Source organism: Bufo bufo, chromosome 1 (genome assembly GCF_905171765.1).
Source record: "Bufo bufo chromosome 1, aBufBuf1.1, whole genome shotgun sequence".
Lineage (NCBI taxonomy): Eukaryota > Metazoa > Chordata > Amphibia > Anura > Bufonidae > Bufo > Bufo bufo.
This window is the reverse complement of record NC_053389.1, coordinates 437109704-437398061: the sequence shown is the minus strand read 5'-3', so window position 1 is coordinate 437398061 and position 288358 is coordinate 437109704. Positions and strand designations below refer to the sequence as shown.

Below are 288358 nucleotides of genomic sequence, written 5' to 3'. Positions count from 1 at the left end.
CACTGTGCATTAGCAGATCTTGAAGCGTCGCCATCCGCTGTAAGCCCAGGGAACGCTCAACTCCATCAGGAAGATAGGGGTCATAAAATATGACCGCGAAACCAAAGGCCTTGGCACGTAAAGCAACTGCTTGCCCAACCCTGCCTGCAAATGAAGAAAAAATATAATACCGCCTGATATAAAGCAATCTAAAGTAATGTTGCCATCAGGAAACTGCTAATCAGGTTGATAGGCTATCAACCATTTCTTGTGCTCCAAGTCCATGTTTCTATTAGACTGAGCTTTACCAAGTCCAATGATGCCCAACGTCTCCCCACGGATTCTGGCAGCCCCTCCCGCAACCTCTCTGATCTGTTCCACACTGGCAGCACGATTCCCTTCTCTCATAGCCTGGTGCAGCCATGTGACACGCCGATAGAGGTTCAAGATGTGGCAGAGCGTAGAATCGGCGGTCTCTTCCACGGACGATGAGGGAACATTACAAACAGCAATCCCTTAATTAAGAGGAAAAAAATAAATAAATAAACAAACATTTTCAATTAAGGCTACTTTCACACTAGCGTTCGGGTGTCCGCTCATGCGCTCCGTTTGAAGGGGCTCACGAGCGGCCCCGAACGCATCCGTCTGGCCCCAATGCATTCTCAGTGGAGGCGGATCCACTGAGAATGCATCCGCCTGCCAGCGCTCAGCCTCCGCTCCGCTCAGTGAGCGGACACCTGAACGCTGCTTGCAGCGTTCGGGTGTCCGCCTGGCCGTGCGGAGGCGAGCGGATCCGTCCACACTTACATTGTAAGTCAATGGGGACGGATCCGCTTGAAGATGACACTATATGGCTCAATCTTCAAGCGGATCCGTTCCCCATTGACTTTCAATGTAAAGTCTGAACGGATCCGCTCAGGCTACTTTCAGACTTAGAAAATTTTCTAAGTAATAATGCAGACGGATCCGTTCTGAACGGATGCAAACGTCTGCATTATCGGAGCGGATCCGTCTGATGAAACATCAGACGGACCCGCTCCGAACGCTAGTGTGAAAGTAGCCTTAGACTGTCTTAAAGAAATCAAACTCATGCTAATTTATCTGTAAAACTTACCCATTTCAGCTGCAGACTTGATATCAATATTGTCATAACCACTTCCAATTCGTATGATGATACGAAGAGCCTTAAATTTTTCCAGGTCCTCTCTAGAAAGGGAGATTGTGTGATACATAAGGGCTCCCACTGCTTCACTTAACACCTGTTGTAAAAGAATGCAGAGTGCTGATCGCTCAGGCTACAGAAAACAGAGCTTTACAGGCATGTTCTTATCCGCAACACACAGGTCTATGCCCAGATTTATTATGTGTCTGAGCCACAAATTTGGCTAATAAAATAGCTCAAATTGGCACATCTAGGGTTTCTACAGATTTTTCTGACATGCCTTGGGGGGGCCTAAGTAGAGCCATTCTGCACCAAAATTGCACAATTCTGGCATAAAAATCTGTCTTAGGGTCCATTCACACGTCCGTTGTTTCTTTCCTGATCTGTTCCGTTTTTTGCTGAACAGATCTGGACCAGATCTGGACCCATTCATTTTCAATGGGTCCTGAAAAAAATCAGACATTGAGCTGTCCGTTTTTTTCCAGGACCCATTGAAAATGAATGGGTCCAGATCTGTTCAGCAAAAAACGGAACAGATCAGGAAAGAAACAACGGACGTGTGAATGGACCCTAAGAGTAAGGCCGAATGCACACGGCCATGGAACACGGACGTGAGCGGTCCATGGTATACCGGACTGACATCCTGCTGACAGCAGGAGCGCACGGCGTCATTGGTTGCTATGACGCTGTGCGCTTTCATGCCGCCGCTGCACTACAGTAATACACTTGTATGATCTATCTATACGAGTGCATTACTGTAGTGCAGCGGCGACAGGAAGCGCACAGCGTCATAGCAACCAATGACGCCGTGCGCTCCTGCTCTCAGCAGGATGTCAGGCCGGGATACCACAGACCGCTCACGGTCGAGTTCCATGGTTGGAATAGTTGGTATAGAGTCAGTGAAAAATGTCTATCCCTGCACCACATTTATCATACCTACTGCTTAAATCACATTTTTATGTTTCACATATTTTTAAAGAATATTTGGTCATAGTATTTTTAATTTTCCATGTCTATAATAAAAAATAAATCCTGCAGTTTTCGCACTGGCCACTAAGCCTAATAATAGGCGCCACTTCTTAGGCCTATTGCACACGACCGTATGGCTTTTTCAGTCTTTTGCGGTCCGTTTTTCACGGATCCGTTGTTCCGTTTTTTGTTTCCGTTGTGTTTCCGTTTCTGTTCCGTTTTTCCGTATGGCATATACAGTAATTACATAGATAAAATTGGGCTGGGCATAACATTTTCAATAGATGGTTCAGCAAAAAACGGAACGGAAACGGAAGACATACGGATGCATTTCCGTATGTGTTCCGTTTTTTTTACGGACCCATTGACTTGAATGGAGCCACGGACCGTGATTTGCGGGCAATAATAGGACATGTTCTATGTTAAAACGGAACGGAAAAACGGAAATACAGAAACGGAATGCATACGGTGTACATTCCGTTTTTTTTACGGAACCATTGAAATGAATGGTTCCGTATACGGACCGTATACGGACCACAAAAAACGGCCAGTAAACGGGAAAAAAAAACGGCCGTGTGCAGGAGGCCTTAGTCTGTACAGATTACTTTTCAGCAGTCCTCTCCTTATCATTACAGGCAGGATTATAATGACAGGGATGGAAGGCTGGATAATACAGGGTTTACCATTCACAATAGGCGACATCAGTTTATTGACACCCTCCTGACCTCTGCACAGGTCACAGAGCGAGCCCAGAAAACTCTCCTATAGAAGTCAATGGGGCCTGGAGTCAGACCCACACCGGTCTGATATTGATGACGTTTCCTGAGGATAGGTTATCAACATCTTAGCACTGTACAACCCCTACCCGACCGTAAGTAAATTTACATTGGCGGTCGGCCATTTAAAAATAAAAAATAAAGTTATGGGGGGGTCACAATATGGCTATACAAAGAAAAAAATAATTTCTGTCTAAAAATCCAAAAACAACTAAACATATGTGGCATCGTTGTTATCGCATAGGAAACGCTGTAAAAACAAAACCCATAAAACTGTGCCATTAGAAAGTACAACGTGTCCTGTAAAAAAAACAAGCGCTCGTATAACTATGTGAATAGAAGAAAAAAAATAAAATAAAAAAAAGTTATAGCTTTGGGAAGGCTGGGAGTAAAAAAATCTAAATCAAAATGGAAAACTGCCAGATCTTGAAGGGGTTACAAACAGCTCCGACAAAATGGCGGTCCCCATAATCATGCTCAGGCAACAGAACAAAAATAAAAATCTACATTAATAAAATAAAAACACATTAAAAAAGGAGATGTGTCACCAGTATCTGGTTTTAACTGGCAGAAATAAATCCCTTTATGTATAATTACAGTTTCCTACCCCTACCATTCTGACCACGTCATGTGACCAACATTTACAACATCACAGCCATTCGCCATACATTGGGTATATGCAAAAGTTTATGATTTCTTTTTTAATTTTGCACCCTATACTTTCAGTTTTAGAGACCAGAAAAGTAGAAAAAAGGAAATTAAACTATGTTCTCAATGGATATTTTTCCATTAAATTTTTTAACTTTTAGTTCTGGAACCAAAAAAAGATGCAAAAAATACCAAATAATCTGAATCAAGGGCCAAGCCTCTCAACGTAACAGTACAATGCTTGACATTACAGTGTGTGGACTATATAACAAGGTGGACACACTGGGCAAGGATCCCACAAATACTGTATCACCATAGATGAAATGCCATCAGTTCTTCTTCCGTGACATAACTGTCCCCTGCAGAAAAATATGGCGACCATTGTACGTAGTCTTTACAAATGTGTACTTGCCTTCCACAATAGAGGCTTCCATTTTACGAATATGTAAAGTATGCAGCATAAAACAAAGGCAGAAAGCAGACAACAAACACTTACTTTCTCATGGATCTCTTGTGTAGACTGAGCATCACAGAATGCTACTGTAGCAACATCCTTTAATATAGGCATCTCAACTGTGCAGTCCCTTCCATCAAGAAGAGCCACCAAGGGACGGACAGGCATAGGACCATTTAGAATAGGCGGCCGGATACCTGACCAAAAAGCAAAGCAATTAATATTTTCTTATATGTTAAGTATTTTTCCATCCACTAAAACGTCTTTAAGGCCAGCTTCACACCTGCCGCAGCAGTTCCAGCAGAGAACAGCACTGCCGGATGCCACCAGCCCAATTAACTATAGTGGGGTCTGGCGGTGATGCAGCAAAAATGCCAAGAATTGGCCAGTCAGTCATATCTGGCCGATTCCCAGCATTCTCTGCCGGATCACCCTGCCGCAGAAGGGAAAGTAGCCCAAGATGCAAAACATGGCACAATCTGATAATTTAGGTTTTAATCAAACCATTAAGTACTTTATAGAACAAATAAACCTTTTACATATAATGTTCATAAATGTGAGTACCTTAGTGAATATCTGCATTACTTTGTATAACACAATGCACTGCATTACCCAAATTAAGTGCACGGTCGTGTCTCGGTTGTGCTGCGGTCAAGTACCGCGCAAGTCACAGGGGGCTCTGATTAAACTACAGACCGACTAAAGTATGAATTGGTTCAATTAGAACACACTGTGGCTTGTGCGGCTGCCCGATGCTGGACCGCCGTGTGTAGAGTTGGGGCCTGACAAAAGCACGACAGCGCCTTCAATGTTTAGAACAGTGGCTCATTTGAACATGCACACGTGCGTGGTTCTACAAGTCGAACCCCTACCGAACACTGATGGACTATTTTTTGGTCACAAAGGGGTTGTCCCATCATGCCGTTTCCACAGCAAGATGGGATTAAGAGCCAGCCCTAGGTGGCCACCGTCAAGTGGGCGGTATTCTGCTGTTTCCTTAACTCCCATCATACTAAATGGGAGTTATAGTACAGCAGCAGAGGTATGCTGTTTGATAGCTCCAATTCACTGCAATGGAAGGGAAAGCAAAGCAATGAACCATCCTGCTGTTTTCGGAAGCCCGGCCACCTAGGGCCGGTACTTAGTCCTATCTTGCTGTGGAAAAGAAGAGATGGGACAACCCCTTTAAATGTGAATGTACCCAAAGTCAATAAAAATGTTTTTGCTAGGACCACATAGTTCCTCATGCCGAACATTTAATCCCATTGTAAATATCTACAGGATAGTAAAACACATCTGCATCTGAACCCCACATGTTAGAATACTCCAGCAGGCACACGTCTGTCACAATGAGCCCCATCTGTACAAAAGCAAACTGAAAACGGCTTCTGTACATGGGGCTCAATGTACAGTAAAGGAAGGAGACAACTGCAGTTACTAAATGTCAAGGCCAGATTTCATTAAGGCACCTGCTCGCTTCTATGGTCAAGACTGTGGGCCAGATTTATCATTAGCTCAAGTCAAAACAACGGAGTGAAAAAGTCGCAAAAAATTGTGACTTTTTTCTGCTCTGCGCTATGCTCGCCAGTTTTCGGAAAGTGGGTGTGTTTTCTTATGTAAATTAATCTCTACACAGATTTACTATTGCGACAATTTAAAAAGTTGCAAAAAATTGCGCAATTTCACTCCAGTGAGGACCATGCTTATCTTATGCGACTTTTTAATAGAACATGCGACTTTTTCGTAAAGACGTGCGACTTTTGTAAAGCCGCTTACTGAAGGATAAACTGCTACCGTCAAACCACATTTAGCACAGTATTAAAGGATCATTAATAAATCTGACTTCGCCAAAAGTGACTTTGGACATATGTAAAAGTGGAGTAAGATGCAAGTGTAAGGCCCCTTTCACACGAGCGAGTTTTCCGCGCGGGTGCAATGCGTGACGTGAACGCATAGCACCCGCACTGAATCCTGACCCATTCATTTCAATAGGTCTGTGTACATGAGCGTTGTTTTTCACGCATCACTTCTGCGTTGCGTTAAAATTGCAGCATGTTCTATATTCAGCGTATTTCACGCAGCCCTGGCCCCATAGAAGTGAATGGGGCTGCGTGAAAAACGCGTTTTTCACTGATGGTTGCTAAGAGATGTTGTTTGTAAACCTTCCGTTTTTTATCACGCGCGTGAAAAACACATCAAAATGCATTGCACCCGCGCGGAAAAAACTGAACGCAATCGCAGACAAAACTGACTGAACCTGCTTGCAAAATAGTGCGAGTTTCACTGAAGGCGTCCGGACCTGATCCGTCACGCTCGTGTGAAAGGGGCCTAAGTGTAATGATAAATCTGGCCCAGTGTGCCTCCTCTTGGACATCTCCGTACCAAGCAGCAGAGAAGGAAGGAGAGCACACTCAGGTTTATAATATTACACGGGACGATTCTCTAACAAGCATTTATATCGTTGATTATCTGGTGGTGTAAAAGTGCCGCCAATTACTCGATGAACGCGCAAAATGCTTGTTAATCGGGTAATAGACCATTCATGCAATCACAAAAATCTTAGTTTATCCTAAAAGATCGTGCTGTGTAAACAGCCTCTGCTGCGGGCAAACAACTAGAACTAGTCAGTATGGGGATGTGCCATGGCATTACTGATCACTCTTCCCCATACTGTGGAGGAGATCGTTGCATGGAAATGAAGCAGTCTCCTCCACTGACGAGCAGGCGCTTGCCAGGAAGGAACGCTTCCTTCCTGACAATCACCTGCAAAATTGGCCCGTGTAAAGGGGCCTTAAGGCTCCATTTAGACGACCGTAGTGCATTGTGGATCCGCAATACACCCGCCCGGCACCCCCATAGAAATGCCTATTCTTGTTCGCAATTGCGGACAAGAATATGACATGCTCTATTTTCTTGCGGAGCTGCGTACCGAAAGATCGGGGCCACGCTCCGGAAATGTGGATGCGGAGAGCACATAGTGTGCTGTCCGCATCCATTCCGTCCCCATAGAGAATGAATGGGTCCGCCCAATTGCGGAACGGATGCGGACCACACTTGCGGACGTCTGAATGGAGCCTTAGACATTGGCCCGCTGTAACCACAGCTTCCTACAAACTCAGTATATATCTTCTAACCCTCACAGATTCGATCCAGGCGTTGTCTCTTGACTTTGTGCTTGTCCATGGTTCTGGCCTTAGAAACCTCCTGGGGGAGACAAACGGATAATTAGTATTACCATTAGTACAGAACAAAAGAACACGAATACAGCCCTTACAAGTGTTCAGGATTCACTTACAGGCTTCTTATCTAGGTTCACCGGCAGAGGGTAGTCCCAAGACAACGCCCTACCCTTGGGATTGATCTGCTAACACCTAGCGTAATTGAAGGGTATACTCAGCAAAACAACTATCGGGACCAGAGGCTCCTCTCAATGCGTTCCTCTGGGGACCCTTAGCATCTAGGCTTTGTCTCCTTGGTTGCAGGATAATTAGATGGAATCTCCTTGACAGATTCCCTTTTTCATTGCCGCACATACAAATGGCCAGAAAAGAGCCCTTAGCCCAATTCAATCTCTCAGTATGTAAAAAGAAGACCAACTATTTAGATAAAACAGATAACAGCAGCGTCATATGGAAAGGGGGTAGTGCATGAAGATGAGAGCACTAGGAATATAAAGCAGATACACCTTGGACAGTTGGTGCTCAGTATCAACACAACACCCACATTGGTCCTCCTCCGAAACAGGTTGGCCCCCTTCGTTCAGAAGACAGGTATGTTATGCAGCACCTGTACTGCTGATGGCGCTGTGGAAGGCAGGTTCTGGAATCAGATTTCTCCATTATTACCTGGATAGCTCCTGCTTAAAGGGTACCTGTGATGCATCTTCGGCTTGCATCAGCTCTGCAGCGTGCGGAGTACAGATCCATAGAAAGTAATGAAGGATTAGGCACCCTTTAACACTTTGGTGTGGTGGCCATATGCATCCTTGACTTGCCTCAGTATACAGCAGCTTATCCCCCTTTTACAGCGCTTCACGTTTAAAACTGTTGAAAGGACAGGTCTGGGTAGCAAAAAAATGGTATCCAAACTTATACTGTGATGTACCAAACGTGTCACAACAGTGTCCTTCCGGCATGCGTCTGACAGGAACAATCTGGATACTTGCTGTATTTTAAGAAATCTCATCCACGCTCTGCGTAAAAAAAATCCGCAGCTTAAACAGACTTGCAATTTGAAATCTGCAGAGTGTCAATTTATGCTGCGGATTTCACTCTTTGCAATAGAGAGGATGAAATCCACGGCCATCTCTGCGACAAAGAACACATTTAATACATGTTAGGGTGCATTCACACGGCCATCAGGTTTTTTTTGCGGCCCCATTGTAACAATGCCTATTCTAGTCCGCAAAACGGACAAGAATCGGACATGTTCTATATTTTTGAGGGGCTGCGGAATAAACATACGGATGTGGACAGCACACAGTGCGCTCACCACATTTTTTGCGGCCCCATCGAAATGAATGGATCTGCAAAAAGTACGGTTGAGTGAGGCCTCTTGCACACGACCGTATGTATTTTGTGGTCCGCGAAAAATACAGAGGACATCCGTGTGCATTCCGTATTTAACGGAACAGCTGGCCCTTCATAGAACAGTCCTATCCTTGTCCGTAATGCTCTCATTTTTAACGGAACGGAAAAACAGAAACGGAATGCACACTGAGTTCCTTCCGTTTTTTTTGCAGACCCATTGAAATGAATGATTCCGTATACAGTCCGCAAAAAACGGAATAGACACGGAATGAAAATACGTTACGTGTGCAAGAGGCCTGAATGTGGGACACCAGCATTACACTAAATCTTTTCCCATACAACTATTTATATCAATCTGCTCAGCTCCTTCTGCTCTATAACATGCTGCACAGAGATAGGATATGCTGAAGAGGCTGAAAACATCCAGCGCATGCACAGCGCACCTCACCGTGCATGCGCTGGACGATTCCAGACTTTTTTCTGGTAATATATAACCCCGACTGCAAAAAAAAAAAGTTGGGCCACTGTAAAATGTAAATAAAATGGCATGATTTGCACATCTCACAGACCCATACTTTATTCACAGTAGATCATAGAGCACATGTCAGATGTTAAAAGTGAGATTTTACTGATTAATGAAAGCAATTAACTCATTTAGAACTTGATGACAGCAACGCATCTCTAGAGTTGGGACAGGGCCATGTCTACCGTTGTGTAGCATCCCCTCTTATAACAGTCTGCAATTGTCTGGGAAGTGAGGAGACCAATTACTGGAGTTGTTGGAGAGGAATGTCTGATGGAGGAGTCGAGCTGCTCCCCAGGCCTGGTTTTTCTTTCACGGATTTTAGAACAATGCACTGATAACCAGCTGGATGGTCTGTCTCCTCTTTGGGGTCCATTCACACGTCCGTGGTATGTTGCGGATCCGGGCCGCACTAAATAGAGAAGTCCTATTCTTGTCGGCAGCTGCGGACAAGAATAGGACATGCTCTATTTTCTTGCGGAACTGCGGACCGGGAGAGCGCTCCGGAAATACAAATGCAAAGAGCACATAGTGTGCTCTCTGCATCCCTTCCGTCCCCATTGAGAATGAATGGATCCGCACCCACTCCGCAAGCGGACCACACTTGCGGACGTGTGAATGGAGCCTTAGTCTGCAAGACATGGTATCCATGGTTTCTAAAAATTTCGATTCATCTGACCACAGAACAGTTTGTCCATTTTAAATGAACCTTGGCCCAGAGAAGACAGCAGCGTTCCTGGATCGTGTTGACGTGGTTTCTTCTTTTCATGATGCAGCTTTAACTTACATTTGTGGATTGAACGGCAAACTGCGTTCAGACAAAGATTTCTGGAAGTGATGCAGTGATTTCCTGTACAGAATTCATGCCCATTTTTAATGCAATGCTGCCTGAGGGCCATTGATCACGAGCGTCCAAAAGTGACAGTCGGCCTTGTCCTTTGTGCACATTAGTTTCTCGATATTCTCGGAATATTTGGATATTATGTACTGTAGATGGTGGGAAATTCAACGTCTTCACAATTTTAACTTTGAGGGACATTTTTCTGAAATTATTCCACAATTTTTAGATGCAGGTTTTCGCAGATTAGTGAACCTTTTCTTCTGAGAGATTTTGCCTCTCTAATAGTGTTGAGCGAACTTGTGTTTTAAGTTCGGCGTCTAAAGTTCGGGTTCGCTCAACACTACTCTCTAACATACTCATTTTATATCCAGTCATGTGACTATGTTTATTAGTATCACTTACTTTCCAGCTTTTGTTGCCCCTGTCCCTACTTTGAGATGTGTTGCTGCCATCAAGATCTAATGAGTTTTTTTATTTTTTCGTGAAATGTCTCCCTTTGAACATCTGATACGTGTTCTGTGTGAACAAAATATGGGTCTGTGAGATTGTGAAGCATTACATTCTGCTTTTATTTACATTTTACAGCGTCCCAATTTTTTGGAATTGGGGTTCAGCTTCTTTTAACATGGCAGCATCTGACAATAGCATGAATCCCAGCAGTATGATGAAACACTGGTGGTTTAGGGTATAAACATCTAGTGACAGGACCCCTTTAAGTATGTAAATGTTTTGGAGGTTCTCAGTATAGGAGATATCTGTAGAAATAGAAGTCAAAGGGGTACACACTGTCCTAATCTAAACTTGTATTCCCAAAAGGAACATTATTTATCCAGTACTACATAGCAAATGTACATAAAATCAACTTCATATTTGGTTCCTCTGGAGGTGATCACACATTCTCAGGCTTTTCTGACTGTCAGAGGAACCCCTCAGGGTATGTTCAAAGCTGAGGTTCAAATCCGGCATGCTCTTCTGGTAGCCTGTGGCGGCAGAAATGGCGGCTGGACAAAAAAGCTGCATTCCGGAAAGCAGCCCATTATAGTCAAAGGGGATCTGGCGGTGAACTGTAGAATCCGGCAATGTCGGACATGAGGCATGCCCAAAAGTATTTGGCCACATACTGGGGCCATTTATTAAGTTTTGCACCATTCACACGTCCGCAAATGGGTCCGCATCCGTTGTGCAATTTTGTGAATGGGTGCGGACCCATTCATTTTCTATGGGGACGGAATGGATGCGGACAGCAGACAGTGTGCTGTCAGCATCCGCATTTGCGGAGCACGATCTTCAGCTCCGCAAAAGATAGAACACGTCCTATTCTTGTCCGCAGCTTGCGGACAAGAATAGGCATTTCTATAAGGGTGCCGGACGGGTGTGTTGCGGGTCCGCAACACACCACGGACGTGTGAATGGAGCCTTACTGATATCTCGACTTTAGGAGCCAGATAGACCATTCTAGGAGCAAGTTTGATCCCCCTTTTCAATATCCCAGTTAAGAACTTCCATAGAAATCAATGGTAAAGAACCCAAAGGGTTTGGAGCCAGCAGCAAGTGTCTGGGGATGTGCCCAGTTCTGATACACATATGGATACCATGTGTAATAATGTAATGGAGACCAAATCTGCTCTATAGGGAAGAGCCTATGCGTGAACTTCAGTGTCCAGGAGGGATCTGCCGGCATACACCGATCCACCATCCAGAAGACATGGAGGACCCCTCCGGGCAGTACTAGGGACCTGGACGTGGATCACCGGACACGATGGATGTATGAGCCTAGCGCTGTCCTGCACACCGAGGGCTACAATGAAAAGCCAAGCTCCGATGTTAGAACCCGCAGAGTGAACGCTCTGCCCACTGGATCGGCGCATGAGATCAGCCACCCCCAACCCGCTGCCCCCACCGTTCACCCGGTAAACACCCGTTTCCCTTTCTCACCTTCTCCTCCCCACCGGACCCGTCGCGCTCTCGGCAGCGGATCACACAGGAAACAGGAAACGACCGCTAGCCGTATCAGCGAGAACCACTCAGGCGAGAGCGGCACCAGGCCTTGCTGTGTAAGCGCGCCCCCTGCCGATCGTCCTGTGCAGCTGATTTGTGAATGTACTTCATTGTGCAGCAGCGCCACCACGTGGAAAGCTCTAGTAATATAAGGTCATGAATGATTCTGCCACGAATTTGAATTTTGTAACAAAACAGCGGTTGTGTTAGTGTTGCTGTAGCCTGCAGGTCATCAAAGCAGAACGAGCATTGTCTCTTATGTCCCTTGAAAACTCCTACATTCTCAGTTCTAATTATATTTCGGTTTATTTAGTGAGGAGTGCAGAAGTCTTTCACACTTGCGTTATTCTTTTCCGGCATTGAGTTCCGTCCTAGGGGCTCAATACAGGAAAAGAACTGATCAGTTTTTTCCTAATGCATTCTGAATGGAGAGCAATTCAGGATGCATCAGGATGGCATCAGTTCAGTCTTTTTGCCATTTCAGGACAGAGAAAATACCACGGTTTTATCTCTGTACAAAAAGACTGAACACTTGCTGGAAGTGCATTGATTAAGTGTTTTTGCATGGCAAGACCACTTACTGTTATCTCACATATATATTTATATTATTATAGCCAAATTTACCACCTTAACTCCTCCCACAGTTTTTACACTACATAGACAGTAATATACCGAAATGTGCGGATTGTTCCCGATTGGTGTGCTATTACTTTGTGGAACGTTTCGCCGAATGGTTCACGAAATATCAGCGTATTTGTGGCGAAATTGGTCCCATAGGAATCAATGGCGGAATGTTCAAAACTAGAGTGGGAGCTGACAAAAGCTAGAGTGTGAGCTGAAAAATCAGGACATGATTTCTAAACTGCCACCACTCTATCATTTTCAAGCCCACCTACACAAATCTTATATCAAAACGTTCAGCTATCCCTGCAGCCACTAAAAATGTCCTGGCATGGCTAAGCCAAAGTCCTGATAGTTTTCACAATATGACCATTTGTTTGCAACTCACGCCGCCCATTGATATTCATTGAAACTCCACTCTAGCCACCTCAAATTTGAAGGGCAATTTCTAAACAGCGACTGTGCCTTCATTTTTAATATTTCAGAGACATACTTTGCATCAAATTGTAGGTCTGGGTCTTGTGATTCTCACAATATAAAGCTCTTCACTGTAGGATTTATATTTTTTTAAACTAAAACCGTTTGAACATGGCAACCACCAGTGAAGTGAGCAAGTTGGAGCAGTTTGTTTTTTAACCGCTCTTCTCTGCCCTTGCTGTAGAGTGAGTTGCTATAGGAACCCAGGTGTGTGAGTAGCCAGCAGAGTGACAAAAACTAGAGTGTGAGCTGAAAAATCAAAACATGATTTCCAAGCTGCCACCACTACCTCATTTTCAAGCCCACCTACTCAAATCGGCTGCTAATGTTTTTATAAATGTATGTTTTAATGTAACTGTGAAGCACTTTGGGCAACAACATTGCAATTAAATGTGCTATATAAATAAATAAAAGTTGAAATGCATTTCTCACTCTATCAAGCTTGCCATGTGCACTTTTTTAAATTTGATCAATCAATTGGTTAGTGTAATGTTTACTATCTTTACTCACTCCAAACACTCCACACAGTTACTCTGCCCACTCCATAAAGTTACTCTGCCCAGTCCAGTCTTTCCACAGTTACTCCAGCCACTCCAACCACACAACAGTTACTCAAGCCACTCCACCCAGTTACTCCGCCCACTCCAGTTGTAGACTACTGGTGGAGGCAAGAACACTTCACACAATTTCCCCAGAAATTGTAGCTTTTCTAGTTTACATTGAAGTGTATTAGTGCTGGATCCTGCATTAAGTTATCCACCTTTCGCAGACCGAAAAAAATGCTAAACATACTTTGTGTGTATGTAAGGTGGTGGAGTGCTCCCATCTGGATTAGGTTCTAACGTTTATATGCTCCATTGCTATGCTGCCAACCAGGGCCGGATTAAGAGCATCATGGGCCTGGTGCTGAGGATTTTGCTGGGCCTTTTTATGGAACTGCACTCAGTGTCTTAATTACATATATATTTTATCGATACCATTAAAGTATTTTGTTCCTGCAACTACCCCTTCATTTGGCGTCTATCTTGGCAACATGGAGGGGGACCACGGGAGGGGGACCCTGAGGGTGGGGGCACCCTCAGGGCACTATAGTGTCAGGAAAACCGCTTTGTTTTCCTGACACTATAGTGATCATTTAACATGACTATGAAGATTACTGTTTCTAGCTGCTGTGGACTGTGGACAACAGCAGCTAGAAACAGTAATTTTCATAGAGCTGTGTTATGATTTATGGACACAGCACTCAGCATGCTTAGCCAGTCAGATAGAAGGCTGGCTAAGCACTCTGAGAGCTGTGTCTAAATAACATAACACATTAAAGGGATTCTGTCACCAGGTTTGACCCCTGTCAGCTAAAAATATGCTGATGTTCAGGGCGTCTTCACGATTCCTAATGTGGGCTTATAAATGTCATCTGTGGGCTTATTTAGCTAAAAAACAGCTTTTACTAACCTGTCAGTCAAACAAATAAGGTGCCCAACGGGATGTTAATGGGTGCAAGATGCCGGCCGCACCCACCGCCGTTCGTGCCCAGCGCCGCCTTTCCGGACTTCTGCGCCGCCTCCTAATCCTCTGTGCTCTCCCTCCCTCCCCCCTCCTCCTGCTGTAAGATCTCGCGCATACGGGGGTTGAGCGAAGTGCCGGCGCATGCGCACTTCGCTGTAAGCAGCCAAATGGAGAAGTCTGCACGGGCGCATCAGGCAGAGCCCTGTGCGCAAGCGCGAGAGCTTACAGCAGAAGGAGGGGGGAGGGAGGTAGAGCGAGAGGCGGCACAGAGGATTAGGAGGCGGTGCAGAAGTCCGGAAAGGCGGCGCTGGGCACGAACGGCGGCGGGTGCGGCCGGCATCTTGCACCCATTAACATCCCCTTGGGCACCTTATTTGTTTGACTGACAGGTTAGTAATAGCTGTTTTTTAGCTAAATAAGCCCACAGATGACATTTATAAGCCCACATTAGGAATCGTGAAGACGCCCTGAACATCAGCATATGTTTAGCTGACAGGGGTGAAACCTGGTGACAGAATCCCTTTAAAGAAATTACTGTTTCTAGCTGCTGTGGACTAGCAGCTAGAAACAGTAATTTCTTTAATGTGTTATGTTATAGAGACTGAGCTCTCAGCATGCTTAGCCAGTCAGTAATTTTCATAGTGCTGTTATGATTTATGGACACAGCTCTCAGCATGCTTAGCCAGCCTTCTATCTGGCTGTGCTTCTTGAGAGTCACAGTCCACAGGCTCAGAAACAGCCAGATAGAAGGCTGGCTAAGCATGCTGAGAGCTGTGTCCATAAATCATAACAGCACTATGATTGCCCTCCCTTCCAACTGGATGAGTTTATCTGATACCTGCCCTGCTCCAGAAGCTCCTGCTGTCTCACGGGCTGGTGTGGCTGAGCGCTGTGGGCCGTGTGCTGGTCGAAACTGCTGAGCAGGTTGTACACAGCGCAGCGTGCAGGAGGGATAACCGCGGGCGCACTGAGGTCATATCCAGCAGGCCGGCATTACAGGAACCGCACCAGCTGCTCTGACGTCCTCCCGCCGGATATCCTGTGACGTATATCCGGCGGCAGGACGTCAGAGGAGCTGGTGCTGTTCCTGTAATCCCGCGGCCCGCCGAATATGACCTCAGTAGTGATAGGAAGTTCAGATCTTTCAGATGAATCGGTTCATGAATCAGATCTTCGGTTCACTTGCTGAGTCGCTGACTGCTGAGCTGACTCGCAAGTGAACCGAAGACTCTAGGTGCCGGTGCGCATGCGCAGATGCTATCCATCCGATTCACTTGCTGCTGCTGACTCAGTCGGCTCTTCAGCTCTCTAATGAGTGAGTCCGGATCAGGAAGAGTGATTGATTATAGTGATAGTGAAGGGAAGCTGAGGCTGACTCCGGAAAGGAGGACTCAGGAGCTGTCACTGTGGTGTGCATTGTTGTCTGTTGTGCATTGTTACCCACAGTGACAACAGTCTGACACTGACAGTAGTACAACGAACCAAGTGAAGTGAGATGTGAATGCACGCACAGGGAAAACTATGTGCTGAACTGATAACAGTATTACAGTAACACAGTCACTGGCTGATAATAAAATAGTCCCCACAGTCCCCACTTAACGGAATCCATAAAGGAGATGTGAACCCACCCTTAGTTATATAGCTACTGAATGAGATGCCTTTAACATATATATCTCCTGAGAAGCCAATTTGATCCTAAAGGGTTAATTCAACCTGTAATCTAAACTCTGTGTCATCTGTCACTTCTCTTATCTCTCTGCTCCTGTCAAAGGCGTACATAGAAATCACTGGGCCCCATAGCAAGAATCTAAATTGGGCCCCCATTCCCCTTTTATAGCCCCTCCCACTACCCATTCCAGGCCTCTCTCTTTGTTCCATGAACTATGTTCGCTGCTGTTTTATAATTTATGCCATCAGGGCCAGATTGGGATTACAAAACAGGCCTGGCACACAAACGAGGTATAATAGATACAGTGTGTACAGATGTATAGTGTATACAGCAGTGTTCTGATATGTGAGGAACGTGGTATAATATATGCAGTGTGTACAGGTATATAGTATATACAGCAGTGTACTGATATATGAGGTATAAATTACAGCTCGTACCTCACATATCAATCCAATACTGTATATACAATATACCTGTACACACCATCTATTATACCTCGTACCTAACATATCAGTACACTGCTGTATATACAATATATCTATACACACTGCATATATTATACCTTGTACCTCACATATCAGTACACTGCAATATATATTATATATCTGTACATATTGCATCTATAATACTGTTTAATATATGCAGTGTGTGTGTGTGTGTGTGTGTGTATATATATATATATATATATAGATGTGAGGCATACAAGGTATAATACTGTAGATGCAGTGTTTATAGAAATATGTGGTCAGTTATACATTATAGTCACTGTGTGTGTGAAGTACATGAGGTAGTGGTCACTGTAACTGTCTGAAGTATTATACATGAGTGAGCAATGAGTAAAAACAGGGCATGGAGGGGGGGTAAATGATGAAAAGTGGAGGACCTCCTCTTACCAGTCTGTATGGATCAATGCAGAGCTGATTGTGAACTTCTAATACTTGCTGTTAGGGGTTGAAGGACCTGTGATGATGTCATCACAGGTCCTGGCAGATGTACCTTTCAAACCTAGGAACTACACCATTTTTGGTGCAGTTCCTTTGCTAGATTCTGCAGGACCTGTGATGTTGAAGATGATGTCATCACAGGTCCTGGCAGATGCACTGTTCTAACCTGGGAACTACACTTTACACTGTGCAATTCCCTTACAGGACCTGTGAAGACTCCCTGTACTACTCAGATGACTCAGAGCTGCTAGTGCTTGCCTTGCCTCAGCTCTGATTGGTTGGTGGGCGGGGAGGGGAGGGGCTGGCAGAAGCAGCTTCCACTCTAGGGTCATATTACGCTCCTCCCGAGTCCCTCCCTCAGGCTCCTCCCTGCTGCCAGCTTGAGGTGAGCGTCTCTGCATTGTCTGTGTGCTATGTGACGCTGTGTACAACAGAGGACTTTTAACCCTCCCGACGGCCTTTTGGCTGGCAGATGGGCCTATTTTATGGTAGGGGCCTGGAGCTGCAGCTCCATCAGCCCCTACGTTAATCCGGCCCTGCTGCCAACCCAGTGGCCAAACTGCATTATTGTCTTCTTCTATGCTGTAGGTCCTAGAGTCACATGGTCCATTTCGTAGGTCCTCATGACACTGCTGTAAAATACTGATATATTAATTGCATTTGTTATTGCAGGTGGTGGCTCTCTCAGCATTTGTTGCTGGCCTCTGGTGATAATCTTGAAGGAAAAGAAAATCCAGCACTTCGTATCTTTGCTTGACGGTGTTTATTACACAAACCAAAGTGTAAGCGGTAACGGAACTCTCAAAGTGCAAGCCCCAATGCGGTCTACATGTTTCGAACCAGATGGTTCTTAATCATGACCTCCACAATAAATTTCCAACACAGTATATATATAGACGTGAACTTAACAAATCCCTCCCCTATTAAACTAGCAGGGCGGTGCTGGTCATCCCAGGTGTTATAATTAAAAGTGTTCACAGAAATTTAAGTGCACAGAAACACATTTAAAGTTAAAATCCAGAATAAGCCGTTATAAACAGACATTTCATAGTATAAAGTCCAGCAGGTAGAGAGGAAAAATAAAGACAAAGACAGGTCAGGGACATGAAAAAGTAAATAAATAAATAACTCAATATAAATATATTGAGAGATCCCAAAATAGAGGAAAACCGCTCCGTCTGAACACTCCTCTATATCTGCTGGCTACAATACATCACAGTTCAATTAGGCTATATATTAATATTCTTCAAAGTTGCAACATGGTATGATTTAATGCTATTAGTAAATGTACATGAGTTCTTTTCTCTGATTTAGTCCTGCAGGGCGTCATAGAAGCTTCTCAGTATATCTCCTGTATCCTTGATATATCCCGGTGTTCTCTTGACAAGAGGTTGTAGAATTGTATCTAGCCATTGGCCCAATTTCTCTGTCAGAGAACCAATTCCCGAGACTATAGGGCGGAGCGGTGGTGGGAAAAGACCTTTGTGAACCTTGGGTAAGGCATGTATAATAGGGGTAACTGGACACTGTACATTTAAATATTGAAAATCACTATGGGAAAAAATTCCCAAATTTCTACCTTCTTGCAGAATGTCCATTAACTCCCTACGATAACACTCCAAGGGATTGGAGTCCAACTTACAATATGTAGTTGTGTCCCCCAAAATTTGCAACATTTGTTGATGGTACACTGTTTTGTCTAAAACCACCACCGCGCCGCCCTTGTCTGCCATTTTAATGACAATGTCTTCTCTGTCTTTTAATTCTCCCATGGCGATTTTTTGCAATTTGGTGAGGTTACCATTTCTATTGGCATGGCTTTTATTGTCTACCATGTCAGCATTAATTTGCATTAATTCTCTCTCTATTATTTCTTGGAATGTGTCCATTCCATTACTCCGTGATTTAAGAGGATAGAAAGTCGGGTTTTTCACCTGAAAATTCACCGTATTTTGTTCACATATATCATCTGAGACTCCCTGCAAACTATGCAATTGCAATAAAGTAATCTGTTCCCGAAATGAGAAACCTGCATAATAATTTTGCTGATGTTCAACAATCGCATCTGTCACTGAGTCTGAACTGTTCCCAACCTCACTGAAATGTTTTTTTACCGTAAGTAATCTGATGAATTTATTAATATCCAGTAGGGTTGAGAACAGATCAAAGTCAGTGGCAGGGACAAAATTCAAACCCAAACTCAACAATTCCAATTGTGGTCTAGTTAAAACAGCCGCTGATAAATTTATCACTTCATGTGTTTGAGTCACTGTTTTCTTTGAAACCGGGTAGCCATATTGTGTGCTTTTCTTGTTATGTTTTCTTCCTCCTCTTCTGACTCGTTTTTTGACTGGTTTTTAGACTTCATTTTTGATTTTTTGTAATATGAGGACTGAGCTCCTGTAGTATTACTTTTTGTGTCCATTTTTTCAGTTGATTGAATTTCCATGCTGGTCTCAAAGCCCTCGTAATCTGATGAGTCAAAACTGACAGTTGCGGTTTTTGTGCGCTTTTTTGATTGTAGTTGTTTTTTCTTCGTATTTTTCAGTATGGATTTTGGAGTTTGATAGGGATTCTCTCTGCGTCCCCATTCGTACACTTGATCCTTGTCATAATCGTATAAATCCCTTTGAAACTTTTTATGTTTTAACTCAATGATATGTTCCTCAGCTTCTTTGATGTTGTTATTAGCTTTTAGTAATAGTTCATCATATTTGTGGGTGGATTCATATTGAGACATGGATTGCTTACATTTTTCTATTTCTGGTTGTATCAAAACCATTTTTTCTGCCTCATATTCAACTATCAACCTCATAAGTTTGAACGAGCAATCATTGAGTATATTATTCCATGTTTGTACAAAAGCATTCGAGTATACAATGGAACAGATTACTTTATTGCAATTGCATAGTTTGCAGGGAGTCTCAGATGATATATGTGAACAAAATACGGTGAATTTTCAGGTGAAAAACCTGACTTTCTATCCTCTTAAATCACGGAGTAATGGAATGGACACATTCCAAGAAATAATAGAGAGAGAATTAATGCTGACATGGTAGACAATAAAAGCCATGCCAATAGAAATGGTAACCTCACCAAATTGCAAAAAATCGCCATGGGAGAATTAAAAGACAGAGAAGACATTGTCATTAAAATGGCAGACAAGGGCGGCGCGGTGGTGGTTTTAGACAAAACAGTGTACCATCAACAAATGTTGCAAATTTTGGGGGACACAACTACATATTGTAAGTTGGACTCCAATCCCTTGGAGTGTTATCGTAGGGAGTTAATGGACATTCTGCAAGAAGGTAGAAATTTGGGAATTTTTTCCCATAGTGATTTTCAATATTTAAATGTACAGTGTCCAGTTACCCCTATTATACATGCCTTACCCAAGGTTCACAAAGGTCTTTTCCCACCACCGCTCCGCCCTATAGTCTCGGGAATTGGTTCTCTGACAGAGAAATTGGGCCAATGGCTAGATACAATTCTACAACCTCTTGTCAAGAGAACACCGGGATATATCAAGGATACAGGAGATATACTGAGAAGCTTCTATGACGCCCTGCAGGACTAAATCAGAGAAAAGAACTCATGTACATTTACTAATAGCATTAAATCATACCATGTTGCAACTTTGAAGAATATTAATATATAGCCTAATTGAACTGTGATGTATTGTAGCCAGCAGATATAGAGGAGTGTTCAGACGGAGCGGTTTTCCTCTATTTTGGGATCTCTCAATATATTTATATTGAGTTATTTATTTATTTACTTTTTCATGTCCCTGACCTGTCTTTGTCTTTATTTTTCCTCTCTACCTGCTGGACTTTATACTATGAAATGTCTGTTTATAACGGCTTATTCTGGATTTTAACTTTAAATGTGTTTCTGTGCACTTAAATTTCTGTGAACACTTTTAATTATAACACCTGGGATGACCAGCACCGCCCTGCTAGTTTAATAGGGGAGGGATTTGTTAACCACCTCCGGACCGCCTAACGCAGGATCGCGTTCCGGAGGTGGCAGCGCTGCGCACAGTCACGCATATACGCGTCATCTCGCGATGGCCGAGATTTCCTGTGAACGCGCGCACACAGGAACGGAAGGTAACAGAGTTGATCTCCAGCCTGCCAGCGGCGATCGTTCGCTGGCAGGCTGGAGATGTGTTTTTTTTAACCCCTAACAGGTATATTAGACGCTGTTTTGATAACAGCATCTAATATACCTGCTACCTGGTCCTCTGGTGGTCCCCTTTGTTTGGATCGACCACCAGAGGACACAGGTAGCTCAGTAAAGTAGCACCAAGCACCACTACACTACACCCCCCCCCCCCCCCCCGGTCACTTATTAACCCCTTATTAGCCCCTGATCACCCCTGATCACCCCATATAGACTCCCTGATCACCCCCCTGTCATTGATTACCCCCCTGTCATTGATCACCCCCCTGTAAAGCTCCATTCAGATGTCCGCATGATTTTTACGGATCCACTGATAGATGGATCGGATCCGCAAAACGCATCCGGACGTCTGAATGAAGCCTTACAGGGGCATGATCAATGACTGTGGTGATCACCCCATATAGACTCCCTGATCACCCCCTGTCATTGATTACCCCCCTGTCATTGATTACCCCCCTGTAAAGCTCCATTCAGACGTCCGCATGATTTTTACGGATCCACTGATAGATGGATCGGATCCGCAAAACGCATCCGGACGTCTGAATGAAGCCTTACAGGGGCATGATCAATGACTGTGGTGATCACCCCATATAGACTCCCTGATCACCCCCCTGTAAAGCTCCATTCAGATGTCCGCATGATTTTTACGGATGCACTGATAGATAGATCCGATCCGCAAAACGCATCCGGACGTCTGAATGAAGCCTTACAGGGGCATGATCAATGACTGTGGTGATCACCCCATATAGACTCCCTGATCACCCCCCTGTAAAGCTCCATTCAGATGTCCGCATGATTTTTACGGATGCACTGATAGATGGATCCGATCCGCAAAACGCATCCGGACGTCTGAATGAAGCCTTACAGGGGCATGATCAATGACTGTGGTGATCACCCCCCTGTCATTGATTACCCCCCTGTAAAGCTCCATTCAGATGTCCGCATGATTTTTACGGATGCACTGATAGATGGATCGGATCCGCAAAACGCATCCGGACGTCTGAATGAAGCCTTACAGGGGCATGATCAATGACTGTGGTGATCACCCCATATAGACTCCCTGATCACCCCCCTGTAAAGCGCCATTCAGATGTCCGCATGATTTTTACGGATGCACTGATAGATGGATCCGATCCGCAAAACGCATCCGGACGTCTGAATGAAGCCTTACAGGGGCATGATCAATGACTGTGGTGATCACCCCCCTGTCATTGATCAACCCCCTGTAAAGCTCCATTCAGATGTCCGCATGATTTTTACGGATGCACTGATAGATGGATCGGATCCGCAAAACGCATCCGGACGTCTGAATGAAGCCTTACAGGGGCGTGATCAATGACTGTGGTGATCACCCCATATAGACTCCCTGATCACCCCCCTGTCATTGATTACCCCCCTGTAAAGCTCCATTCAGATGTCCGCATGATTTTTACGGATGCACTGATAGATGGATCGGATCCGCAAAACGCATACGGACGTCTGAATGAAGCCTTACAGGGGCGTGATCAATGACTGTAGTGATCACCCCATATAGACTCCCTGATCACCCCCCTGTCATTGATTACCCCCCTGTCATTGATTACCCCCCTGTAAAGCTCCATTCAGACGTCCGCATGATTTTTACGGATCCACTGATAGATGGATCGGATCCGCAAAACGCATACGGACGTCTGAATGAAGCCTTACACGGGCGTGATCAATGACTGTGGTTATCACCCCATATAGACTCCCTGATCACCCCCCTGTCATTGATCACCCCTCTGTAAGGCTCCATTCAGACATTTTTTTGGCCCAAGTTAGCGGAATTTTTTTATTTTTTTCTTACAAAGTCTCATATTCCACTAACTTGTGTCAAAAAATAAAATCTCACATGAACTCACCATACCCCTCACGGAAACCAAATGCGTAAAATTTTTTAGACATTTATATTCCAGACTTCTTCTCACGCTTTAGGGCCCCTAGAATGCCAGGGCAGTATAAATACCCCACATGTGACCCCATTTCGGAAAGAAGACACCCCCAGGTATTCCGTGAGGGGCATATTGAGTCCATGAAAGATTGAAATTTTTGTCCCAAGTTAGCGGAACGGGAGACTTTGTGAGAAAAAAATTAAAAATATCAATTTCCGCTAACTTGTGCCAAAAAAAAAAAATTTCTATGAACTCGCCATGCCCCTCATTGAATACCTTGGGGTGTCTTCTTTCCAAAATGGGGTCACATGTGGGGTATTTATACTGCCCTGGCATTCTAGGGGCCCCAAAGCGTGAGAAGAAGTCTGGTATCCAAATGTCTAAAAATGCCCTCCTAAAAGGAATTTGGGCCCCTTTGCGCATCTAGGCTGCAAAAAAGTGTCACACATCTGGTATCGCCGTACTCAGGAGAAGGTGGGGAATGTGTTTTGGGGTGTCATTTTACATATACCCATGCTGGGTGAGAGAAATATCTTGGTCAAATGCCAACTTTGTATAAAAAAATGGGAAAAGTTGTCTTTTGCCAAGATATTTCTCTCACCCAGCAAGGGTATATGTAAAATGACACCCCAAAACACATTCCCCAACTTCTCCTGAATACGGCGATACCACATGTGTGACACTTTTTTGCAGCCTAGGTGGGCAAAGGGGCCCATATTCCAAAGAGCACCTTTAGGATTTCACAGGTCATTTACCTACTTACCACACATTAGGGCCCCTGGAAAATGCCAGGGTAGTATAACTACCCCACAAGTGACCCCATTTTGGAAAGAAGACACCCCAAGGTATTCCGTGAGGGGCATGGCAAGTTCCTAGAATTTTTTATTTTTTGTCACAAGTTAGTGGAAAATGCAGATTTTTTTTTTTTTTTTTTTTCATACAAAGTCTCATATTCCACTAACTTGTGACAAAAAATAAAAACTTCCATGAACTCACTATGCCCATCAGCGAATACCTTGGGGTCTCTTCTTTCCAAAATGGGGTCACTTGTAGGGTAGTTATACTGCCCTGGCATTCTAGGGGCCCAAATGTGTGGTAAGGAGTTTGAAATCAAATTCTGTAAAAAATGACCTGTGAAATCCGAAAGGTGCTCTTTGGAATATGGGCCCCTTTGCCCACCTAGGCTGCAAAAAAGTGTCACACATCTGGTATCCCCGTACTCAGGAGAAGGTGGGGAATGTGTTTTGGGGTGTCATTTTACATATACCCCTGCTGGGTGAGAGAAATATCTTGGCAAAAGACAACTTTTCCCATTTTTTTATACAAAGTTGGCATTTGACCAAGATATTTCTCTCACCCAGCATGGGTATATGTAAAATGACACCCCAAAACACATTCTCCAACTTCTCCTGAGTACGGAGATACCAGATGTGTGACACTTTTTTGCAGCCTAGGTGGGCAAAGGGGCCCATATTCCAAAGAGCACCTTTCGGATTTCACTGGCCATTTTTTACAGAATTTGATTTCAAACTCCTTACCACACATTTGGGCCCCTAGAATGCCAGGGCAGTATAACTACCCCACAAGTGACCCCATTTTGGAAAGAAGACATCCCAAGGTACTCGCTGATGGGCATAGTGAGTTCATGGAAGTTTTTATTTTTTGTCACAAGTTAGTGGAAAATTATGATTTTTTTTTTTTTTTTTTTTCTTACAAAGTCTCATATTCCACTAACTTGTGACAAAAAATAAAAACTTCCATGAACTCACTATGCCCATCAGCGAATACCTTGGGGTGTCTTCTTTCCAAAATGGGGTCACTTGTGGGGTAGTTATACTGCCCTGGCATTCTAGGGGCCCAAATGTGTGGTAAGGAGTTTGAAATCAAATTCTGTAAAAAATGACCTGTGAAATCCGAAAGGTGCTCTTTGGAATATGGGCCCCTTTGCCCACCTAGGCTGCAAAAAAGTGTCACACATCTGGTATCCCCGTACTCAGGAGAAGGTGGGGAATGTGTTTTGGGGTGTCATTTTACATATACCCCTGCTGGGTGAGAGAAATATCTTGGCAAAAGACAACTTTTCCCATTTTTTTATACAAAGTTGGCATTTGACCAAGATATTTCTCTCACCCAGCATGGGTATATGTAAAATGACACCCCAAAACACATTCCTCAACTTCTCCTGAGTACGTAGATACCAGATGTGTGACACTTTTTTGCAGCCTAGGTGGGCAAAGGGGCCCACATTCCAAAGAGCACCTTTCGGATTTCACTGGTCATTTTTTACAGAATTTGATTTCAAACTCCTTACCACACATTTGGGCCCCTAGAATGCCAGGGCAGTATAACTACCCCACAAGTGACCCCATTTTGGAAATAAGAGACCCCAAGGTATTTCGTGATGGGCATAGTGAGTTCATAGAAGTTTTTATTTTTTGTCACAAGTTAGTGGAATATGAGACTTTGTAAGAAGAAAAAAAAATAAAAAAAAATCATAATTTTCCGCTAACTTGTGACAAAAAATAAAAAGTTCTATGAACTCACTATGCCCATCAGCGAATACCTTAGGGTGTTTACTTTCCGAAATGGGGTCATTTGTGGGGTGTTTGTACTGTCTGGCCATTGTAGAACCTCAGGAAACATGACAGGTGCTCAGAAAGTCAGAGCTGCTTCAAAAAGCGGAAATTCACATTTTTGTACCATAGTTTGTAAACGCTATAACTTTTACCCAAACCATTTTTTTTTTACCTAAACATTTTTTTTTTATCAAAGACATGTAGAACTATAAATTTAGAGCAAAATTTCTATATGGATCTCGTTTTTTTTGCAAAATTTTACAACTGAAAGTGAAAAATGTCATTTTTTTGCAAAAAAATCGTTAAATTTCGATTAATAACAAAAAAAGTAAAAATGTCAGCAGCAATGAAATACCACCAAATGAAAGCTCTATTAGTGAGAAGAAAAGGAGGTAAAATTCATTTGGGTGGTAAGTTGCATGACCGAGCAATAAACGGTGAAAGTAGTGTAGGTCAGAAGTGTAAAAAGTGGCCTGGTCTTTCAGGGTGTTTAAGCACTGGGGGCTGAGGTGGTTAAGTTCACGTCTATATATATACTGTGTTGGAAATTTATTGTGGAGGTCATGATTAAGAACCATCTGGTTCGAAACATGTAGACCGCATTGGGGCTTGCACTTTGAGGGTTCCGTTACCGCTTACACTTTGGTTTGTGTAATAAACACCGTCAAGCAAAGATACGAAGTGCTGGATTTTCTTTTCCTTCAAGTTTGTCAGCTGGGGTCTCATCCCTTCCGTGCACCTTCCAAACTGCAGATGCAGGTGAGCTGGACTTTTACCATTATATGTTCCTCTGGTGATAATGTCTCAGACTCCATGTTGTGGGAGGCTGGGCCTTCTAGGTCTTTTCTTGTGGTAGCCCTGGAAGAATATACAGGGCATGGAGGCATAGCCATGCCCTAGTGTCCGTGGGGCAGGACTTCTTGACCAGGTAAGTAGGACTGGTTGTGGCATAATGTGCATGCTAATTCAGTCAAAGCAAAAAAGGGGGGAATTATAAACTTGAAGGAGAGAACCATCACTTCCACCTATGAGTTGTGATCTTTTACTGGACTGATTGCAACTTTTAGAGGGGTGTTCCAGTTACTACAAGTTATCCTCTATCCACTGGCTATGATTATTACTAACTGATCAGCGGGGGTCCCACTGATTAGCCCCCATGGCAGGATAAGCATACTCCCCGCCTTTCCATTCATTATTTATGGGACTGCTGCTCCACTAGGAAAAGGGAATGGGACACCCAGGGATCAGTGGGGGTCCCAGCGGTTGGACCCTCACTCATCACTTGGATAACTTTAGTAAAAAGTACTGTGTCTCTCCTCCTTGACTATATGTATCCTGTTTATGTGTCAGACTGTTGCCAATTTGGGCTGTGATTTGTTGGGTGGGTGCTGTTACATATTAATAAAAAAAAAAAATGCAAAAACACCATGAGAGAAATACAGTCCTGATCAAAAGTTTAAGACCACTTGAAAAATGGCAAAAAAAATCATATTTTACATTGTTGGATCTTAACAAGATTCCAAGTAGAGCTTCAACATGCAACAAGAAGAAATGGGAGTGAGACAAAACTTTTTTTGAGCATTCAATTTAATGAAAATAACTATTAAACTGAAACAGGCTGTTTTTCAGCTGATCGAAAGTTTAGGACCACATGCCTTTAAAAGGCCAAATCTGTGCAAAGATGTGGATTCATTGTCATTTTCTGTCAGGTAGTCACACGTTGTGATGGCAAAGGCAAAAAAAACTCTCCCTTTTTGAACGTGGTCGGGTTGTTGAACTGCATAAGCAGGGTCTCTCACAGCGCGCCATCGCTGCTGAGGTGGGACGCAGTAAGACAGTCATTTGGAATTTCTTAAATGATCCTGAGGGTTATGGAACAAAAAAGTCAAGTGGAAGACCCAAAAAAATTTCATCAGCACTGAGCCGGAGGATCCAATTGGCTGTCCGTCAAGACACTGGACGATCCTCGACCCAAATTAAGGCCCTTACTGGTGCTGACTGCAGCCCCATAACCATCAGACGGCATCTGAGACTGAAGGGCTTCAAAAACAAAAAAACGTCTTCAAAGACCTCGTCTCCTTGAACGCCACAGAACTGCTCATTTGGACTCTGCAAGAGAGCACCAAACATGGGACATTCAAAGGTGGAAGAAAGTTTTATTCTCTGATGAGAAAAAAATTAACCTTGATGGTCCTGATGGTTTCCAACGTTACTGGCATGACAAGCAGATCCCACCTGAGATGTTTTCTACGCGCCACAGTGGAGGGGGCGCCATAATGGTCTGGGGTGCTTTTTCCTTCAGTGGAACAATGGAGCTTCAGGAAGTGCAGGGGCATCAAACGGCCGCTGGCTATGTCCAGATGTTGCAGAGAGCATTCCTCATGACTGAGGGCCCTCGTCTGTGTGGTAACGACTGGGTTTTCAAACAGGACAACGCTACAGTACACAATGCCCGCAGGACAAGGGACTTTTTCCAGGAGAATAACATCACTCTTTTTGCCCATCCTGCATGTTCCCCTGATCTAAATCCAATTGAGAACCTTTGGGGATGGATGGCAAGGGAAGTTTACAAAAATGGACAACAGTTCCAGACAGTAGATGGCCTTCGTGCGGCCGTCTTCACCACTTGGAGAAATGTTCCCACTCAACTCATGGAAACGCTTGCATCAAGCATGCCGAAACGAATTTTGGAAGTGATAAACAATAACGGCGGAGCTACTCATTACTGAGTTTATGTTTGGAAGTTGGATTTCTGTTTTGGGGGGGGTTTAGTTTTTTTTTGGAGGTGTGGTCCTAAACTTTTGATCAGCTGAAAAACAGCCTGTTTCAGTTTATTCGTTGTTTTCATTAAATTGAATGCTCAAAAAATGTTTTGTCTCACTCCCATTTCTTCTTGTTGCATGTTGAAGCTCTACTTGGAACCTTGTTAAGATACAGCCATGCTAAATATGATTTTTTGCCATTTTTCAAGTGGTCTTAAACTTTTGATCAGGACTGTATTTCATGAGAGGGATTTCAAAGTCAGTTTTCAGAAGTCTGTATTGCTGTAACTTGTGCCACAATTTATGAAATGTTGTACAACCTTTCATCAATTTGATAAGTTTGAAAATTCTGTTTTAAAGGGAACCTGTCACCGGGATTTGATGTAAAGAGCTGAGGACATGGGTTGCTAGATAGCCGCTAGCACATCCGCAATACCCAGTCCCCATAGCTCTGTGTGCTTTTATTGTGTAAAAAAAACTATTTGATCCATATGCAAATTAACCTGAGATGAGTCCTGTCCCTGACTCATCTCACATACAGGACTCATCTCAGGTTAATTTACATATATATCAAATCGGTTTTTTTTACACAATAAAAGCACACAGAGCTATGAGGACTGGGTATTGCGGATGTGCTAGCGGCCATCTAGCAACCCATGTCCTCAGCTCTATACACAAAATCCCAGTGACAGGTTCCCTTTAAATCAGATCAACAAGCTAAGGCCTCTTTCACACGACAGTATGGCTTTTTCAGTGTTTTGCGATCCGTTTTAAACGGATCCGTTGTTCCGTTTTTTGTTTCCGTTGTGTTTCCGTTTCCGTTCCGTTTTTCCGTTCCGTTTTTCCGTATGGCATATACAGTATACAGTAATTTCATAGAAAAAATTGGGCTGGGCATAACATTTTCAATAGATGGTTCCGCAAAAAACGGAACGGATACGGAAGACATACGGATGCATTTCCGTATGCATTCTGTTTTTTTGCGGACCCATAGACTTTAATGGAGCCACAGAACGTGATTTGCGGCCAAATATAGGACATGTTCTATCTTTCAACGGAACGGAAAAACGGAAATACGTAAACGGAATGCATACGGAGTACATTCAGTTTTTTTTGCGGAACCATTGAAATTAATGGTTCCGTATACGGACCGTATACGGACCGCAAAAAACGGCCTGCAAAACGGAAAAAAAAAAACGGTTGTGTGAAAGAGGCCTAAGGTTACTTTCACATGTTAAACTTTTCCAGCACTGAGTTCCGTCCTAGGGGCTCAATACCGGAAGAAAACAGATCAGTTTTATCCTAATGCATTCTGAATCGAGAGCAATCCGTTCAGTATGCATCAGGATCTCTTCAGTTCAGTCACTAAACGGTTTTTGGATGGAGAAAATACCGCAGCATGCTGCGGTATTTTCTCCGTCCAAAATTCCGGAACACTTGCTGGAATGCCGGATCTGGCATTATATTCCATTTAAATGCATTAATGCAGGACCCGGCTCCAAGTGTTCCAGAAAAACGGATCCGGTTTTGCGCTCAGCGCATGCGCAGACCTTTAAAAATGTGAAAAAGATAAATACCGGATCAGTTTTTCCGGATGACAACCAGAGAGACAAATCCTGTATTGCAATGCATTAGCGACCGGCATAAATCACCTAATTTAAAAAAAATGCATCATTCTAAGCAATTAGGAAATTTGTTAATCCTTTAAAGGGGTTTTCCGAGATATTTTTATAGATGACCTATCCTCAGGATAGGTCATCAATATCATATTGGCGGGGGTCCGACAGCCGACACCCCACCAATCAACTCTATGAAGAGAAGGCTGCTTGCTGTGCCAGGCAACCTTCCCTTCATTGTTTACCTGCTCGCCATCGACATCTCTGAGGTGAGCAGGTGTAACTATAAGAAGCCATCCTATACACTTGAATGGGAAAGAGCCGTCCCATTGAAATAAATGGGACGGCTTCTTGTAATTACACCTGCTCATCGCTGCGATTTAGACGGCGAACAGGTAAACAATGAAGGGAAGGCAGAGCCGGCATGGCGCACGGCCTTCTCTTCACCCAGCTGATTGGCAGGGGTGCCGGGTGTTGGACCCCCACCGATCTGATATTCATGACCTATCCTGAAAATAGGTCATCAATAAAAAAAAAATCTCGGAAAACTCTTTTAAGTGCGTTACAGCAATTAACACAAAACTGAGGTGAAATTTAAAAGTTTCAGTTTTTGGCCAGATTTTCAATTTTAATCATTTTTTGGAAAGACAGCAGGCATTAGAACCAGAGACTTACATTTATTACCCCGATTCTGCAGCTTTGAAAAATAATCCTATATGCGGTCCTATTATGCTACTTCACTACAAAACAGGCCTCAGAAATGAAATAGCTCCTTGTGGCTATTGGGGCTTCCATTTAAAGCATGTTTTCACCATTTCAGGCTTACAGAGGCTCCAAGGAGCTAAACATAGGAAACACTCCCAGAAGACCGAGTTTTGGAAACCAATCCCCTCAAACAAGTCATCTTGGGGTGTAGTGAACATTTTGACCCCACAGGTGTTTCATACAATTTATCAGAACTGGGCCAGGAAAATTCAAAAAAGGCATTTTTCCCAATAATATGTAGTTTCATCTCAAAAGTTTTTACTCTCTCAAGGGTTAATGAGAGCAAAAGCACCTAACAAATTGCTACACAATTTCTCCCAAGTATGGAAATACACTATATGTTAGCATAAATTGGGCAGCACGGTGGCTCAGTGGTTAGCACTAGTGCCTTGCAGTGCTGGGGTCCTGGGTTTGAATCCGACCAAGGACAACATCTGCATGGAGTTTGCATGGGTTCCTCCCACACTCCAAAGACATACTGATAGGGAAGTTAAGATTGTGAGCTCCACTGGAGACAGCAAGTGATACTGTCTGTAAAGCGCTGCGGAATATAGAAGCGCTATATAAGTGCATTAAATAAACTGCTGTTTTGGCACACGGCAGGGCTTAGAAGGAAAGGCTTTGGACCATGGATGTGGCTGACATGATTTTCTCATAGCCATGCCTATGTGTTTTTTTTTTACAGAAATGTGTGAGGACTTTTTTGTGGGACAAGCTGTAGTTTTTCTATTGGTAATTGCTTTCTGTTATTTATTTTGTAATAGGGTTCACTGTGTGGTATACAATTATGGTGATACCAAATGTATAGCTCTTTAAAGTTTTACTGCCTTTGCATTATAATATCACTTAAAAAAAAAAAACTAACAATCACTTATTTTTTGTGTCACTATATTCTAATATCCATAAAATTTTCATTGTCCCATTGAGGTAGTTGTGTGAGGGTTTGTTTTTCGTTGGAAGAGACATAAATTAGAATATCAATGAAAAGTTAATTTATTTCAGTAATTTAAATAAAAAAGTGAAACTCTTATATAGATTCATTACACAGAGCGTGACCTATTTCAATTTTTTATTTCTTTTAATGTTGATGATTATGGCTTATAGCAAATGGAAACCCAAAAGCCTGTATTTCAGAAAATTAGAATATTGTGAAAATATTAAATATTGTAGACTCATGGTTTCACACTCTAATCAGCTAATCAACAGAAAATACCTGCAAAGGCTTCCCAAGCCTTTAAATGGTCCATCGGTCTGGTTCAGTAGGCTACACAATCATGGGGAAGACTGCAGACTTGACAGTTGTCCAGAAGACAGTTATAGACACAAGGAGGGTAAGCCACAAATGGTCATTGCTGAAGAAGCCATTTGTTCACAGTGTGCTGTATCCAAGCATAATAATGGAAAGTTAATGAAAACGTGTGGTAGAAAAGGTGCACAGGCAAGAGGGATAACCGTGGGCTTAAAGGGATTGTCAAGAAAAGGCAATTCAAGAATTTGGAAGAGATTCACAAGGAGTGGACTGTGGCTGGAGTCAGTGCTTCAAAAGCCACCACACACAGACGGATCCAGGACATGAGCTACAGCTGTCACATTCTTTGTGTCAAGCCCCTCATGACCCAGAGACAATGCCAGAGGTGTGTTACCTGGGCTAAAGAGAAAAATGACTGGACGGTTGCTCAATAGTCCTGTCAAAGTCCTGTTTTCAGATGAAATTTAGCATTTTTCATTTGGAAATCAGGGTCTCAGAGTCTGGAGGAAGAGTGGAGAGGCACACCATCCAAGTTGATTGAGGTCCATTGTGAAGTTTTCAGAGTCAGTGATGGTTTGGGGAACAGGCAGAATAGGTGTCAGGAAGCAGATCAAGGGTCAAATCCAAAGGTAAGCTAAATAACAATAATAATACACAGCCTAAGGGACCAAAATCACAGGCAACCTGTAGCCAGCAGGTTGCCTGTATTTATAGTGGGGAGTGAGGATCATGTGACGTGGCCAGCGTCACATGACCGACAGACAGGCAAGTCGAGCACCGAGTGATCAGCTCGGCGCTCAAGGCAGACCTAGGAGCAGGGAGCCTCCCAGCTAGCAAAGCCGCCCTGGGAACGAGGCCGAACACAGATCCTCGCTCCCGAAGCTAAGCAGCAGGTCTGCGGCTGATGGGAGACCGAGTGCGCCTTCGGCGCCCCGTTACACAAACCTTATGGAGATGCTGAATTCATTTTCCAGCAGGACTTGGCACCTCCCCGCACTGCGAAACTAACCACAGTATCACTGTGCTTGATTGGCCAGCAAACTCGCCTGACCAAAACCCTATAGAAAATATATGGGGTATTGTCAAGAGATAGATGAGAGACTCCAGATCCAACAATGCAGATGAGCTGAAGGCCATTATCAAAGCAACCTGGCTTCCATAACACCTCTGCAGTGCTACAGGCTGATTGCCCCCATGTCACACCGCATTGATGCAGCAATTCATGCAAAAGGAGCCCTGACCAGGTAGTGAGTGCATATACTGTCAATATTTTTTAGTAGACCAATATTTCTGTATTAAAATAATATTTTAATTAGTCTTATATAATATTCTAATTTTCTGAGATACTGACATTTGGGTTTTCATTAGCTATATGCCATAATCATCAACATTAAAATAAATAAATACTTGAAATAGATCACTCTGTGTGTAATGAATCTATAGAATGTATGAGTTTTATGTATTAAATTACTGAACTTAAAGGGTTTCTATCACTTCGTTTCACATAATTAGCTGTCAGACACTAGCGATCCGCTAGTGTCTGCTCTGCCAAACCATCCTAATATAATTGCTTTTGGGGCAGCCGTTTTGCAAAAAAAAAGAACTTTTATAAATATGCTAATGAGCCTCTAGGTGCTATGGGGGCGTCATTAGCACCTAGAGGCTCGGTCTACCTTCACAAACTGCCGCCGCCCAGCACGTCCCTCCAGCCCGCCCATCTCCTCCGGAATGCGATCCTCCCTGTGAGCGTATGTATTCGGCGCATGCGCAGTGAATGTCTGACGCTTCCCTGCTCAGACATCTCCACTGCGCCTGCGCGATGACGTCATAGTGCTCCGAGGAACAGGAGCAGTGGAGATGTCTGAGCAGGGAAGCGGTCAGACATTCACTGCGCATGCGCCGAATACAGGCGCTCACAGGGAGGATCGCATTCCGGAGGAGATGGGCGGGCTGGAGGGACGCGCTGTGCGGCGGCATTTTATGAAGGTAGACCGAGCCTCTAGGTGCTAATGACGCCCCCATAGCACCTAGAGGCTCATTAGCATATTAATAAAAGTTCTTTTTTTAGCAAAACGGCTGCCTCAAAATCAATTATATTAGGATGGTTTGTTAGAGCAGACACTAGCGGATCGCTAGTGTCTGACAGCTAAATATGTGAAACGAAGTGATAGAAACCCTTTAATTCACTTTTTGATGATATTCTAATTTATTGAGATGCACCTGTAGTTTTTGTTAATACCATTTTGGGATACATATAACTTTTTGAAATTTTTTTATTCCAATGTTTGGGATGTGAGCAGAGGAGACAAAAAAATAGTAATTCCAAAATATTTTTTTAAATTTTTCTTTTTACTGCTACCATGTGCATTAAGTATTGTAATGTATTTTACTTGTTAGTACTACACTGACAGCTCGCCCATAGACCCTGGCATGGCCTATAGGCTTCTGTACACAGCAACCCCAGGGGCCATTTTCAGGCCTCCGTTTGCCAAGGCCACCATCAGCGCCCTGCAATCATGTGGGGATCCCAGGCGGGTACATAAGGATGCCCCTCCCTCTGTAAACCATTTTAATTCCACGTTTGCTATTGGCTGTGGCATTTAACGGGTTAAGACGGCCAGGAACTGAGCTACTTCTAATCTCGGCTTTTGCAGCAGGAGTCCAGCTGTGTATTATATTGTACAGGCTTACCTCCCAAGTCCATGCAATGGATAGGGGTTAAAGGGGAGTTTAACAGAAGTGCTGTATTAGTGGGCTCAGAGAAATTTTCTGTAATGTATAGGGGAACCTTCACTGTAACAGTGTAAACTAAAGGGTTAGACAGCAAAACAACGATCCAAAACACAGAAGCAAATCTACATCTGAATGACATCTGAGGAACTTTTGTTAGTCCTGACTTGAACCCAAAAGGACCTAAGATAAATAGTTCAAAGCAACAAGATATTAAAGTCCTTATTCACACATCAGTGTTTGGTTAGTGTTTTACAGCAATGATCATTATCCAAAACCAGGTGCAGGACCAAAGCACAGAACCGGTGAAAGGATTTACATGATACCTTATCTTGATCCACTACTGGTCTATCTAAATTACTGACGTGTGCTGCCATGTTCTTCACAAACAGCACAAGTATCCATTGTGAATAATGTGTTTATTCAAATATCATGTGGAAAAACAAAAGAAGCATGCACTACTTTGATCTGTGATGCAGACTAAGGCCTCATGCACATGACCGTAGTTCATTTTAATGGGGCCGCAAAAGATGCGGACAGCACTCCGTGTGCTGTCCGCATCCGTTGCTCTGTTCGATGGCCACGCAAAAAAAATATAACATGTCCTATTCTTGTCCGTTTTACGGACAAGAATAGGCATTTCTGCAATGGGCCGCCCGTTCCGTAAATTGCGGAAGGCACACAGGCGGCTTCCGTTTTTTGCGGACCGCAAAAAACGGCACGGTCGTGTGCATATAGCCTAAAAGTGCCTATTGAAGTCTGTCGGTACTTGAAAACCACTGACAGAGCTCAGATGGTATCCCTATTCTGACAGTAGTTTTCACTGACCGTTAGTAGGGGGTGCTCTGGAAATTCCTTTTTAGCCTCGCAGGGCACGTGGAATATGGATGACACTTGAAATGTTTCACACAGCAGACACCCGGGGCTAATGTCTGTGGTCGGCGATAACCAATCGCTGACATTTGACATCTCAGATGCTATAGTCACATGTGACCATGGCATCCAAGCGCTGAAAACCTGGGACCACCGCACTCCTGTGGCTGGAACGGCTCCCCTTGGCAGTGATCAGGGAGCCATTCTTTCCCTGCAGCAGCCCTAGTCCTCCTGAAGGATCCGAGACTGCCACAGTTATGCTCCTATGGAGACCCTGCCTGTGGCCGAGGCGCCTTAGGAATGTAGAGAATTTCTCATAGATTTCAATGACAATGCATTGGAGTCTATGAGAGATGCAATCTAAGGATAACATGTTCAAGTTCCCTAGGGGAACTTTAAAAGAAAAAAATTATAAATTCAAATCACCCTTCTTTCCCCAAAATTCAAATAAATAAACAATAAAAAAAATAAACATCATTGGCATCACTGGGTCCCCAGTGTGAATAGCGTAACTTAAATAAAAATGGCCTCACAAAAAATGAGCCCTCGCACAGCTCAGTAGATGTAAAAATAAAAAAGTTACGCGGGTCAGAATATGGCGATGAAAAAATTATATTTTTTTCCCCAATACACAAGAAAAAACTATACAAATGTGGTAATCATACTGACCCAAAGAATGAAGGGCATAGGTCAGTTTTACCACATAGGTAACTGCATTTTATTTTTTTCTAATTCCACCCTATTTGGAATTTTTTTTTTCAGCTTCCTGCTACATTGTATGCAACAGTGAATGGTGTCATTAGAAATTACAACTTGTCCTGCAAAAAAACAAGCCGGCTATGTAAACAGAAAAATAAAACGAACAAAAGCTCTGGTTCTGAGAAGGCCTGCAGTAAACAGAAACGCAAAAACAGCAAATCGCCATGTCCCTAAGGGGTTAGGGAAATCAAATGCAGGGCCGGTACAAGGCAGGGGCCGAAGGAGCGGGTGCCCTGGGCGCTACTATTTGCGGACAGGAGGGGGGCGCAGGCAGGGCCGCTGATAGGCCAGTACAGCTGGCCCAGTTGTACCGGGCCCGGCTGGCAGGGGGGCCCGGGCTGCCGACTCCCGAGCCATTTTAATTTTTTTGCTGCGCGCTTCTAAAGGTTAAAGGGGCGGGGACTGAGTCAGTGACGTCACGGGGGAAGCCTCTCTGGGCGGCGCTGTAATCGGCTGGTGCGCTGGAGGCCGGGGAGATCCTCCTGCTGCAGTGTTGTTGTGCCGAACGAGCGCTCAGGCTGGTGCTCCGGGGGTAGCGCAAGTTGGAAACGGCAGATCAAAGGGGGTGGATCAGGCTGATGTGCTGATATCGTAGTGGCGATCTCCAGTAACAGCAGGCAGTGTGGGGGCGGCGCTCACTCACTGACGTCACACGCTTCTCCTCCCACTAGGCGGCGCAGGCGCGTGACGTCAGTGAGTGAGCGCTGCCGCCCGCACTTGTTACTGGAGGGTGGAGGGAGGAGGCAGGAGCTGAATGTAAGGTCGGTATGTGTCATCCACAGATCCCCCTCTATAACAGTGCCATCCACAGATCCCCCCATAACAGTGCCATCCACAGATCCCCTCCATAACAGTGCCAGATCCACAGATCCTCTCCATAACAGTGCCATCCACAGATCCCCTCCATAACAGTGCCATCCACAGATCCCCTCCATAACAGTGCCATCCACAGATCCCCTCCATAACAGTGCCATCCACAGATCCCCTCCATAACAGTGCCATCCACAGATCCCCTCCATAAAAGTGCCATTCACAGATCCCCTCCATAACAGTGCCATTCACAGATCCCCTCCATAACAGCGCCATTCACAGACGACCCCCCAGCGCCATAAATATCACTTGTAGACAAATCTGCATGTTGTTTCAAGGCGGCGTCTGGAGAGGGGCCAAGGGCGGGGCCAGGGGTGTGGCTGAAGGAGGGATCAGGGGGTGGAGCTGAAGGGGGCCCCGTCATGTATGCTGTACGGGGCCCCATGATTTCTATCAGCGGCCCTAGGCGCAGGTGAAGTGCCAGCAGTGTACAGCTTCACTGTACCACATAAGCCAAGCGCCACTTGCTGTACTTGCTGTGCTTGCTGTGCTGAGTGCGCTCCTGCACCCGCCTACACCGTCCACACCAGCCATGTCAGCGCTGCTCCTTCTCTCCCCCTATGAATTTTGTGCCGACTGCGCTCCTGGCTCGGGCTCCCTTTCCTCCTCTGCGTTTCCTCGCCCCCCCCCCCCCCCCCCCCCATGGAGGATTCATTTGGTTGATACCACCGGCGTGCGCCGTGTGACGTCACGCGGCTCACGCCGGAGGCGAGGTGTGAGGTGAGAGAGGGAGGACTCGCGCAGCCTACAGGGAGCTGTGTCGGCGCGTGAAGAACAAGCCACGAGGAGCCTGCCTTCACTAGCTGCTACTCACACACAGACTGTAAAAAGTAAGAAAATAATGTAATACAAATAACAAACTAATTTTTTTCTTAAAAACGGGGGGGGGGGGGGGGGGGGGGGGGGCGCAGTTTGCCATCTTCGCCCTGGGCACCAAATGGCCTTGTCCCAGCCCTGATCAAATGTGTGTTCACTTTCTGTTATGGAGATGTAAAACATTTATTTTTTGTTCTAAGAGATATTTTTTTGTTTAATACTATTAGTTCATATGCCATACCATTAGCTGCATAGATACACTATATGGAGAAAAGTACCGTATTTGGACACCAATACATTATACCTACAGGAGCTTTCATGACATCCCATTCTAAATTCATAGGTATTAATTGGTTCCCCCCTTTGAAGCTAGAACATTCTTCTGGGAAGGCTTTCTACAAGATTTTGGATTGTGTCTGTGGGAATATTTGTCCTTTCATTCAGAAGAATATTTTTAACATACCAAAGGTGTTCGATGATGAGGATGGCGTTGAAGTCAGGGCAGTGTGCAGACTAGTCGAGTTCTTCCACACCAGCGTGCTTTGGGCACTGGGGCAGGCTCATACTGGAACAGAAAAAGGCCTTACCCAAACTGTACTCACAGAGGTGGAAGCATACAATTGTCCAAGATGTCTTGCTATGTGGAAGCATTTAGATTACTGGAAATAAGGATCCTAGGCCAACCCCTGAAAATCCGGCAGGTAATGTTCTCCTGGTATTCACCAAACCCAGACTCATCCATCAGAATGACAGACAGAGAATCATGTTCTACTGGAGTCTAGTGGTGGTATACTTTACACCACTGCATCTGACACTTGGCGTTGTGCTTGGTGATGTAAGGCTTGCATCCAGATGCTCGGCCATGGAAGTCCATGTCTTGAAGCTGCAGACACACAGGTTGGAGCTGAGGTTTGGAACTCTGCAATTGTCAGCAGACCATTGATGACTTTGAGGTGCGCTATGAGATGTTATTCCTAAATTCTTCCACTTTGTAATAATACCACTCACAGTTGATTGTGGCATATTTAGGAAGGAACACATTTCACAAACTGACATGTTTTTGTGTTTTTTTTGCCTTCCTTTAGATCAACTTGCAGGATGACAGGCCGAACTGGATGGACAAATGTCTTTTTTCGGCCTTATGTACTATGTTACTATGTAATGGTGGCATCTTGTTAAGCCTCATTCACACGTCCGTGCTCAAATCCGTGAGTAGGTGGTCAGTGATGCATCCGTGAACCTGTCCGTGAAGGACCCGTGTTGGGTCCGTGTGTCCGTTTTTTGCTGTCCATGTTGCATCCGTGTTTCACCGACACTGAACAGCTGAAAAATACTTTTCAAAGCATCTCTTCTTAATGATCCGTGACCCATAGACTATAATAGACTATTACGGACAAAATAGAGCATGTATCCGTGCTAAAAACACTGACCCATGGACCGTGCTAAAACACTGATGTCTGAATACACACATTAAAATGAATGGGGACGTGTGCTGTTCGTGGAGAACACGTACAGCACACGTCCGTGAAACACTGACGTGTGAATGAGGCTTTACAGTACCATGCTTGAATTTATTGAGCTCTTTAACCACTTACCGTCACACTAACGCCAAAAGGCGTCATCTCTGCGGCGCTCCCAGGTCACACTAACGCCGATTGGCGTCATCTCGCGTGAGCCGAGATTTCCTGTGAACGCGCGCACACAGGCGCGCGCGCTCACAGGAACGGAAGGTAAGAGAGTTGATCTCCAGCCTGCCAGCGGCGATCGTTCGCTGGCAGGCTGGAGATGTGATTTTTTTAACCCCTAACAGGTATATTAGACGCTGTTATGATTACAGCGTCTAATATACCTGCTACCTGGTCCTCTGGTGGTCCCCTTTGTTTGGATCGACCACCAGAGGACACAGGTAGCTCAGTAAAGTAGCACCAAGCACCACTACACTACACTACACCCCCCCCCCCCGTCACTTATTAACCCCTTATTAGCCCCTGATCACCCCATATAGACTCCCTGATCACCCCCCTGTCATTGATTACCCCCCTGTCATTGATCACACCCCTGTAAAGCTCCATTCAGACGTCCGCATGATTTTTACGGATCCACTGATAGATGGATCGGAACCGCAAAACGCACACGGACGTCTGAATGGAGCCTTACAGGGGCGTGATCAATGACTGTGGTGATCACCCCATATAGACTCCCTGATCACCCCCCTGTCATTGATTACCCCCCTGTCATTGATCACACCCCTGTAAAGCTCCATTCAGATGTCCGCATGATTTTTACGGATCCACTGATAGATGGATCGGATCCGCAAAACGCACACGGACGTCTGAATGGAGCCTTACAGGGGCGTGATCAATGACTGTGGTGATCACCCCATATAGACTCCCTCATCACCCCCCTGTCATTGATCACACCCCTGTAAAGCTCCATTCAGACGTCCGCATGATTTTTACGGATCCACTGATAGATGGATCGGATCCGCAAAATGCACACGGACGTCTGAATGGAGCCTTACAGGGGCGTGATCAATGACTGTGGTGATCACCCCATATAGACTCCCTGATCACCCCCCTGTCATTGATTACCCCCCTGTCATTGATCACCCCCCTGTAAAGCTCCATTCAGACGTCCGCATGATTTTTACAGATCCACTGATAGATGGATCGGATCCGCAAAACGCATACGGACGTCTGAATGGAGCCTTACAGGGGCGTGATCAATGACTGTGGTGATCACCCCATATAGACTCCCTCATCACCCCCCTGTCATTGATCACACCCCTGTAAAGCTACATTCAGACGTCCGCATGATTTTTACGGATCCACTGATAGATGGATCGGATCCGCAAAACACATACGGACATCTGAATGGAGCCTTATAGGGGGGTGATCAATGACAGGGGGGTGATCACCCCATATAGACTCCCTGATCACCCCCCTGTCATTGATCACCCCCCCTGTCATTGATCACCCCCCCTGTCATTGATCACCCCCCCTGTCATTGATCACCCCCCCTGTCATTGATCACCCCTCTGTAAGGCTCCATTCAGACATTTTTTTGGCCCAAGTTAGCGGAAATTATAATTTTTTTCTTACAAAGTCTCATATTCCACTAACTTGTGTCAAAAAATTTAATCTCACATGAACTCACCATACCCCTCACGGAATCCAAATGCGTAAAATATTTTAGACATTTATATTCCAGACTTCTTCTCACGCTTTAGGGCCCCTAGAATGCCAGGGCAGTATAAATACCCCACATGTGACCCCATTTCGGAAAGAAGACACCCCCAGGTATTCCGTGAGGGGCATATTGAGTCCATGAAAGATTGAAATTTTTGTCCCAAGTTAGCGGAACGGGAGACTTTGTGAGAAAAAAATAAAAAATATCAATTTCCGCTAACTTGTGCCAAAGAAAAAAAAATTCTATGAACTCGCCATGCCCCTCATTGAATACCTTGAGGTGTCTTCTTTCCAAAATGGGGTCACATGTGGGGTATTTATACTGCCCTGGCATTCTAGGGGCCCCAAAGCGTGAGAAGAAGTCTGGTATCCAAATGTCTAAAAATGCCCTCCTAAAAGGAATTTGGGCACCTTTGCGCATCTAGGCTGCAAAAAAAGTGTCACACATCTGGTATCGCCGTACTCAGGAGAAGTTGTGGAATATGTGTTGTATAAAAAAATGGGAAAAGTTGTCTTTTGCCAAGATATTTCTCTCACCCAGCATGGGTATATGTAAAATGACACCCCAAAACACATTCCCCAACTTCTCCTGAATACGGCGATACCACATGTGTGACACTTTTTTGCAGCCTAGGTGGGCAAAGGGGCCCATATTCCAAAGAGCACCTTTCGGATTTCACAGGTCATTTACCTACTTACCACACATTAGGGCCCCTGGAAAATGCCAGGGCAGTATAACTACCCCACAAGTGACCCCATTTTGGAAAGGAGACACCCCAAGGTATTCCATGAGGGGCATGGCGAGTTCCTAGAATTTTATATTTTTTGTCACAAGTTAGTGGAAAATGATGATTTTTTTTCTTACAAAGTCTCATATTCCACTAACTTGTGACAAAAAATAAAAACTTCCATGAACTCACTATGCCCATCAGCGAATACCTTGAGGTGTCTTCTTTCCAAAATGGGGTCACTTGTGGGGTAGTTATACTGCCCTGGCATTCTAGGGGCCCAAATGTGTGGTAAGGAGTTTGAAATCAAATTCTGTAAAAAATGACCAGTGAAATCCGAAAGGTGCTATTTGGAATATGGGCCCCTTTGCCCACCTAGGCTGCAAAAAAGTGTCACACATGTGGTATCTCCGTATTCAGGAGAAGTTGGGGAATGTGTTTTGGGGTGTCATTTTACATATACCCATGCTGGGTGAGAGAAATATCTTGGCAAAAGACAACTTTTCCCATTTTTTATACAAAGTTGGCATTTGACCAAGATATTTCTCTCACCCAGCATGGGTATATGTAAAATGACACCCCAAAACACATTCTCCAACTTCTCCTGAGTACGGAGATACCAGATGTGTGACACTTTTTTGCAGCCTAGGTGGGCAAAGGGGCCCATATTCCAAAGAGCACCTTTCGGATTTCACTGGCCATTTTTTACAGAATTTGATTTCAAACTCCTTACCACACATTTGGGCCCCTAGAATGCCAGGGCAGTATAACTACCCCACAAGTGACCCCATTTTGGAAAGAAGACATCCCAAGGTACTCGCTGATGGGCATAGTGAGTTCATGGAAGTTTTTATTTTTTGTCACAAGTTAGTGGAAAATGATGATTTTTTTTTTTTTTTTTTTTCATACAAAGTCTCATATTCCACTAACTTGTGACAAAAAATAAAAACTTCCATGAACTCACTATGCCCATCAGCGAATACCTTGGGGTGTCTTCTTTCCAAAATGGGGTCACTTGTGGGGTAGTTATACTGCCCTGGCATTCTAGGGGCCCAAATGTGTGGTAAGGAGTTTGAAATCAAATTCTGTAAAAAATTACCAGTGAAATCCAAAAGGTGCTCTTTGGAATATGGGCCCCTTTGCCCACCTAGGCTGCAAAAAATGTGTCACACATGTGGTATCTCCGTATTCAGGAGAAGTTGGGGAATGTGTTTTGAGGTGTCATTTTACATATTCCCATGCTGGGTGAGAGAAATATCTTGGCAAAAGACAACTTTTACCATTTTTTTATACAAAGTTGTCTTTTGCCAAGATATTTCTCTCACCCAGCATGGGTATATGTAAAATGACACCCCAAAACACATTCCCCAACTTCTCCTGAATACGGAGATACCACATATGTGACACTTTTTTGCAGCCTAGGTGGGCAAAGGGGCCCATATTCCAAAGAGCACCTTTCGGATTTCACTGGTCATTTTTTACAGAATTTGATTTCAAACTCCTTACCACACATTTGGTCCCCTAGAATGCCAGGGCAGTATAACTACCCCACAAGTGACCCCATTTTGGAAAGAAGACATCCCAAGGTATTCGCTGATGGGCATAGTGAGTTCATGGAAGCTTTTATTTTTTGTCACAAGTTAGTGGAATATGAGACTTTGTAAGAAAAAAAAATAAAAAATCATCATTTTCCGCTAACTTGTGACAAAAAGTAAAAAGCTCTATGAACTCACTATGCCCATCAGCGAATACCTTAGGGTGTCTACTTTCCGAAATGGGGTCATTTGTGGGGTGTTTGTACTGTCTGGGCATTGTAGAACCTCAGGAAACATGACAGGTGCTCAGAAAGTCAGAGCTGCTTCAAAAAGCGGAAATTCACATTTTTGTACCATAGTTTGTAAACGCTATAACTTTTACCCAAACCATTTTTTTTTTTATCAAAGACATGTAGAACAATAAATTTAGAGCAAAATTTATATATGGATGTCGTTTTTTTTTGCAAAATTTTACAACTGAAAGTGAAAAATGTCATTTTTTTGCAAAAAAATCGTTAAATTTCGATTAATAACAAAAAAAGTAAAAATGTCAGCAGCAATGAAATACCACCAAATGAAAGCTCTATTAGTGAGAAGAAAAGGAGGTAAAATTCATTTGGGTGGTAAGTTGCATGACCGAGCAATAAACCGCTAAAGTTGTGGAGTGCCGATTTGTAAAAAAGGGCCTGGTCTTTAGGGGGGTATAAACCTGTGGTCCTTAAGTGGTTAAGGTGCCTACACGTGATGTCAAAAAATCCACCAGAAAATATGCTACATAAAAAAAACTTCCCCCATGTTATCCTATGCCTATGGGGTTGAAAATTGTCAGTCCTTGCCCTGTGTTGTGACATTCTGCAGCATAAATAATGATGTGCTGCAGCTTTTCTGAAGTAGAACGTCTCCATTTATTTCAAGGGGGATCTCCGCACCACTGTGTTTTCTGGTGAACGTTTCCACCATGTGTGAAGGCACCCTAGGGTTTTGAGCACAAGGTGCGATAATGTCATGGTTAGAGGGGGAAAAAATAAACTACGGAGGTTCGTGGCGAAAAAAAATAGCCAGGCAATAAGTATGAAAAAAATCCTGCATTATGCAATTTGAAAAATTGCCAGAAGCACAAATAAATGCATCTCAAGTGTGAAAAAATGCCACTACAAAAGACCCCTTTGTCCTGCAGCAGGAAAAAAAACACACACACCAAAAGCCCTAAATAAAAACACTAGAAAAAACCAGCCAAAGCATATGTTCACATTTTTGAAACGCCACCTACATAATTCAGCGCAGAATCGTTTTTGTTTTGTTTTTTACAAGGTTTTTGTTTTTAACCAATGAGTATTTACTTCAATAGAAAACTGGATTTTCAACTCGGGGGGTTTTGGCACAAATTCGAACCAAAAAGTAGAAAAAAAGCAAAAAAAACACTGACATGAACGGAGCTACTTTTGGATGCTTTCTGTGCATTTCAAAAGACTATTTGGGAGCTGCTTTTGAGGCAGAAAAGTGTCAAAATCAGGGTTACAATCAGTGTGAACTTGCCCTAAGTGACAGCAGTCTGATAACGGCAGGACTACCCCTGAGTTAAGGAACTAATAGCACGCAATGGTCTCTACACCATGCCTCTAGTCAGTGTTAACGTTCCTTTCAGCACAGGGATGTTTCCTTTGATTTTATAAGGCCGTGATTTGTTGAACTTTGAATATTTTGCTATGAATAACTGGTAATAATTGAAGATGATTATCTTTATCTAGTAAGAACAAAATGTGATGACCCAGGGGCCCCAGCTGCAATGTAATGTGGATGACATTTGTCACTGACAGCTGCTCTGGGTTTTTCTTTAGCATTTCATCAATCAATCACTATTTGTCCAGACACAGCGAGTTCAATTAGAGATACTCGCAGCGTATGGCAGCTCCCGTTCTGACCTCCTCTCCTCTGACAAGATTGCAGGGCATTATAATGATTTTTAGGCTGTGTGTCTCTGCCAGACCTGGAATCTACTGAATTACACTGTAACCTTTATGGATGGCTTGATCTCAGCTCCAATCCCATGGCCCACAACGTGGAGCTTTATCTACAGGTTCAGACATGGAAGAGAACTTCCTGGGAGACATATACACTGCTCAAAAAAATAAAGGGAACACTTAAACAACACAATGTAACCCCAAGTCAATCACACTTCTGTGAAATCAAACTGTCCACTTAGGAAGCAATACTGAGTGACAATCAATTTCATATGCTGTTGTGCAAATGGGATACACAACAGGTGGAAATTATAGGCAATTAGCAAGACACCCCCAATAAAGGAGTGGTTCTGCAGGTGGTAACCACAGACCACTTCTCAGTTCCTATGCTTCCTGGCTGATGTTTTGGTCACTTTTGAATGCTGGCGGTGCTTTCACTCTAGTGGTAGCATGAGACGGAGTCTACAACCCACACAAGTGGCTCAGGGTAGTGCAGCTTATCCAGGATGGCACATCAATGCGAGCTGTGGCAAGAAGGTTTGCTGTGTCTGTCAGCGTAGTGTCCAGAGCATGGAGGCGATACCAGGAGATAGGCCAGTACATCAGGAGACGTGGAGGAGGCCGTAGGAGGGCAACAACCCAGCAGCGGGACCGCTACCTCCGCCTTTGTGCAAGGAGGAACAGGAGGAGCACTGCCAGAGCCCTGCAAAATGACCTCCAGCAGGCCACAAATGTGCATGTGTCTGCTCAAACGGTCAGAAACGGACTCCATGAGGGTGATATGAGGGCCCGACGTCCACAGGTGGGGGTTGGGCTTACAGCCCAACACCGTGCAGGACGTTTGGCATTTGCCAGAGAACACCAAGATTGGCAAATTCGCCACTGGCGCCCTGTGCTCTTCACAGATGAAAGCACGTTCACACTGAGCACATGTGACAGATGTGACAGAGTCTGGAGACGCCGTGGAGAACGTTCTGCTGCCTGCAACATCTTCCAGCATGACCAGTTTGGCATTGGGTCAGTAATGGTGTGGGGTGGCATTTCTTTGGAGGGCCGCACAGCCCTCCATGTGCTCGCCAGAGGTAGCCTGACTGCCATTAGGTACCGAGATGAGATCCTCAGACCCCTTGTGAGACCATATGCTGGTGCGGTTGGTCCTGGGTTCCTCCTAATGCAAGACAATGCTAGACCTCATGTGGCTGAAGTGTGTCAGCAGTTCCTGCAAGACGAAGGCATTGATGCTATTGACCGGCCCGCCCGTTCCCCAGACCTGAATCCAATTGAGCACATCTGGGACATCCTGTCTTGCTCTATCCACCAACGTCACGTTGCACCACAGACTGTCCAGGAGTTGGCAGATGCTTTAGTCCAGGTCTGGGAGGAGATCCCTCAGGAGACCATCCGCCACCTCATCAGGAGCATGCACAGGCGTTGTAGGGAGGTCATACAGGCACGTGGAGGCCACACACACTACTGAGCCTAATTTTGACTTGTTTTAAGGACATTACATCAAAGTTGGATCAGCCTGTAGTGTGTTTTTCCACTTTAATTTTGAGTGTGACTCCAAATCCAGACCTCCATGGGTTGAAAAATTTGATTTCCGTTTTTTAATTTTTGTGTGATTTTGTTGTCAGCATATTCAACTATGTAAAGAACAAAGTATTTCAGAAGAATATTTAATTAATTCAGATCTAGGATGTGTTATTTTTGTGTTCCCTTTATTTTTTGAGCAGTGTATGATGGTTGTTGTCTTCCTGGTTCACTTCATTAGCTAAGCCAGTCCCCCTTCTCTGTCCCTGCATTAGCCATGAGGCATAACTGGGCTGGTTTAGATAATGAACTGAGCCAGGCAGCTAGCCTCCTTCATCACATCACCAACACAGGTAGGGGGAGGAAGCTCTGCGGCATTCGAAGACCAGTGCTCATAGAAGAAGTTCCATTTCCCGGATTGGCACTGAAATTGGGCAATCCATAAAAGATTTCAGACTTAAAGGAGTTGTCCGGGTTCAGAGCTGAACCCAGACATACCTCCATTTTCACCCCGGCAGCACCCCTGACTTGAGCATCGGAGCAGTTCATGCTCCGCTGCTCTCCTTTGCCCTGCACTACATTGCGCAGGGCAAAGGCATTTTTTGGAGATCTGGTGACGTACCGGGGCTCTCCATGGGGCTGCCAGGAAGCCCGGTGACATCACCGGCACTGATGGGCGGTATTTAGCTCTGCCCTAGCCAGTAAAACGTCACCGAACACACTGCCGGGTGGAAGCTTCCGCCTGGCTGTGTGTTATTGTAAACAGAAGAGCCCTTGCCCTGCGCAATCTACCGCAGGGCAAGGGAGCGCATCGGAGCATGAGATGCTCCGAAGACAACATCAGGGGGGCTGACTTGGTGAAAATAAGGGTTTTTTCTGGGTTCAGCTCTGTCCACTGAACCAGGACAACCCCTTTAAAGTATCTTTAAGATACCTTTTAATTTATTGGACAATCCCTTAAAATTATCTATTCCCATTCAGAGTGTAATATGCACCCCCCACCCTTTAACTGCAACATGTATTAACTCAAATGTCCTTCCACTGTATTATCCACAGATAATAGAAACATATAACGTGTTTTTCACCCTATATGATGAAAGTGGGCAAATACTAATCCACGCTTCCATTATGGTCTGAGGTCTGATTACTATTTGGGGGTCTGAGCTGAGGTCTGAGTAAAAAAACATTTCTTATTTTCCTCCTATAAAACCTAGGTGCATCTTATGGACAGGTGAGTTATTGGGCAAAAATACAGTATACTTCCCATGTTGCAACCATTCTGAAGACTTTGTTTTTGCAAGTGAAGAAAAAATTAAGAACATAAATTATGCTACGGAACACAATAGAACATGGTTTTAGAGCATCAAGCTCGTTCCAGCTTCACAGTGTCATTATATAGAGTAGTGTTAGTGGTGTCGCTACAGGGGGCAATTACCCCCCTATGTTATTCTTTGCCCCCCCCCCCCCCGCTGATTCCCTCCAAAGCAGGCCGGTAAATACTAATGAGCGCTTCCAATATGGAAGCGCTCATTAGTGTACCGAAGGACCAGGAAGTGGTGAACGCTCTGTACTTACCACTTCCTGGTCCTCGGCTGTCGGCTGTACAGGGCTGCGCACAGCATGAGGGCGCTCTGTGCAAGAGAGGTGTCCAGGAGCAAGAGAGGTAAGTGGTTTTTTATTTTATAAAAAATGTGGCTGCTGGGGGCATAATAGGGGCTAATCATGAGAGGCATAATGAGGGCTAATTAGAGGCATATGGGGGCTAATGAGACATATGGGGGCTAATGAGGCATAATGTGGGCTAATGATGCATATGGGGGCTAATGATGCATAATAGGGGCTAATGATGCATAATGGGGGCTAATGAGAGGCATCATGTGGGCTAATTAGGGACACAATGGGGGCTAATTAGACTATTAGAGGCATATGGGGCTAATGAGGCATATGGGGGCTAATGAGGCATATGGGAGCTAATGAAAGGCATAATGGGGGCTAATTAGAGACATAATGGGGGCTAATTAGGCATATAAGAGCTAATTAGGAATATGGGGGCTAATAAGAGGCATAATGGCTTATAATGGGGGCTAATGAGGCATATGGGGGCTAATAAGAGGCATAATGTGGGCTAATGATGCATAATGGCTTATAATAGGGGCTAATGAGGCATAAGGGCTGATATGGGGGCTAATGAGAGGCATGGGGGCTGATATGGGAGTGATGAGAGGCATAATGAGGGCTAATGAGAGGCATAATAAGTGTCACCCACAGATGCCCCCATAACAGTGTGTCTTCCACAGATTCACCATAACAGTACGCCTGCGCACTGACGAGAGACAGAAAGAAGGGGAAAGAATCTGCGGAAGCAAGCAGAGGACGGCACAGCAGACGACTGAATAGCTTCTTTTGTAAGTTAATTGTTTTATTATAAATGTATCCCTGCATACCGCAATTCTCTCGTATTTTGTAATCTTATTTATATATACTTATTTTGTTTTTGCCCCCCCATTTTTGACTGTGGTATCTTTGTGCCCCCCTTTCCCCCTATATATTGTTCCTAGAGTCGCCACTGAGTAGTGTAGAAGAGGAGTGCTTTCTTTATTACATCTCTGTGCATGAGCCAAATATAGAGCAGGAGGGTAAGACTAGATTCCTGTCCTATGAGACAAGAGGGGACTTTCCTGGCCTAACAGGACTGAATTTCATCCAGTTATTGACCCTAAACATACAGGTAATGAACAGGGCTTTAAAGGGGTCGTTCAGTCTTTTTAAAAAGTCCCCAGCAGGGTGTTGTACCTATTGAAGAAAAAAAATAAAATAAAAATAATCACACTCAAAGGCTCCATTTAGCAATCATCCGGTCCTGGGCCGGATGGGATCATGTTTTCCGCTGTGGCCAATGACTGGACTCAGCAGTGATGTGCAGCTTGGGGACAGTACGGAGTCACACACTCCTTGGGGACACATTACTACTGAGGCCAGTCATTGGCTGCAGTGGCACACGTGAGCCATTGCAATAGGTTGTAGGCTGTGGACTGTATGAGCACTGAATGGAGCCTGGGAGCTGGAGCAGGTAAGTAGGATTTGGTTCACTAGGCAAAACAAGCTGCTGGGGACAGTAAAAAAAAATAAAATAAAATAAAAAAAAGCACGTCTGGACAACCTCTTCAAGGTACATTCAAGGTTTGCAAAATGTTTCCATACTCAAATCAGATCCAAAAAGGGAAAATAGTGTAAAATAATTTCCTTTGGGCACCCTCATGGCAGATCTGCCAAATCCAGAGCACCATTACCAGTGTGTGACATGGCCCTAACGCATTGTTGACTCTTTCAAACCCAACCTGCTACATTCCATTAAAGGGAATCGGTCACCTCCTGCAATCCTTATTAAGTACAGTACTACACAAATTGTACTGCTGTCACTTGCTCTAGATCACCATGTGTATGTCGATACCCTCATTCCCCGACAGTGCACCCGTGAACCAGCCCTGGAATATATTGAGAGGACTTCTGCTGCAGTGCTCTCCATTATGTATACTCGCTATTGAGTATTCTCAATGCACTCCAGGACCAGTTTGTGGGCACACAGTGGGGGAACGGGTGGGAGTATCTAGATACAAATGACCGTTCTAAGGTTAGCAGCAGATTTTTTTTATTTATGTATGGCCTCATAAACACGACCATTGTTGTGGTCCGCATCCGAGCCGCATTTTTTGCGGCTCAGATGCGGACCCATTTACTTGAATGGGGCCGCAAAAGATGTGGACAGCACTCCGTGTGCTGTCCGCATCCGTTGATCCGTTCCGTGGCGCCGCCCAAAAAATATAGCATGTCCTATTCTTGTCCGTTTTACAGACAAGAATAGGCATTTCTACAATGGGCCGCCCGTTCCGTTCTGCATGAGGCCTATTACTGTGCTTTATAGGGCTAAAATGCATGATAACATGGTCTGAAATGTGAAATGGCATGACCATTCCCAAGCAGCTTTCAGCTTAGTGCCAGTCCAGCCTGTAAAAAGTACAGTAATTTAAGATACAGTATGTCCAAAAGTGACACAATTTCCAGAATGTAGCCCTGTATACAGTGCCTTGCAAAAGTATTCACCCCCCTTGACTTTTTTCGTACTTTGGTGCCTCACAACCTGGAATTAAGATGGATTATTTGAGGATTTACATCATTTAATTTAGGCTACATGCACACGACCGTATGTGGTTTGCGGTCCGCAAGGCCATCCGTTTTTTTTTTGCGGATCCATTGTAACTGCCTAAAACGGACCAGAATATGACATGTTCTATTTTTTTTGTGGGGCTATGGAACGGACATACTGAGGCGGACCGCACATTTTTTGAGGACCAATTGAAATGAATGGGTTTGCATCCTATCCGCAAAAAAACGGAACAGACACGGAAAAAAACAACGTTCGTGTGCATGTAGCCTTACAGAACATGCCCACAACTTTGAAGATGTTTTTATTGTGACGCAAACAAATAGGACAAAATAACAGAAAAAGTCAATGTGCATAACTATTCACCCCCCTAAAGTCAATACTTTGTAGAGTCACTTTTTGTAGCAATCACAGCTCAAAGTCACTTTGGATAAATCTCTATGAGCAGTTGCCACATCTTACCACTGGGATTTTTGCCCATTCCTCCTTGCAAAACTGCTCCAGCTTCTTCAAGTTGTATGGTTTGCTCTTGTGAACAGCAATCTTTAAAGAAGACCTTTCACCAGAATAAAGTATCTAAACTGACTATACAGACATGTAGAGCGGCGCCCAGGGATCCCCCTGCACTTACTATTATCCCCGGGCTCCGTTCTCCGGTTATAGCCTCCGGTATGTTCATAGTTAGGCTCCACCCAGGGGAACTTGCCGCGGTCTCCTTCTCCTATGCTGTAGCGCTGGCCAATCGCAGCGCTCAGCTCATAGCCTGGCTATGAGCTGAGCGCTGTGATTGGCCAGCTCTACAGCATAGGAGAAAGAGACGCCAGCAGGTTCCCCTGGGTGGAGCCTAACTATGAACATACCGGAGGCTATAACCGGAGAACGGAGCGGCGCCCGGGGATAACAGTAAGTGCAGGGGGATCCCTGGGCGCCGCTCTACACGTCTGTATAGTCAGTTTAGATACTTTATTCTGGTGAAAGGTCTTCTTTAAGTCTGATCACAGATTTTCTATTGGATTGAGATCTGGGCTTTGGCTAGGCCAATCCAACACATTTACATGTTTTCCCTTAAACCACAGCATGATGCTGCCGCCACCACCATCTTTCACTGTGGGGATGGTGTTCTTTGGGTGATGTGATGTGTTGGGATTGCGCCAGACATAGGGCCAGATTTATCATTACTCTGACAGCTCACTCCACTTTAACATATGGCTAAAGTCAGTTTTAGCCAAGTCAGATTTATGATCGGCCTTTTAAGACTGTAATAAATGTGGTTTGACGGTAGCAGTTTATCCGTCAGTAAGCAGCTTTACAAAAGTCGCACGTTTTACGAAAAAATCGCATGTTCTATTAAAAAGTCTCATAAGATAAGCATGGTCCTCACTGGAGTGAAATTGCGCATTTTTTGGTGACTTTTTAAATAGTCCCAATAGTAAATCTGTCTAGAGATTCATTTACATAATAAAACACGCCCATTTTCAGAAAACTGGCGAGCTTAGTGCAGAGCAGAAAAAAGTTGCAAATTTGTGCGCAGTTTTAGCGTTTGCGCATTTTTTTGCAACTTTTTCACTCCATTATTCTGACTTGAGCTAATGATAAATCTGGCCCATAGTGTTTTCATTTTGGGAGTCTCCCACATGCCTTTTCGCAAACTCACTATGTGCCTTTTTGTGTTTTGCTGAAAGTAATGGCTTTCTTCTGGCCACTCTGCCATAAAGCCCAACTCTATGGCGCGTACGGCTTATTGTCGTCCTATGTACAGATACTCCAGTCTCTGCTGTGGAACTCTGCAGCTCCTCCAGGGTTACCTTAGGTCTCTGTGCTGCCTCTCTGATTAATGACCTCCTTGCCCGTCCGTGAGTTTTGGTGGGCGGCCGTCACTTGGCAGGTTTGCGTTTGTGCCATGTTCTTTCCATTTGGTTATGATAGATTTGATGGTGCTCCTGGGGATCATCAAAGATTTCGATATTTTTCTTTTTATAACCTAACCCTGACTTTTACTTCTCAACAACATTGTCCCTTACTTGTTTGGAGAGTTCCTTGGTCTTCATGGCAGTGTTTGGTTAGTGATGCCTCTTGCTTAGGTGTTGCAGCCTCTGGGGCCTTTCAAAAAAAAAAAAAAAAAGTGTGTATATGTAATGACCGATCAAGATCATGTGACACTTAGATTGCATACTGGTGGACATCATGTCACTAATTATGTGACTTCTGAAGGTAATTGGTTGCACCAGAGCATTTTATGGGCTTCCTAACAAAGGGGGTGAATACATACGCACATGCCAATTTTCTGTTTTCAATTTCTAAACAATTGTTTTATTTATATATTTTTCTAATTTCACTTCATCAACTTAGACTATTGTGTTCTGATCCATCACATAAAATTCAGATTAACAAAAACATTGAACTTAAGGCTGTAATGTAACAAAACACAAAAAAAAGAGTGAATACTTTTGCAAGGCACTGTACCTCCACAATGGACAAAGCCATCAAAATGGGGTTTTACTTTTAATTTAAGAGGTCTGAGGCCATGTTCAGAAAGCAAAATCCATAGCTTAACCACCTCCCGTCCGCACATTGACTATAAACGTCCGGGAGGTGGTTCTCTATTTCTGAATGGACGTTCCAGAACGTCCGTTCAGAAACTGCAGCTGCACACTAATCGTGCAGCTGCTGATCGGGTTGCCCACTGTCAGTGACAGCAGGGCAACCCAGAGAGAAGGCAGGGACAGTGCCCAGGTGTCCCTGCCTTCTAGATCGCTGCATACACAGACATATTTGGTATTGCCGCGTCCGTGACGGTCGGCTCTATAAATATATCACATAATCGACCCAATCCAATAAACACCATAAATTTTTTTTAATAAATAACTGTCAAAAAAAGCCATTTTTGTCAACTTACATCACAAAAAATGCAACACCAAGTGATCAAAAAGGCGTATGTCCCACAAAATGGTACCAATAAAACAGTCACCTCATCCTGCAAAAAATGAGCCCCTACATAAGAAAATCTCTCAAAAAATAAAAAAAACTATAGCTCTCAGAACATGGACACATTAAAACATAATTTTTTTGTTTCAAAAATGATATTATTGTGTAAAACTTAAATAAGAAAAAGTATACATATTAGGTATCGCCACGTCAGTAACAATCTGCTCTATAAAAATGTCACTTGATCGAACCCCTCAGGTGAACGCTGTAGAAATTAATAAATAAAAACTGTGCTAAAACAACCAATTTTTTGGTCACATTGCCCCATAAAGTGTTATAATGAATAATCAAAAAAAAAATCATATGTACCCAAAAATAGTACCAATAAAACTGGCACCTTATCCCCTAGTTTCCAAAATGGGATCACTTCTTGGGAGTTTCTACTGTAAGGGTGCATCAGGGGGGTTTCAAATGGGACATGGCATCTAAAAACCATGTGGAGTTCCTTTTCTTCTGCGCCCGGCCGTGTGCCCATACAGCAGTTTATGACCATATGTGGGGTGTTTCTGTAAACCGCAGAATCTGGGTAAAAAATATTGAGTTTTGTTTGGCTGTTAACCATCGATGTGTTAAAGAAAAAAATTGGATTAAAATGGAAAATCTGCCAAAAAAGTGAAATGTAAAAATTTGATCTCCATTTTCCTTTAATTCTTGTGGAACGCCTAAAGGGTTAACAAAGTTTGTAAAATCGGTTTTAAGTAACTTGAGGGGTGTAGTTTCTACAATGGGGTCATTTATGGGGGTATCCACTATGTAGGTCCCACAAAGTGACTTCAGACCTGAACTGGTCCTTAAAAAGTGGGTTTTGGCAATTTTCTTAAAAATTTGAAGAATTGCTTCTAAACTTCTAAGCCTTCTAACGTCCTAAAAAAATAAAATGACATTTCCAAAATGATGCCAACATAAAGTAGATATATGGGGAATGTTAGGTAATAAATATTTTATGAGGTATCACTTTCTGTTTTAAAAGCAGAGAAATTGAAATTTAGAAAATTGCACATTTTTCAAAATTTAGGATTTTTTCATAAATAAAGGTGAAATATATTGACTCAAATTTATGAAGCAATGTGTCACGAGAAAACAATCTCTGAATGACTTGGATAAGTAAAGGCGTTCCAAAGTTATTACCACATAAAGTGAGATATGTCGGATTTGCAAAATTAGGCCTGGTCAGGAAGGGGGCAAATGGCCCAGATGGGAAGTGGTTAAAAATCAGTAGCTGAAAGCAGGTCAGTTTTGGTTGTGGTTTTGTAATTTGGAGGCTGTTTTAAAGGGAGCCTTTCACCAAATATGACCATTACAGACCACTCAGATCAGGTTCTCCATTACTTTCCCCAGATTACTATGGTACCTTTCATATTGCAGTCCATTGCCGATTTGCTCCAAAAAAACACTTTTATCCCATATGGTAATTAGGTTTTGAAGGTGCCCAGGGGCGGCATTCATGCTTTGGGGCCCAGGCCCCTCGGCGCTTTGCTTACCAAATTCCTCCTTTTACCCCTCTGGCCCGCCCTTGTTTAATCTGATTACCTCCTCCTCTCTGTCTGAAATCCCGCGTCCTCGCCACTCCACACATTCCTGGCGCGTGCGCACTGCATTGCCCATTGTGAGAAGAGGAACAGGGCCTTTCAATGCGCATGCACCAGCCTGCGCAACCCAATCCAGCCGGCGGGGGCACGGGATTTCAGACGGAGAGGAGGAGGTATTCAGAATAAACAAGGGCGGGCCAGAGGGGTGAAAAAGGAGGGGTTTGGTAAGCAAAGCGCAGAGGGGCGTGGGCACTAGCCGCATGAACGCCACCCCTGGGCACCTTCAAAACCTAATTACCATATGGTATAAAAGTGTTTTTTGGAGCAAATTCGCGATGGACTACAATATGAAAAGGTACCATAGTAATCTGGAGAAAGTAATGGAGAACCTGATCTGAGTGGTCTGTAATGGTCATATTTGGTGAAAGAATCCCTTTAAAAGGAGTTTTTGAGTGAGCTTTTCTACTTATGGAATCCACAATCAAATCTACTTTAAGGAAGTAACATGTTGCTTTTCAAGCTTTTTCGATTCAGTTACAGAAAAAAATAAAAAAACTCTACCATGTGTATGAGTATGCACACGGTCAAACTGTTTTACATCAAAGCGAATGGGAAACTGTTAATGGAGTTTAGAATGTGAATTCAGCAGCAGAAACACTGGCAGATTTTATTTGTGTGAACATAGCCTAACCAAAAAATATCGCAGTAAGTAGGGATGAGCGAATCGACTTCGGATGAAACATCCGAAGTCGATTTGCATAAAACTTTGTTCTAATACTGTACGGAGCAGAAGCTCCGTACAGTATTAGAGTGTATTGGCTCCGATGAGCCGAAGATATTGCTTTGCGAAGTCTCGCAAGACTTCACGTAATAACTTCATAAATTAAATTAATTAATTTGTACTGTAAAAAAACATTTTGCCAACTCGGGTTCAGTTCCAAGGTACCACTTGGAACCGAACCAGAGTTCAGGAAATGTTTTTTTACAGTACAAATTAATTTATGAAGTTATTGCGCGAAGCAATAACTTCGGCTCATCGGAGTCAATACATTCTAATGCTGTACGGAGCTCCTGCTTTGTACAGCATTAGAACAAAGTTTTATGCGAATCGACTTCAGATGTTTCATCCAAAGTCAATTCGCTCATCCCTAGCAGTAACCATTCAGGAATTACAGCCATATTTTACATAGTGCCCCACATTTTCACAGGCTCAAAAGTAGTTAACACTTGAGTGATCAGGCCCCTTTACACTGCTCAATTGTGCAGACAACTGTCAGAAAGCGTTCCTTTCCACCAATCACCTGCTTGTCACTATTTTATATTATATTATATATATATATATATATTTTTTTTTTATATATCTTTTTATTTGTGATGTTTTATCTTTACAATTCATACCTAGCTCTCCTTTTTTTATTTATTGACTTCTTATAGCATTAACTGCTTTGAACCAATGTAATTATGTACCCTTTTATTCAATTACTTCATGACTCATGACGGTCATGTTATCACTTTTATTATTACCATTACTCGTGACGGTCTTGTTACCACTACTTTTTATTCAGTACTATATCCCTTTTTTGTTTTACCGGACATTTCTGTCACCTGAGGCACACTAGTGTGCTTCTAATTTGTGTTTTTGCATATGTTGTTTTAGACTTGAAAAAGGGGTCCACAGAACCCCGAAACGCGTTGTCACTGTAACAATAAAAACCTATTGGTTTATATAAAAATACTCTGGTTGCGTTATTGCGCATTCGGTCCACCCCTCCACTGAACCCCCGGTCTAGTGGAAATATACACTATTGGGAAGAGCAATCATTAATGCCATTGCTTGTCCCCATACAGAATCATTGTTTACCAGCAGCAGAGTGCCGTTTAGATGCCACTATCTACTGCAGGCAAACAAAGATTTAGATGTCCACATTAACAATCCTATATCCGAATCCGATCGTTTGCTCCTTCATTGGGTAATTGGTGGCACTTTTTACACAAGCAGATTATCCTCTCTGCCCTCTTATATGTGCACTCTGGAACCCACAGTCAGTGTGTAACAAACTCCCCTACATTCACGACTTCTTACTTACTAATTCACTTATCCAGCTGGCGCTCACCAAAACTTGGATTCAGTAACCTGACACTACTTCTCCTGCTGCTCTTTCTTACAGTGGCTTACATTTTTCGCATACCCCAGACCTGACAACAGACATGGTGGTGGAGTAGAAATACTTCTTTCCCCACTATGCACTTTTCAGGTCATTCCCTAATTAGCATCACTCTCTGACTCTTCCATCTCCTCTCACTGAGTGGCGGTTATTTACCGTCTCCCTGGTTCACCCACCTAGTTCCTGATCACTTTGCTGCCACACTTCCTGTCTGCAGAATTACCATCTCATTCAGGGCGACTTTAACATCCCCATAGACAGCCCTATCTCCCAGTGTGCCTCCCATCTCTAACCTCCTGTCTTGGCCTTTCACAACTTTCTAACTCTGAGACACAAAGACAGTAACATACTTGACCTAGTCTTTTTTCCGGCACTGCTCTGTTTCGGACTTTACCAACTCTCCTCTCTCACTCTTCCAAAGTGAGACAAAAGTAACCCTGGCTTACACCTCAAAGTTGCTTTCTCCAGCAATGCTCCAGAAGAGCCTAACGACTATGGAAAACAAAAAAAACTTGCACCCCACAGGATTATAAATTTATGCAGACAACTTAGAACTCTGCCCTTCATCTCGCCAAACAGACCTATTTCATGACCCTGATCTCCTCACTATCCAATAATCCAAAAACCTCCCTACAGTCCCTTCTCAGTCCAAAAGTGCAGGCGCTTATTACAGACCTCTGCACAAAAGATCTGGCCACCTACTTCATTGAAAAAATTGAAAATATCTGGTAAGAAATCAGCACTCAGCCTCTAAGTGTCATTGACCCCCCCTGCCTCTCCTCTGGTTCACTCTCCACATTCGACCCAGATGCAGAAGTCTCAAAGCTCCTCTCTTCTCGACCCCACCACATGCACTACTGACCGTATTCCCTCACACCTCCTCAATTCTCTCTCCACAGCGGTCACTACTCCCCTAACTGAAATCATTAACTTTTAATCGAATCATCTCTAAACTCCTGGAGCATCTGGTCTATCACTTCATCCGCTATCTTTCCTTAATCCATTACAATTTGGTTTTCGAACCCTACATTCTACAGAAACTGCCCTTACCAAAGTGAGAAACGACCACCTGACAGCTAAGTGCAAAGGTGACTACTCTTTACTAGTTCTCCTTGATTTAAACATGCTCCAATCTATCAGCCTTAAAAGGGTTGTCCTTCAGCAAATGGCATTTATCATGTAGACAAAATTAATAAAAGGCACTTACTAATGTAGTGTGATTGTCCATATTGCCTCCTTTGCAGGCTTGATTCATTCTTCCATCACATTATACAGATATCCATGGTTATACTTATAACCACCCTGTAATCCAGCAGCAGTGGTCATGCTACGGGAAAAAGACGGCCTATGAATACACCAGCAGTCCTGGCCACCAGGAAGCTCAGCTCTTTTTCCTATAATGTGCAAGCACGGCCACGCTGCTGGATTGCAGGGTGGTTGTAACCATGGAAAGGAACAGTGTATAATGTGATGAAAAAATTAATCAAGCCAGCAAAGGAGGAAATATGGATAATCACAAAACATTAGTAAGTGCCTTGTATTAACTTTGTCTCACTTCAGCAAATGGCATTTATCATGTAGACAATCCCTTTAAGGACGCTGTTCTCTTGGTTTTCCAACTACCTCTTTGACTGCCCTTTCAGTGTATCACTTATTGTCTCTATTTCACCTCCTCTCCCTGTTGGGGTTCCTCAGAATTTAGTCCTAGGTCCTCTCCTTTTTTCGCTCTACACAGCCCCGAATGGACCAGCTATCATCAGATTTGGTTTTCAGTACCAACTCTATGCCGATGACACCCAGCTATACTTCATCCCGTGACATCACCCCTGCTGTGTTACAGAACACCAGTGAACACCTAGTGTCTCTAAAATAATGTCCTCTCTCTATCTGAAACTGAATCTTCTAAAAACTGAACTACTTGAGTTTTCTTCATCTACTAACCTATCTAAACCTGATCTCTCCATCTCGGTGTGTGGCACTACCATCACGCCTAGACAGCATGCACGTCGTCTTGGCGTTATGTTCGACACTGATCTTTCCTTCACACCCTGTATTCCATCGCTTGCCCACTCATGCCGCCTGCACCTCAAAAACATCTCTAGAATCTGCCTCATTCTTACTGTGGAAACCACTAAAACGCTCATTGTTGCCCTGATCCATTCCCATCTCGATCATTGTTGCCCATTATTAATTGGTCTCTTCCTCACCAGACTTTCCACTCTATCCTTAATGCAGCAGCCAGGCTAATCTAGGTGCCTAACTGCTACTCTCCTGTTTCTGGCCTGTACCAGTCATTGCACTGGTTGCCCATACAGGGCAAGATTCAATTCAAACTGCTTATTCTCACCCACAAAGCTCTCTACAGGGCTGTACCCCCGACATATCCTCCCTCATTTCTGTCTATCATCCCACCCATGCTCTTCATTCAGCTAATGACTTACGACTAACATCCACCATAATCTGATCCTCTCAGTCCCGTCTTCAAGACTTCTCCCGAGCGGCACCAGTTCTGTGGAACGCCCTATCCCACGCAATTAAGTTAATTCACAACATCCACAGTTTTAGGTGCTCCCTGAAAACATCTTTTTAGGGTGACCCATCACAACCCCTGATCTAACTTTTCTCCATTCAAACTCCCCCACCCAATCATCATTCTTCTGAACCTGATCCGACACCCACACCAATCAGCTGTTTGAACAGGAAACTTCCTCTTCATTACACTACGCGTCGTCTCCATTGCAGCAGTGGTGTAGTGTTGTTACAAGTACTTGCTCCATTTAAGTGAATGGAGCAAGTTCTGGTAATTACACTCGCTTCTTAGACGACGGGCAATGTAATGAAGAGGAATCAACGCAATCAAAACAGAGCAGAAAAAGCCTACAAAGTAGCAGCAAATGAAAGCGACAGCAAAGGCCTGACAAAGCATCTCTAGGGAGGAAACGTAACATTTGTTGATGTCCGTGTGTTCCAAACCATCACTGATTGCAAAGTGCAATGTTTGCACCAAAGTATTAAATATTTTTAGAATTCTGTTAATCTGTCCAATTACTTTTGAGCCTATTTAAAAATGGGTGTAGTTCTTAAACTGTTAATGTAACATTTGTTAGACCTTTTGAATCAAAGCTGAAAGTCTACAATACAATCAAATGTTGATGGTTCGGTTTCAAATCCATGGCAGTGGTGCACAGAGGTTAAATTATGAAAATTGTGCCACTGTCCAAATACTTCTTGACTCGACTGTAAAGTGTTAGCAGGGGATACACAATACTAGCTTTTGATACATGAGGTGAGGCAATGTGGTCTTCGTATTCTGTCTCAGGTAAGGCTAGTTTTGCATTTGCGGTTGAGGTTGTGGTAGGAGCCTCAGTCACAGATTAGAAGAAAATACTGGATAAAACGCTGCTGCATGTATTTTGCCTGACAAAATGCTGGAATCCATAATGGTAACTCGACATACCCATTATAGTCAATGAAATGCACAGGGTACCATATATGTATGTGACATGTCAGAACTGGCACTTCAGCTTCTCTGTTCCTATACTGAAAATGGAATTTCATAGCAGATGCAAATCTACTAGGGATCGACCGATATTGATTTTTTAGGGCCGATACCGATAATTTGTCAACTTTCAGGCCGATAGCCGATAATTTATACCGATATTCTGGGTATTTTTATTTTTGAGAAAAAAAAAATTTTCCTACACAAATCTGCTGAAAATTAATGTTTATTGTTAACGTGTATTATTTTTTTTTTTTTTGTAAATCTTTTTCATTTATACTTAATATTTTGTTTTTAATAAAACTTTTAGCCCCCTTAGGGACTAAAACCCTTGTCCCATTCACCCTGATAGATCTCTATCAGGGTGAATAGGATCTCACACTGTCCCAGCTGCCCTGTGCTTTGTGCACACAGCAGCAGGGAGCTTAGCATGGCAGCCAGGGCTTCAATAGTGTCCTGGCTGCCATGGTAACCGATCGGAGCCCCAGAATTACACTGCTGGGGCTCCGATCGGAGGAGCAGGGGAGAGGGGATCCTGTGGCTACTGCCACCAATGAGTAATACTGGGTGGGGGGGGGGCGCACTGCGCCACCAATGTTTTTACTATTGGGATGGGGGTGGGGGGCGCACTGCGCCACCAATGATTAATACTAGGGGGCTTGAGGGGGGGGCGCACTGCGCCACCAATGAAGATACCTCTCTTTCATATACAGGAGGCGGGAGCTGGCTGCAGAGTCACATAGCCGGCTCCCGACCTCTATGAGCGGTAGCTGTGATCCGCGGCACCTAAGGGGTTAACTACCGCGGACCGCAGCTGCCGCTGATAGAGGTCGGGAGCCGGCTATGTGATTCTGCAGCCAGCTCCCGCCTCCTGTATATGAATTAATGAAAGACTCATCTTCATTGGTGGCGCAGCGGCCACAGCCCCTCCCCTCCTCTTGTCTCCTCTCCTGCCATTGGCGGCAGCAGCAGCACAGGGGGAGGAGACACTGCTTCCTTCTCCCCTGTGCTGCGGAGGGAACACAGAACGCGCTGTCAGCAGCGCGTTCTGTGTTCCCAATACGTTATCGGAATATCGGCAAAATAGATGCCGATACCGATAACGTTCAAAATCCTCAATATCGGCCAAACCGATAAATCGGTCGATCCCTAAAATCTACGGTAGTCTAAATCTGATGTTCAGCTCAAAAAGAAACTGGTGTGGAACTGGAGGCAGAGGTGGGGCAAGGCCATGTTCACACAATCCGTTTTTGTAAGAACAGAACGACAAAGGGCTTTTGTCATCTCGGACTTTCATGGCATATCCTAATTATATGTGGTCAAAGTCAGATAGATAGGGCCATCTCCAGAAAGGACCCCCAAAAGTGAAGGAAAACAGCATGCTTTCCATTTATTTCTATGGGAGTTCCGAAACCAGCCAAGCGAATGCATTTAGCCATAGAGATGAATAGTGAGAGGACCAAGGAAGCACTGCCACCACTCCGTTCACTTCTAAGGAGCTTCCAGAGATAGCTTCCAGAATTGAGGGTGGCTGCACATGTGTGGCTACTCTATTCAATTTAGGGGTCCCATGCTGGAGATAGGTGTGGGTCTCACCTTTGAAATGTGCCACAAATGATGAGACAACCCCTTTTAAGAATATATATATATATTTTAGAACTGAATACAGACCCACTCACATGATTGATCACCTAAGAATCTGAAAAAAAAAATGGCAACTAAAGTGAAGAATTTATTTCAGTGAACAGTGGGGGCAGTAACTGCCCAAATTTTACAATGAACATTTTCATTAAAGCAAATACTCTCCAGTTTCTCAATTCATCTTTGTTTTATTCCTTATTATATCTAGGCCAATAATTTGGAGGGAAACACATTAGGGACATTTATAGAGAGCTCTCAATATACACATAAAATGAATCTGTAACACACTCTGAAAAAAATAAGTTACCGACTTGCTGCTATGCATGAACAGCTGAAAAGTCATCGATCAGTTCAAATGGTCGACCAGTGCAGGTTGGACAGTTTTATCGATCACCACCTTAAATTTTAGTAATAAAATACAATTTTTATAATGCAATATTAACGGCTTCTTTCTGTCCGATTTATAGGGTCAAAATACCATGGTATATTTCCCAATATTAACTTCTTGTCACATTATATCATTAGCAGAGACCTGTACCTTTCCCAGACACGTGTAGCTTGTCTGCCACTGATTTAATATATTTTGACCTTCCCATAAAAAAAAAAAGTTACATATAAATAAAGCTGACATCTGAAATATAAAAATAGGAAGTTACATTTACAATACTATCATGGTAACACCAACGCTACATAATGTATAATAATTTCGAAGCTTATACCTGGTTTAACACTAGGCATTTTGAATAGACATAGAAATAAGATGATGGTTGACGGCAAAAGTTATAAATGAGGGGGGTGGGGGTGGGGTTCCTGATAAAAACGATTGTAAAAGGGTTCTCCGGGACTAACAAAGGCAGTTTACAGTGTGTAAACAGGTTGTATGTACGAAATTCCTCAGGCATGTTCCATGTAACAAATACAGGAGCTAGAGATTGGTTCTCGGGGAATGGAGCACACACTCATGAACTTCATCTGATGGTCCCAGAGAACAATTGTAAAGCAAATGTGTCACCAAACTCAGCATCACCAAGTTTCTAGTTTTTGGTCAAGGAGGTGGAACGGCTTAAGGGAGCACCTTCTTCTGAATGATTCAGCAGCACCTTGAGCCCGGGTCAGGCTTTTGATTCAGAGAAGGAGGCGTCCTCAGAGTCCATTACACAGGCGATGCTAGCATACAGCTTATCAATTCATTGCAAACTCATAGTTCATCGGGACTTGTAGAACAACCTCCATATAGCCTCCACCATGCTCAAGTAATAAATAACTTTAAATGGGAATGTGCCATCAGAAAATGACCAATTGTTTAAATCACATTTTTAAGTTAAACATTTTTCATAATTTTGGTGAGGTTTTTTAAATTTTCCACATCACCATCTAGATTTAAAAATAAAAATATGATATACATAATCCTGCCTCCTTATTTTCAAACTGCCCACTAGGTCTAATAATAGGTCATGACCTGTTCTGTACAGGTAACTTTCAGTAGCTATTATCACCACAGGCAGAATTATAACGACAAATAACACCTCTATATAGATAAGACAGGAGCCACCATTCACAATATGCAATATCACAGCTTATCTACTCCCTCCTGACCTCTGCACAGGTCACAGCATGCCTAGAAAACTCTCCCATATCAGTCAATGGGGTCCCCTCCTGTCCATAGTGTCTATAGCCCATGTAGGTGCTCCTTAACATATTTTAGGCCTAGTGGCCAGTGTGAAACTTCTGGATTTTATACATTTTTTTTTTTTTAACATGGATAGATCGTGACATGCAAAAGTAAAGATAAGATAAAAAGGTGATTTAAACAATAGGACATTTTCTGATGAAACTCTCTTTAAAAAGGGAACCTGTCATCAACTTTATGCTGACCGTACTGAGGGCAGTATAAAATAGTGACAGACGCACTGATTTCAGCGGTGTGTCACTGATGAGCTAAAAGTAAGAGGTTGCCGAGAACCAGCATCATAATCATTGCAGACTGGGCCTGGAAAAGAGTCAGATCCACCTGAGAAGAGTCCTGGTTATTATAATCTCCTGTTCTCCATGTCCACCTGCTGATGATTGGCAGTTCTCTCCTAGACAGAAAGAGAGAAAACTAGGTAGAAGACTGTCAGTCATCAGCAGGCGGGCAGGAGAGCAGTAATTCATGAATAACCAGGACTCTTCTCAAGTGGCCGGGACTCTTTTCCAGGCCTAGTCTGCAATAATTGTGATGTTGGTTCTCGGCAACCACTTACTTTTAACTTAAATGACAGACCACTGAAATCAACTCACCTGTCTCTACTTTATTCTGCCGTTAGTATGGGTAGCATAAAGTTGATGACGGGTTCCCTTTAAGATTACTGCTTCAGGACAGAAGATAATGACTTAGTGATGAGTAAGATATCCTCCAAATAAAACTTTCTGAAATAGTAACTTGTCAACAGCAATAATGGACACATATTGGCAGATTTATCAATACAAGTACGAAGGGAATGAGGAGGTGTTGCCTACAGTAACCAATTTAGAGCCATCAATATCTAGTGTTGGCTAGAGGAAGCAGTATACACACTGCTATAGACAACACTACAGCTTATATGCACTGGTTTTATAGCTGCCCCCATGTAGACTCCTTTTTTGGATAATCTGTCATTTCAACCTTTAAAAAAATAGACCTATCAATCTGATCTTAATGGACATTAAAGAACATTATTTCTAGAATGTGGAAAAATTAAGAATAAGAAGGGATTGACATATGCAATATACTTGAAGGGGTTTCCAGAAAGTTGCTTTTTGGCACAAACCAAAGTAATACAATCAGGTCTCCACTGGATATGACCTATGTAGTTATATCCATACTACAGTCTGAGCGGCACTACCATCCCAGCTCTCTTCACTATACAGGCATGGCGGTATCCATGTCTGTTTAATGGGGTTGATTTGCATAAAACTATATTTCTAAACTATCCAGAACATAGCATGATCGCTGAGCTCTGACTGCTGGGGTTCCCAACAATCACCACCCCTCATTCACTTCAGTGGGAATGACACAGATAGCCAAGCCATAGACCGTGACTGAAGCAGTGGTCGCACATGTGCACTACCTCTCCGTTCACACAGGGGACTCCGAGACCTCCAGTTTTGTGATCAGTGTGCATCCCAACAGTTAGAACCCCAGCACATACATGTATTCCTAATCTTGTAATCAGGACAGAATTGTATACCTTATGTATGGCAAGTGCCCAAAAGCAGCATTACTGACAAACCCCTTACTACCCAATAATCCCAGATTACCATTTGTTAAAAGACTCCAACAAAAAAAGCATGGAGTCTGTACAAATCACAGTACGATGCAGCATTTCATCACCTCACCAAGTGGTTTTGATTCAAAAACGTAGGAATCCCCAAAAATATCAAAGAACGGGAAAAAAGAAAATGAATGGTCATGATATGTATACAGAATGGATAGTCATCTGGTCTCTGCAGGAGGAGCAGAGGTCAGTTCAGGACACAGTTTCTTGGAGTAATAGCATGTATAATCAGACCGTCAGCTCATTCCAGTGGATTTATGAACAGAAAAACAGTCCAGCCCAGCCCTTTACTTCACCCAACCCTAGAAGATAACGTATCTGAGGTCCCAGACACAATTATCTTTTCCACCCAGGTACTAGTATGGCCAAAGGAGGCAGACTTAGTTGAAATAAAAAAAATTAAAATAAAAGTCAATATGAAAATTCACATAATTCAAGTAATGGCTACAGTTCATATTCTGTGGCTGGCAAGGACTTTAGTGAGAGCATATTGGCACATGGAAATGCAACTGTAGATGCCCAATGCAAGTCTTAATGCATTCTGCTGTAATGGTTATTCTTATTGTCATTTTGCCAAATGACATTGCACTTTAAAAAGAAAACTCCAGTATGACACAACTTTACATTAATGACCAGGCTTGAATAGTGAGGTGTGGACATACTAGAATATTGTGTCAGCCTAAAGTTGCATCATTTAAGATCTCTATTTTTTACAATAGGAGAAACTTGATGGTCAAGTGAGTGGACACTAGCGAGCTGATCTTTATACAAGGGTAGGGAAGACAGAAGGGTCTAAGGGTCCTTTTACATGGGACAATTTCAGGCCTGAACGAGCACCGCTTTGATGAAATAACAGCACTCATTTAAAGGGTCTTTACACCGGCCAATGGAAACAGTGGGAAACAAAAGAACATCACTGCAGTCGGTCGATCCCCATACAGTTTGCATTCTGTTGGCAGCGCATTGCTGTTTACACAGACAATAAAATTCATGCTCGGCTAAAAGATGCGATCAGCCAACAAACAAGCGTTTGCTTGGTTAGCCAGATTATAACTACCATATTTACATGGGCCGAGGACTCGGAATGAGTGTTCTTATGAATGCTCATTCAGAAAATTCCCAGCCCATGTAAAAGGGCCTTAACATTGGGAAAATATGTCATGAAGATAAAAGTCCCAGGCTGCTACAGTGTAGAAACTGTGCTGCAACAGCAACTAGGGTGAACATACATCTATGGACGCTAGGTGTTTGGTAACTTTTGCAGTTAGTTTTCCTTTAAAGAACTCCCGCAAAATATATATATATTTTCTGACCTACTAGAAAGGTACATGATGTAATCTGTAGTGAATGTAATCTTCTCATCAGTGACTATATTTGTGAAGTTATAACCTCCCTTCTGATCCTCAGATGTGTCATGTGACCAGCAATCAGACTTTCCAAATAACACAGCATCTTATATGTGGACAGGAAGTCAGTTGGGAGCCTCAATGTCGGTCTCATAGGAATGAATAGAGAAGTAACTGACTTCCTGTCCTGTGTCAGTTGGAGATCAGAGAGTTGGTCACATGACACAGCTGAGAAGCAGAAGGGAGGTTATACAGTAACTCACAAATACAGACACCGGTGAGAAGATTACATTCACTACAGTTTACATCATGTACTTTTCTAGCAGGTCAGAGAATAACATGTTTTTCCTGGGAATTCTTTAAAGGAAATCTTAAAAGTGTTGTCCACTCCTTTTATATTGATGGCCTGTCCTCAGGATAGGCTATCAATATACAATTGGCAGAGGTCTGTAACCCTGCAGCTCCTACAGACGGTCAGCTGCTCTGCTGTAGCTCCAGGCCAGAAGTAGGCACTGGAACTACACACTATCATTGAAATGAATAGGAGCAGCGCTGCAGTAACCAGATCTGTCCACTACAGAATGGACGGAGCTACTGCAGAACAGCTGATCAGCATGGTGTCTGACCTCCACTGACCAGAATACACCATGAATACAAATGTACCAGAAACCTATCTATTAGCAAGTACCTCCTCTGCTTATTACCTATTCCAAAATCATGTGGTAACATTCTTGGCCTGGAGCCATAGAAAGCTCCTTAAATGTTATTCACATTCACTCACATCAGACAAGGATTCATAACTGATCCTGAATGGTTTCCCAAACTGGGATTTCTATCTCCACAGGCAAAGCTTTAATAGAAATACAAAAAGGTCTAAGAGTAATCTTGTTCCATTTGCATCCAAGTTAGGTGGGGATCACATATGCATTTTGAGGCAGTTTTTCTGTCAAATCCAGGAGTGTATTCAAAATGAATGGAAAATATAATGTAAAGACTTAAAGTGGTTGTCCCACGCACTAATATTGTACATTTTTCAAGCAAGTACCTATTATTTTTTTGCAAATGCATGTAATAAATAATTTTGTATATCCACAGAGTTATTCAATAAAATCGATCTATATAGCGCCACCTGCTGTTTGCCTTTTATTTCTCGACCACGTCAGTAATATCTCTGAGTTGGTTGCTCATGCTCAGTTCCATCCTACAATTGCCACCAGACAAATCTACTGTTAGAAGCCGTGATGGTTACTGCGAGATCTGCAGTAAAAAGGACACACCCTCTAAGCTGTGATAGGGAGAGAGCTGCAACAGAAAGCACACACCCCCTAAGCTGTGATAGGGAGAGAGCTGCAACAGAAAGGACACACCCCCTAAGCTGTGATAGGGAGAGAGCTGCAACAGAAAGGACACACCCTCTAAGCTGTGATAGGGAGAGAGCTGCAACAGAAAGGACACACCCCCTAAGCTGTGATAGGGAGAGAGCTGCAACAGAAAGGACATTCCTCTGAACTGCCAGCCTGAAGAGAATCTAAGCAGGGGAATTGGAGCAACGAATGGGGGAGATCTCTAGATCCGTGTTAGGTATAAGGCTGGTTTATTATCATCTATTATATGATGTCTGGTTTTCATTTTTATGTGGGATCCATGGGTCTTGCACTTCCAGCTTTGGCTTATAAAAAAAAAAAAAAAAAAAATGCATCAAAAGCTGAACCTGATCAAACTGTGTGCGTTTCTATCCCAAGGCCTTATTCACACATTCGTGTCCATGATGACACCCGTGACAAGATAATCAGTGGTTCATCCGTGAAAGATATGCACTTGGTCTGCGTGTCATCCGTATTACACAGTCACTGCTCAGCTGAAAATTAGAGCATCTTCTACCAATGGGGGTTTTTCACAGACCCATACACTTCAATGGGTGGGTTTGGTCTGCAACACAGACCAAAATAGAACATGTCTATGGAGAAGATGGAAATCACATGTACATGAGGCCTAAAAGGAGAAATTAGGCAGTTTTTCTCCCCAAACGAAGACATATGCTACTCCAATTTGAATATATTATATAATATAGTCAACAAGGATCAAGAGCATGAAATACTGATGACAGGCCACCAAGCTTGGTCATTCAGGTTTGTTTCTAGAAGCCAACTACTTTTAGTTTACTCAAGTGCAGAATGTCTTACTACCACTATTGCTTTCAAGTTCCCAAATGCATTCAGTGCAGAATATCAGCCAAACACGTGGAAGCCATTCAATATTCCACCTTCTCCAATTTTCATGAAATAATGTCCAGATACCGGGAGAGAAAGAAAAAGATAAACGGAGAGCACATGGTCTACAACTATGGTTGTACAAAAGCAGCCAAATGAGAAGATTGTCGCCAGCACATAACTGACCATCCCTCTGCTCAAAGTGCAGTTAAGGGGGCAGCATTTTTTTGGGAGAAACACAACTGTAGTTTCTGGAGTGAAAGCCAGAATTGGATCCAGCAGGAAGAAGTCCTTTTAGCATTCTTTAGGCCCCTTTCACACGGGCAAGAATTGTGACGTGAACGCATTGTACCCGCACTGAATCCTGACCCATTCATTTTAATGGGGCGGTGTACATGAGCGATTTTTTAACGCATCACTTGTGTGTTGCGTGAAAATAGCATTGCATCTCCAAGGAAGTGCGGATGCAGTGCGATTTTCAAGCATGGTTGCTAGGAGATGATAGCGATGAGCAAACCCGGACTCCATTAAAGTAAATTCACTGTATTATTTTCCATTATAACATGGTTATAAAGGGAAAATAATAGCATTCTTAATACAGAATGCTTACTAAAATGTGGATTGAGGGGTAAAAAAAAAAAATAATAATAAAAAAAAAAAAAATTATATATATATATATATATATATATATATATATATATATATATATATATATATATATTATTTTATATATATTTTACTCACCTTATCCACTTGATCGCGCAGCCGGCATCGTCTTCTTTCTTCTTCTTTAAGGAGCTGCAAAAGGACCTTGGATGACATAATCGTAATGGTGACGTCAGCGCAGGTCGCGCTGATTGAAGATAGAAGGATCTTACGAAAAAGGTCCTTTTGCAGGTCCTGAAAGAAGACGATGCCGGCTGTGCAATCAAGTGGATAATGTGAGAATGTGAGTTAATTTTTTTTATCCCCTCAATCGACATTTTAGTAAACATTCTGTATTAAGAATGCTATTGTTTTCTCTAATAACCATGTTATAAGGGAAAATAATAAAATCTACAGAACACCTAACCCAAACCCGAACTTCTGTGAAGAAGTCCGGGTTCGGGTCTGGGTACCACATTCAGTTTATCACGTGCGTGCAAAACGCATTGCACCCGCGCGATAAAAACTGAACAACGCAATTGCAGTCAAGACTGAGTAAAATTGCATACGCACTCGCGCGGGTTTCCCGCAATGCACGCGTGACGCATCCGGAGCAAATCAGTGATGCCCGTGTGAAAGAGGCCTAAGTGATATATGGTGCTGTATCTAATTTCCACACCCTTTAAAAAAAATAAAAATTATATATATATATATATATATATATATATATATATATATATATATATATATATAGATAGATGGGGACTTTTTATTTTGCCCAATTTTACTGCTCTTACTTTCACTTTTTTCTGCTAGGGTACCAGAAGCTATAGTCTTTTAATCACTCATAAATGTTTTAAAACATTTAAAGGGAACCTGTCACCTGCAAAACGCATATTAAACCGACCACAGTACCTTACAGTATCACCCAGTGTGTTGCTAATTGTGTTTTTCTTTCCTCTTTGTTTTTCTTCATACTTGTTAAAAACGCTGTTTTAATGTCGGTTGGCGCTGTCTCAGAGTCAGGCTTGAAGTCAAGGGGGCATCGTGCTCTTCTAGCGGATGTGCGGTACGCTGCCTGTTACAGCGCGATCCTCACTCACCCGCCTGCATTTTGCTGACTGCGGATGCGCTGGTGAGTTCGATCGCGCGCACACCCAGCCGTCACGCTGTAACAGGCAGCGTACTGCGCATGCGCTAGAAGAGCGCGATTCTGGCATCACAGCAGCATGTCCATCTAATTGTAGAGAGGAGGGGTAAGGGGCGGGCTTAGCTTTACTTGAAGCAAGGAGGCCGCTGCCCTTTTGACTTCAAGCCTGACTCGGAGACAGCGCCAACCGACATTAAAACAGCGTTTTTAACAAGTATGAAGAAAAACAAGGAGGAAAGAAAAACACAATTAGCAACACACTGGGTGATACTGTAAGGTACTGTGGTCGGTTTAATCTGCGTTTTGCAGGTGACAGGTTCCCTTTAAAGGGTGAATTTAGCAAGCCCTGTACTCCAGAATTAGGACTTCAAATAGTCCTAAAATACTTTGAGCAATTTTGCACACAAATTTGAGACTTTTTGCAGTTTTACACTACTCACTCCAGTTTTGAAAACTGAGTGGGAAAGTAGACGTGGTTGGCTATGTTGCAATTTAGTTTCACACCAAACTTATCAGCTGAAACTTTTTATCTTCCTGCAGTAAAGGAGTGGTGTAACATCTGTAAGAAGTGTTACAGGAAATGTGTCATCAGAAAATGAACAATTTTATGTTAAATATGTTCTAAAAAATTTTTGGTGATGTTATTTTTCATTTTCCATGTCACTACCTATATTTCATTAAAAAAATTCTGCAGTTTTCGCACTGACCATTAAGCCTAATAGGCATCACTTCTTGGTCTGTACAGATCATTTTTCAGCAGTCCTCTCATTATAGGCAGGATTAGGCTGGATTCACATCTGCGTCCTTAATTCCAGCAGACTGATGGAATTCACTGTATACGGCGTACATGTCATCCCTTGGCCGGCAACATATGCCGGATCTCCGCCGCAAACCTATTACAGTGATTGGGTTTCCGGCTGTGCCGATATGGTAAACTCTGGCAGTCTGTTCCTCTGCCGGAACAGACTGCCGGAGACAAGACTGCAGATGTGAACCCAGCCTTAGAATGACAGATATCACATATTTAGAACATGGGATCTACCATTCACAATCGGTGAAGTCACATCTTATCAGCTCCTTTCTGATCTCTGTAATTTTAAATACACTATTTTGGGGGCACCTAGGCCGGCACTGTGATGCTTAGCAGGATATGACCATTAGCTGTGAATGGGTTTTATGTGGAAAATGCTCTCTAAAAAAAAAAGGGGAAGAAATCACAGACCTCACCTCACATAAAACCAAAGTGACTTGCGCGGCAGTTTATGTTAGAAATGTGTCCGCGGGTCGTGGAGCCTCCATTAACATGCAGCTTGTTTGTAAAAGCATATATAAAGTTTAATGCAAAAAATCAGCGCGCTAGTAGTAATGCAGGAGGAAGAGGCCAGTGATCGCACAGCGCCCGTGCCCAGATGAGCCGCCTGCACCAGCCGTTATCCGACACCGTTATACGCAGCAGAAAATGGACCCTGAGCACCGCAAACCCACCGGGACCTCCCTGTACATAGCCAACCTGCACCCGGAGGTCTCAGAACTAGGAGGATGCGGCCTCTGCGGGAACTGACATGTAAGGGTCCATTCACACGCCCGTAGTGCATTGTGGATCCGCAATACACCTGGCCGGCACCCCCATAGAACTGCCTATTCTTGTCCGCAATTGCGGACAAGAATAGGACATGTTCTATTTTTTGCGGCGCCGCGCCACGGAAATGCGGATGCGGACAGCACACTGTGTGCTGTCCGCATCTTTTCTGTCCCCATAGAGAAAGAACGGGTCCGCACCCGTTCCACAAAATTGCGAAACCGATGCGGACCCGTTTGCAGATGTGTGAATGGAGCCTAAGCAGGCGGCAGGATGTGGACATTTTAGGAGCAGTCGGCACACATGCGACCACTCCTATGAAGTTATTAAACACTGCGGCTATTAGGAAACGGTGATATCGCCTTTTCTTAATACCGCGGTATACTGTGGACACCGTTATATCACTCAACCCTAGGTCACAGCATGCCTAGAAAACTCTCCAATAGAGGTTAATGGAGTCCCATCCTGTCCATTGTGTCTATGGCCCATGGTTGCTGCTATGCAGGAAGAGAGCAGCCCCCCATTATCATGTTCAGGAAATCTGCGATCAGCAAAAAAATAAAAATATATGCGTTACTATCTGGTTTTAATTGGCAGAAAAAAAATATAAATTATAGTTGACACATTCCCTTTAAAGATGCACCAAATTTATCAAACATAGTGTGACATATGATGAATGCAGAATCCTGCAAAACTGAATTTAAAATGCCCGTGCTGCGGAACGCAATTTGCGGTCCGCAATGCACGGGCACCGACCATGGGGCAGCCGCATGCGGATTGCGACCCATTCACTTGCATCTGAAGGTCCGCACCACAAAAAAGTAGTGCATGCACTACTTTTTTGTGATGCGGAGGCACGTACAGTAAACCCACGGAAGCACTCTGCAGTGCTTCCAATCTGCGCCTCTATTCCGCATCTCCCGGATTGCAGACCCCTTCAAGTGACTAGGTCAGCGATCTGTGATGCAGGATGCACGCGGCCGGTGCCTGTGTATCGCGAAACCACTGTATGCGGACCACAGTACGGGCATGGAGCCTTTATGTTCGTGGGCATGAGCCCTTAGGGTTGGTTCACGTAGAGTTTTTTGGAGGAGGTTTTAATGCAGATTTTCCAGCCAGAAGTGGATTCTGCAGGAAGAAGTATAAGTTCTTCATTTATACGGTATTTCCAATTCCTTTCGACTCCACTTCTGGCTTTGGCTGAAAAATCTGCCTCAATTCCTCCTCCAAAGAGTGTAAACCTACCCTTAGTATTCCTAAGCATTATTGCCCATCTGTATTCCAAAATATGGCCTAAAAGCCTTTCAACACATGGCAGATATGGGGCCTTTGCTAGGGGCCTGGCTAAAAAGTAACTCATCAGCACCCCACGTTCATGAAGGGCTGACAAACCCCCTACATGTTGTCAGTTATTAATGACCACAACATCTAAGGGGGTAAACTGCCATTAACAGTTCTGGCACAAGCCAGATTGTGTATATCCACCACGCTTCTGCTACTTGTGGGCACAACCTCAGTGCCTACAAGATCATTGTAAGGTATGTAGCTAACACTCTTAAAGGAAAAGGGTCACTGATATTTTTTACCAGTTAAAACCAGATGGTAACACACATCCTTTTTTTATCTCTTTATTTTCTGGTTACAGAATTTTTATTCTATTTCCTGGACATGATTATGGGGGTGGCCATCTTGCCCCCATAACGGACAGGAGGGGACCTCATTGACTTCTACGGGAAAGTTTTCTAGGCCTGCTCAGTGACCTGTGCTGAGGTCAGGAGGGGGTAGATAAGCTTTGATGATTACCCCTAATAATAAGCAGATAACTGCAGTAAAGTGATCTGTACAGACCATGAAATGGTGACTATTATTACATTTAGCGGCCAGTGCAAAAACTGCAGGATTTTTATGGTTTTTTTTGTCTAATTATAGATACTGACATGGAAAATTTAAAATAACAAAAACCATCTTTAAAAATGTATTTAACATAAAAACATGATTTAACCATTAGGTCCTTTTCCCTGTTACGATTTATACATCACATAGCATTAAACCCCTTCTGGCAGCAACTAGAAAGGCAAATGCATACACTTAGGATAGTGTTGATATCCTGCCTTAGTTAGTCCCACAACAGTAACACAGAACCAACATTGCTCTATTAATAATGAGATGACTGCTGACTATCCCAGTCTGCGCAGAAAAGCATAGAAGTAAGCGGAAGGGAACAGAAATGGTCACATTGTCATGCTCCAGCAGACAGTGTGAAAGGAATACTTATTTTTATAGTCACATAAAAATGTAAAGAACGCCAAAACTGTCTACATAATGCCATTTTCTGATGGTGCATTCCCTTTCACAGCACCTACTCCATCTGCTGTATAGACTAATATCCAAAAGCAGCAAGACCTTCAAGGCTCCAATGCATCTAAACTAAGAAATGAAGTAACTTTGTTTCAGAACAGAAGTCCAGTAATGCAGTTAATAGCAGTTTAAAGCAATTTACAGTTTTCCTGGCTTATAAAAAATTCCCATCTCTTTGCATCCTAATGTCCCCCTTGGTGCTGCTGGGGTCAGACTCTGGACGGAATCACTGTCCTTCCTTCTACTTTCTGCTCTGCAGTGAACAGAAGATCACTATGCGGGGAGAGTGACTCATCATGGCCTTCCAGTCTCACTCAGTTCGGTACAAGGGCGTGCACATTACTGTACACTTTGAACACCAGGTGGCGCCATACATCAGTCAATGTGTTAACTTCACTGGTAAACTGCAAACATTTTTTATGATCTACACAATATTTAATGGCGGGACAAACCCTTAAACAATACCCTTCTGTTTTACGTATACAACTTCTATGCAGACCTGTTTGTAGCCATGGTTACACACTAAAAACAAACCCCAGGTGTGGAGGGTAGGAGAGTGTAAGATGGGCCAAGGGTTTAGTCATAGAACCAGATAGGTCTGCATAGGAGTAGATCCAATGAAAAAAATATTTAATCAAGACTAGGGGTGAGCGAATAGAGCTTCAGATCCAAGATCCGAAGTCGATTAGTTGCAAAACTTTATTTTAATGCTGTACAGCTGTATGGACCTGTCTCCATACAGCATTAAAATGTATTTGCTGCACGGAGGCAAACATTTATTAAAGGGTTTCTGTCACCCCAATTTTCGCTATTAAACAGGCTGACATATAGATGTAAAAATGTCACCTGAATTTTACTCTGCATTTCTTTTATTTAAGTATGCCCCCATTTTCGTGTAATTTTAACTTTTATTATATGCAAATGAAACTCTAGGAGCAGGGGGGGGGGGCGTTGCACCTGCTCCTAGAGGCTCCGTTCGCCCACCTCATTTCCATGCCCTTCTGTCTTGATTGACATGGCCAGGCCACCCGCACTGCGCCGAATACTGAACGGGACGGCGCAGGTGCGAGATTTACACGGCAGACGGGGCCAGCAGGAGAACCAACGCTGGCCTGGCCCTGTCAATCAAGACAGAAGGGCGTGCAAATGAGGTGGGCGAACAGAGCCTCTAGGAGCAGGTTCAACGCCCCCCATGCTCCTAGAGGCTCATTTGCATAGAATAAAATTTCAAATTACACAAAAACGGGGGCATACTTAAATAAAAAAAATGCAGAGTTAAAGAGGACCTTTCACTAGAATAAAACATCTAAAACTATACAGACATGGAGAGCGGCGCCCAGGGATCTCCCTGCACTTACTGTTATACCTGGGCGCCGCTCCGTTCTCCCCCGGTATAAGCTCCGGTATCTTCATAGTTAGGCTCCACCCAGGGGAACCTGCCGGTGTCTCATTCTCCCATGCTGTAGCGCTGGCCAATAACAGCGCTCAGCTCATAGCCTGAGAGAAAAAAAAAGCCTCTCAGGCTATGAGCTGAGCGCTGCGATTGGCCAGCGCTACAGCATGGGAGAAGGAGACGCTGCCAGGCTGCACCCAGTTGAACCGAACATATGAAGATACCGGAGCCTATACCGGGAGAACGGAGCGGCGCTCGGGTATAACAGTAAGTGCAGGGAGATCCCTGGGCGCCGCTCTACATGTCTGTATAGTTAGTTTAGATGTTTTATTCTAGTGAAAGGTCCTCTTTAAATTCAGGTGACAATTTCACATCTATAATGTCAGCCTGTTTAATAGCGAAAATTGGGGTGACAGAAACCCTTTAAGTCAGAAGTTGCGTGAGACTTTGGTGAATATCATCAGGCTCAGATTCTACGACTTTAAAAACATTTTAAAACAGGAATCCAAAGTTGGCTTCACTACCGGCTGGTTTCCAGTTTCCGAAGCAGACTTCAGATTCCTGTTTTAAAATGGTTTTGGTCGTAGAATTGAATCCCAAATGTTATTCGCCAAAGTCTCACGCAACTTTAGACTTTTAGATGAATTTGGCCTCCGCAAGGGACATACATTTTAATGCAATACGGAGACAGGTTTCTGTCCAGCATTAAAACAAAGTTTTGCAACTAATCGACTTCCGATCTTGGATCCGAAGCTTGATTTGCTCACCCCTAATCAAGACTATTTTTTAAGATACATTGGAGCAATAAATAAAATGCACATAACCTTTAAAACTTGTTGACACTAGGGAACCAACGCAAATGCCCTATTCATTTTGATGTCAGCTGCTGTATTGGCCCTTCTTCAGCAGAAATTAAAAGTACTGAAGGGAACAGGCAAAGTTCCTAAATTAATCATAGACCAGAAGCATACCAACTAGTACAAGAGTTAGGCGGTACAATACATGAAATATTAAAGGGGTTGTGCAGTGGTTGAATATGGATAGGTCATCAATATCAGATCAGCAGGGGTTTGACTTCCACCACTTCCTCCAATCAGCTGGTTGAAGAAGTAGTGGCGCTTGTGCGAGCGCTACTTCTTCTTCAAAATTAACTGTGCGCTGCTTCTCTTGTAAAGGCAGCACAATGTAATTACAACTGCTCGTCCCATTTGCTTGAACAGGCGAGATGATGTGCAGGTAACTTTGAATGGGAAATAGCGCTCACACAAGCACCGCTACCTCTTCAAACAGCTGATCGTCGGGGATGCCGGACCCTTAGGGTGCATTCACACGTCCGCAACCGTTTTGCGGTCTGCAAGTTGCAGATCCGCAGAACATAGACACCGACCATATGCGTTCCGGATTTTGCAGACTGCACTATAATAGAAATGCCTTTTCTTGTCCGTGGCTGCGGACAAGAATAGGACAGGTTCTATATTTTTGCGGGGCCGCGGAACGGAAGTGCGGATGCTGACAGTGTGCTGTCCGCATCTTTTGCGGTCCCATTGAAAATGAATGGGTCCGCAATTGCGGACGTGTGAATGGACCCCAAGTCCTTTTGTTTAGAAATAAGTGGGGACATAATGTGTAGATTGACAGCACAATACTCTTTTAAAAGATATTTTTGCCAAATATGTTAAAATGCTGTATACGTTTTACAAATTATCCTTAATATGCATGAAATATATGCAAAACTGCTGTTACCTTGGATCATCAGTTAAATGCCTCTTTTAGAAGATGGAAACAAATAACTAGGGGCATACAATTTACTACTGTTCAATTCATCCTTAAACAGATCAGATCAAATTTTTGGGGAACATTTTTATCCAGGGGCATACGGGTAGTTTGTGGCAAATGCCTGTACAGTGTCCCTAATATTTAGTATACTGCTTCCAGGTATGGCCTGTAATCTTCTGGGGCAGGAGCCACCAAACACTGAACTATACACTGTCCCTGAGCTGCGTCATCCTTCTCAGGTGGAACAAGGTGAAGTCGCGAAAAGCAAATTATTCTCTTGCTTCCCTACATTAACCAATTTCACACAACCTTGACAAAGGGCCTAAGGGAAGAGGATTGGTTATGTTCGCACCTCTAAATGGCAGCCAGATGCAACAAGTGAGTGAGTGAAATTGTTAACCATTTCATCTTGCAGCTTGCTGATCTTTCCCTACTCTACAGTAGGCAACATCCATTGCATGGTTCCCCTACTGATTTCTACAAGATGTAATGCAGCAGGGCAAAAAAAATGCTGAAACAAGCTTGTATTTTTACATGCATTGCTAGAAGTAGTTCTAGGAACATTTCCTATAGCCGTTTTAATGGGTTTTGCCAGTTTTTTGTGCCACATTACAGGTACCAGACTGTTATGGAGTGTATACAGTAATTTTCCCTGTAAGAAGGAGTGGGCGATATGGACAAGTCACATCTTCAAGGGGGTGGCACTGCCCTACAAAGCTTTAGCTTTATGTTCTTAGTTTTTATATGGATGCAACATAGTTTGACCACAGCTCATTTTAGAACTGTACATGAACCTACAAGAAATAGTGGTTTTCGATTTGGACTCAGATAGGCTATTTTCAGTCCATAAGGTACAACAATGCATGCTGTACACCAAATGCTTGCATGACTTCCATAGAACATTCAAAATAATATAGAATAACCAGACTACTCTCTCTGAATGGATCTGCAGCGTCTTGGGGACTGCAGCAGCACTGGAGAATGATACAACCACCCACATCTCATTGCACGCTCCAAAAAGACACATTCCTGAAGAGTGAAACGCATGTAGATGGGAGATACAGGAGGATTTGGGATGTGCAGGATAAAGGGTTTAACGCCTGTCTGAGGTATCGGGGTGGTCACATTATGCAAGACTTGGATGGCAGTGCAGACAACAAATAGGTTCAGGATGACCTGGAAGCTCCCTTTTAACTGGCCAGCAATTGAAAAGAACAAATTCAATACCGCTTCTAGAGTATTTGCCACAGGCAAATATTCATACGAAAGGAAAAATAAAATAAAAATATACAAACACACCTACAACAATTGAAACAACTTTTTGTTCTGTTGCCTTCCTCGGGATGCACTGGAGAACTAAAAAGGTGTTCATTATAACACACAGGATTGGGTTCCCCTGCTGTGACGCTCTGGGCTCATGTCTTGGGGCATTCTGTTGAAAACAAGGCATCAGCCTTTGTGCACAACCAGATTTGCCACCTTGTTAGTTTTAATTAATTAAATACCCCCCCCCCCCCCCAACAGTCACCTTAGACAAGAATTAATCACATGCCTCTATTTGCATGTGATCCCCTTGGGGCAGTGCAGAACACATCCTTCCAAAAGCCATCAATATAAAAATAAAGCAATCCCACAGCACCCTTTATGTAAAGTTTTGTAACACGGTAATGAGAGATCCCAACGCCAGCAGAATCACTGGGAAATCAGAGGTTGGGAGTACAGATGATCCTGCCTCAGGCTACTCCTTTAGCAATAGATTGGAACTTTTGGCTGACTCCCTTATACCCTACTCCCCCAAACAATTCCTATCTGTCATGAAGGTTAGAAGGTTTGTTGAATGCTCTTGGTGCAAGTCTCTTGGTGGTGGCCTGCAGCAGGCACCCAGACACTCTCATTCATACATCCACCTTACGAACAGAACTCCGTTTGTAGTATGATGTTTCCTGAGAGTGTTAATTTTCTTCAATTAGATTTAAATCCAGGTCCGCAAAATCGTGCTGGAAGAGCATTGCCTGGGAGCAGGACGAGTGATCCCTCCTACCCATATCTTCTTCACTAAGTGCCAATGTGCAAGTTGTGACAGGACTTCCAGAAGTGCAAGGAGACTCCCGATGACAAGCCATAAAAGGAGAAGAGCTGCCTTCGTCAGAGTTGTCCAAAAAACACATAGCACCAGCATTCTGCAAATGAAACAAGCCGTTAGTAAATGAAAAACTTGACCAACATTAACCAAAGAAAAGTAAACAATAAAAAAAAATATAAAACATCACCTGGTTCATCTTGTAGAAGTCCAGAGAAGGACGATGCCACCGTGTATCTTCCTCGTGCCTTCGCTTGAGTCCACATTTCCTCGTGTCAAGGTCACAAGGCTGTGATTGGCTGCGGGGCATACACTGCTGTCGCCTGACCAGCTCTGGTGTGGAAGGTGGGGAGCTGCTGGCTGAAGGGAGGAACCGTCCTGCATCCTTGAAGAGTACAGGAGAGAGGGAAAACCGGCGCTGCAAAGGAAAGCAGCTTGGCCCTTCTGTGTTCTCCCAGAATATAGTGGTTGGGGAAAGGGTGTAGGGACATGGTGACTCCCGGCACAAAGCCAGGCTAAAGAAGGGAGGGCTGTTGGCTTGGATGCAGCGAAAAGAGGCACTGGGGTCATTTTGGAACCTGAGACTGGAGACCCCTTGAGATGGACTTTGAGTCTGCACTCCCAGTACTGCTCCAACCCCACCACTGTTACATCTCCTCTTAACAGGAGTCCAAACTTTAGAACCACTAGGCCTCCAAATAGGCCTCCAGCGTGATAGGTCCTCTGGCACTGATAAGGAGCGGCAGTGTCTTTTTGTTGGTGGGGCTGGAGGTGCCGCAGAGTTCCCTTCCTCAGGTGCTTGTGAAGGGTCCCTGCTGTTTGGCGAGTTCTCTCTACTTAAAACAGGAAAATGAAGACTCAGGCTGGAGAGGTGATGGCAACCGGGTCGGATTCCGTCTTCAAGTTCAATCCGCGGACAATGACTAACAATGCCCCAGGAGCGTTCTTCTGTAAAGAAGAAATGTAGTGTTAGGTTAGATAACACAATAAGAGACTAAGTAAAAAAAAAAAAAAAGTTAACTCATCGATATGAGATAAAGTTCGAACACACAAAATAGTCTTAAGTATAGAACAAGGTTACAGCTTAAAAAGGGGTTATCCAACTTTAAACACACCCCATCCAAGTGGAGGAACCCACAGTGGGGTTCATACTTGCCTGGTCGCCACCACTGCGTTCCAGCTTCACAGGTCCTGGGTCTCTGGGAATCAACACCCTCTTGATGGGGCAGCACATGACTGCTGCAGACAATAACTTGCCATCCATGTGTAATTGGATGCAGCGGTCATCTGCTGCCCTGTCAACAGAAAATTAATTCCAAGACACCTGGGATCTGCAGGGTGGCCATGGAACAATCGAGCCAGGAACCCAGCAGCGTGGACCAGCTAAGTATGAACCCCACAACAGGTCCGGCCACTCTGAAGGGGTTTGATAAAGTTGGATGACCCCGTTTAAAGAATAACCAAGTTTTTTTTTTTTAAATAGAAGAAGCTTATACAAAAAGGCACAGGTATAAATTCCTTAGACGATAGATAAACTTCTGATTTCTCGCTAAGAGTGGTTAAAGGGTTGTTTTGGCATTTTACACTGATGGCCACTGCGCAGGATAGGTCAGAAATATCCGATTGGTTGAGGTCCGATTCCCAGCACCCCTGCCAATCAGTTGTTTCAAGTGAATGGCCCTGAGCTGCAATACCAAATACAGCCACTATGTAATGTACAGCACTGTGCTTGGTAAGCTGTGAGGAGGTTGCAGTGCTCACTGGAGCACCACGGTCTCGTCATACAGTTGTTTGAGGGGGTAATCAGGAGTCAGTGCCAAGTTTACATGGGGGCAATGGTCCGTTTTTCTCACAATCACTATGTAAAAGATCCTAAGTTTTTAGCATTTCATCATATTTTGTGATCATGGATGTTGTATATTTATCTATGCAGAGATGTGGTCAATTCTGAAATGTTACCCTATTTTATCTGTCTATCTAACCCAGGGGATAGGCCATCAATATGAAAATCCAGGAAAACCCCTTTAACATAACAAGTAATGTGTTAAAATCTAGTCCCCCTGTAAACATTATGGGGAACGCTATGCATTCTCATTTAAACAGATGTGACCATGACCGGAGCGAGAAAAACGGAAAAATATTTTTTACAAAAAAAATAAATAAATAAACACACACACAAACAACTAAAATTAGAATTTGTCATGGACATACACTACTCACAAAAAGTTAAGAATATTTGGTTTGTGGGTGAAATTTCAGCATGAACCGAAAATGCACTCTAACCTTTACAGGTGAACGTAATGTGACCTTCTCTAGACGTTTGAATGCACGCTTTAAGCCACATCCCACACTGATTACTACTTCATTGTGAACGATGTCCTGGTGGAACCAGATGATGAATGCCACACAAGTCCAGGCACATTTAAAGGGAGTCTTTTACCTAAAATGACCATTATAGAACACTAACCCCATGATCTGCATTATAGTCCCCATATTTGAAGGCTACTTACCGTATAGCTGTCCGTCGCTTATTTTCGCAAAAAAAAAACCCACTTAGATTCAATATGTAAATTAAGTTCTGAAGGTGCCAAGGGGCAGCGTGCAAGCGGCCGGTGCCCAGGCCCCTCGTCGCTTTTCATATGAAACCCCTCCCCTTTCACCCCTCTGGCCCGCCCTAGGTTCTTCAGAAATCCAGAGCCGTTCACAGGATTCGCCGCGCCTGCGCACTTCATTCCCCATTATGGGCAGAGGCACAAGAGCGTTTAATGCGCATGTGCCGGCCCGTACATCTAGCTGGCCTTGTGCCTCTGCCCATAATGGGGAATGAAGTGCGCAGGCGCGGCGAATCTTGTGAATGGCGCTGGATTTCTGAAGAACCTAGGGCGGGCCAGAAGGGTGAAAGGGGAGGGGTTTCATATGAAAAGCGACAAGGGGCCTGGGCACCTTCAGAACCTAATTTACATATTGAATCTAAGTGCTTTTTAGCGAAAATAAGCGACAGCTATACGATAAGTAGCATTCAAATAGGGGGACTATAATGCAGATCATGGGGTTAGTGTTCTATAATGGTCATTTTAGGTGAAATACGCCATTAAAGGGATTCTGTCATGACATTTTAGCCCTATAACCTAAACATATGGCCAGGTCCGTACAAATAACATGAATCCGAAACTGTACTTATTAAATCTGCGCCGGATCTAGCAGAGGGCCGGCCGCATCTGGTGGAGGCGGCGCTGAGGAAGGCGGCGATTATGACTGGGAAGGAGGCGCTGGGCACCAGACGGCCAGGCACCCTGTATTAACTGACGTCCCCTTGGGCACCTTAGGTAGGCGATTGACCGGTTATAAAAACCTGTTTTATGTGCTAATAGAGCATCAGGCAGATTTAATAAGTACAGTTTAGGATTCATGTTATTTGTACGGACCTGGCCATATGTTTAGGTTATAGGGCTAAAATGTCATGACAGAATTCCCTTAAAGGGAGGTGACAGGCACCCAGGTGTCACGTCAGACCATTTGAAACCGTTTACATCAGCGAGGTCAGCGTGCTAGATGACCTGCAACGGTACCTGACCACAGATGTAATTGTCTTGCATGGGCCAGGGAGCATCTATGCTGGACGATGGACTAGTGGGGCTCAGTGCTGTTCACTGATGAACGTTGATTTACGCTGAGCAGAAATGATGTCCGCCAACGATGTTAGAGACATCAAGGAGAGCACTATGCATCAGCCACTGTTGTCACTAGGCGAGTCTTTGGTGGTGGTATTACAGCGTGCAGGCGTGTCTAGTCAATACAGAACTGTCCTACACTTTGTGAATGGTACAGTAACAAGCCCATACTACTTGAATAACATCATTAATCCAGTCATTGCACCTCTGCATGAACAACACAGGCCTAATTTCATCTTCATGGACAACAATGCGCCAGCTCATCAACGTCGCTTCATTAGGGAATGGGTGCTGGAGGCTAGGGTACCTCATATGGAGTCACCGTGTAGAGGCTAGTAACTCTGTACCCCAGAACCTCAATGACCTGAGGGCCGCCCTTCAAGAAGAGTGGGATGTCATGCCTTAGCAGACAATAAGTCGACTTCTAAAACAGCATGAGAGGTCGTGGTCAAGCTGTAATTGATGCTCAAGGCTACATGACAAGTTATTGAGACATTGACATTTTTGTGGCAGTATACCCACCACTGTTGGCTTTTGTTTCAATAAATGCTTGAGATGAGGAAATCAGCATTGCATGCTTCTACTTAAATGCCCTTCTCTCATGATATAATCACTGTAGCATGAACTTTTTACGCAACTTTTTCCATAAATTTCACCCAAAAGCCAAACATCCCTAACTTTTTGTGAGTAGCGCAAGTATTCAGACCCTTGACAATTGGCTCTGGGGCCTCCATTTCTCTTGATCATCTTTGAGATGGTTCTACACATTGATTGGAGTCAACCTGTTGTAAATTCAGTTGATTGGACACGATTTGAGAACTTTTATAGACCCCTGTCTATAAAAAAGTTCTCACAGCTGACCATGCATATCAGAGTAAAAACCAAGCCACAAGGAGGAAAAGCCTGGAGAAATTGAGGGACATTTATCAATAATGTTGTGTTTTGCACCACAAAAATACTAACATTACAAATCAAAAAGTAGCAATATGTTTCATCTAATTTTTAAAAAAGGTGCACACTACTTTTAAAATGTGTCTCTGCTAAATATAAACTTTTAACCGGTCTCTTTTTCCCAATATTGAGACTTTTTAACGCTAAAAATCAAAACGTTTTAGAGCTATTTGCGACATTTTATCAGCCGCAGCAGAGCGTGCGACTTTTAGAGGCTGATTTGCATCATTTTAATGACAAAACTACCATGACGCATACACATGTTGTGATGACATCAGAATATCACATCTGCTTGCGCTGAACTGATGACTGGAAGGTAATATTGATGTGGAGAGCTGTCAGGTCTCTTGTTCTACATCTATTTCAAATGTATCTGTGTTTCGGGAAGGCAGATACAGTTGATTAGTGATAAATGGATTTAAAAAAACATTTAATCGACACTACGTTTTATATTTTAATGTAGTTTTTTTCTGTTCAGACATGGGACTTTTTTTGACTAAATAACTATAATCACTACCACATAAGCAGGATTAATCTACCACTACAATCTGCATCTTTGAAGCCAAACACAAGTTCATAATTGAGGAATAATATACACTAATTTGGTAGCGCCGCCCAATGCGACATTTAAAACACTTTTCTGGCGTGTCCTTTCTGGTGAAAAATAAGGAAAAAACATATGATATACTGGGCGCACATCAAAAGGCCATTATTTTTAGAGGATTGTACACTATAATTCTGGCGCAACATGATTAGTAAATGTCCCCCATTATCTTGTTGAGCCATAGATCGGGAGAATGGTACAAAAAATTTCTGCTGCACTAAAAGTTCCCAAGAACACACTGGCCTCCATAATTCTTAAATGGAAGAGGTTTGGACAACAAGGACTCTAGAGCTGGCAATCTCACCAAACTAAGTAATCAAGAGAGATTACTCGCTGAGCACCACAGATCCTGTGTGCAGATGGGAGAAACTTCCAGAAGGTCAGCCATCACTGCATCACTCCAGACACATAAATGCCTGCCTAGAGTTTGCAAAAAAAAGGACCTAAAGGACTCAGACCATGAGAAACAAGATTCTCCATGTCTAAAGGAAACCAGACACTACCTGCCCAATAATATTATAGGTTATAGTTAATAGAGATGGGCTGTTGATCCAGGGAGTTATTCTGATTGCCTGATTGGAGTCGGGAAGGAATTTTTTATTCCCCTAAAAGGAGGACAATTGGCTTCTACCTCACAGTTTTTTTTTTTGTCTTACTCTTGATCAACTGACCATCTGCATATCTTGTGGCTGTTCACACATATCTTTCATGTATTCTCCCATTAGATGGGAGTCCTGGAAGTGTAACCAGACATTTATGGTATATACTGTACGTTCGATATACAGTATTTCAGTCGGAAATACCTCCAAGTTTTATTTCTGGTCCTTGGGATTGGATCTGTCTGAAATGTGGCCCCCAACCAGAAAAGGTTGTGCACATCTGAAGGCCTCATGCACACAGCAGTGTCCATATTTCGGCCCACAAAATAGGGATAACTTCTGGGTGCACTCCACATTTTTCCACAGCCACAAAAATATGGATGTGTGTATGGCCCCATAGAAATTAGTGGGTCAGTGTGCTATCCACAAAAAAAAGAGGATATCTGACTTATGAATAGTATGGTCATGTGCGGGAGGTCTACAGTTCATGACTTATCAAAACCAAATGTGATCTACTAACCAGCCAGGATAATGGGAAGTTATTAGAGACCCTTTAAAACTATAATATGGTGCATAAGATGGTAGACTATTGGGATGAAGAAGAGAACTGAAACTGTATTAACTTTAGGGGGATTTTACATTTAGCAAATATAGTTCATATTTAAAAGGCTAAGATCACCTTTTGCACCCATGAAACGGTCTTAACTAAAATGAACCTACCAATCATACACAGACCTATGTGTCTCCGGCGTTCAAGTCTACCAACAAAAATCCCTTTGCGGTCTAATCCTAAAGACTACATCTAAATCCAAATCCACAAAGACCAGAGACATAACCTGAAGCTCATGGGCCCCAGAGCAAAGGGCGCTAGAGCTGTTCCACCGACTTCCAGTTTCCATTGATATACAAAGCAGAAATCATATGAATACTTTTCATGAGTTTTAATGTCCATTGAAATGACCGTCCTTTTTCACATTGGGTCAGTTGCAAACTTGATTTTTTACAGTGGTCGTCCAGGGAGATTTCTTTAAATTGTTTTTTATAAAAAATAACAAAAAGGGACAGAATGCGTTAAAAAATGTTTAAAAATCAAGCTTTAACTTTCACCAGTCCATTGCTGTTCTGATGCCCACCAGATCCCCACTGGTCTCCACTTCCTGGTCCCTTTGTAACACACAGAAAATGGTCACTTTTGGGCATTTTTCTGCTAGATCAGTCCAAGAAGTGGAGACCAGTGTGGACCACGCCTCAACGGGCTACCATTTAGGTAAGACTTTTGTTTATTTTTTAACCCATCCTGCCCCATTTCTAAAAAGTTTATTTAGCTGAACAACCCCTTTAAGTATGGCTTCCATTTGAACTGAACAATTCCTGCAATGTGCGTTACAGTAAACCCACATAGCAGCAGAAAACACTACATTTAAGGATTCTCTACTTTTGTTATTTTCTGCAAGCCAACTTCTCAGCCACCTATATTTGTCTACCACCTTCTGGTACTTCCTCCAGAGTATACTAGTCTGTGTAGCCTGGAGAGGAAATGGAGAGGTTATTGAGAGTTTTGCACAGCCGAGCTGTCACGTTGCAATTTTGCAAATATCGCTGCAAAAAAATAAATATGAATAAACTAAGAGATAGTACGTTTCTGATTCTAACCCCTGAAAACTAGATTATTATACTAGTCGGCTTTAGAATACAGACTGCCATAAACTGTAATCAGCAGGACAGGCCAAGAATGGGCTTTATCGTCTGGTAATTTCACTACCTTATTCAATTATTGCAGTATTTGCGCGAATGGCTGCTCTGAACCAAGTAAGAAAATGTGGCTACACTTAAATCAGGAAATTCAGTATCTGATCTTTTGATATGTCTCACATACATATTAGAAGTTTACTTTGAGTATTTTCAAGAATATTTTAAAGGAGGTATTCCCATCTCAGACAATGGGGGCATAGCGCTCGGCTATTTTCAGCGGCCTCATAGAAATGAATGGAGGGCAGCTGCGCATGAGCAGTGCGCCCTCCATTCATTTCCCAGCTCCGTTCTCATTGTAGGGACATGCACCTATCAGACAATGGGGGCATATCCTAGCGATATGCCCCCATTGTCGGAGATGGGAAAACCCCTTTAAAAGCTAAGTCCCACAGAGAAGACATCTCCGAGTGGATTCTGTACGTCAGAGGTCTGAACCATACCAGTGATCTTCTGACACGTCTGTATGGTACAACGGAGTGCAGGTTTGGGTGCATTTTCTCAGGAAACCGGTCACATTGACCATACAGTCTGAGCTGCAGCCAGCATGTTTCTAGAACAGGATTGATATACACAGTTTTGTGGGAAATAAAACCTGCATTTTATACATTTAAATTCCTGCTCATTCTAGGATTTGAAGTCAAGTATTCGGTCCTATCGGTGATTGACAGCCTTCCTTCTATGACTGTGTATACAGAGATAGCTGTCAGTAACTGACTGAAGACAAGGATTCGGTCCTATCAGTGACTGACAGCCTTCCCTCTATGACTGTATATACAGAGATAGCTGTCAGTTACTGACTGAAGACAAGGATTCGGTCCTATCAGTGATTGACAGCCTTCCCTCTATGACTATGTATACAGAGATAGCTGTCAGTCACTGACTGAAGACAAGGATTCGGTCCTATCAGTGATTGACAGCCTTCCCTCTATGACTATGTATACAGAGATAGCTGTCAGTCACTGACTGAAGTCAAGGATTCGGTCCTATCAGTGACTGACATCCTTCCCTCTATGACTGTGTATACAGAGATAGCTGTCAGTCACTGACTGAAGACAAGGATTCGGTCCTATCAGTGACTGACAGCCTTCCCTCTATGACTATATATACAGAGATAGCTGTCAGCCACTGACTGAAGACAAGGATTCGGTCCTATCGGTGATTGACAGCCTTCCCTCTATGACTGTGTATACAGAGATAGCCATCAGTCACTGACTGAAGACAAGGATTCGGTCCTATCAGTGATTGACAGCCTTCCCTCTATGACTATGTATACAGAGATAGCTGTCAGTCACTGACTGAAGACAAGGATTCGGTCCTATCAGTGACTGACAGCCTGCCCTCTATGACTGTGTATACAGAGATAACTGTCATTCACTGACTGAAGACAAGGATTCGGTCCTATCAGTGATTGACAGCCTTCCCTCTATGACTATGTATACAGAGATAGCTGTCAGTCACTGACTGAAGACAAGGATTCGGTCCTATCAGTGACTGACAGCCTGCCCTCTATGACTGTGTATACAGAGATAACTGTCATTCACTGACTGAAGACAAGGATTCGGTCCTATCAGTGATTGACAGCCTTCTCTCTATGACTGTGTATACAGAGATAGCTGTCAGTCACTGACTGAAGACAAGGATTCGGTCCTATCAGTGACTGACAGCCTTCCCTCTATGACTATGTATACAGAGATAGCTGTCAGTTACTGACTGAAGACAAGGATTCGGTCCTATCAGTGACTGACATCCTTCCCTCTATGACTATGTATACAGAGATAGCTGTCAGTCACTGACTGAAGACAAGGATTCGGTCCTATCAGTGACTGACAGCCTTCCCTCTATGACTATGTATACAGAGATAGCTGTCAGTCACTGACTGATGACAAGGATTCGGTCCTATCAGTGACTGACAGCCTTCCCTCTATGACTAGGTATACAGAGATAGCTGTCAGTCACTGACTGAAGACAAGGATTCGGTCCTATCAGTGACTGACAGCCTTCCCTCTATGACTGTGTATACAGAGATAGCTGTCAGTCACTGACTGAAGACAAGTATTCGGTCCTATCAGTGACTGACAGCCTTCCCTCTATGACTGTGTATACAGAGATAGCTGTCAGTCACTGACTGAAGACAAGGATTCGGTCCTATCAGTGACTGACAGCCTTCCCTCTATGACTATGTATACAGAGATAGCTGTCAGTCACTGACTGAAGACAAGGATTCGGTCCTATCAGTGACTGACAGCCTTCCCTCTATGACTGTGTATACAGAGATAGCTGTCAGTCACTGACTGAAGACAAGGATTCGGTCCTATCAGTGACTGACAGCCTTCCCTCTATGACTGTGTATACAGAGATAGCTGTCAGTCACTGACTGAAGACAAGGATTCGGTCCTATCAGTGACTGACAGCCTTCCCTCTATGACTGTGTATACAGAGATGTCTTCAGTCAGTGACTGACAGCTAAGTATTCGGTCCTATCAGTGACTGACAGCCTTCCCTCTATGACTGTATATACAGAGATAGCTGTCAGTCACTGACTGAAGACAAGGATTCGGTCCTATCAGTGACTGACAGCCTTCCCTCTATGACTATGTATACAGAGATAGCTGTCAGTCACTGACTGAAGACAAGGATTCGGTCCTATCAGTGATTGACATCCTTCCCTCTATGACTGTGTATATAGAGATAGCTGTCAGTCACTGACTGAAGACAAGGATTCGGTCCTATCAGTGACTGACAGCCTTCCCTCTATGACTAGGTATACAGAGATAGCTGTCAGTCACTGACTGAAGACAAGGATTCGGTCCTATCAGTGACTGACAGCCTTCCCTCTAGGACTAGGTATACAGAGATAGCTGTCAGTCACTGACTGAAGACAAGGATTCGGTCCTATCAGTGACTGACATCCTTCCCTCTATGACTGTGTATATAGAGATAGCTGTCAGTCACTGACTGAAGACAAGGATTCGGTCCTATCAGTGACTGACAGCCTTCCCTCTATGACTGTGTATACAGAGATAGCTGTCAGTCACTGACTGAAGACAAGGATTCGGTCCTATCAGTGACTGACCACCTTCCCTCTATGACTGTGTATACAGAGATAGCTGTCAGTCACTGACTGAAGACAAGGATTCGGTCCTATCAGTGACTGACAGCCTTCCCTCTATGACTAGGTATACAGAGATAGCTGTCAGTCACTGACTGAAGACAAGGATTCGGTCCTATCAGTGACTGACAGCCTTCCCTCTATGACTATGTATACAGAGATAGCTGTCAGTCACTGACTGATGACAAGGATTCGGTCCTATCAGTGACTGACAGCCTTCCCTCTATGACTATGTATACAGAGATAGCTGTCAATCACTGACTGAAGACAAGGATTCGGTCCTATCAGTGACTGACAGCCTTCCCTCTATGACTAGGTATACAGAGATAGCTGTCAGTCACTGACTGAAGACAAGGATTCGGTCCTATCAGTGACTGACAGCCTTCCCTCTATGACTATCTATACAGAGATAGCTGTCAGTTACTGACTGAAGACAAGGATTTGGTCCTATCAGTGATTGACAGCCTTCCCTCTATGACTATGTATACAGAGATAGCTGTCAGTCACTGACTGAAGACAAGTATTCGGTCCTATCAGTGACTGACAGCCTTCCCTCTATGACTGTGTATACAGAGATAGCTGTCAGTCACTGACTGATGACAAGGATTCGGTCCTATCAGTGACTGACAGCCTTCCCTCTATGACTAGGTATACAGAGATAGCTGTCAGTCACTGACTGAAGACAAGGATTCGGTCCTATCAGTGACTGACAGCCTTCCCTCTATGACTGTGTATACAGAGATAGCTGTCAGTCACTGACTGAAGACAAGGATTCGGTCCTATCAGTGACTGACCACCTTCCCTCTATGACTGTGTATACAGAGATAGCTGTCAGTCACTGACTGAAGACAAGGATTCGGTCCTATCAGTGACTGACAGCCTTCCCTCTATGACTAGGTATACAGAGATAGCTGTCAGTCACTGACTGAAGACAAGGATTCGGTCCTATCAGTGACTGACAGCCTTCCCTCTATGACTAGGTATACAGAGATAGCTGTCAGTCACTGACTGAAGACAAGGATTCGGTCCTATCAGTGACTGACATCCTTCCCTCTATGACTGTGTATACAGAGATAGCTGTCAGTCACTGACTGAAGACAAGGATTCGGTCCTATCAGTGACTGACAGCCTTCCCTCTATGACTGTGTATACAGAGATAGCTGTCAGTCACTGACTGAAGACAAGGATTCGGTCCTATCAGTGACTGACCACCTTCCCTCTATGACTGTGTATACAGAGATAGCTGTCAGTCACTGACTGAAGACAAGGATTCGGTCCTATCAGTGACTGACAGCCTTCCCTCTATGACTATGTATACAGAGATAGCTGTCAATCACTGACTGAAGACAAGGATTCGGTCCTATCAGTAGCTGACAGCCTTCCCTCTATGACTGTGTATACAGAGATAGCTGTCAGTCACTGACTGAAGACAAGGATTCGGTCCTATCAGTGATAGACAGCCTTCCCTCTATGACTATGTATACAGAGATAGCTGTCAGTCACTGACTGAAGACAAGGATTCGGTCCTATCAGTGACTGACCACCTTCCCTCTATGACTGTGTATACAGAGATAGCTGTCAGTCACTGACTGAAGACAAGGATTCGGTCCTATCAGTGACTGACAGCCTTCCCTCTATGACTAGGTATACAGAGATAGCTGTCAGTCACTGACTGAAGACAAGGATTCGGTCCTATCAGTGACTGACATCCTTCCCTCTATGACTGTGTATATAGAGATAGCTGTCAGTCACTGACTGAAGACAAGGATTCGGTCCTATCAGTGACTGACAGCCTTCCCTCTATGACTGTGTATACAGAGATAGCCATCAGTCACTGACTGAAGACAAGGATTCGGTCCTATCAGTGACTGACAGCCTTCCCTCTATGACTATGTATACAGAGATAGCTGTCAATCACTGACTGAAGACAAGGATTCGGTCCTATCAGTAGCTGACAGCCTTCCCTCTATGACTGTGTATACAGAGATAGCTGTCAGTCACTGACTGAAGACAAGGATTCGGTCCTATCAGTGATAGACAGCCTTCCCTCTATGACTATGTATACAGAGATAGCTGTCAGTCACTGACTGAAGACAAGGATTCGGTCCTATCAGTGACTGACAGCCTTCCCTCTATGACTATGTATACAGAGATAGCTGTCAGTCACTGACTGATGACAAGGATTCGGTCCTATCAGTGACTGACAGCCTTCCCTCTATGACTATGTATACAGAGATAGCTGTCAATCACTGACTGAAGACAAGGATTCGGTCCTATCAGTGACTGACAGCCTTCCCTCTATGACTGTGTATACAGAGATAGCTGTCAGTAACTGACTGAAGACAAGGATTCGGTCCTATCAGTAGCTGACAGCCTTCCCTCTATGACTGTGTATACAGAGATAGCTGTCACTGACTGAAGACAAGGATTCGGTCCTATCAGTGATAGACAGCCTTCCCTCTATGACTATGTATACAGAGATAGCTGTCAGTCACTGACTGAAGACAAGGATTCGGTCCTATCAGTGACTGACAGCCTTCCCTCTATGACTGTGTATACAGAGATAGCTGTCAGTCACTGACTGAAGACAAGGATTCGGTCCTATCAGTGACTGACAGCCTTCCCTCTATGACTGTATATACAGAGATAGCGGTCAATCACTGATAGGAACCGTCTCCGTCACTTCAAAGCCCAGAATGAGCAGGAATTTAAATGAATGAAATAACAGTCATGCCAGGGAGCGTCAACCTTTGGCACTCCAGCTGCTGTAAAACTACAACTCCCAGCATGCACACTTGCTCGGCTGTTTATGTTACTCCAATAGAAGTGAAAGGAAGGTTCTGGGAGTTGTAGTTTCAGAGCATCTGGAGTGCCAGAGGTTGCTGATCCTCGAGTTATACTGAATCTTTTCCTGTAAACTATATACCAGTCTGCTCAGCCCCTCCTGCACTTTAACATGCTGCCTGCAGATTACAATGTATTGTCAGTATGACAAGTTCCTTTTAATTCTAACAATTCTTTGTAAACCCCATCTAGATATGACTAACATTTGTTCCTTACAAATGTCACATCATCTCTTTTGCAATTAACCATTTTATCATATATGAACATTCAGGAAGAACAACATAAATGGAACAAAAAACAAATTATAATAAATTATATTATTATATATCCCTCTCTCTCAAGTATTACAAAGTTTGTTCAAGTAGTGTCGCATTTCATGAGCAAATATGGTTTCCATTACAGCATCTTTAGCATATGAAAGGCTAAGGGTGCTGCCACACATTCAGGCTTTTTTATGCAGTTATTGAAGCCAAAATCAGGAGTGGATCATAAAAGCAGAGAAAGCACAGATACTATCTTAGGCCTCATTCACATCTCCATTAGGAGATCAGCAGGCTGTTCTGGCACAGAGCAGTCTGCCGGATCCTCGACTTCACCGCCAGATCCCCATTGTCTGCAATGAAGTCCAGCGGGGATCCATCTGATTTCCAGTATAAAATGCTGGGTTTCGGCTGGACAAAAAAAAAAAAAAGGCATGCAGTGGCATTTTGTCCGGCCGATGGCCAGCATTAGCACTGGTCAAGAATCCTGAACGTGTGGGCGTACCCTTAGAGAAGTGGCTAACTACCTCCCCTCATAGAGCAGTCATACATACACCGAGAGACACTGCAAAACCAACAACTACATGGTGCAGTAAAACCCATACATGCAGACTGATAAACTGGCATGGCAATTTTTACAACTAATTTGGGTTATGTTCACAGATTTATGGAATAGAAGTCATACTTGCCATGCAGTCAAGTGTGACATTGCCATTTTAAAGCCCAGTTTTCAGAGAATCACATGCACACAGCCGACCACTGTGATACTACATCAACAACCACACAAAAAAAAAAATCCATGAAAGGTGTCAAATGCAACATCCACCACGCCTGCACATCAAAGAGATTCATTTACCTGTCACAAAATGGTACGGACTGCTGCACCCCTCAGGGTCTGGATGATCAGGCAGTGGCTGGGAGAGACACAAACATAAGTGAGAGCTGCTGCAAAGCTTAACAGTCCATACAAGTCTCCCCACAGTGTATTAAAGGGGTTCTCCTGCAACAGAGCTCTATCAATGGCATGGCATGAGCATACGTTACTATAGGAGCCTCACTGGAGTGCTGGGCCCAGTTTTTGCTTGCTCCCCCTATGCAGGCCTGTGAATGAGTAGAGGTTTGACTTACACCCTCTGAGACTTTAGGAATATCAGGTGATAAAACCCTTTCAAATTCAATCCAGTTAGGAACGGAAATAAATGAACCCATGAAAGAATAACATTGTAAAGTGGGGGGCACTACATTGACTAAAACCAAATACCAGAGAACCCCTTTAAAATCACTGTTCATAAAGGACCATGAAGCCCATTTGTGGGTTTTTTCTGGAGAAAATGTACGGGTAAGGCTACATGCACACGACCGTATGTGTTTTGCACACGTCCTGAATAACATTTGTGGGGCGAGTCTATGAATTTGTTCTGAGAAATAGTATTGCCTCCACCAGATCCTCCTTCATAGATGACCTCAATCTGATCGAATTATTTTAAGGCTAGAGAACAGTCTCTCTATAGGACATTTTCATCATTTTCCCAAATTCTTATGAAAATATATTCAGCACATACTGCATTGAACTAACTGTACAAATGTATTATATATTTTTGGAGTCAGTCCATTTTATAACGACTCCACCAAAATGGACACCGACTCCGACTCCACAGCCCTGTTTGGAATCATGGAATTGCAGGCGCTGGGGGCGGCTTTTCTCACTGGTCTAAGTTGCCTCACCTGAGCTGCTGTACAATGCATGTATGTAATTATCCATGTACCAGTATGCCTGTAGTCTACTTTTTCCCTTGTAAAAATATTGTCGCAGACATTAAAATTGTTGCAAAAAAGCCCTTTACGACTATTTTTACGCCAGATGAGCATAACAAATGACCCCCACTGTGTGGTACTGTTTGATACCTTCATGCAGAAATGTTCTCCCCTAGAAGGTATGGTGCTAATGGATAATACCCCAAGTACAGCACGCATTGGAGATCTCCACCCCACCACACCCAGCATGGATATGTGAGAGGGAAAAAGAATACAACACAGATCTGGAATATGGTCTTGTGCCATACATGGGCCCTAATGGTGAATTTACACGCAGTGGATTTTACAGAAATTTATGTAACTAAAAATACATTTCTACTTTTACTTATTTCTGTCTGAATGGGGAAACACTTGTGGGGTCAGTTATAAAACTGGTGTAAAGTAGAACTGGCTTAGTTGCCCATAGCAACCAGATTCCACCTTCCATCTTCTTTGGAAAATGAAATGTGGAATCTGGTTCGTTGCTATGGGCAACTAAGCCAGTTCTACTAGTTCCAGCGGTTTGATAAATCTCCCCCTAAGTTTACAGGTACATCAGAATTGTCTTTTTTAGTCACGGACAGAATTCAGAGGGCTCTAATCTACCAACAGCACCAGGGAAAGTCTCCTTGCAACTCCTCTCCACTACTACTTGAAGTGCTCTGTCCTTGTTCATTAAGGGCATGGTTCTTCCAACAAGTATTTCCAAAGGATCTGTAGTCATTTTAAAGGATACCAATTATTTTAATCGTTTGATGTGTGGGGTCTAGGTGCCGAGATTCCCATCTATAGCCAAGCGGAGAAGCTAAGAGCTTAGGGGAGCACTGTGCCTCTTCCTTTCTGTTTGGATCCTCTAGAAAAGCAGTGTAATTGGTCTGTGGACTGACAGAAGGTCTATGGACCTTCTATGAATCTGCATACTGCTTGCTTGAAAACCTGAGCAAAGCCAAAACAGCAATGAAAGGGCACAGTGCTCAGCTAGGTGCTGCTGCCCATTCGTCTTAGCAACTGGTGGGGTCTCAACAAAAGGATCTCCACCAATCGAAACTTCTCACAGTACCATGACATGGTAACCAATCACAGTCCAGTTTTCATTTTAGAGCAGTTTAAAGGGATTGTCCAGTTTTATGATACTGATGATCTATCATCAGGATTGGTCATCAGTATCAGATCTGCAGTTGTCCAACTCCAAAGCACCTCCATCGTTCAACGGTGCTTGTCCTCTTCATTGTTTACCTGCAGATGTCTAGATCAGGGGTGCACAACCTGCAGCCCAGGGGCCACAAGCGGCCCTCGATACCATTCTGTGCGGCCCCCAACCATCTGGTAACAGATATGTATTTATTTGTCTTGTGGCTGCTTACATGTATTTTTCATGTATTCTCCCATTAGATGGGAGTTATAGAAGTGTAACTAGACATTTATGATATATACTGTATGTTCAATATGCCAAAAATATAGTATTTCAGTTGGTAGTACCTCTAAGTTTTATTTTCGGCCCTTGGAATTGGTCTAGGCTGACAACGTAGCCCCCAACCAGAAAAGGTTGTGCACCCTTGGTCTAGATTGTAGCAGCAATGCAGTGTAATTACAGCTTCCTCTCCCATTCAAGTAAACGGTGAAGTTACACTCAACCACCATTACAAAGTAGACCTGCAGGTAAAGAATGAAGAGGGCAAGCACCGTGGTCCCTTCAAACAGTTGGTCAGTGGAGGTGCTGAGAACTGTACCATCTGATACTAATAACCAATCCTGAGGATGGGACGTCAATCAGAAAGCCAGACAGACCCTTTAAGGAATGAAAGATGAGCTCTGTTTGATTGCGATGAGCAATAAAGAAATTTTGATAAATGAGTCCCAATGAGCTAATACAGCAACAACAAAATTACTGTCCCATTATGTCATTTAGCATATAAATACAGTCATTGACAAAAAAAAATAACGCATCTAGATAAAAATGTTGGATTTCTGCAAAACTTGGCATGCAGTTATGTCTCAGCCAGATATATAAATGATTACAAATGTGGTCTGATTAGACACTGGGTCTTGCCACAGGAGGGCGCAAAAGTGCTTCCCTCGCTGCTCTATAAGACTCGCAGAGGCTACTTGTGGGTAGTGATCATTGACTGTTGGACATGCCTTTACGATGCACTCAAAGACATTTTTCCCCTTTTGTGAGGGAAAGCAAATGACTGAGAAGCAGGATGGTTATCTTGATGAATTGCCCAACATGTAGAGTATTCTGATCAAGCTGTTAGGAGGTGTTGAGAGCAGTAGTTACACGCACATCAGTAGACAGGATATCTGATCCACTGATAAAGAACAAGCAGCTCCCACAGTTTTGTTGTCCACCATTGAGACACAGGCAGCAGCTTCATTACGCACTTCTGTCTCTGCCTGGACCATTTCTAGGAGCTTAGCAGAAGAAAATCTGGTGTCATAGCATCTACTATGTTTCCTGCCATTGACAACCAGCCACCGTAACTTTCGTTTGCAGTGGTATCGTGAAGAAGGACTGCTACAGATTGGAACTGTGTCGTCTTTAGTAATTAATTCAGGTTCTGTTTGGGATCTGTTTGTTCAGTTAGGTTCAAGTATGGAGGCCTCTTGGTGAGCGCTTTAATCGTGCCTTTGCTGTGGAACAGCAACTGCTGGTGTGATCATCTGGGGAGCCATCGCATTTGGAAGTCGGTCACCTCTAGTAGTGATAAAATGAACACCAAGAACCCAGCGATATGTGCAGGACATCCTGCAGCCACATGTATTGCCTCACATTGTAGGACTTCCAACTGGCAGTTTTCAGCAGGATAATGCTCCTCCACACACAGCAAGGATTTCCCACGAATGTCTCCTCCAGATTACAACACCTCCTTAGCCTGCCCAGTCGCAAGATTTACCACAAATTGAGCATGTATGGGACCAGCTGGGACACCAGCTTCGGCAACCTATGAGTGTGCAGGAGCAAAAGGCCCTGCTGTAACATCTATGGGCAAATGTGCCGCTGTATGCCTCCATGACCAACCATATCTCATCTTGTGTCCAGGCCCAAAGTGGCCCATGAGGGTACTAGAGCCTCCTTTAAATTGTACAGGTTTCCCCAATAATCTTCTTTCCCTCTAATATTGTAATCACTTACATATCTCATCATTACAGTCACACATAGAACTTTTCATTCCATTCCAACAACTCCTTGGTGCGTTATTATTTTTTTGTGTCAATGAGTGTAAGAGATTATCGTGACAATAAGATTAGGTCGGTTTTCAACACCATTTCTACTTCATGCCGAGATGTTGGTATACCGCACCAAAACAATCAAAGGATCGACAAACTCATTATGATGTCAAAACTTGGTGATTAATATTTCTAAAGCTACTTTCACACTAGCGTTCTGCTGTCCGCTCGTGAGCTCCGTTTGAAGGGGCTCACGAGCGGAGCAGAACGCTTCCGTCCAGCCCTGATGCAGTCTGAATGGATGCGGATCCGCTCAGACTGCATCAGTCTGGCGGCGTTCAGCCTCCGCTCCGCTCGCCTCCGCACGGCCAGGCGGACAGCTGAACGCTGCTTGCAGCGTTCGGGTGTCCGCCTGGCCGTGCGGATCCGTCCAGACTTACAATGTAAGTCAATGGGAACGGATCCGCTTGAAGATGACACCATATGGCTCAATCTTCAAGCGGATCCGTCCCCCATTGACTTTACATTGAAAGTCTGAACGGATCCGCTCAGGCTACTTTCGCACTTAGAAATTTTTCTAAGTTATTAATGCAGACGGATCCGTACTGAACGGAGCCTCCGTCTGCATTAATATGATCGGATCCGTTCAGAACGGATCCGATCAAGCGCAAGTGTGAAAGTAGTCTAACACTGTATGGGCTTAAACATGATCTGATCATGACTTTTTTTCTATTGGAAACAGTTTCACATTATTTAAAGGGGTTGTCCAGTTTCCTAAATTGATGACCTATGCTCCGGATATACTGCTAACCTATTAGCTGTATGAAGAGAACGCAGTGCTCGTGCAAGTGCTGCTTTCTCTGTTACTTGCTTGCTGTCGACAATACAGCGGCAACCATTGTAATTACAGCTGTCCCATTCACTTCAATGGGAAGGAGCAGTTGTAGTTACACTCCGTCCCATTGAAGTGAATGAGCTGTAATCACACCGCTTGCCACTGCAATATCTACGGCAAGCAGGTAAACAGCGAAGAGAAGGCGGCGCTCATACGAGCACTGTGGTCTCTTCAAACAGCTGAGGATAGGTCATCAATATAGGAAACCACACAAACCCTTTAAAAGGGGAATTGGTCATGCTGAACACCCTCAACATTAAAGATTCCTTTTAAAGGGGTTATACCATGAAAATGTCTGTCACCAATCTGCAGGAGAGAACAAGGAGTCCTCTGTTCATGCCAATCCACAACTCCATTAATTTTATGGGATTGAGTTAAGGCCCCTTTACACTGGGGGCGAGAATCAGACAGATTCTTCTGAGCAAGTACCAAGCGAAATGCTCATTCATCAGATAATAGAATGGTTTGTGCGGTCACCTAAATCGTTTGTGGACAGTAGATTGTGCAGTCTAAACAGTCTCTGCTGCCAGCAAACAATGATTCTGTATGGTGACGAGTGATGACAGTGATCGCTCCTCCCTGTACTGTGGAGATCGCTGCATGTAAATGCAGAGGTCTCCTTCACTGACGAGCAGGCGATTGTTGGGAAAGAATGCTTCCTTCCTGACAATTGTCTGATAAATCAATAAGTGTAAAGGGGCCTTTAGACAGCGCGCCATCATCCCACAGAAGTGAATGGGGCACTGCCATACCCCTCCATTCAGAGGACTTGTTCTCAGGAACACGGGACATCCCAGAGGTCGGACTTCCCTTTCCCCCCATATTAAAGGGGTACTCAGGGTTTTTAGGATCGATGACATATCCTCAATATAGGTCATCAATATCAGATCGGCGGGGGTCCGACACCCAGCATCCCCACAAATCCGCTGTGTGAAGGTAAGGCGCGCACAGTGCAGTGTCTCTCTTCCTGCTCGTTGCTATGTCTATGGCGAGCAGGAAGAGAGAAGGGGGACGGCACACCTTCCCTTCATTCAGCTAATCGGTGGGGGTGCTGGGTGTCGGTCCCCCACCGATCTGATATTGATGACCTATCCCGAGGATAGGTCATCAATATTAAAAGCCCGGAGAACCCATTTAATTTTTGTGGGATAACCACTTTAAGACCACAGCAGTTTTGGAAAAACTTTACTGGGTTGAGATGTTTAAATGAACTGTACTATTGAAGGGGGTCTTCCCATAAGCTGCATTTCTCACTGTGTATAATCGCTGGGGCCCCCCCATAACAAGTATAAGGTGCCCAAAGCCCCCTGTGTGAATGTAGTGATAGTGTGGATGCATGACCCCCGCCCATATCATTTGGCTAAGCAGCAGATGTTTATAGGGAAACCCCTTTAAAGTGCATATCCCCATCATTTTACACACAGAAATTATTTACAGAAAAAAGTAGTGTCAGGCACCTTGCACATCGTGTTCTGGAGATCCATTCTCCCATTCCATTCAGATCAAACGGAGGATCAAATCACAGCACCCCATTTTCTTAGGGAGCGCTTCTTCTCTCACTTGTGCCACGATCCAATCCTCCTTGATCTAAAAAGACATATGGGAGAGTGGTTCTTCGGAATGGGATATGTAAGGGCCTAACTTCATAGATAAAGTGCATCACATAACCAGTCATGGGTTGCTGCCTGTATTTTAGCCCAGAGCTGCACTGAATACTGCAGGCCTCAGAGCTGAGATCTCCCAGCATTCCTTGCTGTTGTAACATGTACACGGAGCTTTCGCAAATGATTGACATTCCTAGAAGTGTAGACTTTACACCAGGCAAGAAACTGCAATCTGATGTAAGAAATCAACCAGGCCACTCGGGAGCCTATTCCCGAGAGTAACTAGCAGAACTATGAAGGCAGTTCTGGGTGGTAAGACAGGATGAAACCACTGCAGTTATGTAATGCAATAGTTCACTTCTGCATCAGTAATATGAGCAAAGTAAAAGGTTTTTCCAAGATTTCATATACATCAGAATCTGATTGGTGGGAGTCTGACAGCCAGGACCTCCGCTGATCAGCTGTTTGAGGAGGCACCGGCACTCCTGTGAGCGCCGTGGCCTTCTCAGTCGATGCCAAGCACAGTCCTGTACATTGTATAGCAGCTGTGTTTGGTATTGCACTCAGCCCTATTCACTTCTATGGGGCCGAGCTGCTCCTCGGCCACGTGAGAGATGAACGCGTCCTCACTGGCCTAAGAAAGCCAAAGTGCTCACAGGAGCGCCAGTGCCTCCTCAAACAGCTGATCGACTCCCACCAATCAGGTACTGAAGGCTTTTCCAGAGGATAGGTCATCAGCCGTGTTGAGCAAACTTGTATTTCAAGTTCGGCGTACAAGGTTTGGGCTATCTAAGAATTCCGCTATGGATTCCGCTACCACAGACCATAACCTATTGTCTGTGGTAGCGGATTCCATAACGGAATTCTTAGATAGCCCTAACCTTGTACGCCAAACTTGAAAACAGAAGTTCGCGCAACACTAGTCATCAGTATCAAAATCTCGGAAAATCCCTTTAATCAAAATAACAGAAGAAGTGTCAGATTGCATGACAGACATTAACAATGTTGGATGGACCCCTTTGACTATATGATGTCCATATGGTTTCTGTCATGGGATCCAACACTTTATCGGACAAAATTGCCTTTATGCTGCAATATTTTGTCCGGTATTTTTAAAGGACATCTGTCAGCAGATTTGTCCCTATGACACTGGCTGACCTGTTACATGTGCGCTTGGCAGCTGAAGGCATCTGTGCTGGTCCCATGTTCATATGTACCCGTATTGCTGAGAAAAATGATGTTTTAATATATGCAAATGAGCCTGTAGGAGCAACGGGGGTGTCGCCATTACACCTAGAGGCTCAGCTCTCTCTGCAACTGCTGTGCCCTCTTGAATTTGATTGACAGGACAGGCAGTGTAAATGTCATCGTGCCTGACCCAGTCAAACAAAGTGCAGAGGGCGCAGCAGTTACAGAGAGAGCTAAGCCACTAGGTGTAACAGCAACGCCCTCGTTGCTCCTAGACGCTCATTTACATATATTATTATAATTTCTTTTTTTCCAGCAATACGGGAAGATATGAAGATGGGACCAACACAGGTGGCTTCAGCTGCCAAGTGCACATGTAGCAGGTCAGCCAGTGTCATGGGTACAAACCTGCTGATAGATGTCCTTTAATGGACAGATGTGAACAAAGCCTCAGAAACTGTCCCTTTCCAATGCATCAGCCTGTATTACAAGACTACTTTATAACACTCCTTCTAGAGTTGTCCTGCTATATTCTTATTTTCACCCAATATCAAGTATTTCACAGATGAAGTTGCCCTATCTCTTCTTGTCATGGACTGCAAACATTTTCACAAAATGCACATATATAAAGCACATCAATACAAATTATAGATATGAAAAGCAGTACAAGGCCAGTTTCACACAGTGCAGATTTGGCCAGTATTTTGCATCTGTATTTAAAAGGCTATGCACATCGTTGGGGACATGTTTACAATTGCATTTTACTCATTTTGGGCTAAAAATCTTTTTTAATTGGTCTTTATTAAAAATGTTAGTTTTTGTCCTATAGGATTATGGTTCGGCCTATCTGCAAAGTACCTTGCTTTCAGTTTCACAATGAGCCGTCCTGTTGTTGTTCCGACGGCTATTATAACAATATGGTTTAACCACTTCACATCCAGGCCATTTGCCCCCTTCCTGACTAGGCCTAATTTTGCAAATCTGACATGCGTCACTTTATGTGGTAATAGCTTTGGAACACTTTTACTTATCCAAGTCATTCAGAGATTGTTTTCTTGTGACACATTGTACTTCATGATAGTCATAAATTTGAGTCAATATATTTCACAGTTATTTATGAAAAAATATATATATTTACCAAAAAGTTAGAAAAATTAGCAATTTAAAATTTTTTAATTTCTCTGCTTTTAAAACGGAAAGGGATACCTCATAAAATATGTATTACTTAACATTCCCCATATGTCTACTTTATGTTGGCATCATTTTGTAAATGTCATTTTATTTTTTTAGGACGTTAGTAGGCTTAGAATTTTAGAAGCAATTCTTAAAATTTTTAAGAAAATTGCCAAAACCCACTTTTTAAGGGCCAGTTCAGATCTGAAGTCACTTTGTGAGGCTTACAAAATAGAAACCACCCAAAAATGACCCCATTGCAGAAACTACACCCCTCAAGGTAGTCAAAACTGATTTTATAAACTTTGTTCACCCTTCACGTGTTCAACAAGAATTAAAGCAAACTTTTTTGGCAGACTTTGCCATTTTAATCAATTTTTTTTCTTTAACATATCGAGGGTTAACAGCCAAACAAAACTCAATATTTATTACCCTGATTCTGCGTTTACAGAAACACCCCACATGTTGTCGTAAACTAATGTAAGGGCACACGGCAGGGCAGCCCCCCTCATGCACCCTTACAGTAGAAACTCCCAAAAAGTGACCCCATTTTGGAAACTAGGGGATAATGTGACAGTTTTATTGGTACATATGATTTTTAATTGCTCTATATTACGTTTTTTGTGAGGCAAGTTAACCAAAAAAAATTGCTATTTTGGCACAGTTTTTATTTATTTTTTACAACATTCATCTAATAGGTTAGATCATGCGCTATTTTTATAGAGCAGGTTGTTACAGATGCAATGATATCAAATATGTCTACTTTGTTTCAGTTTTACATAATAAAGCATTTTTGAAAAAAAAAAAATGTTTTTGGGTCTACATCTTCTGAACGCCATATTTTTTATTTTTCTGCCAATTTTTGCAGAAAGAGTTGACATTTTTATTGGTACCATTTTTGGGTACATATGATTTTTTGTTCATTATAACACTTTATGGGGCAATGTGACCAAAAAAATTGGTTGTTTTATTTATAATTTTTTTTTTACAGCGTTCATCTGAGGGGTTAGGTCATGTGACATTTTTATAGAGCAGATTGTTACGGACGTGGCGATACCTAATATGTATACCTTTTCTTATTTAAGTTCTACACAATAATAGCATTTTTGAAACCCCAATAATTATGTTTTAGTGTCTCCATAGTCTAAGAGACATTTTTATTTTATTTTTTTGACCGATTGTCTTAGAGTCTCATTTTTTGCGGGATGAGATGACAGTTTGATTGGTTCTATTTTGGGAGGCATACGCCTTTTTGATTGCTTGGTGCACTTTTTGTGATGCAAGGTGACAAAAATGGCTTTTTTTTTTTTTTTACAGTCTATCATTTATTTTTTATGGTGTTTATCGGACTGGGTGGATCACGGACACGGCAATACCAAATATGTCTATTTTTTTTTTATATTTAAAAAATATATATATATATAAAAATTCCTTACTTGGGGAATTTTTTATTTTTTATTTTACATGTGAAACCTTTTTTTTATTTTAACACTCTTTTTATTTTACACTTTGCGTCCCCCATAAGGTCATACAAGTCCTCTGGGGGTCATTTAACCTCACTTTTTTTTTTTCACTATTGATTTCTCCTGTAACTGGGGCTGACATAATAACCCCAGTTACAGGGGACATACACCCACCAGAGAGGCTGTACAGAACTATACAACGCTATACAGTCTCAGTGCAGGGCTGGTCGAGGTCTGTAGAAGACCCGACAGCTCCTGCACTCTCCCTGCCTCGGAGGTCACATGACGCTTCCTGATCTGTGTATACAGCGATCTAGAAGGCAGGGACACCTGGGAACTGGCCCTGCCTTCTCTAAGGGTTGCCCTGCTGTCACTGACAGCAGGCAAACCGATCTGCAGCTGCACGATTAGCGTGCAGCTGCCATCTCTGAATGGACGTTCAGAAACATCCGATCAGAGATAGAGATCCACCTCCCGGACGTTTATAGTCAACCGGCAGACGAGAGGTGGTTAAAGGCTATGGACATCTTTGAGGGCAATTTTTTTATGATTGCATTTTACTCATTTTGGGCTAAAAATCATATTAATTTGGATTTAAAAAAAAAAATGCTCAGATGTTTTTGATAGACAAGGGTTACAAAAAAAAAAGCAGTCTGTTTGCAGAGTATCACTTCTCAGTCCCATCAGCTGATGGCTCATGTGATTCCTTACCCTTGATATTCTTATCAGTTTGAAAAATGATGACCAATTCTCAGGATAAGTCATCAGTATCTGATCCGTGTGGGTCCGACAACCGTGACCCCTGCTAATCAGATGTTTTGAGAAGGCACCGGCACTCCTGTGAGCGCCGCAGCCTTCTCCGTGCTTACCAAGCAGAGCGCTGTACATTGTATAGTGGCTGTGCTTGATATCACGCTCAACCCCATAGAAGGGAAGGGGGCTGAGCGCGATACCAAGCACCACCACTATACAATGTACGGCGCTCTGCTTGGTGAGTATGGAGAAGGCCGCGAAGTTCACAGGAGTGTCGGTGCCTTCTCAAAACAGCTGATTGGCAGGGGTCCGACACCTGCTATATATATGGCGAGCAGGAAGACAGAAGGGAGACGGCACACACACGCAGGGTGCGCCTTCTCTTCATACAGCTGATCGGCAGGGGTTGCGTGTGTCGGAACCCCACCGATCAGATACTGATTACCTGTCCTGATGATGTCATCAGTATCAAAATCTTGGAGAACTCCTTTAACAAAGACCACTTGAAAAAATGCTTTTTAGCCCAATAAGAGAATAATTAAATCATAAAAAATTGCCCCAAAGTTGTCTGTAGCCTTCAAATGAGTGCTTATGAGTTGTCAGGAATTCAGAGATAAGGACTAGACGTGGCTGTAACCACAACCCTGTAGGACAAAAACTGTTGAAATTTTTGTTTTAATAAAGACCAATTGAAAACATGACTTTTAGCTTATAATGAAATCATTAAAAAAAATGCTCCTGAAAGCATTCATAGCTTTTACTTCAAAACCAGAAGAGCATCTTAAAAAGAGAAATTTACCTGTTTCTAGTACAGATATTGAGGCAAAATACTGAGCAAATCTGCATTTAGATGCCATAGGACAATGACTTTTCAAAGCCTATATCAGGGACCCCGCAGCTTATTTGAGGGCCACCTGTTGGTCAGACATACAGAAACAAGTGACATGAGGGCACATGACATAAATAGTGTAGTAATGAAGGAGGGCAGTGTGACATCACTTTAGGATATTCACACACAAGCCTGCGACAAACGGGCCATTGTGAAGTCAATGAACACGACTCTTTCATGGGGGTCCTACACAACCCCACCAACTGGCGTTGTCTGACTACCACCACCATAGAGCTCCCCTGACATGAACCAGATCAACACAACAGGACACACAAGGCCTTACCAGACTTATACTGAAAGATTTGCATTTCAGGTCCTCCAGACTTTGTTTTTGTAATTGTTCTGTAATCATGGAGATCATGATGCTTAGGTCAGGCTTCTCACTGGTCTTCTCAGTAACAAGTATAGGACATGATGGCAACCTCAGTGCCAGTCTTCACTGGGCCCAAGAAGCTGAGAATCAGTTAGACCCCATCATTCCATCCTGCATTAAACAGACACACAGTCATTCCTCTGGGCAGAGCAGGACAGGGCTACAACAACTACTCCCATTGTGATGGATCTGATGGCTCCACTATCATCTCGGGGCCTAGTGACCATAACAAACCATCTACCTACACTGTCAGGTGAAGGCCTGCAGAGCACTGGCTTGTAATCATGCAATATGGAGAAGGTTGGCAGGGTGGCATCTATTGGAAGAGTAAATAATGCAGACACGCTGACCTTATGCCAGGGCTCTGGGCCCTACTGCACACCACGTCTAGGATGTTCTCTCAATGGGCACACATACACAGATCGCATGCACCCCGGAGGGCCTGCAGACGCATCTCCAGATTGATGTGCTATGTCGTGACATGGGGGATGCAGGATCTGAGGGAGGATGGGGGTAGAGCAGCTCTCACCACCTCCAAACCAATGCGGTGCCGGCCTGTCTGCCCAGTGACATCTTCTGCCTGTGCATGAATAGGATGCGGTGCTGAGGGCAGCAATGACAGGCCCCCCAGTGACTGCAGCGCTTGCTCTGGAGCGTGAAGAGTTAAAGGCTTGTTTATCTCCCTCCTCATGAGATGGCCTGGCCGGCGCCTTCCCCGGGCCGCATTCTACATCGTTCGCATCGCCAAGGCCTCCCACGTCAGCCCGCCTCCCCTTCACCTTGTCTCCGCCGCCCCCACCTGCTCTGCCGTTACCTGCCCCCAATAACGACCCTCCCAACGACCCAGAGCAGCTTGTGAGCCACCAGCGGCCCTGCAGAGCCCTTAAATACCGTCTGGACCGAACCACTTTTATAGGGAGAACGACCGGGTCAGTGAACGGCACAGCAAGGTACAAAAGCTATAGAAACCTTAGTACCCTGTGCCGAGCGCGCTCCGTATATTAGCTACTTAGTCCCGGTCTGCCTTCTGAAGCGCGAAGGTGATGCTGCGGGAGGAGAGACAAGCCGTGGTCGCATCAGTGTCCCCCACAGACGAATCGGCTGCCCTGGTCCCTAGTGCGGAACAAACCATCTTACACCATAGACGGGGCGGGCGGCTGGGCTTCTGTCAGCCTGCACCTCTAGCGGGTACCGCGGTCAGCAGGCGGGTGATGTCACCAGAGCTCGGCGCAGTGTCGCCGATATCGTTAGCTTGTGTCGCGGGCTGTGCGGCGTGCTGGGATTGGCCGGTCACAACCCAGGCCAGGAACACCCCCCCGCTCTTTGTACGGGTTCCGTGTGGAAGCAGGACGTGCTGGGAAGTGTAGTTTTCTAGCGCCAGGCTGCTGTATTTCTCCAACTTGTGGGTGTGCGGTGATGATGCAGGCCTGACCCTCCAGTGTCCATGTTGTGGTACCACAAGCCTGGCACCCTACCTCCAGCACTGAGGGCAAATAATGCCAGCTGTAAAGTGAACAGTAATAAATACACAACCTATTATCCATTACATACATGTATAAAAAAAAACAACCCATTAAACTAGCTTCCCCATTTCCATTCATAGGGCTGAAAACCTCATCTCTTCACTTAGGAATGTTTTCCCACACAGTGCAGTCATGCCGTACCCTAGAGCTGGTTTCAGACCCGGACCACCCTTCTTTCTACAATGGGTTTCATAGAGTTCATAGAATTACTTCCTATCATTTGTATGAAGAACCACCTTTCTGGACTCGGAGTACTGCTGGTGCCGTATTTGCCATGGCAGATCTGAATCACATTTAGGCCTCATGCACACGACTATGTATTTTGCGATCCGCAAAAAATACAGATGACATCCGTGTGCATTCCCTATTTTATGGAACAGAACAGCTGGCCCCTAATAGAACAGTACTATCCTTGCCCATAGGGCAGACAGTAATAGGACATGTTCTATTTTTATTTTTTTGTGGAACGGAAATACAGATATATGGAAACTGAAAGCACACAGAGTAACTACCTTTTTTGTGGACCCATTGAAATGAATGGTTCCGCATACAGTCCACAATAAAACTGGAACGTTTGCATGCGCCCTTAGGTTATGTTCACATCTGGTGTTCTTTGGCCTAGTTTTATGGCAAACATCACAGATAACATTTCCTGTCACAATTGCCCAAAAATCCCATTCCGTGAACGTACCCTTCGGCTACTTTCAGACAAGCAGGTTCACTCCGGGAAACATTCTCCCTTATTTCCTGCTTGATGTTAGGGGTTTGGCATGTATCGGTACAGTCACTAACCAGGGCAGTTGGTATCAATAGATAAGTCTCTTTACTAAAGTGACGAATAGGGGTAGTAGTACATCCAGTTCCAAATAGAATCACAGTGCAAATCCTTCTCCAATAGCAACATATGGACAACAGCAATGATGGGGGTTATAGTACTCCTCTGTCTTCCTAAAGTCTCTCTGCAGAACCTTAGGCATGCAATAAGGTTCTTTTAAATCGGCCTGCAGGGAGCAGAATTAAAAGGGTTGTCTCACTTCAGTAAGGGTCCATTCACACGTCCGCAATTTCGTTCCGCATTTTGCGGAACGGAATTGGGGACCCATTCATTTATATGGGGCAGCACGATGTGCTGCCCGGACACGGAATTGCGGACCCACACTTCCGGGTCCGCAATTCCGTTCCCGAAAAAAATATAACATGTCCTATTCTTGTCCGCAATTGCGGACAAGAATAGGCATATTTTATTAGTGCCGGCAATGTGCTGTCTGCAAAATGGGGGAACGCACATTGCCGCTGTCAGTGTTTTGTGGATCCGCAAAACACATTGCGGACGTGTGAATGGACCCTAAGTGGCATTTATCACGTAGAAAAAGTTAATACAAGGCACTTAGTAATGTATTGTTATTATCCATATTGCTTCCTTTGCTGGCTGGATTCATTTTTCTATCACATTATACACCGCTTGTTTCCATGGTTACGATCATCCTGCAATCCATAAGTGGTGGTTGTGCGTGCACACTATAGGAAAAAGTACCAGCCTATGTGCGCTCCCGGACACCAGAAAGGCTGACACTTTTTCCTGTAGTGTGCAAGCACGACCACCACTGATGGATTGCAGGGTGGTCTGTAACCATGGAAACATCGTATCAGAGGCACGGATGTGACCAGGACAAAGCCAATATAAACTGTGTAAAAAGTGATCCAGCTGCTGATAAAAACAATATCCTTTATTCAATCCAGTAAAATCCATACAAAACAAGACAGATGCAAAATCGCTGCGTTTCGGATCTCAAGTTAACGATCCTTACTCATACCATGTAACCATGGAAACGAGCAGTGTATAATGTGATGAAAAAATGAATCCAGCCAGCAAAGGAAGCAATATGGATAACAACAATACATTACTAAGTGCCTTGTATCATCTTTCTCTATATGATGAATGCCACTTACTGAAGTGAGACAACCCCTTTAAGATACAGCTGGCCAAACCATTTCAAAGTGTGGAAGGGGGTGCCAGCAATGTTCCTTCTCACAGCAGCAAAGTCTCTCTCTGCCCAAACGTGCACAATACCTTGCTGAATGACTCCAATGCACAACAAAAAAAGAAAAGACAGGTCCAGAATAAAAGTATAGCATCATTTATTAATCCATAATAACACAAAATACAAGTATGTAAAAATCTGTATTGCTGAAGAATATTAGAGGGAAATAGAAAATCCCACCAATATAGAGTGCACCTGGGCAGTGCAATCAACACTCAGTATCTCATGAGGCATGTATTTAAAAAAAAAAACACGCCAAATTGACATGCAGTCTGGGTCACGTGTCTGACGTTTGCGTCGGATATCACGTGACCCTGACGCGCGCCGCAGCGTGAGCACATCATGCTGCTGCGTCACTTTGCACGTCTCAGGTGAGCTCAATTGGGTCTCTTATTAGATTTCCTGGATCAGGGGCCTATATATGCCTGGCCATTTTAATAGCAGACACTTCCTGACAAAGCCAGCAGGTGAAACGAGTGTCGAGGTGGGCATTTTTCCTGGCGGTGCGATAATGCAGTGGCCGGGTTTGGGGTGGTCCCAACGCTTCGCTGAGCTCCCCAGACACCGTCGAGGTGTCACCATGTATTGCTGCTCTCCGGAAGGGATGATAAGGCATGGTGCACCCCAATGGGAAATAAGTCCAGAGAGTCAGGGTCTGCAGTAACCAGTGTGCTTCTTTACTGGAGGAATTCAAGTGCAAAACAATACAGGCGAGGCATAGCGCTGGCTTCTCCAGTCTCCTCCCTGGCAGAAGAAGGGTTTGATACTAAGGAAAGGCCTGAGCTAGCTGTCCCTCTCTCTCAGAAGGTTGGTACCCTGGTCCAAGGCTGGTGATCCAGGGTCTGTGGCAGCATATCCCCATCTCTGCGTCTTCTTCTGGTCACTCAGTAGTCTGGCAGAGTCTCCTCTTCCAAGCACTGTTCCCTAACTGCAGAACACTAAGGCCTCTGACTGCTCTCCTTATATACCATTTCTAGCTAGACTGCATACCTTCCAACTTTAGAAAAGGAGGAAGAGGGACATATTGAGCAAAGCGCGCCGCGGCAAATTTTTCCTGCACTAGGCCACACCTCTAACTCCGCCCCAAAACATAACTAAATACCTAATCCCAACCACGGAGCACTAGAGCCTGGAAGCTGGCAGGGAGCAGAGGCCGCCACCAGCAGCAGGATACAGGGGGCTCCCGGCCACACCCCGGCCCCTACCCAGACCTGCAGTGTGGAGCGTGGGCAGAGAGCCGACGGCCAGCTCTCTGTTTCATCATTAGAATAGAGGCACCTGTCTCTGCTTCTTATGGAAGCAGAGACAGGTTCCAGAAAGCGGGACATACCTCTCCCATAACGTGACAGCCACTTAAATCCGGGACTATCCCGCCGGATGGGGGACGGTTGGGAGGTATGAGACTGGAACCTTCTAGTGGGAGGGATGGAGAGGAGAGACTCAATACAAACAATTACAAAGTTACCACCCCCGTCTGTCATAGACTTACATTACAGCTCCAGTGATACTCGATGGCAATGACACATCAGACATAAGAACACAGGTAAACCAGATATTCAAAAGGTCAGTCTGTCTGATTTTGGTGGTAAATACGTCTGGATTTTTTCCTCCAAAACAGGCTCTTCTTACACAGTATTAAACAGTGCAAGTTAAACCTTTCAAGTGAAATAAAGTAAGACGTTTATAACTTTGCACAGGGGAAATAAGCAAATGTCCAGACTTCAAATGACCCCTGCTCTAGGGCACTACATACACTCTTAGTTTTTAAAGAACATACCATGAGGCTTCCCTAAGGCCCCTTTCACCCGGGCGAGAATTCCGTGCGGGTGCAATGCGTGAGGTGAACGCATTGCACCCGCACTGAATCCGGACCCAATGACTTCAATGGGGCTGTGTACATGAGCAGTGATTTTCACGCGTCACTGGTGCGTTGCGTGAAAATGGCAGCAAGCTCTATATTGTGCGTTTTTTGCACGGAACGCAGGCCCCATAGAAGTGCGGATGCGGTGCGATTTTCACGCATGGTTGCTAGGAGACGATCGGGATGGGGACCCGATCTTTATTATTTTCCTTATAACATGGTTATAAGGGAAAATAATAGCATTCTTAATACAGAATGCTTAGTAAAATAGTGATGGAGGGATTAAAAAAATTAAAAACAATTAAATAAACTCACCTTAATCCACTTGAACGCTCAGCCTGGCATGTCTTTTTTGATGAAAAGGACCTGTGGTGATGTCACTGCGCTCATCATATGGTCCATCACCATGGTGATAGACCATGTGATGAGTGCAGTGACTTCATCAAAGGTCCTTTAGCCAGGTCCTGAAGAAAGTAGAAAGAGGAGATCCACTACGCGATCAAGTGGATGGGGTGAGTTAAATTTGTTTATTCTTTTTAACCCCTTAATGGACATTTTACTAAGCATTCTGTATTAAGAATGCTATTTTCTCTTATAACCATGTTATAAGGGAAAATAATAAAATCTACATAACACCCATCCCAAACACGAACTTCTGTGAAGTCCAGGTTCGGGTCTGGGTACCAAACATGCCAATTTTTCTCACACGCGTGCAAAACTCATTAAACCGCTTTGCACTCGCACGGAAAAAATTACGTATTTTCCCGCAATGCACCCGCATCTTGTCCAGCCCTCACACGCGACGCCCGTGTGAAAAAGAGGCCTAATTGTTGCACTGAATTTTCCATTTTCATATGATATGCAGTTATTATGTTAGCATAGTTTATTAGAGATTCTTTTTATTAGGCTACAGGTTGTTAGTCTACATTTGATTACTTTATGTACCGTAATTTTTGGTGTGACATGAGATTGTCACTATCCATATAGTTAGAGATAAGCGCATTTCATATTTTGAAATTAGTTTGTGCTTAGTTTACTGGTAAAAGGTAAATTGCGTTATGGATTCCGTTACCACGGACCATAACGCAATTCGATGACTAAATGCATAAAGAAATGCCTTTAGAGGCATTCCGTCATAATAGAAGTCTATGGGCTGCATAACGGATCAGTCCCGTTTCCATTATGCAGGAGAGGACTCCCCTGCAGGTCAAAAACACAGAACAGGAGCAGATCTTTCCATTAGGCCGAATGCAAACGACCGTGGAACACGGACGTGAGAGGTCCCTGGTATCCCGGCCTGGCATCCTGCTGAGAGCAGGAGCGCATGGCATCATTGTTTGCTATGACACCATGCGCTTCGTGCCACCACTGCAGTACAGTAATACATTCATATAGATCATACAAGTGTATTACTGTACGGCGGCACAAAGCGCACGGCGTCCTAGCAAACAAGGACACCATGCGCTCCTGCTCTCAGCAGGATGCCAGGCCGGGATACCAGGGACCACTCGCATCAGTGTTCCACGGCCACATGCATTCGGCCTTATACTTTATCTGAGTAGGCTTCACTTTGGGTTTTGGCTCGCAGTAACTGATGGAAAGAACTGACCAATTAACTGAAGTGTGAACTTGGCCTAAGCCTCAAATACACATGGTGCTCTCTTCTGAACCTTAAGATGTGCCCAAAAAGCAGTTTATGACCACACAAGAGGTATTGTCATACTCCAAAAAAAAAAAAAAAAAATTATAAAATTTGGGTTGCTTTTTCATCTATTACAACAAGGGATGAGCAAATTGACTGTTAGAATGCAGTTTATTGTAGCTAGCTGAAATGAATCAAATCATCCCCACAATGCAGAACACCAGGGTTTAATGAGGCTGCTAAACTGGCTAAATAGAAAACTGCATCCTGAATGCATGTCAGAACTACACTGTGTGCGAGCACCCTAAGGGCCGTGTTTTTTGTCCATACCCAATCTGTATTATTTGTAGGTCAGATGCAGACCCATTAATTTCTATGGTGCCACAAAAATGGGACCACCACACTGTACTATCTGCATCAGTATGTACATTCCACGGCACCAGCAAACTGTCCTATATTTGTTCATTTAACAGATTAGGATAGAACTGTTTATATGCACATGGATGGTATGCATGTTTTGCGGACCACAGAAACTACAGCTGCATGCAGGAGCCAGTGAGCAATACGCTATTGCAAGAAATGACATTCTTAATTTTCACAGCCACGCATTTCTAATGGGTTTGAAAAACCTGTGGGTTCAAAGCACTCCCTACACCCCTTGATAAATTACTTGAGTGGTGTAGTTTCCAAAATTGGGGTGTGAATTCCACTGTAAGGATACCTTAGGGCAGTGAGGGCTAACCTTGGCACTCCAGCTGTGGTGAAACTACGACTCCCAGCATGCTCCATTTATTGCTATACAGTTCTGAGAGCAGCCAAGCAAGGGGGGCATCTTGGGAGTTGTAGTTTTACCACAGCTGGAGTGCCAAGGTTAGCCATCACTGCCTTACGGTCTCTTCAAATGTGAACATGGCACCTAAAAACTATTCCAGCAAAATCTGCCTTCCAAAAGCCATAGATCATTCCTTCCCTTTAGAGTCCTGCAGTGTGCCCATACAGCAGTTTACAACCACATATAGGGTGTTGTCATATTTAGTAGAAAATGGGTATTATTGTCGTGTGATTTTCTCCTGTTACGCCTTGTGAAAATGAAAAATTTGGTCCAAAAATGTAATATTTTATTTTTACAGCCAAGGTGTTTCTAAACACTGAAACGCCTCTTGGATCAAAGTGCTTAGTCCATTTTTATTTTTTTTGGGGGGGGGGGGGGGGGGGGGGGGGAATATTATGTGTGTATCTCAGGGTTTCTTCACATGTAACATGATGCCCAAAAATCATTCCAGCAAAATGTGGCCTCCAAAAAGCATAGGGCACTCCTTCCCTGTGCCCATACAGCAGTTTATGACCACAAATGGGGTGTTTCTGTAAGTTACAGAATCAGGGTAATAAATACTGAGGCTCGTTTTGCTGTGTTGAAAATAGAAATTCTGCAAAACAAATTTTTGTTTTCATTCCTAGGAAGAAAAATCAATCTTGAATAATTTGAGGGATACATTTTCTAAAATAGGATAATGTACGGGTGTTTCTATTATATAAGCCTCGTAAAGTGTCTTCAGAACTGAATTGGTTCTTTTAAAAAGGCTGTTTTGGAAATTCTTGAAAATGTAAAAAATTGCCTCCAAAATTCTAAGCCTCTAACATTTTAAAATAAAATGACATTTACAAAATACAGTAGACATATGGTGAATGTTAATTTTGTGAGGCATTATTTCGAAAATAGCTAATTTTGGCAAAATTTCTGTAAATTTTGGATTTTCTTTATAAACCAAGGTAAAACATATGGATCCAAATTTACCACTCACTTGAATTATGGTGCGTCAAAAAATGTATTCCAAAGTTACCATATAAAGTGACACGTCAGATTTGCAAAACTAGACTTGTCAGAAAGGGGAGTAAATGGCCCTGTCTGGAAGTTCAAGTATCAAGCTCAATAATATCACAAAGGAATCCCTGCATGTTACAGTGTACAGGAATATAAAATGTGCACTTTGCCCCATCTCCACCACTAGTATAATACTCAGGAACAAAAGGTCTTTTTTAGTGCAGCTCTTGCAGCATGCCATTGAAAGGTATCTGTAAACAGGCACAAAGCCCCCATGAACAGCAAACATTGGCAGGGCTAGAGACAAAATGAAGGGTTTTGCACAGGTAACAATGCTGCTGGGGCCCAGGTGCAGAATCTGAAATGGGTTCTCCAAACTCATTCATAGCACCGGTGTCCTCAATGAGGAAACTGAACCTTTAAGACCCCCTGAGGCACCAGGGCCCATATCCTTGGGCAACCTCCACACCTATAGTTACGCCCCTGATATTATACATTATATGTATCCATGTCACCAAAAAGTTGGACAGAGTAGACTTGTTATGTCAGAAGATTTTATTTGTCTTATTTTTATTCACTTTTATTATTTTTAATGTATTTTGCTCATCTTGGTCTGGAGAAAGCATAATCTGTGGTAATCAACATTCTTCTGGATGCAGAGAGCTTCTGATCTAATGACTACTGCTGCCTTCAGACAAAATATAAATAGTTGTCCTCCCAAGCGTGCTCCTCCTAGTGTGAGTAACATTAAAGGGGTACATCATGTTATCTCCCATCCACAGGATAGAAGTATTAGATTGGTTCAGGTCCAATCGCTGGGACCCTCACTGATGGGGAATGGCGACCTGTTCCCTGCAGACACCCAAAAACCAGAGCAGCAGGTTTTGCATGCACACTGCTGCTCCATTCAGCTCTGTGGGACTGCCAGAAATTGAGTGACGTACTTTGGCATCTCTTGCTGACCCATAGAGAATGAATGGAGCGGCATAGCACATGCTTGACCAGTTGCTCCATCCATTTTTGAAAGTCCCATCGGGTGCAATTCCATTGATCTAATAGTTATCCTCTATCCTGTGGATAGCTAAAAAAAAAATTATATATATATATATATATATATATATATATATATATATATATATATATATAAAATATATAATTTCGCTGACAGCTATTCCTCTAAGTCAGGTATGCTCAACCTGCGGCCCTCCAGCTGTTGCAAAACTACAACTCCCAGCATGCCCGAACAGCCTACAGCAGGGCATTGTGGGAGTTGTAGTTTTACAACAGCTGGAGGGCAGGAGGTGGAGCATGCCTGCTCTAAGTGCATGTGCTTTCAATAGGGAGAGGGGATAAAGGCACTGCCAGTTTCACAGACCAAATTAATTCAGAAGGCACATCAATACTCTAGTCAAATCAAGGACTACCAAGCCATGTGTAACACTTTGGCAATCCATATGATTTAGAAGCTGTATATCCTAGGTATCATATACAACCACTGGTCACGGATGTCTGCAAGCACAGATATACAAAACTATGGCTTTTATTTTCAGGAGTACATCTGCTAGAAAGCCAAACGGCAATCCCACAGAGTAGCCAAATTCACCTGCACATAAATATCTATATGGTATGTGGTTGCGCACAAAATCAACAAAAATAAATAAATCTATACAACATTGCTTCTTGTCAATAGATACGGATAATAAGTGCGTGATTCATATTTAAAAAAGGCAGAAACTATATACAGCTTCTGCAATCATTTCACCACCAACTTAGTGTATACTATACCATAGTTGTAGGGTCATAATACAAAATATTATACCATTTCCTAGAACAGAATATTTACATAAGTGACTTACAAATGCGGTGGTACAAACAGTGGTAATATCTCATGCCACCAAATAGTAGAATAATAAGATTAGTAGAATAATATAGATTAAATATAGGAAACGTGATACAACATACAAATACATGCATAAATCAGAATGAAATTAGGCTGAAGGGTACACCAAGTTTGTGTTAAACGGATACTTCATTAATGTATGACTGTGGTAAAAACAAAGGATTTTGTCCACTAATTTGTGCGCAAACCAATGAAGCTGTGCAAGGTGAACAGAGCGATTGCGTCTCCTTCAGAAATAACTATTGACCAATCCAGTAGGGATGACCATGAGGTTCTGTATAGTCATAGTGCTGTAACCAGTCGTAGTAACTCTGAGATGCTTCTTCAGGACTGCCCATATTATACACATCTGAAATCTTGAGGAAACAAAACCCTATTACATTAAAGTCTCAAAGGCCCACATATAAAGCTACATCATAACTACATCAAACCATTTTTAGGTCTTGTAACATTTATATAAGGTGTGCTTATTTTAATTTTCTAACATTTAGACATATTTGATGAAGTGTCAGCTACCATAGCTCTACATTAGTTTTATTGCAAGCACTGTTTAGCGGCAGAATTTGCAACTTTTGCTTTTTCCACAAAGTGGGCATGGTGTGGGTAGCCCAATTCACTATATACAGTTGCAAGAAAAAGTATGTGAACCCTTTGGCATGATATGGATTTCTGCACAAATTGGTCATAAAATGTGATCTGATCTTCATCTAAGTTACAATAGACAATCACAGTCTACTTAAACTAATAACACAAAGAATTAAATGTTACCATGTTTTTATTGAACACACCATGTAAACATTCACAGTGCAGGTGGAAAAAGTATGTGGACCCCTAGACTAATGACATCTCCAAGAGCTAATTAGAGTAAGGTGTGAGCCAACTGGAGTCCAATCAATGAGATTGGAGGTATTGGTTACAGCTGCCCTATAAAAAAAAAAACACCAGTTCTGGGTTTGCTTTTCACAAGAAGCATTGCCTGATGTGAATGATGCCTCACACAAAAGAGCTCTCAGAAGACCTACAATTAAGAATTGTTGACTTTCATAAAGCTGGAAAGGGTTATAAAAGTATCTCCAAAAGCCTTGCTGTTCATCAGTCCACCGTAAGAAAAATTGTCTATAAATGGAGAAAGTTCAGCACTGCTGCTACTCTCCCTAGGAGTGGCCGTCCTGTAAATAGATGACTGCAAGAGCACAGCGCAGACTGCTCAATGAGGTGAAGAAGAATCCTAGAGTGTCAGCTAAAGACTTACAAAAGTCTCTGGCATATGCTAACATCCCTGTTAGCGAATCTACGATACATAAAACACTAAACAAGAATGGATTTCATGGGAGGATACCACAGAGAAAGACACTGCTGTCCAAAAAAAACCATTGCTGCATGTTTACAGTTTGCATAAGAGCACCTGGATGTTCCACAGCAGTACTGGCAAAATATTCTGTGGACAGATGAAACCAGTGGACAGATGAAACCAAAGTTGAGTTGTTTGGAAGAAACAAACAACACTGTGTGGAGAAAAAGAGGCACAGCACACCAATATCAAAACCTCATCCCAACTGTGAAGTATGGTGGTGGGTGCATCATGGTTTGGGGCTGCTTTGCTGCGTCAGGGCCTGGACGGATTGCCATCATCGAAGGAAAAATGAATTCCCAAGTTTATCAAGACATTTTGCAGGAGAACTTAAGGCCATCTGTCCACCAGCTGAAGCTCAACAGAAGATGGGTGTTGCAACAGGACAACGACCCAAAGTATAGAAGTAAATCAACAACAGAATGGCTTAAACAGAAGAAAATACACCTTCTGGAGTGGCCCCGTCAGAGTCCTGACCTCAACCCGATTGAGATGCTGTGGCATGACCTCAAGTGATTCACCAGAAATCCCAAGAATATTGCTGAACTGAAACAGTTCTGTAAAGAGGAATGGTCAAGAATTACTCCTGACCGTTGTGCACATCTGATCTGCAACTACAGGAAACGTTTGGTTGAAGTTATTGCTGCCAAAAGGAGGTTCAACCAGTTATTAAATCCAAGGGTTCACATACTTTTTCCATCTGCACTGGGTAACATTTAATTATTTGTGTATTATTAGTTTAAGCAGACTGATTGTCTATTGTTGTGACTTAGATGAAGATCAGATCACATTTTATGACCAATTTGTGCAGAAATCCATATAATTCCAAAGGGATCACATACGTTTTCTTACAACTGTATGTGCCAGAATAGATTTAAGTTCTGGGGCACAGATAGCCAAAGATGTGATAAAATTGAGACATTCTGCTCTTAATAAATTGGTTGGATTAGTGGTATTACAGTACAAGTTGAACTGAGCCATCATTGGGTATTCATAGACTTCCATGTCTCTTCTGAACTTATATATTACCTCATATCATATGGAAAGAAGTGGTCTTTATTGGCTTACAACTAGACCAAAATTTTTTGCAATCCTCCCAATTAGATACCCTTTATGGAGGTATTCTCCAAACAGGTCTCTGGTTGAACCAGTGTTGCTCAGGTGTTTTTATTTTAAAGCAGCAGTTTGAGCCAAAGCCAGACTGAAATCACCTTAAAGGGATTCTGTCACCTCCCCTAACCCAAAATCGGATTTTAAAGCAGTCATGCAGCACAGCTTACCTTGAATCGGCTGTGCTCTTCTATCTTGTAATCCGTCCAGTAGTTTATGATAAAAACGACTTTTAGGATTATGCTAATTAGCCCTGAAGGTGCCCAGAGGGGCGTTTTATTCCTCTTAGTGTGCCCAGTAACGCCCCTCTTACAGTGCCCAGAACGCCTTCCTTCCGACTGCCTAACCGCCCACAGCCTCTCATTCCTCTCCTCCCCCTCCCTCACGGCCGAACGAACTCTCACGCAGGCGCAGTACCCACTGAGGGCTGCGCCAGTGCGATTTGCTGGAGACTGAGGGAAGAGCGAGCATCGGACGTCACTGGGCTCGGCGCATGCCCAGTGACGAGGATGAAGCTCCTGCCCTCAGTCTCCTGCAGATCGCACTGGCGCAGCCCTCAGTGGGTACTGCGCCTGCGCGAGAGTTCGTTCGGCCCTCCCAAATTTTTTTCTTCTTTATTTTCCAGGAAAATTAAAGACTTTGGCCACTACATACAGTCCTGATCAAAAGTTTAAGACCACTTGAAAAATAGCAAAAAATCATATTTAGCATGGCTGGATCTTAACAAGGTTCCAAGTAGAGCTTCAACATGCAACAAGAAGAAATGGGAGTGAGACAACATTTTTTGAGCATTCAATTTAATGAAAACAATGAATAATCTGAAACAGGCTGTTTTTCAGCTGATCAGAATTTTAGGACCACACCTCCAAAAAAAAACTAAACCCCCCAAAACAGAAATCCAACTTCCAAACATGAACTCAGTAATGAGTAGCTCCGCCGTTATTGTTGATCACTTCCAAAAATTGTTTTGGCATGCTTGATGCAAGCGTTTCCATGAGGTGAGTGGAAACATGTCTCCAAGTGGTGAAGACGGACGAACGAAGGCCATCTACTGTCTGGAACTGTTGTCCATTTTTGAAAAATTCCCTTGCCATCCATCCCCAAAGGTTCTCAATTGGATTTAGATCAGGGGAACACGCAGGATGGGCCAAAAGAGTGATGTTATTCTCCTGGAAGAAGTCCCTTGTCCTGTGGGCATTGTGTACTGTAGCGTTGTCCAGTCGTTACCACACAGACGAGGGCCCTCAGTCATGAGGAATGCTCTCTGCAACATCTGGACATAGCCAGCGGCCGTTTGACGCCCCTGCACTTCCTGAAGCTCCATTGTTCCACTGAAGGAAAAAGCACCCCAGACCATTATGGCGCCCCCTCCACTGTTTTGGCGCGTAGAAAACATCTCAGGTGGGATCTGCTTGTCATGCCAGTAATGTTGGAAACCATCAGGACCATCAAGGTAAAAAAAATCCTCAGAGAATAAAACTTTCTTCCACCTTTGAATGTCCCATGTTTGGTGCTCTTTTGCAAAGTCCAAACGAGCAGTTCTGTGGCGTTCAAGGAGACGAGGTCTTTCAAGATGTTTTTTGTTTTTGAAGCCCTTCAGTCTCAGATGCTGTCTCATGGTTATGGGGCTGCAGTCAGCACCAGTAAGGGCCTTAATTTGGGTCGAGGATCGTCCAGTGTCTTGACGGACAGCCAATTGGATCCTCCGGCTCAGTGCTGATGAAATTTTTTGGGGTCTTCCACTTGACTTTTTTGTTCCATAACCCTCAGGATCATTTAAGAAATTCCAAATGACTGTCTTACTGCGACCCACCTCAGCAGCGGTGGCGCGCTGTGAGAGACCCTGCTTATGCAGTTCAACAACCCGACCACTTTCAAAAAGGGAGAGTATTTTTGCCTTTGCCATCACAACATGTGACTACCTGACAGAAAATGACAATGAATCCACATCTTTGCACAGATTTGGCCTTTTAAAGGCATGTGGTCCTTAAATTTGGATCAGCTGAAAAACAGCCTGTTTCAGTTTAATCGTTATTTTCAATTAATTGAATGCTCAAAATTTTTTTTTGTCTCACTCATTTCTTCTTGTTGCATGTTGAAGCTCTACTTGGAATCTTGTTAAGATCCAACAATGTAAAATATGATTTTTTGCCATTTTTCAAGTGGTCTTAAAAACTTTTGATCAGGACTGTATTAACTGCACATGTGCTGGGAAGAGCACAACTCCAGATAATAGGCATTATTATACCTATGTCATTGATGTCCTAAGGTTCAATATGACCAGTTCCACTCATCTGCTTCCTGGTGCGGAGCTCCGAAAATGGACACTGATGAAGGGCCCCATCCATCAGCAGCCTCCATTCATTTACACTGGGGACAGACTGTATTTCCAGTGTAAGTAGGGAAGGGCCAACCCCTTTAACAATTCAAGGGAAGGCCTCTAGCTTGCATTGCCTCCTGAAAGATTCATACTCGCCTGTTCCCAGCTGCTCCAATGTGCTATCCTCAGGATAGGTCATCCATGACAGATTGGCAGAGGTGCAGTCTCCCTTCCTGCTCTGCTGCTGCATTACCATAGACATAGCAGCAGCAGGAAGAGAAACGAGCCGTCTCCTCATACAGCTGACCGGCAGGGGTGCCAGGTGTCGCACCCCCCCACCGATCTGATTTTGAGGACCTATCCTGAGGATAGGTCATCAATATTAAAAAGCCCGGACAAGCCCTTTAAGACTCTTTACACCCTGTTTTCTAGTAGAACGAAGCATCTTTCCCTAATGCTTTGTATATTCCATAAAGTATATAAAAAATGTTTTAACATCCCTGTTCCCTACACAAAAATACACCGAAACAGTTACACTAAGCTCTTCAAATAGAAGTCCCATTGAGCAAATTTGTCATACAAAAACCATTAGGAGTTTCAGGCATGTAATGTTAACGCCAGTAACAAGTTGCAGCAAGTCACCCCCCCCCCCCCCCCCCAAAAAAAAAACCCCAAAACAAACACATTCACAAAAAAACAGATATAAAATCAAACCTACCTGTAGGTCAAACAGATCAGCTTCTAAACCTTGAAGGGACTCTATATCATCTAACCAAGGATTAAACATACTGTGTGTTGGATCATAGTAATTTTCTTTCCTGTAGGACAGATGCCATTACCATTATTAATAACTATACTCAATAAGTACAGCTAAATACCATCTCCAATAGCAATTAGTAAATTAAGTTATGAAAGTTAAAGGAGTTGTGCAGTGCTACAATATTGATGGCCTATCCTCAGGATCGCTGGGGGTCCATCTCACAGTGTAATTACAACCGCTTGTCCCATTCAAGTTGTCTCTACAAAAGAGTCAAAATTTTTAAATGGAAGCAGAAGTGCAGCTACTGCTTCAAAGAGCAGATTGGCGGAGGTGCTGGGAGTCAGACCCCTGCAGATCTGAGGTTGATGACCTATCCAGGGGGCAGGTCATCGATATTGTAGTACTATACATCACCTTTAATACTTTGAACTGGTTTGAGATTACAGCAAGGTTTATTTTATGTGCCCTTAGCAGTATTTACAGTGAATGTAATAGATTGGCAGCACCTCATACTTACTGAAATGTGACCTCCGCAGGAGGATCCCATGCATGAAGTGCACGCCTCCATATTTTAATCTGCATATCCCAAGACCGCCGACTGTATTTCCTATATTTGTTGGGGCTGCGAGGGTGAATTTCTGGTATTCTTTCAGATCTAAGAAATTAGTGAATGCTTTCAGTTAGCATCTATGGATATTGTGATATTTTAGAATCCCCTGAACAGAAAGGTTAGTTTGTATGCTGTATTGATATCGACTTATCCTCAGGAATTATCAATAGTTGATTGGTGGGAGTCTAACTCCCTGCACTCCTGTTGATCACCTGTTTGAAGGGGTCCTGGCACTTGTGTCAGCGCTGTGTCCTCTCCAATGTTTACCTGCACACTCTCTAATTCAGGGGTCGGCAACCTCCAGCACTCCAGGTGTTGTCAGACTACAACACCCAGCATGCATACTCACTCATTCTCAGAACTTCCACAGAAGTGAATGAAGCATATACTTGCTGATCCCTGGTCTAGATTATAGCAGTAGTGCAGTTTAATACATTTTAAGGTGGATTATCAGGAACGACTGTTCCTGAGAACGCAATTCCCAACAATCTGCCCATCACCTGCATCATCTGCCCATGAATGAGCAAAACACTTGTTTGTTGGGCGATCACAACGTTCGTGCAGGCACTACCAATAATAGTTTCTGGGCAGCAAATCGTGCTGTCTATACAATGACCTGCTGCCCAGAAAAACATAATTAGACTTACCGGTAATTCTGTTTCCTTGAATCCACCATGACGGCTACGGATGAGATTGACCCCTTGACCTCTGTAGGGGCAGGAGATACACAGAGTTTAAGACGCCCCCACCCACTCTCACCCTCCGTGTGTACCCAATACCAAAGTGGGTATATATACACACACACACACGTTTAAATGTGTTTCCATCATTTTATTATATACACATTTTTATATATAAATAATTTTTTTTATAATTATATATGTATTTTTTTTGTATTATCCTCATAATATATACTAAACTTTTATGGGAGGGAATATATGAGCCGTCATGGTAGATTCAAGGAAACAGAATTACCGGTAAGTCTAATAGCTGTTTTTCCATTTCGTCCACGGATGAGAACAGATTACTATGTAGGGGAGGCAACTGCTTGCAACACTCTGGCCAAACGCCAAATCAGTTGCAGCAGAAAAGTTCAGGCGATAGTGTCTAATGAAAGTATGCTAGACCAGGTTGCAGCCTTGCATATTTGATAGAGAGATACCCCAGCTCTTTGTGCCCAAGAGGAGGCCATAGCTCTAGTAGAATGTGCCTTAATCCCTATAGGACATGCCTGACCTAATAAGTTATAGCAGAAAACAATAGTTTTTATCCAACAACCTATGGATGTCTTGTAAAGTTTTTTTCCCTTTATTTTTCCCCGAAAACAGATTATTATCCTTCCTAAAGGGTGCTGTAACTTTTAGGTACTTGATAATTGTCTCCCTTACATCTAGAAGATGTTTTTTTTTTTTTGGATCAATGCAGAAGGAAGGTAAAATAATTTCCTGGTCCCTATGGAAATTAGAAACTACCTTCGGGAGAAAACCCGGATCTAGTCTCAATACAATTTTATCAGGAAAAATTGATAAATATGTTTCTTTACATGACAAAGCCTGGATTTTCTTATGCGTCTAGCGGATGTAATTGCTATTAGAAAAGCCGTCTTGAAAGAGATGTTTTTGGGAAATTTCTGTTACTGGGGCGTCGTGTTAAGCTTTAAGGAAGGTCTGAGTCTAGAAGCGGCTTTAATAAATCTTCTAACCCATCTATGGTTTGCTAGGTTAGTATCGTAGAAAGCCCCCAGGGCTGATATTTGTACCTTCAAGGTACTAGGCCTAAGTCTAGGCCTCTTTGTAAGAACTAAGATTTTTTTGTATGGAAGGAGAAGATCTATCGGTAAACTCTTATCCCAGCCATGAGCAATTTTTTTTCCAGATTTTTAGATAAATGGCGTCCGTAACTTTTTTCCTGCTGGTTCAAAGAAGGAGAAAAAGAATACCGAGATGGGAGCCGCACATCTAAAATATATCAAATTTATTTAAAGCAACAGACAACAAAAAATAGATTAAAATCATTGTATACAACAAATCAGGGCCATGTGAACCATGTATGTACACATGCCACCCTGACTCATCACAAAGTCATAAACATGCCCCCACATCAATAAATATATAACAATATTAAGTGCATGAAATCCATCAACAATGAATAAAGAGCTGGAATACTTATCATAGAGGTAGCATAGTGGTGGTATGTGTGGTGGTCAGGAAAGAAGCCCAACGCGTATCGCCAGACTTGCTGGCTTCCTCAGGAGTGCCTGATCCTAAGTGGCACATAGTCCGATATAGATTATATTATATATATATATATATATATATATATATATATATATATATATATAATGATCTTCACCTGTGTCCTAGGTGTCCATATGGAAAGTGGGGGCGGCGGCAACCACGCTCTCATGGAGGAGGAGGGGAGGAGGAGACGGCGCTTAATGCCCTCAATGAGCAAACAGGCATGGTAGCTGAAAGATGCCGTAACTTTTTTCCTGCTGGCTTTTAGGGTACTGATTACAAAATTTTAGAGGCCCTTGCTGTGACGAGGGTACCCCAAGTAGAGTCCCCTTTTTAAATACACACACTCACAGGCCTAGAGGCCCCCTTTATTCTGCTTTAAAAGAGAAATATTACCTTGCTTGGAGCGGTGTCCTAGTAATTTAAAATGATACTTCCGTCATAAAGATAAGGATGGGAGCTTCAAAAGCACCCCTACCGAGGCTCATTGTAAAATACTGGATCCTGGGATAACATTAGCCAGACATTTTGACTACAGTCTCAGCAGGGAACCAGAGAGAGCTGGGAAAGCAACCTATTGAACCATTGAGAGACTCAAAGGTAGTCATTTTTCATATCTCTGGTCGTAGGCATATTCCTCCGTGGACCAGTGCGATCACGGAGATATCAAACAGTATGTTCTTGTGCCATTGGAAGGCTGAAAAGCCAGCTTTAAGCAGTCCTGGAGAACCAGAATCCACAGCAGAGTCAAGTTTGGTCTTGTTAGACTTGTAAAATCACAGGGTCATTAATACCTAAATGTCATAGCTGTATTTAGTGGTTCCACAGAACTGTGGGCTCAGCCAGAATAAGGACATTCTGGGGTGACCTTAGCTGGGTCATAAACCTTGCTGACACCTTCTCGATCCTGCCCACACGATCGTACCATTGGTGGGCAGAATTGCTGGCACCTCCTGTTTTAGAACTGCTATAAGATGCTGTCAGGGCATTGTATGGCAACCCTGCCTTGCCTTAACACCTGGATTTGTATCGCATTCTGAATGTCAGTGCTCAGGGTCAACTGATATTATACCAATCGGATTGCACAACGGCTTCATGGACTGAAACAGAGGAACCAAAGTATACCTTTCATCCATTATCCCTTTTATTTTAACTGTCGTGAATTCCTATTACCTTGAATTATTATTTAGAATAGTCTTTTCTGTAAATGTATATATGCACTGTTTTACTGTTTAACTTTTATTAAAAGATTGAAAAATCTTATTTGCCAAGTCTTCCGTGTTCTAAACAAAGGAATTAACGAATCCTGTCTCTGAAGAGAGTAACGTTACCATTGTGTGTGAGAAAGGTCATTTTGACTGTTGCTTGGCTGAACGATTGCGATCGGTCAGCAAGCGGTACCTGGTTCATTCCCTGCTCTGCGTGAGGGTGAGTGACTGGTAGTCGGTTCGTGTGCTGTTAAAACACGTGGTGGCAGTATACCGAATTGTATCTATAAAAGGTTAACCGGAAATTAACCACCCCTTGTCACGTGTGGTATCAGTCTGCGTAAAGGTACGTTTGTGACACTTGCTGTAACAGCATACAAGGAAATACTCCAAACTCCGAACAGAACCTCACGAATAGCTGCTAGCAGACGAATAGGAAACGCACCCAAGCAGATTACACTCCTAGCAATCAGTCTAACAGCATACAGTGAATCCCCCCAAGAACAAGACCAAGCTCCGTGTTGAGGGTAAAGCAGTGGACAGCCAGAGCTGTGTGTTTATTCTTATATAACATTGTTACAGACTAGTACCACCCACAGGGTTTTGTAAAAACCACCAATAAACACGTACAATACAGTAAAACACTCACACAAAATCCCCCCCTCTGCCTGTGATACAATTACCTTACACAATGGGTTGATGTAATTATCACAGGCAGGAGAATACACAATGTCTTCTGTTCTGGAGACAACCGAGGAGTAATTCAATCAATCATCTCTCAGGACAAAGGGAAATCGCCAATACACACGTGGAGACAATAGGACAGACATCACTACTCAAATATACAATGTTCCAACCATTATAGTAACAGACATTTAATATATCCCCAGATGGCTTGGATCTGAGCGCTCAATATATCCAAACAGCGCTCAGATGCCACAAACAGTCAAATCGCCATGGTGTTTAAGTTTAGCATGGGCTGATGAGGGCCCATAATCCTGGGGCAAGAGGCTGGCAACCAGGCTTCTCCACCACCCAGTGGCGAGGTTGGTTTTGCCACATTTCTCCCCTTTTCCAAACAGACTAACAGGGTATCTGACCTTCTGCCGGTCAGTGCCCTTGTTAGTCCAGCAGCCCACCCACAAAATAGAAACAGCAGTACAGCCCACCCACAATAAATGGTTACTACACCTGAGCAAGGGATAAACTTGTCCATGTCCATGTGCCTCACTACGGCTGTGTGGGGGACTGGTAGACTGCCTTGGTGGGTTGCTGAGTGGGCAGAGACCAGCGGTACTTTGCCCTGGTGCCAGCGCTACCACGGAAGAAGCCTGGTTGTTGGAGGGGGGAGACCGACTGTCTCCCCTTTGGCTAAACAGCCCTGTTGCTGGGGCACAGGACCGACTGTCCCTACCCCCTGTGCTGTGAGTGCAGAGACCACGGTCCCATCTGCATGGTTGTGGGGCTTACCGTCTCCCCCCTGGTACGTTAAGCTGCCACTGGGGAATGGAGACTGGGCTCCCAATTCCCAACGACTCAATCTGCTGCTGGGGGACAGGACAGACTGTCTCTGCCGCCTGTAACTCAGCCTGCCGCTGGGGAATGGAGACTGGGCTCCCAATTCCCTGCAGGACTGGTGGAGAGACCTCGGTCCCACCTCCACCGGCCACCTGGGGTTCTTCCCAGTAAATCTCCACAATACCTGCCCAGCTGAATGGGTCTGGATCCGGGTCTGTCATCTGGCTGTCCTGCTGAGCCTTCTCAATAGAGTGGAAGAGATCTCGGTAGTCCTGCTCTAGTTCCCACTCCAGGGTTGCTAGATGAGCCAGGTCTTTCTCTACCTCATGGTGGTTATCCCAATCCTGCCTAGCCTCCCTCTCATAGAAAATATCCTGAAGCCTGGACTGTGCAGGGCTCCCGAAGTCAACTCTGCAAAGGACTCCCATAACAAGCCAGGACCATCAAACTTCTCTCCCTCTGGCTTGTCATGCTCAGCTGTCCAGGGTATATACTGTGCCATATACCACCAGAGCGTCTGGTAGGCATCCTCCAGCCATAGCTCCTGCCATACCCGGTGCTCTAGTTCCTTCACCTATTCCTCCAGGGGCTGCTCTCCCAGGAAGGGCATCCGCAGGGCCACTTGCCTCTGCAATCGCTGCTCTTCACTGGGGAGACTCTCGCCTCGCTGGTATTGTACATTATCCAGGGCCTGGTACCAGATGCCTTTGGTTTCGCCACACTTGCTCCTTAGGATCTCGCTTTCAGGATCCAGGCCGATAGCTTGAAGAGACCCGGGTTTTGATGTAAGATTGGCCCCTGTGAGAATCTGGAAAGGAATCAGCCATTGATAAGTTTTTCAGGATGGGAAACCAGGTTCTCTTGGGCCAATATGAGGTTATTAGTATCACTAACGGTCTGTGAGAATTTTCTGCAGAACCTTGGGGATAAATGCCCATGGGGACGACGACACGTATGCTAGATTCCAGTTCCATTTTACTGAGAAGGCATCCACTGCCCATGGATTTTACCTGGGATTCAGGGAGCAAAACCAGTTGACCTTTGCATTTCTTTTTGAGGCGAATAAGTCTATTTGAGGTTGGCCCCACTTGTTTATTAATTTTTGAAATATGTCTGGATTTAAGGACCATTCCCCTGGGTCTAGAGTTTGTCTGCTTAGAAAATCTGCCTCCGTATTTTCCAATCCTTTCAAGTGAATGGCTGTGATAGATAAAACTTTTCTGCCCAAAAAAATATTTTTCTTGTTAAGGATCTTAATTTTTGGGACCTTGTGCCTCCTTGATGCTTCAGGTAGGCGACTGCTGTTGTATTGTGAGAGAATATTTGTTAGGTGTTTTTCGCTTAATAGATTCTGATTTAATTTTAGAGCCTCCCAGACCACTCTTAGTTTGATGACTCCTTTATCTGTTCCGGCCACTTCCCTTGCCAGCTTGAGGAGGCCACCATTGCACCCCATCCCATTGGGCTTGCGTCTGTTACCACTTGTACTCCTGGCTCTTTTTGCCAGATAACCCCCCTGGTTAGATTGGTTTCCATCTTCCACAAATTTAAATCTATTTTTATTTGCAGGGGGATTTTCATTATGTCCAAGGATGACTGATGTTTGTTCCAATTGCTCAATATCCAGGATTGTATGGTCCTGGTGTGGGCTTGGCTCCAGGCAACCGCTGTTATGCAGGAGCTCATGAGACCCATGGCGTTCCTGATCGAGGTGCTGTTTTGAGTTTGGAATTTTCCAATTTTTTCTATAATGGCTTTTATTTTTGCCCGAGGTAGTAATGTCTTTTGGGCTACTGAGTCTAGTATCACCCCAAGAAATTTCCTGTTGGATGACTGAATTAGGGAATTTTTTTATATTCATCAGCCAACCCAAGCTGGAAACTTTCTGTAAGAAGGTTTGCGTGTTTCTGCTTCAGAATTTCCCAGTAGAAGGAAATAGTCTAGGTATGGAAAGATTACTAGTCCCTTTTTTCTCAGGGAGGGCAACATTTCCACTACGCGTTTCGTAAAGACCCTTGGTGCAGATGAAATGCCAAATGGAAGTGCACAGAACTGAAAATGATGAATTTTGTGATCTGGACTTTGTAATGCAAAACGAAGATATCTTTGCGAGTTTGGATGTATAGGGACTTGATAGTATGCGTCCTTGAGATCTATGGATGTCATACATGCCCCCTTTTTTATTAAAGGGATGATGGAGGAGATGGATTCCATTTTGAATTTTTTGTACACTATAGTCTTGTTTAGATTTTAGGTTTATGATGGTTCTGGAGGAGCCATCCGGTTTTTGAACTAAAGAGTCTGGAGTAAAAACCTTGTTTTTCCTCTGGCATCGGGACCTGTTTTATTACTCCTGATGCTTTGAATTCTAGTATACCCTGCCAGATTTTTGAAAGGGTATTGGGATAGTGGGACGTTATTTGGAACCTTTTTGGTGGGGTAGAGGCAAATTCTATTTTGTATCCTTTTTTATAATTTCTAGCGCCCAAGGGTTTGATGTTGTGGCTTCCCACTGGGTTAAGAAATTTTTTGGCCTCCCCCTACTCTGTCGTCATTTTTTTTCCACTTTGTTTGTTTTGGGGGTTGAGGAGGAAGACTCTGCCTTTGCCCCCCTTCTGGTAACTCCAGCGACCAGTCTTACCTTTGGCCTCTATATGGCCTAGATTGCTGACTGGAAGGGGCGAAAAAATTTCCTTTTTCTAGTATTTTATCGAGTACCGGTCCAAAAACATTCCCCAGAGAATGCTATGGAGCAAAGTTTAGATTTTGAGATTTTATCACCTCCCCCCAGGATTTCATCCAAAGTGCGCACCTGGCAGAGTTTGAGAAGGCAGCGTCTTTGGCAGCAATTCTAACCGATTCAGCGGAAGCATCTGCTAGAAATGCCGTGGTGGATTTTAAGAGGGGAATAGACTGAAGGATTTCTTCTCTGGGGGTTTTATTTTTATGACATTCCAGTTCATTAAGCCAGAAATACATTGCTCTAGCCACTGAGGTAGCTGCGATATTCGTTTTCACCCCAAACATGGAAGCTTCCCAACATTTCCTTAGAAGGGAATCCGCTTTCCGTTCCATAGGGTCACGCAACTGTGATGAGTCTTCAAATGGCAGGGAAGTCTTTACTACTTTTGCCACCTGAACGTCGGATTTCAGGAGTATTGTTGAAAATTTTTGATTCGGCAGGGCCAAAGAGTAGCCTCTTTCTGAATTCTCTAGAAACCCCCAGTCTTTTTTCAGGATCCGACCATTCATCAATGATCATCTTTTATATTTTCATTAATGGGAAAGACCGTAGCTTTTTTTGTGCGTAATCCCACAAACATTTCGTCCTGTACAGATCTTGTTTTTTGGACGTTTGATACCCATGGTCTCCCAGTTAATCCATATCTTCAGAGGAAAAAAAGTATTTTTTTTCTTCATCATCCGACAACTGATCTTCATCAAGATTGTGTTTGAACGCTGACACCCCTTCCTCCATGTCCTCCGAATCTGAGGAGGATAGAACGGATAACCTTAGCTTTTTAGTAGGAGGTGCATTTGGGGGGGTTAAGGGGCCAATGAGGATCTGATTTCATCCTGAATCATGGTTTTAATTTCCGTCATGATATTTGCTCTTCCTTCAAAAGGTCACTAAGGCAATTTTTGCAGAGTTTCTTATATCCCTCAGGTAATTTTTTTGAGCAATTAACGCATTTGGTATACTTTGTTTTTGCTTTCATTTCCTTAACCTAGGTAAAAAGAAGAGCAACCCACAATCATGCCCATGAACTAACTTAAGAAAACATTTACAGACAAAGATGCAGGTTTCTCCCTGGGAGACTCATGGATGGAGTTACCGAAGGTGGGTCTGCACATTCACCACAGGTCCCAGGAGCCTCCATCGTCGCTGCAGACAGGGGAGACGCTGACTGTGCGCTGCCATGCTGTTTTGAAGCTCGGCGTCTGACTTTAGGGTTTGCCTCAGGAGCCCAACCCAGTGTGATGACGCGTGCCCCATCAAGCTTCGCCCCTTCCGGAAATAGCCGGGATTACAGCGGAGCCTTGAGCAATGCCCTATGCGGCGTTCAGAGTCCCCGCTCCCGCTGGTCTGCTTCCACACAATCGGGAAGGAAGACCTTACAAGCCTCAGTGAAATCAGGTCTCCCGCTATTAGAGACAAGATCTATGTCAACCTCCCCAGCCCAGCTTTGGCATAAGCTGCGGGAGGGTTGAGGAGGAGATTGGCTTACCAATCTTTTAGTAAAAAAAATAAAAAATCTTCAACTCCCACAGGAGTCTTCTCTGTGCAGCTTGCCCCATAGGGACAGGAAAAACACTGAGGGCAAGAGTGGATGGGGGCTTCTCTCTCTGTATTTCCTGCCCCTACAGAGGTCAAGGGGTCAATCTCATCCGTAGCCATCATGGTGGATGAAATGGAAACAATGATTCTGTATGGGGACAAGAGATCCCAATATCGACCCCTCGTCCTCATACAGTGAAGGAGATCGTTACATGTAAATGCAGCAGATTCCTTCACTGAACAAGCAGCAGACTGTTGGGAAGGAACGTTTCCTTACAATCGGCTGCATCATGCAATGTAGATCCCTTTAGTCCCATTCAAGTGAACAATTATAAGGGAGCAGCCTGCAGTTAAACACTGAAGAGGATGCAGTGCGTTGGACCTAAACTGAACTGATATTAATGGCATTTTTGATGCTACACATGTCTTTTGTGGGAAAAATGCTAACGCCAAATGTTCGCTGAAAGACCATGGAAATGTAGAAATGCAGGTCACATGATATCCTTCCTAGCAGCATTTTCTTCAATTTGGGTGGTGTCGATTGTTTTTTTAAAACCACAGCACATTTTAGCAATTGTTTTTCTCAGGTGTTTTTCCAACCTCTTTATATGGAAACAAAAGCATTAAAAACTCAGTTGCCACCACTAAAAGATACCATAAAAATGCATGTGAATAAAAGCCAAATTCAGGTGTGATAGGGGCCTAAAGGGGTAATCTGATATTCAAGAAAAACAAAACAAAAACCGGTCAAGGGGGAGTAGCTGCTACAATAACCATAATTTACCTATTGAAGGAGTTGTGCAAAGGCTTAAATGCCATGTACACTATTATTGCATTGTATTCCTTTTGAGCTACAAATCTTTTTTTCAGTTGGTCTTTAAAGATTTTGAACCACTGTCTTTGTGCAGCCTTTAGATTATCTAGTAGCAGGATATGAATTTTGACCCAATTTTATCTTACTGATAAGAATGTGGCTTTAAGTGTTTATGACTTAAAAAAGTAAGTATGATTCACACAGCTAGAAAAAGTTAACTGACAGAACAGCTCAATATTTTCACTAAAGACCAATTGATCAAATGTATTTAGCACAAAATAAGTGAAACAATCATAAAAAATGACCCCAAAGGTGTACATAGCCTTTAATATTGATGGGCTATTCTTGGGATAGGTCAATATTAGATTGGCCGTCCGACTCTGTACCGATCTCCAATCAGCTGTTTGAGGAGGTAGTTGCACCTGTGCGAGCGCTACTTCCTCTGTGCATATGTTGAAGCTTATAAACAAGTGCTGAGACCCCTTCAAGCGGCTCATCAGTACTGGGTGCTGGGAGTCAGAAACCTGCCGATCTAACATTGATTATCTATCCTGAGCATAGGTCATCAATATTAACAGGGTTGTCTCATCTCACTGTTACTAAGACAAGATGAGATAGCTCCAACCACCAGCAGACTAGCTGGCTGACGAGCGCCACTATTTCCCAGCCAGCTGGTGGTTGGGACTGTGTCTCATCTCGCCTTAGTAATGGGCAAGATGAGACAACCCCTTTAAGCCATTGCACAACCACTTTAAATTCCCCTGCAGCTCTTGCACTGGCAACCTGGTGTTTCCCCTGCTGGTCTTTTACTGAGTTGCAGCAGTGTCACATTGACATGTGACCACTGCAACCAATTTTTATTGTTAATATATTTATGCCACATATGTCCTCCTAAGAGGTATTTAAAAGCCCTCTGGAGGACACAGACTTATTTTGCACCTTCCTTTTTTCTTTTATTTGTATTTTATTATTTAAGTTTATTTTATTGTGTTTAATTTTTTAATACAGTAGTACAAAAAGAAACCACCAAAAGTGGCCCTATGTTGTAAACAGGTCCAAATGGACGGAAGGTAAAGTAACACAAGTAGGCAGAGTCAGCAATACCACAGTGCAGAATACCATCCCATCAGAACTATATACCACCATGCAGCACAATATATTGCCTCAAAAGCTGTCTCTGTGGTAGCCATCCATAACTGCCATTCCTGTCCTCCTCCAGTTATCCCTGATTAGGATATGCAGCAGGGGGCTTAGCATGTGATATGCGGGCCACAGCAGTTGAATTCAGGAGGGCATGTGCGGTTGTTGGCCAGGTACATGAGTACCTGATTTTCACAGCTTTAACTATCGCTGAGAACCCATTATGTACCCGGCCAGCAGCAGTGAGAAAGGCTTTGGTGCCCTCTGGGCATCAGCCCACCAGGAAGTTTCCCTGTAAGGTCTATGGCCAGTCTTGTGGAAAGCTTTAAGGGTGAGGAGTTTGAACTGTATTCTGTAGTGGATGGGGTACCAGTGAGAGTCTGAAAGTGTTCTTGGTGCAGATTACAAGAGTGTGCAAGCAATTAAATATGGAAAGCAAAGAAAAGATCTCAAACAAATCAGGTTTAGGTAGGTTAGTAGATGGGGGAAAAAAAATAACTTCAGTTTTTGAGAGATTCAGTTTCAGAGAGAGGACATTATGTTAGAGACAGCTGTCAGACAATCTGTGGTGTTTTGTAGTACTGCTGAAGTGATGTGGTATATACAGTTGCAAGAAAAAGTATGTGAACCCTTTGGAATGATATGGATTTCTGCACAAATTGGTCATAAAATGTGATCTGATCTTCATCTAAGTCACAACAATAGACAATCACAGTCTTCCTAAACTAATAACACACAAAGAATTAAATGTTACCATGTTTTTATTGAACACACCATGTAAACATTCACAGTGCAGGTGGAAAAAGTATGTGAACCCTTGGATTTAATAACTGGTTGAACCTCCTTTGGCAGCAATAACTTCAACCAAACGTTTCCTGTAGTTGCAGATCAGACATGCACAACGGTCAGGAATAATTCTTCACCATTCCTCTTTACAGAACTGTTTCAGTTCAGCAATATTCTTGGGATGTCTGGTGTGAATCGCTTTCTTGAAGTCATGCCACAGCATCTCAATCGGGTTGAGGTCAGGACTCTGACTGGGCCACTCCAGAAGGCGTATTTTCTTCTGTTTAAGCCATTCTGTTGATTTTTTTTGGACAGCAGTAGCTTCCTCTGTGGTATCCTCCCATGAAATCCATTCTTGTTTAGTGTTTTACGTATCGTAGATTCGCTAAAAAGGGATGTTAGCATATGCCAGAGACTTTTGTAAGTCTTTAGCTGACACTCTAGGATTCTTCTTCACCTCATTGAGCAGTCTGCGCTGTGCTCTTACAGTCATCTTTACAGGACGGCCACTCCTAGGGAGATTAGCAGCAGTGCTAAACTTTCTCCATTTATAGACAATTTGTCTTACCGTGGACTGATTAACAGCAAGGCTTTTGGGGTTACTTTTATAACCCTTTCCAGCTTTATACAAGTCAACAATTTTTAATCATAGGTCTTCTGAGAGCTCTTTTGTGCGAGGCATTATTCACAATGCTTCTTGTTAAAAGCAAACTCAGAACTGGTGTGTGTTTTTTATAGGGCAGGGCAGCTGTAACCAACACCTCCAATCTCATCTCATTGATTGGACTCCAGTTGGCTGACACTTAGCTCCAATTTTCTCTTGGAGAGGTCATTAGTCTAGGGGTTCACATATTTTCCACCTGCACTGTGAATGTTTACATGGTGTGTTCAATAAAAACATGGTAACATTTAATTCTTTGTGTGTTATTAGTTTAAGCAGACTGATTGTCTATTGTTGTGACTTAGATGAAGATCAGATCACATTTTATGACCAATTTGTGCAGAAATCCATATCATTCCACATACTTTTTCTTGCAACTGTAGTTGGGTGTTATCGGCATAGAGATAATACTGAAAACCAAATCTGCTGATTGCCTGTCCGATAGGAACTGTGAAGAGAGAAAAGAGGCCATAGAACTGAATTGAGGAACCACAACAGCAAGAGGAATTAGACATAGAACCAGCAACCAGAGGGATGAGAAGAAAACCACGAGAGAGCAATGTCCTTGAGGCCAAGAGTGGAGCATACTAAGAAGGAGTTTGTGGTATACAGTGTCAGACATGCCAACCATCCACTGGTAATTGCTGGGTGATTTTGCAACTGAACCCAATGCAATTAGATGACCGTTGGGATGGTGGAAGGGGCTGCATTTTGAAAATTGATTGTCCAGTTTAGGGATCGACCGATATTGATTTTTTAGGGCCGATACCGATACCGATAATTTGTGAACTTTCAGGCCGATAGCCGATAATTTATACCGATATTCTGGGAATTTTCATTTTTGAGAAAAAAAAAAAATTCCTACACAAATCTGCTGAAAATGAATATGTTTATTGTTAATGTGTATTTTTTTTGTTTATTGTTAATGTGTATTTTTTTTTTTATAAATCTTTTTCATTTATACTTAATATTTTTGTGGGGTTTTTTTTACTAACTTTTAACCCCCTTAGGGACTAGAACCTTTGTCCTATTCACCCTGATAGATCTCTATCAGGGTGAATAGGATCTCACACTGTCCCTGCTGCTCTGTGCATAGTGCACACAGCAGCATGGAGCTGAACATGGCAGCCAGGGCTTCAATAGCGTCCTGGCTGCCATGGTAACCGATCGGAGCCCCAGGCTTACACAGCTGGGGCTCCGATCGGAGGAGCAGGGGAGAGGGGATCCTGTGGCCACTGCCACCAATGATTAATACTGGGTGGGGGGGGGGGGGGGGGCGCACTGCGCCACCAATGTTTTTACTATTGGCCGGGATTGGGATGGGGGTGGGGGGCGCACTGCGCCACCAATGATTAATACTGGGGGGCTTGGGGGGGCGCACTGCGCCACCAATGAAGATAAGTCTATCGATCATTCATATACAGGAGGCGGGAGCTGGCTGCAGAATCCCATAGCCGGCTCCCGACCTCTATCAGCGGTAGCTGCGATCCGCGGCACCTGAGGAGTTAACTACCGCGGACCGCAGCTATTGCTCATAGAGGTCGGGAGCCGGCTATGTGATTCTGCAGCCAGCTCCCGCCTCCTGTATATATGAATGAATGAAAGGCTTATCTTCATTGGTGGCGCAGCGGCCACAGCCCCTCCCCTCCTCTTATGTTCTATCCCCTCATTGGCGGCAGCGGCAGCAGCAGCACAGGGGGAGGAGACACTGCTTCCTTCTCCCCTGTGCTGCGGAGGGAACACAGAGAGCGCTGAGAGCAGCGCGTTCTGTGTTCCTCATACGTTATCGGTATATCGGCAAAATTAAAGCCGATACCGATAACGTTCAAAATCCTCAATATCGGCCAAACCGATAATCGGTCGATCCCTAGTCCAGTTGAGTTTATGATTATGGGGTTATAAAGCTAAAGCTATACAGATGGCTGCATGTAACCACAATGGGTAGCTACTGCATACAGATTTAAACCAATTTATGTGCCGTAAGCTACCTTAGTAGTGGCTTCAGGCAGCATTCCATCTTAAGGATCCCCCAGTTACATGGTTACTTTCTATAACATACCAAAGGCTAGCAATACTCAACCCTGACAACTTCTTGTCAACCCAAAATGTACAGTGAAAAGAATTAAAGGCAGCATAAACTAGTGAGACACTACCCTGAACAATACACTGGGTCACCTTCTTGAAACTGACCCAGTTGTTTTGCTAAAGTCTGGTTGAGTTGAGTGCTGAGTACTCAATAAAGAGCATGTGCCAGTAAGTCCTCAAATTCATGAGCTCCTGGCTCTCCTCATGTCCCCACCATCCCTGCTAATCATTGTAATAGTAAGAAAGATGTCCATGGCGGGAACAGGCAGAGCTCATGAATATCCAGCATGTATCCAGCAGCTCTAAAGCTTGGTTCACACTGGAAACTCATCTTAGGCCAGTTTCATACTGGTGTTAAGTTTTCCTGGCAGGATGTTCCGACATTTTCCTTGCTGCGGCTGGTCCCCATTATGGTGAATGGGGTTGGGCAGACTTCCGCCGACACAGGTGTGAAAATGTATGGATTCGGCAGGCTGTTCCCCTGCCAGAACATCCTGCTGGAAAACCTTGGCGCCAGTGTGAAACTAGCATGACCTAGCATGTTAAAACCGTATCTGTCACCAGTTTATGCTGTACTCTGAGAGCACTATCAAACAGGTGACAGATTCCTTTAATGCAAAGGTGACCATGATTCCTGTTTAATTCTAGGGCAAAGTGAAGAGAAACTCACCAAAAACATTCCAGACTAATACATTATCAGCTCCAGAGGTAAGGAAATGCATAGTCACAGGATAGGGGATAACTCAGATTGGTGGAGGTCCTACCGCTGGGTTCCCCACCAATCACAAGAACGGGTGCCCTGTTGGCGTATAAAGTACCTGGTAGGACCCTCACAATCAGATATTCATTCCCTATCCTTTGGACAGGTGGAACTAACCAACCTGAATACCCATTTAAGCATGGAAGTCCATCAACATTTGCGCCTTAGGCAGGGGTCTAGAGAGGCTTACCTGGGAACTTCTTGTCGATAACGCCGGTAACCAATGGTGTTTTTGCCATAGTCAATTTGCTTCTGTCTCCTTTGAAGGACAGCTTCATCAGTCTCCATCTTACTGGAAAGTTTTGTTGTAGGGGAACTGCTGCACAGAACATTTGTAAAAAAACAAACTATGAAATACCATTTATAGCATCTGCTACTACATTAAGTCATAAGGAATACTTATGACTAACTTAGTTTTCTGGGATTACTCTGGTTTTTAATAGATATGCTCATGTAGTTGCTTACCTACCATACATTTTCCATATGTTTTTTTCAGTTTGAACTCTTGACCCGGTTTCACAATGTATACAAATCAATATGGTTACTTACATCCTGTATGCAGCACTTCCTGCTGCTGTATCCAACCAAACCCATGATGCACTCTCTGCACAGCTCCAGCACTGTCCCTAACAATGCCCAGCTAGTTTATAACTTATCCTACCCAGTTAGTTACATAGACATATCACAGGAAATAAGAGCTGCATGGACATGATCATGTGACCACAGCCCAAAACGGTAGATAGAAGCAATAAAGGTAAAAGAAATGCACTAAAAACAAAAAAAAACGAAAGCTACCTTCATAAAAAGGATATTAAAAAGATGCAAACCAGAAAACCCCTTTAAGCATATGTTAAGGGGGAGTCACAGTAAATACACACCTTAATCTATGTTTTTTCAACTCCAATAAATCCAGTTGTGTATCAACACCAACACTGACTCTCGTCGGTCCACAGTTCTCAGGGGAAAGCGTGCAATCAGGGACAGTCAGCCTGCAAAATACATTGAGTTTTCTTAGGAAAAGTAGGATCAAAATCATGAAGGAAATATTTACAGTAGGGCTGCACGATATGGGAATTTTGTGCGATTGTGATTAGGTCCCTAAAAATTGCGATAACGATATGCAATGCGATATTCTAAGGGAATTGTGCTAGAGGTCCATTTGCTTAGATTTTCAAGGCAAAAGCACACACAAATTACTGATAATGCTGAAATGTAGTTATGCTCAACTCAAGAACTGAAATGCAGTGTTTTTCAAAATAAAACATCTTTTACTAAAGTAAACATATTTGCATTACTGCAAAAATAGAAAATACAAAACTTGATATTTTCTTAATAGCACTGCACAGAACAGATAAATAAAATAGATATAAGAACAGGTGTTCATTAAAATAAGATTTTGCGAACACTGAACAGGAACTTTTTAAAGAACACCATAGTCAGCAGCAGCAGCAACATAAGGTAATATACCGTATTTTTCGCCCTATAAGACGCACCTAGGTTTTTGAGGAGGAAAATCTGTGGGGGGGGGGGGGGATCTGTGGATGACACTGCTATGGGGGGGGGGGGGGGGAATCTGTGGATGACACTGCTATGGGGGGGGGAATCTGTGGATGACACTGCTATGGGGGGGGGGAATCTGTGGATGACACTGCTATGGGGGGGGGAATCTGTGGATGACACTGCTATGGGGGGGGAATCGTGGATGACACTGCTATGGGGGGGGGGGAATCTGTGGCTGACACTGCTATGGGGGGGGAATCTGTGGCTGACACTGCTATGGGGGGGGGGGAATCTGTGGCTGACACTGCTATGGGGGGGGGGGGGGGGGAGATCTGTGGATGACCCATATATAGCCATCCACAGATTCATCCCATAACGGTGTCCCTGCAGTGTGAATGACCCCAATACAGCGGCTGTGGGCCGGCATCTGGATTAGGAATGACAGCGGGGATCGGTGCAGTCCCTGTATTCTAATGCACCGTCCCCGCTCACTGTTGTATAATCTTCTCTAACTTGCATTGTTAAGATATAATAATCATGTGTAATCCAGCTGTATTACTTACAACTAAGTTCCGTAGCAGAGAGGAGGGAGGAGGCAGGCCGGGAGGACGGGCGGGCGACGCGTCACTGACTACATCACATGCCCGCGCCGCCTGCTTCATTCATAAAGTGGGCAGCGCAGGTGCATGACGTAGTGATGTGGATTACACATGATTATTATATCTCAACAATGCCTACAGGTTAGATAAGATTATACAACAGTGAGCGGGGCCGGTGCATTAGAATACAGGGACTGCACCGGTCCCCGCTGTCATTCCTAATCCAGATTCCGGCCCCCAGCCCCTCCTCCCTCTGTTGATACACCCGCCTACCGCACTGTGCGGCATCGTGGCAGCCATGTATCATTGTAGGTAATTGCAGCATTTTTGGGTCGGCCAAATCACCATATTGCAATAGTCTATTGTCGCAATACAATTGCTTTGTCAATATATATTGTGCATGCCTAATTTACAGCAAGAATAAATCTTCTGGCGGCAAGAACAGTGCTGCAAACTTAACTAAGGCCCCTTTGTAAGGCCCATTTCACACTTGCGTTGTTTTCCAGTATTGAGATCCGGCAGAGGATCTCAAAACCAGGAAATTAAGGATTACACTTACCGGTAATCTTTTTTCCATGAGCCCATGACAGCACCCTTGAGGGACTGCCTCCATCCAGGACAGGAAATAGGAACCTTTGTGGAGAGCTTTAAAAGGAGGGGCATTGCCCCTATAGCCAGGGCCGTTTGAAGGAATTTGGGGGCCCCAAGCAAAATAGACATGGAGGCCCCCCCCCCTCCACACCTTACGCACGCAAAGCCTACAGGAACCACAGTATAGCCATACAGTTTAAGTTCACCCACACTTTATATAAAATAAAAAAGGAGGTTTACAGTGCAAATACTGCTGTTGCATTTAATGTGCATGAAATTTGAACAGTGCCATCCACAGATCTCCCCCCTAAACAGTGCCATCCACAGATCTCCCCCCTAAACAGTGCCATCCACAGATCTCCCCCCTAAACAGTGCCATCCACAGATCTCCCCCCTAAACAGTGCCATCCACAGATCTCCCCCCTAAACAGTGCCATCCACAGATCTGCCCCCTAAACAGTGCCATCCACAGATCCCCCTCCCCTAAACAGTGCCATGATGGCACTGTTTAGGGGAGGGGGGGGGGGGGTCTGTGGATGGCACTGTTTAGGGGGGAGATCTGTGGATGGCACTGTTTAGGGGGGAGATCTTTGGATGGCACTGTTTAGGGGGGAGATCTGTGTGGATGGCACTGTTTAGGGGAGGGGGGATCTGTGGATGGCGCTGTTTAGGGGGGAGATCTGTGTGGATGGCACTGTTTAGGGGAGGGGGGGGATCTGTGGATGGCCCTGTAGGGGGATCTGTGGATGGCACTGCCATCCACAGATCCCCCCTAAACAGTGCCATCCACAGATCCCCCATAAACAGTGCCATCCACAGATCCTCCTCCCCTAAACAGTGCCATGATGGCACTGTTTAGGGGAGGGGGGGGGTCTGTGGATGGCACTGTTTAGGGGGGAGATCTGTGGATGGCACTGTTTAGGGGGAGATCTGTGGATGGCACTGTTTAGGGGAGGGGGAATCTGTGGATGGCGCTGTTTAGGGAGGAGATCTGTGTGGATGGCACTGTTTGGGGGAGGGAGGATCTGTGGATGGCACTGTAGAGGGATCTGTGGATGGCACTGCCATACACAGATCCCCCCTAAACAGTGCCATCCACAGATCCCCCCTCCCCTAAACAGTGCCATGATCATCATGATGGCACTGTTTAGGGGAGGGGGGATCTGTGGATGGAACTGTAGGGGGATCTGTGGATGGCGCTGTTTAGGGGGGAGATCTGTGTGGATGGCACTGTTTGGGGGAGGGAGGATCTGTGGATGGCACTGTAGAGGGATCTGTGGATGGCACTGCCATACACAGATCCCCCCTAAACAGTGCCATCCACAGATCCCCCCTCCCCTAAACAGTGCCATGATCATCATGATGGCACTGTTTAGGGGAGGGGGGATCTGTGGATGGAACTGTAGGGGGATCTGTGGATGGCGCTGTTTAGGGGGGAGATCTGTGTGGATGGCACTGTTTTGGGGAGGGGGGATCTGTGGATGGCACTGTAGGGGGATCTGTGGATGGCACTGCCATCCACAGATCCCCCTACAGTGCCATCCACAGATCCCCCTCCCCGACGCTCACAGCACAGTATATTAATAAACGAATCAGTAACTACTTTAATCATTGCTCAAGTCATTACTGAGCTCTTTACTAGGATTGTTTGGATATCTCTGACTCTTACTTTGTCTTAGCTCCGGTAACAGCAGGCAGTGCAGGCGGCGCTCACTCACTGACGTCACGCGCCTGCGCCGCCTAGTGGGAGGAGCAGGCGCGTGACGTCAGTGACAGTGAATGAGCGCCGCCCCCCGCACTGCCTGCTATTACCGGAGTCCGGAGCTAAGACAAAGTAAGAGATATCCGAAATAATCCAAGTAAACAGCTCACTCAGCAATGCCAATGAGCAATGATTAAAGTTAAAGTAGTCGGGGCCCTGTATATTCTAACCCCCAGGCAAGCGTCCCTGTCACCATGGGAACGCTTGGGGGTTAGAATATACCATCGGATTTGAGTTTTTTACGATCTCACTGAAAAACTCAGATCCGATGGTATATTCTAACCAGGCAAGCGTCCCCGTCACCATGGGAACGCCTGGGGGTTAGAATATTTTATACCATTGGATCTTCTGAGTTACTCTGCTTGGCCAGCTCGGGGCCCCAACCAGCTCGGGGCCCCAAGCAATTGTTTGTTTTGCCTGTCTGTTAGCGACGGGCCTGCCTATAGCACCAGTTAACTGCGAGAATGCGTCCTCATCTTACTTACAACTCTAAATCTCTAAAAATTCATATATATCTCTATATCTCTATATATAAATATATACAAAAAGACCCATAACTATATCCCCTCCCGCTTCCCTTGAATTTTTTTTGATATATATATATATATGTGATTTATTCAGCCACAGTGGCACAGTGAGGTAACGTTTCGGCTCAAACACAGAGCCTTTCTCAAGCATTTCTCTGTGTTCGAGCCGAAACGTTGCCTCACTGTGCCACTGTGGCTGAATAAATCCCAATTTTCTATTGGAAGTGCTGTCAGTTTCCTTCTATATTTTTGGGTAAGCAGTTACACCCTGGGACATAGTTTCATATATATATACACACACACACACACACACACACACACACACATACATATATATATACATATATACACATACACACAGTACAGACCAAAAGTTTGGACACACCTTCTCATTCAAAGAGTTTTCTTTATTTTCATGACTATGAAGGCATCAAAACTATGAATTAACACATGTGGAATTATATACATAGCAAACAAGTGTGAAACAACTGAAAATATGTCATATTCTAGGTTCTTCAAAGTAGCCACCTTTTGCTTTGATTACTGCTTTGCACACTCTTGGCATTCTCTTGATGAGCTTCAAGAGGTAGTCCCCTGAAATGGTCTTCCAACAGTCTTGAAGGAGTTCCCAGAGATGCTTAGCACTTGTTGGCCCTTTTGCCTTCACTCTGCGGTCCAGCTCACCCCAAACCATCTTGATTGGGTTCAGGTCCGGTGACTGTGGAGGCCAGGTCATCTGGCACAGCACCCCATCACTCTCCTTCATGGTCAAATAGCCCTTACTTTCAAAGTTTTCCCAATTTTTCAGCTGACTGACCTTCATTTCTTAAAGTAATGATGGCCACTCGTTTTTCTTTACTTAGCATTGGTATTATGGCAAGAAAAAAAGCAACTAACAGTCTATTCAGTAGGACTATCAGCTGTGTATCCACCTGACTTCTCCTCAACGCAACTGATGGTCCCAACCCCATTTATAAGGCAAGAAATCCCACTTATTAAACCTGACCGGGCACACCTGTGAAGTGAAAACCATTTCAGGGGACTACCTCTTGAAGCTCATCAAGAGAATGCCAAGAGTGTGCAAAGCAGTAATCAAAGCAAAAGGTGTCTACTTTGAAGAACCTAGAATATGACATTTTCAGTTGTTTCACACTTGTTTGTTATGTATATAATTCCACATGTGTTAATTCATAGTTTTGATGCCTTCAGTGTGAATCTACAATTTTCATAGTCATGAAAATAAAGAAAACCATTTGAATGAGAAGGTGTGTCCAAACTTTTGGTCTGTACTAATTATATATATATATATATATATATATATATATATACATATACACACACACACACACATATACATATATACACACACACACAAACATATACACACACTCTGAATATGGGGTGGGAATAAATCTTTATCACCCTTCCTCCAAACTGCACAAACAGCCTAGAAGACCTTCTCCACTGACTGGTAACCTTCAAATATTCATAGGCACATCCTGATGTCTAGGCAATGGAGCCTCCTTTCTTTCTCGGGGATTGACCCAAGGAAGGGAGAACAATGTCCTGGAATCTATGAAAATGCAAAACCTTGGGAAGGAAAGATGGATCTGGTCTGAGAACTCTATCCTCCAAAATATTAGTATAGGGAGGGGACGCAGAGAAGGCAGAAATCTCCCCAACTCTCCTTGCTGATGTAAAAGCAACTAGGAAAGCGGTTTTAAAAAGGAGAGAGTTTTGATAGATAAATCCTGAATAGGTTCGAAAGGAGGCTCCATCAGCCTATACACAACTAAAATTAGTACCCATGGGGGAACTGAAGACTTACTCAAAGGTTTAATTCTACTTCTAGCCCTAAACGCCTAATCCAGGGATGGTTCGCAATAGGGGAGTCAAAAAGGCAGAAACTTGGACTTTAAGAGTGATAGGCCTTAGGTTTTTATTTAGACCCTCTTGCATAAAATCCAGAATCCTAGACATAGAAGAACAAAGGATTAATTTGGACTTTAGAGAAACTTAAGAAAGCCTTCCAAATTCTAAGGTAAATAGATGGTTACAGTCTTCCTGCAGGATAAAAGGGTAGAAATAACCTCATCTGAAAACCCCCCGTGCTGTAAAAATACCCTCAAATACCAAGCTGCTAGATGAAGGCTTTTCACTTCCAGATGAAAGACCCACCCCTGAAACAAAAGGTCTCATCTTGACAGAAGCAGTCAGGGATCTGCCAGGGACAGTTTTCTCAGCCAAGTGAACTAGGTTCTCCTTGGCCAGAAAGGGGCAATGAGAATAAGCCTTCTCTGTTCCTGCCTCAACTTCTGTAACACTCAGGAGTAGCCTTAGAAGAGGAAACGCATACAAAAGTTGATCTGGCCAAGAAAGAGAAAGTCTAGACCTAAAGGAAGATCTTTTGAGTTTAGGGAAAAGATACGTTTGCAACCAGACACAACAGGAAATGCAAACAAAATCTACCCAGGGAAGACCCCAAAGTTGGACTATTTGATCGAAGACTTCTTGATCCAGACACCACTCCTTGATCTAGGTGGTTTCTGCTTAAAAAATCTGCCACTTTGTTTTCTGAACCTTTTAGGAGCACCACCTTGATAAAGGGAACAAGAGGCATAATTAGAGAAAAGATTTCCACTGTTAAGGCCATTAGATCTTATGATTTAGTCCCTCCCTGTCTGTTCAGGTAGGATACTATGGTAGCATTGTCCAAAAAGATTTATACCCATTTTCTGAAGATTGGAGAAACCCCTCAGGGCTAGGAAAAAAAACACGCCTCAACTCCCTCACATTTTGTGACTCCGGACTCTGCCTGATTCCAGACTCCCTGCAGTACACCCCACTGAGAACACCCCCCCCCCCCCCCTTCCCCACCTGGTAGGAATGGTGTCTGTGGTAATCGTTATCATAATGTTATTTTAGCGTCCACAGGAACCTCAGACACATTTTCAGGATCCTGCCACCAGGTTAAGGACAATTACCTGAGGAGTGAGGAAGTGGGGCATCTAGAAGGAACAACGAACCCTTCCATTCCTTCAGAATCTGCCACTGAAGCATCCTGGAATGAAAATGGGACCAACCGACAGCTGGGATTGTTGAGGTCATCCTGCCTGACACAGACATGCTCTGCCTGATCGTTCCTCTTTTTGAGGCTACCAGAGCTTGAATGTCTTCCCTTAGTCGAGATATCTTGTGTTGAGGGAGGACACACCGCTGTTGTCCCGAGGCCAGGATTAACCCCAGGAAGAGACAGCTCTGAGAAGGGACCAGATTTGACTTTCCAATTCAACTGCCAACCCGAGCCTTTGAAGAATTACTATCACTTCTAAAAGACGTGAAGATAGGTCTACTGATTCCGCTACCACCAAATCGTATAAATAAGGAATAATTAAAATGTCCCTCTTATATGGGCCATCACTTCCGCCATTAACTTTGTGAAAAGTCTGCGGGCCTGGGATATGACAAAAGGGCTCGGTATTTGACCTTCTAAGGACACCGCTACCCTGAGGAATTTTTGAAAATATGCATGAATTGGATGGTGATAATAAAGCATCCTTTATGTCTATGGTAGCCATTACACAGTCTTTGAATAGATGTATTACTGTGGACTGAATGGATTCCATCTTGAACTTTTTGTATTTGTGATACTAAATTTAATTCACTCAAGTCATCCACCCGAAAAGAGCAGTCTGGTTTGGGTACTAGAAACAGGGATGAGTAAAAAAACTCTGCCTTTTTCGCTTTTTTTTTGTCAAATCTGATTTTATTCAAGTATGTATTACATTAAATGTTGTATAAAACATTTTGGGGCTACACAGAGCTCCCATTGTATAGGAAATAGAAAAACAATTGAGATAAATAAAACAAGTACCGCTGCGTTTTCACCCATGACGTTATTCCTTCTATAGTATAAGGGGGTGTTGGGGGGGGAAGGGGGTATATTGAATATTGGAAGAAGACCTATTTCATACATATATCAAGAGATTGTGTTGTCCAAGTTAATCACTGGATTACTAATTATGGCCGCCATTTTTTTGTGTATTGCATCCAGGGTTCCCATATTTTCATGAACTGATCATGCCTGGGAGTTTGCCAGCTGTTCAACTCCTCCATCCTACATATCTATCTGGTTTACCTTCTCAACCCATTGGTGTTTTGATGGTGGTAGGGTTTGCAACCACATTAGTGGTATTAGACACTTAGCTGCAGCTATGAGATGCGTTAATAGTGAGTTCTTAGATGGTTGGAATTTAGAGGTTGGTAGTGCCAACAGGACCATACCAGCCCTAAGAGAAAAGTCTGAGTTGCCCATAGCATGTATATGTGTCTATATTCGTCCAAAAAGAGCCGACCAGCGGGCAACTCCACCAGTTGTGGCTAAATGTGCCAATCTGGGTTTGACATCTCCAGCACAATCTGTTAGATGCAAGTCCTTGCAGATACATAAGATCTGGGGTTTTGTACCATCGCGACAATAGTTTGTAGTGTTTTTCCTGGATTTTAAATGCATGGAGAAAACCCATGTGAGTGGGTTACAACAAAGGACCTCTCTTCTGGCGTTAAGGATATGTTCAGCTCCTTTTCCCATGCGGCTAGGAAAGGTGGTATATCTGTTATCAGAAAGTTGAAACCGAGTATAAAGTTTCTCAAACCACAATAGGTCCCTGCTAGCTATGTTCTTAGATGGCTTGAGCACACTGCCCAGATTTGCTCATATTGTAGGAAGTTAAGAGAAGTGGCAGGAAATAGTGATTTGATAGTGCCTTGGTCAGGAGCTTTATTGTATGGCATACAGCCTGCTATGGTGTGAGTTCAGAAGTTTTTCCACACATCAGAGTGGTGTACATTAGTCTGACCTATCAACAAGGGTAGCAGGGAGCCTAGGGTCAATGGTGAGTGACCCATAAACAGCCTCTTCAAGTATATCAGAGTTCTATATAGACATCGTACCCTGTAGCAAACTAAGATAAAACTGCTTTATATCAGAGCACTGTGGTCTCAACAATCTTGACCTGTCAGGGCCCAGGATAGTAGAGTCAGATTTAGTTAGTGTCTGTCTCCTTTCTGGTGGATATATCAAGCCATCTCTGAAGGTGGGTGGATATATAATATTGCCTGACATCTGGCAACCCTAGCCCCCTCTACTTTTTCTTTGTGAGAGCAATCTATAGGACAGTCTAGGCTCTTTACCTTTCCACAAAAAGGAGAAGGACCTCTTCATCCCATCAAAAAAGGTGTCAGGTAGATGCATGGGTATCATCTGTAGGTAATACAAGATTAGTGGGAGGATATATGTTTGCATCAAATTCTTGCGGCCCATCCATGACAGGTAAGGGAAGTCATATTCTTTTAGATGTTTTTGCACTTTCTGAATGAGTGGAAGGAAGTTAAGGGAATAAAGATCAGCTAGATTGCTGGGCAACTGTATTCCCAGGTATTGTACAGAACGTTCTGCCCAAAGAAACGTTCTGCCCAAATTTTCAAGTTCGAGAGTGAACCATTCTCAGTGAATATGTCTAAGTCGAGGTATGGAGCCTATGGGATTAGAGAGGGATAACAGTAGATCAACAAATGCGGATATCAGATGGGAATTGAAGTTGGAGTGAAACCTTCTATTGAGTCATCTTGTCTAGGTTTTTGCAGAAGTGTTTCAATGGTTCGTATAAATAGGGAGGGAGATAGTGGGCAGCCCTGTCGCATCCCATTGGTAATGTCAAAGGGGGGCGACAAGGCTCCATTAACCAACGCTCGCAGTAGCTGTGGTGTATAGTGTAAAAATTGCTTCAATAAAAGGTGTAGGGAAACCAAGGAAATCTGGTTTCCTGGAAGTCTCCATGACAGCACAACCTGAGATTGCCTTCCTCTGATGGGACAGGAAAAAACTGAGGTTAAAAACCCCTCCCCCTCCCCTCATCGCCAGTGTATTATAACACGACAAGGTAAAACATAACTAGTCAATTTAATCTATTGACAAAAACAAGGGCGGGAAATATGTGTGCTGTCATGGAGACTTTCAGGAAACCAGATTACCGGTGAGTGTAATACTCATTTCCCCAGTCTCCATGACAGCACAACCTGAGAACTATCAACGTAACTTAGGGGGATGACGACGACGACTATAGCACCTAGGACCTTGCGTCCAAAGGCAAAGTCCTCATTGGCAAATACGTCAACCCTATAATGTTTGGTGAAGGTGTGAGCCCTCTTCCAAGTAGCTGCTCTGCAAATTTGTTCTAACGATGCAGAGGCAGTCTCAGTCCAGGAAGTAGAGACTGATCTAACTGAATGGGCTCTAAAGGGACGGAGGAGCCTCCTTACCGGAGGCTTTATAGGCCTTGGAGATGGCACACCTAATCCAGCAGGATATAGAGCTTTTTACCTTTATTTGGGCCTGCAAACTGGACAAATAAAATTTCTCAATACGCCATTCTTCTGGGGCGTGTAAATAATGAAGCACAGTACGCCTAACATCTAAATTATGGAATCTAGATTCCTGCTCGTCTTTAGGGTTAGGAAAAAAAGATGGGATGACTATCTTGTGACCTGTGAAAGGAAGAGACCACCTTTGGAAGAAAACAAGGGTCTAACTTAAAAATGAGCTTATCTTCCAGTACTTTGAGGAAGGGCTCCTGTATGGACAGAGGATGGAGCTCACAGACACGCCTTGCAGAGGAGATGGCAACTAAGAAAATGGTTTTCAACGTGAGCCATTTAATGGATAAGGAGAGAAGGGGCTCAAATGGTGCATCCGACAGACCTGACAGGACTGTGTTAAGGTTCCAGGGTGCAACCATATTCCTGATACGGGGATTTAGTCGATCTGCTGCCTTCAGAAATCTCACCACCCAGGGGACCTCGTAAAGACTGGTATTGTATAGGGCTCCCAAGGCCGACACTTGGACTCAGTGTGTTTGGAGCGAGGCCCAAATCCAACCCATCCTGGAGGAATTCCATGATAAAAGGAATATCAGGGGAGGACTGATTAAACCTAACCCCGCCCCAGGAGGCAAACTTCCTCCAGACTGAGGTATGCTTTAGAGGTGTTAGAGGATTTTCTGCTAAGTAAGAGCGTACCAACCACCCTTTCAGACAGACCTAATCCTAACAGGAGGGATTGCTCAGAATCCAGGCGGACAGTTTGAAGAGGTTGGAATTGGGGTGAGATGGGACCCTGCATCAGAAGGCTCTCCTCCGGGAGGAACCGGATAGGATTGTCTAGGCTGAGGGACCTCAGGAGCCTAAACCAGCCCTTTCTGGGCCAGAATGGGACCACCAGGATTAGCTTGCACATTTTGGATTGGAACTTTTGGAGCACCCTTGGAATCATTGGTATTGGGGGGGGGGAAGGCATAGACCAGACCCAACGTCCAATCCTGAGTGAAAGCATCTATTGCCACACATGGATCTCTTGGATTGAGAGAAAAGTAATTCTGAACCTTGTGATTCTTCCCTGAGGCGAACAGGTCTAGGACAGGATTCCCCCACCGATCCCAGATTCTTTGAAAAGCCGACTGGGACAAGGACCATTCGACTGGATCCAGACTTCGCTAACTGAGGTAATCTGCCTGGAGATTCAGGGAACCCTTCAGATGTACTTCCGCCAGGAATTTTAGATTCCTTTCTGCCCAAAGGAAGATCTGGTTTGAGAGCTTCTGGAGGTGACCGTGTCTTGTTCCTCCCTGATGTTGGATAAATGCCACAGCTGTGGATTTGTCTAAATGGACCAGGACGTGGCGATTCCCGACTTGGACCTGGATTGACTTGAGGCCCTCCCATATTGCCCGAAACTCACTGTAGTTGGAAGACATCCTCCTCTGTTCTCCGGTGAAAGATTCTTAGCTTCAAATTCCAGACCTTTAGAGGGGGGAGAAGATTTCTGGAGAGTAGAATCTATGAGGATACCTAGGAATACTTTCCAATGGTTTGGAAGCAGATCAGACTTCTCCCGGTTGACTAGCCAGCCCAAGTCCTGGAGGGGCGAGAGAACCACCTGAATGTGCCTGTGAAGGAGATCCGAGGTCTCCGCTATTATCAGCAGGTTGTCCAGGTAAGGGACAATTATCCCGTCCTTGCTGAGGGAGGCCACGATCTCCACCATAACTTTGGTAAAGATGCGGGGCGCAGATGATATGCCGAACGGGAGGCACTTGAACTGAAAGTGATGAACTCTCCCCCCTTGCTCCATCGCAAACCTCAGGAATCTTCTGGAAAGAACGTTGTATCGGGATATGAAAATATGCGTCCCTGAGGTCTATTGTAGCAATCATAGCACTTCTTTTGATGAGTTTTACCGCCGACTTGAATGTCTCCATCCTGAACTTGTGGTAAGTTATATGCTTGTTCAGGGGTTCTTTAATTTATAATGGTCCGAAAATTGCCGTTAGATTTCCGGACCAGAATTAAAGGGGAGTAGTGGCCCCTCCCTAATTCCCCGTTGGGGACCTTCTCTATGGCCCCTAGGCATAATAAGCTTCTTATGCCCTCGGACAAGGGAGATTTGAGGGCCATGATAAGCCTGGTCAGAACAAACCTCTGTGGAGGAAGGGAATCCAATTATATAGTGTAGCCATTTCTTACAATGCTTATTATATATGGATCTTTGATGATCTGCTCCCAAGAACTTAGAAAGGAGCTGAGCCTTCCTCCAACCGGGATGACGTCATTGCTTTGACATAGGAGAGGGATCTCCCCCGTTGGGATTGAGGAAAAAATTCTTTCCCCTCCCGCCTCTTGTAAAGCCCCGACCCTCGCGGCCCCTCCTATCGGCCCTGGGATCTTGCTGGGGCCTCCAAAAAAAAAAAAAACTGTCTCCTAGTTTTAGATTTGTCCTCTGGATACCCCCTCTTACGGTCTGTAGCATTCGAGGATCTTATCCAGATCGGACCCGAACACGTACTGACCATGAAAGGGGAAGGATATTGGCCTGTTTTTGGAGATTTATCACTGGACCAGTGTTTTAGCCACAGAACCCTTCTGATAGTGTTCGAGAGGACCGCAGAGCGGGCAGATAGCCTGACAGACTCCGCAGCGGCATCAGCAAGAAAGTAGGTGGCCTTCCTGAGAAGGGGAAGACTATCCAGGATCTCTTCCTGAGGAGCCTTATTAACTACTGTATATGGTACTCCAATTGTTCTAGCCATATGGCGAGTGTACGAGCAACACACGTCACCGCTACACCAGGCTTTAAGAGGGCAGCCGTGGCCTCCTATGTTTTCTTAAGGCTCTTGGCTTTCCTATATAAAGGATTCTTGAGCTGCGCAGCGTCCTCGAATGGTAGGACTGTACGATTTGCCACCTTGGCAACTGGGGTGTCGACCCTGGGAACAGCTTCCCAATCAGCACATTCCGCCTCGTCAAAGGGGTATAGTCTTTTCAGGCCACGTGGAATAAAGGAGCCTCCCTCAGGCTTATCCCATTCCGCCCTTATCTTTTGGATATTGTCCGGAACAGGGAACACTGACCTGTGCCTTTCTCCTAAACCCCCAAAAATCTCCTCTTGGACTGACTGATTTTTTTTAGATACCTCCATTCTTATAGTGGCTCTGATTAATTAGTCAATGTCCTCTGGGTTGAAGAGGAACCTGCTATATTCGCTATTCTCCTCCGATTCTAGGGATCTAGGAAGAGTCTCAGTGTCCGATAGGTCACTATGAGTCAAGGTCACTACCAGAGTAGTTGGGATCTCTGGAAGAGGGCGGAGTGGGATTTCTGGAAGAGGGCGGTCTGTGGCCGTGGTTAAGCTGGGTCTAGGGGAGGCAGGAGGGTCCCTATAGGCCAGAGCTGACTGGACCTCCACTCTGACTAGCGTCTTAATCTCCTCCATAAGACTGGATGACTCTGACTTCACAATAGCAGAGGTGCAATCCTTACACAGCGGCTTAGACCCAGGGGAAGGAAGACGCTTAGAGCAAACGCCACACCTCCTGAGCCTAGCTTTAACAGAGGAGGTAGACTCCTTTTCTCCCTGTAATACACAAGGGAGGAAAGGGTCAACCACAGCAGGGCAACTTGAATCCAATTGAGAATCTGTGGAGGGAGCTAAAGATCAGGGTGATGGCAAGAAGACCTTCCAACCTGAAAGATTTGGAGCTCATTGCTAAAGATGAATGGGCAAAAATACCTGTAGTTTCACCTATATATAGATGACAAGGGCAAGTCAACAAATAAACATGGGACGAGTCACATGTTAGATATTGTTTGATTTTAATCATTTGACCAGAAACCGGTCAAATGATATTTTGTGTAAATTGTAATCTGATGTTACGGTTTCTGGTCAAATGATTAAAATCAAATAATATCTAACATGTGACTCGTCCCATGTTATTTATTTGTTGACTTGCCCTTGTCATCTCCTATATATAGGTCAAACTACTTGGGACGTAAAAACCCGACTTATCAATACAGGTATTCCATTAGGAAACAAAAAATGGATCTTCCCGTATCAAAACATTTCACTGAGGCTAAACATTCTGAAAGGGATTTACGGTTTAGATTTTTGGAACAGATACCTCTTCTGAGACGAGGTGGTGACAGGACCAAAATTATTAGAGAACTTTTTGGGATTTATACTTTAGGGACTCTAAATGTAGAATTCAGGGTCATTTAGTCACCAGTTACAGTGGAGGAAATAATTATTTGACCCCTCACTGATTTTGTAAGTTTGTCCAATGACAAAGAAATGAAGTCTCAGAACAGTATCATTTCAATGGTAGGTTTATTGTAACAGTGGCAGATAGCACATCAAAAGGAAAAATCGAAAAAATAACTTTAAATAAAAGATAGCAACTGATTTGCATTTCATTGAGTGAAATAAGTATTTGAACCCTCTAACAAAAAAAGACTTAATACTTGGTGGAAAAACCCTTGTTTGCAAGCACAGAGGTCAAACGTTTCTTGTAATTGATGACCAAGTTTGCGCACATTTTAGGAGGAATGTTGGTCCACTCCTCTTTGCAGATCATCTCTAAATCCCTAAGGTTTCGAGGCTGTCTCTGTGCAACTCTGAGCTTGAGCTCCCTCCATAGGTTTTCGATTGGATTAAGGTCCGGAGACTGACTAGGCCACTCCATGACCTTAATGTGCTTCTTCTTGAGCCACTCCTTTGTTGCCTTTGCTGTATGTTTTGGGTCATTGTCGTGCTGGAACACCCATCCACGACCCATTTTCAGTTTCCTGGCAGAGGGAAGGAGGTTGTCGCTCAGGATTTCACGATACATGGCTCCGTCCATTTTCCCGTTTATGCGAATAAGTTGTCCTGTGCCCTTAGCAGAAAAACACCCCCAAAGCAAAATGTTTCCACCCCCAAGCTTGACGGTGGGGACGGTGTTTTGGGGGTCATAGGCAGCATTTTTCTTCCTCCAAACACAGCGAGTTGAGTTAATGCCAAAGAGCTCTATTTTGGTCTCATCAGACCACAGCACCTTCTCCCAGTCACTCTCTGAATCATTCAGGTGTTCATTGGCAAACTTCAGACGGGCCTGCACATGTGCCTTCCTGAGCAGGGGGACCTTGCGAGCCCTGCAGGATTTTAATCCATTGCGGTGTAATGTGTTTCCAATGGTTTTCTTGGTGACTGTGGTCCCTGCTAATTTGAGGTCATTAACTAACTCCTCCCGTGTAGTTCTAGGATGCTTTTTCACCTTTCTCAGAACCATTGACACCCCACGAGGTGAGATCTTGCGTGGAGCCCCAGAGCGAGGTCGATTGATGGTCATTTTGTGCTCCTTCCATTTTCGAACAATCGCACCAACAGTTGTCACCTTCTCTCCCAGCTTCTTGCTAATGGTTTTGTAGCCCATTCCAGCCTTGTGCAGGTCTACAATTTTGTCTCTGACATCCTTGGACAGCTCTTTGGTCTTTCCCATGTTGGAGAGTTTGGAGTCTGATTGATTGATTCTGTGGACAGGTGTCTTTTATACAGGTGACTAGTTAAGACAGGTGTCCTTAATGAGGGTGACTAATTGAGTAGAAGTGTCTAACCACTCTGTGGGAGCCAGAACTCTTAATGGTTGGTAGGGGTTCAAATACTTATTTCACTCAATGAAATGCAAATCAGTTGCTATCTTTTATTTAAAGTTATTTTTTCGATTTTCCTTTTGATGTGCTATCTGCCACTGTTACAATAAACCTACCATTGAAATGATACTGTTCTGAGACTTTTCATTTCTTTGTCATTGGACAAACTTACAAAATCAGTGAGGGGTCAAATAATTATTTCCTCCACTGTATGTATCTGCTCTTTACTTGTATCCTTTGTAGGGAAAACATGTGCTATATGTTTAACTGTGTTCCCTTTTTTTTGTAGGACAACAATTTTGACTATTGTCAGGAATGGTCACGTTTGGTGAAGACTGGAGGAACTATGCAGGCGATCCATTAATATGTTATAAAATAATCAATTTTGTTGGGATACCACTTTATTGGAATTCATGAATAGTGACAATCCCGGTCTGACTCGATGCCTCTCTAGCCCCCAATGGGACTTGAGTGACACTGACTCCTGACAGGTTGGTTTGTCCATTAGTCATACACTATATTATATCATGTAATGCTCCGAAGCAGTCTATCCGTGACTCCCCCCGCTTAGAGAGGGAGTCGGGATTACATCACTGATACCCTGATTCCCATCCCTAGCGCAGTGGGATTTTGACATGGAGCGGACATGCTGACAGGTCTGGACAGTGAGGTGTATACGGTCTGACACTCCGTGATGCCCCCCTGACACAGACATTCCGTGGACTGTGGATCAGCTTTTGTCTGCTGAAAACTGCGGAGCTTTGGACACTGAGTGTGTCTTTGTAATTCTGTATAGGGAACTTGATGGCCTGTATGAGCATGAGCATGCGCCCTGCTAGAAAGTTAGATAGCGGCCATCTTTAATGTGGTTCCCATATTCTCCTATATCACTACGTGTCTCGCGAGAGCACATGGAGCGGCGCATGCGCAGACCGCCCTTCCGGACGCCAGCAGACTCCACTATGTCTCCATGACTCAACATGACCCATCCAAAGTTTTTTAAGGTTTTAATTAACTTGTGATTGTTATACACTGTGTACACTTTATACGTTGATTGGTAATCATGTATGTTTATTGATTTTTTCCACTGTACGGATCACGTTATGCACTTTATATGACGATGTTCACAATCAATTTAGATATAATCATGATGATAGATGAATTGTACTTTTAATATTGCTTTATTCTTGATGCACTTGCACTTTGTTTAATCATTGATCTGTGATTATGAAATTGTTTGCACTATTTATGTATGCCACTATGCACATGTTATTCAGCTAGACAAAGGCTCCAATGAGAGAGCTGAAACGTTGCTGCTAGATGGGTGAATAAACCATCCACTTTTTTTTCACTAATCTGGACTGCTGCCTTTTTCTTCTATATGCACTTGGGACCTTGGTCACAGGCCCCTATAAGGACTTGCACCCGCGTTTAATGTGTGCTGCATATATATATATTTGATGAGTTATTGCAGTAAATTGGTCAAACGCGGGGTAGGAGTTTTGCCCATATTTTGATGTCTATGTTTAAAAGAGAAATGGGTCTATAGCTAAAGGATAAAGCAGGATCCTTCACTTCTTTAGCCTATATAGCAATGTGGGCCTCTAACGCCTGTTTTGGGAATGACCCTCCCATGCAAAGGTAGTTACATAAAACGGGCGAGTCTTGGGAGTAACAGGTCTTGAAACTTCTTATAATACGTTAAGGAAAACCCATCCGGGCCTGGGCTTTTCCCTGAAGGGAAGGAAGCCAATGTATCCTTCGCTTCTTGAATGGTTATAGGTGTGGTCAGTTCAGTAGCCTCAGCCACAGCAAGAGAAGGTAGCTTGAAATCTTCAAGAAATCTAAATATATTTGATATTCTATTAGATTCTGAGATCTCTGAATCAGAGGTCGTTATATTCACACAGTGATGTGTAGAAAGTACTGAATTCTCTTGCTGTGTTTGAAGTGCGAGTGAGCGACTCACCTCCTGGGCTATTTATATGGGAAACAAAGGACTTTTCTCGTCTCTTACCAATGCTGATATTAATTTCCCTCCCTTATCTCCATGTGCATAGATTCTTTGCTTATAATGCATCATATTTTAGCTAGCTTCTTGTTCAGAATATTTTTAAGCTGAGTGCGCAAAGATTGTAGCTCGTTTTGTTCAGTCTGACTCAGAGTCTGCTTATGTGAGGTTTCTAAGGACCTGATCTGAGCCAGGATAGCTAGAACTTCCCTTTCCCTCTTTGTTCGGGCGCCTAAAGATATCAAAAGTCCTCTCATGAAGGATTTGTGTCTCCCACACAGCCTCTGACATACCTGGAGTGGAGTTGGTATAAAAAAAGGATTGAAGCTGCCGTGTGAGAAACTGAACATCTGGGTTGTCCAAGAGCGTTTCTGGGCAGCTCCTGTAATCACAGATTTATAAACACCGGAGAATGATCCAAGAAAGTGGAGAGGCCTATTTTAGTCTGAGCTAGCACAGGAAGGAGGCCATCATATGAAAAGGTAGACCAACTTTTGGTGTGACCTGTGTGGAGTCAAATAAAAAGTATAGTCAGCATCTGTGGGGCGCTTCAATCTCCAGGCATCTACAAGATTCAGCATCCGTAATCTATTACAGAGTCAAAAGTCCTCATGAAGGACTTATGAAAACCTCTGCCTTTCTAAGTCTGGGACTGGGCCTAAAGCTTCCTTCTTTAGTAGGGAAAAAATGTCTTCCCTTAATGCCAATTTGTTTTACTGAATTTGCAGATAGAACTGTAATCTTTAGCCTTTCCGGAGGGGAGGGGGGGAACCAACTAGACAAAAATCTTCTCTTATTATTCCGTTTATCAAGCCTGAGAAAATAGAGAGTCTTACCCACAATGGACTGTAATTTTCATTGCTGATCTGACTTAGGCCCTGAACCAGACTAGGAGTTAAAGAGTAAACCTTTGTCTTTTTTACCTCTAGCCTCTCTCCAGTTATTTTGTTTACTGTCAGATCCATTGAAAACCCTCATATGCCTAGAAAGCAGTTTTTTCGTAGGTGGTTTACAAACAGGAAAACCTTTCTTGCAATCAGAGGCTTTTTCTAACAGGTCATCAAGCACTGACCCCAAAAAGAAAATCCCCCTGATAAGGGATAGAACATAGCTTGTTTTTGGAACCTGTATCCCCAGACGAACCCCTAAGCCAAATAGCCCTTCTAGCAGAGTTTGAATGCTAGATAAGCAGCTTTGTCAATCTTATTGCATCCACTGAGGCATCAGATGAAATCTACTGCCTTGAAAATTGTTGGGAAAACCGCAAAAAGCTGATCTCTGGAGGTCTTGTTTTTAATATGAGACTTAAACTCCTGCAACCATAATTTTAAGGATCTGGCTGTAGAGGTAGTGGCTATGTTGAGCTTAAAAGGCCTGAGTAGAGGCCTCCCATACTTTAAGATACACCTCCGTCCTATCCATTGGATCCTTCAATAAACCAAGGTCTTCAAAGGGTAGGGCAGTTCTTTTTGAGATTTTGGCTACAGGGGCGTCTAATTTCAGTGGCCTATCCCAAGTGGAGGATTCACCCTCATCAAAAGGATACCTCTTAATTCATCTAGGGATAAAAAAAAATTATCAGGTTTCTTCCACTCTTTTTGAATTAGATATTTAATAATTTCATTTAATGGGAAGACTCTAGGCCACTTATGTCCCAAGTCCCTAAACATAATGTCATGAATAGACTTCTGTTACCTAGCCTCATCTATTTTCATAGTGGCTCTTATCGCTTTTAGGGTCCATTCACACGTCCGTTTTTTCTTTCCTGATCTGTTCCGTTTTTTCAGGAACAGATCAGGACCAGATCTGGACCCATTCATTTTCAATGGGTCCGTTGTTCCGTTCCGCATGTCCGTTTAAATATAAAACATGTCCTATTCTTGTCCTGAAAAATCGGATCCTGGACCAATACAAAGTCAATGGATCCGCAAAAAACGGAAGACATTCGTATGTCATCCGTTTTATGCGGATTCCGTTCCTGGAAATTAGGCTTCCTCCCCAGTATTAAATGTGCCCCCCTCCCTCTATATTCATTGGTGGCCAGTGCGGCAGTGCGGATTCCCAGTAAGTTTTCTACAGATCTGATTTTTCACTTCGTGAAAATGACTGCCCCCTGCTGCCTGGCAGCACCCGATCTCTTACAGGGGGCTGTGATCTGCACAATTAACCCCTCAGGTGCTGCGCCTGAGGGGTTAATTGTGCATATCATAGCCCCCTATAAAGAGATCAGGGGCTGCCAGGCAGCAGGGGGCAGACCCCCCTCCCTCCCCAGTATTAAATGTGCCCAGTGCGGCCTCACCTCTCCCCCCCCCCCCCCATCATCGGTGGCCAGTGCGGATTCCCAGTATTAATAAATGTGCCCAGTGCGGTCTCACCTCTCCCCCCCCATCATTGGTGGCAGCGGAGAGTACCGATCGGAGTCCCAGTTTAAATCGCTGGGGCTCCGATCGGTTACCATGGCAGCCAAGACGCTATTGCAGTCTTGGCTGCCATGGTTACTTAGCAATAAATACAAGCATTATACTTACCTGCGACTGCGAGCTGCGATGTCTGACCGGCCGGGAGCTCCTCCTACTGGTAAGTGACAGGTCTGTGCTAAAAGCAATGCGCCACACAGACCTTTCACTTACAAGTAGGAGGAGCTCCCGGCCGGTCAGACATCGCAGCTCGCAGTCGCAGGTAAGTATAATGCTTGTATTTATTGCCTAGTAACCATGGCAGCCAAGACTTTAATAGCGTCTTTGCTGCCATGGTAACCGATTGGAGCCCCAGCAATTTAAACTGGAACTCCGATCGGTACTCTCCGCTGCCACCAATGATGGGGGGGGGGAGAGGTGAGACAGCACTGGGCACATTTATTAATACTGGGAATCCGCACTGCCACCAATGATGGGGGGAGAGGTGAGACCGCACTGGGCACATTTATTAATACTGGGAATCCGCACTGGCCACCGATGATGGGGGGGGGAGAGGTGAGGCCGCACTGGGCACATTTAATACTGGGGAGGGAGGGGGGTCTGCCCCCTCCTGCCTGGCAGCACCTGATCTCACAGGGGGCTATGATTCGCACAATAATTGTGCGGATCACAGCCCCCTGTAAGAGATCGGGTGCTGCCAGGCAGGAGGGGGCAGTCATGGACACCGTTCTCAGTATATTCTAACTAGAAGCGTCCCCATCACCATGGGAACGCCTCTGTTAGAATATACTGTCGGATTTGAGTTTTCACATGTTTCCGTTTTTTGCGGATCCGCAAAAAACGGATGACATACGGAAAAATTTTCAGGAACAACGGATCCGCAAAAAACGGACCGAAAATCGGGATGTAGAAAAATAGGGACGTGTGAATGTAGCCTAAGTAAGGAATCCGTATCTTCTGGAGAAAATAAGGGTCTACTGGAAGATTCTTCATCCAAGGAAGAATGTGAATGTGAAGATATGCGTATTGTGTGGCCTGTAATTGTACCATGTAATTTGTGTATTGGGTCATTTTCGTGTGTTTATTGTCTGGAGATAATTAAGTTATACAGTGTCTGGACTAATTATCTCCAGGCAAACAAAGGGAGAGACCAAACTGTAAAGCATGCACTATTGGTCGTTTCTTGCCTCCCCCTGGGAAGGCCCCCCTTTGCAGGGGGTACAGTATAAATACAAGTTCTGTTCAATAAAATGGAAGTCTTTTTACACCCATCACGTTTCGGCTGATGTTTGGGTACCTGTGATGTGTGTAGGAGTGATACTGCTGAGATTGCTGGCTGTTATACCTTGGGAATCTACCAAACAAGCAACCGAACGGAGGGCTATACTCACTGCGTGCTTTTCCGTTTGGGTAAACCAGACGAACTGGACGCTACTACTACGGGGTTCGTTACAGTGAATCACCCAGGACTTCCCTCCTGCTCGTTTTCATCAGAAGATTTTGAATCCAAGATCACGTTAACGTGACCTTGTTTGCCCATTGCAGAGGCAGAAAGGCATTTCTTAAACACTTTAATAGAGTCCAAAACTTCAGATTTAACAATGTCCTTGACATTCTGAAGCAGGGACAGGGATTCTTCCTCAACTACTTTGTTCACACAATGCTGACATAGTAATTTGGACCAGGAGGGAGCGAGTTTTTTCTGCATACGGCACACTCCTTTTCCTTAGTCTTAGACATGGCTTTTCTAGGGCCCTCTTTGGTATTCTATAACAAGAGAATAAGCCTCAATAGATTCTAAAAGAAAGTAAAAGGATGGGGATCAAATCCCCTTATCCCACCAGGAATACCGGTCTGCCATTATGATCCTCCTGGACATCAGCGCGCTGATTACTCTCCTCCTCCATAATTCCAGATGAGTGAGAGTTTTCCCTTCAGGGTATCCACACCCCCCCTCATGTTGGCTGGGATCCTTCTGGAAGCACGCTGAAGAGAGGACAGGGTTTAGAAATCCTAAGCCCGGGTCCCTGCCGGCGTTCCCATGCGGCCAAACCGTTAGCATTAATCCCCCTCTTGCATTCCACCTTGGAACCCATGCATTCCAAATGCCGGAAGTCACGTCACGCGACTTCCGTTACATGCGCTTGTCACGCCAGGAACACTCTCAGCCCACCCTCCCCACCGATGCAAGCCAGGGAAGGAGAGCAGAGGCCCCGAACCTCCTCAACATCGCAAGGAGGGTCCGGAGCGCCAACATAACCTTCCAGTCATGCTGGGACTGTACGACAAGTCCAGGACCAAGAAGGAGTGCCCCAGTCTTGCCAATCGGCTCCTAGTGGAGACTTACACCGCACCAGGTAACCCCTACACACATGTCAAGTCAGGGACTCCTGCAGCCTTAACTTTAGCTCTCCACCAACCGTCCTATCCATAAGACAGGAAACAGGAACTGGTGCTATAGGGGCAATGCCCCTCCTTTAAAGCTCTCCACAAAGGTTCCCATTTCCTGTCCTGGATGGAGGCGGTCTCAAGGGTGCTGTCACGGGCGTAAGGAAAAAAACTGTTCCGTTTAGTCCTAATGCATTCTGAATAGAAAGGGATCCGTTCAGGATCCATTCCGTTTTGTGACAGACACAAAACCGCTGCAAGCTAAGTTTGTGTGTTCGGTCATCGAAACAGAAGCAGGATCAGTCACTAAAAACAATGCAAGTCAATGGTGACTGATCCGTTTTTAGGAGCCTAACAAACCAGGTCACTCATTGACTTTCCATGTATTTAGTGACTGACCTGTTTGTTCCGTTTTGATTTTACACAACCGCATTCTAACAGATGCATCCTGATGTGCAAAATCAAAACATCAGTTTAATCCGGAATTGAGATCCTCTGCCGGACCTCAATACCGGAATTAAAAACCCAAGTGTGAAACAAGCCTAAGGCTACTTTCAGATCTTTGTTTTCAATTCAGGTTTCTAGATCCAGCAGAGGATGTCAAAACCAGAGTTAAATGATCCGTGCCATTTAATACACCCGGATACATCTGTTTAGGCCGGATCTGGTTGTATTAAATTAAAACTGAATAAAAGTGGCGGATCTCAAAACCTGAATTAAAAACACAGATGTGAAAGTACCAGAGTCTAAGTCAGTAGGGTCACTCACAGCTTGGCTAATTTTAAGCAAGCCTAAGCTACACATCTATACATGTACCTTGTGGTATCAGATATATCTGAGTGTTGATGGCCACCTTCTTTTGACAGCAATCCTGGAGCACTGAGGAACCGGGATCTTGATGGTACCCTTTAACGTATTTAACAGTAACACAGAATTAAAACCGTATTAAAAAGTTAACTTTGCAATCAATTTTATGTTACATACCAACATTTGCACTTGATTTTTACATTTACCCGCTTAGCATCTGGTTGCACTTGGAACCAGACAATTGTTTAGCTCCACTCTGCTGTCAGCTTAAAAAGGTTGTGCAGTGGAGCAACACTGATGACTTATCCTCAGGATAGCTCATAAATATCAGATAGGCAGGTGTTCAAATCCCAGCAAAATACGTTGGGGGGGTGAAGGTTGGGGGGGGATATAAGGGTTGACATAAATGCCATTTTCAACTGTAAACATATGCAAATATAGTTTGGGCTCTATAAAAGGATGTACATGATGTGATATGTCTGTGGCATAATTGTATACTGCATACAATGTCATTTCCAAAATGGATGTTATCTGCCTTTTACATCCAAATAAAGAAAGTTATAAAAATAAAAAAAATGCTGCATACTGTAGATTGAATTTTTCTGGCATTCCCTCCCATATGCTCCTCTACAGGACTTAAAACATTACAATCTGAAAATGGCACCAAATTTTTTTTGATATTGACAGGGGCAGATCTATCATTAAAATACACCACTTTTGTGGCATGAAAGTTGCAAACTGCACGTTTGCAGCTTTTTAAAGGGGCTAGCATAGATATCCGAATGGGCGCAAGGGCACTTTTGTAAAATAATTTCACCATCCAGTATAATTACACCCATAACATTAAAATTTGTAATCTTTTCCTATTTTTGCACAAAAAAATAAAAAAAGTATTTTTCAAAAATAGTTTGCATTTGTCTCAATGCATTTAAAGACCCATAACATTTATTTTTCCATGGACAGATGTGCGATTGCTTTATCACATGTGGGACCAGTTGTAGAATTCATGGGTACCACTTTTGATACATATGACTTTTTGATCACTTTATGGTTTTTGTGAGGTTGAATTAAAGAAAAGGAGATAAAAATGCAAAAATTAACACCAACTTACGGGATAAGTAATGGTGATCAATTTATTGTATGGGTCGTAACTAGGGATGAGCGAGTGTACTTCGCGTGAAACATCCAAAGTCAATTTGCATAAAACTTTGTTCTAATCCTGTATGGAACAGGAGCTCCGTACAGTATTAGACTGTATTGGCTCCGATGAGCCGAAGTTATTGCTTCGCAAAGTCTCGTGAGACTACGCATAAAAACTTCAGAAAGACAAAAATTTCTCTTAACGGTAATTGGATTTTCCTTTAGCCTCCACAATGACACCACCTGGAGGTTGGCCAGCCTCCTCAGGGACAGGAAACCACAGTGAGATCAGCAAATAAAAGGGCCCCCTCCCCTTTACCTCTCTAGTTATTAACCTTGGACTCAGAATAGGAATGAAACAAAACAATTTTAATAAGGTGGAGACAAGGTTTTTCAAACTGAGAAACAATGCACCACCAAAAGGGCTCATAATTTATAAGCAAAAAAAGTAATATAAATACATATATCTTTATTATTTTTTTTGGGTGGGAATCTCTGTGCCGTTGTGGAGGCTAAAGGAAAATCCAATTACCGGAGTAATTTTTGTCTTTTCCCCACACCTCCACAACGGCACCACCTGGAGGAATAACCTAGGAGACATGACTAGGGTGGGTGGGACCACCACAGATAGGACTCTGCGGCCAAAGGATAGGTCTCTATTGGTAGAAACGTCCAGCTTGTAATGCTTAAAGAAGGTACAAGGGTTGGACCATGTGGCTGCCCGACAGATATCTTCCAGTGAGGCTGGGCGCCTTCAGCCCAGGATGCTGCCAATGCTCTGGTGGAATGAGCTTTCAACAAAAGAGGCGGAGTAAATCCCTCAGTCTCATAGGCTAAACTAATGCAGGCCCTTATCCATCTGGAGATGGAAGTCTTGCTGGCTGCTTTGCCTTGGTTAAGACCCAGATATTGTACGAGATTTTCTGAGATTCTTGGTTGCCTCAAAGTACTGTAGAACGCATCTTCTAACATCCAGGTTGTGGAACAACTTTTCCTTATCTGATGTCGCCTGGGAACAAAAGGAGGGAAGAGTGATTTCCTGCTGACAGTGGAACTTGGTCACCACCTTAGGAAGGAATTCCGGAGCATGTTTCAAAGTAATCCTATCCTCTAAAACAGTAAGATAGGGAGGTAGAATAGAGAAAGCCTGGATTTCTCCTATTCTCTTGGCAGTGGTGATAGCTAATAAAAATACTGTTTTGAGTGTCAATGTTCTCAAGGAGATCTCTTCAATGGGTTCAAAAGGAAGATGCATTAATCTGGATAGGACCAGATTTAAGTCCCAAGGAGGGACTGATCTAAGCCTAGGGCGAATCCTACTTGCCCCCTTAAGGAATCTCTTGACAACATTCAAGTCTGATAGTTTGTTGTTCAAAAAAGCGCTTAGAGCTGCTACCTGGACTTTTAAGGTACTTACTGATAGACCTTTATCAAGTCCCGCCTGAAGGAAATCCAGGATCAGGGTCACCTCTGGTTGCTTGGAGGGATCCCATCTGCCATCCCCAAAACGTAAAAAGGACTCCCAGGCTCTCAAGAAGATCTTTTGATGTGACGGGTTTTCTACTCTAATAGTGGAGACTACCGCCTCTGAAAACCCTTTTTCTCTCACGATGTGCCTTTCAGTTTCCAGGCTGTCAAGCGGAGCTGGGAGACTCCGGGATGCACCACTGGTCCCTGGAAAAGATCTGGTCGGGGTGGGAGAATTCAGAATTCTTCTCCTGCTAGGTTTTTTAGTATTGGAAACCATGCTCTCCTGGGCCAGAATGGAGTAATTAGGAGAATTTGGGTTCTCTCTTCCAGGATTTTGGTAATGACCTTCGGTATCAGAGGAAAAGGTGGGAACGCATGAAGAAGTTCCTGAGGCCAGGGTGTCGACAAGGAGTCCACTCTTAGGGGCCAGTCCAGAGGGGACAGGGAAAAGAAGTCTGACCTGCTTGTTTTTTCTTGTGGCAAATAGGTCGATCTTTGGGATGCCCCACCTGGCACAAATCTGACCGAAGATCTGAGGATTCAGGCTCCATTCTCCTGGCTTTAGTCGATCCCTGCTCAGGAAGTCCACCCCTTTATTTTATTTTCCTCTTTTGTGGGCTGCTGATAAAGAGTAGATTTTTCTCGGCCCAATTTAGGATCTTATCCGCAACTGAAGACAGGGAGCGGCTTCTTGTTCCTCCCTGTTTGTTCAGGTAGGCTACTGTGGTGGAATTGTCCGAGAGGATTTTTATATTTTTCAGATGGATAGAGGGAGAAAAAAAACTTATGGCTTTCCAGACCTCAGTTAGTTCCCTCATGTTTGATGAGGTTTGTTGTAGCTGTTCTCCAAAGACCCTGCATCACCTTCCCCTCCATGTGGGCTCCCCAGCCCTGCTGACTGGCATCTGTTGTGATGACTACTTGGTCCGTCTGTCTCCATTCCACCCCCCGGGATAGATTTGACTGGTTTGTCCACCAGGATAAGGCCCTCTTCAGGTATGATGGAATTCCTATTTTTTTGTTTAGGGATGTCTGCTTTTTGTCCCAGTTCTTTAGAAGAAAGGCTTGAAGCGTTCTTGAGTGGTGCTGGGCCCACTTTACAGACGGGATTGTTGACGTCATGAGTCCCAAGATTATCATGATATCCCTGAAGGAGTCAACCTTTTGTCGTTGGAAACTCCTGATGCTGGAAATCAGACTCTGCTGCTTTTGTTCCGGCAGGAAGGAAGTCATAAGGCATGAGTCCAGCAGAACTCCCCAATTTTTTTTTCCGTGAGGGGAGAAGACAAGACTTCTGTTAGTTTATTAACTAACAGAGGTCGGCCAGGGTCATAAGGATTGTCTGGAGGTGTTGCAGAAGAAGGCTCTCTGACGGGGCTGTGATTAAAAAATCGTCCAGGTATGGAACGAATGAAATTCCTGCTAGATTCAGTCATGATTTTGGTGAATAATCTTGGGGATGAGCTGAGGCCAAACAGTAGAACTTGGAATTGATAGTGGCATAGAGACCCCCTGGAACCATACCGCTGTCCTTAGAAACTTCTGGTTTCTTTTCCGGATTGGAATATGATAGTAGGCATCCGCCAGGTCTATTGTTATAATGTAACAATTTTTTGGAAGCAGATTGACCATGGATTTTACGGTGTCCATTTTGAATTTTTTGTAAACAATATTTTTTGTAAACAATATATTTCAAATTGTAAACAATATTTTTTGTAAACAATATATTTCAAATTTATTATCGCCCTGAAAGTACAGTTTGGCTTTCTTACCAGAAAGATAGGTGAATAGAATCCCTTTTGCTGTTCATCTTCTGGCACTGGAATGATGGCTCTCTTCTAACAGGAGCGATATTTGTTGTTCCATTGCTTCCTGATTTCTTCCTTTTAGTCTGGAGTTTTCCATGCAACGATGTGGGGGGGAGACAGGTGAATTCCAGACTGTAGCCTTCTTTTATCACAGCCAGGACCCAAGGGGAGGCCTGAATATTCTCCCACACTGAGTGAAAGTGATTGAGCCTTCCCCCTACTGCTCCTCTGGAGTCATTGGGTAGTGGGGCGAGAAGATTTTTCAGGGTTAAATAGGAATCCCTTCCCTTTTCCTCTGGATGTTTGCCAAGATTATCCTGACTTTTCTTCTGATCAGGCTTACCACGTCTTTGGGGCCGAAAGGATAGTCTCTGGTGAAAAAACTGATTTGGTGGGAAAGCTTTTTTTCCTATCCGACGCCTTCTCTAAAAGAAAGCTGAGCTGAACACTATCTCTTTCGCAAGGCAAGGCACAGTTTGTTTTTGGATGCTGTATCCCCTGACCAGGTTCTCAACCAAATTGCTCTGAGTGAAGCATTGGACAGGGCGTCTGTTCTGGCTGTTAATTTCACTACGTCCGCGGAAGCGTCTGCAATAAAGTTTGCGGCCTTTTTAAGCATAGGGATTGAGGCTAGAATATCTTCTCTTGGAGTACCAGATTCAATGTGCTCCTCCAACTGGATGCTGTATATTCTCATATAGCTCCAGCAAAGGGTTAGCAGCGCTTGCGAAATGGATATTTATACTACCCTCGGCACTTGCGCACTTGGACGTAATTTTTCCCTACCCCCACACTGCGCAGGCGCGGAGATCGGATGGATTTTCAGGAGTTATCCGCGCTTGCGCAATGGGCCGTAATATTTCCCTACTTCGGCTCTCCTGCGCATGCGCAGTGTCCCGGTGTGCTGCTGAACTCCGCAGTGAGATTTTCCCAAAACTGTCCTTTTGCGCATGCGCAGATAATCAAAACTAAGGAATGCCTCCACACGTCATTTCCGGTGCGACAGGAAGTTAGGAGGTAGGGAAATCTCACGAAGTAGAGTAATGTAACGTTACACCAGCAGCCCGCACTAACTTACTTCCTGTTTTTTTTACAGCACAAATTAATTTATGGAGTTATAATGCAAAGTCTCACGAGACTTCGCAAAGCAATAGCTTTGGCTCATCGGAGCCAATACAGTCTAATCCTGTACGGAGCTCCTGTTCTTATAACAAAGTTTTATGCGAATTGACTTCGGATGTTTCACCCGAAGTAGACTCGCTCATCCCTAGTCGTAACAGACAGTTACACCAATAAAGTAGATTTTATTCTAGACATTTGTATGTAATACAATGCTTATAGTTTTTTTTGCAAACACTACGTTTTTCTGTGTCCCAACTAGGCCTCAACAAATGATCCTCTGATCACTTATAATACACTTATAATACTTGTTTATTAGAGCTCATGCACGCAAACATTTTTTTCCCCTTGTTCGTTCCTTTTTTGCAGCCCTTATGCGGAACCATTCACTTCAATGTGGGCTGCAAAAATGGAAATGACTGTGCATTCAGTGTCCGTATGTCTGCATCGCAAGAAATAGAACATATCCTATTATTGTCCGCATTATGGACAAGGATAGGACTGTTCTATTAGGAGCCGGCTATTCCGCAAAGTGCGGAAGGCACACAACTGGTATCCGTGTTTTGCGGATCTGCAATTTGCAGTCCGCAACACATCCTACGGTCGTGTGCATGAGCCCTTAGTTTTACAGTAAATGACATAATATACTAACAGAATGCCTATTAGCCACCACCATGGCAACTCATGATTGTGTCCCGGGTGGGGGGCAATGGGGTAAAAGGAACAGACTGCCTCTCTAACCACTCAGATGCTGAGGTCAGCAGTAACTGCGGCATCGAAGCAGTTAAATTGCTGAGATTTGAGTTACCTCTGATCCCAACAGTGAAAGTGGAGTGCCAGATGTATCACAGCTAGCATACACAACTGATCATGTGGACAAGTCCCAGGTCCACGAAACTCACTAATAGTATGGCGGCTTACAGGAACTACCTTCCTGCCACGGCATATGGCCACTTGAGGCTTCCACTACTGGGACTCTGATCACTAAACTGGGGGTCTATAGGGCTAATGGAGACAGCAGAGTACAGCTCTGATCCATTTGCATCAGGGAAAGATTACTATTATTGCACTAAAAGGAAGAACCATGGCTACCACCTTCAGTGTGACTGTTCTGTAATGATTAGTTATCTACACCTCTCCCGTGAGAAGACTATAGGGGGAATTTATTAAAGCCTCTGGCATAGACACAAACTTTGCCCAATCACCATTTTATGCAAAAGTGACATCCTTTTCTAAAATGTGCATGGGACAAGGGATTAACCTACACAGCCCATATAATTAGTTATGCCAAAAAACTGGCATAAATTACAGCAGAAATTTACACCAGCTCCCAGTTCGCGTAGATTTCGGTTGTTGGCACATGAACCTTTTGTGATGTGACAAAATTCTTAAAAGACATGTGCCTCAAATTTGGCACATCTTACAACTGTGAACTTTGTACTAAGACCAGCTCGTGAAATGCCAGTCTTCGTAAATTTCCCCTTTGTACAGCACCACAATTGGCTAGAGGGTTGTCCTTTATATTGCCATCTTTCCAAACTGGCATACTGTTCAGTAGACTTAGTAGACTTATTTGCATATGGACTGCAGCTCATCTGCAGCCCTCATCTGAGCTGTCTCCCCACATCTAAGGCTTTCACACTAGCGTTATTCTTTTCCGGTATTGAGTTCCGTCACAGGGGCTCAATACTGGAAAAAACCCTTCAGTTTCATCCTAATGCATTCTGAATGGAAAGCAATCCGTTCAGGATGCATCAGGATGTCTTCAGTTCAGTCCCTTTACAGTATTTGGCTGGAGAAAATACCACAGCACTCCTGTAGAGCTACCAGGAGTGGTGAGAATATGACATTTTATTCTGCCAGATTCTGCTACTTCAGTGCAATAGAGGGGCTTCATTGAAATGCCATCTGCATTCAGCTGCTCCAGTCTCTCCCCACTGCTCAGAGTGACAGCTGTAGCATCCACGTAGTAGACCACCATATTACTCAGCAGAGGGGGGCTGTGGAGCACAAAACAGTAAAGCTCTGCCTTCAATGCACTAAAATAACTGAACCTAATAAATGAAAACATCACACTACAGGGTATCTGTATTTTGCATATACTGGGGTAACAGATGGCTGGGGGCCACAAAGAATGTCATAGTGGGCAGCAGGATGTGCACCCCTGAAATATGCTATTAAGGTAGGTGATGGGGACAACTGATCCATTTCCTGCCGTTTACAAAGAAAGGGTATATAACATTATGTTAAAAGAAAGGCAGTTAGGGTGCCTTCATACACATCAGATGGTGGCAGAAAATTCTGCGACTAAAAATCCGTTCCATTCACCTTAGTCGTGGAATCTTCTGCCACAATATCTGTCGCGTGTGAAGGAACCCTTATAGTGCCATATGGGTTACACACCTTTTAAAGAGGACCTTTCACCAGAATAAAACCTCTAAACTGACTATACAGACGTGTAGAGCGGCGTCCAGGGATCCCCCTGCACTTACTGTTATCCCCGGGCGCCGCTCCTTTCGCCCGGTATAGCCTCCGGTATCTTCATAGTTAGGCTCCACCCAGGGGAACCTGACAGCGTATCTTTCTCCTATGCTGTAGCGCTGGCCAATCACAGCGCTCAGCTCATAGCCTGGCTATGAGCTAAACGCTGCGATTGGTCAGCGCTACAGCATAGGAGAAAGACGCCGGCAGGTTCCCCTGGGTGGAGCCTAACTATGAAGATACCGGAGGCTATACCGGGCGAAAGGAGCGGCGCCCGGGGATAACAGTAAGTGCAGGGAGATCCCTGAGCGCCGCTCTCTATGTCTGTATAGTCAGTTTAGAGGTTTTATTCTGGTGAAAGGTCCTCTTTAAGTGGTAAAAACTAAACCAAGGTCGTTTCAAATACAAGCAAACCTGTTAATTGCTGAATCATTTTTATTTGTTACCCAAAAATGTCCTCCATGTCAGTGAAGCCGTCTATCAGCATCCATGGTTCAGGAAGAGGAGGCTTTGAATGCCCGTGCAGCCGAGGCTCATTGTGGGTCAGTGGCGGCATACACGCTTTCAGCTGAGGATTTAGCCTACAAAACATTATATAGTCAAAGGGGTGTCCCAAGAAAAATATTGTACAGTTTTCAAACCAGCACCTGGATCTGAATACTTTTGTAATTGCATGTAATTAAAAATTTAGCATAGCAACTTAGTTATTGAGTAAAATGCATCTGTATAGCACCACCTGCTGTTTGTTTTTACCTTATTTCTTTGACCTGCTCACTGAGATGGCTGCACATGCTCAGTTTCATTCTTCAGCTGCCTCCTGAGCTGTGATAGGGAGAGCGGAGACACACCCCTGAGCTGTGATAGTCAGAGCGGAGACACACCCCCTGAGCTGTGATAGGAAGAGCGGAGACACACCCCCTGCAGCAGAATAGACACTCCCCTTGAGCTGTCAGCTTGATATAAATCTAGCAGAGCAATGAATGAGATCTGTGGATCCATGTGAGGTCCAGGGCTGGTTCTAGATTTGTTTGAAAGATTGTCTTGTACTATATGATGTCTGATTTTCATTTTTTACATTAGTCATGGGATAATCCTTTTAAGAGCTTCTATCATCAGGAACATTGTTATTAAACTGTCTGACTTTAGACATGTGCCAATATCAGCTGAAGCCAATAGTCTTTTTCCTTTCTTTCTATGTGCCCCTGTTTTTGTGAAAAACTTTTATTTTATGCAAATGAGCCTCTAGGAGCAATGGGGGTGTTGCCCCTACTCCTAGAGGCTCTGTTCTCCCTCCTCGGGCTACACCCTGTCGGGTATATATTTCATATAAGATATGAAATCATAAAAAATGATTTCATATTTTTATGAAAAATGAAAAATTTAATTGGCGGACATAAAAAACACCAGTTCTTTTATTGATGAGATCTAAAGTTAATTTGTGCAGCTAATGAAACAGGGTGCAATTAATTATATAAAATATAATTTATTATAAATACATGCAGTATAAATGACATACAAATGAATACAAGGATAATATCAAAATTGATCACAAGATGGTGCTCCACCATTTACGCCGGGCTCACTTAAATTAGTACACCAAGTACAATACAATACTATTCTTTTATCAAATTATTACCGATGTGCACGGTCATTAAAATTTCCCATAAAATTATTGTTTTAACACTATTGACCCACTAATAATGGGGTCTCAACTATATGCCAATTGGAGCGATTTATAATTACTGCAAATGAAATAGATTATACATTACCCCTGGCTTTGGGATAAAGAGTTTTTAGAATAGACCCAGCTTTCCAAGATTTAGATATGTCCCGTCCTGTGGTACGTTCCTGACGTGTGAAGTGATGCTGATGAATGAATCTTTGTGAAGTGATCCCCTTTGTGAAGTGTTCACCTTTGTGAAGTGTCCTGATCTCCCAAAACTGGATCAGATATTCCAATCCTTATCTATGCCCATCCCCTCTTGGATTAGGGATTTCCAATTAGATAAGGTGGGTGTGACGTATGTTAAACATGGGGATGATGTCATTTAATTGACATTCCTTAGAAACTTCTGCCCATCTACCACTTGATGGCACTGTTGTATCATAATTTTAAATATTTTAAGAATTAACACATATATATTGCTTTATTACCCCACTTAAACTTTGACCTTTCCCACCTTAAATCAATTAGGAGGGACTCTTTCAGACACTTTGCTCAGACTGACTGGCGGTATTAAAAGTTTCCCTAATCCCTGAATTTATAGGGCAGATAAGAGTATAATGGTCCTTAGAAAGCTCTCTCCTGGTTTGTGTATCCTAATTGTCTTAACTATTGAGTAATGATGTTTGAAATAACATCAGCTAAAATTCAACCTAAACGCTCTCCACATCCTTTTAAAATTATATATCCTACTCAGTGAGATACATACATTATAAAATATACATTAATAATATTTGGTTATAATACATCAATACCACATAGTATATATGAATCATCAACAAGTTCAAACGCTAAATAAATGCACACAGGAATATATGAATAGATATCTGTTCCACACCAGATGTGTTTTATGGACGTCTCTTATCAGATCATGGTTTAGCCATGAAACACCCATTGTTCCTCAGACAGACAAGTTTAGAGAAACCAGTATAGATAAATCCATGTCTCTAAACAATAATACGAAGTATAATGCTCTCTATATATTTACTTTTAACACATTGAACTTGCCATGAACACATCTTGGTTTTTTTCAGGTTCATGCTGATGACATGCTGTTAAAGACAATGATTTTCCATATTGAATATATCATCAAATACATTGTACACTTATGAAAATGCACAACAACCCTCATCATTGACCAGGCATGATGGTGTGAACTGTGCCTGGCCCCGTCAATCAACATGAGGGTGCGGCCACAGAAGGGAGCAGGGAGCCTCTACGAGTAGGGGCAACAGCCCCATTGCTCCTATAGGCTCATATGCATAATTTTTTTTTTACAAAAAACAGAGGCACATAGAAAGAAGGGACAAAGACTTAGATTCAACTGACATTAGGACAGGTCTGAAGTCAGCTAGTTTAATACCATGTTCCTGGTGACAAGTGACTTCCCGAACAGTGCCCTAGTACTACGGTGCACTATTTGAGTGGGTGCAGGAGCTGCGCCCGCCCGATCAGCTGCAGGGGTCCGGCTGTTCCTGTTAGCCGGACTCCTGCTGTATGCGCCGACACTGGTAAAAACACAGATGCCGGCGCATTAACGCCACGGACAGCGCTGACCATGGGGTGTGTTGAGGGAGCTCCCTGCCCGTCCCCATCGGGTCCCCGTGCTGCTGTGACAGAGACCCAATGGCTGGGAAGGCAGCCTGATGCCTTCCATAGGCATCATGGCTGCCATCCATGTGAGCCTGTGGGATCCAGCCCCCTGTATCTCACAGGCAGGAAGGCTGTAAGTGTATTACACTTATAGCAATGCATTACAATACAGAAGAACTGTAATGCATTGGAGAGGAGATCAGACCCCCAAAAGTTTGGAGGGGGGGGGGGGTTGGGGTTGGGAGTTAAAATAAAGTTGAGTAAAAAAATAAAACTTTTAAGCAAAAAAAAAAAAATTGCGTTTTCTCATAATTAAGCAAAAAACTCATTAGCCTCTTAAGGACCAGGCTCATTTTTGCAAATCTTACCAGTGTCACTATGTGTAAATAAATTTAAAACGCTTTTACTTATCCAGGCCATTCTGAGATAGTTTTTTCGTCACATATTGTACTTCATGATACTGGTAAAATGGAGTCAAAATTTTATTTTATTTTTTATAAAAAAATACCAAATTTACCAAAAATTTGGAAACATTTGCAAATTTCCAAGTTTCAATTTCTCTACTTCTATAATACATAGTAATACCTCCAAAAATAGTTATTAATTTACATTCCCCATATGTCTACTTCATGTTTCGATCATTTTGTGAATGCCATTTTATTTTTTGGGGACGTTACAAGGCTTAGAAGTTTAGAAGCAAATCTTCTAAAACCCACTTTTTCAGGACCAGTTCAGATCTGAAGTCACTTTGCGAGGCTTACATAATAGAAACCACCCAAAAATGACCCCATTCTAGAAACTACACCCCTCAAGGTATTCAAAACTGATTTTACAAACTTTGTTAACCCTTTAGGTGTTCCACAAGAATTAATGGAAAATAGAGATAAAATTTCAAAATTTCACTTTTTTGAAAGATTTTCCATTTTAATAATTTTTTCCCAGTTACAAAGCAAGGGTTAACAGCCAAACCAAACTCAATATTTATGGCTCTGATTCTGTAGTTTACAGTAACGCCCCATATGTGGTCGTAAACTGCTGTACGGGCACACGGCAGAAGGAAAGGAATGCCATATGGTTTTTGGAAGGCAGATTTTGCTGGACTGGTTTTTTGACACCATGTCCCATTTGAAGCCCCCCCTGATGCCCCCCTAGAATAGAAACTCCAAAAAAGTGACCCCATTTTAGAAACTACGGGATAGGGTGGCAGTTTTGTTGGTACTATTTTAGGGTACATATGATTTTTGGTTGCTCTATATTACACTTTTTGTGAGGCAAGGTAACAAGAAATAGATGTTTTGGCACAGTTTTTATTTTTTGTTATTTACAACATTCATCTGACAGGTTAGATCATGTGGTATTTTTATAGAGCAGGTTGTCACTGACGTGACAATACCAAATATGACTACTTTTTTTGGGTTGTTAGTTTCAGTTTTACATAAAGCATTTTAAAAAAAAAATTATTCTTTAGTGTCTCCACATTCTGAAAGCCATAGTTTTATTTATTTTTTTGTGTAGGGGCAAATTTTTTTCGGGATGAGATGACGGTTTGATTGGCACTATTTTGGGGTGCGTATGACTGATCGCTTGCAATTACACTTTTTGTGATGTAAGGTGACAAAAAATTGCTTTTTTTTTCTACAGTTTTTATTTTTTTTATTTACGGTATTCACCTGAGGGGTTAGGTCATGTGATATTTTTATAGAGCAGGTTATTACGGACGTGGCGATAACTAATTTGTATACTTTTATTTATGTAAGTTTTACACAATGATTTCATTTTTTAAACAAAAAAATTATAAAAAATCATGTGTTAGTGTCTCCATATTCTGAGAGCCATAGTTTATTCAGTTTTTGGGTGATTATCTTAGGTAGGATCTCATTTTTTGCAGGATGAGATGACGGTTTGGTACAATTTTGGGGTGCATATGCCTTTTTGATCGCTTGGTGTTGCACCTTTAGTGATGCAAGTTGACAAAAATGGCTTTTTTTTTACACAGTTTTTTAATTTTTATGGTGTCCATCAGACAGGGTGGATCATGTGATATTTATAGAGCCGTTCATTACGGACGCGGCGATACCCAATATGTGCGGTTTTTCTTTTTTTTCAATTTTAGTATTAGAAAATCAGGGGAAAGTGGTGCGTTTTTATTTTTTGCTTGAAACGTTATTTTTTTATTCAAAACACAAACTTTTTTTTTTAAACTTTATTTCTGTCCCACTCTGGGACGTCAACTTTTGGGGGTCTGATCCCCTCTGCAATGCATTACAATACAGCTGTATTGTAATGCATTGCCTGTTCGTGTATGTCAACACTAACAGGTTGCCTAGGAGACCCAGCCTGAGGCTGGATCTCCTTGGCTCCCGTAGAAGGCAGGTCCAGATGCCTTTGCAGGGCATCTGGCTGCCTTGTCGCGCATCGGGTCCCCGCCACAGCAGCGCGGGGACTCGATGCGATTACTCACCCGCCGCAAAACACTTCTATGTCGCGGTCAGCCCTGACCGCGGCATAGAAGGGGTTAATCCGCCAGCATCGCTGTGAACGGCGATGCCGGCGGATACAGCAGGGGCCCGGCTACCAGGGACTGCCGGACCCCTGCAGTGATCCGGCGCCCGCACGATCATCCTGCCATGCATGTACAGCGGAATGCATTCTGGCAATGCATCCCCTGCCGTACATGTACGGCGTTCTGCGATAAGGGGTTAGGCATCTCCGCGTCCGTATCAACCAGCTCTAAAAATATCACATGATTGTCAGGTGGACGCTGTAAAAAAACAAAATAAGTGCCAAAACAGCCATTTTTTGGTCACCTTCCCTCACAAAAAGTGTAATACCAAGCGATAAAAAAGTCATATGTACCCCAGAATTAACCAGTCATCTCATCTTGCAAAAAAAGAGACCCCACATATGACAATAGCTCAAAAAATTTAAATATGGCTCTCAAAAATGGCAACAGGTGAACGCTGTAAATATAAATAAATACTGTGCCAGAACAGTCATTTTTTGTCACCTCGCCTTACAAAATGTGTAATATCGAGTGATCAAAAAGTCATATATACCCCAAAATGGTTCCAATTAAAACGTCACCTCAACCTGCAAAAAATTAACCCTGACATAAGACAATCGTTTAAAAAAATAAACCAATTTCCATTATGTAAACCCCTCAAAATCGCTATATTTGAATTGGTGCTTAAAAAAAAAAAATTATTTTGGAAATTTTCTTGAAAATTTGAAAAATCACTTCTAAACTTCTAAGGCTACTTTCGGCTACTAGCGGTAGCCTTCATGTCGTAGTTTTATTGTGGCCGCCTCGGCATGCTTGCCATGCTGCCTGCCGGAACTCTGGCCCGCCCCCAATATAGTCAATGAGGCTGGAACGGACCTCTGGCGGCACGTGTGCACTAGTGGCAGCACGGATCCGGCGGGTAAACAGCCTGCCGGAGAACACTGCCGCTAGTGTTAAAGTAGCATAAGCCATCTAACGTCCTAAAAAAATAAAATTACATTTACAAAATAACAAAGTAGACATACATGATAACCAGGGCTGTGGAGTCGGAGTCGGGGGAAATTTTGGGTACCTGGAGTCGGAGTCGGCAAACAATGCACCGACTCCGACTAAATTTAGATTGAAATTTAGATTGGAATAAAAAAAAGTTTAAATGTCCCAATTCACAAAAAGTTATAATTAATGACTTCTCTACTGTAAGAATAAAGACCAATGCATGCAGTGCCTCACATAACCGCAAAACGAACACGTTAAGGGACCGTGAAGAAGCATGCTTTTCATGTGCTTCACTATATGGCACGCAACGCACAATTAGGAGCTGCAATACTTATACTTTCCATAGTGTTGTGTTCCGCTGTTACAGGGAACGCAACGCCCATGGTTAACCTAGCCTCTCACTGATAACTGATTAGGTAACTATGTTGTTTGCAGGACTAGAGACACTTGTATAAGTGAAGGGAATGGGTAGTCAATAGCTCAAGACTGAAGCTGTAAACCATTGGAAAAACTGCTGTCATTTAGCTAAGGCTATAAAAACTTGTTGGCTTCCCAGCCAGTAGTCCTGTGGTAGGTTGCGTTTCTTTCCCTCAAGGAATGTATAAAATACATTCACATATTAATACAGAGGAGTCGGAGTCGGAACATTTATCTACCGACTCCACAGCCCTGATGATAACGGATTATTTTATGAGACATTACGGTGTCTTAAAGAGATTCTGTCACCAGGTTTCACCCCCTCCAGATAAAAATATGGTTATGTTCAGGGAGCTTTCACGATTCCTAATGTGGTCTTATAAACGTAATCTGTAGGCTCATTTTGCTAAAAAAAACGCTATTACTAACCTGTCATTCAACAAAATAAGGTGCCAAGGGGATGTAAATGGACCGAAGCTGCCGCCCGCACCCACCGCCGTTCGTGCCCAGCTCCGCCTTTCCCTCCCTCAGTGCCTCCGGCTCTCCCTCCCTCCCCCCTCCCTCCTTCTTCTCTAACATCTCGCGCGTGCGCACAGGGCTCTGCCTGATGCGCCCGTGCGGACTTCTCCGTTCGGCTTCATAGAGCGAAGTGCGCATGCGCCGGCACTTCGCTCAACCTCTCGATGACCTGCACACTGGCAGAGCCCTGTGCGCACACGCGAGATGTTAGAGCAGAAGGAGGAGGGAGGGAGAGCCGGAGGCGCTGAGGTCGGGAAAGGCGGAGCTGGGCACGAACGGCGGCGGGTGCGGGCGGCAGCTTCGGTCCATTTACATCCCCTTGGGCACCTTATTTTGTTGAATGACAGGTTAGTAATAGCGTTTTTTTTTAGCAAAATAAGCCTACGGATCACATTTATAAGCCCACATTAGGAATCGTGATGAGGCCCTGAACATCAGCATATGTTTATCTGGAGGGGGTGAAACCTGGTGACAGAATCCCTTTAAAAGTAGAGAAATTCAACTTTATAAAATTGTGAATTTTTCCACATTTTTGGTAAATTTGGGATTTTTTATAAATAAAGGAAAAATACATATTAAAAAAACATATTGGTTTGTAGCCAATAGCAGGCATCAATGGGAACGAGCCTCCCTAGTATCGCAGGTGTCCCTAAGCCCAGGGCTATGCCTAGACTCTGTGGCACTTTTTATTGCTTTTTGACCATTGAACTGCAGCTGAAGTCCAGAATTCAATCGTCAGCAATCTTGCGCACTGCAACTCTCACTCAATAGTTAAAAATCAGAAGTGCCCAAAAGGTCTAGGTGTAGCCACAGCCTAATGATACAATAGGAGTTACCCATAGCAACCAATCAGGTTCCTCTTTCCTCTGGCTGCTATTAGCAACTTTTTTTTTCTTTAAAACAACATGATAGGCTCCATTTAGTTGTGAAATAACCACACCCCGGGTTCATATCTTACAATCTCCTCAGAATAAAATTCTTACAGCAGCAGGTTAGGCTACTTTCACACTTGCGGCAGTGTGATCCGGCGGGCAGTTCCATCGTCGGAACTGCCCGCCGGACCCACCGCTGACTGAAAGCATTTGTGCGACGGATCCGGATGCGAATCAGTCTCACAAATGCATTGCAAGGACGGATCCGTCTCTCCGCTTGTCATGCGGACAGACGGATCAGTCTTGTACATTTTTTCACATTTTTACCGATCTGCGCATTCGCATACCGGAAGGACGGATCCGGCGCCAATACAATCCTATGGGAAAAAATGCCAGATCCAGCATTCAGGCAAGTCTTCAGTTTTTTTCACCGGAAGGAAAACCGTAGCATGCTACGGTTTTCTCTTTTGCCTGAACAGTCAAAATTACTGAACTGAAGACATCCTGATGCAAACTGAACGGATTGCTCTCCATTCAGAATGCATGGGGATATGCCTGATCAGTTCTTTTCCGGTATAGAGCCCCTGTGACGGAACTCTATGCCGGAAAAGAAAATCGCAAGTGTGAAAGTACCCTTACCCAGCACTTCCTACACTCATAGGAAAACACACACAAGCCCTCCATTCACAGCGCCAGCTACAACCAATAACGCATCACTACAAACTCATTACCGCTGCATGGCTCAAGAACAGCTGATCAGAGCCCCTCCTCTCCCGGAGCTTTAAAAGTCCCGCCGACGTCATCGAGGGCGGAGCTTGTATGCATAATTTAGGAATAAATTAGAGCCGTCTCCATAGAATCGACGTGCAACTCGAGAGCCAATCACAGACTGCTAGGCCTAGCGTTTCTCTATGATCACCAATCAGAGAAGAGGTTGTTTTAAAACGGGCGACGCCTCCTTGTAGTCCGAGCCTTTTCCTCTTTTCTTTACCTCATTGGTCAATTTGAGCCTTATGACCCTAATGCTGTTTTCTGATTGGTCAGTGTTTGGGGCGGAAGAATTCAATTTCCCGAGTGCTCTGCTTCTGGTCGCTCTATGGTATTTACTTCTGGTTTCCGGGCTTGGGTCGAGGTGCGGGGCAGGGGGCCTGGAGAGGATAGTCATTGAGGTGGCATGTGCTGACGGGCTTGCCCATGGTGACGGAGGGTCACCTGCACGGAGGAGGACGGCGGCTTTCCATCTACATGTGAGAATCATAATTTAAATCTGTACGTTTTTCATAGAGGGGGCAGTTTATAGAATGGAAGGGACTGATCTGATTGCTGGGGGCACCACCTCTAATTGCCAGGGGTAGCTGCCAGTGCATGCATGATGATAGTCAGTGAGTCACCATAAATGTGGTGGGTGATCACCCATGTCCAGCTGGCTACGTGAGGTTCTCCTGGGCAGCGCCCCTCCCCCAATGTAAGAGAGAGGTTGTCCTAAAAGATGTAGTAGTCTCTGCCATCTTCTAAAGATCAGCAGAGGAGTTGATATCAGACATGTCATATATTTAGAAGAAAACCATGTGCAACTGATCCAGCACTCCAAATAGTATCCCTTTTATTTACATTCATTAAAAGCAACATACACCATATCCAATCTCCCAAAAAACGCATCTACTGACGAGTTTCTGAACATAGTGTCCCTAGCCATAGACTAAGGACCCTGTAGGATCGGAAAGGTCTCTGGTTTTCTTTTAAGAGTGTTTCTGAATCTTGTGCACCTGGTGAAAGGTGAGCTGAAACATTTTCATTTTTTTCATATGTCCTATTTAGTGGAGATCATAAAAAGTATCTCTTAAAGGGGTAATCCAAGAGTATAGAAAGCTGCCCCATATGCCGGGCCCCTCACACTGAATATACTTACCTGGCTCCCCGCGCCGCCCGTGGTCCGCCGCCGCTGCTGCTTCCTGTGCACGGATAAAAACATCCGCAGGTGACGCTGATGTGCTCCATCTCAAAGCTTGACAACTGGGCAACATGTCAGAGGCATGTCTAGCAGTCTGTAATCTCTCACCAAGAGTAACACTACCCAAAAGTAGCCTCTGAGAGCCTTTTTTTTAATGGTAGCTGGGGAAGCACGTTTACGCCCTCTTATGGCAAGACTCGGTGTCTAATCATTTACATATCTGCCTGACAGATAACTGCAGTTTTGCCGCATAAGATATTTGTATTTTATTTAATTTTTTAAAGGACCTTATTTTATAGCCTCATATATTTACTGCACATATCTTGTGTGATGCCCTTGTGTGAGTTCATCCGTCTAATGAGTTCCTAGAGCCAAGAGTGACTGCAGGAGGATCATTGTGTGTTCCACCTCCATGGCTCCTATTGTTAGGATAGGTCATCAATATCTGATTGTTGGGGGACCAACTCTCATTACCCCCACCCACCAGCTGGTTTCACGAGCTGCTGTTCTCCAGACACCAGAAGACCAGTGGCCGGGCCTTCTCCCATTCACTTCTGCAGGCAACCGCTGGACTCGACGATCTGGTGCCATATATCGCTGAGACTATTGATTGGCTTCAGTAGTCATGTGGGGTATATGGGTGTCACCCCTGCAGCCACGTAGACAAAGATTGGCAGGGAGGGCAGTGTTAGAGTGGAGGAGGATCAAACCGGTGAGTATAGGATGTCTTGTTTTTTTTTTTTTTAACACATTCCCTGCCTTTTGGAGGTTGAACATCCTTTATAATGTTGAAGGTGTTCAGAAAGCTAAAAACTGATGATTTTAAATGGACCTCTGGACCATACATGAATGCCATACGTGTGCTGTCTGGTTTAATGAGAAAACTATTCACTTAAATGTAGTGCTGCAGCTCACCTCCATTCACTTCAAGGGGGCTGAGCTGCGCCTAGGCCGTGTGACCAATGAATTTGACGTCAAATGGCCTAGGCAAAGCTGGAGAAGGCCTTGGTGCTACTGAAAGTGCTGGTGCTTTCTCAAACAGCTGATCCCGGGAGTCGGACCCCCACCGATCGGATACTGATGACTTATCCAGAGAATAGGTCATCAGTTAAAAAAATAAAATAAATGCCAGAGACAGTTCATTCAGATCCTGAACTTATTGGGGTCCTTGGCTCTCACTTTTCAACGGCACTCAAACCCCCGACATCCCCCATCTCCCCAAACACACATTCTCATATTTTAATAGTGATTTTCTTCTGTGGTAAGTTTACTTGGGAGAACAGAGTGGAGAAGTTGTGGAGAAACCGTGAGCTGAACCTAGGTCAGGGGTACAAGTCAGGCCATCAGAAATCAGATGGACAACCAAGGAAGCAAATGCAAAGCGACAGCACTCTGGTCCAGTGGGAAAAAAAATCCAGGGTACACTACAATAATGCGACCAGGGGCTCAATATATTCTTGTAAATGGAGGTGATCGTGTAGACATGTTACATATCTGTTCATATATTCCTGTTTCGTAGAGCTCCAGCCCGCCAGGTTCTTTAAGAGTTGACGTGTGCAGCCATGGCGGACAATCACTCCATAACATCGGATGGCATAAAGTCCTCTTCTGGTCTTCATTTCCGTACAAACTGTCGAATGATTTTAAATCTGCTAAGAGACAAAGATGCTTCTATGTTCTCTCCAGAGCAGCCATTAACGCCAATCACCGACCTTGCTGTGGGCTTTAGTACCCTGAGTACACTCACTGAGTAAGTATTTTAGAAGTGCATCTAGACCTACTTTTTCTTGTGTTATACAATTTTAGTTTGTTGTAAGAAAAACTTGCGGTCGCACACAGCTGATGTTGTGACAACCCTTTTAACTCCTTTCCACACATTCATTTGTATGGGGCCACAAAAAAATGTGGACAGCACACAGATGTCATCCGTGTGCTGTCCGGATCTGTGCGGCCATGTCGCAATTTATAGAACATGTCCTATTGTCCATTTTGTGGACAAGAATAGACATTGTGACAATGGGGCCCGTGGAAAGTATGGGAGCACATAGCAGGTATCTGTATATTGCAACCGCCAAACAGATATGGTCGTGTAAATGTAGCCTTAAAGGGGTATTACTATTTTGTATATTGGAGGGCATATCGCTAGGATATGCCCTCAATGTCTGATTAGTGCGAGTTCCAGAGGTGGGACCTACACCTATCATTAGCATGGAGCCCACAAAGTGCAGGAGGATGCACCGCGCAGCTATTCACTTCTATGGGATTGCCAAAAATAGGTGAACGTCGCGCTCTGCTTTTTCCAGAAATCCCATTGAAATGATCGTGAAACGCACCGCACAAGCGTGGCCACCACTCCATTCACTTCTATAGGGCTTACGGAAATAGCCGAACAAGAGATGGGGGCACATCCTTGCAATGTGCCCCCCATGTCCAAAATGGGAATACTCCTTTAAAGGGGTTCTGTTACATCAGATCCTTTTTATATTTTATCGACAGTGTGAACTGCAACAGCCTGTCTAACCATCACATACCCTATATTTGTGTGTACTAATGGCCTTCGTTTTCTAAATTTGTCCTCGCAATTAAAGGGGTATTCAGTTGTTAAAGGGTAACTGTCATATTTTTTATTTGCTAGTTTATTAGTGCTAGACATGTATACCTGAGTTAGTCTGTCAATGATTGCTAAAAGATCTGTGGTTACCTTATAATAACAGATTTCATTAATGTCTCCTGTCCCTTTCCACTGCTCCCTTTGAAGACCGTTGCTAGGGCTTGTCTGTCTTCCCTTTAGTGTAAACAGAAGGGCGGTCCTTTACACTGCATGCCTGCATTAGGCTTCAGAGTGAGGAGGCGTGTCTCTCGGTAATCCAATCTGATTGGCCTGCAGGGAGTATGTGAAGTTAGGGAAAGCAGTTTTGGCCTCGGAGAACTGGCAGAGGAGCCATCTTGAGAAGGTCCTCATATTGTAAATGTTTAAACAGCCGTAAGTAAGGGAAAAACTCAAGGAAAACAGTGGTATGTGAAGAAACTATAGATTGCTTTATGCATAATGCTGCTGCAGCAACATATGCTAAAATAGCTTTTTTTTTTTTTGTGTGAAAACATGACCGCGCTCGGTATGCTATGCCGCGATCCAATCAAAGCGGAGAACGTCACAGCCAGGGAGAAGGTGAGCTTTCTTTTTTTTTCTCCCTGGCTGTGATGCTCTCTTTTGTGAGGGAGAAGACGGCCATTGAGAAACCCTGGCGTCTCCTCCTCCCTGTACCGATGCTCAGTATTAACATACTGAGTGCGAAAAGTACAGGGGGGCACAGCGGGGTGCAGGAGCAGTATTTAAAAAATCAGGCGGGGTGGCAGCATCAGCGAGGGGTACCCCCAAGTAAAGGTATTTATCTCAATTAATACAAAACCATGAAAGTCCTCTTTAAGTTTTCCACTGTCCACAGGATAGGTGATAGCTATTGGATATCAAGAACGGACATCCTATACCCTTCGTACTCCCTTGAAATAAAAGGATTGGCAGGTCAGGCATGCAAACTGCTGCTCAATCCAATCAATCTCTATAGGAGTTCCGGAGATAACCATACACTGTATTTGGCTGTCTCTGGAGCTCTGGTTAAGCACGTGCTCAACCTCCTCCTATGCTGCTGCTTTGGACTGCAATTTTATGGAAAATAACTAATAGAAGTGTGAACAGATCTGCAAACTGTGACCCTAACTTTGTGAATATACTTATTTGTGCAGTGAAACTCCTAAACGTTGCTTGAACTTGTCCGATCTCAGTGGTGATGAAGTTGGATTGCAGAACTTTGCGTCGCCTGTTAAAATGCCAAAGGGTAAGACTTCTACACCTTTTATCTGTAATCTCTTTTTGCACTCTGTATCTAGCAAACATTTAAAGTGAAGTGGTCATTCGCACATATGAGTGCTCTTCTAGTGGAAGGTGCTTTTAGTTAATAATGCATAGTCTATAATTTTTCAAGTACCCTTTCTTGAGTTAAAAAGTATTATTGCTCAGTATGACATTATTAGTATCCTAAAGAGGTATGATAACCCCCCCCCCCCCCACCCCTCTAAAATTGTACATTTTGTTCAGGACTAACATAGGGGGATATATAGGGAACTGCAGCTGGGGTACTGCCAGTTAATTGTTACATGTGAGATTGGGAAAAGGTTATTAAACAAGAATACAGTAAATGTGACTGGGACCAGGCCATGTACTATACCTGCTGTCTAAATAGTGGCAGTCAATAAAATACATATGTGCTTATAGTAGGTAATCCCTTCACTGCAGGTGATCCTCTTAAATTTGAGAATAGATAGCCTGCCCCCAACAGAGTTCGCAAGGGGATGTGAGATATAACCCTTGTGCTATTACTTTACCGTCCCTTTTTCAGGGCGGTCAGTTTTGGTTTATTTTGTTAATGTTTATTCTTTTTTACATGCATTTTTTCTTTGTGCCGTGCCGATACCTCATCAGTCATTTGTTCACTGTGCAAGAAGTTAGCGGGTGCCTCCTTCCGTATTGTCCGAATATTCTCTCATTTGCAGCCTCTTATAGTATACGATGGTGCTGACGATTACTTCCTTAAATGTAAGGGGCTTGAATAGTCCATTTAAGAGGCGGATGATGTGGAGAGAGGCACTAGCGAGTAAATGTGATATATTTTGCGCGCAGGAGACACACATATTGGAGGCTGATGTAAGAAGATTGAAACACCCTTCCTTTCCGATCCTGTTACATTCCCATAGTTCCGGTAAAAAGAGGGGAGTTCTTTTAGCCATACGTAGCTCGGTGGCATACACTGAAAAGGAAACGGTAATTGACCCAGGGGGGCGTTATGTTATTCATGTGTGCTCTATTAATAACATAGTCTATACCCTAGTGGGAGTGTACGCCCCGAATATCCGACCGGTGCGTTTTCTTAATAAGCTTTTTAAGAAAATTCAGTCCCTAAAAAAAGGAAGAGTAATTATCTGCGGCGACTTTAATGTAGCACCTGACCCATCCCAAGACTCCTCCTCTGTTTCCAGGTTGAATGCAACATCTCTCATGCCCTCTTTATTAGCCAATTCCCTATTTGACGTATGGCGTATTCACCATGCATCGGAAAGGGACTTTACATATTTCTCTCCTGCGCATAGAACGTATTCTCGCATAGACTTGTTCCTTGTGGATAGAATGTCACTAAGTGTCTCTGAAAAATCTTCGATCGGAACGATCACTTGGTCGGATCATGCCCCGGTAACCTTGGAAATAGGGGAGGAGTTTACTACCCCACCAAATCCGTTATGGAGGGCTAATGACTTCATTTTGGCTAACACCAATTATCAATCTGAAATATCTGCAGCACTACAGGAATATTTCAAATTTAATACTGCCTCTGTAGCAGACCCTTCTATAGTATGGGCAGCCCATAAAGCGTTTATTAGGGGAATCCTAATAAAAATAGGTCATAGACACAAGAAATTGAGAGAAAAACATCAAAATGACCTCCTTTCACAAATACAGGCTACAGAAGCACTAAACAAGACCTCCCCTTCTTTAGAACTTTCGGAAAAGCTGAAGGTACTTAGATCCCAACTGAGGGAAAGTTTCCTGCACGCATATGAGTTGTCACTCAAGAAAACTAAAGCTACTTATTACTCCCAAGCCAATAAGGCAGGGAGGCTATTGGCAAGTCGGATAAAAGCAAGAGCTGCGAAATCGAAAATAGCATTTCTGTGGGACTGCTCCAAGACTAACAAGTTGTTTGATCCAAAAGCTATAGCTAATAGATTTAGATCCTATTATTCTCAACTATATAATTTACAAGAGGAATCTGGCTTTGTTCCGGTTTCTCCTGGGGACATAGAGAACTTCTTGGGATCCCTAGCGATACCTGCTATGGATAAACGCCAAAGTGAATCCCTTAGCGCCACTATCACCCAGGCCGAAATTTATAAGGTAATAAAGGGCCTGCCATATCACAAAAGTCCGGGTCCAGATAGGCTCCCGAACTCCTATTACAAGATCTTCTCCGATCACTTGTTGTCTCACCTCCACGCATCCCTGTCTCGTGCCATGGTCATGGGTACTATGCCTAATGAAATGTTGGAAGCGGTTATAGTAACTTTGCCAAAGCCTGGTAAAGATCCTGCTATACCTCAAAATTTCCGCCCCATTTCCCTATTAAACACTGATCTCAAAATTTATGCAAAAATCTTAGCATCCCGCCTAGCAAATATCATTCCATCTTTAGTGGCCCCTGACCAGGTGGGCTTTGTACAAGGACGCCAAATCACAGACCACTCAAGAAGAGTACTGAATTTAATTGACTATGTAAACCGTGCCCATGTCCCGACGGTTATGGTTACCCTGGACGCAGAGAAGGCATTCGACCGAGTGAACTGGTCGTTTGTCTTCTCTGTACTCCGTAAAATGGGGTTCCCTGAGTCTACTATGCAAGCCATAAGGGTACTATATTTCAATCCCTCAGCCCGTGTCTTCACGAATGGAGTATTGTCCGACCCGTTTACACTTTCTAATGGCACGAGACAGGGATGTCCTTTATCTCCCTTGATATTTATCTTATCTTTGGAACCCTTGGCACAGGCGATCCGTCAAGCAAGTGACGTAACCGGAATACAAATCGGTAATAGGCAACACTGTATTTCCATGTATGCAGATGACATTATTTTGTCCCTAACGAACCCTAGTAAATCCTTGAAAGCGGTGATGGATATCATTCGGTCTTACGGAGCACTATCATATTACAAGATTAATGAAAGCAAATCCCAGGCTCTATCGTTGGGGATCCCAGCGACAATATTGGCTAAGTTGAGAACAGAATTTCATTTAGATTGGCAGGAATCTATGTTCCAATATCTAGGTTTTAAAGTGACAGTTACCCCCCAAGAACTTTATAAAGCTAACTCCCCCCCCCCCCCCCCCCCCCCCCGCCCCTTCTGCAGGCACTTAAACCAGACTTAGATAGCATGGCCAAAACGGAGCTATCCTGGTTAGGGCGTATTGCTGCATTTCAGCAACACATTTTGCCAAAATTATTATATCTGTTCCGCACTATCCCTGTTCCAGTTCCAATTTCCTTTTTTAACCAAGCCAACAGAATGTTAAGTGCTTTTATCTGGAATAAAACTAAACCAAGGATAACGAGAAGCATTATGTGCAGACATAAAAAGTGTGGGGGTCTGGGATTGCCTAACTTGTACGACTATTACCTGGCCTCTAGAATAAATCAACTAAAAGATTGGTGGAAAGGAGAAGTGGGGAAACACTAGGTGCAAATAGAACAAGCACAAATCCCAGGTCACAATTTGCGCGCTCTACTCATGGCAGCACTACATGACGACTACTCGGGCCTTCATCCTGCTTTTTATGTTTCTACATCGGTAGCTATGTGGAAAAAATACCATGATTCGAGTCATGCCACCCCAACATCAGTGGCACACATAACCCCCATAGAGTCTCTCCAATACCTGGTTCCAGAGTTAAATGTCAAGGTGTGGAAGAATAGCGGAATTTCCACCGTGGAGAATGTGATTTCAGGTTCAGTTTTAAAAACCTTTAAGGATATTGAGAATAGATAGCCTGCCATGAGAGGGGAGATGGGTAGTCATGCGTATTTTAGAAACCGGTAAAGGTTCCTCATTGTCATGCTCTATCTGGTCCCTAAGATTGGGTAAATTAAATACAGAGTAAATACTTAGCAATATGAGAGAAGATTATGGAATCGGCAGTCGCAGAAGGCAATTTATCAGAATAGATGGAAATCGTGGACTAGGGCAAAGTCACTAATGGGTAATTGTATGCCGCTGGATTGGGTATAAATTTTGAATCAGAAATGAATGAAAATCAGACATAATATAGTACATGACAGTCTCTTTCTAACAAAACTAGAACTAGCCCTGTACCTCACATGGATCCACAGATCTCATTCATTACTCTGCTAGATTTATATCAATCTGACAGCTCAGGGGGAGTGTCTTTTCTGCTGCAGCTCAGGGGGCGTGTCCATGCTCTCCCTATCACAGCTCAGGGGGCGTGTCCATGCTCTCCCTATCACAGCTCAGGGGGCGTGTCTCCGCTCTCCCTATCACAGCTCAGGGGGCAGCTGAAGGCTGAAACTAAGCATGTGCCGCTTTCTCAGTGAGCAGGACAAAAATAAGAAAAAACAAACTGCAGGTGGCGCTATACCGATACATTTTATTGAATAACTCAGTGGCTATGCTAAATGTTTAGTTACATGCAATTACAAAAGTATTCAGATCCAGGTGCTGGTTTGAAAACTGTAGAATGTTTTTCATGGGACAACCCCTTTTAAGTTTTCTGCCTAGTTTGATGCAAGTAAATGGGGTTCTATTTGTAAGTGTCAAAATAGTGGTGCAGGAATTCATAAATATGACATTTGGACTGAACACCCATTTTACCAATGCAGTAGGCCCAACTGCATCACTTTCAGCCTTCAAGGTTTCTTGAGCAGCACGACCTGTTACTTTTACAGTAGAGGTGGCAAACTGATCTTACCCTGATGCTTGACTAAACAGTCTACATGTCTAAGGCCTCTTCATTTGCGGTACAGCCTTCTGGCAGGCTGTTCCGGCATAGAATGGCGGGAATTGGCCGGACATAAAGCATTGCATGCAGCACTTTTTTTCCGGCCGATACCTGGCATATTTGTTGGGTAGCAACCAGATTATAGTTAATGGGATCAGCAGACATTCCGGTAACATCCAGCAGAAAAACTATCTTAAGCCAGAATATAGTACTCGGTAAGAATTGTATGATGCTCTACCTGCTCCAACAAAAAGTTTCTTTGAGGTACTGTAGAAATAGAAGTGGTGGTTTTATGAGAGTAGAACCATTTCCTGATAGTAATAAGGCTTAGATTCCACTTTTTATTCTGTGATGATGATTTCTTCTTCTTTTTTTCTTTCCCTGTTTTTCTTTATATACAGAAAGAGGAGACCCTACAAATTCCATGTGCAGCCACCCTGAGGACTTGTGAGTAATCGTGCAAATGTACTGCATAATAGCTTCTGGATAAAAGTGGTCATACAGGTTGGGTAGCTGTCTGAGAAATGAGCGTATGGCTAACAGCTATTCCTCCCATCGCCAATATGCATGCACACTGAACTTGGCCGAGTGTGCATATGCTAACAGTGAGGAGAGGGGAAATAAGCTGGAAATGTTAAAGGGGTTGTCTCACTTCAGCAAATGGCATTTCTCACTTCTTTACACACCTTTTCCCCTTACCCATGACTGCAGCCATGCGACTAGGACCTCCTGTCCTCCGGATAGGAGGTACCTGAGGAGCTCTGGCTCCTACCGTTGCTTGGTTCTCACCTCGGCAGGCTGGGGAGGTCCGGATCTATTACACCGTAAAGGGACCTATCCCTGGCGGCTTAAGTCTCCTGGGGGAGCCGCTGCCTGAACCTGCTCTTCCTCCTGCCTCCTCCCAAGCCTCATTGGGGAGCCGCCGTGGCCGTGTTCAGGCGGCTCCCGGCCCATTGCAGCGGGGTGCCTGGTGTCCCGCTTCTAAGATGGTGGTGCGCACTTCTCTGGCATTCTGCACATGCGCAACGGGACGGCCCCTTCCGGCTCAATGATGTCATTTCCAGGCCCCGGAAGAGGTGTGGGTATCCTCATGCTTTGGATTAGGCGTTTTTGGGCCTAGGGTTAAAAGGAGCCGAGGCGCATTTTATAAATTGGCAGCAGGAGAAGGCAGCCAGCCTTGTGTGCACACAGTGCTGTGCAGGATCTGGGTTTACACCAGCATGTCGGAACCAGGTGATGCAAGATGCGCCGACGCCCTAGAGCCCTCGAGGCCCACAAGCCCGGTATTGATCCTGAGGAGTGGGGAAGCTTGACTCTACTACTGGTGAGATTTATCCTCTCCTAATTAATTTTGGGTGTTTTGCTTTATTGTTATAGGTAGCAAAAACGCCAAAGAAATCATCCGGAAAGACTAAACATAAAGAATATGAAGGATGTAGAGTAGCCTTAGCAGCCTCTTATATTAAACCTCTATGTCAAGCATGTATAGATAAGTTGGTTATGGAGGAGTCTCACAGCTTATCCAGAAATATTAAGGCCTTGGTACGGTCAGAAGTTAAAGGAAACCTGTCACCGGGATTTTGTGTATAGAGCTGAGGACATGGGTTGCTAGATGGCTGCTAGCACATCCGCAATACCCAAAAACCCGATTTGATACATATGCAAATTAACCTGAGATGAGTCCTGTCCCTGACTCATCTCACATACAGGACTCTTCTCAGGTTAATTTGCATATGTATCAAATCGGGTTTTTTTTACACATGGGGACTGTGAATTGCGGATGTGCTAGCGGCCATCTAGCAACCCATGTCCTCAGCTCTATACCCAAAATCCCGGTGACGGGTTCCCTATAAATCTTCTACTAAATCACTCGGTCGGAGTCGCCCAAGATCTCCAGAAAGGTCTACCTATAATAAGGACTCTGATTTGGATTTTTCTGGGGAGGACGAGGATAGAGAATCCGGCCAGGCCTCATCAGATGATTTCTTCTCTTCGGATGAGGATTCAGCGGGGAGGGCTCTTTGTCCACCAGAAGATACCGAGCTTTTACTTAAAGCTGTTAAAACCACCATGCAATTATTAGAGGATGTAAAACAACCTATTGCTGACCAGGTTTTTGAGGGTCTCTGCCCTAAAATGCAGTATTCCCCGTTCATAAAAATATGGAAGCCCTTATCAGAAAAGAATGGAAAAATTCTGATAGAAAATTTTTCATTTCTAATTCTGTAAAAAGAAAATATCCATTTAACTAGTCGGTAGCGGGTGTCTGGGACAGGGCCCCCACTGTAGATGCCCCGGTGGCTAAAATAGCCCAAAAAATCTTTTCTACCATTTAATGACTTAGGCTGCCTAGGAGATCCGTCTATCTTAGACGTGCTTGGGAGCCTGCTTCAACAAGTCTTAGGCCGGCCATTGCCGCCTTGTGGGTCTCCAGGTCCTTAAGGCTTTGGTTAGATCAGCTGGAGTCGCATATTAGGATAAAAGACCTAGAGAGAATTTACTATCTAACCTCCCTACCTTTTCTAAAGCCGCAGACTTCCTGACGGATGCCTCTACTGATGTGATCCGTTTTTCTGCCAGCGCAGCTTTCATGACTAATGCAGCTATCTGGCTTAAAGGGAGTCTGTCACCACATTTGGACATTATAGACTGCTTACATAGCGTTCTGGCATAACTTTAGATGAATCAAATGGTACCTTTTGTTGCGTTCTTCTGCGGTTCACCTGCGGCAAAAATGGGCTTTTATTCATATGTAAATGAGGGCTCGCAAGAGCCCAGGGGCGGCGTTAACTTCTTTGGAGCCCAGGCTGCTCATTCTCTTTTGTTAATATCCCTGCCCCAGCCTCTGCCCGCCCTTCTCTTCCCTTGCGTCCTTCTCTCCCAGCGGAATCCCGCGCATGCTCCGGCCAACGGCGCAAGCCCAACTGTAAGGAGGTGGATCAGAGTTGCGCAGGAGAAGAGGAGGGCATTGCAGTGCGCATGCCCCGTCCAAGCGAGGCAGAGCATAGGCGCGGGATTTCGCTGGGAGAGGAGGAGGATGCAAGGAAGAGAAGGGCGGGCAGAGGCTGGGATATTAACAAAAGAGGCAGAGCAGCCTGTGCTCCAAAAAAGTTAACGCTGCCCCAGGGCTCTTGCAAGCCCTCATTTACATATGAATAAAAGTCCGTTTTTGCAGCAGGTGAACCACAGAAGAACACAACAAAGGTACCATTTTATTCATCTTAAGTTATGCCAGAACGCTACGTAAGTGGTCTGTAATGTTTAAAGCGAACCTGTCACCAGGATTTTGCGCATAGAGCTGGGGACATGGGCTGCTAGATGGCCACTAGCACATCTGCAGTACCCAGGTCCCATAGCTCTCTGCGCTTTTATTGTGTTAAAAAACTGTTTTGAGTGTTATGCAAATGACCTGATATGTGTCCTGTATCCGGAGATGAGTCAAGCGGAAAGGAGCCCAGCACCGCCCCGCGTCCTCCGATTCTCCTCCTTGCTGGCTGACGTCACAGAGCTGGAGCGCCGAAATCTCGCGATGCGCGAGCTAGCGCATGCGTAGTTCGTTCCCTGTGCTGATGCCAGCACAGGGAATGAACATGATGCCGACACTGCGCATGCGCTAGCTCGCGCATCGCGAGATTTCGGCGCTCCAGCTCTGTGACGTCAGCCGGCAAGGAGGAGATTCGGAGGACGCGGGGCGGTGCTGGGCTCCTTGACGCTTGACTCATCTCCGACTACAGGACTCATATCAGGTAATTTGCATATCACTCAAAACAGTTTTTAACACAATAAAAGCGCAGAGAGCTATGGGACCTGGGTATTGCGGATGTGCTAGTGGCCATCTAGCAGCCCATGTCCCCAGCTCTATGCGCAAAATCATGGTAACCGGTTCGCTTTAAAGAGGACCTTTCACCTGAAAATACAAGTTAAACTAAAGATATACCCTTACTTGCCGGCCCCCGGTGGTGCTTATTCACTTGTTCATTTTGCACTCGGTGTCCCCGTTTGTCCGCGTTGCCCCCCGCAATATTTCCCGCCTTCTATGCTAATGAGCCATTTGGCTCAACTGGGCGGGCCTGCAAAAGTTCTCCTGGGCGTGTCTTTCTTCTCCCTGGCATGGAGCGCATCCAATCAGCGCGCTCCACTCTTAGCCAGGGAGAAGAAGCTCCAGTTCTTGCGAGATTCACGAGAACTGGAGCGATTTCATCCATCCTGAGCCGCGAGAACTGGAGCTTCTTCTCCCTGGCTAAGAGCGGAGTGCGCTGATTGGATGCGCTGCGTGCCAGGGAGAAGAAAGACACGCCCGGGAGAACTGCAAAAATCCGGAAAGAAGCAATGCTTTGGAGTTAGAAGTTTACTCCCTCTTGGACAAAGAGGTAGTTTGCCCGGTTCCCAAAACAGAGAGGGGCAACGTGTTCCATTCAGAGTGATTTTTAAATCTAAAAAAAATTAAACTAATCTCTGGTCTACAAACCATTTGGTATGGAGATGATAAAATCAACTGTAAATCTCCTCTTCCAGGATTGCTGAATGGCAAGCTTTGATTTGGAGGATGCATATTACCATGTTCCAATCCATGCTTCCTCCCAAAAGTTTTTAAGAACAGTAGTCTGGGTCCAGGGAGAGTTACTGCATCTCCAATACAGAGCGCTGCCCTTTGGGGTTTCTCAGGCTCCCAGAGTCTTTACCGAAGTAGTAGCAGAAGTAGCTGCTTTTGGAATTCAGCTGGACTCCCGTCTGCAAATAAGTTTTCTTCCGCTTCCAAGGAAGGAGTCAATTAAAGAACAAGTATGGTCAGTCTTCCTTTCTTACCAGTGTACTTTCAGGGAAGCAATGGCGGCACTTGGGCAGATGACATCAGCGATTCCAGCAGTACCTTATGCACAGATCCACTCCAGAGAGCTTCAAGCAAACATCCTAAAATCATGGGACGGCTCCCCTTATTCCTTGGATCAGAGTTTCCACCTTTCTTCAAAGACCAGACTCCCTGTTGGGGTGGACAAGTTCAGAGAATCTATCCATTTGTAAACCCAACTATAATTACCACAGACGCCAACCCTTGAGGTTGGAGGGCCCACTGCCAGATCTGTTGCTGGCAGGGGAGATGAGACAAACACGAGGAAAGCATCCTCCCATTTCAAGGAGTTAAAGGCAGTAGAGATGGCACTGAAGTTGGCTATACCAGAGGTAAAACACAGTTTCTACAAAAGTGGCCTACATAAACCGTCAAGGGGAAACGAGAATCCCTTCCCTTTTACTTCTATGGCAGAAGATCTTTTATATAACAGAGGAGAGAAGGCAGTGCAGTGCATCTGAAGGGGAAGGAGAACATTATAGCAGACTTCCTAAGTCGAGTCTCCTTAAAACAAGGAGAATGGTGTCTAAACAAATAATTTTTTTTGCAAGTGAACCTTTTTGCCAAGAGCCAACAGAAAATTAGAGAGGTTCTTCTCCTTCAACATTTGGACAGCCCATTAGCAATAGACGGGTTGGCACAGGACTGGAGCCAAGAGTTAGGGTATGCCTTCCCTCCATTTTGCCTTATTGAATAATTGAAGAAAATAGAAAGAGAGGGGCCCTCGGTTATCCTGATAGCTGCAATGTGGCCAAAGAGGTCCAGGTACTCCAGTCTGCTAAAGTTGACAGTAGAGCCTCCGTGGCCCCTTCCATTGAAGGAGGATCTTCTGTACCAGGATCCGCTAGTCCTGTGATGGCTAACCTCCGGCACTCCAGCTGTGGTAAAACTACAAATTAGAAGATGTACACTTGCTTGGCTGTTCTCAGAACTCCATAGAAATGAATGGAGCATCCTGGGAGTTGTAGTTTGACCACAGCTGGAGTGCCGGAGGTTAGCCATCACTGCGCTAGTCCATCCCAGCCCAGAAATTCTCAGTCTCTTGGTGTGGATTTTGAAAGGGAAGTTTGATCTAGAAGGGGATTATCCGCCAAAGTAGTCTCCACTATGCTGAAGAGTAGAAAGGCGGTTACCTCAAGAAAATATAACAAAGTTTGGAATGTTTATTTCAGCCTTCTTAGGTCATAGCCCAGACCCCTTTAAGTCTCCTGAAATGCCAAAGATCCTAGAGTTTTTACAAGCAGGGCTAGACAGAAATCTTACAGCATCTACATTGAAAGTCCAGGTAGCTACTTTAAGTTATTTTTTTTGATTCCAGATTAGCAGATCATGCGCGGATTAAAAGATTATTGTTGGCAGCGTCAAGAATACACTCTTCTTTAAGACCCTTGTCTCCCCCCTGGGATTTCAATATGGTCCTTTTTGACCCTATCGCAAAAGCCGTTTCCTGGCCTTCCTTTTAGCTAGAACATCTGCTAGACTGGTTTCAGAAATTCACGCTTTCTCTGCCTTTCCTCCATATACTATTTTAGAGGACAAGGTGATTATTAGACCTCTTCCATCCTTTCAGCCTAAAGTGGTCTCTGATTTTTTTCATAGAAGTCAGGTTGTGATTCTTCCCTCCTTCTGTCCAAATCCAACCAATATGTTGGAAGAAAGATTCCATTGCCTGGATGTCGGCAGGTGTTTAGTATTTTACCTAGACTCCACTTCATCTTGGAGAATAGATGAGAATCTCCTTATTCAGTTTTTGGGTAAAGCTAGAGGGCGCAAAGTCTCTACTAGTGTTATTTCTATATGGGTAAAGCATTCTATTTCCCTGGCTTATTCTTACCTTAACCTGACTCCTCCGGGACTCATTCCACCAAATCTGTGGCCGCCTCTTAGGCGGAGAGAGCGGATGCTTTTCTGGCACAGATCTGAAGAGCTGCTACTTGGAGCTCTCCCCATACCTTTTTTTTTTTTTTTTTTTTTTTTTTTTTGACATTACAGACTGCAATCTTGACTCAGATGCAGCCTTTGGGAGAAAAGTGCTACAAGCTGTAGCCCCCCCTAATTTCTTTATCTTGTAGTTCATTCTCGCAAGGGTGCCATCATGGGTGAGGGAAAAACAATTACTCTTGCCGGTAATTGTTTTTCTTGAAACCCATGACTGCACCCCCAAAATTTCCCTCACTACAAAAAAAAATAATTACACACACATATACACGGTAGCTGGTAAAGTTAATATCTTAGAAGATATTAGAAGAGCTAAAATTTACCAGATTGGTTCTATTCTTTACCACTTTGTGTGTTGGTTTCTGTTTTCAACCTTCTTGTTCTTGGTGGTTGGCACGCCTCCGGAGGTCTGTTTATTAGAATCACTGAGGTGTGGTGGGGGTGTGAACCATTTTATCTCTGCAGGTTTCCTGTCCTGGATGGGAGGTCCTGGTCGCATGGGTGCCGTCATGGGTTTCAAGAAAAACAATTATCGGTAAGAGTAATTATTGTTTTACAGAGTACACACTTTTGCATCTTCTGATGCTTCTCTTGGGCGTAGAGTAATGCAGACTGAGGTTTTCTGGTTGGCCGGAGGCCTTCTTCGTTATGCTCTGTAATGTCCCAGGGTCAAGCCTGTGTCCCCTCAATAATACAGATGAGAAAAATAGATTTTTGTACTTACCGTAAAATCTGTTCTCTTCCGTTCATTGGGGGACACAGCTCCCACCCATTTTCTCTGGCTGCGGGCCTCGCCGTGGCCTGTGTGATTCTGGGTTTGTACATTGTTTGGTTTTCCCGTTTTTTCTTTTGCTTCTACTACTTTTACACACTGTTTTAGCTTAGTCCCTGTAGGAAAGGTATAGCTGGAGGGAGGAGCTCACGAGCTCACACTTTTTGTGCTTAGTGTTTTAAAATAAATATTCTATAAAAATGAACACCATTCGAATGTTGCCCTTAAATCTTTTAGGACCTTGGTAATACAATTTGTTGGTCACTGGGCAGCAGTTATTTCCTTGATTTTATTATGAACCTTTGCGCAGCATGGAGCGTTCTGTGTTATTGGATATAATTATTTTTTTTATTAACTGATGGACCTGCTTTTGGACAGCCATTCTCTGAGCTTTTTCATACCTGAATGACTTGTCCTTTTTTTTTCTGTTTCCTTAACAGTTTCACCCCAGAACCTGAAATTAAAACCAAGTAAGTCCCTAGTGTCTAGTAGCAGGTTATTTCAAGTAGGTTCATTGCTGTGTGATTTCTTTTATATAGATAAGCTGGTGATCAAAGGCTTTTTCTTCAAGGCCTTTATTCTAAATATAACAAGGGTAATGTATCTGTGTATGGGGAAAAAAAGTGCAAGTATGGGTTCAGCACCAAGTTTTCTTCATCTAAACCATTAAGCAGTTGTAATTTCTATGTGTATCAACTACATATACTGTTGAATATAATGGCCTATGTACGAAAAGGATGGTGCAAAAATAAAGGCCTGTAGTAGAAGTATTTGTAGTAAAAAAGGATTCCGGCTTGTACGAGCACAGTCCTAGAAAGTCGCCCAGGCTGACTAGTATGGAACTACAAGTGGCACAAACCACGATATGGCGTATCTTACGAAGACGTCTGCCTTGTACGCCATACAGATTACAAATTCTTTAGGAGCTGAAACTGCCAGAATAAATGATTCACCAATGTTGCGCTGGTCTTCATGATCACTAGACACCCTGCGACTTCTTAGTGTGGGGCTGAGTGAGATTCATGAAGCCTGCCATTCGTCTAGATCGCCTTGCACTGGAGTAAGATGTGACTAATTTACTACGAGGCAGATGCATCTTTGCCCTGCCTTGCGCCAGAAACTCAAATCTATGCCATCTAGGAGCAAATTATTTTACTGTGGTAAATTCCCCACTCCCAGTGTATCTGCTCACCAGACTCTGGGTCTGGACGACCTGAGACAGCACATCTCTGAAAAAGTGGAGTCCATATCCATAAATATACTAGCACGCGTCTGGACAGAACTGGACTACTGTCTAGACATCTACCTTGTCATCTATGGAGCTCACATCAAACATTTGTAGTGTATAGATGCATATATCTGTGTTATGTTCTCTCGGTTATGAATACTGAGGCTATAATTTTGCACCATTCTTCTTGAATCCCCCTGTATTCAATAAGATAAACCGATAGATTCTGTACAGCTCGCCCAGTGCTAGCATTAGAAGTCTGATTTGTATCATGTGTGTGTGGCGTACACCTATTAGTAGCTGGGAAGGACTATGTATTTGTGTTTGTCACTGAATTGAGCTTTTCTTAACTTCATTTTATCTCACAGGAAGTGCCATAAAAAAAAAAGTAATAGCGTCTTGGTGAGTACCTTTTTATTTTAATTCTTCGTATAGTCTTGCCATACCTCCAGCATATTAACAACAATAACGTTGCTTGGTGACTTTAATGAAATTGCAATTTTGTCTTCATGTTAAGTTAATGGTGACTGCATATTTTTTATTTTTCAATATAGCACAATACATATAATATTTGAGACAACCACCCGAAATGGCATTAAAACATGGTCTTCCAGTGAGGTGGGGGGTTGGGTCCGAGGCCAATATGTATAATATAGGGTGGATCTGAGATCTGTCACAGACAATCTTTGGGTTGGTAACAGGAATATTTAAAGGGAAACTGCTATTTACATGCAGCGATCTCCTTCACTGCATGAGCATGAGCGATCACAATAGCGATCCTTCATCCTCATACAGTGAAGAAGATCGCTGCATGGTTTCTGAGCAGCAGATCGCTGTTTAGACCACACAATCTGCTGCTATTGATGGTGCCTGCATGAACGACCGTATCGCCCAATGAACGAGCGTTTCACTCTTCATCCGGTGATCGGCGACACATTTACACGGGCAGATTGTTAGGAACGATACTGCCCATAGCTCAGTATCTGCATTATGGAAGGGTTGCACTTTCCTAGCTACATTTGTTGTGTCTAAATTGGCTTCTTGTAGTCATGGAGGTGGAGCGGCTTGGCTAAATAGTCATGTGGCTGTTCCCATTCTTAATGATCCCTGCGCTCCCTGAAGCAGACAGGTCATCTGAAGCTGTTCAAAATCCCACACACGTACAGTCTGCTTCACATCATGAAGTCATCTTTTACTTAATGCAGGTAAAGATTATTCATGGAGGAGATTTATCAATCAATTTGCGCCAAAAAAGTAGTGCAAAATGTGCCAGAATTCCAAGCCATCTAGTTTGCGCCAAATTTATCAAATACTAATGTCAGTATTCGCTCCACAAAAAGCATTTACACCATTAGAAATCTCCCAAAACAAAGTGGGTGTGGTTAATAGTGTCATTAGGACCATCCTATTTATGGAATGGCGCACATTTAGGCTGGGTTCACACGAGCGGATGCCGTGCGTGGCATCCGCTCCGTGAAAGAGTGCCAAGACCCGATGCAGACTGCAGAGGCACGGAGCATTAACATGACTGATAATGCTCCGTGCCTCTCTGTGATCTCTTTACTATGAGACACCTGTGATTTCGTAGTAAAGAGATCAGAGAGGCACGGAGCATTATCAGTCATGTTAATGCTCCGTGCCTCTGCAGTCTGCATCGGGTCTTGGCACTCTTTCACGGAGCGGATGTCACGCACGGCATCCGCTCGTGTTAACCCAGCCTTAGGCAATGTTGTAAGCATACTCCAGACAATGGAAAGTCACAGGCACGAATTAAAAATGTGACTTTTGGTCCTGCAGAGCTGGCTAAATTCAGTATTTCCTGCCTGTCTCCCGCAAACTTGCATCACAATTGCTTAAAAATGCAACATTTTGAAGGAAATTGTGACAAATCTGCACTACATAACCTTTATTATTCCCTGTATATTTGATAAATTTGGGCTCAATTTACATCTCCTGCTCTAAAGTTAGTTATGGTGCTAATTGCGGCAAAATTGATAAATCTTCCCCGTTTGGAAAGCTATTTTTCCACACTATAAGGTTCCCTTTAAATGTCTGCGTGTAAGAGGTTTTGGTGTCTTTCAGGCAGTAAAGTAGGGATTTGTACAAAGTACTTAGATCTTATTGTGCAGAACTCCACAACCTGGAAACCCAGAGCAGGAGCAGATACATATAAACCAAAGTATCTAGCACACGGATGTTCTGATAAAAACCATGGGGGCCATGATTAAGAATGTGCGGTACTGGGCTATATACTGTATTTTATCGTCTTTTTACAATAAAGCCTGAAGATTTTTATCTGAGCACCCGTGTGCTGGATCCTTTTGGTGCATTGTGCTGGACAGTAGACAGATGGCCAGTTAATGAATCAATGTACGGTATTATTTGCATTCAGCTAATCTATCAGTTTAAGAAGTGTTTATGTAGTTAAAGGGGTTTTTCAAGACTTTTTAAATGAAGACCGATCCTCTGGATGAGTCATCAGTATCTGATCATGGGGGTACAACACCAGGAACCCCTGCATCAGCTGTTTTAGAAGGCAGCGGTGGTCCTGTAAGTGCCGCAGCTTACCAAGCACAGTGCCATACGTTGTATAGTGGGTGTGCTTGAATGGTACTGATCTGTGCCTAGTCCATATGACTGATGACCTTGACATCACCGGCTAAAGGAAAGCTGCAAGAAGACCGCATGTGCTTACAAGAGTTCTGGTGCCTTCTCAAACAGCTGATCGGTGGGGGTCCTGGGTGTCGTACTCCCAGCAATCGGACATCCAGAGGCTAGTTTGTCAGTTAAAGGGCTTCTGTCAGCCCACTAAACCGTTTTTTTTTTTTTGTTTTTTTTTGCTTAATAATAACAACCCCTACACTGCGATTTATCCATACATAAGTAAAATAATAATTTTGGTTCAGTAGAATTTGCTAAAACCCTATTTTTATAATATGTAAATTACCTTGCTACCAGCAAGTAGGGCGGCTACTTGCTGGTAGCAGCCGCATCCTCCGACCCTAATGACGCCCCCTCCGCTTGTTGATTGACAGGGCCAGCGGACGGGATCTTTCTCCGCTGGCCCTGCCTGTTTTCATTCAATATCTGGCGCCTGCGCCGCGGCCGTACCTATCTTCAATCTGCTCAGGCGCACTGAGAGGCGGCCACTCACTCGGCCGCTTCATCCTCAATGCGCCGATGACGTCACATCTACACCCGACGCAGGCGCATTGAGGATGAAGCGGCCGAGTGAGTCCGCTGGCCCTGTCAATCAACAAGCAGAGGGGGCGTCATTAGGGTCGGAGGATGCGGCTGCTACCAGCAAGTAGCCGCCCTACTTGCTGGTAGCAAGGTAATTTACATATTATAAAAATAGGGTTTTAGCAAATTCTACTGAACCAAAATTATTATTTTACTTCTGTATGGATAAATCGCAGTGTAGGGGTTATTATTAAGCAAAAAAAAAAAGTCTTGGAAAACCCCTTTAAGGCCTTATTCACACATCAGTTATTTGATCAGTTTTTGGACTCCTGCACATGACCGTTGTGTGTCTCGCGGTCCACAAATTGCTGATCCGCAAAACACAGATAGCGTCCGTGTGCATTCCGCAATTAGCGGAACGGCACAGACAGCCATTACTATAACTGCCTATTGTCCGCAAAACGCGGACAAGAATAGGACAGGTTATAGATTTTTTTTTTTTTTTTTTTTTTTGCGGACCACGGAACGGAGCAACTGATGCGGACAGCACACTGAGTGCTGTGCGCATCTTTTGCGGCCCCATTGAAGTGAATGGGTCCGCATCTGAGCCGCCAAAACTGCGGCTCTGATGCAGACCAAAACAACGGCCGTGTGTATAAGGCCTTTGTGAGCCAAAACCAGGAGTGGAGGCTACACAGAGATAAGGTATAATGGAAAGATCTGCAACTATTCTGTGTTTTTGACCCCCACCTAGTTTTTGCTCACAATAACTGATGTGGGAACAAGGCCTTAAAGGGGTTTTCCAAGACTTTAACTGACAAACTAGCCTCTGGATGTCCGATTGCTGGGAGTACGACACCCAGGACCCCCACCGATCAGCTGTTTGAGAAGGCACCAGCACTCTTGTAAACACATGCAGTCTTCTTGCAGCTTTCCTTAGGCCAGTAATGTCTTAAAGGCTTAATAATTCCTCTCATTATGTGACATTAAGTCTATTTTTTTATCTCCACAATTAGCCTAGGCTTCTCTGCAGCACACCAAGTTTTAAGAAATCTTCGGGAAGTCGCAACAACACAAATAATAAAGAAAATGTAAGTAAATGTTCTGCAGTATGTCACTGATGTGACTATTGTGAAAATGTGTCCTTTCACCTGTGCAATCTTGAAGATTTCAGTGGGATAAGAGATTGGATGTTGTGCTGTCCTACAGCCAGTTACATAGTAAAAGCACTTTCATTCTCACACTGGGAGAAACTTATAAGGGTCGGTTTGCACATAGATTTTTGCTGGCATTTTTCAGCTTTTTTGTGGTGACTTTTGCACCTGTGAGTATGTATGTGTGTGTGTGTGTATGTATATGTGTGTGTGTGTGTGTGTGTGTGTGTATATATATATATATATATATATATACACAGTACAGACCAAAAGTTTGGACACACCTTCTCATTCAAAGAGTTTTCTTTATTTTCATTATTATGAAGGCATCAAAACTATGAATTAACACATGTGGAATTATATACATAACAAACAAGTGTGAAACAACTGAAAATATGTCATATTCTAGGTTCTTCAAAGTAGCCACCTTTTGCTTTGATTACTGCTTTACACATTCTTGGCATTCTCTTGATGAGCTTCAAGTGGTAGTCCCCTGAAATGGTCTTCCAACAGTCTTGAAGGAGTTCCCAGAGATGCTTAGCACTTGTTGGCCCTTTTGCCTTGACTCTGCAGTCCAGCTCACCCCAAACCATCTCGATTGGGTTCAGGTCCGGTGACTGTGGAGGCCAGGTCATCTGGCGCAGCACCCCATCACTCTTCTTCATGGTCAAATAGCCCTTACTTTCAAAGTTTTCCCAATTTTTCGGCTGACTGACTGACCTTCATTTCTTAAAGTAATGATGGCCACTCGTTTTTCTTTACTTAGCTGCTTTTTTCTTGCCATAATACCAATTCTAACTGTCTATTCAGTAGGACTATCAGCTGTGTATCTACCTGACTTCTCCTCAACGCAACTGATGGTCCCAACCCCATTTATAAAGCAAGAAATCCCACTTATTAAACCTGTCAGGGCACACCTGTGAAGTGAAAACCATTTCAGGGGACTACCTCTTGAAGCTCATCAAGAGAATGCTAAGAGTGTGCAAAGCAGTAATCAAAGCAAAAGGTGGCTACTTTGAAGAACCTAGAATATGACATATTTTCAGTTGTTTCACACTTGTTTGTTATGTATATAATTCCACATGTGTTAATTCATAGTTTTGATGCCTTCAGTGTGAATCTACAATTTTCATAGTCATGAAAATAAAGAAAAATCTTTGAATGAGAAGGTGTGTCCAAACTTTTGGTCTGTACTGTATATATATATATTAGATTATATTATATTAATTAGATTATATTATATTTATTATATTTATTAGATTATATTATATTATATTAATTAGATTATATTATATTAATTAGATTATATTATATTCTGTAAAAATGTCATCTCCAGATGTCAGCTGAAGGTCTATGGGAAATATGAAAGGGAAGGCACACAATGTGTGTTTTTTTTGTTTTTGCTACTAGCTTTTATTAACTTTTTTTTATTAGGTGCCATTTTTGTCTTTTTGGTTTTTCTTTGTTTTCAAAAACACAGTATGCTGTAGCTGTTGGTGTTTTGACATCTCATTCTCTATAGGGGAAAATGCAGTTAAAAAAACACTAGTGGTCAAAAGCACTGTGCAAAAAATCACCAAAAAGACACAACAGAAAACCATGCAGTTATTCTGGCATTCCTACAGCCCCAAAAAAACACACCACTGCACATTCGGGAGTGTAGGGACCCTGAAGGTAGTCTAATGTTAAGGCAGTTTTAATTTTTATGAACGGAGAACTTTGGGGGAGATTTATCAAACCGGTGTAAAGTAGAACTGGATTGGTTGCTCTGGAAAACTAAGCCAGTTCTACTTTACACCAGTTGGATAAATGACCCCCTTTGTTTTTGCAGAACATTTTGAACTTGCCAGTAGCACTGTTTTCAGTCACCCATTGAGGGCTTTTTTTGCCTTTTTAACATTCACCTTCTCTAATCTTTAGGAGTGTGGGACATTTAAGAATCCAAGTAAACCATGTTCTATGCTGCTTCTCCAGGGAGCAGATGATGTACAGTTATCTCCAACATTTGGAGGCAAGGTGAGTGAAATAGGACTAGAAAGGACTGATTGGCTGCAGCTGTCACGTGTGGTATACCTTCACTTCACCGCTACAGTCTGTAAACAAGCAGCGGCAAGAGGACCAGGCTTGCGGCTCAGATAATGGTGTCTTGAGAAGTTGGCAGCTATAATTTTTATTTTATTTTACAGTATTTAGGAGCATAGCTGAGATTTTTACTGTAATTATCATTCAGTCTCTTTAATATGTAGCATTTTTAGGTGAGATCAATGTGATGTTTGGTTCAATGTGGAGTCTGTAAGGCTACTTTCACACTAACGTTAAAAGTTTCCGGTATTGAGATCCATCATAGGGTCTCAATGCCGGGGAAAAAAATTGTTTGTCAATGGGGACAAAATGTAACTGAACAGTGTTCCAAAATGCATTCCGTTCCGTCCTCATACCGGAGGAGGCCAGGAGGCTTTCCGTCCTGGGATGCGAAGCAAGACATGACACACAATGCAAGTCAATGGGGACTGATCCGTCCCCCATTGACTTTCAGTGGAGTTCATGACGGATCCGTCTTGGCCATGTTAAAGATAATACAATCGGATTTGTTCATAACGGATGCAGATGGTTGTATTATCAGTAACGGAAGCTTTTTTGCTGAACCCTGCCGGATCCAGCAAAAACGCTAGTGTGAAAGTAGACTTGGCATTTTGAGGAATATTGACTGATATACTTGCCCCCAGAGAGCATGTCCAGCCTGTGGGGATGTGATGGTTTTAAGTGGTGAATGAGTATGGCATGGTAACCGTTTTCACAGAAAAACCTCCAGAAGGCACCTGATGACAGGGAAGTGGTTTTTGGTGAATCTGCTTGTTCTTAATACATACTGCTACCTAAAAAAAAAAGAGATCATGTGTTTTTTTTTTTTTTTTTTTTTATAACTTTCTTTATTCGGACGTAAATCACAGTTAATACACATTTTTGGCAAGCATGCTGTATATCCGTCACATAAAGTACATCCTTTTAAATAACAATGTTAGCGATACATGAAGCACATTTGCATACAAAGACAATTATTGTTCTCCTTTTCATTTCAGTTTTAATAATCAAAGATCTTCATAACTCCCCTCCCTCCCAAACTTCCCCCCCCAACACCTGTCACTCATGTTAAATTGCTGCGAGTATAAGTAATATAGCTAACCGTCTTACTACACACTCACTATGTTCCATCGCCTCTATATCTCCAGTTTACCAAGCGTACCCTTAACTTTTGCCTCTAGATACCATTTTGTCTGAATAAAGGGATTCATCAGTTCCTCTATTTCCTCCCCTGTTAAAGCATGTTCCACAAACCTTCTCCACTTTTTAATGAGCTTTGCCACCGCTTTCTCCTTACATCTACCTGCTTCAAGTCTCTCCATACATAATATCTTTTTCACCAAGCCTATAACTTCATCCTTGGTAGGGAATGTATTTAGCAGCCAATGGCGTAGGAGGCATTTTTTGACCGCCATAAGTACTATATGCACACCCGGTTCTGCTATACCTTTCCCTTGGGATTCATCTTGTCCCACTGGGATATATTGGAATATACATTGCTGGGGCTCTGCTTTCACTTCTATGTCCCATACCTCTTTGACGAAGGAGATCACCTCTTCCCACAGTGGCTTGATCTGTCTACAACCCCACAACCCATGCAATAGATCTGCTTTCGGTTGCGAACACTTCGGGCATTCTCTCAAGTAATGTGCTGGGGCATTAGCGTATGAGAGATTAAAGGCATATGTGGCCTTATGTAAAATTCGCAGCTGCGACTCTCGCCATTGTTCACTCTGGATTGCCTTCCTAATGTATTCCAAACCCTCTCTCATTTTGAGGGAGAGGTCTGCGACTTTTATATCTCTTTCCCAGTGCGCAAATACATTTTTTGCCAAGCCAATATAGCTCGTACTATGAATACGTCTGTAAAGCTCTGACAGTGATGTCGATACATCCTTTCCCCCTAGGAGAGCTGCAAACCAAGTCAGTCTGTCACATTCTCACAATGATTTCGACTGTGCCTTGCAGTACGCCGAAAGCTGAAAATATGACAGTGAAAGAGTCAGATAGTTGGTATTTACCTACCACTTGTTCCCAAGTCATCAACATATTATCTGACATCCCCTTTATATCACTGAGAGTATGGATGCCTTTCTCCCTCCATTTTTTAAACCTCCCATTGTCCCTCCCTTGTGGAAAGGCCGGAAGAGACCATAGGGGCATCTGGGGTGACACCTATATCGGCAGCTTATACAGTTTCCTAACTGCTTTCCATGTCATAATGGTGTCTCTAAGCAGTACTGGATGTTTAATATTTGCTGGGAGATCTTTTAGTCTGGTATGTAACAGGGCCGCTAAGTTCCATGGTTGCGCCACTTCCCTTTCTATCCTACCTGCTGAGAAGTAGTCGGTACCCCACACCCAATCTCTCACATGCCGAAATAAAGCTGCCAAATTATATAGTCTAATATCAGGCATTTTCAATCCTCCTTCCCACTTTAGCAAACATAATTTTTTTGTACGCTATGCGGGGCCTTTTTTTTTTTTTCCAGAGGAATGCCACAAAAGCCGCTTGTAGTTTCCTTATGTCTACATGCTTCAGTAGCATTGGGATCATCTGCAGCGGATATAGCATCTTGGGGAAACTAACCATGATCATGTTTTTATGTCTGCAGAACAATCTCTCTACAGAGGATGACCCCGAGCTACATGTCTTAGGTTCACCTATAACTATTGCTCCAACATGCGTAGATGAGGACAAAGAAGGACACCTTGATGGGTTCTCAGAATTTTTTGCTATGGATGAAGAGGAGGAGTCTGAGGTGAGAACGAGAATCTTAGATGCAGGTTTTATTCTATGAAGTAGAAAGCCGTACATGGCTTAAAAAATATTGTGGCATGTTTACAATCCACAGAGCTGCTTTTGGTGGTCTTGCATCCCCCTTGCTACTTCTCAAAAGAGGGTGGAGAGTGGAACGTACAGGACCAGGCCTACCACATTTTATTATAATTTACACAGAAAACTGTTGTAAATTATACTTGAAATCTACACCAGCCAATAGCTGGTACAGATTTTGTTTCTGGCAAAATTGTGCCCCTCTTAATTGTGGTGCATCTGATGCCAGCAGAGCAGAAATTAAAGGGGGTTGCCGGGCATTTGCACTAATTAGGGCAGGCATGGCCAACCTGCGGCTCTCCAGCTGTTGTAAAACTACGACTCCCACCATGCCCTGCTGTAGGCTGATAGCTATAGGCAGTCTGGGCATGCTGGGAGTTGTAGTTTTGCAACAGCTGGAGAGCCTCAGGTTGGCCATCCCTGAATTAGGGCATGATGCTAACCTGTGAAGGGAAGCTTTTATATAGCACTTGCCCTCCCTCGCTCCACCCAAGCTGCTGTTTGTGCTGCTGTGTTGCAGGCTACTGGCTCTTCCACCCGGGTCCTGACTGGATCGGGCTGCTTCTTTTTCTTATTCAGCTGCGTTATAGTCAATACAGCTGAACAGGAAAAGGAGAAGCCTCGCTTAAGGCTACTTTCACATATGCGGCAGAGGATCTTAAAACCGGAATTAAACTGTTCAGTTATGTCCCCATTCATTGTCAACGGGGACAAAACTGATCAGGATGCATAAGTATGCATCCATCCCGTATTCTTGCGTTTTGGTGCCATACACAAAACCGCTGCAAGCTGTGGTTTTGTGTCTGGTTTGCAAAAATGTTACAAACCAGATCCGGCATGTAAGTCAATGGTGCCAGATCAGATTATTATTTAATTTTTTTTGTTAACGCAAAAAACAGACTTGGCGCTCATTAACTTACAATGGTTTTCATACCAGATCCGGTTTGTTCAGTTTTGATTTAATACAACCGAAACTGATGCACAGATCCGTTTTAATTCTGGTTTTGAGATCCTCTGCCAGATCTCCAAACCGGTATTACCAACGCAGATGTGAAAGTAGCCCAACATTGTTCCGTTACTATTCAAATACTGTATCTCACAGCCAAGCACCTTCCACATTGTGTCTATAAATGAGACCACAACAAATTCAGTGTTCAGTAAAACCATCATTTCTTCTAATTATTATGCATAGGGAATGTCACGGAGCCTCTTATCTCTTGGATACAATACTGACTAGTGGGTGGTGGTCATACTGTGATATACAGTATATCCTTTTTAATGGTAGTTCTTATTTGAATCCCTCTTAGGGTACTTTCACACTTGCGGCAGGACGGATCCGACATGCTGTTCACCCTGTCGGATCCGTCCTTCCGCTATTTCGCCGTGCTGCCGGACCGCCGCTCCGTCCCCATTGACTATAATGGGGATAGGGGTGGAGCCCGGCGGTGCACGGCGAAAGCCGCCGGACTAAAAAGTCGGACATGCAGGACTTTTTAGTCCGGCGGCTTTCGCCGTGCGCCGGAGCTCCGCCCCCGTCCCCATTATAGTCAATGGGGACGGAGCGGCGGCACGGCGAAATAGCGGAAGGACGGATCCGACATGGTGAACAGCATGTCGGATCCGTCCTGCCGCAAGTGTGAAAGTAGCCTTAGGGTATTTCGACAATGAGCCAAATGGTGGGTGTTTTTGTTGCAGAAATGTTGCTGATTTGACGCAGACTTCACTCATTTCCAAGGGATGAAAATTTGCAGCATATATTGACAGTCCCCTGTGGATTTTCTAAAAAAAAAAAACAACAAAAAACTCACTTTGCTTGTACTCTAAAACGCTGTGGATTTCTCACACAAAAATCTGCCATGGCAAATTCACAGCATTTCAGTCATTTGTGGATGTGCCTTTTACAGTAGTTAAAGGTGTTGTCAGAGTTGTAAAATGGCCAAAAATTATAAATACATATTCGCCCATTTTCTTCCTACACTGAGCTCCAGTCCTTGCAGCTGCTCTTTTGTTTTGTTTTTTGGTCTGCATGGAACTTGACCACACTGAGCTGGCCAATCATAGTGGAGAGCGTCACATCCAGGGAGAAGGTGAGCTTTTTTTTCTCCCTTGGCTGTGACACACTCCACTGCAATTGGACCGCTCACAGCCAGAGAGAAGGAGACCCCCCCCCCCCTTGAGAAACATGCCCATCTCCTCCCTGTACCGTGGTATGGATTTACATACAGTGCAGAAAACCAGAACAGCACAGCGGGGGGACGGAGCAGCCCACAGAAAAATTTGCGCTATCACATGTCCTCAATATGCCCTACACAGCCAGGTATTTATATGGTAACATCAGGACCGGTGAAGGGTCCTCTTTAATTAGGCTCTGTCCCACTTGGAATACATGATTTAGCAGCTGACTGGCTACTAGACACTAAAAAGGTAAGAAGCGCCATTTAACAGAATCCTCTTATGAGTAACTTATTTGATTATACCACTGATAATAATTCAAATAGAGACAAACTTTTTATTGTTGCCTATTGCAATTAACTACTATTGTACTACATAAAAATTCTTTATTGCATCATGGTTTCTGTCTCATACTGATTATTATGTTTTTGTTTGCTGTCAAGAATACATCCACCGTAGCTGCTAATCTGTCCTCTTCAATGGCAGTCTTGCTGAGTGGGCCCTTCATGACTCAGGAGGTTGATGTCAGTAATGTAAGTAAAACCTGGCATTTTTTCTCCCTGTCGACATAAAATGCAGATTGTATTCTATACCATTTAATTCACTGCTTGATGACACGTGCTGCTCAAGATAAGGATAGTCGACAAGCAGTAGCCACTTTATGACTTGCATACTTGTCATATTGATCGAGAGGGTCAGCCAGTGCGTTCAGCTGCATTCAATAGCCGCGACCCAGTTCTAATGGCGGAAATCAGAATAGCTTCTGGTCTCAGCTTGTTTGATGTGAGCAATGCTGGCAGACAAAGAGACTGAGGAGGGGACCTCCCCACCCCTTTGATCTTACATGTACAGTCATCCCAGGGTGTATTGGAGGTCTCTAAGGCTGTCTGACCATATTCCCTGTAGTATATAGGCATGTAAACATACTGTATGCTAGTATATTAATAGCGGCTGCCATTAGGCAACCAACACTAAGTAAAAAGTATGAGCTCCTAAAACAGTTAGTACAAAAGCCCTTGCAGAAGCAGAAAAAATACCTAAAGAAACCGAACCAAAGCCCCGAAACTAAGGCAAACTATATAAAGGTTGGAAGCAGTGTCTCCCAATGAACGGTCGAGAAAGATTTTACAGTAAGCACAAAAAATCATCTTTTCTCATGCGTGTCATTGGGGGACACAGGCAAGACCATGGGGCGTTCTAAAGCAGTCCTAAAGGTGGGCTAGAAAATTGAAGCGGTCAGTAAACCTCCACCTGCAGAGCATTGCGTCCAAGTGAAGTTGAAGTGTAAAACCTGGAGAAGATGTGAAAGTACGACTAGGCCTCGGCCTTACACACTTTTCGGTCCGTTTTTTGCGGATCCGTTGTTCCTGAAAATGTTTCCGTATGTCATCCGTTCACATCAACATGTGAAAACTCAAATCCGACAGTATATTCTAACACAGAGGCGTTCCCATGGTGATGGGGACGCTTCTAGTTAGAATATACTGAGAACGGTGTCCATGACTGCCCCCTGCTGCCCACCCGATCTCTTACAGGGGGCTGTGATCCGCACAATTATTGTGCGAATCATAGCCCCCTCTGAGAGATCAGGTGCTGCCAGGCAGGAGGGGGCAGACCCCCTCCCTCCCCAGTATTAAATGTGCCCAGTGCGGCCTCCCCTCTCTCCAACCCCCCCCCCCCCCCCCATCATCGGTGGCCAGTGCGGATTCCCAGTATTAATAAATGTGCCCAGTGCGGTCTCACCTCTCCCCCCCCATCATTGGTGGCAGTGCGGATTCCCAGTATTAATAAATGTGCCCAGTGCGGTCTCGCCTCTCCCCCCCCCCCCCCCCCCCATCATTGGTGGCAGTGCGGATTCCCAGTATTAATAAATGTGCCCAGTGCGGTCTCACCTCTTCTCCCCCCCCATCATTGGTGGCAGCGGAGAGTACCGATCGGAGTCCCAGTTGAAATCGCTGGGGCTCCGATCGGTTACCATGGCAGCAAAGACGCTATTGCAGTCTTGGCTGCCATGGTTACTTAGCAATAAATACAAGCATTATACTTACCTGCGACTGCGAGCTGCGATGTCTGACCGGCCGGGAGCTCCTCCTACTTGTAAGTGAAAGGTCTGTGCGGCGCATAGCTTTTAGCACAGACCTGTCACCTACCAGTAGGAGGAGCTCCCGGCCGGACACACATCGCAGCTCGCAGTCGCAGGTAAGTATAATGCTTGTATTTATTGCTAAGTAACTATGGCAGCCAAGACTGCAATAGCGTCTTTGCTGCCATGGTAACCGATCGGAGCCCCAGCGATTTAAACTGGGACTCCGATCGGTACTCTCAGATCTGTAGAAAACTTACTGGGAATCCGCACTGCCGCACTGGCCACCAATGAATATAGAGGGAGGGGGGCACATTTAATACTGGGGAGGAAGCCTAATTTCCAGGAACGGAATCCGCATAAAACGGATGACATACGTAATGACATACGAATGTCTTCTGTTTTTTGCGGATCCATTGACTTTGTATTGGTCCAGGATCCGATTTTTCAGGACAAGAATAGGACATGTTTTATATTTAAACGGACATGCGGAACGGAACAACGGAAACTGACAGCACACATTGTGCTGTCCGATTTTTTTTTTCCAGGACCCATTGAAAATGAATGGGTCCAGATCTGGTCCTGATCTGTTCCTGAAAAAACGGAACAGATCAGGAAAGAAAAAACGGACGTGTGAATGGACCCTAAGTGGAAGATGCCATGGTTAATCAGCGAGCAAACTATATGCCATACTCGATGTTGCCAATCTGGAGCCATGAGGAGGACTGGGAGACCCTTGGACTTGATCTTCTGGAGAAGCTTTGGTGAAGGCTGAGTGAGCTGACTCCATGGAATTACACGTTCATTGACAACCTGAAGGTCCTGGGATTGAGTGATGAAGAACTCAAGTTTTCCGATTGACGTGCGAGGTCATGGGGTCCACATCTGGCTGACCCCACCTGTCCCAAATTGCCTAAAACACTTGAGGGTTAACAGCCCACTCACCTGGATCTATGCATTCTCTGCTGAGGAAATCTGTGAGCTAGTTGTCTGCTGGGAGTGTGAATGGCTGACATGCTAGAACATGTAAGTCTACCCAGTTAAGGATGAGGCATGACACCCAAGCGTGAAATTTGCACCAACCAGACCACTTGCAACAAGTGTAGATGACCTCCCTCCCACTGCAATCGGCTGGTGGCCGCATCCTATGCAGAAAAGGGCTTTGAGAAATAGGACTTGGAGCTTTGAGAACAGGGGTGTCAGGATCTACGTGGTTTGAAGGAGAGTTTCCTTTTCTGGTCATCGGGAGGTTGTCATCGGGAGGTTTCTTGTTCAAGTGTTTTGGACTGGAGAATCACTGAAAAGGCAATAAAAATGGTCTACCCTTCCTGACCCTGCTGGAACAAGATGTTTTGTGGTAAATGAGTGCTTTTTTCCTCCAGTAGCGTCAGGGATGATCTGCCGCAAGAAAAAGGCAGAGCCATGAGGCTGGGTTCACACTTGAGCGTTTTACAGCGCGTTCAAACGCTCAACACATGAAAACCAATGCTTCCCTATGGCCCTGGTTCTCACTTGAGCGTTTTACAGCGCGTTTGAACGCGCTGAAAAACGCCCTACGCTCAAACAAGTTCTTGAGCTTCTTTGGGGCGTTTTGACGCGCGTTTGTGGCCATAGGACACTGCATTCAATCACACAAACGCGTGTTTACTATTGCAAAAAACGCGCCACAAAAACGCGCGTTAAACGCGCATAGAAAATGCGCTCAAGTGTGAACCCAGCCTGAGGGCCCTCTAGGATACATTATCAGCTGTCCAGCAGAAGAGCCTGAGAGTTCTGTGGATAGCCTTCAGGAGGGCTGATGAGTAAGCAATAAGCCTGGCTGCATTCAATGAAGCCTCACAAAGATGAGAATCGGCATGAAAAATCTGCAAGGAAATGTCAGCAAGTTCCTCAGGAGATTCTTCGGAGCTTATGCCCTGCAATCGGTTTGTCTGCTCCACTGTAGCTTTGCTTGAGGTAGCCAAGCCAGGCATAAGGTGGAGCCAAGCGCCTCAAAGAAAGATTTCCTGTGCCCACCGGTTCCACTGCAGGCTCCCGGTAGTTTTCCAAGCACAGTGTCATAACCTGATCAACAGGCAATGGCAGATTTGCGATCCACTGTTCCTACTTGCCTTCTAGAGGCAGAGAACGAGCAGCAGGCTTGGTGACCTGCTGGTCTCCCCCCTAATGGTGGTTTGTGGCCTTTTGTAAGCCAAAATAATTAGAAGAAAATATTCAGCTGACCTGTGTCTCCTAGAGGCAACAGCCATACCCATGGTGTTGCCTGTCTCACCCCCCCCCCCCATGACATGGATAAGAAAGTATCAAAAATATAAATCCCCCAAGACATTAAATAATTGACATATGAACTATCCCCACAACCATAACCACTTAGAATAAATGTATTTAAATAGTGTACAGTGTAAAAAAATATTGACTTGTTCCTCTAAGTTTTTAAATGCATGTTCATAAAACGCGCCTGCAGTGTTGCATATTTGGAAGTCTCCGTTCTGGACTGTATTACTATTATGTTATTAGTATCTGTTTTGCTTAGATGTACAGTACTAATTTCTGTATTGTGCAGGTGTCTATGAACCGAAGTCGCCTCTACAGATCACCATCTATGCCTGAGAAACTAGACCGGCCCTTGTTAAAGAGGACAGTGAGACCCCAAGATAATGAAACTCCAGTTCGGGTGAAAAGGAGGCGCAGCACTAGCAGCCCCCTCCAGCCTGAAGCAGATGAGAACAACCAAACTAGAAGATGGGTAAGGAAATCCTTCACTCTGAGTTGGACACATAATTCTCTATGGATACAGTTCAGAACTATTTTTCCTGTTGCAGAGTCTTTGCATAGCCATAAGATTAACTTCACTATATAAACGGGGAGCCAGAAGTTTTGAACTCCATTGATAAAACATGAGGCAGTAAACCACCACGTTGTTGGTTGCAAACAGCCAGATTAGAATTCACTACCTTTAGGGCTTTTTGCAGGGAATTTGAAGCTCTATCAGAAAAAATAGCTCTGTCCGTCATCAATAATACATCCGTACAGAATATTGCACCTGCAAATGACAGTGTATTAATGCATAGTTTATTATAAAAATTGACCAAAAAGAACTAATATCAATGAAGGTTGTCAGACCTTGTTCCAATAGTGTGTGTCAGAAGAGAAAATGGCTCCGCATTTCAGTTTATATTCCCTTGTCAGAGGTCATCGTGTATTCTTCTTTGCTCCTTTTATAATGAATGGTCAGAATTACCAGACTCGTACACGAGCTGCCATTTCTACTCCCAGACTGGGATCACCTGCCAAACGTACGGCACGGGATCATGTTCTATCTTGGATAACCCCTTTTAAATAGGTTTCCAATGTATGTTCCATTTCACTTGTATACTATAAATTAAAGGTCCTGCAATTTTCTTATGTAGTGTGGTTTTAACCCTTTCATGCCCAGCGCCGTACATGTACGGCGCTGGGCAGGTGTTTAAAGATGGCGCCCGCTGACCAAGGCATCTGAGCGCTGAAACCAAAAGCCCCTGTCTTTATGAATGACACAAGGCTGCTGCATAGTATTTCCTATGGAGCCCTTGCCTGTAATAGGGCTCCATAGGAAAGTAGTGAATCATCATAGACTTCAATGCAAGTGCATTGGAGTCTATGATGAAAGCAATCAGATGATTGCATGTTCTAGTTCCCTATGGGAACTATAAAAAAAAGTGTAAGAAAAGAAAAAAAAATAAACACAAAAATTCAAATCACCCCCCTTTTCCCAAAATAAAAATAAATGAAATAAAAAAAATACACATCATGGGTGTCGCAATGTGCGAAAACGCCCATAGTATAAAAAATATATAAATATACCCCATACGGCAAACTGCGAAACGGAAAAAAGCTTCCATTTTTGGTTGCTTCATTTTCTACAAAAAATTTAAGTTATCAAAAAGTCATACACATTCCAGAATGATATCAATGAAAACTTCAGATTGCCCCGCAAAAATGAGCCCCCATACAGCTCCTCACACATAATTACAAAAAAGTTATAGGGGTCAAAATATGGCGACAAAAAAAGAAAAACAGATTTTTTTCCCCACACTTTCTTTTTATTTTTTTATCACTATCAAAACGCAAGAAAAACTATAAATATAAGGTATTGCCGGATTCATACTGACCTGTAGAATGAAAGTAAGTGGTCAGTTTTATTGAACGTCGTAATTAAAAAAAAACAAAAAAAAAAAAACGTAAAACTCTGATGGAATCACTTTTTTTGTTATTTCACCCCATTTGGAATTTTTTCCCCCGCTACATCATATGCAATATTAAATTGTGCCGTTAGAAAGTACAACTTGTCCCGCAAATAACAAGCCTTCATATGGCTATGTGAATAGACAAATTAAAAAGTTATGGCTCTGGGAAGGCAGGGAGCGCAAAACAAAAACGCACCAAAAAAAAAACAAAAAACTCTGGTCCTGTAAGGTTTCATTCACTATTTTCAAGATATTTGGTTTTCTGTGAGTGAATGAGAACACGGCTGGAAACCTGTATATAGACTATACCTAGTCCTGCTCTCGGCTGAGAGGTGGATAAGTGTATACACTTAGGCTACATTCACACGTCAGTATTTTTCTATAATCCGATTTTCGGTCCGTTTTTTGCGGATCCGTTGTTCCTGAAAATGTTTCCGTATGTCATCCGTTTTTTGCGGATCCGCAAAAAACGGAAACATGTATAAATTTCAATAAGCAAATAAAGTTGTTTGGATTTCTTTAAAAAAAAAAAAATTAATTAAAATGTAATTTCCAGGAACGGATTCCGTATAAAACGGATGACATACGTAATGACATCTGAATGTCTTCCGTTTTTTGCGGATCCATTGACTTTGTATTGTACCAGGATCCGATTTTTCAGGAAAAGAATAGGACATGTTTTATATTTAAACGGACATACGGAACAACGGAAACGGACAGCACACATTGTGCTGTCCGTTTTTTTCCAGGACCCATTGGAAATGAATGGGTCCAGATCTGTTCCAGAAAAAACGGAACAGATCAGGAAAGAAAAAACGGACGTGTGAATGGACCCTTAGTCTGAGCTAAACGGTCTAGGCAACAGACTTTGTAGCAAACTAGCAGAGATTTGTGCACCTTCAGCTGATGTACTTGGCTCACAGAGGTTGTGTAGACTACATGCAGTTCTTCCCACCAGGGTCTTCTGGTATGCTATGGATGTAGGCAAGTGTTACAATTCACCAAGCACAATAGCTTGACACTTTTGAGGAATTGAAACACACAGTATAAAAGACAGTTGTAGAAATTCCCATGTTTTTCTGTGATTTGAGCTTTGTTTAAATAAAACTTGAAAAGTCACATCTGTTGGGGGAAAGTCAGGACACCCCCATACATATAATATGGTGGACCAATGCATCCAAAATGTACTGATTTAAGGCCTCTTTCACACGGGCGTCATGTTTTTGGCCCGGATAAGATGCGGGTGCGTTGCGGGAAAATGCACGTGAGAAAAATCAGCATGTTTGGTACCCAGACCCGAACCTGGACTTCTTCTGTGAAGTTCGGGTTTGGGTTAGGTGTTGTGTAGATTTTATTAATTTCCCTTATAACATGATTATAAGGGAAAATAGTAGCATTCTTAATACAGAATGCATAGTACAATAGGGCTGGAGGGGTTAAATTAATTTAAAATTATTTAACTCCCCTTAATCCACTTGCTCGCGCAGCCCGGCTTCTCTTCTGTCTTCATCTTTGAGGAATAGGACCTTTTGATGACGTCACTGCGCTCATTACATGGTCCATCACATGACCCATCACCATGTGATGACCCCAGTGACGTCACTACAGGTTCTTTTCCTGTGTACAGTGGATTAAGGTGAGTTAAATTATTTTTTATTTTTAACCCCTCCAGCCCTATTGTACTATGCATTCTGTATTAAGAATGCTATTATTTTTCCTTATAACCATGTTATAAGCGAAAATAATAATGATCGGGTCCCCATCCCGATCGTCTCCTAGCAACCGTGCGTGAAAATCGCACCGCATCCGCACTTGCTTGCGGATGCTTGCGATTTTCACGCAGCCCCATTCACTTCTGTGGGGCCTGCGTTGCGTGGAAAAGAGGAGCATGCTGCGACTTTCACACAACGCACAAGTGATGCGTGAAAATCACCGCTCATGTGCACAGCCCCATAGAAATGAATGGGTCCTGATTCAGTGCGGGCGTAATGCGTTCACCTCATGCATTGCACCCGCGCGGAAATCTCGCCCGTGTGAAAGGGGCCTAAGATGACAATCTTATGTTATGTGGATTTCTTGGAGGTGGAAGGAAAGAAATATTCCTACATTAAAGGGCTTCTGTCACCCCCAAAACATATTTTTATTTTTTGGGCTTGATAACCGCCTAACGCAGGATTGCGTTCCGGAGGCGGCAGCCCTGCGCACAGTCACGCATATATGCGTCATCTCGCGAGACGCGAGATTTCCTGTGAACGCGCGCACACAGGCGCGCGTGTTCACAGGATCGGAAGGTAAGCGAGTGGATCTCCAGCCTGCCAGCGGCGATCGTTCGCTGGCAGGCTGGAGATGCGTTTTTTTTTTTTAACCCCTAACAGGTATATTAGACGCTGTTTTGATAACGGCGTCTAATATACCTGCTACCTGGTCCTCTGGTGGTCCCTTTTGTTTGGATCGACCACCAGAGGACACAGGTAGCTCAGTAATAAGTAGCACCAAGCACCACACTACACTACACCCCCCCCGTCACTTATTAACCCCTGATCACCCCATATAGACTCCCTGATCACCCCCCTGTCATTGATCACCCCCCTGTAAGGCTCCATTCAGACGTCCGTATTATTTTTACGGATCCACTGATACATGGATCGGATCCGCAAAACGCATACGGACGTCTGAATGGAGCCTTACAGGGGGGTGATCAATGACGGGGGTGATCACCCCATATAGACTCCCTGATCACCCCCCCCTGTCATTGATCACCCCCCCCTGTCATTGATCACCCCCCCCTGTCATTGATCACCCCCCCCTGTCATTGATCACCCCCCCCTGTCATTGATTACCCCCCTGTAAGGCTCCATTCAGACATTTTTTTTTTTTGGCCCAAGTTAGCGGAAATATATATATTTTTTTTCTTACAAAGTCTCATATTCCACTAACTTGTGTCAAAAAATAAAATCTCACATGAACTCACCATACCCCTCACGGAATCCAAATGCGTAAAATTTTTTTGACATTTATATTCCAGACTTCTTCTCACGTTTTAGGACCCCATTTCGGAAAGAAGACACCCCAAGGTATTCCGTGAGGGGCATATTGAGTCCATGAAAGATTGAAATTTTTGTCCCAAGTTAGCGGAAAGGGAGACTTTGTGAGAAAAAAATAAATAAAATCAATTTCCGCTAACTTGTGCCAAAAAAAAAAAAATTCTATGAACTCGCCATGCCCCTCATTGAAAACCTTGGGGTGTCTTCTTTCCAAAATGGGGTCACATGTGGGCTATTTATACTGTCCTGGCTTTTTAGGGGCCCTAAAGCGTGAGAAGAAGTCTGGGATCCAAATGTCTAAAAATGCCCTCATAAAAGGAATGTGGGCCCCTTTGCGCATCTAGGCTGCAAAAAAGTGTCACACATCTGGTATCGCCGTACTCAGGAGAAGTTGGGCAATGTGTTTTGGGGTGTCATTTTACATATATCCATGCTGGGTGAGATAAATATCTTGGTCAAATGCCAACTTTGTATAAAAAATGGGATATTTCTCTCACCCAGCATGGGTATATGTAAAAGGACACCCCAAAACACATTGCCCAACTTCTCCTGAATTCGGCGATACCACATGTGTGACACTTTTTTGCAGCCTAGGTGGGCAAAGGGGCCCACATTCCAAAGAGCACCTTTTGGATTTCACAGTTCATTTACCTACTTACCACACATTAGGGCCCCTAGAATGCCAGGGCAGTATAACTACCCCACAAGTGACTCCATTTTGGAAAGAAGACACCCCAAGGTATTCCGTGAGGGGCATGGCGAGTTCCTAGAATTTTTTTATTTTTTGTCACAAGTTAGCGGAAAATGATGATTTATTTTTTTTTGATTTTTTTTTCTTACAAAGTCTCATATTCCACTAACTTGTGACAAAAAATAAAAACTTCCATGAACTCACTATGCCCATCACGAAATACCTTGGGGTGTCTTCTTTCTAAAATGGGGTCACTTGTGGGGTAGTTATACTGCCCTGGCATTTTAGGGGCCGAATGCGTGAGAAGTGGTTTGAAATCAAAATCTGTAAAAAATGGCCGGTGAAATCCAAAAGGTGCTCTTTGGAATGTGGGCCCCTTTGCCCACCTAGGCTGCAAAAAAGTGTCACACATCTGGTATCCCCGTACTCAGGAGAAGTTGGGCAATGTTTTTTGGGGTGTCATTTTACATATACCCATGCTGGGTGAGAGAAATATCTTGGTCAAATGCCAACTTTGTATAAAAAAAAATGGGAAAAGTTGTCTTTTGCCAAGAGATTTCTCTCACCCAGCATGGGTATATGTAAAATGACACCCCAAAAAACATTGCCCAACTTCTCCTGAGTACGGCAATACCACATGTGTGACACTTTTTTGCAGCCTAGGTGGGCAAAGGGGCCCACATTCCAAAGAGCACCTTTCGGATTTCACCGGCCATTTTTTACAGATTTTGATTTCAAACTACTTCGCACGCATTTGGGCCCCTAAAATGCCAGGGCAGTATAACTACCCCACAAGTGACCCCATTTTGGAAAGAAGACACCCCAAGGTATTTCGTGATGGGCATAGTGAGTTCATGGAAGTTTTTTTTTTTTGTCACAAGTTAGTGGAATATGAGACTTTGTAAGAAAAAATAAAAAAAAATCTTTTTCCGCTAACTTGTGACAAAAAATAAAAAGTTCTATGAACTCGCTATGCCCATCAGCGAATACCTTAGGGTGTCTACTTTCCGAAATGGGGTCATTTGTGGGGTTTTTCTACTGTCTGGGCATTGTAGAACCTCTGGAAACATGACAGGTGCTCAAAGTCAGAGCTGCTTCAAAAAGCGGAAATTCACATTTTTGTACCATAGTTTGTAAACGCTATAACTTTTACCCAAACCATTTTTCTTTAATCAAAGACATGTAGAACAATAAATTTAGAGAGAAATTTATATATGGATGTCGTTTTTTTTGCAAAATTTTACAACTGAAAGTGAAAAATGTCATTTTTTTTTGCCAAAAAATCGTTAAATTTCGATTAACAAAAAAAGTAAAAATGTCAGCAGCAATGAAATACCACCAAATGAAAGCTCTATTAGTGAGAAGAAAAGGAGGTAAAATTCATTTGGGTGGTAAGTTGCATGACCGAGCAATAAACCGTTAAAGTAGTGTAGGTCAGAAGTGTAAAAAGTGGCCTGGTCATTAAGGGTGTTTAAGCTAGGGGGGCTGAGGTGGTTAAAATCCTTATTTAACTATTATTCCCTATATAGGGCTCTTACCTTTTTTGTCTGTGGCTTCTTCTTCTTTTCCTTAAAAAACGATCTTTTAAAATATGCAAATCACTTCACTACCAGCAAGTAGGGCGTCTACTTGCTGGTAGCCGCCGCAAAAAACTGCCCCCTCCTCCTGTTGATTTGATGGGGCCAGCGAGCGCTCTCCTCCTCCGGCTGGCCCTGTCAGCATTTCAAATTCGGCGCTCTGAGAGAAGGAGGCTCGCCTTCTCAGTGCGCCTGCGCCGATGACGTCTTCTCTTTCGGTGACGTCATCGGCGCAGGCGCACTGAGGGAGTGCTGAGGAGGCGAGCCTCCTTCTATCAGAGCGCCTGTGCCGAATGAAGACAGGCGCGGGATTTGAAATGCTGACAGGGCCAGCCGGAGGAGGAGAGCACTCGCTGGCCCTGTCAATCAACAGGAGGAGGGGGTGGTTTTTTGCGGCGGCTACCAGCAAGTAGGCGCCCTACTTGCTGGTAGTGAAGTGATTTGCATATTTTAAAAGATTGTTTTTTAAGGGAAAAGAAGCCACAGACAAAGGTAAGAGCCCTATATAGGGAATAGTCGTTAAATAAGGATTTTAACAAGCCCCCAAAAAAAATGTGTTTTGGGGGTGACAGAAGCCCTTTTAAGGGTTGGTTTACATTGTACATAAAGCCCCAAAGTGATCTGATATTGTTGGGTTATATTATATGCGTTATAGGAAGAAAATATTGTGAAGGTGGAACACCCCTTTAACACCACCTTCTACTACTACTGCCTACATGTACAGCAAATGATCTGTGCTCCCAATATACTCTGTCATGTTTATTTCTAATCTATTGACTACATCATCTTCTATTGTTGCATGTGTGAATTATTTTACACTTGACATATTTTAGGGCACCTCTCTGAAGAAGACCCTTTCCCTCTGTGATGTGGATATCACAAAGGCTTTGGATGAGGATTACAGTCACAGACAACTAATTGGAGACTTTTCAAAGGTGCAGTAATATACACTAAAATTCTACTCTGTTTACTACAGAAAATTTTACATTTTGGAGTTAAAGGTTGCCTGGGACTAAACTTTTACTCAGCATTGCGCCACACCACCAGGTCCAGTAAACTTTTCAATATAAGGTGCTTGCACTTTTCATGCAGTTCTGGAGGCTTAGTGAGGTGATGCTCGTAGGAAAACATATATGCAGATTAGCTCTCTTCCAGGAAAAAGAAAGCTGCGTCTGTAGTGCCACCTAGCGGCGGTAGCTGCCCTATAGTCATGACGATGAAATTATGAACCTCTATTACAGACATTTGTTTAGAAATGAATTGTGTATTTTAACTTTGGTTGTACTTCCCCCCTTCAGGTTTATGCTTTGCCTATTGTGACTGGACGCCATCAGGATCTTCGCTACATAACAGCAGAGACTGTAAATATAGTTTTCATATAGTGAAATACATATGGTTTGGATAGCGATTGTTCTATGCAGAAGATAACTTGCAGTGTGTATATTCACCTAATTTACATAGAAAGTAACTTTGTGTGATCCTGATTTACAACCTGTAGTCCAGAGCTGCATTCACAGTTCTGCCTGTTGTTAAAGGGAGTCTGTCACCTCCATATGGCCATATACAGTGCTTACATGGCTCTGTAGCACACCTATACAGGATTGTAACGGTACCTTTTGTTCTTTTCTTTAGGCTTGCACCAGCAGGAAAAACAAAGTTTAATGCATATGCAAATGAGCACTCGCAAGTGCCCAGGGGCGGCGTTCAGTGTGTAGGTGCCCAGGCTGCTCTGCCTTTTTTTCACTTTACTCCTCCCCAGCCTCTTCTTTTGCCCACCCTCCAAGTCCGGACCTATCGATGAGGCAAGAGGCTGGGGAGGAGTAAAGTGAAAAGAAGGCAGAGCAGCCTGGGCACCTACACACTGAACGCCGCCCCTGGGCACTTGCGGGTGCTCATTTGCATATGAATTAAACTTCGTTTTTCCTGCTGGTGCAAGTCTAAAGAAAAGAACAAAGGTACCGTTACATTCATGTATAGGTGTGCTACAGAGCCATGTAAGCACTGTATATGGCCATATGGAGGTGACAGACTTTCTTTAATAAAAACCATGAAGCTTGACCGCAGTTGGCCATATAGAATTTAGTTGACCTATTATTTTTATTGCTGAAAGAGAAGCAAGTGCATTGTATGATGTTTTGACACTAGGTGGCAGCCTTAATTAATGGAAAACTTAACAGTCTTGTGGAGAAGTTCTACATCATTGATTGCCGCTATCCATATGAATACGAAGGAGGTCATATCAAGGTAAGGTGCTGCAACTCCACAGTTATACATCTTTCGTTTAACTTTCTGCAATACGATCTGATTCAGGTTATATTTTATCACTGAGCACCAAAAAAAACTTATTCGAAATGTTTCTCCTGTTTAGCAGTGCTGTGACTCCTATTAAACCTCTGTCATATTCCATTACTTTCCCAACTTTTATAGTTCCCATTTGTGTGATTGAAACATGAGGTTACAGGAGCACTCCCACAATTTTTTTTTTTATCCTCTGACCTGTTCGAAAGGTACATGATGTAAGCTGTAGTGAATCTTCTCACCAATGACTGTATTTGTGAGTTATAACCTCCCTTTCGGGCCTCAGCTGTGTCATGTGACCAACACTATGATCTCCATCTGACACAGGACAGTAAGTCTGTTAATTTTCTATTAATTCCTATGAGACTGACATTTAGACTCCCATGGGAATACATAGAAAAGCTGGCTTCCTGTCCACATATAAGATGCTGTGTTATTTCTAAAGTCTGATTGCTGGTCATATGACACAGCTGAGGATCAGAAGGTAGGGGATAACTCACAACTACAGGCCCCATTAAGAAAATTACCTTCCCTACTGTTTACATGTACCTTTTTATAACAGGTCAGAGAATAAAACTAATTGTACGAGTGCTACTTTTAATAGAGAATAGACGGAAACTGGAAAGCATCTACTTTGTGAATGTCATCGCCACTCTAGCGATTTTCATCTTCTTTCTGTGGTGCCAAATCAATTAGAAGTATAAGTATGAGCGCTCATACAGATTCACATAAACACTAGAACATTGGTATTGTATGTCAAAGCTTCCAAGTTCTCCTGGTATCGCCTTCCGCTTTATTCACAGTACACATCCTTATAAAACAGAAATTACATACAGGAAAGGGGAGTTTACAGAAGTTGTTTACATTAAAGTGATTGGTTCCTTTAAACCATAACATCCCGCCCACCTCTCTTAGGTTCCATTCACACGTCCGTAACGCGTTTTACGGATCCACAAAACACTGACACAGCAATGGGACCGCAATTCCGTATCCGGGCAGCACGTTGTGCTGCCCCATAGAAATGAATGGGTCTGCAATTCCGTTCCGCATTTTGGACGTGTGAATGGACCCTTATAGTGTAAATCTGGACACAATTAGGATACTACAGCGCAGGAAAATCTAAACAGAGAAGTTTCCCCAACACCTCTACAATGGCACTCACAGGAGGGTATCCCTGCCCCCAGGACAGGAAACAACGCAGAAGCACATGATTTAAAAAGGCCTCCTCCCCTTACCTATTCAGCCGTTGATTCCTGTCATTGGGTATGTGCGGAAGCCTCTCCTGGAGTGCCAGGAATGATCTCTTTATTGCCCAGCCTTGAATCCTCTTCCCCTACAAGGTGGGAGGGCTAGAACAGGGAACGGGAACCCCGAGGACGCATTGCCTCCCTTACCCGTTCCTAGCATGCAGGCTTCCCTGGGTTCGTGATACTCCCAGGTATCGGTAAAAGGGGCGTGGTATCCGACGTAGTGATGTCACTGGGCGAGATTCTCCGTGGGCAAGAGAATCTTGCGCTCAAACGGCAGGTCTACTTCCGGCGGAACCTCTGATAGAGCGGCATGCAGGACCATTTAAAATGGAGTGAGGAGAGTTCTATTCTGTCTTTCTCTCACCGCTTGCAATCATGCTTGCTCTGGTGGACGCTGACTCCGCAAAGAAGCCTGGAGATTACACTACCTCAGCCCGGTAAGCCTCCTCGCCAATGGGGCTTATTTTACTGTCCCTTCTTGAACACTACTGTGTGAGTCTTACTAGGGCTGCTATGGAGAAGCAGATCCCATTCCTTATCACATGGTGGCAGTGGTGTTTTATCCAGATATCCACCCCTGGAGTAGGTGATGGTCTTTTATTTTTTTTCCTGGCCCTATAAGTTTTTTATTTAATCTTTTTAGGGCAGAGAGACCATGACTCGTAAGCCATCCGGTGGACATTTGGGGCGCAAAAAATGCGCTATCTGAGGGAAAACCTTTTCCTCAAAATAAAAAAAAACTGTATGCCCAAAATGCATTGAACAAGTGGTTAAAGAGGAGTCGCCATCCTTCCTTGACACCATGAGAGCTATGATTTAAGGAAGAGGTTAATGTGGCGGTGGACTCTAGAATTACGCCACAATCCCCACGCCCATCCACGTCTCCTAGATCCTTTGCTTCTGATATGGTGTTTGATCTGGATGAAGGGGAGCTAGTATCTGACCTAGACTCTGCTTCCTCAGATGACTGTTCTGTAAACCATTGTTTCTCCCTGAGGAGACAGAAGATCTTTTAAAGACCATAAGGGCCACTATGGACATAGAAGAGGTCAAAGAAACCCTCTCCGTCCATGATCAAATGTTCCAGGGGTTGGGGGGGAAAAGAAGGAAAAGGGTCTTCCCCCATCCGTAACAGTATCAAGTCCCTAATATCCAAGGAGTGGAGAGATCCTGAAAAAAGAACAGCTGTGACAAATTCCTTTAAAAGGAAATATCCCTTTGTGGAGTCTTAAGTCTACAGGTCCTTTTCAAAAAATTTGCATATTGTGATAAAGTTCATTATTTTCTATAATGTACTGATAAACATTAGACTTTCATATATTTTAGATTCCTTACACACAACTGAAGTAGTTAAAGCCTTTTCTTGTTTTAATATTGATGATTTTGGCATACAGCTCATGAAAACCCAAAATTCCTATCTCAAAAAATTAGCATATCATGAAAAGGTTCTCTAAACGAGCTATTAACCTAATCATCTGAATCAACTAATTAACTCTAAACACCTGCAAAAGATTCCTGAGGCTTTTAAAAACTCCCAGCCTGGTTCATTACTCAAAACCGCAATCATGGGTACGACTGCCGACCTGACTGCTTTCAAGAAGGCCATCATTGACGCCCTCAAGCAAGAGGGTAAGACACAAAGAAATTTCTGAACGAATAGGCTGTTCCCAGAGTGCTGTATCAAGGCACCTCAGTGGGAAGTCTGTGGGAAGGAAAAAGTGTGGCAGAAAACGCTGCACAACGAGAAGAGGTGACCGGACCCTGAGGAAGATTGTGGAGAAGGACCAATTCCAGAACTTGGGGGACCTGCGGAAGCAGTGGACGGAGTCTGGAGTAGAAACATCCAGAGCCACCGTGTACAGGCGTGTGCAGGAAATGGGCTACAGGTGCCGCATTCCCCAGGTCAAGCCACTTTTGAACCAGAAACAGCGGCAGAAGCGCCTGACCTGGGCTACAGAGAAGCAGCACTGGACTGTTGCTCAGTGGTCCAAAGTACTTTTTTCGGATGAAAGCAAATTTTGCATGTCATTCGGAAATCAAGGTGCCAGAGTCTGGAGGAAGACTGGGGAGAGGGAAATGCCAAAATGCCTGAAGTCCAGTGTCAAGTACCTACAGTCAGTGATGGTCTTGGGTGCCATGTCAGCTGCTGGTGTTTGTCCACTGTGTTTTATCAAGGGCAGGGTCAATGCAGCTAGGTATCAGGAGATTTTGGAGCACTTCATGCTTCCATCTGCTGAAAAGCTTTATGGAGATGAAGATTTCATTTTTCAGCACGACCTGGCACCTGCTCACAGTGCCAAAACCACTGGTAAATGGTTTACTGACCATGGTATTACTGTGCTCAATTGGCCTGCCAACTCTCCTGACCTGAACCCCATAGAGAATCTGTGGGATATTGGGAAGAGAAAGTTGAGACGCAAGACCCAACACTCTGGATGAGCTTAAGGCCGCTATCGAAGCATCCTGGGCCTCCATAACACCTCAGCAGTGCCACAGGCTGATTGCCTCCATGCCACGCCGCATTGAAGCAGTCATTTCTGCAAAAGGATTCCCGACCAAGTATTGAGTGCATAACTGAACTTAATTATTTGAAGGTTGACTTTTTTTGTATTAAAAACACTTTTTTCTTTTATTGGTCGGATGAAATATGCTAATTTTTTGAGATAGCAATTTTGGGTTTTCATGAGCTGTATGCCAAAATCATCAATATTAAAACAAGAAAAGGCTTGAACTACTTCAGTTGTGTGTAATGAATCTAAAATATATGAAAGTCTAATGTTTATCAGTACATTACAGAAAATAATGAACTTTATCACAATATGCTAATTTTTTGAAAAGGACTTGTATACTGTGGGACAAAAAGTTGATGCCCCAGTTGCCCGCATTTCTAAAAAAAAAACTCTCTCCTGTTCGAAGATATGGGTCTCTTGTGAGATCCTATGGAGAAAAAATGTGAAAGTTTATTGAAATTAGCTTGGGAAACAAATATTGCTATGTTGCATCCCAATATTGCGTCTACCTGCACGGGCAGAACGTTATCTGTCTGGCTCAATCATTTAGAAGAACACTTAGCAGCAGATACCCCTAGGGAGGAGATCTTAGCCTCCAAGCGTCAAATTTCTTAGCAGATGCGTCTGCAGACTTAGTCAGATTCTCCCTTAGGTCTGCTGCATTATCAAATGCGACCTATAGAGCTATCTGGCTTCGTACATGGTCGGGTGACACAAGTTTAAAATAATTGCCTGTGCTCAATCCCCTGTGAAGGAGAGAGATTTGGTTCGACCTTAGATGACATTCTGGACAAGGCCTCGGATAAGAAAAAAGGATTTCCTCTTGAGAGACGTTATTTTTATCAAAGACTATCCTTTCGAAACCAGAAAAAAACCAAGACTGGACCAGAGTAAGGCCTCTTTCACACGACAGTATGTCTTTCAGTGTTTTGCGGTCCGTTTTAAACGGATCCGTTGTTTTGTTTCTGTTGTGTTTCCGTTTTTGTTCCGTTTTTCCGTTCCGTTTTTCGGTATGGTATATACAGTATACAGTAATTACATAGCTAAAATTGGGCTGGGCATAACATTTTCAATAGATGGTTCAGCAAAAAACGGAACGGAAACGGAAGACATACGGATGCATTTCCGTATGTGTTCAGTTTTTTTTGCGGACCCATTGACTTGAATGGAGCCAAGCACCGTGATTTGCGGACAAGAATAGGACATGTTCTATCTTTTCACGGCACGGAAATACTGAAATACTGAAACGGAATGCACACGGAGACACTTCAGTATTTTTTGCTGAACCATTGAAATGAATGGTTCAGTATATGTTCCGTATACTGAACTCAAAAAACGTCCAGTATACTGAACGCAAAATACTGTCGTGTGCATGAGCCCTTAGAAAGAGGGATCTGGGAAGGGGCAGCCATCCAGGGGCAGAGGGAGAGGATTCCTTGTTAATCCAGAAAATTCCTCCCGTTCTACACAATGACGCCATAAGCCATTTGGGGGGTAGGTTAAACACTTCACCTCTGCCTGGGAAGAAATAAATTTAAAAGAGGGCTTAAAACTAGAGTTTTTATCCCCTCCCCCAGATCGGTTAATCATAAAACAAGCATGTCTAGAATTAGAAATCTCATCTCTTAAAGACAAAAAAGTACTCCATCCATTCCCAGAACATCAATATGGCAAAGGTTTCTATTCACAGATATTTATCGTGCAAAAACCAAACTGATCCTTCCGTTTGATAATAAATCTAAAATCCCTGAACAGCTCTATATTGTACAAAAATTCAAGATGGAGACTATAAGATCCACCATAAACTTACTCCGTCAGGACTTTTTCATGGCGACTATGAACTTTCAAGACACATACTATCATGTCCCGATATGCCAGAGTTATCGAAAGTATCTGAGAATCGCTGTCTTCATAGGGTATCAGTTACGCCATTTTCAGTTCGGAGCCCTCCCATTCAGACTCTCCTCGGCTCCAAGAGTATTTTCAAAGATCATGTCAGAGGTCACAAAATACCTTCACCTAAAGGGGATTCTAATTGTGCCATATTTGGACGACTTCCTGATTTGCTTCACCCTAAGAAGAAGTTCTACGATCCCACCTTTCCCAAGTGCAAGAATGCTTTGCCACCTCGGGGTGGATTATAAATTTCAAAAAATCAGACCTGTCTCCAGATCAGAGGAAGCTCTTCCTGGGGGTACTCCTAGACTCTCGTCTGCTAATGTGTTTTTTTTTTATCTCTAGAAAAACGGAAGAGTCTAGTTTGGAAAATCTCTCCGTTCTGCAGCCAAAGGGCTTCCTCCATAAGGAATATCATGACCATCCTAGGTCTTCTGACGGCAACAATCCTGTTGGTCAGATGGCCTCTGAGTTCCATGAGGATCCTTCAAGCCTTCCTCCTGGGACGAAATCAATTCCTCTCTAGAAAAACGTGTTCTCCTTCCCAATTCTGTAAAAGAATATTTGATGTGGTGGAGAATGGAGAAAAACTTGCAGACGGGTGTGTTGGCGCCAGGAGAAACAGATGATCGTGACCACAGACGCCAGCAGTTCAGGATGGGGTGGTCACTCAGAAGGAAAAGTAGTTCAGGACAGATGGAGCAAAGATATGTTAAAGCTTCCTCCAATCTGAGAGAACTCTCAGCCATCTACAAAGTAATTGTCCCCCTTAACACACACTCATCTCCAAAACCTATAAAAGTGTTGTCGGACAATACCACGGCAGTAGCTTACCTGAACAGACAGGGAGGGACCAGAAGCCGTTCCCTAGGGGCAGTGTCTCGAGACATATATTTTTTTTTTTTTCTTTGGGCGGAAAATAATCTTATATCCTTAACAGAAGTTCATGTGAAGGGAGTGAACAATGTAATAGCAGACTTCCTCAGCTGCCGGACTTTGAAGGAAGGAGAGTGGTTCCTGAATTATCAAATATTTCAGCAGCTCTGCGAAAAATGGGGGGAGTTCCGGATCTAGATCTACACTGCTGAAAAAAATAAAGGGAACACAAAAATAACACATCCTAGATCTGAATTAATTAAATATTCTTCTGAAATACTTTGTTCTTTACATAGTTGAATGTGCTGACAACAAAATCACACACAAGAAAAAAATGGAAATCAAATTTTTTAACCCATGGATGTCTGGATTTGGAGTCACCCTCAAAATTAAAGTGGAAAAACACACTGGCTGATCCAACTTTGATGTAATGTCCTTAAAACAAGTCAAAATGAGGCTCAGTAGTGTGTGTGGCCTCCACGTGCCTGTATGACCTCCCTACAACGCCTGTGCATGCTCCTGATGAGGTGGCGGACGGTCTCCTGAGGGATCTCCTCCCAGACCTGGACTAAAGCATCTGCCAACTCCTGGACAGTCTGTGGTGCAACGTGACGTTGGTGGATAGAGCGAGACGTGATGTCCCAGATGTGCTCAATTGGATTCAGGTCTGGGGAACGGGCGGGCCAGTCCACAGCATCAATGCCTTCGTCTTGCAGGAACTGCTGACACACTCCAGCCACATGAGGTCTAGCATTGTCTTGCATTAGGAGGAACCCAGGGCCAACCGCACCAGCATATGGTCTCACAAGGGGTCTGAGGATCTCATCTCGGTACCTAATGGCAGTCAGGCTACCTCTGGCGAGCACATGGAGGGCTGTGGGGCCCTCCAAAGAAATGCCACCCCACACCATTACTGACCTAATGCCAAACCGGTCATGCTGGAGGATGTTGCAGGCAGCAGAACGTTCTCCACGGCGTCTCCAGACTCTGTCACGTCTGTCACATGTGCTCAGTGTGATCCTGCTTTCATCTGTGAAGAGCACAGGGCGCCAGTGGCGAATTTGCCAATCTTGGTGTTCTCTGGCAAATGCCAAACGTCCTGCACGGTGTTGGGCTGTAAGCACAACCCCCACCTGTGGACGTCGGGCCCTCATATCACCCTCATGGAGTGTTTCTGACCGTTTGAGCAGACACATGCACATTTGTGGCCTGCTGGAGATCATTTTGCAGGGCTCTGGCAGTGCTCCTCCTGTTCCTCCTTGCACAAAGGCGGAGGTAGCGGTCCTGCTGCTGGGTTGTTGCCCTCCTACGGCCTCCTCCACGTCTCCTGATGTACTGGCCTGTCTCCTGGTAGCGCCTCCATGCTCTGGACACTACGCTGACAGACACAGCAAACCTTCTTGCCACAGCTCGCATTGATGTGCCATCCTGGATAAGCTGCACTACCTGAGCCACTTGTGTGGGTTGTAGACTCCGTCTCATGCTACCACTAGAGTGAAAGCACCGCCAGCATTCAAAAGTGACCAAAACATCAGCCAGGAAGCATAGGAACTGAGAACTGGTCTGTGGTCACCACCTGCAGAACCACTACTTTATTGGGGGTGTCTTGCTAATTGCCTATAATTTCCACCTGTTGTCTATCCCATTTGCACAACAGCATGGGAAATTGATTGTCACTCAGTGTTGCTTCCTAAGTGGACAGTTTGATTTCACAGAAGTGTCATTGACTTGGAGTTACATTGTGTTGTTTAAGTGTTCCCTTTATTTTTTTGAGCAGTGTATTTGCCACAAAGGACAACCGGCAGACCAAAAAAATGTTGCTCCCTCTCCCGACGGGACCAGCCGTTATGGGTAGATGCACTATCCCAACCATGGCCGAAGACTCTTTATACTTTTCCAAGAGCTCTGAGGAAGAAGGGGCTCAGGTAATATTCATTGCTCCATTTTGGCCAAAATCTTGGTTCCCCCTTCTGCTCAGGCTGTCAGGGATATTCTGGACTTTTCTATGAACCCCGGACCTTCTCCACCAGGGTTCGGTATTTCATCCCAAAATAAACCAACTCAACCTGACGGCCTGGAGTCTGAACACCTCGCCTTAAGACGATAAGTCTATAACATCTACAATTTTATTTAAGAACCTGGAACGCTTTCCTGTCCTTTTCAAATAACCACTTTTCTCCAGACATTCCACAAATTTTATGTTTTTTGCAGGCAGAGTTAGATAAAGGTCTTCGACCTTCAACGCTAAAAGTGCAAGTTTCAGCTTTAAGTGTTTTTGGATGTAAAACTGGCAGACTCTCCACTAATCAAGCGTTTTTTGAAGGGGGCTACGAGAAATTTGGCAGCCAGCAAATCCCCTAATATCAGGGTCCTAACAAAGGAAAGGCAGCCAGCAAATAATCTATAGCAAGATGGATCAGAGAGATAATTGCCTTTGCCTATGCCAAGAAAAATCTTCATCCTTCTACCGGAATAAGAGCTCACTCTACTTGGGCTGTGTCATCCTCCTAGGCAGAGTCTACTTCCGTCTCATTAGACTAGTTTTGCAGAGCAGCCACGTGGGCAAGACCTATGACTTTTTTTTCAATAATAAAAAATTGGATATTCTCAAAAACCAAGATTTGTCTTTTGGTTGCAGGATTCTTTCTGCTGTGGTCCCTCCCTAGAGCTGATTACTCTGTTTTATCCTCCTGTGTGTGCCGTTGTGGAGGCGCCGGGGGAAAGGGTACACCGCTACTGGAATTTCCCCTCCCTTTTTTTTTTTTTTTAAATGATGTAATTTTGTTTATGTTTAATACATATTTTGTTCTTGCATCACTTCCGTGTCCTCTCTTATTGACTGACTAGGTAAGGGGAGGAGGCCTTTTTAAATCGTGTGCTTCTGCGTTGTTTCTTGTCCTGGGGGCAGGGACCCCCTCCTGTGAGTGCTGTTGGGGAGGCTATTGAAAAAAAACAATTACCGTTAAGAGTAATTAACCCTTTCCTTGTCTAGATACATTAAGTCCCCTCTCTTACCATCTAGCTTTTATACTAAGTATTGCACCCTAGGTATATTCAAGATTATTATGTTTAAAAATCATCTTGCCAAATAATCCTACCATAACATAGCCTGAAGGGGGTTTTCCATGGCTTTGATATTGATGACCTATCGCTAGAAAAGTTCATCACTTTAATACTGGAAACCCAATCTGTTGGAAACACAAATGTGATGTTCAGCATTTTCAAAATATATTCTATGTTCAGGTACTGCGCGATACGCTCCCTGTCCACCTTCCCTGGTGGTAGGTGCCAAAAGAAAAGAACAAGATACACTTTGGCTCTACAACTTCAGATCGGTATTTACCCGTTTCTGGGTTCTTGTCTGTTTGCCTGTGTGTCTGGTGTCCTCTTTGTTTTTGCTCCTACGTCCAAAGTGAAGGGGATGTTGGGAGGCTGGACCCTATTGTTGTTAGTTTTGCTGAGCCTGCCCCGGCCGGCGGCAATGCTCAGTTTCAAACTCTGCTCACTCGCACGGAGCGCTGTGTGAAGTCACAGTAAGAGCTACGGATAGCTAGGAGGACCAAAAATACCCGAACGCGTTTCGAATAAAACGTTATTCTTAGTCAGGGATACTGATTAGGACTCCTAGTGTTGTTTATATAGGTCCATGTCTCCTCTTTTATTTAACCCCCTCATGTCTTCTACACTTTGTGGTTTATTCACTCAAAGGCAAATAGCTCAATTTCTGAATTTAATCCTGCTGGTGCCAGTGTGTTCAGATTAAAAATCCAGTGGGTCTCTACTCGACATTTTTTTTTTAACAAAGTCCCCCCCTCTTTTATCTTTATTCACTATCTCTATTCCACTAAATGTGGTGCCATCACTATTGCCCCCATGTTTGGTTTTGTAGTGTCTTAAGACCAGCGGATAAAGGTGGGGGGGATTGTCATAATGGACAAGGAAAAATACCTGAAGGAGGCATATACAGTTGTGGCCAAAAGTTTTGAGAATGACACAAATATTAGTTTTCACAAAGTTTGCTGCTAAACTGCTTTTAGATCTTTGTTTCAGTTGTTTCTGTGATGTAGTGAAATATAATTACACGCACTTCATACGTTTCAAAGGCTTTTATCGACAATTACATGACATTTATGCAAAGAGTCAGTATTTGCAGTGTTGGCCCTTCTTTTTCAGGACCTCTGCAATTCGACTGGGCATGCTCTCAATCAACTTCTGGGCCAATTCCTGACTGATAGCAACCCATTCTTTCATAATCACTTCTTGAAGTTTGTCAGAATTAGTGGGTTTTTGTTTGTCCACCCGCCTCTTGAGGATTGACCACAAGTTCTCAATGGGATTAAGATCTGGGGAGTTTCCAGGCCATGGACCCAAAATGTCAACGTTTTGGTCCCCGAGCCACTTAGTTATCAATTTTGCCTTATGGCACGGTGCTCCATCGTGCTGGAAAATGCATTGTTCTTCACCAAACTGTTGTTGGATTGTTGGAAGAAGTTGCTGTTGGAGGGTGTTTTGGTACCATTCTTTATTCATGGCTGTGTTTTTGGGCAAAATTGTGAGTGAGCCTACTCCCTTGGATGAGAAGCAACCCCACACATGAATGGTCTCAGGATGCTTTACTGTTGGCATGACACAGGACTGATGGTAGCGTTCACCTTTTCTTCTCCGGACAAGCCTTTTTCCAGATGCCCCAAACAATCAGAAAGAGGCTTCATCGGAGAATATGACTTTGCCCCAGTCCTCAGCAGTCCATTTACCATACTTTCTGCAGAAGCTCAATCTGTCCCCGATGTTTTTTTTTGGAGAGAAGTGGCTTCTTTGCTGCCCTTCTTGACACCAGGCCATCTTCCAAAAGTCTTCGCCTCACTGTGCGTGCAGATGCGCTCACACCTGCCTGCTACAATTCCTGAGCAAGCTCTCCACTGGTGGCACTCCGATCCCGCATCTGAATCCTCTTTAGGAGACTATCCTGGCGCTTGCTGGAATTTCTTGGACGCCCTGAAGCCTTCTTAACAAGAATTGAACCTCTTTCCTTGAAGTTCTTGAGCGGATCTGTTCAGACTTTACATTGACTTCCATTATAAGTCTGGACGGATCCGCTCGCCTCCGCACGGCCAGGCGGACACCCGAACGCTGCAAGCAGCGTTCAGGTGTCCGCTCACTGAGCGGAGCGGAGGCTGAACGCTGGCAGGCGGATGCATTCTCAGTGGATCCGCCTCCACTGAGAATGCATTAGGGCCAGACGGATGCGTTCGGGGCCGCTCGTGAGCCCCTTCCAACGGAGCTCACGAGCGGACACCCGAACGCTAGTGTGAAAGTAGCCTTACTGTGACGTCACACAGCGCTCTGCGCGAGCGAGCTGGGTTTGAAACTGAGCATTGCCGCCGGCCGGGGCAGGCTCAGCAAAACTAATAACAATAGGGTCCAGCCTCCCAACATCCCCGTTCACTTTGGACGTAGGAGCAAAAATGAAGAGGACACCAGACACACAGGCAAACAGACAAGAACCCAGAAACCGGTAAATACCGATCTGAAGTTGTAGAGCCAAAGTGTATTTTCAAAATATAGTTGTCACATTTTGGGGGTTCATATTTTGTTCATTAGAAATACTTTGTCAATGTTTTTATTTCCAGAGTAGATGTACTTGTTATGTAATTTTTAGGTTATTTCTTATTCTTACGCATATGCTATCTATTTTTTGTTCTTATAGGGGTTGTTCGAGTTATGGAAAAAAAAAAAAAAAAAAAATATATATATATAATATACACTGCTCAAAAAAATAAAGGGAACACTTAAACACAATGTAACTCCAAGTCAATCACACTTCTGTGAAATCAAACTGTCCACTTAGGAAGCAACACTGAGTGACAATCAATTTCACATGCTGTTGTGCAAATGGGATAGACAACAGGTGGAAATTATAGGCAATTAGCAAGACACCCCCAATAAAGGAGTGGTTCTGCAGGTGGTGACCACAGACCAGTTCTCAGTTCCTATGCTTCCTGGCTGATGTTTTGGTCACTTTTGAATGCTGGCGGTGCTTTCACTCTAGTGGTAGCATGAGACTGAGTCTACAACCCACACAAGTGGCTCAGGTAGTGCAGCTTATCCAGGATGGCACATCAATGCGAGCTGTGGCAAGAAGGTTTGCTGTGTCTGTCAGCGTAGTGTCCAGAGCATGGAGGCGCTACCAGGAGACAGGCCAGTACATCAGGAGACGTGGAGGAGGCCGTAGGAGGGCAACAACCCAGCAGCAGGACCGCTACCTCCGCCTTTGTGCAAGGAGGAACAGGAAAAGCACTGCCAGAGCCCTGCAAAATGACCTCCAGCAGGCCACAAATGTGCATGTGTCTGCTCAAACGGTCAGAAACAGACTCCATGAGGGTGATATGAGGGCCCGACGTCCACAGGTGGGGGTTGTGCTTACAGCCCAACACCGTGCAGGACGTTTGGCATTTGCCAGAAAACACCAAGATTGGCAAATTCGCCACTGGCGCCCTGTGCTCTTCACAGATGAAAGCAGGTTCACACTGAGCACGTGACAGTCTGGAGACGCTGTGGAAAACGTTCTGCTGCCTGCAACATCCTCCAGCATGACCGGTTTGGCATTGGGTCAGCAATGGTGTGGGGTGGCATTTCTTTGGAGGGCCGCACAGCCCTCCATGTGCTCGCCAGAGGTAGCCTGACTGCCATTAGGTACCGAGATGAGATCCTCAGACCCCTTGTGAGACCATATGCTGGTGCGGTTGGCCCTGGGTTCCTCCTAATGCAAGACAATGCTAGACCTCATGTCGCTGGAGTGTGTCAGCAGTTCCTGCAAGACGAAGGCATTGATGCTATGGACTGGCCCGTCCATTCCCCAGACCTGAATCCAATTGAGCACATCTGGGACATCACGTCTCCCTCTATCCACCAACGTCACGTTTCACCACAGACTGTCCAGGAGTTGGCAGATGTTTTAGTCCAGGTCTGGGAGGAGATCCCTCAGGAGACCGTCCGCCACCTCATCAGGAGCATGCACAGGCGTTGTAGGGAGGTCATACAGGCACGTGGAGGCCTCACACACTACAGAGCCTCATTTTGACTTGTTTTAAGGACATTACATCAAAGTTGTATCAGCCTGTAGTGTGTATTTCCACTTTAATTTTGAGGGTGACTCCAAATCCAGACCTCCATGGGTTAAAAAATTTGATTTCCATTTTTTTTTTTGGTGTGATTTTGTTGTCGGCACATTCAACTATGTAAAGAACAAAGTATTTCAGAAGAATATTTAATTAATTCAGATCTAGGATGTGTTATTTTTGTGTTCCCTTTATTTTTTTGAGCAGTGTATGTATGTGTGTGTGTGTGTGTGTGTATATATATATATATATATATATATATATATATATATATATATATATATATATATATTAAATGAAATCCGCAGCACATCCAGGTAGTGAACAAGTGAAAGAAGCTTTAATCACCAAGCATGCGACGTTTCAATCCTCTCAATGGGATTTTTCTCAAGTATATATATATAGTACCACTGTAAATCTGATGGTCAGCAATATCTAACTAAGCTAAGCAATTTTTAGACAAAAAAAAATTAGTTTCTCATATCCCTGGTTCTCTCCTGGTCCTTTGTTTACCTGCAATAACAACAATCTCTGGAGTTTCCTCATGAATATTTGTGCCCCTCCCCCTGCTCTGCAAAGTATTTGAATACAAGTGCTTCCCTGAATGACATGTCTGACTGCTAGGATGCTCAGCAGCATGTTGTATGTGTAGGACTACAAGTCCCATCTGTACAATGACACTGCTGTTCCCCCTACCTGTTCTTGTGCAATGCTTTGCAGAAGTCATCCAGCCTGTCTGCTCTGTGTCTGCAGGATGAGGAGGGTAGATCCTCTGTCTCTTTACTGCCTGCAGCTACTCAGTAAAGCCTCCAGCCCTGAGTGTGTGCTGCAGAAGGGGTTAAAGTGAAATCTGAGAAAGGAGCCACTGCAGATAAAGTAAAGCCCTTACATTTGCCTAGTTAGAAACGTACAACATACAAAAAAATGACCCAGACAACCCCTTTAATTCTTTTTTGCCACTTTGCTTGTATTGTATTGTAGTGCTTGAAGACTGGAATGTTTGCAGTAGTTGCATTTTGTTATGCTATTTACTTTTGGAAATTCATAAAAACATATTATATAGAAAATGTAGTTGCCAGTTGTAGTTATGGCTTGTGTAATCTTAATTTATAATTCTGTGATATTCTGCAGGGCGCTTTGAATCTTCATCGACCAGAAGATGTGTTGGATTATTTTCTCAAGTGTCCTTTGGTCCCATCGGTGGCAGAAAAGCGCATTATACTGGTGTTTCATTGCGAGTTCTCATCCGAAAGAGGTCCGAAAATGTAGGTGAACAAGTCCTAAACTTTTCAATACATTTTGGTACTTTATTTTTTAGTTGTAATCTAAGTAGAATGCACCCCTGTCATTTTTTTTTCTGCCACATTGGCAGTATACTTATTCCTCGAATTATGCTCTGACATACCCATAGGTCCCATGCACCCAGCATGTGCCAAGAATGTGCTATTAGCATACTGTGGGTTGGTATGCATTAAATACCCCAGGTGCTTGCAGTGTTGTTGAAGTTAGAGATCTGCCTGTGGCACAGAGTACTACCAGTGTATCTGGCATATAATACACATCGTCAGTACAGTACATGGAAGGCATTTAATATCTACATCCTGAGCAGGAGGACCCTGTTCCTTTCTCCAAGATACCAATTATTATATCTCTTCTAATCTCCAGCATACAGCACCTCCTCATCTTCCCTTGCTCCCCTTTAAAGGATAATAATGTGCAGTATTCCTTGCAGAAATAAAGTTTAAGCGTTCACTTCCTTGAATTGATGTTACCAGGACTCCCACTTGACATGAAGATACTTTTAAATATTTGAAGTTATTAAAATGAAAAAACGTAAACCTCAGATTATTTTATTCTCATAGGAAATTGAACAGCTTGCTAGGGTGTGCCATTGTGTTTCATCTGTACCAGTCAGGCATCACTACACAGTTTTAGGCCATCATTTTTCTGCTATATGTACTGACGTCCTCAATGTGCATTAACAGCTGTCAATCGAAGTAGTTCAGTATGTCTTATTGTTTTGTATGAAAGGTGTCGTTTCTTGAGAGAAGAAGATCGCGCCAGGAATGACTACCCAAATCTTTATTATCCAGAGGTGTATTTACTGAAAGGGGGCTACAAAGAGTTTTTCCCAGAATACAAGGTGAGTTTTTTTTTTTTTTTTAAATTACTAGGATTAAAGGGCTTCTGTCACCCCACTAAAGTCATATATACTTTTTTGGCTACTTAAAGTCCTTATACTGCGATATATCAATATATAATGCTCTTACTCATTTTCGTTCAGTCACGCCAGTGGGGTGACAGAAGCCCTTTAACCACATATTCTAAATAAAAATGCCCCATTATTTTAATTTTTCCTGTATGTGGTCTTTTTTTTAAAATTAATTTTTTAGCAGATTTTTGAGAATCCTACATATGAAAATAAGGATATTACAAATCTGATCTAAGAGCCGTCTACCCCCACCTTCCCAATAAACATACATTATGGATCAAAGTTAAAAACTAATATTCTCAATCCTTGTTTCTGTGTGTGTGTGTGTGTATAATAGTAATAGGGAATGTGTTATCAGAAAATGACCTATTGTTTAAATAACATCTTTTATGTTAAAAAAAAAAAAAAAAAATCTTAAAAAATGTAAAATTTTCTATGTCACAATCTAAATTTAAATAAAAAACAAAATCCTGGCCACTGAGCCTAATAAGTGGCACTTTTTGGTCTGTACAGATCACTTTACTGCAGTTATCTGCTCTGTCATTCTAATCCTGCCTGTAATGATATCACTTAAAGGGGTTATCCCACTTTGCGTTTTTATACTTACCTGCTGCCACCGCGCGTTCACTTCCTGGATTCTGGCTGGGGGCGGGCTTCATCTTGATTGAAGTCTTCTCCCGGCCGGGCCGCGCGCTGGACTGAACGCGCACGCTGCCGCGCATGCGCAATGTGACTTATTTCTGGCCAGTATAGTACAGAGCCGGCGTGCGCGTTCGCATCTCTGTACTATTCTGGCCGGGAAGAAGTCACCGTCGCGCATGCGCGGCAGCGTGCGCGTTCAGGACAGCGAGTGGCCCGGCCGGGAGAAAAGAAGAAGTCTTCTGGGCAAGCGCGACCATCGGGATTTTGCGGAAGAGCGGTGGTCGTAACCAGGGGAGACCGAGTCACAACAATGAGGTAAGTGGGGATGAATTTTCTCCTAATCGGTGGGAATTTGTTAATAAAGTATATTTACAAAAATGATCACTGTCAAATCATTAACAGATTTAACAGTGATCATTATGATGGGATAACCCCTTTAATTGCTAATGCTTATCTATTCTTTCCTTGTACAATGACCTCTGCACAGGTCAGAGCATGCCTAGAAAACTCTATGTAAGTCAATAGGGTCCCCTCCTGTCCAGTGTGTCTATGGACCATGGGGCTGCCGTAAAGCAATTTTCTTAATACTTTCGAATGCTGTTAAGAACAGCTCAGGTAAGATGGCCTCCCCCATAATTATGTTCAAGAAACAGAATAAAAAAAATCTGCAATCAGAAAATAAAAACGGATTTAGAAATAAAGGATATGTGTTGCTAAAGGGATCCTGTCATCAACTTTATATTGACCTCACTGAGGGCAGCATAAAGTAGTGACAGACGCACTGATGTCAGCGGTGTGTCACTCATGAGCTAATAGTAAGTGGTTGCCGAGAACCAGCATCATAATCATTGCAGCCCAGGCCTTGAAAAGAGTCAAATCTACCAGAGAAGAGTCATGGTTATTCCTAATCTCCTGCCCACCTGCTGATGACTGACAGTCTTCTACCTAGTTTTCTCTCTTTCTTTCTGTCTAGGAGAGAACTGCCAATCATCAGCAGGTGGACATGGAGAGCAGGAGATTAGGAATAACCATGACTCTTCTCAGGTAGATTTCACTCTTTTCAAGGCCCGGGCTGCAATGGTTATGGTGCTGGTTCTCAGCAACCACTTACTATTAGCTCATCAGTCACACACCGCTGAAATCAGCATTTCTGTCACTATATTATGCTGCCCTCAGTACGGTCAACATAAAGTTGATGACAGGATCCCTTTAACTGACAGATAAAAATCTTGTTGACACATTTCCTTTTAAATATTTGGTGGCTGTTTTGGTAATTAGCATTGTCTTTCATTCATATTGAATTATTTTACTTGTTTACAGACTTTGTGTGAGCCTCAAAGCTACTGCCCAATGCATCACCAGGATTATCAGCAAGAACTACTGAAATGCCGTACAAAAAGCAAATCCTGGGCAGGAGAACGCAAGAGAAGGGATCAGATTGCCCGGTTGATGAAATTATAGCACAGGATTTGAAGTCTTCAACTACCTCGTCAGGAGCTTCAGTCTGACCATCTTTCAACACTTCTTCCAACATGACCATGGCTGCTTCCTAATTTAGAGGATGTCATCATTTGTACTGCGGTCGCTATGAAATGGTTTTATTATATATTAAAAACAATGCAAGAATGCACTGGATATACATGCATTTGGGAATGAATGTAGGTTCTAACTATGGGATACAGTAAACCTTCCTGTGACTGCTGAACAAAAGTGCCTTCTTACTGTTTGAATGCAGTGCCCTTGGAAGTCTAGGCTACATGTCTTCTTACAAATCATGTCTTTTCCGGAGACCAGCACCTTTTGTATTTTTGCTCACCCACTACAGCCGCTAAACTGTGACTAATAAAATTTATTATTTAAAGGGGGTTATCTCACCAAAACAACCTCTGTATATAGACATTACTGAAGGGGTGAATTCCTTGGCAACAGCAGCTATTTATCAGAGATTAGAGAAGCCAGACCCAGCTTCTTAATAAATAGGGCTGTTTTTGTGAGAGAACCTGTTTAATTTAATAGGGATTAATGACGACCATTGTTTTATTCCAAAGCATCTGAAATAAAAAAAAATAAGCAAGCTGGCAAAAGTTTTTTGATTTAAAATAAAATACCTTACCATTTTGTGTCTACAGCTCCTATGCAAACCTACATTTCTCCATGGTAACAGACTAAAACCAAACTCTAATCTGATCCTGCAATCATACTGCCATTTATCCACTCCCTAATTCTTGCTAACCAAATCTATGTTGGTAAGGATTATGTCATAGATGTTAGTCTACTTTCACACTGGTGTTTTGGTTTCCGTTTGTAAGATCCGTTCAGGGCTCTCACAAGCGGTCCAAAATGGATCAGTTTTGCCCTAATGCATTCTGAATGGATAAGGATCCGCTCAGAACGAATCAGTTTGCCTCCGTTCTGCCTCCATTCCGCTCTGGAGGCGAACACCAGAACACTGCCTGCAGCGTTTTGGTGTCCGTCTGATGCGGAGGCAAACGGATCCTTCCTGACACACAATGTAAGTCAATGGGGACGGATCCGTGTTCACTGACACAATAGAAAACGGATCTGTCCCCCATTGCCTTTCAATGGAGTTCATGACTGATCCGTCTTGGCTATGTTACAGATAATACAAACAGATCCGTTCTGAACAGATGCAGACGGTTGTATTATCTGAACGGAAGCGTTTGTGCAGATCCATGACTGATACGCACTAAACGCAAGTGTGAAAGTAGCCTGAGAGTTTAAAGTGTACACCTTCGGGCAATTTTATTATTTTTTATTTTTTTTATCTCCCTTTTGGGCTAAAATATTTTTTTCAAATGGTCTTTATTAAAAGTGTTCTGCCGCTCTGTCATAAGGGGGTAACTGTTCATCTAGCTGTGTGAATCCTACTTTCACTTTGTCATCTAATAACCCTCATCTCTAAATTACCGTACTACACTTTTTATTTAAGCCACATTTTTTATCAGTAAGATAAGAACTGAGCTATAATGTGTTTAGTAGGTCAGAGATAAGGACTGTAAGATGAGCTGCATGACAAAATGGAGTGAAAACAGACAGCATGCTACTAGAGCATCTCAAGGCTGTACAGAGACGGGTGCTAAACATTTTTAATATACAGTAGACCAATTGAAAGTTATTTTAGCTCAAAATGAGTATAAAGTATAATAATAATAAAAAAAAGACTCTTAAGGTGTATTTGGCCTTTAACTGCAGGATCAATCAGTTTTTATGGAGATATACAAGTCTGCATAGCAGCTGTATAACCAAAAAGTATAATAACTGATTGTTTAGAAGTACCTTCGCTTTAGATTTCATGATGATCTAAATTAGATAACTTTTACTATGCCCACTGTATACAGTACATTTAAAGGGATTCTGTCACCAGGTTTTGGGCTATAAAGCTGCGGACATGCACGGCTAGATCGCCGCTAGCATGTCCGCAATATATCTGTCCTATAGGGCTGTGTGCTTTTAATTTCTTTAAAAAAGGATTTTATAGATATGCAAATTAGTCTTGAATGTGTCCAAGGTGCTGTACGAACCTTCCTGGAGCCCAGCCACGCCCGCCTGTGAAGGAGCCCAGCACCGCCTATGTCCTCCGAATCTCCTCCTTTCATCAACTATAGATTGTCGTAATCTCGCGATGCTCGCGCATGCGCAGTTCTTTCCCTGAGGCTGATGCCAGCACAGGGAAAGAACACTATACCGTCACTGCGCATCGCGAGATTACGGCAATCTATAGTTGATGAAAGGAGGGGATTCGGAGGACATAGGCGGTGCTGGGCTCCAGGAAGGTTCGTACAGCCCCTTGGACACATTCAAGACTAATTTGCATATCTATAAAATCCTTTTTTTAAAGAAATTAAAAGCACACAGTCCTATAGGACAGATATATTGCGGACATGCTAGCGGCGATCTAGCCGTGCATGTCCGCAGCTCTATAGCCCAAAACCTGGTGACAGAATCCCTTTAAAGTTGTCTTCTGATATGACTATGGTACTTCACAATTTGCAATGCATACTGGTAGATGTTCCAACCACATATGCAGGCATACTATGAGTTATGTATAATTTGTTTTTATTAAAGAAATGTCACTAAATATGTGGTTAGGCACAATACAAGCAACCATTCAACATGGACAAAAATATATCTCAAAGCATTACATGAGCTGAATTACTGGCGTTATGGTAATGCAGGCGTACTATGATTTAATTATGTTTTTAATTTACTTTATAAAGCCTCAGTGCAAAATTTTGGCGAGTCCTGTGAATATTGTAACTTGCCAAAATGATGCTTCCGTTTCCCCTCTGAGGAAGATATGATACATGTAGAGTATGTGTGTAGCTGAATCTACATACTGAAAGGGTTGATACCTTTGTAAATAATACAGTGTGAGCTTGTTTCATCTTCTGTATAGTATTAAATGTACAAAGAAATGGACGAGTTAATGTTTTTCAGTGCATTATTAAAAGGTGAACCCGGAGGACAGATGTGTGTACATTTACTGGTTGATGTATTTTTGTGAAATGACTTCATGCATTGTGGTATACAGATGTAGCAAACATTACCTCGACACAGTTGGACAGATTTGCTAATCCTGGCTGAAATGCAGACTGTAAATTTAGGCTGTAAGATAAGATTAATAGACAGTCAAGTTTTACTTCCTACCACCGATTGACTTAATTTGCCAAAGAATTGTGAACCAAAATATTTTTTTTTTTTTTAGGAGATCCGGTGACGTAGCGGGCTCTCCATAGGGACAGCTAGGTGGAGGCTTCCGGCACTAATGGAAAGGCTTTAACGCTGCCCTAGCCTGTAAAACCGCCCATCAGAGCTGCTGACGTCTCCAAATGCACTTCTGGGCGGAAGCCTCCACCTAGCAGTGTAGAAACAAACAAAAAAGCGATCCAGTGTAGGGCAAGGGAGAGCTTCGGAGCATGAAATGAAATGCTAATATGGGGGGCTGTCTGGGTGAAAATAGGTGCATGCAGCAGGCGTCATAGCTGCCAGATTTCTGCTGTTTTAAATAGAAGAGACCCAGGGTGGATGTATGCATTTAACCCCTAAGATGCTCTGGTCAAATGTGTCCACGGCATCTGAGCGGTGCAGATGCAGGAGCCACGTGCGCCCGCACCTGTAACATCGTCCTCAGGCTGAGACTGGGTACTCTTTTATGTTACAATGATTGCTGGGAGCCTCAAGCAGGCTCTGATGGCTATCCCTGGAATATTCCAATACAGGCCCAGCAGGTGGCAGCACTGTTGGAATACAGTACACAACTGGCAACCTAATGATTGCCAGTTATAGTCACCTAAGGTGACTTAAAAAAAAAATATATATATATATATATATATATGTGCAAATCGCTATACTTTCCCCAAATAAAAAATAAATAAAAAATTCTAGTCATCACGACGTCCAAAAATGCCCATACTTATAAAAATATAACTATATATCTCATACGGCAAATGGCGTAACGAAAAAATTGTCAATTTGCCATTTTTTTTGTCACTTCATCTCCTCAAAAAATGTTAGTAATTAGTAAAAAGTCACACATTTCAAAATGGTCATTAAAAAGTACAGATCGCCCTGCAAAAAGGAGCCCCCATACAGCTCCGTACACAACTACAGAAAGGTTAGAGGGGTCAGATTATAGCGATTAAAAGACATTTTTTCAAGGTGTGTTTTCTTTTCAATGTTAAAATGTAAGAATAACTATACAAGTGTGGTATTGTAATTGTACAGACCTGGAGAATGAAGGTAAAAGGTCAATTTTACCTGGTGTGGAAAATTGGACGCAGACTCTCTGCTTTACTGCTGCCTTCTTGATTCTTGTGGATGTGGCGGTCTCTGCAACCTTTCTTTACACATCCTATCCATAAGCAATGGCACCTCTAGATGAAGAGCTGGAGTAAGGACTGGGGGTTCTATCACAAAACTGTTAGAAATTTTACTAGAACTTGATTAGGCAATATTAACATAAAACTGGATTCCTGATCTGTGGGCTCCCTTTGCAAACATGCAGCTAATTGACAGCTTTCAACCTATAGAGATTAATCGGGGGAACTCTGTCACACTGCATGCGATCAGCCAAAATATAGCATTTTCCATATATGACACGTAGCGTATTTGTCACTTCTGCATGGCAACATGAAGTACTGTAGGTGATAAATTCTCTTTAGAAAGGGTTAGTGATCTTTGTAATTAGCTGTCAAAACACTAGGTGGCAGCATTCACCTAAAACAAGAGACCACTGTATGCCAAGATGTAGAGGGAAAGGTTCCATAAAATAATCCGAATTTTTTTAATCTGTATGCCTTATTTGCAATGGCACAGTTGCCTTTTTTGTGTCAGGGATTGACATTCCGACCCCCACAAATGTGTTGGATCATATTGCTAATTTTAGTTGGGTATCCACTGTTATGTCAGGCAACTACATGAAATGGTTACCTAAATTAAGAAAACTATAAAATGTTTAAATTTTCCACATATATTGTGATGTTTTGCTCCATCTGAAAGCAAGCCCTGTGTTCTTTGCTGTGACTGAGAAATTATATTAAAATTAAATGTATCGTAGCCACTCAGTTATTCAATAAAATGTATCTGTATAGCGCCACTGAGATGGAAGCACATGCTCCGTCCATTCTTCAACTGCCACCAGTTGCTGCAGAAAGGATGCACCCCTGACAAAGGACACGTCCCCTAAGCTGACAGTTTGAAATTAATCAAGCAGATCAGTGAGATCGCTGGATCCATTTGAGGTACAAGGCTGGTTATAGCTTTGTTAGAAAGAGAAAATATACGAGTTGGGCAGCACTGCAATCTCCTGTATATGGATGGAGTGCCAGCGGCTGAGGAGACTATCCTACTCCAAATGAATAGATAGAAGAAATTCCACGGCACATCCAAGAAGTAAAATAAGTGTAGTGACTTTATTCACCAGGCATGCAACGTTTCGATCCGCTTCCTGGGATCTTTCTCAAGCAATGGCAAAATATCCTTGTGCTATGTGCATATTTATACAAGTTCATGTAATCAATCAATCAATCATTAATCCAATAATCAAACAATTGTGCAAAAATATCATCTGTAGCATAATATATTTCATAATTCACAATGTAAGTTATGCATTACACCATAAAGTGACAATAGTGCAAGACAAACTTATACATACTGATATAGGTCCACAAAAGACACTGTGCCAAACTTATTTACGCAGTCCAAAGTTTGGGTGTTTTCCTTGTTTGAACTGCGGCTAAATTGCCGTTATATACACAAAGGAAGTTTCTTTATGCACCCTATCACACAGAAGAAACATTTTATCAAACATTTTCTGACCTGTGAATCTGCATTTGTAGTGTATGTATTATGGTGTCCGTGTAGGATATTGTATATGGGAGAGACCTCCCTTGATTTTAAAACGAGAATAAATCGGCACCGATATACGATTCGCAAGAAACGCACGGACCTTCTGGTTCCCAAACACTTTGTTGAGTTGGGTCATAGAGAAGGTGATTTGCGGTGTATGTTAATTGATCATATTCTGACCCCCAGGAGAGGGGGAAATAGCAATCTTCTGTTGAGAGAAACGTGAGATCCTTTGGATCTCTACATTGAACACATTGAGGCCCAATGGGTTGAATGTAGACTATAAACCTTGGCTATTCTCCTAAGTGGACATTATGTAGGATTCTCTCATTTTCTGAATTTATATATGTTATTGATGTTCCTTGTAACCTGCAGGGTAAATTTATGTATGCTTTTATCTCTTGCAGATAATGGGGAGACAGGATTCATTCTGGAAAGGGAAGGCGGTGAGGTGCTGGTTATCTTGGATGTCGGGTCAGCTACTTGTATACATCAGCATCAATTATACTTAATATGCAGTTTTTTAATACATCTCCTTAGTGACAATTTTTTATGTGGTCATCTGTCCTTCAGCTTTTATTGTTATCAACAAGACATCTGCTTATGCACTCACTTGGGGAGATTGCGGCCTAGGCTGCATTCCAGTGTCCTAATCTGGTGATATTCAGGTTTATTATTGCTTCATCATTACTATGTGAGACCATTGCTATTATAATACTGGGGTAACAGTTATGGGGTCGACCAGTTGATATAGATGTTGTGAGTAATCATGTATGATCTGGTAGGGATGTCCTTGTAATCAGGGAATATTGCTCCACAATGACTGGTTGGACATCCAGGAATGAGTGCCAATTGACAATTGTGGAGGTCCAACGTGATGCCATGTGCCAACACCACATGGCATGACCTTGGAATCCCATATGACTAGAGGACAAGCCATCATGAATACTTTACAATATATGGTGGATAACATCAACTTGTTAATAGAACAGCGGTACTTCCGTACAGCTAGTCATCCAAGTCCTTACATGGGATTTGGAATCAGAAGTCACAATATTGTATAAGTTAAATGGATCGTTTCGATCTTTATTATTGTCATTATTTCGACCGTCCCTACCTCCAGTTATCTTAACTATATTTAACTTATAATATCCTGAATTTCAACCTGATTGGACTAGGGATTGAGCTGTGGGTTGCGTCTCCCGAATGTGATGTGCGGATCAGGTGTATTGTCTCTAGGATGTGGCTTGCGCTCCATGCCTCGATACTGGTGGAACGCAATGCACACCATACAGAGCGCTCTCGCGAGAATAAAGTGGACAGCATGTGATGTTTAAGTTCCGATCATGTGACCTAACGTGTGAATACATGATACGGAAGCAGCAACAGGTCCTTTGACATGCGCAGTAGGAAAATTAATACGCCGACTTCCACGAGGGCCTCATCCTCCGCTCTCCCTTGGATCTCCGTCCCCGTATTGTTTTTAATTTACACAACTACACTAAGGTATTTGATTATTATTATTGTACACCTGAATGAAATTTTAATTATGACAATTATCCACTGATGTATGAATTTCTGAGTATATCGATGGTTTTAAGTTTGTTTATTTATTGCACTATTGTCACTTTATGGTGTAATGCATAACTTACTTTGTGAATTATGAAATATATTATGCTACAGATGACATTTTTGTATTTTTGCACAATTGTTTGATTATTGGATTAATGATTGATTGATTACATGAACTTGTATAAATATGCACATAGCACAAGGATATTTTGCCATTGCTTGAGAAAGATCCCAGGAAGCGGATCGAAACATTGCATGCCTGGTGAATAAAGTCACTACACTTATTTTACTTCTTGGATGTGCCGTGGAATTTCTTCCATCTATTTGTTAGAAAGAGGTTATCAAATATTATCCTGTATAGGCACAGAAGGAGAAAAGGATACATTCAGGAATGGAGCAGGGACTTTGACATAAAATGGTCGGAGTTAGACACCAAGCATCTGTACCGATTCTCACACGTCTCAAGCAGATGAATTGTCTCCGCTTAGACACTTGTTAGAAAAGGGACTACTCTCACGGCACCAACTTCTACATGTGGTGGTCTTGTCCAGTACTGCAGCCTATTTGGTCTGAAGTTAGGGGGTTGATAAAACAAATCTGTTCTCTACACAGCCCACCTACCCCCATCTCAGTATTGCTGAACATCAGACTACATGACATTCCTCATACTAAACGTAAATTAGTACTTCACTTATCATCCGCAGCTAAATGTCTAATTCCTCAACATTGGAACCAACCTATTTCCCCCACAATATCACAGTGGTTGCAGAAGGTTGACAACATCAACCACATGGAGGAACTTTCGGCTTGGGAAGCACATATCGGCTTCCAGCGGATTTGGGCCGATTGGTCATCATTCCGGAAAATGAGTTCTTTCCTTGTACAACTCGCGGATTGTACTCTGCCCACTTGTCTTCACAGTTTAATAAACACCCATGTTATCTACCACCCTACCTGTTACCCATGCCCCCCCCCTCTCTTTGTTTAATAAATGGTGATCACAGTATTATCCCACTAGAAACGGCCTAATTTAGCTGAAATGTTCTTTATGTGGGGCTCTCCTCCTCGGGGTCGCCACCTGCGATTCCCCCCTGGGGTTTGTGGGTGGTGGGCTGGGGCTCGCTATTTCTTGCACTAGATATGGCTTATACTTTGATTGTTCGAGTGCTCACCACTGTTCGCTCTGTTTTTCTATCTTTGTATTTCCTGTATTTTTGTAATTTAGGAAAATCAATAAAATAGACAATTGAAAAGAAAGAAAGAGGTTCGCATGTAGTAGATTATGCATGGTTTTAATTTTTTACATTATTCATGGGATAACACCTTTAGCCTTTAGACTCTAGGGTCTTTAAGCATGGCGCCCGCTCACGCATGCAGCAGGCGCCATAGCCGGCAGGTCTCTGCTGTTTCCAACAGCAGAGGCCCGTGGCTCATGGCAGCGTATTAGATCGAAGGACCAGCTTCCCCAATAGCCGCACGGGAGAGACGGTCTTAACGCGGAAGCGCACGCTTCTGTTTTTCATTATTTTGATGAATAGACCCAGCGTATTAGAGCTGCAGTTACTATGTTGGCCTGCAGGTGGCATACCAACATAAGATAATGGCAAATTCAGCTTAGACTGTGCTTCTATGGAACTATAGTATAAGCTAAAAAAAAATCTGACTAGTGAATACTGTCTAGAGGAATAAAAAAAAAAAGTTGAAAAATAGAAAACAAAAAATGTTTTTTTTATTACTCCCCTTTCCCAAAATAAAAATAAATAAATACATAAACAATAAAAAAATATAAACATTATAGCATCAGTAAAAACTACAGATCATCTACGAAGCTCAGTAGACATAACTAAAAAGTTATGGGGGTAATCATTTGGCCATGTAAAAAATTTTTTTTCAAAGTTTTCATTTTTTCTGTATAAAATCTCCTACACATATATGGTATTGTTGTATTGTCCCAGAGATGGAGGGCACAGGTCTGTTTTTCAGCATAGCCCGATGGGGCTCACAATCTAAGGTCCCCATCAGTATGTCTTTGGAGTGTGGGAGGAAACCGGAGGAAAACCACGCAAACACGGGGAGAACATACAAACTCCATGCAGATGTTGCCCTTGATCGGATTTGAACCTAGGACCCCAGCGCTGCTAGACACCAGGGGCGTAGCTATAGGGGGTGCAGAGGTAGCAGTCGCTACCGGGCCCAGGAACCTGACGGGCCCAAAGACCCTTGTGCCACATAAGACACTGGCATTATAGAAAGTGCATGCTGGTCAATTTACACCTCTGGCTGGAGGGAAGGGGTTAGGTCAAGAATTTGGCATGAGGTGGTGCCCTTTCAATGTTTGCCTCAGGCAGCAGGAAGGATATGTGCTCCCCTGCCCCTTTCCAACAAGCACTGAGGGAAGTGGGGCCCTAGCTGAACTCTTGCACCAGGGGCCCATGGGCTTTTAGCTACGCCCCTGCTAGGCACCAATGCTAACCACTGAGCCACCGTGCTGCCCCATATATTAGACACTTTCATTTGCAATATTACAGTAATGAAGCTCATACTTATCATTGCAGGATTGTTATGTGTGACTGAGAAGTCTCTTGTTCATCTAGTAATGCCTAAGGCCCTAACCATCTGCAGGAAAGGAAGTTATTTTCTCAAGAATGTAACCACTTGAAAGATGAAATTTGTTCAGGATATTTATTTATTTTTCTTTCTTTATAATTTTTATCTTCTGTGCAGTTTTTATTATAATGTTATGCCACGTTAGATGTATGCTTTATTGCTGTGACTGCACTTGTATGGGATGGTGGTTTGCTGGTACAGGGAATGCTCAGTCTTCCCTACAGGGGAGGGGTATTAGGCAGACACACACTAAATGCCATTTTGTGGGAGAACAAATTATATGACTCCTACCTGGGCACAAAAACGAGAGAGAACAAAAGATGACTTGGAGGTCGTGGCCTAGTGTGTTGAAGCAGATCTTATGGACATATTGTTTATGGTGCAGACCAGTAAGATACACTGAGCAAAGGAGATTTTTATGACATGCCATCAAAGTCCGATACAGTGCATTCAGAAAGCTTTCATACACCTTCACTTTTTCCCCATTTTGTTGTGTTGTGGCCTTGTGCAAAAAAATAAAATTAAATTCTCCCATCATTCTGCACTCAATATCCCATAAGGACAAAGTGTAAAAAGAATTTTAGAAATATTTAAACATTTCTTAAAAAGAATTAAAAAAATTTCATGGACATAAGTATTCAGACCCTTTGCTATGACACTTGAAATTTAGCTCAGGGGTCCTCAATTTTCTTTCAATAATCTTTGAGATGTGTCTACACCTTGATTGGTGTCCACCTGTGGTAAATTCAGGTGATTGGACATGATTTGGAAAGACACACCTTTTTCTATATAAGTTCTCTCAGATGACAATGCACATCAGAGCAAAAACTGATCGATGAAGCGGAAAGAACTGCATGTAGAGCTCATAGGCAGGATTGTGTAGAGGCACAGATCTGGGGAAGGGGACAAAAAATTTCTGCTGCACTGAAAGTTCAAAGACAGGTGCTCTCTGCGGTCTTACTAAGCCCTCAAACTGGTGTTAAAATTAAGAGATTAGCCAACATGTCCTACGTGAGAACATGTCTGAGCCCGAGCACCGCGCCAAGGTTTCTCAAGTAGCTCGGGACCTAACGCTAAACCTACCTGGGCCATATGGGCAATACCAGGAGCCAGTGGGCAAATTACAGGAGCGCAAGGTCCGAATCAAAGCAATCTCCCAGTAACCTCCAGCATGTGACCATGCATACAATGGGATGAGGCAGAGAGCTCTGAGCCCCACCCAAGACTGGCTGATATAGCCCAGGCCTCACATGTGCACCAGAATGCTGCCTGTGGATGGAAATAAAGGCACATTCAGACTTGGAGTTTGCTGGAGGTCACTGGGAGATTGCTTTGAGTCAGACCTTGCGCTCCTGTAATTCGTCCACTGGCTCCTGGTATTGCCCATATGGCCCAGGTAGGTTTAGTGTTAGGTCCCGAGCTACTTGAGAAACCTTGGCGCGGTGCTCGGGCTCAGACATGTCCTCACGTAGGACATGTTGACTAATCTCTCAATTTTAACACCAGTTTGAGGGCTTAGTAAGACCGCAGAGTGCACCTGTCTTTGATTTTGTTGTATTATATATACTGTTTATCACATCCACACATTTGCTATCTTGTGTAGGATGTCCATTGTGGTACTTGTGGTCCGCTGCAGGCATCCTCCATTGTATGCATTTTTGCTGGGGATTGCCATTAGCGGACCACAAGTGCAGGATCTGCCCCCCCCGGTATAGATGCACCACTGCATGTGGGGTTGAGCACTTCCTGCTTTTTAATACCACGCCAATTTGTAGTTTGCACTGAAAGTTCCCAAGAGCACAGTGGCCTCCAAAATTCTTAAATGGAAGATGTTTGGAACAACCAGAAGTCTTCCTAGAGCCGCCTGCCCTACCAAACTAAGTAATTGGGAGCCGAAGGCACTTGGTAAGAGAGATGACCAAGAACCCAATGGTCACTCTGGTTGAACTCCAAAGATTCTGTGTGTAAATGGGAGAAACTTCCAGAAGGTCAACCATTACTGCAGCACTCCTCTAATCCAGACTATATGGCATGTAGCCACAAAGAAGCCTCTCCTCAACAAAAGACACATGAAAGTTTGCAAAAAGCACCTAAATGGCTCTCACACTATGAGAAACAAGATTCTCTGGTCTGATGAAACAAGATAGAATTGTTTGACCTAAGTTCTAAGAGTTGTGTTTGGAGGAAACCAAGCACTTATCATCACCTGCACAATACCATCCCTAGAGTGAAAAATGGCGGTGGCAGCATCATGGTGTGCAGTGTGTTTTTAATCAGCTGGGACAGGGAGGCTGGTCCGGGTTAAAGGAAAGCTAAATGGAGCAAAGTACAGAGATATTATAAACCTGATCCAGAGTGCCATGGACCTCAGACTGGGCTGAAAGTTTACTCTCTGAATGTCCTTAAGTGGCCCATCCAGAGCTTTAACTTGAACCAAATCAAACATCTCTAGAGAGAACTGAAAATGGCTGTCCATGGACAGTCCTCATCCAATTTGACAGAGCATGAGAGGATCTGCAGAGAAGAATGGCAGAAAATCTCCAAATGAAGGTGTGCAAACCTTGTGGCATCATCCCCAAGCAGTGCCGGACTGGGGTACTTAGGGCCCACCAGTGTAACTGATTCTGGGGGCCCACCTTAGGGCTCCTGCACACAAACGTATTTTTTTTTTCATGTCTGTACCGTTCACTTCAATGGGGCCGCAAAAATATATATTTTTTAAATGGCTCTGTGTGCATTCCGTGTCTGTATGTCCGCATGGCCGTTCTGCAACATGATAGAACATGTCCTATTATTGTCCACATTACACACAAGGATAGGACTGTTCTATTAGAGGCCGGCTGTTCTGTTCCGCATAATGTGGAATCCATGTTTTGTGGATCCGCAATTTTCAGACTGCAAAACATCCAACAGTCGTGTTCATGAGCACTTACAGTGATAACAGAAATATTAAAGCTGAATTATGATGGCAGACATTCACAGAAAACTGCACAAACATACATGTGGCAGAATTTACACATATATGGATATCCTGCACTTAAGTCAGTCCGAAACAAGACACATGCAGCGCACACCAATCACTCATTGGACAGATGTGGGACACAAGACACTTATACATCGGTCACATGCCACTGATGCATATGTCACATGCTGCACATACATCACTGATACATAGAACATACTGTATATAGCACACACCAATCACACATAGGAAACATGCAATGCACACACCAAGACATTTATGCCTAACCCTATTAAGTGTAGCACACTTAGAGGGGTTAAAGGGGTTGTCTCACATCAGCATATGGCATTTACCATGTAGAGAAAGTTAATACAAGGCACTTACTAATGTATTGTGATTGTCCATATTGATTCTTTTCCATTACATTATACACAGCACATATCCATGGTTTTGACCACTCTGCAATCCAGCAGCCGTGGCCATGCTTGCACACTTTAGGTAAAGGTGTTGGCCTATGAGCATTTCCAGCCTTTCCCTATAGTGTGTAAGCACGGCCACCGCTGCTGGATTACACGGTGGTAATAACCACATATACGTGCTGTGTATATTGTGATGGAAAGGAGGCAATATGGACAATCACAATACATTAGTAAGTGCCTTGTATTAACTGCATGATAAATGCCATTTACTGAAGTGAGACAAACCCTTTAAGCATAAATGTCTGGCATGAAATTTACCTCATCTTAACCTCCTCAGATTGCACATAATCTACAGTATATTTAAAAGGGTTGTGCTACCATAATGACCTCTTGCCTATCTACAGAATAGGTGATAAATATCAGATTGCTGGAACACCCACTGATCATTAAAAAAAAGGGTCCTGAGACGTTCAATTACATTACCGCCACTCTATGTACACAAGGGTCTTAAGACCTTGATCATGGGGGTCCCAGCAGTCAGACCCCATCAATCAGACACTTATCACCTGTCGTGTCATAGCTGTTGGACCTTTTCACATTCCCTATCTTAAAGGTTTTCTTTTAATGTAAAAAAATAAAATTAAAATAAAAAATCTGGCCCAAAATATGTGTCAAACTAAAATATAAATGCTCGCCTGTTAAAGGGCCTGTGTCCACTTCTCTAGTTATCTTCTATCCACTGGATCGGGGATAACTAAGTGCTGGAGCCCCCACTGATCTCCCTTCTTGATTGAGTGGCAGGTCGAGCATATCCCCTGCCTCTCCATCAATTCTCTATAGGGTCGCTGGAGATGGCAGAGTACAGCGCTGGCTATTTCCAGTGGTCCCAAAGAGAATAAATGGAGCAGCAGGGCGTATGTGTGGCCTGCCACTCAATCAAGAAGGGGGAACAGGACCCGTTCCTGGGATCAGTGGGTGGTCGCAGAATCGAACCCAACTAATCATATAGTTATACCCTATGGTGTGGAGAGGATAACTTGAAAACCTGGACAATCCCTTTAAATCCTCCACCACTCCACCAACATTATCTCTTTATATGGCAGCAGTGATGCCTGTAAATACGGAATATTATCACTACCACCATGTAAACCATTCGTGTCCATACTGGAAAATGTGAAGCACTGTGCAGAATTTTTCAGGCATAAGTCCAACCCCCTTTGCAGGTCATAACCTTTAACAAAGCCCAAGCAAAGTTGCTAGAGGAACAATCTGAGCAAAGGGCACAAACGGAGGGTCATGACCGAAACAGAGGCATTGGGGTCACCTGAGGCAGGGTGATAGTGGGGATCCTGGAGCAGGGGTAATTGGGGAAGAGGCAATATTAACGGTGCATTTAGAGTGGGGGCATCTGGATCTGGTGCATTTATGGGGGTGCACCTAAAGCAGAGGTATTGGGGGGATCTAGGGCAAAGTCCCCCCAATGCCACTCTGAACTCTGCAGAGAGCATCACACATTCATAGATCTGTGTCTACTATAAACAAATCCCCTATTTCCCCCTTACAGTCTCCTACAGCTCACACACACCTGAGAAATCAGCCCAGCACCGTAGAGGAGTCCTTCTCTCCAGCAACCACAGTTTCCTGACAGCAGGGAGGGCAGGAGGATGGCCAGACATGCTCTCTCCTCCTTCACTGCCAGCAGCCCGGGAAGTTTAGAAGATACTGCAGGGCCTCCTGTGCAATTTACACCAGTAGGAGGCTGCATCACTGTGCTATACTGCCACCTAGTGGCTACAATAATTATCCTGAGAAACAAGAGAAATAATTACTCCTCCATCTTATCTCCAGGCGCAGGAGACTGGGGGCCTACCGAGGAATCCCCCGCCTTCCCGGTGGGCTAGTCCAAGCCTGTACCCAAGAAGACTAGAGGCTGTAATTTCTGCCAAAGGTGCTGCAACTAAATACTGAGTAAAGGGTCTGAATAATTAAGTCAATGCAAGAGTTTAGTTTTTCCTTTTCAATAAATTCCTTTTCAATAAAATAGCACTTTCACTTCTTTTTTTTTAGCTCAAGGCCGCAACAAAATGTGAAAAAGTGAAAGGGCCTGAAGAATTTCGAATGCACTTTAGATGCAGGTACCATCTGAAATCCACCTGCATCTTGGGTCTACTCCAACTACGATTCCGACCAGATGGCAGACCAGTCCTACTGTGATCTGTGACTGAGACAAGTCTAACTAATTTGGGAATATAATATATATATATATATATATTAAGAAAAGCTCTACCAGCAAACTACTGGAGCCCAGCCTGTCAGTAACCAACTGATAAAAAAGCAAATTTAAATAATTTAGGCTGTCTCACAGTATTTTTGCGTACATAAATTTATTACTCATTAAAATACACTTGAATTAATGTCAACATATCAGCATGATTACATGTATAGACATAAATAGTGCAGAGCTCTCGCACACACCTATACGACTGGAGTACTCCAAAATGTATAAGACCTTTAGCTAGTGTTATTGGCGTTTTTCTGCAGACTTCAAATATATAGAAAGTTTAGTACTGATGTACTATTTTACCGGTTGTTGGAACCAGGTGGTTCAAGGAACGTCCTCTTTGCGATTATTGATGTAGAAAATGCTGTATTCAAGTATCGTCCGCTGGTGTTGATGCCTCCGCCTTCACCTGATGTTATTCCACTGGCTATCGTTGCGGAATGGGCTCTGACCTCGCTTCACACAGCGTCCCACGTGACCTCCCGGAAGATAGCACAGTGGAAGCTGATGCAGCAGAGTTCTTTCCGTATGCGGTCCGATTTTAATCACAAAGTTAATTACCTAAGTTAGGCATGACAGCATAGATCAGTCCATTTGGCCGATAGTTTATAGCTAAAATCGCTATTAAGCTTGTTCCTTTTAGAGGTCTACATCAATAATCGCAAAAAGGACGTTCCTTGAACCACCTGGTTCCAACAACCGGTAAAATAGTACATCAGTACTAAACTTTCTATATATTTGAAGTCTGCAGAAAAACGCCAATAACACTAGCTAAAGGTCTTATACATATAATTTGGGAATATATTGATTTTGACTAACCAATTGTGAGTAACCCCATATAATCAGTCGTCAACTGGATTTATTTTGGTGCTATTCATAAGTGATTTGGACTGGAGTGTCTGCTTCTATTTAGTGGCATTGTGGGATCTGTAAGGCTACGTTCACATCTCCTAAGAAGTGAAATAATCCCTCAGGGCACGGGACCCTATATATTGCAAATATGGATTTATTGACACTATATAAGACAACAATGAATACACTGCGTGCAGAATTATTAGGCAAATGAGTATTTTGACCACATCATCCTCTTTATGCATGTTGTCTTACTCCAAGCTGTATAGGCTCGAAAGCCTACTACCAATTAAGCATATTAGGTAATGTGCATCTCTGTAATGAGAAGGGGTGTGGTCTAATGACATCAACACCCTATATTAGGTGTGCATAATTATTAGGCAACTTCCTTTCCTTTGGAAATATGGGTCAAAAGAAGGACTTGACAGGCTCAGAAAAGTAAAAAATAGTGAGATATCTTGCAGAGGGATGCAGCACTCTTAAAATTGCAAAGCTTCTGAAGCGTGATCATCGAACAATCAAGCGTTTCATTCAAAATAGTCAACAGGGTCGCAAGAAGCGTGTGGAAAAACCAAGGCGCAAAATAACTGCCCATGAACTGAGAAAAGTCAAGCGTGCAGCTGCCAAGATGCCACTTGCCACCAGTTTGGCCATATTTCAGAGCTGCAACATCACTGAAGTGCCCAAAAGCACAAGGTGTGCAATACTCAGAGACATGGCCAAGGTAAGAAAGGCTGAAAGACGACCACCACTGAACAAGACACACAAGCTGAAACGTCAAGACTGGGCCAAGAAATATCTCAAGACTGATTTTTCTAAGGTTTTATGGACTGATGAAATGAGAGTGAGTCTTGATGGGCCAGATGGATGGGCCCGTGGCTGGATTGGTAAAGGGCAGAGAGCTCCAGTCCGACTCAGACGCCAGCAAGGTGGAGGTGGAGTACTGGTTTGGGCTGGTATCATCAAAGATGAGCTTGTGGGGCCTTTTCGGGTTGAGGATGGAGTCAAGCGCAACTCCCAGTCCTACTGCCAGTTTCTGGAAGACACCTTCTTCAAGCAGTGGTACAGGAAGAAGTCTGCATCCTTCAAGAAAAACATGATTTTCATGCAGGACAATGCTCCATCACACGCGTCCAAGTACTCCACAGCGTGGCTGGCAAGAAAGGGTATAAAAGAAGAAAATCTAATGACATGGCCTCCTTGTTCACCTGATCTGAACCCCATTGAGAACCTGTGGTCCATCATCAAATGTGAGATTTACAAGGAGGGAAAACAGTACACCTCTCTGAACAGTGTCTGGGAGGCTGTGGTTGCTGCTGCACGCAATGTTGATGGTGAACAGATCAAAACACTGACAGAATCCATGGATGGCAGGCTTTTGAGTGTCCTTGCAAAGAAAGGTGGCTATATTGGTCACTGATTTGTTTTTGTTTTGTTTTTGAATGTCAGAAATGTATATTTGTGAATGTTGAGATGTTATATTGGTTTCACTGGTAAAAATAAATAATTGAAATGGGTATATATTTGTTTTTTGTTAAGTTGCCTAATAATTATGCACAGTAATAGTCACCTGCACACACAGATATCCCCCTAAAATAGCTAAAACTAAAAACAAACTAAAAACTACTTCCAAAAATATTCAGCTTTGATATTAATGAGTTTTTGGGTTCATTGAGAACATGGTTGTTGTTCAATAATAAAATTAATCCTCAAAAATACAACTTGCCTAATAATTCTGCACTCCCTGTATATAAAATTCACATATAGTGAAACAAACTAAATATATAAAATCATGCGGACATATTGGAAACCACCAATATACCCCAATGGTAGCAACCTATAAGTAATAATGCGCAATTGCTTGTTTCTCAATGAATAGTCTTTTGTTATTATATATATGAATATTGGTTCACCAACGTTATGGGATAGTAGTCGCCTACTGTATTTTTTGTTTTTTATAAACTAATACTTTAGGTATTGGTCTCTGCAAGCAGTGCCTTAAAAAGTCTTTGCAAACTGTTCCTGCAAAGGAAAATGTGGTTCTTTTGCTCACTGTGACCAAAGGTATCACCACAGTGGAATTCATTTATGGTTAGATGAACAGAATGTGACTACCAGAGTTCTATGGTTCTTTTACTCACTGTGACCAGATGGATCACCACAGTGGAATGTTCCTGTTGTTAAATAACCAGCATGCAGTTAACCAGAGCTCATACCGCATGAATGTGGGAGCTTCTGGCTTAAGCTTCATGCACACGGCCGTTGTGTGCATTGGGGACTGTAATTTGTGGTCCCCAAAGCACAGGCAACATGTGTGCGGCGGCCGGGACGGATCGAGACCCATTCAAGTTGGGTCCGTGATCCGTTCGCACTGTAAAAAAATAGAACATGTATTTTTTTGCGGTGCAGAGGCACGGACAGAAACATCACGGAAGCACTCTGTAGTGCTTCCGTGGGGTTCCGTACCTCCATTCTGCACCGCAGCTCCGGATTGTGTAAATACATATAAGGGTGGGTTCACACTAGCGTTAGAGATTCCGTTATGGCTTTCCGTTATATCATGGTTATAACGGAAAGTAACGGAATTCCCAGACAGAATGCAAAACGGAAGCCTTTTAAAGGCTTCAGTTTTGCATTCCGTCATAATACAAGTCTATGGGCAGAAGAACGGATCCGTCCTTCCATCTTATGGATTCCGTTATTTTCCGTTATAACGGAAAGCAATAACGGAATCCCGAACGCTAGTGTGAATACACCCTAAATAAGTAGTAAAAGCTAGGTGTTTCAGCAGAGTACCGCCGCCTTCCTCAGGCTTCAGTTTGATGCTTTTTAAAAAAAAAAATAGAAATCCTCTTCAGAAGAAGTCCAAGTGCAGTGCAGTGCAGGGCGCAGGACTGGAGTAGTGGAGAGCAGGTATAATTCTTTCCATAGGTCAGACACGCCAGGGGGCTTACTTTAAGAGCTCATGCACACGAACATATTCTGTTTCTGTGTCTGTTCCGTTTTTATTTTTTGCAGCCCATATGCGGAACCATTCACTTCAATGGGGCCGCAAAAAACGTAAATGAAGTGTGCATTCAGTTTCTGTATGTCCATTCCGCAGAAAAATAGAATATGTCACATATTACGGACAGGGATAGGACTGTTCTATTAGGGGCCAGCTGTTCCATTCTGCTAAATGCGGAATGCACATGGACGTCATGCGTATTTTTTGCAGATCTGTATTTTGCAGACCGCAAAATACATGCGGTCGTGTGCATGAGCCCTAAAAGAGACCCATTCCTTAAATACACCTTTAGGCCTCCTGAACACAAACGTTTTTTTTTTCCGTTTCCATTCCATTTTTGCGGATTTCATTTGCGGTCCGTATGCGGAACCATTCATTTTAATGGGTCCACAAAAACAACGGAAGGTACTCCGTATGCATTCTGTTTCCGTATTTCCGTTCAAAGATAGAACATGTCCTATTATTGCCCGCAAATAACGATCCGTGGCTCCATTCAAGTCAATGGTTCCGCAAAAAAAACTGAATGCATACGGAATGTATCCGTATGTCTTCCGTATCCATGTCGTTTTTGCGGAACCATCTAATGAAAATTTTATACCCAGCCCAATTTGTTAATGTACTTACTGTTTAAACATTATTGTATGCTTCCGTTTCCGTTTGCGATCCGCAAAAAAAGGTTCACAAATGGAAACCAAATGGAAAAACGGAACGGAAGCAGAACGGAAAAGGAAACACTACTGAAACAAAAAAAACTGATCAGTTTAAAACAGACCGCAAAACCATACGGTCATGTGCAGGAGGCCTTAAAGAGAACCACTTGCCACAAAATGCAGTGCAATCTACAGGCATCATGCTATAAATCAGGAAGAACTGAAAATATTAATATATAGTTCTGTGGGAAAAGATTTAGTAAAGCTCATAAAAACATTGAAATCTCAGCTTTTTCTGAGCTCAGTCGTACACGGGGAAGGTGTTATCAATGACTAACAGCTATCTCTGTATACACATTTACACAGGGAATCGCAGATAACACAGTCCCCATGTACAACTATCAGTGACTGACAGCTATCTATGTATACACACTTACACAGAGAATGCTATCAATCACTGATAACACCTCCCCTGGGTACAGCTATCAGTGACTGAAAGCTATCTCTGTATACACACTTACACAGAGAATACTATTAATCACTGATAACACCCACCTGTGTACAACTATCAGTGACTGACTGCTATCTCTGTATACACATTTACACAAGGAATGCTATCAATCACTGATAACCCTTACCCCATGTACAAATATCAGTAACTTTTTTTTATGTCTACAGACCTGTGTGGGAGCTCATTTTTTTTTATAGGCAATCGATAGTTTTTATTAGTACAATTTTTAGAGTGTGTATGAAGCAATGAAAAAATTATGAATCGTCCATTTAGATTTTTTCCCATTATGCCGTTCACCGTGAAGGATAAATATGTTTTTTTAAATTTATTTTTTTATTCTTTTTATTGAAGTAATTTCAAATAATATGGAACAGAAGGAAAAACAAAAGGGGAAAGAGGGGAGCGATCAAATACTTTCTGACATAGTCACTGATAACTGACATCTCATCTGCGTCACAAGTCTTAACACATGTCAACATCAAGATAAATGTTTTTACACCTTAAGTGCACCTAAAGTGCCTTTTAATGAAGAGGTAAGATACCAAGAAGTATATCGGAACGGGCTGACTATTTCCGAGATCTCAGAGAAACTAAAGTGAGTGATAAGGAAAATCTTCAATTTTCTGAAAAACTTAGTGGCTGAGCTGTCTTTGTGCCTTTCCGCCTCCAGTCGATCATGCCTCAGTAACAATTTTAGCTGAGAGATCACAGCCAATATCTCAGGAATGAGGTCGGACAGTCAATGTTGTAGCAAGACCCTATTTGCGACTAGCAGGATCGAATGGAGGAAGAAAGGAATGGGCTGAGACGTCGTAAGGCGGATGTAGTGGAATAACATCGCCTGGGGTTTCAAACATATGCTTTCGGACATATGCTATCAAATATTTCCAGAATCCTGACACCTGCGAACAGGTCCATATCCCATGCCAAAAATCCGTAGAAGATTCTTTACATTTAGGGAAATGGGTGAGTCAGGGAAGCTAGGTGAGGCTGGGAAATTGAAGCCATAGATTGCGTTATGCAACATCCTAAAATAGGATACTCGCCATCTTTCATTGATGACACAGGAGCGAACTTTGGCCCAGCCCTCTCAGATTTTTTTCCCTGATGTTGGTATCACCCGTTATGTTTTCCAATTTATGGAAAAGCTTAGATGGAAAGCCTTTGTGAAGATCCCAGACATGGCTCTGTAGAGTCCAGAGAGTGCTTCCCTACTATGTCATCAAAGGTGTGCTTAATGGCTTCTTTAGAGAGGTTGCGGATCTTAGATCCACAGAATCTCGTTACTTGCATGATAAGCAGAAAATGGGAACTTAGCAGTTGGAATTTTTCCCTCATCTCCTTCGGGGACAGCCATCTCCTTTCCCCCACATGCATCAGATGCTTCGCCTTAGTAATCCCTTTTGATTTCCAGTTCTCGGAGGACGCGTTATGCCTGCCCTGATGAAACTCTGGGTGGTCCCAAAGTGGCATCCATTTGGATATTGAGTAAGGGAACCCAAATGCTTTCCTAGTCACTTTCTACGCCACCACCGTGTCCCTTACTAGCACCGAGTTTTTCACTCCTGGAGGTAGAGTAGCTAAATTGGAGTGAAGACATGATACTAGGCTTCAAGGAGCTACTAAATTCTGTTCTAAATCTCTATTGGAGAAGTGATCTGTCTCATGTAACCAATCCAAGATATGTCTCATAAGGCAAATAATGTTGTAGCCGCTGATGTTTGAGAATTTTACGCCTTCTTCTGGCTTCCACAACATCAACTTATGTAAGGAAATTCGGGGGCGCTTTCCTGCCCATATGTATTTCGTGAAGGCTTTGCTAAGGGTGTTCACATCCGAATGTTTCATCAAGATTGGGAGGGTTTGGAGAGGGTAAAGCAATTTGGAGAAGCTCATCATCTTGACCAGATGACAACGTCCCATAAATTACAAGGGGAGTGAATGCCATCTGTTCAAGTCGGCCACTATGTTGTTGATAAGAGGCGGGTAGTTCAAATGGTATAGAGAGCTTGGAAGTTTGCCGATCTTCAGTCCCAAATATCTTATGTGCTGTTTGACCGAAGTAGGGGCAAACCCATTTGTCTGCCATAGTTTCGCTTTTAGAGGAGTTAATACGATATCCTGAGAGGGAGCAAAATTTTTGCAATAGGGCGGACATCAAAGGGCTCATATGTTGTGCCAGATTTGACATGAACAGTAGCAAGTCATCCGGATATAAGGCCAATTTGACTTCCTTCTTGCCAATTTTATTGCCAGAGTACACGTCCGACCCCTCTAAAAGGCGAGCCAAAGGCTCTAGGGCTAAGTCCAAAAGTAGCGGGTCTAAAGGGCACCCTTGTCGCATGCCTTTGTGTAGAGAGAAGGTGGGGGAAAGGAAGCCCCCCAAATGTATTCTAGCTAATGGATTCGTGTATAAGCAGTTTAGGAAGGTACGAAAGTGCCCGTAACCTGGAACCTGTCCAGCACCACCTCCATCCAATCCCATCTAACCGAGTCGAAGGCTTTTTCCACATCTATCGCTAGCAGTATGGGGGTCTCCCCTGGGTGAGAGCATTGCCGGAGCCAGTCCAGGGTAGCCAGTACCTTACTAACGTTTGCCACTGCGGATTGTCCTTTAATAAAAACCTACCTGGGAAGGTCCCACCAATTCTGGCATCAGGGCCCCCAATCTATCAGCCAAAATTTTTGTTAGGATTTTCAGGTCTTGGTTAATCAAAGATATGGGAGGGTAGGAGCTAGGGTCTAATGGATCCTTGCGAGGTTTCAGTATAAGTTTTATGTGAGCTACATTTGTATGCCTAGGGAAATTACCCGTTTGGAGAAGGTGATTAAGGTAGGTAGCTAGAGTGGGGGATATTTGGGCTCGCATCACCTTATAAAACTCTCTAGAATATCCGTATGGTCCTGGGGCCTTGCCATTGTGTAACGACTTAATGGTGGCCAGAATTTCTCCCTCTGTTATTTTTGACCTCAGACTTTCCTGTTGGTCTGGGGTTAAGGACGGCATGCTAATGGATGACAAGAAGACTTTGCACGCCTCAATATCTCCTGGAGTGTCATTGTATAGTCTAGCATAAAATTCCCCTAGGAGTCTGTTTATAGTCTTGGGGTTTATATGTGTCGTTCCCTTGGCATCCCGCAAGAAAGTGATATTCGTAGGGGCAAATCTGCCTTTAGCTAAGTTGGCTAACATACGTCCTCCTGACTTATTGCCAAAACGGAAAAGATCAGTTTGAAATGCTGACCTATACATTGCCTCTCTCCTATCCACCCACCATTCATAGCCACTTCTAGCCTTGACCCAGTTGTCTTTATCTTTAATCGAGGCTGTCTGTAGGAATGTTGTATAAGCTTCTCTCAGGGACTTACTAGCCACCAAATATTGTTTGGATATCGTTTTGCGCAGATTACTGATATACCCTATTATCTTGCCCCTTAAAACCGCTTTTGCTGCTTCCCAATGAGTCGAGACATCTGATGCAAGTGGGGGATTGTCATTTTGAAACTCCAACCACCAACCTTTTAGGATATCACGGAAGTTGTCATCTTTGGCCAGGAAGGAAGGAAAACTCCAGATGAAGTCAGTTCTAGGATGTGCATTCTGCAAGTGAATAGAGACAGGTGAATAATCTGAAATCACCAAATCATGGATCTCCACGCTGGTGACTCTGCCTCCCATGTTTGTGCTAGTAAACAAATAATCAATGCGAGGCCACGCCTGGTGTGCATGGGAAAAATATGTGTATTCTCTATCATCTGGGTGAAGTGCTCTCCATATGTCGGTAATAGCAGAGGAAGACATAAAGGGCTGTAGAACCATGTCAGTGGGACGTGGATGGGGTACTAGCCTATCTGCTCTCAGATGGTCCTCGTGCACCGAAACAACTATATTAAAATCTCCTCCTACAATTTTGTTGGGGATTTCATTTGAAAGTAACCCATTTTCTAGGCTTTTTTCCCATCAGCCTACCCCACAACAGTACTTCACTTCCGGGCTGTGCTCTGGCATTCATGGGTGTGTATTAGTGAGAGCCCAAATGACCAGTCCTCTGTCCTCTCCATTCTGCTTCCTCTCCCACAATCCCTCTGCTGATCCTCACTGCACATTCCTGGCTTCCCATTCATTTAGAGGGCCTTGCTAATACTGGGGGCACTTTCGGGAACTTTAACACTACTTGGGGCACTATGGGGCATTATTACTACTGGTGGTACTGGGGGGCATTATTAATTTTGGACACAATATGTAGGGTACTACTAACAGGGACACTCTCTGGGAGCATTATCACTGTAAGGAGCTGTGTTAGTAATAAAGGCACTATGGGAGAAATTTATAATTGGTGGGACTTTTTGGAGAATGGGGTGGACTATCTGTATGGAACTACTATTTCTTCATTATAGTATTTGGGGGCATTCGGAGCACAGCAGGCACAGTACTGGGGGTAGCAGCAGAATAACACTGTTGGGACACCAGGAGTAGGGGTGATGGAAAAGTGAGAAAACGTAAAGTATGTTCTCCTGGGGCATACTCTGGTTTTGGAATTCCTGCTTGATGGTAGTTGGGGTGTCCATGATGTTATGTGTCTGCATGGGTGTAAGGCAGGGCGGGTAAAGTGCAATGACCAACGTATGGTGTTTGAGTCAGAAAGGCCACAGGTAGAAGAATAAATGCCTCTCTTTACTCAAGGGCAAAATGGGAATTGAAGTACATCCAATTATAGCAGTCATAGTTCCAACTGTACACAGTGCAATTTTCTTCCATATAGTGATGTATGGATTTAGGCAAGGATTAGAGTTAAGGGCTTCCTTGTACACGATCTTGCTAGTGTCTCTCTCAGTAGAATCTATGGCTGGCAACTGTACCTTGGTAATAATGGCTGCAGTGTCCACTGCAGGATATGGAGTCTTGAAGGCATGTCTGGCCAGGACATGTTCAAGTGTGAAGGGTGTCGTAATGGTGTCCCTCACAGCAGCAAAGTCCGAATGGCTGTAGTAGCAGGTTACCTTGCTTGACCATGCAGATTCTAAGTTCTCTTTTATTTCCTCGTTTTCTTTTCTCTTTCTGTAGATCTCTGAGCATGAGTCAACAGCTTCCACCCTCTCTGAATTCTCCCCTAAGTGCTCTTTCACATGAGCAGATGCCGTGCGTGGAATCCGCTGTGTGAAGGAGAACCAAGCCCCGCTCTGGACAGCAGAGACACGGAGCATTAATATCATTGATAATGCTCTGTGCCTCTCTGTGATCTTTTTACTACAAAATCACAGTGAGATAAAGTTGTCACCATGATTTTGTAGTAAAAAGATCACAGAGAGGCACAGAGCATTATCAATCATGTTAATGCTCCGTGTCTCTGCTGTCCAGAGCGGGGCTTGGCACTCTAAAACTGACTAACTGAGCTGGGGGTCAGATCCTGAATCCCCACCCAACCTCCTGCAAAGGGCTGAACCAGGAGTATTAAATCTGGTTGAGCCATCCATACACAGGTATGCTGGGTATAATACATAACAATAGATAACATAACATTACATAACATTCAATACCAAACCATTTGCAGATGTCCCGGCTCTGGGGTACTGCAAATCCAAAAGCAATACCAAGCAGTTTACAGCATCCTTTGGAACCAAACAACCCTCACTGATGAAAAAGCACCGAAACGCGTTTGGTGTAAGGACAAAGACAGTATATAGAAAATATCGCACCCAGTATCTTTACAATTTGGATTGGATATAATTCCCACACTGGCAAATAGGAGCACTCCATAACTCTAATTGACTATCAGCATTCAAGCGCAGAACAGACCGGGCGGATTTGATACCACGTGGGACGCCATGTGTGAAGCCGGTATAACGCTACTACCAGAGGCTGCTGCAATACACCTGCATACTCCGCACACAAACCTCGGTGCTGCGTGAGATACCAGGGATCGCTGCAATATATCCAGACATCTGGTATATAAACTCCAGGCCGACGGATGGGTAATGTAGCCACCACTACATATGTCTAATGGCGTAACTACCGGGAAGCAGGGGAAGCAGCTGCTTCGGGGCCCGGGCTGCCAAGGGGGCCCGGCGCCCCGGCAGCGTGTGTGACAGTTTATTTTCAAGTTAGTTAAATATCAATTCTTGTCTTAATGTTCAGGGCCCCTTCACAGCAGCAGCGGCTGACCAGGCCCCCTCGCTAATGTGATCTAATCTTACTGTCTCCTAAAGTCTCCTGATGTGTCTGGGATTCAAACCCACAACCTCCAATGTATCAGTGGCAAAGCATTTACCCACACAGCCATAAAGGCTGCATTGCAATTGAGACTTCTACTGTTATAGCTGGCTAAGTGTACATCTATACACATGACAGCTGCCCCAACACACCCAGCACTGCTATATCTCTATATGACAGCTGTCCCAGCACACTCAGCTCTGCTATATCTCTATATATGAGCAGCTGTCATGTGTATAGATGTACAGTCAGCGGCAAGGCAACTCTTATGGTCTTGTGGTTAAGTGCTTTGCCTCTGATATAGAAGGTCGTGGGTTTGAATCCCAGCAGAAACTTTTCTGAAATACAAGCACTGACTCCATATATGGACATACAGGGCATACATAATGCCTTCCTCCAGAATCCCTAACCGCCCACAGCGTCTCATCCCTCTCCTCCCCCTCCCTGACGGCCGAGCGAAGTCTCGCGCAGACGCAGTACCCACTGAGGGCTGCACCAGTGCGATTTGCTGGAGACTCAGGGAAGAGCGAGCATCGGATGTCACTGGGCTCGGCGCATGCCCAGTGACGACGATGAAGCTCCTGCCCTCAGTCTCCAGCAAATCGCACTGGCGCAGCCCTCAGTGGGTACTGCGTCTGCGCGAGACTTCGCTCGGCCGTCAGGGAGGGGGAGGAGAGGGATGAGACGCTGTGGGCGGTTAGGGATTCTGGAGGAAGGCATTTTGGGCACTGTAAGAGGGGCGTTACTGGGCAGACAAAGGGGAACATAATGCCCCTCTGGGCACCTTCAGGGTTAATTTGCATAATTATAAAAGTCGTTTTTCTGCAAAACTACTGGACGGATTACAATATAGAACAGCACAACCGATTCAAGGTAAGCTGTGGAGCATGACTGGTTTAAAATCTTAATTTGTGTTATGAGAGGTGACAGAATCCCTTTAATACCATTGTAAAAGTAACGGTAATATAACCATACATAACTATACAAAAAGACATTGCCTATTGAAGTACAATTTTATAAACAGAACACTGCTGAATTTTTATATATTTTTTTTAATCTTATTCCCTTGCTTTTATTTGCTATTTTATTCTATTTTGATGTATTCAGCAACTGATGTGGACCATTGATCCACACAATATAGTAATGGTCTTAATGCACAGAGTCATTGCATTATCTCATTCTAGACTATATTATATCTGTTAATCGCTATTCCTTATCGGATATTAAATAGGAGCAACTGTATAATCATGTTATGATAGATACTACGCAAATAAGTATTTTGCCATGACACTTACCTTTTTTCATATGTGAGTTTATAGGCCCTATAAGTTTTATGTACAATTTGTTTTTGTTTTTTACAATTGAAGAATCGTTTTTTTACCATAATAGATTGAAGCCCTTTGTGATTTCCAAATACTTGAGTGCCCTCCAATTGTTATTTTCTATATTGAGGTATTGTATCTGGGCGTAGGGTATAGCCCTAGGAGAGAGCACCATTTCTATGTTAAGTACACATTGGTGAGCCACTGTTGCCAAACTTTATAACCCTCTCTAGAAGCCATAAGGATGCTCAGGAATGAAGCTAAAATAAGAGAAAAATTACTCTGCAGGGGTGTTTTTTTTTAGATAGATCTGCAGAAGAAGTGATATCACTGAGAGAGGAAAAGGTGAAATGTAAAAAGCGCAGTCAAAAACACCAGAGCCAGCCAAAACACACCAACTGCCAAAAATGCAGCCAAAAGATGGAAAAAAAAACACTGTAAAAATTTTTGGGAAAAAGACACAGGTGCCTTCAAAAAATGCTTGTGAGTTTGTGTTTTTTTCAGCGCAGAGCAAATTTGTGTGCATAGAGGCCCTTAACGGATGTGTCTTGTTTAAAAACATATCTTCATATACCCTATTAGGGAATTCTGAGGGGTGCTCCACAATTCAAAAGTGGACAAATAGCATCTCTCTCACTCTGGAGGACCTGTTTTATCCTACATTATACAGATAAATGCATTCATTTGAATTTATATGGCATAATACATTACTTCTCCTGTGAAGGCGCTGCAGAGACATTTACTAAACATAAATTAAAATCAACCGAAATCCCTGGTTTGTACCATTTCTGTCGATTTTTGTTTAGGAATTATGGCTGACGACAGACAATTGTGAAAGCAACCTATCATCACTCAGCTTTCATTTCTTATGCTGCTCTTGACCAATGAAAGCTGCACACAATGTTTCTCTTTTAGTCAGTTTCAGAAATCTGCCTCGTTGTTGATTTATTATCAAGGGGCCTTTCTAAAAAATAGGGATTGTTCAAAGTAGAGGACCCCTTTAACATTGAATTAATGTAGAATGCTAAGGGGTACAGCATGTTCTCACTACTTTGACTGTATGGTTGATATTTGCATAATTCTTAATAATTAGATGTAATATTCAAACCAGTTGAGACTGTCAAGTAGTTAAATATCAGTGTCTTAAGCAAATATGAATGAACTATGAAGCACTCATAATGAGAATTTCCACGCTATTGCTGCTTCCTGCAGTAAATTAGTTTACATTGGATAGAAGAACATTTGTAAAAAATAGTAGAAAATAGGACACTGGGGACTGTCTGGACCATTAAACAACTGGACACAAAATACCAAACTAAATCAATGAACATTAAACACTGGATGAAGGGACCATGACATTTACCCATTGGATATCAAAGACTGCAGCAGCACACCACTGGATTCAGGAGACTAAGCCATTGGAGTTATTAATAAGATCTATTGGTACAGCACCACCTGCTTTTAGTTTTTTTTTCTTTATTTCTCTGTGCAACTCACTGAGGTGGTTGCACGCATACTGCCTGGTAGGGTTGATCATGGTGAACTAAATGAGTCCTTTACAGCTGCAATTGGATATACCATTGCAGCAAAACTCATTTAGGTGCTCGGAGCACCGAGGGACTGGACTATCCCCTCAAAGCACCACTTCAACGACTCCTCTACCTTATCGCTACTCCCACTCATGGCCTGACTGATAATGAAGATGCCTGGGCCTGAATTCTTGCAAATATACTAGCAGGAATGTCCCACAGGATTGGCGCATGGCAAATGTGGTGCCAATATTCAAAAAGGGTCCAAAAACAGAGCCTGGAAACTATAGGCCGGTAAGTTTAACATCTGTTGTGGGTAAACTGTTTGAAGGTTTTCTGAGAGATACTATCTTAGAGCATCTTAACGGAAATAAGCAAATAACGCCATATCAGCATGGCTTCGTGAGGGATCGGTCATGTTAAACTAATTTAATCAGTTTCTATGAGGAGGTAAGTTCTAGACTTGACAGCGGCGAATCAATGGATATCGTATATCTGGACTTCTCCAAAGCATTTGACACTGTACCGCATAAAAGGTTAGTATATAAAATGAGAATGCTTGGACTGGGAGAAAACGTCTGTATGTGGGTAAGTAACTGGCTGAGGGATAGAAAACAGAGGGTTGTTATAAGTGGAACACACTCAGATTGGGTCACTGTCACTAGTGGGGTACCTCAGGGGTCAGGATTGGGCCCTATTCTCTTCAATATATTTATTAATGATCTTGTAGAAGGCTTGCATAGTAAAATATCAATTTTCGCAGATGACACTAAACTGTGTAAAGTAATTAACACTGAAGAGGACAGTATACTACTACAGAGGGATCTGGATAGATTGGAGGCTTGGGCAGATAAGTGGCAGATGAGGTTTAACACTGACAAATGTAAGGTTATGCACATGGGAAGGAATAATGCAAGTCACCCGTACATACTAAATAGTAAAACACTCGGTAACACTGACATGGAAAAGGATCTAGGAATTTTAATAAACAGCAAACTAAGCTGCAAAAAACAGTGTCAGGCAGCTGCTGCCAAGGCCAATAAGATAATGGGTTGCATCAAAGGGGGCATAGATGGCCGTGATGAGAACATAGCCCTACCACTTTACAAATCACTAGTCAGACCACACATGGAGTACTGTGTACAGTTCTGGTCTCCTGTGAACAAGGCAGACATAACAGAGCTGGAGAGGTTTCAGAGGAGGGCAACTAAAGTAATAACTGGAATGGGTGGACTAAAGTACCCTGAAAGATTATCAACATTAGGGTTATTCACGTTAGAAAAAAGATGACTGAGGGGAGATCTAATTACTATGTATAAATATATCAGGGGGCAGTACAGAGATCTCTCCCATCATCTATTTATCCCCAGGACTGTGACTGTGATAAGAGGACATCCTCTGCGTCTGGAGGAAAGAAGGTTTGTACACAAACATAGAAGAGGATTCTTTACGGTAAGAGCAATGAGACTATGGAACTCTCTGTCTGAAGAGGTGGTGATGATGAGTACAATAAAGGAATTCAAGAGGGGCCTGGATGTGTTTCTGGAGCGTAATAATATTACAGGCTATAGCTACTAGAGGTGGGTTGTTGATCCAGGGAGTTATTCTGATTGCCTGATTGGAGTCGGGAAGGAATTTTTTATTCCCCTAAAGTGAGGAAAATTGGCTTCTACCTCACAGTTTTTTTTTGCCTTCCTCTGGATCAACTTGCAGGATAACAGGCCGAACTGGATGGACAAATGTCTTTTTTCGGCCTTATGTACTATGTTACTAGATGCCCAGGGGGGCGCCCAAGCCCTCCTCATTGCCGCCTGCCAGGTATATAATGATCTGATTGTGGAGCTTCTTTAAGTTTTTTTTACAGGACCACTGTAGGCTCCCAGTCTGCCCCTTGATGCACATTTGGTGAGAATTTTTGGGTGAGCATTCAAGTTTTTTCCCTGAAATACAATACAACATTTGTATGCAATTCAAGTACATAATACAACTTTTTCAAACCTTTTTTGTTGTTTTTTAAGGTTGTTTGGACACAAAATATAATTTTGTCATGTTTTTTAAGCTTTTTTCATGATGCAAGTTTTTTTATTGTATGGGTCATGCGGATGTGGCAATAATAATTGTTTATAGGGCTTTTTTATTTATTTATTTAAACAAAAATAAAGGTGTTTTAAAGGGAAAAAAGAAACTTGTATTTTTTTTACTTAATTATTTTTTAAAAACACATTTTAGATACTTTCTTTTACATTTTTTCTATGTTGTAGCATGGGAATTTGACTTGCAATGCTCTCATCTTCCATATAATACACTTCTATATTGCAGTGTGTTATGTCAATTACTATAAAACTGACAGAATGCCTAAGGCCTCTTTCACACGGGCGAGATTACCGCGCGGGTGCAATGCGTGAGGTGAACGCATTGCACCCGCACTGAATCAGGACCCATTCATTTCTATAGGGCTGTGCACATGAGCAGGGATTTTCACGCATCACTTGTGCGTTGCGTGAAAATCGCAGCATGCTCTATATTGTGCATTTTTCACGTTGCAGGCCCCATAGAAGTGAATGGGGCTGCGTGAAAATCGCAAGCATCCGCAAGCAAGTGCGGATGCGGTGCAATTTTTAACGCATGGTTGCTAGGAGATGATCGGGATGGGGACCCGATCAGTATTATTTTCCCTTATAACATGGTTATAAGGGAAAATAATAGCATTATTAATACAAAATGCTTAGTAAAATAGGGATGGAGGGGTTAAAATAATAATAATAATAATTTAACTCACCTCATCCACTTGTTCGCGCAGTCGGCATCTCTTCTGTCTTCTTCTTTCATGACCAGGAGGAAAAGGACCTGTGGTCACGTCACTGCGCTCATCACATGGTCCATTACATGATCCATCACCGTGGATGAGGGGAGTTAAATTATTATTATTTTTTTTTAACCCCTCCATCCCTATTTTACTAAGCATTCTGTATTAAGAATGCTATTATTTTCCCTTATAGCCATGTTATAAGGGAAAATAATAAAATCTACTAAACATCTAACACAAACCCGAACTTCTGTGAAGAAGTCCGGGTTCGGGTTTGCATACCAAACATGCCGATTTTTCTCACACGAGTGCAAAACGCATTAAAACTCTTTGCACTCGCGCAGAAAAATCACGCATTTTCCTGCGACGCACCCACACCTTATCTGGCCCTCACACGCGACGCCTGTGTGAAAGAGGTCTAATAGGCTCTGATGAAGGCCGGTCATAATAAGCATCCATACATGGAGGTAGAGATGAATGGAAGTGTAGCAGCGTGTGCACAGTAGCTGCTCCCGGAGCCGAATTTGAGCTGTGGCAGCAGCATAGGCAGGAGATTGACAAGGCCACACAGGATGTCCACCAGTCCAGTCAATCAAATGGCAGGTGGGAGCTTCACCTGTGGGGACAGGCCTCCACAAGTAAAGAAGTCTAACTAATGAGGTGAATCGATTTGTTAGAATTTATTCGCTTGTATTTACACATGCCAAGGAGCAGCCAATTGTCGCTGGTCATTTAGTGGAGGTGAAGCGCTGCATTTACATGCAGCAATCACCTCCACAGTATGAGAACGAGGGATTGATACTGTGATCGCTCATTCTCATATAGCTGCATTGTTTCTGGGCAGCAGACCACTCAAATGATAGTTTAGGTGCGTGCACGAATGACAGGATCACCGATGAACAAACGTTTCGATCATTCATTGGGTGATTGATGGCACCTTTAGACGGGCAGATTGTTAGGAATGAGAGTTCGCAGGAATGTTTGTTCTTGATAATCTGCCCAATTATTGTCCCATCTAAATGCACCTTAACAGTTAAACTGATGGAATGGAATTCTTTCCGATTCCGGCAGTGAGAGTAGGTTATTGAAACACCTTCGAGTGGTGGTGTGGGCACAGCTTTTGAGCCTGTGCCATCACTTGGTTGTAATATTCTGATCATCGGCTCATGGGAAGTATTCCCACAACATACTATTATTTTACTGGGCCAAACTGTTTTTTTGGAAGACTATCATAAACAATCCTTTGTGGTCAGAAGGATACCCTGAAATAAAGCTGTTCATGAGATGTAGCTGCTGAGACCGCCAGCTATTATACGTGATCTGTGGGTGAACCTGTTCAACATCCCTGCAGCACCATTCTGCCATTCTTTAGGGGAATTTGACAACATAATGCCCTAAGTGACATAAGATACTGCTTTATATGTGACATAAGCATGAGCCTCAACTGCTGTTTGGAGATCCATCAGAGACAATTGGACTAGTTCAAGCCGGCGCTAAAGCCAGTTTCATAGGAGACAATCTATGTATATATTAAGTGTGATAAAAAACTGCAGTGACTGATGAAAAGCCACACAAGTAGATGTGGAAGTTGTCTTAATGATGGATGGATTGGTAAGACATTTGGCTATCCTAAATGCCTGTCTTATGCAATTTTGAGAAATTTAGAAAATGGTACCTGCAAAGTAAACACCTTTATACTCTGCTTTCTCTGTCCTGTGGGGAAATGGAGGGACTGCTTTTGTTGCATAGAAATCTTATAAGTCTGGAAATTCTCTTTTTTGTGTAAAATCAACTGCACAAAGATTATACCTAATGGTGGTGTTGGACTCTTTAAAGAGGGTTTCCAGGACTGTAATATAAATATCAAATCAGTGGGGCACACAAGACACCCCCACTGCTCCACTGTTTGAAAGGGCTGCTGCACTCCAAAACTGGAACAGCACAGCTCCATACATGGGGTAGTGGCTAGGAAAGGTACTGCATTGTTATTCCCATTTAAGTGAAAGTGGGGCTCATCAATATTATAATCCTGGAGAATCCCTGAAGGTTGCAGTAAATACCTCTCATTATTATTGAGGTTTATATTATGACTACTTCTCATTATTTTAAGGGGTTTCTTTTGTTGTTATTTATGCCCTAAAGCCTGTAGGACATAATGAAAGTGTCATTCCTACTTGCTCTCCACCTCTTTGGTCTTGTGTCCTGTCTCCCGTTCAGCCATTTTTCAGGAGCCAACTTATTTACCTCTGGCTGGGGTATGAACATGCTTAAGTGCACTGCTGCAGTCACAAAGAATGCTACCAATCACTGATGACACCTCCCTGTGTACAACTAGCAGAGGATGACAGATATATATGTATACACACTTGCACAGGGAATACTATCAATCAGTGATAACACCTCCCCTGTGTACAACTATCAGTGACTGACAGCTATCTATGTATACACACTTACACAGAGAATGCTATCAATCACTGACGACACCTCCCCTGTGTATAAATATCAGTGACTGACAGCTATCTATGTATATACACTTACACAGAGAACACTACCAGTCACTGATAACACCTCCCTGTGTACAACTATCAGTGACTGATAGCTATCTATATATACACACTTACACAGAGAATGCTATCAATCACTGATAATACCTCCCATGTACAACTATCAGTGACTGACAGCTATCTATGTATACAGACATACACAAAGAATGCTATAAATCACTGATAATACCTCCCCTGTGTACAGCTATCAGTGACTGACAGCTATCTATGTATACAGACTTACACAGAGAAAGCTATCAATCACTGATAATACCTCCCATGTACAACTATCAGTGACTGATGGCTATCTATGTATACACACTTACACAGAGAATGCTATCAATCACTGATAACACCTCTCCTGTGTACAACTATCAGTGACTGAAAGTAATCTCTGTTTACACACTTACACAGAGCATACCATAAATCACTGATAATGGAAAGCTCAGGACACTTAGGGAAGTTATTTTCAGCCTGGACAAGAAAAGAAGCATACACATCCGGTCAGGACCTTGGCAGAAGAGCACACAGCTTCTGTAAGTACAGCAGGGAGAGCGACATTGGCGGAGCAAGAGTCCATTCAGTATTAACCAATCGATCTGTCTTCCATAGTTTAGTAGAACAGTTTTCATTAAAAGCCTGGAGAACCCCTTCAATGTATGAAACAGCCTTATTATACAGTGGACCCTTGGGATACAATGGCCTCAGATTACAATATTATCTACTTACAATGATCCTTTCTGGGCCATTGTAAGTTGAAACTAGACTCAACATACAGTACACTGCCGCAGACTCAGATCCAACCAATCAATATGGCCACAATTGTGATAAAACATCTATATTGGCTGTATAGTAACATATTTGCACAGCTGAAAAAACATGCTTCGTCCTCTATCCAGTTCAGCTTGTTATTTTGCAAAGTTGATGCAGGGGAAGGCAGGCAATTTTTCTCATTTTAGGGGGAAAAATCCTTCTCAACTCCAATCCCGCAATCATAATAACTCCCTGGATCAACGACCCTCCTACAGAAATCTATTGTAACTATAACCTTTAATATTATTACGCTCCTGAAACGCTTTCAGTAACTCCTCTTTACAATATGGTGTGGTACTACATCCCTTGCACTGTCCTCTGTCTGTACCAGGATGAGCTTGTCCTTTGGATGTGAGGTGAGGGCGGCTGCATGTTATTTTTCTGGTGCTCTGTGTGCTATACAGGACCCTGAAGAAGCCCCTGTCCTCATCATTGATAGTGATTTACAGCTTCCAGCAGCTATTCCTGGCTGTTATATGTAAGGACTTGATTTATATGTTGCTTTATACACTCACCTAAATAATTATTAGGAACACTTGTTCTATTTCTCATTAATGCAATTATCTAGTCAACCAATCACATGGCAGTTGCTTCAATGCATTTAGGGATGTGGTTCTGGTCAAGACAATCTCCTGAACTCCAAACTGAATGTCAGAATGGGAAAGAAAGGTGATTTAAGCAATTTTGAGCGTGGCATGGTTGTTGGTGCCAGACGGGCCGGTCTGAGTATTTCACAATCTGCTCAGTTACTGGGATTTTTACGCACAACCATTTCTAGGGTTTACAAAGAATGGTGTGAAAAGGGAAAAACATCCAGTATGCGGCAGTCCTGTGGGCAAAAATGCCTTGTGGATGCTAGAGGTCAGAGGAGAATGGGCCGACTGATTCAAGCTGATAGAAGAGCAACGTTGACTGAAATAACCACTCGTTACAACCGAGGTATGCAGCAAAGCATTTGTGAAGCCACAACACGCACAACCTTGAGGCGGATGGGCTACAACAGCAGAAGACCCCACCGGGTACCACTCATCTCCACTACAAAAAGGAAAAAGAGGCTACAATTTGCACGAGCTCACCAAAATTGGACTGTTGAAGACTGGAAAAATGTTGCCTGGTCTGATGAGTTTCAATTTCTGTTGAGACATTCAAATGGTAGAGTCCGAATTTGGCGTAAACAGAATGAGAACATGTATCCATCCTCTGATGGCTACTTCCAGCAGGATAATGCACCATGTCACAAAGCTCGAATCATTTCAAATTGGTTTCTTGAACATGACAATGAGTTCACTGTACTAAAATGGCCCCCACAGTCACCAGATCTCAACCCAATAGAGCATCTTTGGGATGTGGTGGAACGGGAGCTTCGTGCCCTGGATGTGCATCCCTCAAATCTCCATCAACTGCAAGATGCTATCCTATCAATATGGGCCAACATTTCTAAAGAATGCTATCAGCACCTTGTTGAATCAATGCCACGTAGAATTAAGGCAGTTCTGAAGGCAAAAGGGGGTCCAACACCATATTAGTATGGTGTTCCTAATAATTCTTTAGGTGAGTGTATGTCTACTTGCTTTATATGTTTATCTGATTATTTTTCTTAACTCCCCATTTTCTCTTATCTTGGAATGACATTTTGAGGTTTTGGAACAAATTAGTAGTTTCAACAATGGTTTCAACTTAAAATGGTCGTCCTGGAACCAATGCATATTGTACCTTGATGGATTAGTATATACACATGCTGTGCTTTGTATTTGCCAGCTATTTTCTCCATTTCATGTATCGTCAATGATCTTTGTATACTGCTTCTGCTACATTGTATCATTTTTGTGTTGTTTCATCAATAAAACAAGTTTAAAAATAAATAAATCTGTTTTGTGGAAGTTTTAAAACAATGTTATTTAGGTTATTCCATGTGACAATACGTGCTTTGTGCTGTATGTCTCGTGTGTCCATGTTGAGGCAGGTGGGCTGGAGACGTGCCTGTATATTCACGTAACCCTTTATAGTTGCAGCTAATATACATACAACTGATAAGAGAAGTGAAATATGATGCTGTGTCCAGACCATGGCACTTGCTATCTCGCTGTCTGTTTGCCTCTATCTCCTTTATTTACCTAATTTAATTGGGAAGAAATTGATAGGTTGCTCTTGTAATTAAATTATACTTGTAATCCTCAGGGCACAGGTGTTTGTTCCATGAAACTGGTGCCAGATAGACTGTCACGAAAAAGGAGAAGGTTAATAAGAGGCAACCAATCTCCCATTTTATTATATCTCTTTATTATCACCAAGATAAGGGAACAACTTCACAAGATGAGCAGCCATGCTCAATACAATATACCTGTAACTAGCTCATCTATGCACAACTGGAGACCATATCTCCAGAAGGATATTGATACTTTGGAGAGAGTTCAGAGAAGAGCTACTAAACTAGTACATGGATTGCAGGATAAAACTTACCAGGAAAGATTAAAGGACCTTAACATGTATAGCTTGGAAGAAAGACGAGACAGAGGGGGAAATGATAGAAACTTTTAAATACATAAAGGGAATCAACAAGGTAAAAGAGGAGAGAATATTTAAAAGAAGAAAAATTGCTGAGAGAGTAGTGGATGCATGGAATAGCCTTCCTGCAGAAGTGGTAGCTGCAAATACAGTGAAGGAGTTTAAGCATGGATGGGATAGGCATAAGGCCATCCTTTATATAAGATAGGGCCAAGGGCTATTCATAGTATTCAGTATATTGGGCAGACTAGATGGGCCAAATGGTTCTTATCTGCCGACACATTCTATGTTTCTATGTTTCTAACTGGCAACTTCCTAACATAATGTTATTATTAGAAATGATGTTCTCTTTACATATGGAAGCAATCCTATAATAACCTGCAATAATAGAAAAAAAAATCCTGTGGCCCTGTATGTATTGCTGATGCAAATTGGCAAATTGTATTACTTACAAATTTCAAAGCAAAGTATTAGGCTGGTTTCACACGAGCAAGTTCAACTTGAACTTGCTCATCTGAAACCAGCCTTAGGGTACTTTCACACTAGCGTTTTTGTTTTCCGGTATTGAGTTCCGTCATAGGAGCTCAATACCGGAAAAAAACTGATCAGTTTTATCCTAATGCATTCTGAATGAAGAGCATTCCATTCAGGATGTATCAGGATGCATCAGTTCAGTCCCTCTTACGTTTTTTGGATGGAGAAAATACTGCAGCATGCTGCAGTTTTCTCTCCGGCCAAAAATACTGATCACTTGCCAGAATGCCGGATCCGGCATTAATTTAGATTGATTAATTTAGTGTATTAGTTCCGGATCCGGCATTAAGTGTTCTGGCAAAATGGATCCGGCATGCGCAGGCCTTTAAAAATGCAAAAAATAATAATACCGGATCCGTTTTTCCGGATGACACCGGAGAGACGGATCCGGTATTTCAATGCATGATGGATCCGCATCTGGATCCGTCTGACAAATGCCATCAGTGTCACACACACAGGGGGTGGGGAAGTGACCACTGAACTCCACTCGCACCCCTGTCCCTGCCTACTTGCCTCGCAAGTCCTAGCGACAAGGGACAACTGGTTGACAAACCCTTAGCTAGGATAGTGCAGGGAAGACAAACAACACATGTAACAGGGAAGTCAAATAAGCCGCGTCAATAACCAAGAGAGCAGAAAGGTAACGGAGGAGCAAGCAGAGGATCGCCAGGACAAGCTGAAGTCAAACCAGGAGGGAACGCCAAGACCAAAGGATGAGACGGACGGAAAATCAGAAGCCAAGCAGGAACAACAAATCAGGTGAGTATATCGCAGGAAGGACCTCAATAACAGGCAAGCCGTGTCCAGCAGATTGCCTGTTTAAATAGGGCGCTAGTGGAGTCATGTGATGTGGCCAGAGTCACATGACTCCTGAGTTCCAATACAGCCGAGCGCCGAGTGATCAGCTCGGCGCTCAGCCCCAGAGTGGTTACCACGGGGACGGGCGACGCCAGGCGCGCTGATGACGTGAGCTCGACTCGGTCGTCCCCGCCTCCTGGAACCACACACAGAGCGCATCGTGACAGTACCCCCTCCTCCACGCGGGGCCACCGGACCCAAGGCCCCAGGCGACAGCTTCTCAGGATGTTCCAAATGAAATTTTTTGAGAAGCCTAGCAGCATGAACATCCTTAGCTGGTACCCAGGACCTTTTCTCCGGTCCATAGCCTTTCCAGTGCACCAGGTACTCTCCTAACCACAAATTCCGGAATTATTAACCAGTACCGGCGGCGGAGCGGACTGTGAAGGAACAACAGGAGTAACATGTTTTTCAGCAGAGATTTGTGGAAGACGTCATGGATGTGGAAAGATTCAGGTAACTTCAATCTAAAAGACACTGGATTAATTACCTCCGTAATCTCGTACGGACCTATAAAACGAGGTGCAAACTTTTTGGAGGCCACCTTAAGGCCTCTTTCACACGAGCGTGTCCGGATAAGTTCCGGATGCGTTGCGGCAAACCCGCGCGAGTAGGTACGCAATTGCAGTCAGTTTTGACTGCAATTGCGTTCCGTTGTTCAGTTTTTATCGCGCGAGTGCAATGCGTTTTGCACGAGCGTGATAAAAAACTGAATGTAGTACCCAGACCCGAACTTCTTCACAGAAGTTCAGGTTTGGGTTTAAGGTTGTGTAGATTGTATTACTTTCCCTTATAACATGGTTATGAGGGAAAATAATAGCATTCTGAATACAGAATGCATAGTACAATAGGGCTGGAGGGGTTAAAAAAATAAATTAAAAAAAAAAAAAATTTAACTCACTTTAATCCACTTGTTCGCGCAGCCGGCATCTCTTCTGTCTTCTTTGAGGAATAGGACCTTTGATGACATCACTGCGCTCATCACATTTTCCATCACATGATCTTTTACCATGGTGATGGATCATGTGACGGACCATGTGATGATCGCAGTGACGTCATCAAAGGTCCTTTTCCTCACAGATGAAAACAGAAGAGATGGATTAAGGTGAGTTAAATTATTATTATTTTTTTTTAACCCCTCCAGCCCTATTGTACTATGCATTCTGTATTCAGAATGCTATTATTTTCCCTTATAACCATGTTATAAGGGAAAATAATAATGATCGGGTCACCATCCCGATAGTCTCCTAGCAACCGTGCGTGAAAATCGCACCGCATCCGCACTTACTTGCAGATGCTTGCAATTTTCACGCAGCCCCATTTACTTCTATGGGGCCTGCGTTGCGGGAAAAACGCACAAATTAGAGCTTGATGCGATTTTCACGCAACGCACAAGTGATGCGTGAAAATCACCGCTCATGTGCAGAGCCCTATAGAAATGAATGGGTCCGGATTCAGTGCGGGTGCAATGCATTCACTTCACGCATTGCACCCGCGCGGAAAACTCGCCCGTGTGAAAGGGGCCTAAGAGGCACATTCTTAGAAGATAGCCACACCTGATCCCCAACCTGTAAATCCATCCCCTTAGAACGTTTCTTATTAGCTTTGATTTTTTGGCTCTTTTGAGCTTTTTCTAGGTTCGACTGAACCCGAGCCCAGACTGTGGACAGTTCTGACGACACCTTAGCCGCCTCAGGGTTAGACGAGGAGACAGATGACCCAGAATGAAAATGAGGATGGAAACCGTAATTACTAAAGAATGGGGAGACACCAGCGGAGGAATTAACATGGCTGTTTATTGCAAATTCTGACAAAGGAAGGTATTTAACCCACAACTGTTGATCACCAGAGACATATGACCTGAGAAACTGTTCCACAGACTAATTAAGTCGTTCTGTCTGCCCGTTACTCTCAGGATGATAGGCAGACGAGACGGACAATGAGATTTGGCACCTCTGACAGAAGGCTCTCCAAAACCTAGACACAAACTGGACACCCCTATCAGACACAATGTTCTTGGGGACACCGTGCAACTGTACAATTTGTTCCGCAAATACAGAGGCCAGAGTCTTAGCATTAGGAAGTTTAGCAAGGGGAACAAAATGTACCATCTTACTGAACCTGTCGACCCCTAACCAAACCACAGTTTTACCCTCAGCAGGTGGAAGATCTGTGATAAAGTCCATAGAAATATGAGACCAGGGTCTACTGGGAATGGGTTGAGTTCGCAGCTCACCAGCAGGGCGAGTTCTAGGGGTTTTAGATCTGGCACATATCTCGCAGGCCAATACATAGGACTTGACATCCTTGAATAGGGTGGGCCACCAGTAAGACCTAGATACCAGCTCTTTAGTACTCTTGATACCAGGATGTCCACACAAAACATGACATGACACTCACCCAACAGCCGGAGACGGAATTGTTCAGGAACAACTTATCTGTTGGTGTGGGTGCCGGGGCCAGATGTTGTTCTGCCTTAATAAGAGCCGTAAGATCTTGGGACACGGCTTCTAAAAAGACACTAGCTGGCAATATGGTTTCAGGCGGTGCGTCCGTAGGCTGAAACGCACAAAAACTCAGAGATAGAGCATCTGGCTTCACGTTCTTACTTCCTGGCCTGAAAGTGATCGAGAAATTAAAAAAAGTGTAAAAACAATGCCCATCTGGCTTGACGGGGGTTCAACCTCTTAGCAGACTCAAGAAACATCAGATTTTTGTGATCAGTAACAACGGTAACACAATGTTTAGCCCTCTCAAGAAAATGTCTCCACTCCTCAAACGCCCATTTAATGGCCAGCAATTAACAATTCCCCACGTCATAATTTCTCTCGGTTGGAGAAAATCTTATGGAAAAGAAGGCACAAGGCCTTAAATTGATAAGACTAGCGGGGCCTTGAGAGAGGACCGCCCCCACTCCGTCCTCATAGGCATCCACCTCCACAATGAAAGGTCTCTCTTGATCCGTCTGAATCAAAACCGGGGCGCAACTAAAAGCCTTCTTAAGTGTCTCAAATGCTTCAATAGCCTCACCAGACCAGTTCTCCAGGTCCGCCCCTTTTTTGGTGAGGTCGGTCAAGGGCCTAGCAATTACCGGAAAATTCTTTATAAATCTACGGTAATGATTAGCAAATCCTAAAAAACATTGTAAGACCTTTAAGATGATGGCCTTTCCCAGTCCATAATTGCTAACACTTTGCTAGGATCCATTTTAAAGGCGTGAGGAGTGAGAACATACCCAAGATACAAAATTTCTTGTTCCCCAAAAACACATTTCTCCTGTTTGGCCGCCAATTGATTCTTCCTCAAAACCTCAAACACTTGTTTAACATGAGACACATGACTCAAAATCAGGGGAAAAAATCTAAACATCATCAAGGTGGACAATTACAAATTTACCCAAGAATTCTCAAAAAATATCATTCATAAAGTTTTGAAACACAGCTGGCCAAAAGGCATTACCAGATATTCGAAGTGCCCAGCTGGAGTATTGAAAGCTGTCTTCCACTCGTCTCCCTCCTTAATTCGAATTAAGTTATATGCCCCCTTCAAATCAATTTTAGAGAACCAGGAAGCCCCCATTACTTGATTAAAGAAATCAAGAATCAACGGAAGGGAGTATAGATTCTTGATCGTAATCTTATTTAACTCCCGGTAATTGATACAAGGTCTGAGGCCTCCATCTTTCTTTTTGACAAAGGAAAATCCCGCCCCCATAGGAGATACAGAAGGCCTAATGTGCCCCTTACTGAGACTCTCTTTAACATAATCCTCCATGGTCTTGCGTTCAGGTCTAGAGAGATTATAGATACGTCCCTTGGGAAACCTGGCCCCCTCTACCAATTCAATGGCGCAATCATAAAATCTATGGGGCGGATTAAGAGCAAAGGCAATGTATTGCATTCTGCTGAGACCCCCGCTTGCACTACAGACAAGCACGAGTCGCATTCAACCCCCCCATTTCACCAGTTCCCCCTTGGTCTAGTAAATAATGGGGTTATGTAACTGTAGCCAAGGCATTCTCAGTACTACCTCTACTGGTAAGTTTTCTAGAACCAACAGGGAGCATATTTCAGAGTGACACCCCCCCACAGTCAAGGATATCTCAGGGGTAGAATACTTC

At 43.5% G+C, this 288358-nt stretch overlaps 4 protein-coding genes across 9 annotated transcripts in view; 1 reads left to right on the top strand and 3 right to left on the bottom strand.

Moving 5' to 3' along the window:
• The window catches only part of LOC120978739 (C-terminal-binding protein 2), a 21079-nt gene extending 9182 nt beyond the window's left edge, over nt 1-11897 (bottom strand). Inside the window, exons 1-6 of one of the 2 annotated variants that reach the window (XM_040407058.1) lie at nt 11817-11897; nt 7129-7192; nt 4031-4185; nt 1094-1238; nt 288-494; nt 1-144 (exon numbers count right to left, since the gene is read on the bottom strand). The exon at nt 1-144 is cut by the window's left edge and continues 71 nt beyond it. In XM_040407058.1, coding sequence (XP_040262992.1) covers nt 1-144; nt 288-494; nt 1094-1238; nt 4031-4185; nt 7129-7171 — 694 coding nt within the window. In that variant the 5' untranslated portion in view covers nt 7172-7192; nt 11817-11897. Of the gene's footprint in view, nt 145-287; nt 495-1093; nt 1239-4030; nt 4186-7128; nt 7193-7833; nt 8303-11816 lie in introns of those variants that run through there. The other variant, XM_040407066.1, reaches the window with a different exon arrangement.
• Nucleotides 11898-79503: 67606 nt separating this feature from the next.
• FAM53C (family with sequence similarity 53 member C) lies at nt 79504-109284 on the bottom strand. Its single transcript, XM_040407080.1, has 5 exons — nt 109191-109284; nt 107964-108164; nt 95607-95664; nt 81151-81908; nt 79504-81060 (listed from the first exon to the last, which is right to left on the bottom strand). Exons 2-5 carry the CDS (start codon nt 108039-108041, stop codon nt 80833-80835), a joined length of 1122 nt encoding a protein of 373 aa, XP_040263014.1. The 5' UTR covers nt 108042-108164; nt 109191-109284; the 3' UTR covers nt 79504-80832.
• A 9596-nt stretch (nt 109285-118880) lies between these two features.
• Nucleotides 118881-182518, bottom strand: LOC120978759 (oocyte-specific histone RNA stem-loop-binding protein 2-like). Of its 3 annotated transcripts, XM_040407099.1 has the most exons (8): nt 182475-182518; nt 173567-173701; nt 165112-165201; nt 141361-141471; nt 140673-140801; nt 124902-125039; nt 124343-124442; nt 118881-119199 (listed from the first exon to the last, which is right to left on the bottom strand). In XM_040407099.1, the coding sequence occupies exons 1-8, from the start codon at nt 182480-182482 to the stop codon at nt 119083-119085; spliced, it is 828 nt and encodes a 275-aa protein (XP_040263033.1). In that variant the 5' UTR covers nt 182483-182518; the 3' UTR covers nt 118881-119082. The 3 variants fall into 3 exon arrangements, with proteins under 3 accessions (XP_040263033.1, XP_040263026.1, XP_040263041.1); XM_040407092.1 differs by lacking the exon at nt 182475-182518 and having other exon boundaries at nt 173567-173712; XM_040407107.1 differs by lacking the exon at nt 182475-182518 and having other exon boundaries at nt 140673-140798; nt 173567-173712.
• Nucleotides 182519-182826: 308 nt separating this feature from the next.
• On the top strand, nt 182827-245254 carry CDC25C (cell division cycle 25C). Of its 3 annotated transcripts, none has more exons than XM_040406970.1 (17): nt 182827-182990; nt 185214-185444; nt 187439-187530; nt 192653-192698; nt 200251-200280; nt 201407-201440; nt 205238-205312; nt 207296-207391; nt 210073-210219; nt 212909-212998; nt 217112-217294; nt 224920-225021; nt 225385-225447; nt 226232-226330; nt 241166-241299; nt 242066-242177; nt 244209-245254. In XM_040406970.1, the coding sequence occupies exons 2-17, from the start codon at nt 185257-185259 to the stop codon at nt 244347-244349; spliced, it is 1632 nt and encodes a 543-aa protein (XP_040262904.1). In that variant the 5' UTR covers nt 182827-182990; nt 185214-185256; the 3' UTR covers nt 244350-245254. The 3 variants fall into 3 exon arrangements, with proteins under 3 accessions (XP_040262904.1, XP_040262913.1, XP_040262921.1); XM_040406979.1 differs by having other exon boundaries at nt 182827-183012; XM_040406987.1 differs by lacking the exon at nt 200251-200280.
• Nucleotides 245255-288358: the final 43104 nt, after the last annotated feature.

Bases quoted from the DNA above. Each gene is read 5' to 3' on its own strand.
- FAM53C (XM_040407080.1), bottom strand. From the start codon at position 108,041: ATGATCTCCATGATTACAGAACAATTACAAAAACAAAGTCTGGAGGAC. The intron at 81,909-95,606 runs GTAAATGAATCT...TCTTCTTTACAG, and splicing joins TCCGTACCATTTTGTGACAG to AAGAACGCTCCTGGGGCATT. The intron at 81,061-81,150 runs GTGATGTTTTAT...TTTCATTTGCAG, and splicing joins ACTTCTACAAGATGAACCAG to AATGCTGGTGCTATGTGTTT.
- LOC120978759 (XM_040407092.1), bottom strand. From the start codon at position 173,712: ATGTTTTGTAGGCTAAATCCTCAGCTGAAAGCGTGTATGCCGCCACTG. The intron at 165,202-173,566 runs GTAACAAATAAA...AATACGTTAAAG, and splicing joins GACATGGAGGACATTTTTGG to GGTACCATCAAGATCCCGGT. The intron at 140,802-141,360 runs GTGTGTATTTAC...TGTTCTGTGCAG, and splicing joins TTGAAAAAACATAGATTAAG to CAGTTCCCCTACAACAAAAC.
- CDC25C (XM_040406970.1), top strand. From the start codon at position 185,257: ATGGCGGACAATCACTCCATAACATCGGATGGCATAAAGTCCTCTTCT. The intron at 205,313-207,295 runs GTAAGTAAATGT...TCTAATCTTTAG, and splicing joins ACACAAATAATAAAGAAAAT to GAGTGTGGGACATTTAAGAA. The intron at 212,999-217,111 runs GTAAGTAAAACC...TGTATTGTGCAG, and splicing joins AGGAGGTTGATGTCAGTAAT to GTGTCTATGAACCGAAGTCG.